Source organism: Lutra lutra, chromosome 1, assembly GCF_902655055.1.
Source record: "Lutra lutra chromosome 1, mLutLut1.2, whole genome shotgun sequence".
NCBI classification, from domain to species: Eukaryota; Metazoa; Chordata; class Mammalia; order Carnivora; family Mustelidae; genus Lutra; species Lutra lutra.
The window spans coordinates 207,793,263-208,080,595 of record NC_062278.1 but is presented as its reverse complement, the minus strand read 5'-3'; the positions used below and the strand labels follow the sequence as shown (position 1 = coordinate 208,080,595).

General features: G+C 47.1%; 3 protein-coding genes across 5 annotated transcripts; 1 reads left to right on the top strand and 2 right to left on the bottom strand.

The window, feature by feature from the left end:
- Positions 1-2,286: 2,286 nt before the first annotated feature.
- On the bottom strand, positions 2,287-4,113 carry TMEM158 (transmembrane protein 158). The gene is given in 4 exon segments (XM_047696019.1): positions 2,287-3,207; positions 3,210-3,343; positions 3,345-3,400; positions 3,402-4,113. Coding segments are annotated over 4 exon segments (888 nt in total). The 5' UTR covers positions 3,822-4,113; the 3' UTR covers positions 2,287-2,929.
- An 87,960-nt stretch (positions 4,114-92,073) lies between these two features.
- LOC125081392 (akirin-1-like) lies at positions 92,074-93,107 on the bottom strand. The gene is given in 3 exon segments (XM_047696004.1): positions 92,074-92,541; positions 92,766-92,802; positions 92,805-93,107. Coding segments are annotated over 3 exon segments (573 nt in total). The 5' UTR covers positions 93,037-93,107; the 3' UTR covers positions 92,074-92,237.
- A 33,929-nt stretch (positions 93,108-127,036) lies between these two features.
- Positions 127,037-278,563, top strand: LARS2 (leucyl-tRNA synthetase 2, mitochondrial). Of its 3 annotated transcripts, XM_047695984.1 has the most exons (22): positions 127,040-127,275; positions 129,729-129,983; positions 136,984-137,112; positions 149,970-150,061; positions 152,569-152,629; positions 179,720-179,809; positions 191,196-191,339; positions 212,672-212,779; positions 215,033-215,192; positions 224,157-224,261; positions 226,872-226,987; positions 229,366-229,649; positions 232,971-233,069; positions 236,134-236,271; positions 250,851-250,951; positions 253,027-253,209; positions 254,319-254,488; positions 256,420-256,497; positions 259,541-259,652; positions 272,445-272,572; positions 277,289-277,495; positions 277,711-278,563. In XM_047695984.1, the coding sequence occupies exons 2-21, from the start codon at positions 129,750-129,752 to the stop codon at positions 277,466-277,468; spliced, it is 2,712 nt and encodes a 903-aa protein (XP_047551940.1). In that variant the 5' UTR covers positions 127,040-127,275; positions 129,729-129,749; the 3' UTR covers positions 277,469-277,495; positions 277,711-278,563. The 3 variants fall into 3 exon arrangements, with proteins under 3 accessions (XP_047551932.1, XP_047551940.1, XP_047551947.1); XM_047695976.1 differs by having other exon boundaries at positions 127,037-127,174; positions 277,289-278,563; XM_047695991.1 differs by lacking the exons at positions 259,541-259,652; positions 277,711-278,563 and having other exon boundaries at positions 277,289-277,427.
- The last annotated feature ends 8,770 nt before the right edge of the window (positions 278,564-287,333 follow it).

The window sequence follows — 287,333 nt, the reverse complement described above, 5'->3', positions numbered from 1 at the left end:
TGTGTGTATACACATACAGGTCGGCTCCATGAGCAGTTTGGAAAATGTCCCTTTAGGAAGGTCTATTGTTGCTGCAATAGAAATTGATATTCCAAGCCCACCCTAAAAAAGTATTCATTGGGGCCCATGCTATGTATGTATGCATGTATATATGTATAGTGTGTACATATGTAACACACATGCAAATAGATGTCCTTTTCTATGAAGTGTCTGAGTGTCTCATTTCAAATGAAAGCTCTCTGGCTTCTTTGGGCGTATGACTGCACGGAATCAGACAGTGCTGGGGTGAGGGGGCAGACCTTGAGTGACTAGCTCCCAATTCTGGGAAAGGAAGTTTTTGGTGATGAAAAGGTACCAGTTGGAAGGCAGAAGAAGAACAAGACTTGGTCTCAGCTCTGCCTCCACAATCATGTAGTTGTGTGATTATAGACAAAAGGTGGAAACCTTTTCGGCCCTCGGTTTCTATCTTGGGAAAAAGCAGGGAGAGTGAGTGAGTGTGTGTGTGTGTTACCAGGAATACTTAATGTGGGGGCTCCTGGATGGCTCAGTGGGTTAAGCCTCTGCCTTTGGCTCAGGTCATGATCTCAGGGTCCTGGGATGGAGCCCCGCATTGGGCTCTCTGCTCAGCAGGGAGCCTGCTTCCCCCCCCCCCCCCCCGCCTGCCTCTCTGCCTACTTGTGATCTGTCAAATAAATAAATAAAATCTTAAAAAAAAAAAGGAATACTTAATGTGCTTTCCAGAATTACAAATACTGTGATTATATGAAAATTGACCAAGGTTAGCAGTTATTGGTGTATCCCCCGCTAGATAACACAGGGCTGGAAGAGTGCAGCTCATTGACCGCCTTGCTTTGGAGCACAAGATTTACAGGGACTTGCGAGGCTAGTAGGTTTGCATCACACTGAACTTCAATGTCTGGACTGGGAGGAGGAGGAGGCCATCACCCTCCCCTCCTCCTCTCTCATGGCTGGCCTTGGCTAGAGAAAGCCCGGGGTTCCAAAAAGGCAGATGGGTAGTTGAAGCTGCAGGGCAATGACCCAACCTCTTCTTCAGTTCCTGTGGAGTGGGGTCTCATGTCTTTGATATCATAGAGACAACCCAAGATAAAAGGAGGCTACGTATTTTGGAGGTTCCCTTTCGCTAGCCCACCGTTCTCAAACTTGACATGCATCAGGGTCCCTTAGAGTGCTGGCTAAAACGGATGTGTGGGCCCCACCCACAGTTTCTGATTCAGTTGGTCCTGGATGGGGTCTCAGTTTTGCATCTCTAACCAGTTCCCTGGTGCTGCTGGCCCAGAGACCCTACTCTGAGAACCACAGCTCTGGGACAATATCAAGTATTCACTCGAAAATGGGGAGGAAATGGAACAAGGGAAAGTGGTTTTAAAATCTTTTAAAGAGGTCTTTAAAATGGTTTTTATATGGAGTCAATTTAAGGACTACTCGTTTATCCTTCTTCTGAAAACCAGGAAAAATCTGAAAGTACTACCCAGCAGATATTACGCGGTGGAAACCGGGAGTGAGGAAAGTCTTGCGATCGGGGACTAGAGTTGACTGACCAAGGTCAATCAAGAATTGACCTTAAAGAGGGGCGCCTGGGTGGCTCAGTGTGTTAAAGCCTCTGCCTTCGGCTCGGGTTGTGATCCCAGGGTTCTGGGATCGAGCCCCATATGGGGCTCTCTGCTCCGCGGGGAGCCTGCTTCCTCCTCTCTCTCTGACTGCCTCTCTGCCTACTTGTGATCTCTGTCTGTCAAATAAATAAATAAATAAAATCTTAAAAAAAAAAAGAATTGACCTTAAAGAAAAAAAATCTTATTAATGCCAAAATAATATCACAGGTTTTAAAACTAGCTTTTGAAATGTGCTCCTACGCTAACACTTAACACATATGAAATGGAAATCTACATGCTTTTTAAAATGTGTCGTTTCCTTGAAAGATACCTTGCTCAAGGGATATTACTGACTTTACCATTTTTGCATTTTACTGGGTGTTTCACAGACTGTGAGGCAGGGGACCAAAAGGCAAATGACATAAAACCCTGTATGCCACCGTGACAAATGTCAGTGAGGCTGGGGGTGGGGATAGGTGGTTACTGGAGGGCAGCCTGGTGAGAGCTAAAACAATTACCATTAGGGCAAAGTAACAGAGTTTCCATCTCCTGCCTCGCCTACATAGCATCAGCCCCTCTCACTCTGGAGCACCCCTCCTTCAGGTTTCAGGGCAACAACTTGTAATTCTTGGATTCCTTTTCCTAAATCAAATAAAGAAAAAGCTACATACGCATCTCTGGAGGAAAATGTCTGTATTAAAAGCCAAAAAAACCACAGAAGTACAAGAAACGCCCACCAGGCCACGTCACTGGATAGATCGACTTGGAAAAGGTTCATAAAGTTCATTTTTAGCGGTAACAATATGTGGGTGTGAAATCCTTCCCATGCCTCCCCCCCCTTAAATAAATTAAAAAACAACAAACTTCAAATACTATGTTTGGATACAAAGAGCTTCTCTTCCTACAGCAATAGCAATTTGATTTTTTTTTTTTTTTACTAAAACTTTCATTTAAAACAGGTATTAAATATATAAAACAAATACACAGGATTTGGTCATTTTCTGCCATGAATATAGGGCACGTGGGTGCGGGGAGGGAGGGGGGCAGGGGGATACAATAGAGGGGAAAGGGCCCCGTCTCCCCCGTCTGTTCTCCTAGCTGCGGATCCCACCCTTCGGCGCAAGGGCTGGCACCTGCCTTTCGGAACGACGCGCGGCACGCAGGTCGCTGGGCCAAGCCGCTGGGGCCCCTCCGGCGGCCCCCTCCCGGGAAGGAGAACTAACGGTCACTACAGCACGAAGCACACGGGCCGAGTCTCCCGGCGGGAAAGGCACCCGAGAGCGCGGCCACAGGGCTGACGCGGGGAGGAGCGGGGCGGGTCACTTGGCCGCCGCCCCCGAGGTGACGGCCGCGGCGGCGGCGGCGGCGGCGGCAGCGGCTGCAGCAGCGGCGGCGGTGGTCCCCGCAGGCACGGCGGCGGGGGCGGCGGCGGCGGCGGCGCTGGCGGTGGTCCGACGCTGCTCCATGCCGTTGGGCAGGAAGCCGGCGATGATGGGCACCGGCCAGATGAGGGCAGCCACGCTCCACACGACGATGACCAGGGTCATGAAGCAGGCGACCAGCGTGGACTCGATGGGCTTGCGGTTCAGCCGCCAGCCGGCTCACCCTGCAGCTCCTCCAGGCTGAAGTCCAGGCAGCAGAAGTGCAGCGGCTCGCCCTGCAGCCACAGCGGCCCGGGGGGCTCAGCCGCGGGGTAGGCGGGCAGCGCGGTGGGCGCCCCGGAGGCGGCGGCGGGCGGGCCGGAGGCGGCCCGCGCGGCGGCCGCGCACCCAGCCGCAGCCCACGCAGAGGGCGCAGGTCCTGCTGCGCGCCGCCGGCCGCCAGCCCCAGGTGCTCGATTAGCAGCGGCGGCCCGACGCGGTGGAAGGCGGCTGCGAAGAAGGCGCGGCCGTGCGCGTTGGTGGAGAAGAGCAGCAGGTCGCACTGGAAGCCCCGCGGGCGGCCCCAGCGCACGAGCAGCGAGCTCAGCATCTGCCGCTGCACGCTGATGTTGCACGGCGCGGCCGCCGCCGCCTCCTCCGGGCCCGGGCGCTCGGGGGTCCCGGGAGCCGCCGAGGCCAGCAGCCGCGGGGCGGCGGGCTCGCCCGCGGACGACGCGTTCACGGAGGCGTTGGGGGGCGCCCCGCCGAGGCCCGGCGCGTCCGCGGCCCCACCGCGGGCGGGCGGCAGCGGGCAGGCGGCGGCCAGCAGCGCGGCGAGCGGGAGCAGCATGGCCTGCGGCGGGCGCCTACGCGCGGGGGGCGGGCGGCGGCTGCATGGCGCACGGGCAACGGGCCGGCGAGCGGACGACGGGACCGCGGGAGCCGGCAGCCGGGCGGAGTGGGGGCGCGCCCGGCACCTGGCAGCCCGCGGGGGCGGCGCGGAGGCGGCGGCGGCTCGCTCGGTTCGGGGATCCCTCCCGGCCCGGCTGCGTCTGGGGTTCCCCGCCGCCCCCGCCGCGGGGGCCCTCGGACGGCCCGGCTGCTCTGCAGGGCCCGGCGCTCGCCCGGAGCAGGATTCCCTGACTCGGCTCCGCCCCCCGCGCGCCCCGCCCCGCCCCGCCCTCCGCCAGCCCGGCTGCGAGACTCGAGGGAGGGCGGGGTTCCACGCGCCCGGCGGGGCGGGACGCGCGCGGGGAGCGGGGCTGGGACCCTGCGGCGGGCGGGAGGCCGGGCCGGGGGCGGAGCAGTGGGTCGCAGGAGCGGCGGGGCGGGAGCGGGGGAGGGGGAGGTGGCCCGGCCGGGGGAACCGGCCCACGCGTCCGACTCCGGGGCGGGGGTGGTGGGGAGGCGGCACCGGGCGAGAACTGCGTCCTGCGCGGGAGACCATCCCGTTGCCGCGCGGGAGGGGTGAGCCTGCGAGGTCTCGCCTTAGTGCCCACCGCGACCCCTCTCGTTTTACAGAAAGGGAAACTGAGGCCGAGAGCGGGCACCCCAAGGCCACCCTCCAACCCAGAACCAGGACTCCGGGCCACTAGGCTTTCTGCCTTTCCACGGTAGAAATCTCAAATCTCCAATCTGTAGAGTTTTTTTTTTTTTTTTTTTTAATTTTTTATTTTTTCAGCATAACAGTATTCATTATTAGAGTTTGTTTTTTAATACGCCTCGGACACAATAGACCCAGAAGCGGCACCCTGAGGAAAATGCCAAGAACTCTACAGAGTTTGGGCTGCAGATGGGCTGGTGGGAGTGTGAGCCCAGCAGCGGTGCGGCTCCAGGGGTGTCGATGGGGAGTTTCACTCCCAGGAAACCGCTTCTCCGGAGCACAGCCTTGGTTGGCAGGAAGTGGAGCGTTTGTCTGTAGAATCCACGTCAAGGGACAATTCCCGTTAGGACAGCAGGTTGCGGGTATCAGTCAAGAACAAGGAGCCACGATCAGATTTATATTTTTAAAAACACTTTCCTAGTAATGTAGCCTCTTACTCTCGGGGTGGGGGTGCGGGGGATCACCATGCCCTCTAAGGGAAACGCTCCTGTGGTTTGAAGCCATTGTGCTCCGTGAACACCAGCGATTCCTGAGTCTGAGACGGAAGGGGTGGAGGGACACGCAGAAGCAGCCAACAAAATGGCCCTGACAGAGGTAAGTTTCCTGAACAGAACTCCATTGCTAGGCATTGTGGCTGGTTATGTTTCTGGAAGCTTTGTCCATTATTTCTAACAATGAGTAAAAACTAGGAGGAGAAAGACCTAAAAACAGCCTCAAAATATCTGCACCTACCTGGCCCCTTTCCAGCTGGGCGAGTCATTATTCTGATCTGGCCTTGGTTTCTCCATCTGAACAGTGGCGGTCAGTGGTACCTGTCTAGGAGGGATACTAAGATAAATATGCCTGACCCAGTGTCTGTCTGTCTGTCCACAGACGTGCTCACATGGTGGCTGCTACGATGTTCTTACTACTGGTCCTGCCTGATGTGGGTGTCTGGAACGGTCCTTGGTTTCTATAGAAATGGTTAATCTCCCTGAGGGGATAGGACTCCCCTTTTGTTTATTCCTTTTCTGCTGGCAAGTGGTGCGCCCAGAAAGAACAGTGTGTCTTTTCATGCTTTTATTATACGTGACTCTTCCTCCAAGCCTTGCATGTCGGAAGCAGAATCTGTCAACCGCCAAGTAGGGGGACTGAGCAGTGTGGCTAGTGGTCAGCCCAAGAACATCAGGGCATCTGAGGGCAGAGCGAGGCCCAGTCTTGAAGGTGGGGGGGACATTCTAAGCCTGGCCACTGCGTACAGCAGTGGGTGACACTTTCTAGGGTTTCAGCCACGGGTGGGGGCTTCCTGGCTTTGGCCAGTAGCGAAGGCAGCAAGAAAGGCAGTAGACAAAGGTCTATAGGGGGTGGGTCAGGTCAAGTTGTTTGCTGCCAAATTGTACCACCATAGCCCCGTGTCCTGGCAACCTGCCCTCTGCCCACTTTTCCAACACGTGCCCCAGACTCTGAGACCTCATCCTCATGCAGAGGGACAATTAAGCGTGTGTTTTCTAGATTGATCTGCTGTCTTTTTAAAAAAAAAATGTTTCTTTTATTTATTTATTTGACAGACAGAGATCACAAGTAGGCAGAGAGGCAGGCAGAGAGAGAGGAGGAAGCAGGCTCCCTGTAGAGCAGAGAGCCCGATGCGGGACTTGATCCCAGGACCCTGAGATCATGACCTGAGCCGAAGGCAGAGGCTTAACCCACTGAACCAGCCAGGTGCCCTGATCTGCTGTCTTTTTGGACAATTGGAATTTGGGAAGAAAAGATAAGAACTGTTACTTTCTGGCCTGTTTGCTGCTGGGTTACCAGCAACATGAAAAGTACCTGGCACAGAGTAGGGGCTCAGAACTGGTGACGTCTCACCTTAGGGAGGCTGGGCTTCTCCTTTGACAGAAGGTAAGAGAGTATATCGTGCAAACCTGTTTTATCTTGAGAAAAATTTCAGTTGAGCTTCTTTATAAAGATGCATATTTTGAGGCACCTGGGTGGCTCCATCGGTTGTGTCTGACTCTTGATTTCAGCTCAGGTCATGATCTCGGGGTTTTCAGATCGAGCCCTGAGTCAGGGTCCACGCTCAATGCGTCTCCCACTCCCTCTGTTCTGCTCTCCCCCGCCTCTCTCTCTTTCTCAAATAAATAAAATCCTTAAAAAAATGCATGTTTTATAAACATATATGAACATGTTATATTATATATACAATATGGCTGATATTCTGTGCTTGTATTCGTGGCTTTTACTGTGTGCTGCTCGCTTTTCCATATTTGAAATTCTCTCAAGTTGATTTGTTCTTGATTTCTCTGAAGGTTGCATCTTTGAATATTTGTTGTCTAAGGGGTGAAAATTGTTTTGGAAGCTGAGTCCGAAATGCCATCTTATACGCAATGATCTCCTTCCCCCAGTCCTTCAGTTCAGCTGACAAAATCCTGCTGTGATCCTTCAGGATAAACAACACAGGACCTTGAAGTTTGGTTGTTGGACTTACACACATAATTCACCATCAGCTGTATAGTATTTTTATAAGAGATAATATGGGTTTGTACCATTTGATAATATAGGTTTGTAACATATAAACAACAATATGGGTTTGCAACATTAAAATAAGGGAAAATTTCATCTGTATGTTTTATTACCTTCATAGAATCATAAAAGAGTTACATATCTAAAAACATTAAGGGGTGCCTGGGTGGCTCAGTGGGTTAAGCCTCTGCCTTTGGCTCAGGTCATAATCTCAGGGTCCTGGGATCGGCCCCCACATCGGGCTCTCTGCTCAGCGGGGAGCCTGCTTCCCCCTGCCTCTCTGCCTACTTGTGATCTCTCTGTCAAATAAATAAATAAAATCTTTAAAAAATAAATAAAAACATTAAAAACATATATTGTATGTTACAAACATATTCAGTGTATTACTTTATAACCACATTATATGAAGGTTGGAAAACAGTGAGGAAACAATGATACTCCCAGCTACCTGTCCTCTTTCCTTTTCTGTATCTGTGTCATCCCTTTTTCCATTTTGCATATTCTCTAAAATGTGCAACTATTCTGGGGGAAAAAAAAGATATTAAAGTCTCACCCCCTTTTGCAACCATTGCCTTTTTGAACTCTTCCCTTCAGCCTCCAGCAGGGGTTGGGAGGGCTAGCCAGGGGCGTGGGGTGTGCAACACCCTGTTGCTGACTGAGCAAGCCGGCCAGTTAAGAGTGTTGCCTGAGCTACAGGCAGAGACCTGCCCCCTGTGTGTTTTGTGTGGTTCCCCCCACCCGCCCTTGGGTCCATCTCCTATCACTTTCCCTTCCCCTCGCCGGCTCTGTTCCAGGCACACTGACTTCTTTGCCGTTCTTGGAACACGCAGAGCAAACTCCGCTTTTGAGCCAAATTCAAGGCCTTTGCTGTTTCCTCTGCCCTGGACACTGTTCTTCCTGACATTTCCTTTGCTTGCTCCTGTGTCCCCCTCAGCTCTCTGCTGTAAAGGCAGCTCCCCAGGGAGGCTCTCTCTGACCACTAGTGTAAAACAGCACCCATTCGCCCTGTCCCCGTCACTATCTTCCCATGCACTGTTCTGCACATCTTCCTGGTACTCACGTTCAGCTGACCTGCTGTCCATCTTTCCTCTTTGTTTAATGTCTCTTTATTGAGATGCCTATCTCCCCAAAGCAGGGCTTTATCTGTTTTATTCCATGGAACGGTATGGGGCACATAGTAGATGATCAGTAATAGTTGGTGAATGAGTGAATTCAAAAGACTGTGGGTCTGGCCAACAGGCTGTGGGTGGGGTTTACGGAGTTGAGATGGACAGAGCCACAGCGATGCCCCAGCAATGGGACTGCTGTGTCCCTACGAGCCTGCTCACCTGCCCCTGTGTGGGGCTGAGGCCCCACCGGGGAACTACCTGGCTGGGCCGAGTCAGGCGTGGAAGGCTGAACCCATCTCATGAGTCCTGCTCCTGGGCACGAGCCCCCGGGGGCCACCTGTCAGCAAAACCTGAATTACTAGCAACATTTTAGATGAGCCTAGATCTTCCTTCTATGGATGTAAGGGAGAAAGGCAAATGAGGCTCCTTCCCTTTCCCTCAATCCTGTAATTTTTCTAAAACAAATAGAAGACATCTTTGTTTTGTTCCTAAAATACAGAGAGTGAGTTTTTCTACATGCACTGTATTGGTAGAAAACAAGCATCAAGGACTTCAAAGAAAATAATCAGCAACGATGCACGTAATTTCATTCTCTTCGTTTCTGACGGCCCTCTCCGGCTTCAGCTAATTTTTGCGCATGCTGCCTATGAAGTAAGGCTTGACAAAAAGATCTCTTTGGGTTATTTGAATCCCTTTCATCTGATGGCCTCAGAGTGCTGCAGGTACAGTACCTCGTGAGTCCTCTCCTCTTATGTGGGTGGAATTAAGATATTATTCCCACACATTGTAGACTGAGAAATAAGTAAGAACCACAAAAGAATCGTAAAAATAGGACAGAGAAGAGAAAGGCTTGGAAACGAGTGGCTCAGCCACGTCAGAGTCACTGGGGAAGGTCGCTGTGTGGTGGGGGGGCCGGGGTGGGGGAGCACCAGGGAACGGGGGAAAAATGCTATTCATGCCTGCGTCCCTGAGAAATCCCATTCCTCAGATGGGACACTCGAGGACCCGTCGCAGGAGCAGCTGAAGCCCCCCCCCCACCCCGTGTTCGCAGATGAGATCCTGACAATCTGTGCCTGCTGCTTCCGTGAGCCTTCGTGATCTTTTTGGGTGCCTCTGGGTGGACATTTCTTCTTCCTGACCACTGTGGTCAGCAGAGAGCTCTGCCTCCGAAGAACCCAGGTGGCAATTACAGCCCACGCAATTCATTTGGCAATTAATCACAGGCTCTCCTGGGACACGGCTGCTGTTGGCAGCTTCAAGCCGTTAGTCGGACTTAATTCTGTCTGGTGCATGCGTTGTTTGCTCGTGGGTCCCCTGGGTGCAGGGTGTGCAGGGCCACTGCTGGTATTTCTTTTCTGTCCAGAGTTTCTGGGTTTCTGGGAAGAATTCATGGAGGAAGGAGGAAGCCTCTGCTGTTATGGAAAGATGGGACTGTCTAAAAGAGACCCAGGAGGACAGTGGTGCCCAGGTGGTACATGTGTGAAAGGATTTGACAGGGGAAGGACTGCCTACTGGGCAAGCACCTCTTCTGGACTTGGCCTGACAGTGGCATCTTCACAGAGGACAGTTGTCCCCTAACAGACACTGTGTGCCAGGCGCTGTGTCCAGCACTTGAAATTCATCCTCACCCTGGTCCCCTGAGGAAGGGATTACTATGGCCATTTTACAGACGAGGTAAGCTGAGGCTCTGAGGGATTCAGTCACTTGTACAGAGTTACACTGTGGTGGAACAAGATTCAAACTTTCTCTGACCCTCCTATTCTTTTTTTTTTTTTTCCCTTAAGTAAACTCTACACCTGACGTGGGGCTTGAGCTCATGACCCCGAGATCGAGAGTCACATGCTCTACCAACTGAGCCAGCCAGGCACCCCTCATTTTTAATCACAGCCCGGCTCACTGCCCGCCACCCCCCACCATTACCAACAACAGTTGGTGGGTTCCGCTCTGTTTTACTGATGAGGAAGCAGGTGCAGGATGGCTGGGCCGTTGGCAAAGAGATGCTCGTCTGCATCTCTTCAGCCTTCCAAATGCGTCTAGCCTGCATTCAGTCCCAACCCATAAATCCCACCGACACTGAAAGTGCTAGAAGATGTTTCTCCAACCTGGTACATCCTTAATGATGAGTCCCGGATTTCGGTTCTCCAAATCCATTACTCAGCCTCCAGGGCCACCAGAGTGCCTGGTATGAGTGGGTGCCACAAACCGGGAATTCGGCAGGGACTGCTTAGCTGGGCAGACATCCAGCCTGGGGCTCCTGAGGTCACCTGGGAGCCTTTGGGTTTGACACTGATGGATTTTTAAATAGTGTGTTTATCAATGATTCAGAGGTATTCAAGAGAAAGATAAAGAAGACCGAAGACCAGGGATATTGACTAAACCACACTGATGGGGACCCTTCCAGGGGCAGCATCTGTCAGATGAACCTAACTGACACTATCTTTAGAAAACATTTTTTGGTAATAAAAGTAATTTATTTTTGGTAGGAGGTGGGAAAAGACAACCCTTAAAGCGAGTGATATTTTGTGGTTCGCTTAGCCACCTTCTAAAAAAATTAGAATGCCATTGAGTGGTTAGAATCGTAAATTCTGAGGATTTCAGTATGGAAGACCTGGGGGACTGAGCTGGGTCATCAGAACAAAGGCAACTGGATGTTCCCCATCAGCCACTAATGAGCGTCGTACAAATTTCCTTCATGCTGCTTCTAAACACCACCAGACACTCTCTTCAAATAAAATAATTGGCATTCCATTTCTGAAGTAGAGAGGAGAGAGAGGAAGCAAGAACCCATTTTTGAAAGAGCCAGGCACATTGAAACACATTTATCAAAGACTCTCTTGCCTTCTAACCACACGCTTCCTCCTGGGTCTTTCGGCTCATGCATGCTTGGGGACATCTGTCATTTACCTGGGTACACTCAGTCATGCAGGTGTCTTGCCTGGCATTGCCTTCGTGTTAAGGTGGCCTATCCTTTTGGTGTATCCGTTCTTTTTCTGCTAATGTGTCCAGATTTTTTACTTCAGAGAACTGTGGCTATGAACATGGGCTTTGGATGCTCACAGACCTGGATTGAATGCACTCTTGACATTGCCGTGTCTCAGTTTTCTTGTCTGTGAAATGGGCTTCATAATTATTCTACTGCACAGGTGACATGCAGTCGCAGTTGTAGAACAATCAGATCAGGGTCTGTGCAGGGTAAGTATGTTTCTGGTTTGCTTCCAGAAGAAGCCCGGGAGAGGGGCTCTTCCTCTGCTCTTCCACTACTGTGAAAATTGGTGTATTTGCACCTGTGGGGATTCATCGCTGTGTGTGAGAAGTACAGAGAGAGGGTCAGGTCTGGATTGAAAAGAAGCCAAGTTTCTGTCTGCTCAGAGCCATCCCTAGCAATCAAGCAAACCTGCAATCCCATGGACATGAGGTTTGGAAAGCATCCCAGAGGCCACCTTGTCCAAATTCTTCATAGATGGGGAAACCGAGGCCCAGAGAGGGGTGCTGGCCTTGCTGAATGTCACAAACAGATTGGCTGCAAAACCAGGGCTGGCGGCCAAGCCTCTTGGCCAGCTGGGCCTCAGATGAGGGACCTCTTTCTCGAAGTATGGCCCTTTGCGATGCTTTAACAATCATGCTTTAAAAATGAGGGCCGGTTGCAAAGTGAGAGCAGAGAGCCTTTCTAATTTACTTAGTGAAGAAGAGGAAAATGATGGGCTTGATAATTGCTGGCGTCGCACTTTAACTCTGTTTACAGGGTGGAGGATTGATTGCAGGGGCTGAGAGTGTTGGCTCGTTCGGCAGGCTTCCATGCTGACGCAATTAAGCCTTGCGCCTTCCAGCTCTGCCTAGGATCTGGGTCAGGCCCCAGGAGACCCGGGTGTGAGCTGGAAGCCCAGGCTGGACTGACTCCAGCCCTGAGACCTGAAGAAGTTCATGGGCTTAGGCAAGAACTTGGAGCCCGTGGTCCAAGTAAGGCCACTGGGGCCATGGGGTCATGATTCCCGGTACCTGGGCTGCTGGCCAGACTCCTGCCGTCCCCTCACATGTCCCCTCATGTCACTGCCTTCTTCAAGTTGGGTGGACCCCCCACAGCTGGCTGTGCTCTGTCATTACCACGCAGGCTGGCCCCCGGGATGGCGGTCGCCATCTTGATTGTGCCTGATTTGCTCTATGCTTTGCACTTTGGAGATGCGGGCTGTGAACCTCTCCATGGAAAACCCCAGCACTACCCTGGAGCTGGCCCTCTTTTCCCAGCCCTGTCCACCCTAGCCAAGCATGACACAGCCCCTCTGTTTGGTTTTGTTGCCTGTGAGAGCAAAAAATGGGAAACCAATCAGTTGCCCCCAAATAAGGGCACGGTTATGGAAATGTGGAAATCTTGACCACTGTGAAAGAGTGTGTGGCCAGGACAATTCTTTGTACAGAGTCTCTGCTTAGCATGGTGTTGAGACCACCAGGCTGAACAGAGCACCTCTCATGGTGTCCAAGGTGTGTGGAACCCCCAAGCACATGTGGCTGTCTATATAATTGTTACCAACACCTCATACAGTTTGGGGGGAGGTTGCATTGCCCACAGCTTGTGATTCTGTGGACGGTCCCTCGATATACGACTCCCTGTTATGGGGGTCTCACTCTCACCTTTTCCCCACTCAGCACCAAGCCCACTGTCTTCACTCTCCTCCCCTCTAGATGTCCTCAGGGAACCTCAAAAGCCCTTCCCTTCTGTCATGAAGAGCAATCCAGTTCTTTCCCAGCTCCTCTCTTCGCCCTCCAGTTCATCCTGACACTCCCCTGACTAGAGCCATGGAGGTAACCAGACCCTCCCTCTTTATAAGGCAGGGGAGCCTTGGCTTTATAAGGCAGGTTTTTGCCACTGGATTATGTCCTTGAGCTTCCCTACCTCCACCACAAAGGGCTTCCCAGTTCTCAACTGTACCCGAATCTCCAGGAAGCACCCACCCTAGCATTTCTGATTCGGCAAGATGGGGGTGGGACCTGACAATCCGCATCTCTCATGAGGTCAAGGTCGCAGGTGATTTCTAGATGATGCTGATGCCACTGGTCTGGGATCACACTCAGAACTACTGGCTTGGGCCATTTCTGAATTTCTTCTGAACACATGAAAAACTCTCCCTGAGAGGAATTTTGGTGAAAAATGTTTTCAGCAACTTGTCGTATATTATTCTATCATTATTGGAGGTAGAAAAAGTTACATAAAAATGTTTATGCCCGGGCCATCGGCTTCCCAGTTTCTCCAGAGAAGCAGAGAAGGGGATCCCAGACCACCCATCAGCTGGGTTTGCTTAACTACAGATGAGGGGCTGTGGCTTGCACAGATGTCGTCCAGCAACGAACCAGGGCAACTCCCAGGGTTTTGGGGCCAGAAGAGGTACCAGCACTGAGAGCCACATTGAGGGTAGGGGCTGAGCTAACAGGGGTTGGGGTCCAGGGCCCCAGAAGCCAGATCAAGGATCATCAACACACTGGCCGCTGTAATCAGATACCACTGTGTCAAGGGCATGTCAGAGATGGCCAAGGGCACGGTTGACCTAGCTGTCTCTGTCCCTGGGGATGGGGGAGGCCAAGCCAGCGCATGTAGATACAAAGACTGCAGACTAATGGTGGTCACTGGTGGGAAAGCCACAGTGGTGGAGGAGCTTCAGGGTACCTGGTTCTAGTCCAGACCCCGACATTCCCTGAGGAGGCTTTGATCGTGAGCACATCCAGGCAACTTCCTGAGTCCTGGGGTGCCTCATTGGAAAAACAAGGGGCCTGCACCCGAGGATATCTTCTGCCCCATTAAGACTCCGTGGCCAAATGGGGGTTTAGGGCTGGTGTGCCAGTTCTCCCTTAGGCTTGTTTTCTTTATGGGGGGTGGGGATGGAGGGCCGGCTTGGATGTTGTGAGAACTTGGAGCAGTCAGGACACGTCATGTTTTGCAGGCTCCTTGGGTTGTGAGGGGGTGTTCAGGCTGTGAGAGACCCAAGTGGAAGCAGGATATTGGAGAGCACAGGTGTGGAGATGGGTGGCATACCTGACTTCTAGATGTCAGGGTGCCCTGCACAGCTGGACCTCATTTGGCCCCCGTGGCTGTATAGGACAACGGAAGGCACCCAGAGAAAAATATCAACAGCTCTGGCTCCCCCTCTTGGCCCTGATTGCTTAAAATGGATGTAGGTCGTGAAGGGAAAGGAGAGGGGATGGCGGACAAGATGGGAGTTTGCGTGCAGGACCGTGGCTTTTGGAGTCAGCCGTGGTTCTTGGCCTTGCTTGCTGTAATCCTTGGAGGGGAGTTGGGGGTCATTCGTGTAGTTTCCCCACATTCTATAGTCAGACTGGCCCCAGGACTTAGAGACATCGTCTCACCTGCCAATGGGAGCTCCTGGTGGCCGCACCAGCCTCAAGCAGGGCCCCTTCTCTGGCCAGCTAGGGCCACCCCTGTGACATTGGGGCAGCCCCAGGCTCGGGATTTCCCCCTCTTTCTCCCTTGCTCTGTCTCTCTTTCTGGAGCCTTGGGATTCTCCTGGCCCCAGCTAGCTAAGCACTTCACGCCCCACTGAAAAGTCACCACAATAATTACCAGATCATTAACAGGGGATTTGGAAAAGGCACTTCAAAGCATCTCTCCCAGAATTGCTAAGACAGGTGTAAAAGTCTATCTGGGCAGAGAGCAGCCAGTTTAAAAGGATGTTGGGGACCGAAGGGTAGGTGTTAATTAAACTGGGCTGAACAGCAGCAAGGAGAGGGTAACCTTCCCATCTGAGCACCTTAACAATCGGGCAGTGGTGAGGGGGCCTGAAAGTTTTGGACAAAACACAAAACATCCAGACTTTGTTGCTCCTCTTGTACTTTATTAAAGAATTTGACCAAAATCTGAGCTCTTCTTTAAGATGCCTTCTACCTGTGTTGGCAAGTTTCATGTATAATAAACATCAATAAACCTTCCTTCGCTGCAGGCTTCATGATTAATTTTACCAATTAAGGTTAATGAACATCAAATGCCTAAGTGGCTGGGGAAAGGGTGTGCAGATCAACCCTTCTGTGTCAAAAACCCTACAGGAACAGAGAACAAATATTCACCTGAGCTCCTCGCTCTTGCATCATGGCAAACCCAAAGATGGGGGGCGCCTGGGTGGCTCAGTTGGTTAAGCCTCTGCCTTTGGCTCAGGTCATGATCCCGGAGTCCTGGGATCGAGCCCCCCATCGGGCTCCCTGCTCTGTGGGGGAGCCTGCTTCTCCCTCTCCCTCTGCCTGCCGCTCCCCCTGCTTGAGCTCTCTCTCTCTCTGTCAAATAAATAAAATCTTAAAAAAAAAAAAAAAAGAGAAGAAAAACAACCACCAAAAAACAAAGATGGTTTGGGTGGACATACAGCCCTTCCCAACCCGAGAATCTTGTTTTCAGGGATCGTTGGCCCCTTACAACTGATATCTGGCCAGCAGTGCCCTCAAGGGCAGACCCTAAGGGTCTAAGTCAGTGAGTTTTGTTTCTGGCTGCCTGTTGGAATCCTAGTGACACAGATGTCAGGACTCACCCGAGGCATACGGAGCCAGACTCTCCCCGGCTGAAGACCGGGCATCCACATTTTATTTTTTAAAGATTTTATTTTTATTTATTTGACGAACAGAAATCACAAGTAGGCAGAGAGGCAGGCAGAGAGAGAGGAGGAAGCAGGCTCCCTGCTGAGCAGAGAACCTGATGAGGGGCTCGATCCCCAGAACCCTGAGATCATGACCTGAGCCGAAGACAGAGGCTTAACCCACTGAGCCACTCAGGGACCCCCGGGCATCCACTTTTTTAAGCAGCTAATCCAGGTGATGGCTGCACAACCTTTCAAGTTCTGTTGTTTGGGAACTACAAGAGCCAAAAATACTTTCTGATTTTTTTCTTCGTTTTTGGTGTATTTCAAGCTACTTCAGAGCACAACTGTTTTAAAAACATCGCCTTGGGGTCTTCAGCAACCTTAGCTCCTTGAGAGGGCTGGTTTGCAAGACCCGTTCCGTAGATGCCAGGCAGGAAACGGAAGCCAAGCGCAGGAGCGTCTGGGCTCGCGGTGACCATCTCAGCCTCACGCGAGCATCTGTCTGGCGCCTCGCAGGCTGGTGAGGCAAGTGTGAAGCAGCGAACACTTCACGCGGTTTCGTATTTGGAGCGTAGCAGACTCAGCCTAGGACACTGTGCTATCTGGGTATGACTTGCTAGGATGTCACTGTGTCCGTTTGTCCATGACACTCCCCACCCCCACCCCGTGCTCTAAAGGTGCTGGTCCACCACATGCCCCTCCGCCCCCAGACTTTCTGCCAGGCTCCTGGACAGTGAGTCATGTGGCCTCTAGCTGCTTTGGGCCACAACCACGGTGGGAAAAGGAGATATGGGGGCGGGGGTGGCAGTCGCCCAGAGGAGAGGAGGGTGATGGGAGGGGCTGGATGGTCCCAGAAGGGATGAATGAAAGTGAACGGTAGAGGGCAGAGCTAAGGAGGAAGGTGTCACCAGGTAAGTGAGAATCAACAGCTTGGAGACCTTCTGTCACTCACAGATCAACCTGGAACCCCCACCCCCCCAAATCCTTTCATGTGCTGGAAACAACTTGTCATCTTGGATTTTATAAAATCACCTCAAAAATCTGTCCCTGTATCATAGACAATCTGATGTCTCTGCCATGTCTCTAGGCATTCTTGGGGCTTTTTAAAAAAAATTTATTTATTTGAGAGAGAGATCATGAGCAAGATGAAAGGGTAGAGGGGAGAAGCAGACTCCATGCCGAGCAGGGAGCCTGACACCGGACTTGATCCCAGACCAGAGCCAAAGCAGATAGATGCTTAACTGTCTGAGCCACCCAGGCACCCATTCTTGGGGCTCTTAATTTTTCCTGCCTGCCTGTTGCCCGATTCCTGTTGGATTCCTAGTCTCTGTTCTGTGCTATTGTTTTTCCTGTAGGATATCACCCCACCTCACTCCAACCTGATCGCTTCTTACTCCAAAGTGCCATTGGCTCAAAGCTGGGGCAGAGCTGACTCCCAGACCCAGTTCAGCAGAGCCCAGACACATCGGAAGGACACCTTTGCCTTCAGCCTGGTCTGGATCCTGTATACACACACGGTTCCTGATGCTATAAAAGCAAAACATACATCCTCTTCCTGGCCATTTGCCTCTCATCTCTCATCTCTTGCCGCCCCTGCTCCGAGACCTCGGGTGCCCCCGTTTGCCAGGGCAACACTGTGAGCATGGAAGGGAGAGGGGAAAGATCAGTGGAGGGAGAAGGAACACCTCTCCTGCAAATCTCTATGATCTGGCTTCAGCATTAAATTCAAATGGCCAGAGATTAGATTCTGCAGGCATAAGCCAATTACATGCAAATTTTGGCAAATCATATGCAAATATCACATGTGACTCGGCCCTGGATTGCATCTGCTTAGAGCAGGCAAGTAGAGCTTATGGGTGAAGTGCGTTCAAGATGGGGGGTCGCAGGGACAAGAGAGGGGAATGGGGGATTCTTCAAAGCCAACTGTGGGCCAGGAGCTTGTATGTATGTCCTTTGCTCACCCAACACTTTTTGAGTGTCTGCTGTGTGCCTTGCGTGGTGATGGAGAGCAGTGAGATCAATGAGAAGCAGTGTGCCCCCCTCCCAGAACTTCTAGATAAGTCAGGATACAACAAGTACAGTGAGGGGGTTTCCAATGGGAAGGAATGATGGTCACGTGTGCAGGATGCCATGGGGACACAGGGCAGGCTATCTCATTAGCCCTGGGGCATCAGGAAGCCTCCTGGAAGCCGTGATGTCTGAGCTGAGCTTTGAGGGATTAAAAGGGGACACTAAGTGAATGAGGGAAGTGCATTTAGGGCCACGGGTGCAGCTGGCACATGAGTGTGACGCTGGGAGGGGTGCATGAGGCGGGGAGGGCAGGGAGGGAGGATTCAGGAGCTGGATCATCAAGGCTTTCTTTCAGCCCTGAGCCAAGAAGGTAGAAGTCTAGCCTGACAAATGAGGGTGTAAGCAGGAGAATAATGAGAAAACGAGATGTTTCAGGAAAGCTCATGGACTGAGGCATGGGGTATGACCCGGAACTGGTCCAGATGGGGCAAAGAGGCTGGTTGTGCGGGCTTAGACTGGACCGTGCTGGGAAATACCAGGAGGTGGACATTTTCAGGAAAATGACATCGGGGCCCAAAGGAGGAGGATTCTGTGATCAGTCAGTTGTGGACGATGATGGTAGGAGAGGGATCCTGGGTGATTAGCAGGTTTGGGGCTTGGGTGATGGACCTAGGACCGTGGGAGAAGGGAGGTGGGAGGACAGTTCTCTCTTGAACACATCTGGCGTGAGGAGCTGCAGTGGACTCGAGAAGCCAAGTCCAAGATGCAGGATACCTCTCACTGTATTGAGTCAGGTTCTCCAGAAGCAGGTGTTTCATCGGAGTGCAAGCGTTGCATTACGGAAGAGCTCCCCGGGGAAACTGGTAAAGGCATGGGGGAGGGCCCAGGAAGGGAACGAGGACTAATGTCACCCCAGACACATCCGAGTGATAACTGCTTTGCTTCCACCAATCCCAGGAACTATTTTCATTCCAGGTTTGCAGGTGGGAAAGTGCAGGTGCAGAAGGACTCCTGATCAGGGCCCTGGTGCTAATATATTAGCAAAGAAAGTAGGATAACCAAGCCCATCTGCGGCGAAACCCCATCCTGAGACGTCAGGATCCTCTGCCCCAGGCCTTCCATGGGAGGGACCATCCCAGCAAATGCCGTGACTGTCTTGGAAAATTTGTGGGGCAAAGTCAGGGATAATATTTTAGGTTTGTTGATGGGTGAGGGGGGTCCCTTAATTTCCTTTGGCAAGAAAATGGAAAGAGCCAGAGCCCAGACTCTGTGCCGTCCGGACTGTCCTGGCCTCCCAGCTGCAGGAGAGAGAGAAGCTGGGTTCTGGCAGTCCCTGTCGCTAGTGGTTCCTGCAAGGGTAATTTTGCAAACAATGCTGAGAAGCTGATTGTGGCAATAAATTATCATGTTAAAAGGAATTATTTTTATCACGGTGTTCTGCAGCCCTGAAGAATGCAGTAAACAAAGATAAGTTGAGTAAACTCTTCTGTTTGTGTGGACCTAGGGTGGGGGACAGACACAGGAGTGTGTGTGTGTGTGTGTGTGTGTGTGTGTGTGTGTGTGTGTTCACTTTCCTGCCTGCTCCTCTGCTTGAAATTATGCAGGCGCTGGGCCCTTCTGCCCTGAGGGGATCACAGGAAAGTCTGAGATGCTGCCTCTACCCTAGAGACCTGCTTGTCCAGGACACAGCCAGAGAAACCCTCCTTAGGGGATGATGTCTGAAGAGCCTATGGACGAGACTCTTAATCCTAGGGAGCACACTGAGCATGGTTGGGCATTAAGGAGGGCACATGATGTTGTATGCAACTGGGTGTTGTATGCAACCGAGGAACCATTGGGTTCTACCTCTGAAACTAGTACTACAGTATAGGTTATTAAATTGAATTTAAAGATTTTAGATTTTAGATTTTAGATTTAGATTTAAAGATTTTAAATTGAATTTAAAGATTTTAAAAAATCTTACAAACAAAAGAGCCTGTGGCTGGCCTTGATGATGAGGAGTCTGTGGCCTGCCCCAGCCATCTTTCTTTGGAAGGGCTGGCCAGGAAAGGCCCTCTCACACGTCCAGCTGAGGTAGAGGTAGAAACCTCTCCCCTGTTTGAGGAGGAGAACACATCCCAAAACACTCTGACTTACATGCTGTTCAACGTGTCAACTTTTGATTAAAGCTAACATACTCAGCCCTGAGCAGGCCCGTGCAACCAGCACTCGGGGAAAGAAAGCAGAATGCGATCAGCTCCCTCAGAAGCCCCCTCCTGCCTCGCCTCCTGCCTCCTTTCCTTCACGGCTCGACCAGCCTGAGGCCCTGCGGGTTTGCAACAGCACAGATCCGCTGGGCCTGTTGTTGTGCATGATATAAAGGAACCACGCAGGTCCGTTCTGAAAGGAAGATTATAATCTTGAGTCCTATAAAGTAAATAATAGGTTTAGGGTCGGGGTTCCTTGTAATTTAAAGGAATCTTCTGGTGAAGTCTTTTGTAATTGGATTAATTGTCCTTGGACCTGAGCCTTGGGCACACTAAGGTTTCTCAACCCTGAACATGTCATTCAGGATTAGAGATTCATTCAGGGTCCTGGAAAACTGCCCAGGTGGCAGACAGAGCCTTAGGAAGGAATCACCCACTGAGTTTTTATGAAATAGGACCATCTTGCATTGCCTTTGGCCTTAGATTACCAATTCTTAACCTTGGCTGCATATGGAAACCCCCTGGAGAACTTTAGGAAATATTGATGCTGGGGGTGGGGGTGTCCCACCCCAGAGGTTCTGATGGTTCCGCTTAGATAATTTTAGTCTTTTCTGTTCTAGAGTTGACCTGTAGGGTTTGAAAGAAACAAGTGTTCTGACACTTGTTAAATATGGGAAGGCAGACTTTATTCAGTGGGACCACTACAGTGGGGTCTTGCAGTAGGAGCAAGAGACTGGGCTCAAGCCTGAATACAACCAGGAAAAGTGGGGACTTAACAGCCAGGGCGCAGGATGGAGAGGATCAGCGGTTGGAAAATTACTCAAAGTGACCTGATAGGATTCTTGCTGAAGGCAGTGCTGGGTGATCAGACCCGACCCTATAAGATAAGGAACTGGATGAAGGTTCGAGGGTGATCAGAAGTTGAGGATGGGGGAGTCTGGGTTAACTATATATATATATATTTTTTTGAAGATTATTTATTTATTTATTTGTCAGAGAGGAAATCACAAGTAGGCAGAAGCAGGCAGAGAGGCAGGCAGATAGAGAGGGAGAAGAAGGCTCCCTGCTGAGCAGAGAGCCTGATGTGGGGCTCAATCCCAGGACCCTGAGATCATGACCTGAGCTGAAGGCAGAGGCTTAACCCACTGAGCCACCCAGGAACCCCTGGGTTAACTATCTTGAGAGCATTCTTGCTGATACTTGGGCCATGCAAAGACAGACACAGAAATCCAAAATCTGAGGCCTCAAGGGAAAGAGGATTCACAGGACCCTGAGTACATTTTGGTCACTTTTTAGTCAAAGGTATAGAGCTGGGTAGAGAAGGTTCTGGGTGAATCCAGGGAGGAAGCCTGTGATACGTTTGCTACCAAGATGTTGAGTTCAGCCCAGACCCAGGGCGCTTGGAGGTCCCTTCTCTACTCTCCTCCAGTGACAGTCCAGGCCTCTCTAGACTGAAATTGTTGTGATGATGATGGGTGGGGGGAGGAAGAGGAGGGTGAAAATCACGTGGCCTGGGGAACATGGTTCAGTACGTCTGAGGCTGTTTTTTGATCTATAAAATGGGAAATAATATTAATAGCACCAAACCCACAGGTTTCCTGGAAGCGCTAAACAAGGAAAGGCATTTAGCATGGAAATGGGCGCACTGTGATTGCTCCGTCAGATGTCATCATTGTCAAAAAATGAAAAACAACAAAAAAAACCAACCCAACCAAGTAAATTTAATGATCTAATCGGCTTAATTAAATGATTCAAGATCTGGGCAGCAGCCCAGCCAACAAGTAGAGGGGAGCACCAGGAAAGGAAAGGGTTTTAAAGGCAGAGAGAAAGCATTCAAAAAAGGAATTTATTAGGCAAGACCACCCTCCTAAGGGGTTAGGGGTCTCTCAGAGGATTGCCTGCAAGAAATTCCAGTGAGTCTGGGTGAGGGTTGCATTCTGGAGGGGTTTGAAACTGCAGTTAGGCTAGGTATTAAATCTTGGGTTAGTGATAATTAGCTCCATTATGGCCCGTGGTTTTCTTTTTAACACCATCTCTATCCCCAATTATTGCAAGCTGCCTCAGAAAGAGTATTGGTGACTTTTATAATCTTCAATTAAAATGTGCCCATCTGAGCTTGGCCAGAGAAGAACAGTGACATCACCTAATATTCTCTGGGCCAGATGGGCCTCTCTTTTCTGGAAACTAATCGGGGACCTTCAGGGACCACAACCATGAAAATTAATCTCTGGGCTAATAGCCTTAAAGGTGCAGACACCCCACAAAGGAGGTCCGGGCCTGCCTGAAAACTCAGGGTGAAAGAAAAGGCATGTCCGATGGCTCATTCCAGCCTGCGTGAGGCATGCAAATTGGAGGCAGAGGAATTTTCTTCAAGAAAAAAAATTAGTGATTCTCTTCGGAGAACACTGAACATGTAACAGATTCAAGCCAGAACCCAAAATTTTGTAAAAATCTCAAGAAGAAGAAAAAAAAAACTTTCCTAGGGCTGAAAATTTAAAGAACCCCAGCTCCAAGGACTCTCTTTTCTTGGATTTTGATGAAATCAGGGTAAGGTGGACCCAGGGCGGAGATAGCCAAATCCCCATTTGATGACTCAAGGTCATAGATGACTCAAGGTCATCTACTCACATTCTATTCCAGGGAGGCGAAGGGGAAATTCACACACAACCAAAGGCAGGCTTTGGGCTAATGTCCAATCCCATCTGGGTGACGTCCCCAGATGGTATCTTCTGGGCCTGTCATTGTTCATTCTTTCTCTTTTACATGCTGCAGAACTTGGAAAGAATATTTGATTTCTTCTGTTATTCAAGAGTACCCTGTCTGTGACATCAAGGGTGAATACAGATAGTCTCCATTTACTAGACATATTGTAGAAGATATACTCATTGTGACCTTTTTCCCTTTTAACAAAAGTTTATTTTTTTCTCTCAGTATCTATTTCTGCCTCACATGACTCAGAAGAAGAGTCCTACTCCTATCCCCAGCTTCCGGGATAGATCCTGATTGATAACTTGCATCCTTCCCAATGATTGCTTCGTTAAAGACACATGCCTCAGTTTTAGCCAATGAGAACGGAGAGGAAGTTTTCTGGGTATCTCCAGGAGAGTTTGTTTTGCTCCCAAGAAAGAGTCAGCTTGGACATTTCTGGGTCTGAAAATGACTCTGGGCATTGCTGCTGAGATCTTGCTCCTAACCCAATAAAGAAACCCCTTAAGACAACAGTGCAGTGATGGAAAGTACCTGGGTCCCGAGGGGCATGGTTGAGTTTCTGAGTATGCTGACTGGCACCTGCCCTGTGGACCTCCAGTTATCTGAAGGAACGATTTTCCACATTGCTTAGAGTTTCCGGCTACCTGTAGCCCAAAGCACCCTAAATGCCAGACGAGAGGGACTCAGACGCTTGGGACTCAGACTTCAATGAATTGCTTGTGGTCACCCAGCTATCAAGTAGTAGAATACCAGACTGAAACCTACATTTCCCTACTCCTTGTCCGGCTTTCTGCTTTTCTCCATCCCAGAGTGGCCATTTCACTCTTAGGAAATTAATTGTAGGTTGTCCCGTCAATGAATTCAATGCCTACATCTCATTCGGCCTCAAGGCAGTTAATAAAACAATGGCCAGCTACGGGCCCTGGCCTGTAGCAGACAGAGTTGTCGTGTCCTGGCTGAAACCAAGCATGAAACCCATGTATACAGATATGGGGTTCATGTCTGTCTCTCTGATTTCCCTCCCTCTCTCATCTTTGCTGAAATGTCCACCCCATACCTTTTCTCAGCCCAGGCATCATATAGTCTGATTTCCATGACCCATGCAGAATTGACCCACCTTTGCTTCGGACATCCCGACGGCATCTACATGTTCTTATCTTATCCTCCAAGGTGCCTAACTGCACAATGATTTTACACATCTGTTGTATCATGTGCTTTCATCTACAAGAAAAATGACTTAAATAATTAGGGTATTAGTTTCCCTACTTAATAAGGAGTTTCAATGTTGGCAGTTCCAGGACTAGTTTTGCCGTTCTGTCCTGCATCAAGGACCCCGGTCCTTTCTTTCCTTGTATGTTACTCACCACACTTTGTATATTGAACACGTTCTTCCCGTTGTCAAAAATGGCTGCAGTTGCCTCAAACCCCATGTCATCACACAGCAAGGTACAGAAACAGGAAAAGAAAGGGGACAGAAATCCTGACAAGGGGACAGAAATCCTTATTTTTCAGAGAAGACAATCACTTCTCAAAGCTACCTGAGAATTTGTCTAAGGCTGCAGAGCTGGTGATAGAGTGCAACAGGGATTTAAATGTGACTCTAGACTGTCCAATAGAAGTATAATACAAGGTACATATGCAGTTTAGAATTTTTTGTAGCTACAGTTAAAAAGTAAAAAAAAAAACAGGTGAAATCAATATATTTTATTAACTCAATGTATCCAAAAAATTATATCAACATGCCATCAGTCTATGAATTACTTTTTTTAAAGTTTTTTTTTTTTAAGATATTTATTTATTTATTTGTTTGACAGACAGAGATGAGAGGCAGGCAGAGAGAGGAGGAAGCAGGCTCCCCTCCAAGCAGAGAGCCCGATGCGGGGCTCGATCCCAGGACCTGGGATCATGACCCGAGCCGAAGGCAGAGACTTTAACCCACTGAGCCACCCAGGCGCCCCTCAGTCTACAAATTACTAATGAGATCTTTTACATTTTTTAATACTAAGTCTTTGAAATCCAGGGCAACCCTTATACTTAGACACTGAATATATCTCAATTCAATCACTATCTTTTCATTGGAAATACTTGATCTGCATTTATATTTTATAAGTTTACATTGAAAAACATAGATATACATATCCAAGTTGTTCCAAATAGACTAAAAGTTTCCTAGTAGCCGGATCAAGTAGGAGTTTTCACATTTACAATGAAGTAGATCAAGTTCAGTAAAATAAAAAATCCAGTTCCTTAATCACGATAGCCTCATTTCAAGTGACTAAATGTATGGGGCACCATAGTTCTGGACCCTGTATACTTAAGCTCATTTTAATCTAATTCTCTGTGCCCTAATACATAGTAATGTGTTCACAGGTGTCCGCTTATATTTCCGTGGTGCACAAGTTCTATAGTTAGAAGACTGGCCTTGTAGTTGTTGCTCTGCTTCTAATTAGCTATGTGACCTCAGGTGAGTCACTGTGCTTCTCTGGGCTTCTATTAACTCACTTGTTAATGAGTGATCTTTAGCATCTCTTCTAGCTCTAAAAGGATGTATTATTTCTCTCTTCTAAAAGGGAAAGGAATGAGGACGTTATTAAAGCTCGGGGGACGGAGGCACAAGCGCATTCTCTCTGGTGAAATATATGAACATTGGTGTGGCCAGTCTCTGGGATCTGCCGAGATGCTGTGAGCAGACAGACTCCCATGGCATCTCTTCCCCTCATCCAGTACTGGGTCCGCTCATTGTATCTTTCTCCAGAATGCCCAGGATAAAAAACATTGACGCATTGTCTGGGCTCCAAATTCCAGGAAACATTGCTAGTTTCTTCCCTTTTATACGTTGCCTTTTAAGGAAGAAAAACCCTGTATGTGGACAGAAACCCCCGCATGGGGTTGAACCATGGCTCTGAGTCACTGGATTCTTGGACCAGGCTCTGTCCTTTTATATAAGAAAGAAAAGAAGGGACCCTTGACTATCCCAGACTCTCCACCTCTGAGTGTGTTTATACTGTGTGCTCCTGGCTTGTTGGTCAGAAAGGGGCTTTTGATTTATCAGATAGCATAAAACCTTGACTATATTTTAACTCCAGAGCTACAAAAGAATGGTCAGGGGATTCAAGCCAAACTGAAGAGTAACAATTGAAGCTTGAGGCTCAGCACTCTACATAGTAATTGGGTTTGACCCAGAACGTGCCTTTCATATGGAGGATATGGGGCTGTCCATGGGATGAAATCTTAGGGCTCTGTGGGAAGGGCCCAGTTCTCAAAAACAATTACTGCAGACTGGTGACTTCTTACTGCTAGAGGTTCATTCCTTTAGGTCCCCTAAGGTAGTCATAGTGGAAACAAATGGGAGAGTCTAGCCTCAGATTTGAACTCTGGAGAAGAGGGTAATAAGAAACGATATGGGGACAGAGGGCAGGAGGGGGCCATGGGAACCAAGAGGACACTAAAGGAAGATGGTAGAGGTTGTCAGCCATTTTATATTAAGCTAATGTCATACTGGAGTTGATACAGGCCAGGAAATACACAAAGAACCTGTCCCAGGTTATGCTCTGCTTAAAGGAAACAGGAGTGTGGGGTTTTGTTCCCTTGTTTCTTTAATCAGAATGGCAGTTGGCTTATTTATTCATCTATTCATTCATCTTTTCATCCATCAATTGGGGCAGATAGCTTTCCAAGATGGACACCATGAATTCCCACTATTTCAATGTGTGAATGCTCGGGGAAGGCGGGGGGCGGAATTCCTTACACCAACAAGCAATTCCCCGGGTACTGGCTGGGTATCCTACAGTTTGACTCAGGTCTGACACTGTTCTACCCTGAAGCAGCATTGCACGGGTGAGGATTTGGTCCTACAAGACTACCTTCCCTGCAGGTGTCAATGGGAAGTCCTCATGTTTCTCATGACCCCTTCCTCGACTTGGATTAATCTGCTAGGGCAGCTCACAGAGCTCAGGAGACCCATCTGCTCGCTGAATTACTGGTTTATTATAAAGGATATTAAAGGATACAAATCAACAGCCAGATGAAGAGATCCATTGGGTGAGGTTTTTTGTTTTTTTTTTTTAGATTTTATTTATTTATTTGATGGACAGAGATCATAAGTAGGCAGAGAGGCAGGTGGGGGCGGGTGGGGGGGAGCAGGCTCCCTGCTGAGCAGAGAGCCCGATGAGGGGCTCGATCCCAGGACCCTGAGATGTGGGGCTCGATCCCAGGACCCTGAGATCATGACCCGAGCTGAAGACAGAGGCTTTAACTCACTGAGCCACCCAGGTACCCCGCATCAGGTGAGGTCTTAAACAAAGGAGTTTCTGTCCTTGTAGAGTTTGGGGTCCCACAGGGTGGCAAGTGGAAGTGTTCTGGTTCAGCAGTCTGGAAGCTCTTTGAACCCTGTCCTATGGGGTTTTTAGGGAGGCTTCACTGCATAGGGATGATTAATGAAATCATTGGCCATTGGTCATTGATTCAGTCTCTAGCCGCGCTTGGGACTGAAAGTTCCAACCTTCTAATCACATGGTTGGTTCTCATGGCAACCAGCTTCCCCATCCTTAGGTGTGGTGCTAAAGTCACCTTGTTAACATAACAAAAGACATCTTTATAGCTGTCAGCACTTGGGAAATTCCAAGACTTTTTTGGTTGCTGGGCCAGAAACAAAGACAGAGACCAAATGTATACTTCTTATTGTAAATCAGAATGTCACAACTGCCCTCCCTGTACATACAGGCCACTCTTTCCATCAAGTGCTGGGTTTATTTTCTCCTCCCCTTGATGCTGTGGAGAGGCTGGTTTGGGACTTGCTTTGATCAATGGAATATGCTAGAAGTGACACTGACTCAGTCTCAGGCCCAGTCTTTAGGAGGCAGTGTAAAGAAGCTTGGGATAGATTACTGGATGAGAAGCCACATGGAGAAGGACAGGACATGCTGAGGAGCCTGAGGTACCAGACTTTTCTAGGACCTTCCCGCTCCTTCTGGATGCAGGTGAGTGAGTGACCCCCGCTAGTACCCCATGGAGCAGAAGAACAACAGATCAGCTTTGAACACTGTCCTTATTCACAGAATCATGAAAATTTTACACTGTTGTGGTTATAAGCCAAGATGTTTTGGGGTGGTTTGTTGTCCAGCAGTACATGACTGAACGTTTACCGTGTTTTTGGCAGCTATATTTAAGGGGGTTCCCTTTTACTCCAATTCTCTAAAATAAGTTTTTGACCATAAGTAGGAGTTGAAATTTGTTAATGATTTTTTTCTGCCTTTATTGAAATGATCATGTGATTACTTTGCTCCTTTATTCTATTAGTCTTTGATTTGCTCTTAAGTTTTTTTGTAGTTTTTTTTAGCAGAGGTCTTTCACATTTTTCATTAAATTTATTCCTAAATATTTTGTTTTTTGATACTACAAATGGTATCCTAAAAATTATTTATTTTCTAATTATTTGTGACATTATACCAAGAATGTTGATTCTTATATATTGACCTTGCATTCTGTGGCTTTGCTAAACTCACTGATTAGTTTTCATAATTCTTCAAAGATTCCTTAGGATTTTCTATATACACAATCATATTGTTTACAAACAGAGATTGCTTTACTTCTTCCTGGCCTTTTGATTTTTATGCCTTTTGATTTTTCTTGCTTTATTGAAATTGCTGTGATTTCTTAAACAGTGGTGAGTAGAAGTGGTCAGAGTTCATATTCTTGCCTTGTTCTTGCTCTCAGGGAAAAAAGTACTTATTTTTCATCACTAAGTACCATGTAAACTTTGGGTTTTTCATAGATGCCCTTTATCAGGTTGAGAAATTTGCCTGCTGTTATTTGCTGAAAGTTTTTCTTATGAATGGGTGTTGAATTCTGTCAAAGAGTTTTTCTTCATTAATGAGACATAATTCTTTTATTCTGTTAATGGGAGTGAATTACAATGTGGTTCACAGCCTCTAAGATGGTCCCCAGAAACCCTCTCTTCAATACCGTGAAAGGTGTTCAGGCCTTTGTGTAATTCCCTCTCCTAAGAATGACCTGGACTTAGTGATTTATTTTATAACGAAAATAATGCAGGCGAGGTGGGGGGCACAGGGCTTCTGAGACTAGGTTATAAAAACACTGGGGCTTCTATCTTGGGTGACTTCCTTCAGTTATCTGTTCTGAGGAAAGCCAGCTGTCATATTGTAAGCTAACCATGGAGGTGTCCACATGGAGAGAGCTTTGACCATTAGTTGGAGAAGAACTGAGGGCTTCATTCCAACAGCCCATTTGGAATTGACTCTTACTAGTAACCACATGGGTGACTTGGGAAAAAAATCCTTTCTCAGTTAGATCTTCAGATGAGACCACCACCATGGCTGACCCTTTGACTATAACCTCATGACAGACTCTGCCAGAGAACCCATCCCAGAGAACCCCATTAAAAAGCACCTGGATTCCTTACCCACAGACACAGTGAGAGAATAAATGTTCATTGCTTTAGGATGCTAAATTTTGGGGATGATTTCTTTATGCAGCAATAGATAACTAATATATACATCAACCACTTTTTGAATGTGAAATAAGTCTTGCATTCTTGGACTAAATTCCACTTGGCCATGATATATTTTCCTTCTATACTTTGTTGGATTTGACTTAGTAATATTTTGTTAAGGATTTTTGTGTCCAGGCTCATGAGGGATATTGGTCTATATTTCTTTTGTAATGTCTTTGTCATCTTTTAATATTAGAGCTATGCTAGCCTCATGAAATGGAATCTCTCCTCCTCTATTTCTTTCTTTCTTTCTTTCTTTGTTTTTTTGAAGATTTTATTTATTTGACAGACAGAGATCAGAGTAGGCAGAGAGGCAGGCAGAGAGAGAGAAGGGGAAGGAGGCTCCCTGTTGAACAGAGTCCCATGCAGGGCTCGGTCCCAGGACCCTGGGATCATGACCTGAGCCAAAGGCAGAGGCTTAACCCACTGAGCCACCCAGGTGCCTCAGTCTCCTCCTCTATTTCTTGAAAGAGTTTATGTAAGATTCATATTATTCCTTCCTCAAATATTTGCTGGACTTCACCAGTAAGCCTACAGTTTTCTTCTAGTTTCTTCTAGTAAACCCCCTTTTCTCCCCTTAAGTATAAATTCAATAATCTTATAGATATAGGTATGTTCATATTTTCTTTCTTCTTAGGTCACTTTTTCCACTTCTCCAGCTTTAAAGATCAAGACCAAAAATATATGGGCTGACTATCAAAAGAAAGGCAACCATGGCATAATAAGAATTCCTAAAGCTTCTTAGTACAACGGGACTATGCAAGGTAAAAGAAGCATATTGGGTGGAAATACATTTGTAGAGAAGAGTTCAAGAGACCAAGATGGTGGGAAAAGACAGCCTGGATGAGAGAGCTGTTGGAGCAGAAGAGTGAGAAAGTTTTAGGAGTTTTAGGGTACTAGAGAGTTGAGAGCAGAAGACTTTAATGAGTTGTTAAGGCCTGAATAGGATTCCTTGGTATCTGTGAAAGAAACGTATATTAAAATTAAAACTTGTATCTGTACCAAGCTGAAGTGAAGCCCTTTGGGGCACCACTATGAATATTTGGGACACAGGGCAGGAGGGATGAATGCTTTGTAGGCATTGCAATTTCTTTGTTCTGTTTAACTTCCTGAACTTCATTAAAATAACTCTTTTCCCAGGGGGCATCTGGGTGTCTCTGTCAGTTGAACATCTGCCTTTGGCTCAGGTCATGAGGGTCCTGGGATCAAGCCACACATTAGGCTTCCTGCTCAATGGGGAGTCTGCTTCTCCATCTCCTCCTGCTTGTGCTCTCTCTCCCTAACTCTCTCTCTCTCTCTCAAATAAAGAAAGAAAATCTTAAAAAAATAATTTTTTTCTGAACTTCATTAAAATAACTTATATACTTTGCTCCCATTGATTCATAATACATTGCTCCAAAACTTAGGGATACACAAGAACCATTTGTTATTATTCTCCTGGATTCTTTGGGTCAAGAATTTGAACAGGACACAGTAAGGGCAAGTTGTCTCTGCTCCATGTGATCTCAAAGTCTCAGTTCTCTCTAACACCCCTTTTGCTCTGCCCACTATGCCTTCTAGGCCCAGCCAGTTGAAAGTCTTAGCTTCCTTAACACACTCTGCATTTCTCTTGCCGAGGTCCTTCCTCCACACACACATACTTCCCAGCACAGAATGCTCTTCTCATATCTCCTTGGCTGATCAATTCCTTCACTTTCTTTTGGGGGCTGGTTAGATGAGGTCCTCCCTGAGGACCCTCCTTCTGCACCTGTTTAAGTGCCCTTCCTCTGGGTTTCCATCATTCTATGTAATTCCCTATCATAGAACATATCATGTGTAACTTCCTGATTCTAATGTCCAACTCCTCAACCAGGTTGTTTGCCCTGTGAAGCTAGAGATGGCCTCTTTCTGTTCAAGAGCTATCCCCAGCAGCTGGCACAGGGCTCAATATTTATTTGCTCAATGCATTAATAGACAAGACAGACTTTGTTAGTCTCATTTTACAGAGGTGAAAACAGGGTAGAGGAGAATAAGAACCAGCCCAAGTCATGGTCTGTTCTTGACAAAGCTGAGTCTAAGTGCAGTCATGCCGCCAACCCAATGCCCTCATGCATTCTGGAAACAGATCATCAAGCAGGTTTGTGGCAACCCCCCACAGCTTTGGTGCTTGGTACTCTGCCAGCTGTGTCCACTGTCTTTCCAGCCTGGACATGCCAGGCAACTGGAACCATGGCAGAAAGAGCCCTGGTAATTACCTTATTTTTATTCATTTGTCCATGAACCACCCAGCAGGAGATTATGGCATTAACTTGTCTTGGTAAGTGCAGCGAGAGACATGCATGTTCTATTCCCATGATTAAGACTACTTTACAGTTAAAATATTGATTGTAATTATGAAATAATGCACAGGGAGGGTGCTGGGAAAAGTGGCAGTAGGATCTGGAGACAATAAGCTTTTGTGAGAAGAAGAGAGGGTGGCAATTCTGTCTCCTTGGGTTGCTGACATTCTTCTTTCCCACAGAGAGTAGCGACAAATTGTTTTCTTTTTCTTTTTCTTCACGTGGGAAAAAAGTACCCACAAAGTACTTAAATCAGGGATAGAACAAGCCTGACAGCCAGACAGCTGGATCACTCTGTCTCTTTTGCAGCTGCTATTCATGGGTGTTTAATCAATACTATTGAAACCCCAGATTTCCCAGACTGGACACTTCCAGATGCCCAGGTCTGATGCAGGGGGAGCTGGGAGATGAGGCAGGGCTGGACCAGCCACAGCTGGACCAGAGAGATGGTATCAAACAACAGGACACCCAGGGCCATGTGGCAGGATGACAAGCAGAATTCAAGATGGCAGCCTCTCAAGGCAGAGTGAGAGCAAGGTCCCGAGACAGAGAGCTCAGAGGGCCAGAAAAGCAGGAGGAAAAAAGCACCTGGTTTCTAGAGATGAGAAATCCAGATGGGCATGGGAAATTTCTGAATTCCATAGCAACCTGGTAACAATGAACTATCCTTGATACAGAAGCCACATCCTAGCCCGCAGAGAAGCTTCCCATACACTTCCTTTTGAGGATGAAACCATTTTAATACTTGATAAATAACACATAGGAGCATTAACAAATGAAGCCAAACAAGTGGCATTAAGCATATAAAACAGGTCTCAGATTTTTTAGTCATCAGGGAAATGAAAGTTGAAACCACAATGAAAAACCATTTCACGTCACTGATGGCTAATCTCGGAATGGCACCGCCTGCTGGAGGGAAGGCAAAATGGTAGAACCACTTTGCAAAATGGTTTGACAGGTTCTCATAAAGTTGAACACATAAATGACCACCCTATGGTCCAGTAGTTCCATTTTTAGACATTTAAGCAGAGAAAAATGAACACATGTCCATAAAACAATTTGTATATGAATATTCATAACTGATTTTATATATAAAGCCCCAAACTGAAAACAACCCAAATGTCCGTCAACTTGAGACTAGATAAATAAATTTTCCATATAATGAAACACATTTGGCAATTTCAAAGAAAGAACTAATGGCATATGCAAGAAGGAGACTGAATCTCACAGGCATTGTGCTAAGTAAAAGAATCCAGAGTCATTTCTAGGTAATTCAAGAACAGTTGAAAACTGTGGTGGTGGAAATCAGAATGTAGTTAGGGATGGAGAAGGTGACTGGGAGGACATGAGGGAGACTGCCAGGATGACAAAAATATTTTATATTTTGTTTTAGGTGGTGGTTCCAAGAGTGTAGACGACTACCAAAATCTATTACTTAAGATCATTGCCCTCTGCTGTGGCAAATTATATCTCAGTTAAACAAAGTCATAGGCAACTTGGAGTCTCCAGGTCTAGGATGACGAATAAAGCTCACCTACCACTATTTCCGCTTCTGCTCCCAGGGCAGACATTATTAATTGATTTCAGCATACTGTGCCCTTGATCTTCAGTGGTGCTTCAAAATAAGCCACGGTGTGACTCTGTGAGCAGCTTCTACCAATCTGTTAGGAGTCAAAGCCGATGGAATAGTATTACTGCTACTGTGGCCATCGACTTTGTTCTCTAGTTTGGTGAGGCCTGGGGAGATTCAATTTTTTTATAAAAATGGTGATCCCATTACAAAGAAGTATTTTAATAATTCATGTCCCACTTTTCTAATCCCACCACTAGTACCACTGAGGTGTATTTCCTTTTACTATGTTGTCCTAGGTACAATTTAACAAACAAGTGTGAGTCCTGGTTCTTTCCATCTAAGCATTCTTCTTGGTTACTAATACCTTTCATCACTTCTTTTTTTTTTTTTTTTCAAATGGTGGCCTAATTCTCTAAGGCACTGCAGTGTCGTTTACTGACCCTTTCCTATGGTGGCAACCACCTCTCCTCCCTTTTTATTCATATGATATGGGGGGTGGGTTTTGGGTTATGGGCTATAGTAAATCTTCACAGAGTGCCTACTAGAAGTAGGCACTGTGTTCAGCATTTTACTTATATTTTATTTACTTTTTACAACCACTGTTTGGGATAGGCACTAATGATGCTTTATGAATAGGGAAACTGAGGCACGGAGACATAAGGGAATTCATACATGGCTATACAGCTGCTAAGTGGCAATGTTATCACTGAACAAGATGCCCACTCTTTGAGTGTAGCAAATAGGAAGGCCAAGGTACTCTTCTCTGGAGATCAGGGGACATCAGATGTAGGGGAAGCTGGTTCTCCTGGCTTAATGCCACCAGCCCAAGCAGCCCATGCCAGTTAAGCCAAACCCCACTTACCTGCTCCCAGCTGGCCCTCCTCAGCATCCAGAGAGTGAATTCATTTGTTATTGGGATGCACTGTGTGCTAATTCGCTCCAGATTTTCCTGTGGGCCACTTGGTGGCTCAAGGTTAACTCAACAATCTAGAATCTTCCATCAAAGAGGCTGATACCAGGAACATCCTGCCCTCAATGTCTTCCCATCCATGGTTCTCTTCTGCTCAAGTCTTAGGGGCAGAACTCTGGATGCTGTCAAGTATCATTTAATCATTGGAGCAGATTCAGGTTTGGGTTTTTTTTGGTTGTTGCTGTTTGTTATTTAACAAGGCCTGGGGATTGGTTGCTCATGTACTCTTGTGGCCTCATTCTTAGCAAAAAAGCACTGTGAGTAGCACAGTGGTTTGTTCTGAGCCTTTCTTTCACCATATATGAAATGGGGTAATAATGCTTACCTCACATGGTAATGACTTCGTCTATGCTAAGCACTGAGCCAGTAACTGGCTTGTTTCCTTGTTCTGCCCAGATGAAAGGGTCCTAGTGCTGTTGCCTGACATAACAGGCTCTATTTTCAGCAAAACTTCAATGTTTCCATCAAAATGCTTGCTGATTAGAGTATCTAGATCACCTTTCTAATTAGTGGTAGAAGATACCAGCCCACAAGATGCTTATAGACAAGCAATTTTCAGTGTGTGATGGACTCTTTTAGGGGTGATACCCTACCTCTCCCGCTTCTCTAAAACCTGCTCCCAGCTCTTCACCTATGGGCTGAGCACTGTGGATTCACATGTCCACTCTACCTCTGCCCATTGCCAGAGCTGGTGGGCCACAAGTGTACCCATATCACCAAGCACTGTGAAATCTGGTAGCTAAAACAACAATTTCTTATCATTCCCGAGTCTGTGGGTTGAATTAGGTTCAGCTGAGCACTTCCTACTTGGGGTCTCCTATATAGTTTCTGTCAGATGATGACTGGGGTCATCAAGAGGGCTCACTCCCATGACTCATAATTACTTCTGGCTGCTGGCTGGGAGGTCAGCCGTGGCCATCAGTCCGCGTGCCCAACATGGCTTCTCCATGTGACTTGGGGGCTTCTCACGGCATGGGAGCTGGGTTCTAAGGGTGCATATCCCCAAAATAAACTTTCCAAGAAACTCGGTCATGGATGCTTCAAGGCTTCTTATGATCTGAGGGGGTGAATACTGAGAGGCGTGGTTATTGGTGGTGGGAGGGATATTTGAGGAAAGAAGCTACCCCATTTCAGGGTCTTTTCCAGCTCCACTATTTCCCAATTGCATTGTAATACACCGTTCTCTGTGCCTGGTAATGTGTTATGTCTCTATTTTCTCATTTCATCTCCATAACAATCTTTGGGACCCCCACTTTCAAGATGAGGAAACAATCCCAGGTTAGGTAACTTGGCCAGTGTCCCTTTCACTGCAAGGCCACTTCTCTCTGCTAGTGGTTTGTGACCAGGAACCAGAGTGCTGCCATTGATTGAGACCTCGCCCACATTCCTAGCACAAGGCCAGGTCCTCAGAAAAGGCTAAACAATTGCCTCCTAATGAAACATAGGTCTTTTCTTTGAGAACTCTCAAAGGATTTCCTTGAGTCTCTCTCCCTGATGTGGTTCACAGGACTTGAGAAATGCAAACACATTCTCACTTATTGACAGTATGCAAGACAGAAAAAAAAAAAATCTCTCCTTGGACAGCCATCTTGGAGAAAAGAAGTCCAGGACTCCTCTGCTGCAGACAAGGGTTGGCGTCCATGCTTTGTTGGCAGGCAGTGGGTCTAAGACTGTGTGGTCACAGAGGAGGATATCGACCATGGAGCAAGCCCGGGAATTAAGTTTTTCCACCACCAAAGCATAGATTGACTCTAACCCATCCTGTCTGAGCATGTCGCTGCCCACACTGAAACAGGCAGCATCAGTTAAACACCCCTAAAAATACCCTTCACAGAGGAACTCGTGAGAACAAATTGCCTTGACAAAAGTTTTTTTCCCCAGGATTCTTCTTCTTTCAGGGCCTTGAGTTAGTTTGCCTGGCCAGCTGGTCAACCAGCCCTGCCTAAGTGGGAAAGGAAATCCTGGAACCTCTGAGCTTCCTCTTTTGGTCTCCCTTAACAACTGGTGTTCTGCTTGGCACTTTACAGTTTGTTAAGTCCTTTCACATATTCCCCTCCCCAGAGACCTTCTGAATGGGCTATTATTCTTACTTTACAGGAAAGGAAAAGCAACTGGGAAGCGGGAGAATAACAGGCACCAAGAAATGTGGTTAGTAGAGGTCAAAGCTAGAACCTGGATGATGGTCTTCAGACCCCAATTGCCAATGCTATCTGCTCTCCTTTAGTCCCAGGGCACTGCAGTTACATATCCCCTGGACACATCCCCTGCACTGGGAGAGCCCATCATGGCCCCTGAAGAACAGCACCAAGAGAGATACTCAGTCCTGGTCCTCCACCCACTCTGGGATCTGCTGGTTGCCCCAGTGGTGCCACATGGAGAACAGGGGCCTCCTCAGCCAGGGCACTCCAGCTCCTGGGTTTTTGGCTGTGTGTGCATAGCACAAGAAGTAACCATGAAACTTTATTTTTTCCTTCCCACCTTAAATCTTTAAAAAAAACCAAAATAGTTCCAGCTAAATATAACAAGGATGCCCTTTGGCACATCTTGCCAATCCTGCAGGTGACTCATAGACCTCCCTCAAGACACCCAGGGATACAGTAGGTGTCATATAGTTAAAAATACCCACTTCAAGGTGCTGGAAGGTGTCACAGATGGACCTAATGAGCTTGCCCAGCTTCTCCAGACTTGCAAGTAATGTGGGCTGAGCGAACCTGGCAGTGGGTGGGTTTTCATGGGACTTCTCCTGGGCCTTGAGCCTGGTTACAGGACCAGGTTACCAGCCTTCCCAAACACCTGCAGAACTGACCAGGTGGAAACATGGGCAAGAGGTCAGAGCAGCAAGGAGTCAGCCTCATTCCATGCACAAGTTCTGTTCTGCAGAGTCCTCCTCTTCTGACAGCCCCAAAGCCTTAGACTATGGTTTACTGAGGCAAAGGTAAGGGGGCAGAGGAAACAGGATTGGCGGGGAGGCTGGGAAAACATGAGGGTTCAGTGGAAGTCTTGTCTCAGTGGACCTTGGAAGCATGAGATGCTTTACCTAGAGGTAAGGCCTTTGGCCTTTGTGCACCCATATCAGTCACCACTGGCTGTGGGCTGCCCCTGGGGAGGGCAGAAACTTCCAGACTTTTCTAGGTGAGGTGTTCCCTTCTTTGGGGATGATTTGCCAGGGAAGGGAACAGCTGTGAGCCATTGGTGGCTGACATTCACAGCAGCTGGGGCATAGGTGCACCAGTCAGGTAAAAAGCAGCTCAGTGAGACACCGCCTGCCTCTAGTAGGGGCTGTTTATCTGCCTTAAAGATAAATTGATCAAGGCATCTGAAGTCAAGTCCTTTGTTCATAGCAACACATTATTTTCTATCTGACCCAAAGGCAAGAGGAAGCCCAAATATGGTATCAAGTCATTTATCTTTCATCTGGCTTTCCGTCTGATTTTCTGTGCATGGGGCAACCCCTACAATGGGGGAAGAAGGAAAAACATAATTATAAGTGGCTACTCTTCCCCCTTACATGATCTGCTCCCATGATCCACGCCCCCTATCTTAGGGCACATGCCTGAGTGTGCTCACTTGCCCCACATTTCAGGTTGGTTTGGTTCTTACTTCACAACTGCCTTGGCTTTATCAGATGTCTGCCCAACAGCAAGAGCCTTTCACAAGACCTCGACTCAGTTCACCCCAGGGTGTCACTTCCGGGAAGCCCCTCTTTGCACTGCAGTCCCCGCTGACTCCTCCCACAGCAGAAGTAATAGCAGTGACCACAGCCCAGCTTCTGTTAGGGTCCCCATGGAAGCTTGGGAGGGAGGAGGGCACACTGCCAAGCACTGTGCCAAGTGTCATATGCATAAATTTTCTCATTTAGCAGAGCACGCATGTATTAGTTGAGATGAGTTTGATCATCAGTAACATTCTGAGTTCCAGGTAGCTTAAAGGATAAGAAGAACCATCTTCTATAGAACGAGAAATCTAGAGGTCAGTCAGTTCAAACCAGCATCATCCTGTTCCCAGAGCCTTGGCTGGTGTCTCTGACATCCTTCCCCTAACACACTTACTCATGTGGCCTTTCTCTTTAGCAGCACTGCACTGGACAGAGTTCTTGATCCAACGAGGTACCCCAAACTGTGATTTCTAAGGAATCTGAGTCCCTGTGGTCCTGCCTGAATGGGGTTGTCAAACGAAGTCTTCCATTAACTTTTTTGTCATACTGGGCCTGACTTAACCAGGTGTCGCCCTCCCTGTCACGTAGGTGGCATTGCTCCCAGGCCTGTTATTTATATACCAGCACCTGTCACTGCAGCCTACTGCTAACCTTCTTTATGCCTGTTCACCAAGTGGCATGACGACATTGACATGGACAGGTGGCAGACTCAGTTTTCAATACAGTGGCACCCTTCTTTTGTCTTCTTTCTTGGGTGTTTGCCCTCAAAGCCTGCAGAGATGAGTTACAGGAACAATATGCCAGTCTGGATCCCACTGGGAAATTGAATTCAACTCACTTGATTTAAAAGGAGAGACTTTGGTGGGGGACCACTTATAAGGGGGAGGGCAGGGTTGGGACCTAATTCAGGATGTTGAGGTGCACAGAGACTAACACAGAGTAGAAAGCAGATGCCACCCCTTGGTTTGAAGGGGGGAAAGGGGGGAAACAGTGTATTTCAGCCCAGTGAGGGTGGAGCTGAGGTGGGGGTCACTGGACAGCAGTCATATTATGGGGAAAAGTAGCCTCTGGCAGACATAATGGGGAAGAAATGCCCTGCTGCCTCTCTCTTCTGGCTTCCACTTACCTGCTTGTGCTGTTCCCTTGGCTGATCGAGAGACTAGCCAGTGTGGAAGGCCAAGAGTTTGCAGGGCTATATAGCAGGGCAGGAAGTGGGAGAGTGGATCTTCGAGAATCAACACAGAATAACCAACACACATAGGAAATAAAATAATTTGCAACTGCATGGTTAGGTGTTGTAGCAGGAGATGCCTTTCCACTTCTACCCACTTAGTTGCCCAGACCCAAGTATTCTGCCTGTAGGATACCCAGCCCCATATACTGGTTTCTAGCTTAAAGCATAGACTCAACAAATGGGACAGCACCCCAACCTTGCAAGGGGTTTTCTCTAGCCAACGCTGTTACTGAGTCTTTCTTAAACATTCTAACCTTCTGTAAGACCAGTGAATCCCGTATTTTCCGTCTGGTTTCCTTAGTTCTTTCACTCTAAAATGAAGTCCTTGCTGAGATCAGTGTGGTGTGGAATACCTCAGTGATAAAGTAAAGTATTCAGTAAGTCCACTGATGATCTTGTTGGAAGGAACATGGCACCCATGGAAGGCAAATTCAAATCCAGAGTGGGCTTTTATGATCTAAGGATAAGTCATTGCCCTCTTCAAGACAGAAGGGGACCAGTGTAAACAACTTGCCTCTGGGTACCTGGCTATTCTGGTGAAGTAGGTGCCCTAACAAGTGCCCAGGTCTGGTCTTTATTGCTGCAAGTTGGGGAAATAGTAGTGACAGTAGCCAGGTCAGTTTGGTACGGAGGACTCTCTGCTGTTGAGCTCATGTATGATCTGTGTCAGTGCCAATATAATCCCTTTGTCTGAGAGATGGGTGGGGTGGTAGAGCTGATTGATATCCATGGTCAGATTCTGTCTCATTTTTGAAAGCCTCCTCCCCAGAAGAGCTCTTTTTGTGACTATCTACATGAGGCACAACATTATCACACACTGTGCACCCATTCTAAGAGGCCCATTCCAACATCTCCCCACCCCCCACACAAATTTCCTTGACACTATGCCTCCAATGTTGTCCCTTCCAAATTTCTGACCAAACCATTAGCCAAACCATTAGCCATAGCCCATGAATCAAGATGGATCCATTCCTCTGGCCATCTTCCCTTCCAGGAAAAGTAGATAACTCAAAAGTTCTTTCCTCTGGGAGTTTTACTTCTTATTGTCCTTCAAAGCTACCTCTGAATGAGTCCGTAAAACTTCAGAAAATAGAAAGCCATCTGTAAGCTACACTTAACCATCTTTCTTTTCAGCCAATAGCCTCAGGAATTCCCTGTAAAGCTGGAGGTGTGGGTTGAAGGAGAGGTGGCAATTTAAATAGAGAAGATACAACTTGTTCTCACAACTCATCAGTGGCTTCAGAACTGCTCATATTCATTTTATATGTACTGTTTCCACTTCCACTGTGCCTGCTTTTACAGCCTGGTATATCAGATAATACCCAGTTATTCACGGGAAGTTCAGATCTCTGCCCTTCAGTCATGCATTTGGTCTCAACTAAAGCTCAGAAGCAAGACAAGTATTGTTTCTCGAAAGACAAATGATTGTGAAGAAGATTCAGTTCTTTAAAGCCCCTGGGCTTGCACTATAATTGTCACATTGCTGTATACTTTGCATGGTATCTCAGTCTACCATATCTAGGGTGAGCAATGTTGGATCCTCTGGCCATTAGCTCTAAGACACAGAGATTCTTGAACCATAGCTTGCACTATCTGGAGAGCTGATTCTGCCCTGGGCCTCACTCAATGCTGCTTGTCTTTTGGGTAACTTGGTTAATAAGTTGGAGGAACACATCCAAGCATGGCAAATATTCCCTCCTTAATACAATGAAGCCCAATGTGTGTTATGCCTTTTTCTTAGTGTTGGGTACAACTACTTGGCTTTCACTTTAAGAGAGTTATTGCATCAATTCCCAGATTACTGTATCCCCGGAAACTTCACCAAGATGTCAGCTATTTCCATGGAATTTCTTTCTCACCTTCTGGCATGTATGTGTCTTAGCAAAGCCTCTTGGAACACTATCTACTTCCTGCTTTTTAGATTCTAGAAGCATGATATTATTGGGGGAGCATATGATATCTTACAGAATGGCAAAACAAGTAAGATCCCTATAGACTAAATGATGACCCAGAGTGAGAAAATTGACACAGCCCTGAGGCAAATGGTGAAGGTGGATGGCTGTCCCTGCCAAGTGAAAACAAACAGCTTCCATTTTTTCTGTTTATTAGGATGGGGAACATTTTTTCCCCCTAGATGAATAGCTAGAGTTCCAGAAACTATGTTTATTTGTCACTGATTAAATATCTATGTTTGAACAGTAGTTGCAGTTGGGGTCCTCTTCTAACTAACCTTACGATAATTTGTTGTTTTTATCAGACCCATTTTTAAATCTTCATAAATTCTTTGTAAAAATTGGTGAGTTAAATGGGGGGATAGGCTAGAAATCAATACCCCTACATCTTCTACATCTTTGAATATTTTTAACATTAATTTTTAATTCATACTGACTATTTTGGTAATTTTCTCATGGTTGTAGACTTGTTTTTTGGTTCATAATTTCAGATTTCAAGAGAAGCTCTGGGACCTCCTTCATGACTTTTTGTACTACAATTGTCTTTAATCCAAGGTTGGAGAGTCAGTGTGCGGATTCTTCTTGATGAATATGCTTATTCCAACTGTATACTCAGGAACTGGGAAATAAGCCATTATGTGCTAGGATAGAAGTGTGTAAGATATCAGTAGGCTGACTGGGATGGACTAGTTCTTTCTGGTTCCAAAGGACCTTAGTGGAGCCCTGAGTCCCTCAGAGTAGATGTCCAATTCTCCTCAAATGGTCCGACAATTTCCCTTTTCCCAGGACATAGTTACCCTGGGGAACAGTCACAGGTCTCTTTCGGAGGGTGGTAACTGGGAGGGAGGACGGAATTTGAGATTTGGATTTCCCCATGAAAGTAACTTCTTTAGGTGACATCATCACAGGGCCTCAAGCAAGGCAGGAGGAACTTCTTCAAACTGGGGAGGAAAGGACACTTTCTGGCAAGAGTGGATTAGTGGAACTTGACACTCTTCTCACTAAACTTTCCAGGGCAGCTGAAAGAAGCTGGTTTATCCCAGGCTAGTTATAAGACATGATGTACATACTTTTAATATTATCACATTGTCAAGGGGCCCTGGGTCTTCTAAATAACTCAGATTTGGGGACTGCTATGTGGTGGCTCAAGTTAAACTCTGGTTTAACTGGTTGGCCATACTAGGGGTTTGGGGTTATAATGTCCAATAGGATCCTAATTAGCCACCAGCCCATTTGAGTCCATAGACCCCATAATCATTTGGCTACTCCCAAAACCTCATTGGTCAGACTACTCTGAGGGCCTCCCCAGCCCCTCTGTTGACTGCTGGCAGCCTGAAGCATCTTCTAGTAGTTAGTGCTACCTCTTGGCCTCAGCCAATTCCATATCCCTTCAACCCCCACTGACATCAGGGAGCCCATATTTAATGCATCTCTCCCCCGGCACGTCCAATCTATGGGTAAGAGCTACAATTGCACCTTCCAAAGATTCTGATTCGTTCCTTATTAACCTAATTCTCAGTACTTTGGCAAGGAGAGTGTCTCCAGGGTCCTTTCAAGGTATGTAATTAGGGAATAAGTAAGCAGATCTCATAGACTTAATCCAGTCCAACATTTTTAGCTCTTTCCTCCACATCATGGCTTCATAACTTTGCGTATATCTTTTAGTCACCTGAGGAGCTCTGCAAAATACTGATGGCTCGCCTCCATCCACAGGAATTTTGATTTAATTGGTCTGTGGTGCAACCACGGACTCAGTAGTTTGAAAAGGCCCTCGGGTGATTAAAATGTGCATCCAGGCTTGAGAGATGCTGTCCTACATTACGCCACGGAATTTCTGGAACTCTGTTTTATGTTGGCTGTCAGTGAATCCAGGACTAAGTCAACCAATCAATTAGAAAGAATAATTAGAACTGCAACCAATTGCTCAAGGTAGCATGTTAAACACAGAATCTCCTATTGACAAATATAGTCTATTTACAGGATGTCCCTCCTTCCCCCGTCTTGCGTCTTCAGAAGTAATTCCCATGCATACCTCCATGCTTCTTTCTGGCATCCATTAGCAAGTACTTGCAATTCGTTTGATATAAATACTTTTTCCTGCCAGGTTTGACTTTGTAGGTGGCCTCCAGTGACTGTCAGGGTCTGATTCTCCTTATAGGTCTCAAGACAATCATTGGTGCTGGCAGAGGCTGAAGGGAACTTGCAGAGAATTGGAGTTCCCTGGCAAAGTAACTTCTGCAGGTGAGCCGTTGCAGGGCCTCAAAAGCAAGGCAGGGAGAGCTTCTGAAAACAAGGAAGGAAGAGAACATTGTTCTGACAAAGGCAAGGCAGTGGGGCTTGGTGCTGCTCTCATTAAGCTGTCCTACATCGCTGGAGAAAGCCAGTTTATCCCCACTGGCCCTGAATTCCTCACACTTTTCATATCCTTTGATGGCAGCACAGCTAGATCCCTCTGAACTTGGCCTTCAATGTGCTCTTCAAGGTGACCCCAGGAAATAGCTGAATTCACTCTTTTTAAGACTCATGGCTTGGACTGCCAGGTCCCATTCCTTAATGCTAGCTGACTCCCGAGTGCTGCTCCTTCCAACTGACTCAGATAACCAAACCCACATCCCAAGGTTCTGTAGCTGGCAACGACTTCTGGTCCCAGTGTCTGGATAAGACAGGTGTCTGATGGGGGAAAAGCTGACCCTGAGTAAGTAGAAAAGGTGTTTATTTAAAAAACATACCACAGCTCCCAGAAGTGTTTGGAAGGCTGGAGAATCATGTTCGAGGCTAAGTTTTCAGAATCACACTGCAGAATTGACCTGATAAGGACACCACCCCTTCCAGCACTCAAGGAGCCCCCTACTCATCCCCCAACCCTGGAGGCCGCTTCTCCCCAAGAAGTAACCTTGTATCCATGGCTGATCCTGAAAGCCAGATGCTTCTGCCACCATCCTGCAGAAGGTTCTGGATGTAGCTTCCTTCTTTGTATTGCTTATTTCTGAAGTCAGATCTCAAGCAGATGAGTCTGAAAGTTGGCACAGAGGTAATGTGCCTGTGTTTCAGCAGCAAAGGAGGCTGGGGAACTGAGATTTCTGAATTCTACCCTCCAAGAGCAGAATTCATATGAGATTTATCATAAGAGGTTGGCTTGTGTGATTGTGGAGTCTGGCAAGTCTGAAGTCCTCAGGGCAGTCCAGCAGGCTGGAAATTTCCAGACAGAAGCTGGTATAGACAGTCTTGAGGCAAAATTTTTCCTTCCTCAGGGAAACTTCAGTTTTGCTTTTAAGGATTTTCCACCGATGGGGTGAGGATCACTCCCATTGTCAAAGATAATCTCTGTGTCTATGAAATACCCTCCACGATGACACCTAGATTAGCGTTCGATTGAATAACTGGGTACCGTAGTCTAGCCAAGCTGACTAACTAACTTTCAGTTAGCTAGTTAGTCAGTTAGTTAGACTAACTAACAGTTAGTTAAACTAACTGTGACAGCTGGTTATTTCCCAAGATCAGTAGCAGTGTTCAAAAGATACTGGGGAAAAATAAAATAAATCAGATATAATAAAAGCGCGCCCCCCCCAATAGTGTTGGGTAGCCAGAAGACAAAACAAATGTTTCAAGCATACCCCAGATACTCGCCACTAAAGACGAGATGGGGATAATGTGGATTTCCACTACAGTGACAATTTGTTAGGCTCCCACCATGCAGCAAAGGGCTAGCATATCACTATCTCATTTAATCCTCAATAATTCTATAAAGTGGTTATGATCATCTCCATGTTATCAACAAGGAGTCCAAGGCTCAGTAAGGTCAGTTCATGGTCACAGCACAGGTAGGGGAGAGAGGAGTGAGGTCTGCTCTGCTGCATTCCAGAGTCCATTGCTATCTACCCTCCAAGCTGCCTCTCCAATTGTCACATAGAGCCACTTCAGCGGCTTGGCCAATCCTCAGTATTTGCACTAAGGAGGGGAAGAAGGAAATCGGTGGACGCAGTGATTCTTCAGCTTGAATGTACACAAGCATCACCCAGTGAGGCTGTTAAAGCACAGATTCCTGGGCCGCACCGTCAGAGATTCTGGTCTAGTGGGTCAGAGGCAGGGCCTGAGATCCTGCATTTTTAACAAATTCCCGGATACTGCTGATGTTGTTGGTCTGGGACCAAACTTTTGAGTAGCACTGGCTTAAAGAAATCCACACCTAATGCAAGCATCTCTCTCCTGTGAAAACTTTAATGGCAACATCTATAAATAGTAAACAGACTGACTGGTATGCCATCTCTCCTCTCTTGCCTGGGGCTGACAGTGAAATGATCAGAAGTCAATGGGGTATCAAGGAAGCGAAAAAGTAACAAAGGACAGCCTGCTAATCTCTTGGCAGAGAAGAACTGGCTGTCAGAGAGAAAACCGGATTTCAGTTTTGTGAGCTCTTCCATAAGCCTCCAGACACTCTGGCTCCTTGCTCTGAGGGACCCCTGGTAGGTGAAGTGTTGACATAGCACCATTTTTCTTATGGAAGAAAAATCAAGGTTGAAGTTCAGATCTTGGAGAAGAAGAGAAGAAGGGCTCAGCATGAGTGAGGACTGTGGCCATCTCACTTGTACCAACCTGAGCTCAGGTGCATGCTGGTTACCGGTAGGGAGTCCCCATTGTTCTCTGGCAGCTTACTGGATTGGGGATTTAAGACCTAGTCCTGGGACGCCTGGGTGGCTCAGTTGGTTAAGCAGCTGCCTTCGGCTCAGGTCATGATCCCAGCGTCCTGGGATCGAGTCCCACATCGGGCTCCTTGCTTGGCGGGGAGCCTGCTTCTCCCTCTGCCTCTGCCTGCCATTCTGTCTGCCTGTGCTCGCTCGCTCTCCTCTCTCTCTGACAAATAAATAAAATCTTAAAAAAAAAAAAAGACTCTGACTCTTTAAAAAAAAAAAAAAGACTCTGACTCTTTAAAAAAAAAAAAAAAAGACCTAGTCCTGAGAGGTACCAGAAGTCAATGGGAATTCAGAAAATGAGAGATGAGTCCCCATTCAACCACTTCAGTGATAAAACATCTCTGAGTCTTGATTTTGTCACCTGTGAAAGGGGGTAATGCAACCGCCTTACAGAGAAAGGTTTCAGTGAGTAGCTGTAAAATTTTACATTGCTTTGCTGCTGCATTTCATGTGACTGAGACTAAAACTGAGCACAAATTGTGCACCTCCTTTCTCTGGAAGGAGGAATCGAGATGAATTCCAGACCCTTTAAGGATTTGGAAAGTCAGGACTTGATCAATTAAACACCTGGGTGACTATCAGAACATAATGAGAAGGGTTTCTTAGCTGGGGTCCTCCGGAAAGCAAGGCTGAAGCAAAAATGAAATCATTGACATTTTGAGAAGTGCCTAGGCTGGGGTGGAGAGAGGGAGAAAGAAGGGAAGTGGGGATGGGGAAGAAAGGAAGGAAAACAACATGGCGTAACTTGTTATCACCCTGGATGCTACTTCATGACAAGCCGAGAAGGGACAAAGCAGGTAACCTAGTAGACATGTTTGTTCAGCACATGGGACTTCTCCAAAGAATTGCAGGGGAGAGTACCCTTTATTGTCATCCATGGAAGAAAGGAAGAAAGGAGTGCAGGTTCTGTTTGGCTCTTTCCCATCACCTGTTCCCCTTGGTCAGAGTTCACCTCATTGGGACATATCCCCCCCCCGTGCCCCCCCGCAGTTCTGCACTGCATCATCTAGCCCCTTGGTGCCCACCCTGGGTACTCTGTGATTTTTCCAAGTCTGAAAATGGAAAGTGACACTGAATGAGTTAAGTGGCAGAGGGACGCAGGGCTCTCATGGGCCAAACTTGGGTCACATGGCCAACCCAGGATTAGTCTCACTTGAGCCAGTGACTAATGAGTACATAGGATGAAATTCTACAGTAAACGTGGAGTGAGGGTTCCCGAAGAAGGGCAATGGGATCAGGGCAACCTAAACAAGGGGTTCATGCTTCAGTGGAGCTCAGAGCCATCCCCGGTGCTGCAGACCTCTGACAAGTGTGGGTCACAACACAGTGGGGAACCCAGACCTGCTAAATGCAGATCCTAATCTGGAGAGTTCCAGCTCTGTTCTGCCATCCCTACCATGTTTAACTCTCCATCAACTTCTTGGTAAGACATCTGCCAAGCTTTTCTCTCAGGATGCTTTCCATTCTTTTTTTGAAATTTATTTTACTTAAAAAATATATTTTTTAGAGATTTTATTTAATTATTTTAGAGTAAGAGAGAGAGAGAAATGAGCAGAAGGGAGAGGCAAAAGCAGACTCTCCGCTGAGCAGGGACACCCCCCCCCCAACCCCGCCTGCCCCACCAAGATGGGACTCAATCCCAGGACTCCAGGATCAAGACCTGAGCCCAAGGCAGATGCTTAACCAACTGAGCCACCCAGACATCCCAGGATGCTTTCCATTCTTTATGTGTCCTATTTCTGCGCTTTATGTGTTAAAGGTGAGGTCTAAGACTCACCTGCTCCCAAATTTCCTATTCTTGGATTTCCTGTCCACTTCTCCATTTTCCCCCCTAGAATCTCAATAATAATACAAAACAAACAAACATCCTAAACCTTAGAACCAGAGTTCCCATCAAGACTACATTTGGTGTCTAATTGGACTCTTAGTGGGGATCATCTAGAGACTACAAAATAGTGTATCAGTGCATCTGCCAAATCAGTGGAAAACAAGTGACTTAAACTCATTAACCTCTCTAAACACGCAACTTCCATGTGGATAGACTTACTGTTATTGGTCCATAAAAACACTCAATAACTCAGATATAAGTCTCTTTAGATCTGAAAATTATGGATATTACAGTATAATATGACAGAGGGAACACAAATCAGCATGTACCACAATTGCATGCTTTTGCTCCAAATACACATGAAGTCTAAGCTGCCTACTATATATTTTGCAACAAACTCTGAACAATCCACCCACCTCCCTTATTCAAGAATCTCAGGTATGTGTAGCATACTTCTGCTTCACTGTCTTGGGGAAGAACCCAGGCAGGTTTTCCTGAGCCACACAATTTAACTCAGCTTGTGAAACACATAGGTCCTCATGATGTGCAAAGTCTTGTGCTTGGTGCTCTAGGAGACAACAGGAAGTGTGTTCCTGTTCTCTCTGCTCTCTGCATGCATATTCTAGCTCATGCCTTGTCACTAACATTCACTGGAGCTTAAGATGGATTTTGGAAGCCTGCACACCTGGGTTAAAATCCTGGCTCCATCATATACAAACCTTATGACCTTGGGCAGATTAATTTTTATGCCCTGGCTTCCTTATTCATAAAATGGGATATTAATAGTGCTTAAGTTTTGAGGTTATTGTGAAAATGGAATGAATGTTAATATATGGAAGTTACTTAGTACTCAGTAGAGTTGGTAGCACATGGTAAGTTCTTATTAGTTGTTGTAATTAGTATCACCGTAATCACCATCCCATCTCTTTGTAGCTCAAAGAACAGTGAGAGAGTAGGATTGGGAGTCATGAAGGTTTTTGTGGAGAAAGTGAAAGACTGGTGCATGACTATATCAGACAGCTGCTGGGTTCACAATCTCTAATGAGCATAAAAGCAAAAAGTCCTTCCTAAGGTGGATGAAGATCCCAGGAACTTCAGCAATTTCCCCAAGTAGACATCCCTTGTTTTGTCTGCCCAGAGAAGCACACACTGTCTGCCTTCTAGGAAATGCCCCTTCTCTCAGTCTAACACTGTGGTTTCACTTGGAGAGCCATATTGAAATAAGACTTAAACTCCCCAACTAGAGTGATGGGTCTGAGTTGGGCATCAGACCCAGACTGCACCAGTCTAACACCTTGTAGGTGTTAAATTTTTGGCATTGGAAGAAGAGAGATTTGGAGTCTGTCTCTAGAGGTGCAACTGGAAGATAAGCCAACAGCTTAGTCCCATACACAAGGAGAAATGGTTGTGAGGGAATGCAGAGAGAGACAGAGACCCAAGGTAGAGAAAGATCTATCAGTCGTCACATCCTACTTCCACCCTGTCTGCAAAGACATCAGGTTGTATGAAATAGATTATGGGGCTGGAGATTGGATATTAAAAAAATAATAATAAAACAAAAGAGAGGGCTTGCATGGATTGGTGACAATTGTTGACATATTGAACTTGATTAACTTAATTCTGAGTTCATGAGGTCCTAAAGAAACTAATGAGTAAGAGGTAAGTTTCCCATGTGGAATTTATCTCTCTTTCTCTTTATTTCCTCTAAATCCCTCTTTACATCACCCCAAAGACTTTCTTGCAAGTGCCCAGAGCCCCATTATTCTCCATCAGCAATTCCCCTCCTCTCACTGAGCTCCAGAATGTTGACAGTAGGAGATCAGAATGTAGCAATGTCCCCGGAAGGCAGGGAAATGGGGGTGAGGACCACATGCTTTTTTTTTTTTTCCCACAAGTGTGGGGTTAGGACTTTATTTGAGGTGGTGTGGGCTGGTGGCATGGTTATTCTACCTCGGTGCTGCCACTGCTGTATGCCAATGGGGAAAGGCTTCGTCTCCCTCCATCTCTTGTGTAATCATGGACACCTCAGGTTTGGCCAGAACTAATTGATGTTCTCTGATCCCTCTGCTGCCGGTGGTGGTGGGTACTCTGATTCCATTCAACCCCCTACTATGAGAGCTGCAGCGGATTTCCCCACGGAGTTATCTGAGGAGGAAGCACCCTCACAAGATGAGCACTGACCTTGTTTCCTCCCGATACAAGTCCAGTCTCAATATGAGGAAAGTCCCTTCCTGCCACAAGCATGACTACTGTACTGCTGGGATGATTTGACTTTTTCTGCCTCTACAATATGCCACTGTGGCTGCAAATGGCCCCTCTCTCTTAGCCACCAGCATGGGTGGTACCACCTTGGGTTAGAGTCTCCTGATTTTAGTTCTCTGTGATGCAGTGGCTGATGTGCAGGGGTTGCACAATATGCATGCCTGCCCCGTGCAACTCTCCTCTTATTTATGATGCTATTGGCTTTGATCCCGTTAAATAACAATTTTCCCCATCAGCTTTTTCTGTTACAGTTCTTACCCTCCCCTCTTCTTCTACTTCAGGCTTTATCTTTGTAGTTTGACCTTGTCCTTGTGATAGTTGTCTATCCCTTAAAATTATGAAGTGGATGGGCTCTTTGGTGATTGATTCTTGAGAAATTCCTACTAGAGAAGAAAAAAAAAAAGAAATGTAAAGTCTCCCCTCATCTTGACAAAGAGCAGTAGTTCTATTTACATCAGTAGAGTTGCAATCAGAAAGTACTAAACAGCCCAGATTAATGCTCCAAACAGCTTCTGTGTGGGTGGGCAAGGCAATTAAAAGCTAGACATGTTCAAGTTTTTTAGAGGATGTCTAGGTGATAAAAATGCTGTCAACACATCCAAGGAGGATTCAGCCAGCTTCTGTCAGAACAAAATTCTCATGTCCATGAAGGAAACACTCATCTTTTCATCAAGTCTGGTGTCAAACTGGAGAGGAGTGTTAGTGGGGGGTGAGGGAATGGGGGTGAGAGCAAAGACAGCCGATGGCTTTATGTGTAAAGGACAGCCAGAGAGATGTCCGTTGAAATCAAGATTATGCTGCAGAGCCTTTAAAGACCAAGCTCTAAATTTCTAGATGGAAAAAGAAATGAGTTGCCTTAGGATGTCTCTAAAGACCTCTTTCAAAAAGTTTGAAGGGTCCTTCAGCACTATCTGGGTCTGCAACTTAGAATTGCTTATTGCCATTGTCCTAAAGTTTTGTTGGTCCTCTTCTAGGTACCAGGAATGTTGGCGAGAGCTTCATGCATCCCATGCCACCATCCACGATTGTAGGCATTATTGTCTCCATTTTGCAAGTAACAAGACCGGCCCTCATGTAAGTTACGAAGCATAACAAAAGTGACTTGGCTTCCAGAGGCAGGATTCAAATCTTCGGACTGAGTACTACCTCCAAAGCCCACTGTGTTCCCACCCTACCCCTTGTGGGTGCCAATTCTCTGAGAAAACACTTTAGATTCAAAGATACAAGTAGATTAAAAGTAAAAGAATGGAAAGAGATAGAGCATGCAAATGGCACCCATGAGAGCTGGAGTGGCTATACAGATATCAGACAAAACAGAATGAAACACGGATGTTACTAGAGTTAAATATGGACGTTTTAGAATGATAGAAGGGTCAGTCCATCAGGAAGACACATCACATGCACCTAACAATAGAGCCTTGAAATCCTTGAAGCAAAAAGTAAACTGAAAGGAGAGAAATAGACCATTCAACAATAACACTTGGGGATTTCAATCTTCCACTTTCTTTATTTTTATTTAACTTTATTTCTTTATTTTTTAAAAGTAGGCTTCACACCCAACATGGGGCTCGAGCTCATGACTCTGAAATCAAGAGTCAAGTGCCCTACTGACCGAACCAGCCCACCACCACTCCATATTCCACTTTCAATAACAGATAGAACAACTAGACAGTAGACCAGCAAGGATAAAAAAAAAGACGCAAACCACACTGTAAACAACCAGCTCTAACAGACCTCTCTAGAATGCTCCACTCAAAATGTACATTTTTCTCAAGTGCACATGGAACGTGCCCTGGGATAGACCACGTGCCAATTTATAAAGCAAGTCTCAATTGATTTAAAACGATGAAACTTGGGCTCCTGGGTGGCGCAGTAGGTTAAGACTCTGCCTTTGGCTCAGGTTATGATCTCAGGGTCCTGGGATCGAGGCCTCCATTGGGAATCTCTTCTCAGCAGGGAGCCTGCTTCCCTCTCTCTCTCTGCCTGCCTCTCTGCCTACTTGTGATCTCTCTCTGTCTGTCAAATAAATAAATAAAATCTTTTTTTTAAAAAAAGGATGAAACTGTACAAAGTACATTCTCAGGCCACAATGCCATCAAATTAGAAATCGGTTACAGAAAGGAAGTCGGGAAATTCACAAATATGGGGAAATTAAACTTCTACCTTGGTTTCCTAAGGAGCCAATGGGGCAGAAGAAGTGGCAGGGGAAATTAGAAAATACTTTGAGATGAATGAAAACAAAAACAGGACATTCCCCAAACTTACTAGATAAGCTGAGGCTGTGCTTAGAGGGGGTATTTATAGCTCTAAGTGCCCATTAAAAAAAAAAAAAAGAATTGCAAATCAATACCTTAACCTTCAATCTCAGGGAACTAGCACAACAAGAGCAAACTGTATCCAAAAGCAAGTCAAAGGAAGAAAATATGGATTAGAACATAAATCAATACAAATGGAAAGTAGAAAAACAAAACTTTCCTTTTATAAGTAATAGAATAACTTTAAAGAAAAAACGTAGTACATTGGTACTTTGAACAGCATGCCTCTCCTGCTTTTTGAACAAGGGGCCCCACATTTTCATTTGCACTGAGACCTGCCCACAACACAGGAATTGTTCTAAAATGCAAGTCATACTTTGTACTTCAGCTGCTTAAAAATCTTTACCCTTCCCCTGCCTCCTCAATGCCCTAATACAGCTTTTCAAGGCTTTTCACAATCCTTGCTAATCCTATATTCTGCTGTTCCACAGAGCACACCTTGTACTTCCAAAACATAGATCTCCTTGTCATTGCCCGGATACCCCGTGCTGCTTTTCATGCCACAGTGCCTTTGCACGTAATGCTCCTTCTGTGTGGTATATCTTCTCCTGTTCTGCATTGTCTCCATTTTGCAGAGACTATTAAAAAAAATTTTTTTTTGGAGATTTTATTTATTTATGTGAGAGAGAAAGAGGGAGAGAGAGAAAACACAAGGTTGGGAGGAAGGGCAGAGGGAGAGGGAGCAGATCCCCTTCTGGACAGGGAGCCTGATGTGGGGCTCCATCCTAGGACCCTGGGATCATGACCTGAGCTGAAGGCAGATGCCTTACCTGACTGAGCCGCCCAGACGCCCCTCTTGTTCTGCTTTCTGCCTCAAATTTAGCATTCGTAACACCCCCTCACCCTTCACCTCCTCCCTAGAGTTCTTGTCTGAAACCCTGGTTAACCTAAGGCTCTTTTTCTGTGTTATTTCTGTGCCTTATTCACACTCCCCATTGCATGGACCATGTTTTAACTGTCTCTCTACTAGGTCTCCCTGATTGACTGCAGGCTCCTTGAAAGTGAGGACCTTTTCTTATTTACTGCTGTACTCCAAAGATCCGAGTAGATCAAACCTGAACCACGGGGAGAGCATAGCTCTGCTGCATTTGAAGTAGGGAAAGCATAAAAAGGAAGGCAGGTTAGTACATTGCAACCATGAGTGGGGAGCTGGCTTTCAGTGACTCCATAGCATTTGGGGGAAGGAATGAGATGTTCAAATGAGAGGTGAGGTTGGCCTGCAGAGTCTGGAAAGTTCACATGCCCACTAGAGATCTCTAGTGAATGCAGTTGCTGTTTGGAGTCATGAAGACCAGGACAAAGAGTGGGTAGGTGGCAGGTCATGTGATTGAGCCTCCATGAACCAGATACTTCCAAGCATTACTAAACCATCTGACATTCACAGTAAGACTATAAGGTATATGACCTATAGTCATTGGCCTAACCATGTCAGTGGAAAGAGAGGGAGGGGAAGTAGATGGACCCAGAAATAGTGGCAGAGCAGGGATTTGAACCCAGGCTATAAGGCTGCAGAATTTAGATCCTTAACATCTAAGCTCCGCTACCTCTCGTTAAAATGTATTGAGTGGGAAACCCTTCACAAATGAAAGGAATGTGTATAGTATGCAAAAAAAAAAAATGTATCGAGTGGCTTCTGTGTGCTAGAGACCCCACTAGATGTTTTCCGTAGAGGTATTGGCTCACTCAGTACCCTTTCTGACCTCTTTCTCAAGTGACTTCTTACACTGCAAAGACTGGAAAGCGAGGCATTTTCCAAGTCCCCTAACAGCTGTGTTGTGGGTCCCATGTACGGGATGATCTTGTGTGAGACTTTGATCTGCACTAGAGCAGAGAGGCGGGGCATCTGTCCATTTTCCCGGCAAAGGCTGGGCTAGACATGGCATGGTTCTTGCATCAGCTGCTTCTGGATCCTGTGGGTTTCTGATCAGGCAAGGGAACAGCCCTTTTGGTCGACCTTTGGGTAGTTTGGGTAGTTGTTTATGGAAGCTTGGCTCGGAGCCAACTTCCTCAGCCCTCATAATAGTTCTGTAGGTTTTCTAGTCTCCTTAATAAACTCCTTAGCTAGGACAGATTTGGTTGCCTGCAGGCAAGAGTCTTCATTAATGCCCTTGGATTCCCTCCCCATAGGGTTAGTTGGTTGGTATCTTCACAAGGAAACAGGAGCTCAAAGAAGTTAAAAGACTGGTCAAAGACAACAGAGCTTTGTAAGTGGTAAAGCAGGAACCCAGATTTAGTTCTGTCCAACTTCAAAGCCTGACATTCAACCACTGTATTTTTCTTTTCCTTTCAATTTTTCTACTTGGCTCTGATGCAATCACAAGCCATTATTTCTGAGAGATCCTTATTATCAGAGGCAACTCTGTTTCTCTCTTCCTCTCTCCGTTAGCCGGAAATGTGCTTCCAAATCTGACAGCTCTAGCCGCATTGCCTTCTTATGACTTAGCTCCCCTGTCGTTGAGCTGGCCCCATGCTGGGAGTTTCACACCATCCTCTAACAACCCCAGAAGGTGGGTAATGTAATCCTCCTCTTAAAAACCAGAAAAGAGACTCTGAGAGCTATTGATTGAATACCCTGACTGGTCAGTTAAGGTCATGCTAGCTGTTGGAACAATCCTAACAATGAAATACAGGCTCAGATATGGTAGGGACTAATTCTTCACTGATCTCAAGTCTAAAGCAAATGTTCCTGATGGACAGGTGTTTCTCCCCAAATGGTGAAGAAAGACCAGGAGGCTGGCACATCCAGGGACAGGGACAGGAAAGTCAACTGGACAAGGAATGGGGACGGGGTGGAAGGGATGTGCAGGACCTCATCATCCCCAGCAGGAGAGTCTTTACTCCAAAAGCAGTGGGTCCCAGAGTCAAGTGGTGTGTTTAAGCAGAGGAGGGACACAGAGACGAGGGTGGGTGGAGGGTTGGTAGGTTCCCTCTGGCTGCTGAGTGGGGAGCTGAGCTAGAGGGGGAGGAGGGGAAGGAGGGCACAGAAGCAACACTTCACACTTGCATCCCACTGTCAGAGCTCTCTTTCTGCCATTTGTTTTCCCACAAGTTTTTAAAAATGTGATTTTATTTAAATTCAATTCATTAACATATAGTGTATTATTAGTTTCAGAGGTAGAGGTCAGTGATTCATCAGTTGCATGTAACCACAGTGCTCATTACATCACATGCCCTCCTTAATGCCCATTGCCCAGTTACCCTAGCTCTCAACCCACTGCCCCTCCAGCAACCCTCATTTTCTTTCATAGAGTTAAGAGTCTCTTACGGTATGTCTTCCTCTCTGATTTTGTCTTATTTTATTTTTCCCTCCCTTCCCCTATGATCCTCTGTTTTGATTCTTAAATTCCACATATTAGTGAAATCTTATGATAATTGTCTTTCTCTGATTGACGTATTTCACTTAGCATAATACCCTCTAGTTCTAGCTAAATCATTGCAAATGGTAAGATTTCATTTTTTTGATGGCTGAGTAATATTTCATTGTGTGTGTGTACACACACACATATATTACACCACATCTTCTTTATCCATTCATCTGTCAATGGACATCTGGGCTCTTTCCATAGTTTGGCTATTGTGGACATTGCGGTGCAGGTGTCCCTTCCAGTGACTAGGTTTGTATAATTTGTGTAAAGACCTAGTAGTACAATTTCTGGGCCGTAGGGTAGCTCTATTTTTAACTTTTTGTGGAACTTCCATACTGTTTTCCAGAATGGCTGCACCAGCTTACATTCCCACCAACAGTGTAGGAGGGTTCTCCTTTCTCCACATCCTCACCAACATCTGTCATTTCCTGATTTGTTAATTTTAGCCATGAAAACTGTGGTTTTCATTTGTATTTCCCTGATTCCAAGTGATGTTGAGCATTTTTTCATTGTCTTTTGGCCATTTGTATATCTTCTTTGGAGAAATGTCCATATCTTCTGCCTGTTTCTTGACTGGCTTTTTTGGTTTGGGGGTATTGAGTTTGTTCTTTATAGAGTTTGGATACTAGCCATTTATCTGATAAGATATTTGCAAATATCTTCTCCCATTCTGTAATTTGTCTTTTGGTTTTGTCAGCTGTTTCCTTTGCTGTGCAAAAGCTTTTTATCTTAATGAAATCCCAATAGCTCACTTTTGCTTTTGTTTCCCTTGCCTTTGGAGACATGTCTAGCAAGAAGTTGATGTGGCCGAGGTGAGAGGTTGCTGCCTATCTTCTCCTCTAGGATTTTGATGGATTCCTGTCTCACATTAAGTTTTTCAGCCATTTTGAGTCTATTTTCATGTTTGGCATAAGGAAATGGTCCAGTTTCATTTTTCTGCATGTGGCTGTCCAATTTTCCCGACACCATTTGTTGAAGAGAATGTCTTTTTTCCATTGGATATTCTTTGTTGAGATTAGTTGACCAGAGATTTAAGGGTCCATTTCTGGGTTCTCTATTCTGTTCTGTTGATCAATGTGTCTGTGTTTGTGCCACTCCTCTACTGTCTTGATGACTACAGCTTTGTAATAGAGCTTGAAGTGCAGAATTGTGATGCCACCACCTTAGGTTTTCTTTTTCAATGTTCCTCTGGCTATTTAGGATCTTTCTGGTTCCACATACATTCTAGGATTATTTGTTCCAGCTCTGTGAAAAAAGTTGATAGTATTTTGATGGGGATTGCATTGAATATGTAGATAGTTCTGGTAGCATAGACATTTTAACAATATTTATTCTTCCAATCCATGAGCATGAAAAGTTTTTCCATTTCTTTGTGTCTTCTTCAATTTCTTTCATAAGTATTCTGTAGTTTTTAAAATACAGATCCTTTACTTCTTTGGTTGGGTTTATTCCTAGGTATCTTATGGATTTTTGTGTAATTGTAAATGGGATCAACTCCTTAATTTCTCGTTCTTCTGTCTCATTGTCAGTGTATAGAAATGCAACTGATTTCTGTGTATTGATTTTATATCCTGTCACTTTGCTGACTTCCTGTATGACTTTTAGCAATTTTAGGGTGGAATGTTTTGGGTTTTCCACATAGAGTATCAGGTCATCTGCAAAGAGTAAGAGTTGGACATCTTTGCCAGTTCTGATGCCTTTTATTTCTTTTTGTCATCTGATTGCTGAGGCTAGGACTTCTAGTACTATGTTGAACAACAACGGTGAGAGTGGACATCCCTGTCATGTTTCTGACCTTAGAGGAAAAGCTCTCATGTTTCCCCCCTTGAGCATGACATTCACTATGGACTTTTCTTTTATGACTTTTATGATATTGAGGTATGTTCCCTCTATGCCTACATTTAATCAAAAAAGGATGCTATATTTTGTCAAATGCTTTTTCTGTATCAATTGAGAGAATCCTGTGTTTCTTGCTCTTTTTTTTTTTTATTATTGTGATGTATCACATTGATTGATTTGTGGATGTTGAACCAAACTTGCAGCCCAGGAATAAATTCTACTTGCTTGTGGTGAATAATCCTTTTAATGTGCTGTTGGATCCTATTGGCTAATATCTTGGTGAGAATTTCAGCATCCATGTTCATCAGGGATATTGGTCTGTAATTCTCCTTTTTGGCAAGGTCTTTGTCAGGTTTTGGGATCAAGGTAATGCTGGGCTAGTAGAATGAGTTTGGAAGTTTTCCTTCCATTTCTAAGTTTTGAAACAACTTCAGAAGAATACGTATTAATTCTTCTTTAAATGTTTGGTAGAATTCCCCTGGGAAGTCATCTGGTTCTGGACTCTTGTTTGTTGGAAGATTTTTTATTACTGCTTCAATTTCTTTGTTGGTTATGGGTCTGTTCACGTGTTTTATTTCTTACTGTTTTGGTAGTTTTTTTTTTAATTTTATTTTTTATAAACATATATTTTTATCCCCAGGGGTACAGGTCTGCGAATTGCCAGGTTTACACACTTCACAGCACTCACCATAGCACATACCCTCCCCAATATCCATAACCCCACCCCCCCCTCCCAACCCCCCTCCCCCCATCAACCCTCAGTTTGTTTTGTGAGATTAAGAGTCACTTATGGTTTGTCTCCCTCCCAATCCCATCTTGTTTCATTTATTCTTCTCCTACCCCCTTAACCCCCCATGTTGCATCTCCTCTCCCTCATATCAGGGAGATCATATGATAGCTGTCTTTCTCCGATTGACTTATTTCGCTAAGCATGATACCCTCTAGTTCCATCCACGTCATCGCAAATGGCAAGATTTCATTTCTTTTGATGGCTGCATAGTATTCCATTGTGTATATATACCACATCTTCTTTATCCATTCGTCTGTTGATGGACATCTAGGTTCTTTCCATAGTTTGGTTATTGTAGACATTGCTGCTATAAACATTCGGGTGCACGTGCCCCTTCGGATCACTATGTTTGTATTTTTAGGGTAAATACCCAGCAGTGCAATTGCTGGGTCATAGGGTAGTTCTATTTTCAACATTTTGAGGAACCTCCATGCTGTTTTCCAGAGGGGTTGCACCAGCTTGCATTCCCACCAACAGTGTAGGAGGGTTCCCTTTTCTCTGCATCCTCACCAGCATCTGTCATTTCCTGACTTGTTAATTTTAGCCATTCTGACTGGTGTGAGGTGATATCTCATTGTGGTTTTGATTTGTATTTCCCTGATGCCGAGTGATATGGAGCACTTTTTCATGTGTCTGTTGGCCATCTGGATGTCTTCTTGCAGAAATGTCTGTTCATGTCCTCTGCCCATTTCTTGATTGGATCATTTGTTCTTTGGGTGTTGAGTTTGCTAAGTTCTTTATAGATTTTGGACACTAGCCCTTTATCTGATATGTCATTTGCAAATATCTTCTCCCATTCTGTCAGTTGTCTTTTGGTTTTGTTAACTGTTTCCTTTGCTGTGCAAAAGCTTTTGATCTTGATAAAATCCCAATAGTTCATTTTTGTCCTTGCTTCCCTTGCCTTTGGCGATGTTCCTAGGAAGATGTTGCTGCGGCTGAGGTCGAAGAGGTTGCTGCCTGTGTTCTCCTGAAGGATTTTGATGGATTTCTTTCTCACATTGAGATCATCCATTTTGAGTCTATTTTCGTGTGTGGTGTAAGGAAATGATCCAATTTCATTTTTCTGCATGTGGCTGTCCAATTTTCCCAACACCATTTATTGAAGAGGCTGTCTTTTTTCCATTGGACATTCTTTCCTGCTTTGTCGAAGATGAGTTGACCATAGAGACGAGGGTCTATTTCTGGGCTCTCTATTCTGTTCCATTGATCTATGTGTCTGTTTTTGTGCCAGTACCATGCTGTCTTGATGATGACAGCTTTGTAATAGAGCTTGAAGTCCGGAATTGTGATGCCACCAACTTTGGCTTTCTTTTTCAATATTCCTTTGGCTATTCGAGGTCTTTTCTGGTTCCATATAAATTTTAGGATTATTTGTTCCATTTCTTTGAAAAAAATGGATGGTACTTTGATAGGAATTGCATTATATGTGTAGATTGCTTTAGGTAGCATAGACATTTTCACAATATTTATTCTTCCAATCCAGGAGCATGGAACATTTTTCCATTTCTTTGTGTCTTCCTCAATTTCTTTCATGAGTACTTTATAGTTTTCTGTGTATAGATTCTTAGTCTCTTTGGTTAGGTTTATTCCCAGGTATCTTATAGTTTTGGGTGCAATTGTAAATGGGATTGACTCCTTAATTTCTCTTTCTTCTGTCTTGTTGTTGGTATAGAGAAATGCAACTGATTTCTGTGCATTGATTTTATATCCTGACACTTTACTGAATTCCTGTACAAGTTCTAGCAGTTTTGGAGTGGAGTCTTTTGGGTTTTCCACATATAGTATCATATCATCTGCGAAGAGTGATAGTTTGACTTCTTCTTTGCCGATTTGGATGCCTTTAATTTCCTTTTGTTGTCTGATTGCTGAGGCTAGGACTTCTAGTACTATGTTGAATAGCAGTGGTGATAACGGACATCCCTGCCGTGTTCCTGACCTTAGCGGAAAAGCTTTCAGTTTTTCTCCATTGAGAATGATATTTGCGGTGGGTTTTTCATAGATGGCTTTGATAATATTGAGGTATGTGCCATCTATCCCTACACTTTGAAAAGTTTTGATCAGCAAGGGATGATGTACTTTGTCAAATGCTTTTTCAGCATCTATGGAGAGTATCATATGGTTCTTGTTCTTTCTTTTATTAATGTGTTGTATCACATTGATTGATTTGCGGATGTTGAACCAACCTTGCAGCCCTGGAATAAATCCCACTTGGTCGTGGTGAATAATCCTTTTAATGTACTGTTGAATCCTATTGGCTAGTATTTTGGCGAGAATTTTTGCATCTGTGTTCATCAAGGATATTGGTCTGTAGTTCTCTTTTTTGATGGGATCCTTGTCTGGTTTTGGGATCAAGGTGATGCTGGCCTCATAAAATGAGTTTGGAAGTTTTCCTTCCATTTCTATTTTTGGAACAGTTTCAGGAGAATAGGAATTAGTTCTTCTTTAAATGTTTGGTAGAATTCCCCCAGGAAGCCATCTGGCCCTGGGCTTTTGTTTGTTTGGAGATTTTTGATGACTGTTTCAATCTCCTTACTGCTTATGGGTCTGTTGAGGCTTTCTATTTCTTCCTGGTTCAGTTGTGGTAGTTTATATGTCTCTAGGAATGCATCCATTTCTTCCAGATTGTCAAATTTGTTGGCGTAGAGTTGCTCATAGTATGTTCTTATAATTGTCTGTATTTCTTTGGTGTTAGTTGTGATCTCTCCTCTTTCATTCATGATTTTATTTATTTGGGTCCTCTCTCTTTTCTTTTTGATAAGTCTGGCCAGGGGGTTATCAATCTTATTAATTCTTTCAAAGAACCAGCTCCTAGTTTCGTTGATTTGTTCTATTGTTTTTTTGGTTTCTATTTCATTGATTTCTGCTCTGATCTTTATGATTTCTCTTCTCCTGCTGAGTTTAGGGTTTCTTTCTTGTTCTTTCTCCAGCTCCTTTAGGTGTAGGGTTAGGTTGTGTACCTGAGACCTTTCTTGTTTCTTGAGAAAGTCTTGTACCACTATATATTTTCCTCTCAGGACTGCCTTTGTTGTGTCCCACAGATTCTGAACCGTTGTGTTTTCATTATCATTTGTTTCCATAAATTTTTTCAATTCTTCTTTAATTTCCTGGTTGTCCCATTCATTCTTTAGAAGGATGCTGTTTAGTCTCCATGTATTTGGGTTCTTTCCAAATTTCCTCTTGTTATTGAGTTCTAGCTTTAGAGCATTATGGTCTGAAAATATGCAGGGAATGATCCCAATCTTTTGATACCGGTTGAGACTTGATTTAGGACCAAGAATGTGATCTATTCTGGAGAATGTTCCATGTGCACTAGAGAAGAATGTGTATTCTGTTGCTTTGGGATGAAATGTTCTGAATATATCTGTGATGTCCATCTGGTCCAGTGTGCATTTAAGGCCTTTATTTCCTTGTTGATCTTTTGCTTGGATGATCTGTCCATTTCCGTGAGGGGAGTGTTAAAGTCCCCTACTATTATTGTATTATTGTCGATGTGTTTCTTTGATTTTGTTATTAATTGGTTTATATAGTTGGCTGCTCCCACGTTAGGGGCATAGATACTTAAAATTGTTAGATCTTCTTGTTGGACAGTTCCTTTGAGTATGATATAGTGTCCTTCCTCATCTCTTATTATAGTCTTTGGCTTAAAATCTAATTGATCTGATATAAGGATTGCCACTCCTGCTTTCTTCTGATGTCCATTAGCATGGTAAATTCTTTTCCACCCCCTCACTTTAAATCTGGAGGTGTCTTCGGGTTTAAGATGAGTTTCTTGTAGGCAACATATAGATGGGTTTTGTTTTTTTATCCATTCTGATACCCTGTGTCTTTTGATTGGGGGCATTTAGCCCATTAACATTCAGGGTAAGTATTGAGAGATATGAATTTAGTGACATTGTATTGCCTGTAAGGTGACTGTTATTGTATATTGTCTCTGTTTCTTTCTGATCTACTACTTTTAGGGTCTCTCTTTGCTTAGAGGACCCCTTTCAATATTTCCTGTAGAGCTGGTTTGGTATTTGCAAATTCTTTCAGTTTTTGTTTGTCCTGGAAGCTTTTAATCTCTCCTTCTATTTTCAATGATAGCCTAGCTGGATATAGTATTCTTGGCTGCATGTTTTCCTCATTTAGTACTCTGAATATATCATGCCAGCTCTTTCTGGCCTGCCAGGTCTCTGTGGATAAGTCTGCTGCCAATCTAATATTTTTACCATTGTACGTTACAGACTTCTTTTCCCGGGCTGCTTTCAGGATCTTCTCTTTGTCACTAAGACTTGTAAATTTTACTATTAGGTGACGGGGTGTGGACCTATTCTTATTGATTTTGAGGGGGGTTCTCTGAACCTCCTGGATTTTGATGCTTGTTCCCTTTGCCATATTGGGGAAATTCTCTCCAATAATTCTCTCCAACATACCTTCTGCTCCCTTCTCTGTTTCCTCTTCTTCTGGAATCCCAATTATTCTAATGTTGTTTCGTCTTATGGTGTCACTTATCTCTCGAATTCTCCCCTCATGGTCCAGTAGCTGTTTGTCCCTTTTTTGCTCAGCTTCTTTATTCTCTGTCATTTGGTCTTCTATATCACTAATTCTTTCTTCTGCCTCATTTATCCTAGCAGTGAGAGCCTCCATTTTTGATTGCACCTCATTAATAGCTTTTTTGATTTCAACTTGGTTAGATTTTAGTTCTTTTATTTCTCCAGAAAGGGCTTTTATATCTCCCGAGAGTGTTGCTTTAATATCTTCCATGCCTTTTTCAAGCCCGGCTAGAACCTTGAGAATCGTCATTCTGAACTCTATATCTGACATATTACCAATGTCTGTATTGATTAGGTCCCTAGCCTTTGGTACTGCTTCTTGTTCTTTTTTTTTGTTGTGAAATTTTCCGCCTTGTCATTTTGTCCAGATAAGAGTATATGAAGGAGCAAGTAAAATACTAAAAGGGTGGCAACAACCCCAGGAAAATATGCTTTAGCCAAATCAGAAGAGATCCCAAATCGTGAGGGGGGAGAAAGGGGATAAGAAGGGGTTCAGAAAGAAAAAAAAAAAGAAACTATTAAAAAAAGAAAGCCGATAAAAAAATATAAAAAGGAAAAAAAATATATATATTAGATAAACTATTTAAAAAACGTTTAAAAAGAAAACGGTAAAAGTTAAAAAAATTTAGCAGAAGAAGAGAAAAAAAAAATTGAAAAAGAAAAAAAAATTAAATTAACTGCAAGGCTAAAGAATCATGGGGAGAAAGCCATGAGTTCCGTGCTTTGCTTTCTTCTCCTCTGGAATTCCGCCGCTCTCCTTGGTATTGAAACTGCACTGCTCGGTAGGTGAACTTGGTCCTGGCTGGGTTTCCCATTGATCTTCTGGGGGAGGGGCCTGTTGTAGTGATTCTCAAGCGTCTTTGCCCCAGTCGGAGTTGCACCGCCCTTACCCGGGGCCGGGCTGAGTAATCCGCTCGGGTTTGCTGGGTTCGCTTTCGGGAGCTTTTGTTCCCTGAGCGCTTTCCGTAGAGTTCTGGAAGACGGGAATGAAGATGGCGGCCTCCCGGTCTCCGGCCTGGAGGAGCCGAGAGCCCGGGGCTCCACTCCTCAGTGCGCCCTCAGAGAACAACGCCCAATGACTCCCGCCACCCTGGCCTCCGGCCGCGCTCCGAGCTGACCGAGCCTGCGACCGGTTCAAGGTAACCCCGAGCTGAGAGTCACTCCTCGGCTCTGTCTCTGCAGCCGGCTTCCCTGTTCTAATACCTGTGAGCTCTGCGACACTCAGACACCCCCGATCCTTCTGCGACCCTGCGGGACCTGAGGCCACGCTGACCCCGCCTGGGCTTCACCCCGGTTAAGCCTCTGGAGCGATGTCCCTCAGCGGAACAGACTTTTAAAAGTCCTGATTTTGTGCTCCGTTGCTCCGCCGCTCGCCGGGAGCCAGCCCCTCCCCCCGTGGTCTATCTTCCCGTCGCTTTGGATTCACTTCTCTGCCAGTCCTACCTTGCAGATAGTGGTTGATTTTCTGTTTCTAGAATTGCTGTTCTTCTCTTCGATCTCCCGTTGGATTTGTAGGTGTTTGCAATCTTTAGATAAGCTATTTAGCTGATCTCCCGCTACCTGAAGCAGTCTCAGCTGCTACTTCTCCGCCATCTTGACTCCTCCCTTAACTAGCTAAAGTCGGGTTTGGTAGTTTTTATGTTTTTAGGGTTTCTAGGAATGCATCCATTTTTCCTGATTGCCCAATTTGTTGGCATACGGTTGCTCATAATATGTCCTTCTAACTGTCTGTATTTCTTTGGTGTTGGTTGTGATTTCTCCTCTTTCATTTTTTCCCACAATTTTCGAGTTACTTGGGCAAATTCTTCCACGTTTACTAATCAAGTTCTAGTGCTTGATCTGGAAACTGCAGGTCCTTCTAACTGCTGGTGAAAAAAATTCTCATCAAGATAAAAAATAAATATTTCCTCTTTCCTTGTAGAAAAGTGGGTACTATCCCACATCTTAATACTGTCTTTGCAAAAGGTGTATCTGACAAGGTCTTCTCTAAGACGCCTAGATTTTGGACATGGCTGCATTGCAGGTATAGCTATGACTCATGAACTCCAAAATACATCTGGTTCTAACTGTTTGCCCTGGTAATAAGACTTAAAATGCATCCTTCTCACAGTAAGCATTGTGTAATGTAAAATAAAATGGCATCTTTATTTTACAAAAATAAGCCCTGAGGAGAACATTGATCATTCCCCTCTTATCTCTTTGTAAGAAAAATATACTCCTTTGTAATTTTTTTTTTCAAACAGAGTTTGGTAGCTTGGGCTCATTTAAATGAACCCAGGAGACTTGTAGGGAAAGCCTGGTAGGGAGATGCTGCTGGCTGGGGTTGGGGTGAGGGCGATGGGGATGAGAGAGTTGGAAACTGGACAGAACTGAGAAAGATTCTGGAGATTGAATTGAAAAGACTTGGGGGAGAGTCTGCACCGAGCATGGGAAGTGAGCAGGGAGTCCTTAGGCCTTAAGTCTTAAGTCTCTCAGCCTTCTTGCTTAAACAGGAGAAGAAGCCAGAGAGTAGAATGTCCCTTGAAGTCTGTTTATTCACAATTACTGGCTTTAAGAGGTCCTTTGTGCAAAATTACTCTCCTCAGAGTGAAAATGTGAAGGTCATTGACTGTACCTGATCAGTGTTGGAGGAAATGGGGGTGGCATGGTGGGGGTGTGTGACGTGGGTTCTAGGTGACTCAGAAGGTGGATTTTCCTCCACAGACATCTCAGATGATGGATGGGGACATGAACAGGAACAGAGCTCTATGCTGGAGTCCCCAAAGAGGTGGCAGTCTTGCTGGAGCTCTGCTCAGCTGTGTCCTCTGGCTGCTGAGAGCCTGGGGGTTTAGGGGAAGGCATATTTTACACACTGTGGAGACTGTGACACTGGATTGTTCTGAAAGAAATAAGGACAGGGCTGAATGGCTAGGAGAAATAGGCTGGGACTTGAATTCTGTGTGATGGTAAGCATACAAATAGCTATGACCAAGCCATATATAAAAACAGAACTCTGACCCACAATGTACAACCACTAGTTCAGGAAGCAAACCCACAACTCCTGTAGCAATCCTCACCAAATGACTGGGTTGTCATCCATGGCTGTATGTAACTGCCAGCTTCCCTCCTGTGTGTCCCCCTTCCAGTTTAGGACCAATAGGAGAAGGCCAAATATGCTTCCCTAACCAATCACAAAGGATGCCCCCACTTCTAGCTCCCCCATGTCCACACCTCCAGTTGGGGCACCCCTGGATCCTTCTCTTTCTTGCTAGAAAGCTTCCCACTCCCCTGCTTGCCTGTGAATCTCTGCCAAAGGCAAGAGGTGGTGGCTGGCTCCCTTCCTACCGAAAACTCTGGAAAAATAGCCTTTGCTTGTTCTCATGTGGGTGGTCTTCCTTTCCTTCTGCACCTGTCTCCTTCTGAGACCTCATCCAAGCCCTCTTGCTAGGGACCTGGGGAAGGGGAAGGCAGACTGAACCTGAGTGCTCCATTTTTCTCAGTGTTTGGGCAGAAGGTGATTCTTCTTCAGGGCTGATGCTGGCAACATCTGGTCAGTTAGTGCAACATCGTCCCAGGGCAGCGCAGAAGTATGATTGAGTAGGGAGGAGGGCTGTCTGCTGGCACAGATTTTCCAAGAAATCGCTGTTACAAGGTCCTGAAATCATTTATCTTCTTTACAGAAAGGAAAGCCCACCAAGTTCAGAGCTGTACAAGTGACCCGCATGGTGTATTCTCCTTCCCAGACAATTGGTACAGAATATGCACAATTTTTTCTGGCATTGGGTCTGAATCCTGGCTTTATCACTCTCCGTCCTTGTGACCTTGGGCAAGCTGCTTCACTCCCCAGGGTTTGAAAGTCCCCATGTGTTTAGTTCGTGGACATTTCCATGCTTCTGCCTATGGTAGCACCAGGGTTCTGGGAGGGAGAGCAAAAGCTTGCCCAAACTCTTGAGGCCTGAGCTTGAAACCTGAGTATCATCCCTCCCACAGCATTCTGTTGGACAAAGCAAGTCATGGCCGAGCCCAGATGGAAGAAGAGATTGATTCCATGACTTAATGGGATGAATGGCAAAATAATGGAAAACTACCATAGATGCCAAGGCAGGAAAATGCTACGGATCTTCTCTAAACCCCAGAGAGCTGGTTTTTTGTGGGGGGCAAGGAGAGACCTGAGGGACCATGATTGTGAGTGTCCAAAGCCTCTCTGTAACCAGGTCCCTCCCTTAGCTGTTGAGCACCCACAATGGGCAGCTGCCAGTAGATGCCTCCCAAAGAGGAGGGACAGCGGGAGAGTTTCCCCCAGCTGAGAGAGGGGGAGTATTTTATCATTGATGTTCCTTATAATCATGGGCACATGATTTTTTTTTTAAAAAGCGGACCAGTCTTGGTGTTCAGTCAGTCTTGGTCTTCTTTTTCACTTCTCTACAGACTGTTGCTCCCTTATTGCCAACTCCCAGGGCAGACCACTCTCACTGGCCCCTACTCGTGCTGCTGTCAGAGCTAGACCCCACATCCATGGGCAGGACCCCACCTGGGGAGTTGATTGTGAAGAAGGGGAAGATCTCCCCCCCCCCCCATTACAGAGAGGTTTCACATGGTCCACTGGTCCACTCATTACAGCGGTACCAGTGCATTCTAAAGCCCAGTTAGACATCACCTGCGAAAGGGATACATAATACTGTCCCTGTTTCATGGATGGGGGACCAGAAGGCCAGAGAAGCCCAGAGACTTGCCCAAAGGCACGCAGCTAGGAAGGACCCTGGAGGCTTGACTATGGATGTAGTAGATTGATTGATTTTTAAAGATTTTATTTATTTATTTGAAAGAGAGAGACACAGCGAGAGAGGGAACACAAGCAGGGGTAGTGGCAGGGGAGAAGCAGACTCCCCGCTGAGCAGGGAGCCCAATGCGGGGCTCGATCCCTAGGATCCTAGAATCATGACCTGAGCAGAAGGCACGAGCCACCCAGAATGACTGAGCCACCCAGTTGCCCCAGTGGAATTATAGAAAGAAGAGGTTTTCTGTGGAGCATTTGAGGAGAAGGGAACCCCCATCAATTTGGATTTTTGGAGAGGACCCATGGTGCCAATTTGTCATGGTGGGAAACCGAATATGTTTAACCTCCATCTCTGGGGAGAGAAGTCCTGGGTTGTAGTGCTTGCTAATTGCTGTGATGTAATCACTCCCAACACGATGTCACCAAAGAGAGTCTGGAAGAGATGCACTCAGTGGGCTCTTGGGAGCCAGCAGAATGGGCTCCCACAATGTGGCTGGGGGCACCAATGAAGAAGTGGGGGCCAGACGCACCATGGGAGTAAAGTGATGCTGCTGGCTGTCCCGTGGTCTCTTTGATGGGCTCTGCCATCCTTATGGCGCTTGGTCATGCCTTTTCTGAAAGATTTGAGCCATCTGCAGCTAAGGAACACCGGCTGTAGGTGGTGGGGGTGGGGGAGGGAGTTGAGCTCTGCTTTTCTACTCTCAGGAGGGAAAGCATCCAAGAGCTTCACAAGAGTGGGGTTTGCAAAATAACTGGTCTCAGTGGTTGAAGAGGCTCTGTGGGCCCAATGGGTGATCTAGAGGAGAATGAGGGCAGCCTGCCTTTAGGAGAGGGGAGGAGAAGACGCTGGGAAGGCAAAGAGGGACCTCCCATCTGAGCCTGGTTTCGCAGCGGGGAGACAAAGCAGAAGCAAGGAGGAAAATTTACGATCAACAAATCTTTACAGAACAATGGCAGCCAGATTAGTAAGTAGGAAGATATTCTAATTTCAACATGCATGTAAATTCTGTGCTTTGTGATTTTTATTTGGAATTACATATAAAGAAGAGGCATGACAGATGTCTCTTCCTGTCCAGGGCACTAAAGGGATTTATCCAGTCCCATCCCACTGCCTCCTGACCCACATCTGCCTTCTCCAGCCAGCACTTCACTCAAACACAGCCGCTAATTGAACCTCATTCTTGCAGTAGGGTGGAGAGAGCTGTTTCTTCCCCCTGGATTAGAAGAAGCCCAGCCGTCTCTCTCTGAGGGCATCCTCAGTAACAAAAGAGACCAAGTTGAGGCAGAACACACCTCACGAGGGCCACACACACACACCATCTCTGCAGAGAACATCCACGGACAGAGAGAACCAGAGAGACACCAAGCACCCAGCCCCCAGTCATGGGAAACCATCCTTGCTCCTGATCGTCTTCCCAGCTCCACGACCCAAGCACCCAGGAAAGGGTATTTGAAATTGTCGTTACCATTCTCCAGTAGCATCTTATGGACCTCAGGGCGAGGACAGTGGCATTCACTCAGGCAACGTATGGTCCCACAGGCGCATAAGAAGGTGGGTCCTTCTTGTGATGTGCTCTGTGGAGGACAGACAGGGCTGGACCAGAGGGAAGAAGAGAGGCCAGAGGGATGGAGCAGAAAAGAACAAAGAGCAAGGTGTAACGGTGAGGATGGGGGGCACCTCCCGCTCCGGGCCCTTTCTCCCAGAATCCCACAGCCCCATCTCAGCATGAGGAAAAAGACATCCGACAATCCCAGTCCATGGGGCTCTCTTCCAAACACCTGCCCAGTAATCCTCCAAACTACCGAGATCATCAAAATCGAGGAAAGACGGAGGAACTGTCGTGAATCAGAGGAGCCTGTGGAGAAATGACAACTGAATGTAATGTGGCATCCGGGAGGCGGTCCCGGGACAGAAAAAGGACATCAGGGGAAAACTAACGAAAACAGAATAGCGAGTGAGGTTTCACGTACCAATTAATTTCTTAGTTTTGACAAATGTACCATGGTAACAGATGAGAGCATAGCGGACGCGGAGTGTGGCGTCTATGGGAGCTCGCACTACTATCTTTGAACTTCCCTGTGAATCTAAAATGACTCTCAAATTAGAAGGCTATTTAAAAGGGAACGAGGAAAAGAGACATTGCTTCCTAGTGGGGCACTTGGGGACAGCTTTGTGGACACAGTGTCATCTGAGACGTTGAACAGCATGCAGGCTTGGGTGGGATGGGGCTTACAGTGGGTAGAAGAGCCAGAGCAGAGACTCTGAGAGACAGAGGAGGGGACCTGGCTGTCACCAGGGCGCTGTTTGTCTCCCTGGAGCAGCGGTGATCCCTTTCCCTGCTCTGGTGAAAAACAAGTATGTTGTTCCCCCCAGAAACCTGCACACCGATGTTTATAGCAGCTCCGTTCATAATTGCTAAAACCTGAAAGCAACCAAGATGTCCTTCAGGAGGTGAATGGATAAATAAACGGTGGTCCGTCCAGACAATGGAAGAGTATTCAGTGCTACAAGAACATGAGCTAGCAGGCTATGAAACGACAAGGAGGAAACGCAAATGCATTTTACTAAGTGAAAGCAGCCAATCTGGAAAGGCTGCACTCTGCGTGAGCCCAACTACGTGACATTCAGCAAAAGGCAAAACTATGGAGACAGATCAGTGTTTGCCTGGGGTCGGGGGAGGAGGGGTGAGTAGGCAGAGCATGGGATTTTTTTAGGGCAGTGACATTTCTCTGTATGAGACTGGAATGATGGATACATGTCATTTCAGCTTGGTCCGAACCCATAGTAAGTCTAACACCTAGAGCGAGCCCTATTGTAAACTGTGGACTTTGGGGGGTGGCGACGTGTCTCTCTGGGTTCATCGGTCCTAATGAGTCTAGCCTTCTGGTGGGGAGTGTTGACAAGGACGCTGGGCATGGAGGTGGAGGGGAGCGGGCAAATGGGAAATCTCTGTACCTTCCTTTTAATTTCACATTGAACCTAAGACTGTTCTAGAAACCAAGTGTTTAAAAAAAAAGGGCGGGGGGACGCCTGGGTGGCTCAGTCTGTTAAGCGTCTGCCTTCAGCTCAGGTCACGTTCCCAGGGTCCTGGGACGGAGTCCTGCATTTTGCTCCCTGCTCAGCTGGGACCCTGCTTGTCCCTCTGCCTCTGCTCTTCCCCCGGCTTGTGCACTCGCTTGCTCTCTCTCTCTCTTGCTGACAAATAAATAAAATCTTTAAAAAAAAAAAAAGAAAGAAAAGGCAACCAGAATAGAAAACAAAAAACCAAGTGTGCTGGGAGTGAGCAGGTGTCCAGACGAGCCCTCTCCGCTGCAGGTTCAGCTGCTGAGCTCCCTTTGAAGACGCCCAGCCCTGGTCTGTCTGGGAGGCTCTGCTGTAATGGAAGTCATTCCAGGGCCCAGGGGAGCACCGAGCCCTTTCATCGCCAGGGACCCGGGAGCACAGCAGACATCACACACTTACCAGAGTGCTTTGTGTTGGGAGAATCCCTGTGAGTGGGCATTTCGCTGACTTTCCCCTGGGACTGAAGCCCCATCCCAGCCCTCCCCACTTTCTCCAAAGTCCTCCCTAATGGGAACATTTTGTTGAATGTAATGTCCACATGCATACTGCTCCCTGTTCATGGCGTTCCTGCCAATTAGCCTGCCACAGGGTCTCCTCCCAGGCCTGGAAACCATGCTGATGGGCCCCCAGGTGGGCCACTCTTCTTCCATTAAATCTGAAAGGTCAGCTCTCCCAGGCCCTTTGCTGCCCTAGCAACCCTGTTCCATCCTTACGGTGGCTGCTCTGGAAAAGGGCAAGAGGCTGAGTTGAAAACTCTGATTCTGCCCATTCCATCCTGATTCCCAAATAATTGACCTGGAGACCAAGACAAGCTCCAGCCTACAAAGCTGTCTGTCTTTTGAAGGGAACCAGACAATAGCTAAAGGACTAATGCTGTTTCTAAGAGTGGACGATGGTGTGTCCTATGAAGAAGCCCAGTTTGGATGGTCCCTGGTGCACATGACAGCTGCGTGATAGGACCCAAATTGGAAGAAGATCCTGCGACCTCCAACCAATTAAATGTTTTCTCAGGAGCGGGGAACAGCTGCATGAGAAAAGCACTTGTAATTGCTCTGGGTAGCAGGTGAATGTTTTTCTGCCACCAGAAGTGGCTCTAGCCACCGTGGGAGGTATCGACTGTGGGTGTTGTCTGGGTCTGGAAAATTGAACTTGGAAGCAAGAGAAGTGACATTAGCAACCTGGCATTTTCAACAGACACTCTAACAAGGCAAAGTGGGGCTGCTGGGGAATAATTACTTCCAACTATCAGGGAAGTTGTCTGGGCCAGAAACAGGTGCCTTTGACACACGACTTACAGAGGGGCAGAGAATTTGGGGGTGGGGGTGGGGGTAAGGTTTTGGAACCTCTGTCCCCAATCATGCCACTGGAACTGCATCCAAAAGTGTCTCTTGAGATGATTTCCTGGGGATAGAACTTTCTAGAACTTGATTGTGGTTGATGGTCACGCTATTATAGTCATCTGTCAAAACAGTCATTAAACTGTAAACTTCAAAGGGTCAATTCTATGATATGGAAATTATTCCTAAGTTTAAGCACACACAGAACACACTGACCCAGTGTCCCTTGAGACTTCTCCCTTCACCTAGACCTGGGTGGGCCTCTGCGCCGCCTGATGCTAACCTCATGTCCTCCCTACAAACCCCAAGGCTCCTGGTATAATTCTTCAAAGGAGGAGAAACAGCAGCCACCAGCACAGGATTTTGAAAACTTAGAAACCTCTAAAATGGGGGTCTACCATTGTGGATACTCCTGGAACCACCGCCCCCGCCCCCGGCTCTGACACCCCAGACCCAGGCTCCACCAGGTCCCTGGTGACAGAATCCCTGGGGATGGGACAAGGCCTCTGGACTTTTAAGCCCCTCCCCCGCCCCATGATAGTTTTATGAACCTCAGCTCTCAAGTCATGAGGAGTGTTTCGTGTTTCCCACCCTTTGCTCTTACATCTCTGAAGATAGTGTCAGAAGACAATATTTGAGGTTCTGCTCTCTCCCCCCGCCAGGTCCCCCAAACCCTCCAATCCTGCAGGTGCTTGGGGGCCCTCAGATTTCCATCTTGCTGCTATGGTGGGAACTCAACAGGCTCCTCCCTCGACCACCCAAGGATCCACTTGAAACTTCGGCCCTGGGTTCCCGCTGCCTCCCGACACCTGCCACTCCTCCCTCTGTCCCTGGGGATGTGTGAACATCCTGTGTCCCCGGAGGAACATGGAACCTGGAAATGAATTCTGGTGCCAAGCCCCCTGTTGGTGGTGGGATTTCTTGAGGGCGCCGGCCCGGGGGCAAATCAGCCCCCCCAACCTCAGGCTTCTCATCAGCAAGAGGTGGGAAAGGGATATGGAAGGACCCACTTAGGAAACTCCAGCATTCCACGCCTAGCTCTCTCTCCCCCATGGCTCCCTGGAGGGCGGGACCTCACATCCTTGTCCTCTGTCTCTGGATTGCCAGCAGGAGTCACCACAGTGATCCCTGTCATCCTTTGCCAAATTCATTATTGCCGAACCTTGTTTCTCCTGGGGAAAGCTATTTTCAGGCTGGCCGGTGAACTCAGAGCGCAGTGCTGGCCTCCTCTGGAACAGCTGCCGGTTCCTGTGGGGAGGCTTCCAAAGTGACCCAGATTTCCAAGTGCTCCTGTCCTCAAGGAAAGGCTGTGCCCGTGGCCACACCTACCCATGCACCAAGGGGCAGGATCCTGAGCCCTGCCCTTCCACACCTTCTGGCCCTTTCTTGTGTAGCCCTGATGGGCATCAGGCTGTCCCCTCTGGAGGAGAGACTCGGGGAGCTCCATGGGGAGCGGTGTTGCATCTTGAAGCTTTTCTAGAATTGATTGGTTGGGATCTTTTTTTTTTTTTCTTAAAGGGTCCCTCCCTCAATGTTGGCAAAGTGGCCAGGCTGCCAGAAAAACTACAACATGGACACGGACTCTCAGCCCTCATCCGATTTCCCCACCTCCTCAGAGCCCCGGGGAGGTGCATATCACACCCCAGGGCACTTGTTTCCCATTCAGAGGTGCTGAGTAAAGGGCATGTGCTGCACTTGGCAGAGCGGGACTGAAGTGGGGAGCTCAAAACAACAGAAATTGATTCTCTCACAGTTCTGGAGGCTGGACATCCAAAATCAAGGTGTCCATGCTCCCTCTGATGGTCCCAGGGAAAAATCCTCCCTTGCCACTTCAGGGCCAGGGGCCCCCTCCCCTGCTGCTCTGCCCCGTGCCCTCACCCCAATACCTGTCACGGGGCCACCATCGTCATGAGATGGCATTGGCACAGAGCCTGCTGCAACTCCACTGGAGGGTTTTCTGGCAAAGTCTGAGCAAGGTGAGCTCGCCCTGAATCTGAAGACCAAGATCAACTTCCAGAAGTCCTTGGGCAAGTCACTACTCTTTTTTTTTTTTTTTTTTTAGAGTTTATTTATTTATTTGACAGAGAGAGCACAAGTAAGAAGAGCAGCAGGCAGAGGGAGAGAGAGAAGAAGGCTCTCCACTGAGCAGAGAGCCTGAGGTAGGGCTCGATCCCAAGACCCTGGGATCATGACCTGAGCCAAAGGCAGACGCTTAACCAACTGAGCCACCCAGGTGCCCCTAAGTCACTACTCTTAGAGCATGAAACTCCCTGCAGCCCCACAGCTTAACAGGATTAAGTTCTAAGACTGTGATCTAAAGAGGAGCCCTCCAGTTTCTGCAGGAAATTCCTGCCCAGGAAGATGAGGTTACACATAACTTTATTATTTGCCTCATGAGCATTCCAAAGAGCCGTTCATCTGAACTTGCGTTTATTACTGTACTAGACTTCGCCAGGGTAAATAGCCCCTTTCCCAGAACGACAGGTTCCTCAGCTGGGCTTATCAAACACTTTTTACTCTTAAATTAATTTTTAAAGATTTTATTCATTTATTTATTTATTGACAGAAAAAGAGAGAGAGAGAGAGACAGCAAGAGAGGGAACACAAGCAGGGGGGGAGTGGGAGAGGGAGAAGCAGGCTTCCCGCTGAGCAGGGAGCCAAACTCGGGGCTCGATCCCAGGACCTTGGGATTGTGACCTGAGTCGAAGGCGGATGCTAAACGACTGAGCCCCCCAGGCGCCCCAAAACTGTTTAAAAATCTTCCTTTTTCTGTTCTCCAATCCTCAACTATTATATTAAAAAAAAAAAAAAACTCAGTTCAATCCCAATCAGCTCCTCACCATTGAAGACCTACCTTAAACCAGACCCCCCCGAATCACATAACTATGGCATCCTTGACCTTGATGTTCTGAGCCAGTGCCTCTCTTGCAGAAGAAAGTGGTGAGTTGAGCTTTGCTGGCTCTGTGGGCTATCTAGGTTGGCAGGAGTTGGCAGTTGGCACCTCTCTGAGTATCTATCTCCTTTATTTCAAATTTCTATTTTATAAGTATGTAAATGCATAACATTATACATAAATACATATTTCCCATTATGTATTTGTCTATTTACATTTTATAAAGTCTATAAAATGAAATAACAATTCCCTACTTCCCCCTCCACATAGACTTGTGGGTCCCCCACTCACCCCCACCCCGGCACCAAAGAGGAAAACAGAGACTAGCAAAAATTCTCATCAGCAGAACACACTCCAGGATCAAAAGGAACAGCTACCCACTTGGGAGGTTTGAAGTCTTTTAAATGTGATATGTAAATTGTTGGTGGCTGCATAAACTTCAGGGACAATTATTAGCAGTTAGACGCTTTTGTCCCTCTACCCTTAAATAGAAGCTTTTGAACCAAATAACAGAATCCACTGAGGTGAAATCAGCCATTTGTTGAGAAATTCTGGGCTCTCGACCAAGAGTTTCTTACCTTTTGTTATTCGGGAGTAGACACACCCCCCCACCTTCTCCTGGGCTCAGGGTGGATTAGAGTGATATCTGGTGCCGGAGGGGCTGGGGGTCAGTGCTGGACGTCTGCTTGGTCTCCCTGCAGCCCATCTTCAGCGCCTTACCTCGCCCCCTCTGGGTGGGAGTCACAGGAGAAATTACTGTGCAGTACGCTAAGAATCTCCCATTTCCTAAGTGGTACCCACTTTAGTTTAGTTATCTGAATTGGCTTTGGAGAGTTTTCTGATGGGCATTTTATGTAAAAAGGAGAAGATGTGCTGTGCTGGAGTTGTGCAGAATTCCTCATAGGTCAGGGGCCTACTGTGATGGTTTCTCTGAGTGCCCGATGGGATTCTGGGGGTGGGGCTCTTGCAAATCAGGCAGCTGCCAACTGGCCAGCACGTCCGTGGTTTGGCCAAGGGAGAAAACGCAAACCCCTATTTCACTTTCCCCAAATGATACTACCATGTAGACCTCATTCTGAGTCAGTGCCCAGTCCAGATTTGAGCATGGCTTTTGGTTGCTGTGCCGGTTTGGTTTTGTTGATATTATAGAATAATTCTCCCAGTTTTTTGGTCCCCAATTATGTGGACGTTCAGAGAAGATGACTGCTCATAGAATGTTCTACCTTCTGGAATTTGTCAAATTGTTTCTTCCCGGTGTCATTTTACTTGTTTCTCTCTTTCTTGCCAAGTGGGAGTTAGGGCTCAAGTCTCAATTAGATTCCTTTTAGGCAAGAATACTTCATGGATATTTTTAAAATAATTTTCTTTCTGGTAATAAGATGAATTCAAATTTACTACAGAAAAAAAAATTTTTAAAGAGGTAAAGATATCCCTACCATCCCCCAATAAGTTTATTTTGGTGCATTTCTTACCAGTTTCTTATTTTCTGGATGTATATAAAACAGGAACAAGAGAAAAAAGACATAAATGTTATATTTAAAAACAAAATTAAGCTCACAGTCTCTTTGCATGGTAATGTGTATGTGTGCACGCGCGTGTGTGTGCATGTGTGAAAGAGTGAGAGAGACAAAGAGAGGAAGAGGCAGAGAGATCCCTTATTTTATCTGTTTTCTTGTTGGGCATTTGGGCACTTTCCAATTGGCGTCCTCTACGTATACAATAACCAAACTTGCGCACAAAGCCTCATCCTCTTCCAAAATGGAATTACTAGACCAGTATTATGCACAAGTTTTTTTTTTTAAAACATGGTTTTCTTTTTTTTTTAAGATTTTATTTATTTATTTGACAGACAGAGATCACAAGTAGGCAGAGAGGCAGGCAGAGAGAGGGGGGAAGCAGGCTCCCTGCTGAGCAGAGAGACCAATGCAGGGCTCGATCTCAGGACCCTGAGATCATGACCTGAGCCGAAGGCAGAGGCTTAACCCACTGAGCCACCCAGGTGCCCCATATGCACAAGATTTTTGATGCACATTGAAAGGATGCCCCAGCTGATTCATGTTTACATCGGCCAGCCATGTCCAAGCCTGCCCATTTTGCCTAAACTTCACCAAACTGGAATTGTCTGTAAAAAATATTTTGATAAATGAAAACACAAGGGTATCTAATTTAGTGTTCATACCTGATGATTTAAGGAAGCTGAGCAGACTTCCATATGCTCATTAGCCCCTTGGGTTTCTCTTTAGTAGACTTTTATCCATCATTTCTTGTCTGAAGAGATTTTTAGCTATATGAAGAAGAATCGTCCTATGTCATGTATGTCGTTCTTATCAAGTTGTAAAATGAAAAGCCATCTCAGAGCTCACTCACAGCTGCTCTCTCTGTGGGGTGGAGGCTGGAATGTATGACCCGCTGAGCAGAGCAAGGTCTATGGCACAGAGACAGCGCCTGGCACAGTGCCTGGCACTGAGGAGTCCCACGGCAAAGGTTGAGTGCATGCTGCCTTTGCAAATGTACACTCCCAGGTGATCCCAATAAGCCTCAGAACATGTCCCCTTCTGTGATCATGGGGACCCTGTACTAAGCCACCGGGATAACGCTCAGTGCACAACCTGACCTTGTGTACCTCCCTACCTCCCACTTCATCCCTCTTGCTCCATCTGTGCCTGGTCAGTCCAGACCTGCTTGGATTTGCCTCTTGATTTTCCCTTGGTTGAACTGCAGATGAGCTCCCTGGTTCACGGGGGTCTGATCTGCAAAAGCCCTACCCCCAGGATCACCGTCAGGCTGAGATGCCTGGCTTAGAGGGTTGCACCTCTGAAGACTGCTGAGGGTGGGAGCTGGGATGGGTCCAGAAGCAGACTCACGCCTCCAAAGAAAGCCCAGTCCAGGCTGGCTGGGTCATGAGGACACCCTGGGCAGACAGATACCTTGCTGTCCCATCAGGTTGATTTTTTTTAAGGTTTTATTTTTTATTTTTTTTAAGATTTTATTTATTTATTTGACAGAAAGAGATCACAAGTAGGCAGACAGGCAGGCAGAGAGAGAGAGGAAGGGAAGCAGGCTCCCTGATGAGCAGAGAGCCCGACACAGGGCCTCAATCCCAGGACCCCGGGATCATGACCTGAGCTGAAAGCAGAGGCTTTAACCCACTGAGCCACCCAGGCACCCCTAAGGTTTTAAGTAATCTCTATACCCAACGTGGGGCTTGAAATCACAGCCCCGAGATCAAGAGCCACATGCTCTACCGATTGAGACAGCCAGGCACCCCCAGGTTGATATTTTTAAAAAATTCTTTAATGGGAAGGAAATAGAAAGTAATTTTCTGTTTTAAAAAACAGTGTGCCGAGAGCTATTTTCCACTGTGTTCCCGGAGCGTCTCTCTAGCCCCTGGTTCTGAGTTTTCCATGTTCTCCAATCAGACTGTGAGTGCCCGAGAGGTAGACTTGCCCCATTTGTTTTGGGGTCCCCAGCACCTGGGGCAGTGTCTGGCCCATAGAAGGTACTGGAAGGAATTGCTGACTCTTTCTGTAAAAGGCTGCAGCAGACACATGGGCTTAATGGGAGGGGCAAGAAATCCACACACTGCTGCTCCCCTTCAGATACCAAGGGCCACTCCAGCCGGGCTGCGGAGGGAGGCTCAGGGATGTCTCTGCTCCCCTCAGCTGTTCTAGGAATTCACCTCTCTGCATCTCGGCTCACCTGCCGCTCACCTTGCCCAGGATTAAGTGAAAGGCAGCAATCCAGCTTGGAGGAACAGATCAAGGGCAAGGTGGGGGCGGGGGCTGAATGAGGTCTGGGGCTGGGCTGGTCCCCAAGCAGCCCCAGACACCGGAAACAGGAAGTCTGATTTGAAACTGAGCAGCTGGAGGCGGAAGGTGCTTCAGCGGCCACCTTGAACAATTTATGATAGCCTGTTACAGTTCTTTGCCACCCACCTGCATGTTTTAAATCATTTAAGCTCTCTTTACACCAAATGCCTTTATAAGAAAACAGCTCTGTTAGAAACCTGCTGTGGACAAAGGGAAAAAGACAGACCGCGGTCATCCATTCTCCAGTTTTCACACTCCTGGTCCCAAACGGGCAAGATGCTGTCTCTGGGCCCTCTTCAGGATAGATTCAGCTCCTGGGAAGAGGATTCAGCAATGAGCGCACACACACACACACACACACACACACTCTCTTCCCCAGTCCCAGGCTAAGCCCTCTAGGGCCCCTGCACCCAGCCCTCACCTTTGCAAATCGTGTCTGTCCCGAGCTGTCCACCTAGGATCTTATTTTGCCTTTCCTGGTTTTTACAGTCTGGAACCCTGGCTGATACTGTTTTGTTTGGAATTTCTCCAAGAGCTGTTCGCCATCTGGGAAAATCATGTCACCACTAGCGATGCCACTGGTGGTATTTGAGTTGCTAATTCAACTCACCTTTCCCAGTCGGCATTTCAGAGCAGACACATGCGTGTCTGTGTCAACGGTGTTTTCTAGCAGAATCGTGCTCAGGCATTCAAGCACATTGAAATGAATGCTGTTTTATTATACACTCCTTTCCTTTTGCTTCTCTTCCTCCCCTTCCTCCTCCTTCTTCTACAGTTAGGCATTGTGTTCATTTAAAAAAAAAAATCCTGTGTATGGGTAGATTATTAAATTCAGGATAGCAAAAAGGGTCTCCTAAAATGCCTGTTATAAAGGGAAGTCGGTGGGATGGAAGGGCTGGGGAACCAGTGCTCTAATCCTGTTCCCAGCAATCTGTGATGCTTCTCCCATGCCAGAAGCCTGGATTCACGCTGTGATGCCGACCACAACCACAACAGGCACATAAAACTACGGCCGATGTCATTTGTCATTGTCGTCAGTGAACTTTCCCCTTCACATATGCTTTCTCCTTTAGCTTCGCCCTCACCACTCCTGTTTTGCTATTTGATATATGATGATACCTATCCTCACCTCCCTTTGCAGCTGTAATAAAAATCAATATGACAATAAAAAAGCACTAAATTTGTTTAATGAAAAAGAAACCTCTATAGATATGATATTAACCGCTCCTCTTGGAACGGGGCTTGGCTGTACGAGGGTCCAGGTTATAACGGGTGCATTTACCATGAAGGAGAAATCACTGGGTCCAGGCATCACAGAGGGGAGCCAGGCCCTCCAGCAGCCCTCCTGCCCCGGCACCCCAGTCCTGTTCCTCAGAATGCTCCGTCTCCCCAAGGCTGTCACATCAGAACTCATGCTTATTTCTGTATTCATGTATTATTTACATCTAGTAAAGTTCATGCATTTATAGAGTACAGTCAGATGAGTTGGAGTAATTGTATGCAGTCAAGTAGTTGCCATCACAATCTAGACGAGAAGACCCCTTCACCCTAAGAAATCCCTGTGTCCCCGTGTCCTCACCCCCTTACCCCCACCAGACTCAAGCAACCACTGGGTCGCTCTGTCACAGTTTTGCCTTTTCTAGAATTTCACATAAACGCTCTCACATAGTCCTCTGTGTTTGGCTTTTTTTATTTTTATTTTTTTCACTTTCACATAGTGTTTTTGAGATCCATCTGTGTTGTTCCATGAATCGCTCTCTTGTTCCTTTTTATTGCCTAGTATTCCACTGAATGTGTCCTGTGCAATTTGTTCATCCACTCACCAGCTGAATATTGGGTTGCTTCCAGTTTGGGATGATTATGAAGAAAGCTGCTGTGAACATTCACACACACATCTTTGTGTGGACACAGGTTTTCATTTCAGTTAGGTAAACATCAAGGAGTGGAATGGCTGGTCATATAGTCAATTCATGTCTACCTCTTTTTTTTTAAGATTTTATTTATTCACTTGAGAGAGAGAGAAAGAGAGCACGTGAAAGAGCACAAGCAGGGGGAGAGGCAAAGAGAGAGGGAGAACAGGCTCCCTACTGAGCAGGGAGCCTGATGTGGGACTTGATCCCAGGACCCTGGGATCATGACCTGAGCCGAAGGCAGACGCTTAATCATCTGAGCCACCCAGGTGCCCCAATTAATGTTTAGCTTAAAAGGATGCTGCCGTACTGTTTTCCAGAGAGGCTGCACCATTTTGCATCCCCACTCTCAAAGGGTGAGAGTTCTAGTGGCTCCACACTGTCATCAGCACTTGGTGCTGTCAGTGTAGGTTGCTGATTTATTTGTTTGTTTTAGCCCTTCTAATCACTGTGCTATTGGGTATCCTTGTGGTTTTACTTTGCATTTTCCGGATGACTAAAGATGCTTAGTATCTTTTCATTTGCTTACTAGCCATTTATTTGTATATCTTCAGTGGTGAACAATCTGGCCGAATCTTCTGCCTATTTTTGTACTGGATTGTTTGTTTTTTAAATTATTGAACTGTATGATGTTTTATTTTTAGTAGGCAAAATTTTCCCCATGGCCCAGTCTGAGGAATGAAAGTCTGATTTCTGCCTCAATTGCTCTATCTCATTCAGAGAGAGAGAGAAAAAAATAGTAAAAGGGTCATCGAAGTCATGCTGATCATCACAAAGTTACTTTTTTTTCCACTGTGCATTTTAAAACTAAAAAAGCACTTGGGATCTGAACCCCAAACATGGTTGACATGAATTCTACTTCTCTTTGTCAGGAACATAAACATGTCACAGTCCTGGTGTAAGTGAACACCCACACATAAACTGATTCCTGCTTTTCTTTTTCTGGCATCAACCAAAGTTAGGTAATCACAAACAGAGCTTGGAGAAACCTATTCCAGAGGTAAATCCCTTAGCTTCTTGATATTCTGGTGGACCACAGCTCTGAGTAAGAAAACCCTTACATTGGGAGATTTATGCTTTGGCTAAGATTCCTGGAGTTTCTGATGCTTACGTAAAGTCCTAAACATGCGAGGGGACCCTTACATACAGTTCATCCACACTTCTGTGATTCATCCAATTCCCTACCACGACGGATACAGAAGAAATGTAATAAGTTTGATTACTGAATGATACTTACCATCTGTAGACTGCTCACTATATGTCTGGCCCTCGGGACTTTGAGTCCATTGTCTAACTCAATCCTCACACAAACCGTGAGACATAGTGACTGGTATTATCCTTGCTTACAGGTGTGGAAGCCAAGGGTTACACAGAAGGTTACACAGACGGGCGGGCCCGTCTCTATTCCCCTCATTTGATTTGGAGAACTTGAAAGCGAACTCTTGTTTCCTAGACTCCTCGGCTGGGGGTCTGAATGTGAAAGAGGTCCTGCCAAAGAGATACCACCCCCCCTGCACAGTTAGGGAGCATTATGGGCTAAACTCTGTCCCCCACCCACTCAAAGACAAGTTGAGGGCCTCACCTCCAGTGCCTGCCAATATGCCCTTATTGGGAAATGAGGTCTTTGCAAATGCAATCAGGTTAACATGAGGTCACTGGGGGGCGGGGCCCAATCCAATATGACAGGTGTCCTGGTCAGAAGAGGAAAATGCCATGTGAAGACAAAGACACACAGGGAGACTCCACGAGACAAGAGAGACAGAGGCTGGAGTCAAGCATTTGTGAGCCAAGGAACACCAAGGATTGACAGCCACCACCAGAAGCTCGGAAGAGGCAAGGAGATGTTAACCCAGAGCTTCAGAGGGAGCAGCGCCCCACCAAATCCTTGACTTCAGACTCGAAACCTCCCCAACTGTGAGAGCATATGCATCTGATTTTAGGTCCCCTGGCTTGAGGTGCTTGGTTCTGGTGGCACAGGCAAACCAATACAAGAGGCTGGACACGAGGCAGAGGCTGCTGGTGGCGAGTTCAGGGGGATGTGAGCGGTCGTGGGGGCCGACTCTGCACTCACTGAGGTGGCAGCTTCATGGCTGGAGGCAATTACAGCAGTGCCCTGGCTCTGGGTCTCATCTGGGGGGGTCGGTTGTGAAGCCTATGGTTCAGGAGTGGCCCCCAGACCCCACTTCCCTAACCCTTCCCTTTGTAAGTGCTCCATTTCTGGTATGACATTTGTTTCTGTCTATTTCCTGTACTGACTTCCCAGAGAAGATTCTCATCTGGCAATTGGGGCGAGCTCTAATAGACAGCTGGAGCGATCGAGGACTCCAAGCCCGCCCTGGACCCCCGCTCTCTTCCCTCTGCCTTCTGGATCAGGCATTCTCCTGTCCTCCAAGGGCCTGCATTTCTTTGGCAGAGCTGACATCCTCCCAGTTCGGTTGGCAATCTGTGCTAGATTGTCCCACTGCCAACGTGTTGACTCTGAGAACTGCATTTCCCAAGATCCCCTTCCTGGTATGGTTCTGAGTTCGATTTGGGCCAAAACTGAAGTTCTGCTAGACCCGAGAGGCAGAAGCAAAGCAAAAACCCTGAAGGTCACCACTGGTTAGAGAATGGGACAGGCCGCGGACACACCAGTGTCTCTCAAAATTCTCCCTCCAAATGCCCAGAACCACTGCCAGACCACTGCCAGATGCCAAAGCGTGACCTCCCAGAGCAGTAGCCACAGCCCCTTGGTTAGTCCTTAGGATAGCAAATCCCTTCTCTGAACATCGCATTTTCCCTGTCCCAGGGGCACCCTATTTTCGGGCTCCGTTCTTTTCCTCTGGGGATTATGGTGTAATTGGGTAGATGTAGTTCCAAGTCTTCATCTTTCTCCTGTCTGCCTGACATGATTAACATAGCTCAGCCTATTTTGAGGTTGGGTGCCAGGTTAGGACAAACAGGGATTTAAGGATCATCGCTGGCAGCAGGAGCCCCTGGGGACAGTTATAGGGCTCACTGATACATATTGTACATCTCGAAATGCCAAAAACCAGGGCTGTTCATCCTGTCTTGATAGGTTCCCTTTTTCTTAGGGGATGAAGGTTGTTATGGTGATGGACTGCGTAGAGAAGGGTAGGGTTTGAGTTTTATATAGGTAGAGTAGGGTTTGGGTTTTATATGATCGTTTACAGGGAAGGCCACAACTTGTAGGAACCACTAGTAAAGTTTTCTTCCTTGCTTGAGACCTGTTCCCTTGATTAACGCTGTGGACCACCACCAGCGAGGGGCGTGGGGTTTTCTACGATTCCCAGAGCCGGCTTGGGTCTTATCTTCTTGGCATTGCCCAAAGACCCGTGGGGAGTCATCGCTACCAAAGAGAGCAGGGAACAGCCAGGGAAGATGACCGACCCCGCGGTTGGGAATGGATATGCTTTATTGGTCATTTTTCCGCCCACTGATTTGTGCTCTAAAATTTGGACATTTTAGTGTGAAGTGTGTGGCTGAGCTTCAAAACCAGTCCACAACTCTTTGATGGGTACAAACTGCTTTCACTGGCAAAAAAGACACAGAGCCTGGCTGGAGAAATCACTTGTCAGACATGGGTAATCTGTCCCTAAGGCCCCTCCTGGATGGTAGGAATCCTTGTCTCCTACGCCAGGCAACACTGCATTTGCTCACATACTGGACAGTCCCAGGGAAACCCTCTTTGAAGCTATCACAACACTTCTGTCTCCACCGGAAATCTCGGGGCCACCCAGCCCTCCTCTCACCTTTGGCTTGTGAGGCTCCAGGACAGAGCCTCTCTCTACAAGCTCCAGGAAGCCCCAGGCTCGCTTTACACTCGCTGCTCTTGACAGCAGGCGTTATCCTTGCAGATGGAGGCTGTAATTATACCAATCAATCTGCCGGATAGACCTGAGTATCCCCGTGATTAATGGGAGAGATTCACTCAAAACACAAGATGTCTCATTTTCTAGTTGGGAGTACAAGCAAAATACTGGGGAAACGTAGCCTCAGCCACTCCAGCTGAAATGTCTCAGCAGGTTCCTCTGACTCCCTGGGCGATTGGAAGCAGCAGGGGTGTCTCCTTAGAAACTAAAATCATATGCAGGATGGGGGCGGGGGGAGGTGGTACAGGTCCCAGGTGGCTTTCAAGTCGGTTTTTCGATGATCTAATTTCAAAAGTGCTTTTAGGTAAGTTCACAGTAGAAAAGTAGAAAATTATATTTTAAAAATACGACTGAAATTCATCCATAATCCCACCGGCTACAGGTAACCCTCCTTGGCATGTGTAAGTAGTTGCTTCCTTCGTTTCTCAGTGCGTATACGTAATAATAGCTCACATGAATTACTCTGCTGTTTAATTTTTCTCCCCTTAGTTTACCCAGATTATTAACTATTCCCAGTCAACACGAATGGATCATTAGCTCTGTCTCGGGACCCATCTGCTGTGCTGTACTGGTATGATCTCATTTAGTCTTCTCAAGTAGATAGGGAAGGAAAAATAGTTCGATCTCTTCCATCGTACAGATGAGAAAACTGAGGCACGGAAGTTTTAAAAGGCTTTCCCAGCGTCATGGGCTACCTACACGGTGGAGTTCAAATGCAAATCCTGGTAGCCCTGCCCTCAGCCCGTGCTTGGTTGCCTTGATGCCATGCTCCCGGCTTCTGGGTGAGCTCCCCAACCAGGGAACTGTCCATCTTTGGTAAGTGCCCAGTCCTTCCCAGCACACTGTGCTGGCCTGGCCCAAGGCTTTCAGTGCAAACTTTTTGCGAGCACCTGTAATGCGTACAAAGTGAACACACACAGGGTACTGTCCTCAAGATTCTCAAAACGTAGTGAGGACACAGACACCAGTTCCTCGAAGTGTGCAGAACCAGGGGGTTGGTGGAAGGACCTCGAGGAGGGCCCTCCTGCTATCGGGGTGACTCTGGAAGCAGGTCAGCAGACCAGCTTTATGACCCGGAAGGGGTAGCACCTGGAAGGGACACTTGCTCTAAATGGTTGTGGATCCTCCTGAGGTCGACCTGGGCCAGACGGCAGCAGTGCTGGGAGTCAGGGGCTGGAAGAGCCTGGGCTGGAGGAGGTACGATTATTGCCATGGTGCCTGGGAGCAGAAGGGGACCAGTGAGACAGAAGACTCTGTGCTCACTGCCCCTCAGGAGGGAGACATTCCTGGGAGTGGGATAAGCCTGGGCAGAATGCAGAGCCCCAGAAGGACAGGAGGACACCCTGCCCCCAGCCTGGAAGGCCGAGTTTTCAGTGAAAGGGATGCTCAGGCCAGCCAATACCACGCTGCCAGCCTTGGCTGGTCGGCCACTAATCCTTAGAGCTCACCACTGAGGGACACCCCAGCGCAGGCTGGACTGCCACCCCTTCGTCTCCCCACCTTCATCTGTCCTACCTTGCTGATGAGAGGAAAGGGGAGATGTTGAAATGCTGGGAAGAGCCAAAAGCAGCCGGCCAAGGTAGGAGGTTGGGAGGGGTGCTTCGATCTGAAAAAAAAAAAAAAAAAAAAAAAAAAAAAAAGTATATTATTCTCATTAGTGCACGTTTCTTGAAAATTGAGACTGTCCCCTCTGGTGACTAGGCTGTGCCCTTCTGTTGCAAGAGAAGGTGTCAGTGTCTTGGAAGCACACACTGGCGACGTTTTTCTGCTCATAATACTTATGGCCACAGCTGGGTGCATGCATTTCCTCCGGGCAGGTGCAGGGCCAGAGCTCCCAGCATGCTCTCTCCCTGAATCCACACAGCATGTGGCAGGTTCTAGGATCTCTCTTGAGGTACAGATGAGGGCTGAGGACGGGACCCTTGGAGAAGCCAGGGCCATGCCCAGGGCCACATCGCCACCAAGAGGCAGAGGCCAATTTTAAGCTCAGAGTCCCCTAATCACATATCACTGGTTCAGCCATGTTGTGACTGTGTCCCTTTGTGACACTTGGAGCTCCCTCTGGACTGAAAACCATACATTTAAGTCTTCTGGGCTCAGTCACTGTGTTCAGGCAAAGTGTTCCTGGGCCCGAGGGGGAAGCAGCTGTCGGAGTGTTGGCGCAGGCAGGTTCTGTCTGTATCCCCACAGAGCCCGGGTGCTTGGCTTCTGCCCCCCGGGCTCCAAGGGGACTCCAAGGGGAATGCCGGGGGTGGGGGCTTTGCTGCTGACCCCTGTATCTGCAGCTACTAGAGCAGCACCTGCCAGCACCCAGGGTGCACCCTGGTCCAGATGGAGGCTGTCTCAGCTGTGAATGCCCATGGATGAGTGGCCCATGGGAGTGGATGGGGGAGAGTCAGAACCAAGATTAAGGGAGGGACTGATCACTGAGGCCTTGTGGAAGGTTTTTAAGGGCTTTGGGTGTTGTGTGGGTGAGCTGGGGAGCCTTTGGAGGATTTTGGCTCATTTTTTTACTTAATCTGGAAAACTTTACTCTGGTTGCTGAGTAGAGAACAGAATTGGGAGCAGGGGCAAAAGCAAAGGGTCAGAAGTGAGGGCATCAGAAGCGGGGGGGGGGGTCTGTGGTCAGGGTCTGTCTTTGCAGCCCCCACTCTGCCCCACAAGTGTCCATCATTAACAGAATGACCAGGGAGTCAGCATTGTCTACTCTGTTGGCTCCCCTCTGGCACTAGACCGAAGAGTAGATTCTATTTGTTATTACCTGGAGCTCTCCACTCCAGCACCTGCTCATGGCGGGTCCAGATGATTTGTCCTTGATCCACAGAAGTCCCACTGATCTCAGAACGACTGGGAAACCCAGATCCTTTGAGGCAACCCGGGGTGGGGGGAGGACGGGATAAACGTGATATCTGATGTGATGCTCCTACCATGTAAAAAGGCTTAAAACATATTGCATCCAGTTCATCACTCAAGGCCCTGGCTAGAAGAGAACCCAGCCCTGTGTTTCAAGAGACTTCAGCGAAGGGGCTATGACAGAGTCCACACAGATTTAGGAAACCCAGAGACCAACCACAATGGGGGAAGGAGGGGGTTTGTTCTGCGCTAACCCTGGACCAGACGGGCAAGGAGGAAAAGGTATTCAAGGAGCATTGAGAGAGCTGGAGCCATGAAAGAAGGGCCACCCTATAGAAGCTGTGGTCATGGGATCATGGCCAGGGCCAGAGCAGAGCCCAACAGAGAAGACCCTCTCTTGCTCTCCTCCTCCATCTAGATCTCTGCCAGGAGCTTGCATTGGCCACCTCAACCAGGGTCTGGAAGGTGAGGGAATCTCTGGTGATGTAGTCTTTGGGACCCACCTACTGGTACACACCAGGTAAGGCAAAGACGAGACGAGGGAAGATGCAAAGAGAGGATAATCAGCACCCCCAGAAATGTGCTAACCCTGGGGGAAATGAGCACTTAAAACCACATTGATTGTTCATTACTGCTTCCCATAGACCTGGGCTTAAGTTGCAGCTGGAGAAAATCAAGTTCTCTGGAAAGAACATCCTGGTAGGAATAGTGATTAGGTACTAAAAACAAGAGACTGAAATCCTGATTCTTGAGGGTTTTCCAAAACAGACTGAAACATCACTGGCTTCAAATGTCAGAGATCTTCCAGAAGGCAGAGGGATAGATGCAAGACCCTTGAAGTCTTTCCCAGCTCTAGTAGTAACATATATGACAGTGTTTTCCAAAATGGCCTACGGAACTTTGGTATAATGGAAACAGAAATCATTTCCAGGCAAACTACATACTAGTAGATAAACTTAGGCTACTATTATGTAATCCTTTTTAGGGCAGACACATCAGGGTAATTGAAATGGCATAGATGGCTCTTAAAGTCCTCGTAAATTCCAAATAATTAGAATACTCTGGGACCTAAGGGAATTCACTGTAAACTACAAATAAACACATTGCCTTCTTAATGTAAAATATTTTTTAAAAATTAATACTTTTGGGACGCCTGGGTGGCTCAGTTGGTTAAGCAGCTGCCTTCGGCCCAGGTCATGATCCCAGGGTCCTGGGATCGAGTCCCACATCAGGCTCCTTGCTCGGCAGGGAGCCTGCTTCTCCCTCTGCCTCTGCCTGACTCTCTGTCTGCCTGTGCTCGCTCGCTCTCTCTCCCTCTGTCTCTGACAAATAAATAAATAAATAAATCTTTTTAAAAAATTAAAATTAAAATTAATACTTTTAAAAATTTCTCTCCACCGACCCCCCCCAAAATCCAGGTTTCCACAGGAGAGCAGCTGGCCTTTTGAATTGAGCAGAATTTGCAACTGATTATAAAGTCAAAGATCAGTGCTTATCAAAAATCAAGTCAGCTTGGGAATGTATTTATTTTCCTGAGCTGTGTAGGTGGATTTTCTGATAATGTGCACTCACTCTGCATTTAGGAGACATTCTGCGTCAGAAAAGCACCCTACAATCCACCTTGCCTCCCAATACCCAGGCAAGGTTGGTGGCATTTTCCTCTTGGTCCTCCCTAGCTGCCCTTTGGGAAAAAGTCTGGGCCAAAAACTCTGGATTCACTACATCTATCCAGACATGGGAGCCTAGACCTTCAGTGAGGCCGAAAGGTTTCACTTGGCTGCACCATCTTGAGCCCCCTGTCTCCTCCCTGTGTCTCTACGGCTGCCTCATGGTGTCTTTTTCCCCCGTTTCTCCTCTAGTAGAGATTTTAAAAGAGCAGATTTCAAGTAGTAAGTGTTTGTACTCCTACTCCTTCTAAGGAGGAAGGACTTGGCACATCACTGTGTCAGCATCCTTTGTTTTGCAGAATCCAGAGAATGGGTAAAAAGGAAGGACTAAACATGAGATTTGAGTGAATAGATATTTAAGACTAAGGCAGAGTGGTTAGACTGATCTCTGTAATAGAGTCTGAGGAAAGGAGGAAGAGAAGAAGGTTGGAAAGGGAGACAGAGGGAGAGAGGGAAGAAGAGGGAGAGAAAATGAGACCAGATCCCAATGGTCTCCATCAAAAGAGGAGGTTTGGGGATCTGAGAGAGAAACCCAGAAGTATCTGGGGTAAGATTTCGAGGAATTTAGTAGGATGCTTTTCTATTGTTTTCAACTGTAGGCTTATCGTTTAATTAAATGCAACCCACCCCCTGACAGGGTCACATGGGGCTCTGGGTTTATATGGGTTTCATTTCTTGCCTGTCCTAGGGGAACTGGAAGTCTTCCAGGCTTTCTGATTCTTCTCCTCCCCACCTCGTCCAAGACTTGGCTCTGTCAGTCACCCTTTTCCCATCTTCTTTTTCTCCTTCTCCTTGAGTCCTTCCCCTCTGTCCATAAACACGCTCAGGTCTCCCCACCATTGAGAAAGCCTGGCTCTGAGAGGACTTCCTGTCTAGGCTTCCACCCTGCAATCGCCTTCCCTCTTCCTGGATTCCTCCGGCTTTAGGCTGCATCACCGGCTCTCCACAATCCCTTCCTGCCACATGCCAGGGCCTTGAGAACATTGGCAGTGGGACCCACCGGGACTTGTTCCTCTCCCCCACACCTCTGCTTCCAGGGCAATGCCTCCCTCTTCCTCCCACCCCTCAGCCTTTCCACTTCCGGTTCAGCTCCCATGGGCTCCTTTGGCTGAGCCAATCCCCACACCTCTCCGAAGGGATTGCAGTCGAATCGCTGGGGCCCATGCCTCCATTGCTTCTCTGCCCCCATTCCTTCACCGCTGCCCCTGGTCCTCCTCCAGGTCCCTCAGTCTCCCCATCAGACCCTTCACCTTTCTCACCCCTCCTGTGGGTTCTCCTTGACCCTTTCCACCCCACTCTCCTCCCCCACCTGCTGGCATTCTGTCCTCCCTGGCATCCTAGATACTACATCTCCGACACCCCCCAGCTGACCTTCCTCTTTGGAAGCCCCACTTTGATATCTTTTCCCCTAATTATAAATTCATCCCGAGTCTCAACACCCACCTCTCTGTTCTTGCTGCACATTACCACCCAGTAGGCACTTTATAGGGGTCCTGTATAGCTAAGAGCGAGTGTAGGTAACACTCTCCCTGTGTCTGATGAGTGGCCAGTCCTCAACTTTAGTGATTCTTCCAAAAACAAGAAGGCAGCGTGTTCTGGCTGACGGTGGATGCAGTCCTCCCGCGGATGGGTAGAGCTGTCTTTAGTTACTGTCAGGCCCCCGGAAATTTAAAAGGGAAAAAGCTATATCTGTAGATGTATATAACTGAGCAGCTGTGATTTCCACTACTTTTTCTTCCTTTCCTTTTTTTCGTGCCATTTTGTTTTTGTTTTTGTTTGTAGTTCTCTATAGCAAGAAAAAGGACGCAAAAGGAATTCCAGGCCTGTGTAGTCTTGTGTTAATGAGTTAAACCAAAGCATCTCATTCATTCATTCATTCAATAATATGAATGAATGAATAATATGAACAAATGTATTTCCTCTGTGCCCAACCATCTAAAAAAAAAAGCTAAAGAACTTTAGATGATCTTTAATGATTAAAGCTAAGAACTTTAGATGATCATCTCATTCAATCTATAAAATTACTCCAAGGGATAACCGCTAATATGGTCACTATTTCGTAAGTAAGAATTTTTTTTTTTTAAGAAGGCAAGGTAAACAAATAGCTTAAGTATTTTATTTGTTTGCAACTAAGCTTGTTAACACTATATAATGAAAATGTACAAAGAATAATGTTGCAGTTTTTGGTTAGATTTAAGTCAAAGACATTCATTAATTAGAAATCTTCGAATATGAATATTCCAGAATTTCTCTAAGCCATCTGATCAGAACAACTGTCTCTGAATATTACCTTACTTTGGAAGGTACTGGCATACACTTGAATTAAATTCAGAATTTTTCAAAATAAGCCCTAATTAATAAAACTATTCTATATTCAAACTAAAACAATTTTAATAGAACTTTCCTTTCCAGAAACAATAATAAAGGAAACAAGGCATTTTGTAAAATGTGGTCCTGAACAAGTCACAGTAAAAAATAAATGTATACTTAACTTCCACCTCCTCAAAACAGAGGCTACTTTCTGTTCCACAGCCTTGGAACAAGGTGAAGAACAGTCTGTAAGCAACTTTGGGCAGGGGGTTGCCAAAACAAAGCTCAAGCAGTTGAACATGGTCACTTCTTAAAAAGAATCTGGGGGAGCCTGACCAAAGGATCCAAATTCTGTTTTTAATAACCTATAAAAGGCGAAGTGGCTCCTCCCAAGTAGCAGTGCCACCAGGGGCTGGCCTAGCCCCACGCTCACCTGTGTTGTGCTCCCGAGCAAACCCTGATGCTCCTGCTCCAGGGAGACTTTTTCTTTCTAGAGGTTCAGTGTCAAAACTGAACTTGGAGTGACTTGGAGTCACTCAAAACTGACTTGGAGTCAAAAGTATTTTTCAACACAGCTAGGCAGAGTCCATGTGTCAAACGGCCCGTCTCCAGTTTGTCCTAATTCCTCACCAAGCGTTTGTAGACCTAGGACCACAGACCTTTGCTATATCATCATAATCACATCTAATGTCCATCCTAACTTATGATTCATATTCTGTGCCTGGAAACAGTCCCTGTATTTAACAATAATACCTACAACATAAAACAATCCACCGTTACAACTTATATGGTCACAAAACATTAATGATCTTCTGTAGATCAAATGTTTTTAACCATAATTGTCGTGCATCAAATTCACAGCCAGAATCCCCAAGATCAAAAAAATTTGCACAATACAAATAATAACTTAAAATACACACACACACATATACACACACTCTCACACACACTTCTTACAGAACTGTGCTTGGGGAAACTCCATTTGCTGAGTGCCACTGAGGGCATATTTTGCTAAACTGCTGCTCCAGGTACTTTTGTTTGGAAAATCTATCACAGTAGGGCACAGCTGTTTCTTGGATGAGCAGAAAAGAAAGATATGCTTGTGGCAACCAGAAAGTTTTAAGGTCTTTCAAGTTGTATAAAATGGACCTGCAGAAACGTTTAAGTGTTCTCAGGATGCAAAGTTGGAGCTGAAATGTGATATCAAACCAGTTGCAAAAAGTGTACAGCAGCCATCTCTTGAGGTCAAACCTGGTACCAGATATGCAAGAAAGCTTCAGGACACATAGCTTGTTGGCCTTGTCCCATATCGTCGCATAATCTGATCATGTGTGAATTTCACAAAAGATTCATATTGTTCTGCTAGTTTGGTATTGAGGATTTGCTCATACTCCTCCCGAATTTTATCTTCATAGTCTTTTAAGAGACGCTCACATATTATTCCAACTTGTCGGAGGGTAAAGGTGGGCTGGTCCTTCTTCATCCAGGAGGAACCTGGAGAACTAGGTCCCGTGAGTGCTGAGGAATGAGGCTGACTTTCTGAAGTACAAGCTTCACTCTGGTTAAGAACTACTTCTAGGGCGCCTGGGTGGCTCAGTGGGTTAAGCCGCTGCCTTCGGCTCAGGTCATGATCTCAGAGTCCTGGGATCGAGTCCCACATCGGGCTCTCTGCTCAGCAGGGAGCCTGCTTCCCTCTCTCTCTCTCTCTCTCTCTCTGCCTGCCTCTCCGTCTACTTGTGATCTCTCTCTCTGTCAAATAAATAAATAAAATCTTAAAAAAAAAAAAAAAAGAACTACTTCTAAATGTCTCCACCTCTGATAACGACTATATTCTTGTTTATGTTCTGAAAAATTTGTTCCGGTGTTGGAAGGCGCCGCTCGCTGCCGGGTGGGGCGGGCTGCTGCAGAGTCGGCGGTGGGGTCTGCGTCTGGAAAAGCGGCGGCTCAGCGTCCGGGGGCCTGAGGCCCGGAGTGGGGCCAGGCAGAGGGGCGCAGCGCCGCAGCTTCGGGGAACCAGGACTCAGCAGCGCCGCCTCGAACTCCATGGGCCGCTTCAACGTCGCCCCGCACGCCATGCTGCTGACGGGCCAGGAACCAGGAGCGGACGCGGAGGCAACTGCGGCCCAACCTCCGGCTCCTCAGCGGAGCTCGCTCGTAAGTAAGAATTTTTAAAGAAATATTTACTGGGTCAGGTCCAATACACTATATGGGGGTGACACAGAAAAAAAAGAAATAACGTATTGTCCGGGCATCAACAAGCAGAGGATTGCAGAGGGATAGACAGATGCATAAACAAAAACATGCAATAAAGTATTACAGGAGCCGCCATGAGCAACTGTTAGGGTCCAGATGGGCACAAAGGAGGAATGGTCTCTTCTTGGGGTTATTCAGCTGGCTGTAAGTCCTGGGGATTTTGAAAAGGCTAGGGAGAAAAAATGGACCTAGAATCATCATCTTAATCTACACATTCTTTCATTGTGGTTAAACCAAGGGTCTCAGCCAACCTCCTTTCTCCCAGTCACCTCTGCTTGCAGGTTGCTCCCTGTATCCCCATTCCTATGTTATCCCCCAGGCCCTTGGGTCTGCTCACTCCAATCTCAGAGAGAAAAGCTCAACACTTTTCAGCGTATGTAGTGACTGTAAAAAAGCATACCTTCTTAGGAAAGCCAGCCAGGGAAAAATAGCATGGCAGACTCCTTGGAGAACGAGCAGAGTGGATACAAGGTAAGAACCCAAAAGTAATGGTTAAAAATGAGGCAGCAAAAGGAATTTGTTGTGCTCCTGAGTAGAAGTAAAGAGCAAGGAGGCAGAAAGAAGCCAGAGTTACTGAGAGGGTCCCTCGGGGCAAAGGTCCCAGAAACAGAGGGCCCATATTGGTGGCCAAAGGAAATTTCTAAGAATGAGGATACCTGATGGCTAGTTGTAAGTTATAAACCCTTTCTCACACTGCCAGCGCACCCTCACACACTCACTTACTTGGGAGAAATCTACCACCCTCAGGAACACCTTGACATCTTTTGGAAGGAAATAAAGGTCTCAACTTTGGATGGGGGCGAAGGCCCTGTGGCATAGTGCCAGGGACCCAGGTTCAGAGGCAGAGGCAAATTTCACAATACCTGACGTTTCTACAGTTTGGTGGGATCTCTCTAAAGAAAAAGAATATAAAAATAGAAAGCTTTTGACCATATGAACACTTCACTCGACCTCCCACAGTTGGAGTTTAGAGTTCATTGGCTTCCTTAGAAATCTTCCTCTGGGCAGATGTGACCATGGGAAAACCAGACCCCACCTGAAAATCCCTGAGACCTCGGAGAAGGTGTGGGACTCCACAGGCCGTGCAATGGGGAAATCTGATCCAGATCTCAGGGGCAGGCAGGACAGACTGACAGCTGGGTTATAATCTCTGGGGAAGGAGAGACCCGGGTGGAGAAGGTGCTGAGAGCAGCTTGGCTTGATCCTGGGAAGGCGAGTCAGAATTTGTGAGTGTGGAGGGGTTGGAGGGAAGATGACCACAGGCCTGCAGGGTGAGATGAGCTGGCTCTTTAAAAGCTCTTAAAGCCTTAATTAGAAAATTAGGATAGTGAGATCCCCTGCTCTTGCCTCCCTCCCAGGGCACATGGTAAGATCTTTCCTCCACTCTGATTACCTTCATTTTGGAGCACGGAAAGAAGCTAATCAGAGGACTGACATTGTACAAGCCACTTCAAGTGCAATTCAGAATTCAGCCTGATGAAGGGAGTCATTGGGTGTGTGATTATAAAGCAATGTTCCAAAGTAATTAGGGCACTGAAGGTACAGGGCTCTCCATTTAGGGATGGGAGGACAGGCGGGGTCAGAAGAAATGGGCACAGCTCTACACTGCCCGCCACAGCCCTCACTGCTGCACACCAACCAACAAGGACAGACAACTTCACTGCGTTCCTGCCAGCTTCTCTTAGAATCCTCACAACGACCCCTTGAGGAAGGTGTGTTAGTCTCGCAGGGTGGCCTTAACAAAATAACATGGCTTTAATAGCTTAAAACAAGTTTCTTTTCTGACAATCCTGGATGTCAGAAATTCAAAATGGGTCTCACTGGGCTAACGTCAAGGTGTCTGCCGGGCTGTGTTCTTTTCTGGAGGCTTTACAGAGAATTAATCTTCATACCTTCTCCAACTTCTAGAGAATGCCTTTGTTCCTTGGCTTAGGGCCCCTTCCATCTTCAAAGCCACCAGTGCCAGTCAAGTCCTTCCCACAGTGACAATGACTTTCCTGCCTCCCTCTTCCACATTTAAAGTCCCTTGTGTTGACATTAGGGCTAGCTGGGCTATCCAGAATACTCTTATTTTAAAGCCAGCTGATTACTTCCCCTTTGCAATATAATGTAACATATTCATACATTATAGGGATTAGGAGGTGAACAACTTTGGGGCTATTATTGTACCTACCGTGGTAGGTAATTTTATTATCTATTTTCCAGGTGAGGAAAATGGGGCATGGAGAGGTTTAAGGCCACACAGCTGGTGAGCAGTGGAGTTGGGATTTCCTCAGGCCGTCTGATGACAGACCCTGTATTCTTAACCTCTAAACTGTATTCCTTCCATATGTTCCGGGTTCTTTCACTCAGTACTTTAGCAAAGACCTGTGTTGACAGAAAAGAAACAGAAGGATTTAAGGTAATACAAAGAGAGCAAAGGGCCAACAGGAAATAATGTGACAGGGGGTGGGTTGTGTGATGAGGAGCGGGGCAGGGATTGCTGGGAGTACCGATGTGCAGGGAGAGGCATACTGTGTACCCCAGATCAGAGCCTAATGAGTGACTATCTCCCCGTGTTAGGTCACAAGAGACTTGGGTTCAAATCCCAGCTCTGCACTGGTATCTGTGAGCCTTCCAGCCTGCGTCTTAGTCTTTGGAGTTTCTTCATCGGCAAAATGATAGTAACAGAAGCCACCCTGTGGGTGTGGTGTGCTACCTAAAACATATATGAAACTCCCTGCTGTCCCCGGAGCACAGGCAGTATTCCCTAAAAGCTGCTGTTTCTCCCCCTCTCTCCTGATCCAACCCTCCCCTGCCCCCACCCCGAAAGGAAACTGAAATTTCTCCCATGTGAGTATTAACAGAGGAAGTGGTGGCTGGGATTTGTGGATCTCAGGAAGCAGATCCAGGGGCCAGAGGTGGCTCCTGGTATCCCTTCACCAGGCTAGAAGGGAAAAGTATCCAACACCGTTGATTACTTTTCAGGAGGCAGAGCCTGCTGGCCAGCTGTGGGTTACAGGCTGGCAGAAGCTGAAACAAAAAAGGAGCTCTGTTTCATCTCTCTTGGGTAGGGCACATTCGATTTAATCAGGGGGAAATGACTCTGTGGCTAAAACAAATCTTAAAAACACTAATGTTGGGGCATCTGGGTGGCTCAGTCATTTAAGCATCTGCTTTCTGCTCAGGTCATGATCCTGGGGTCCTGGGATCGAGCCTCTTATTGGGCTCCTTGCTCAGTGGGGAGTCTGCTTCTCCCTCCCCCCTGGTGGTGCTCTCTAGCTATCTCTCTTTTTCAAATAAATAAAAGCTTTTTTAAAAACCCCATTAATGTCACCCTATCTGTTCTCATTTCTTCCTTCCTATCCTTGTTGTTGTTGTCATTGTTGTCTTAGATGAGGTTGCAAGAGAGGGAGAGAAGAAATGAAATGCTCATGACAGTTAGAATCCCTTGTTTGCAAGCAACAGAATCTGACTTGGACTAACTTAAACAGAAGCTGCATTTGGTGGAAGGATGTGAGGCGACACAGAGTTGAAGATGGAGCTGAATGTCTGGGTCTCAGGAAGACAGGAGCAGGCAGCCCCGGGGAGCTAGACAGCAGGAAGGAATGGAGGGTCTCTGCTCCGGGGCTTGGCCCTGGGTCCACTCTCCGTCTTTTGGGGAAGCAGGGCTGCTGGCCTCTCCCAGGACATGTGTTGGCCCCTTGTCCCTCCAGAGCAGAGGGGGTCGGGGGGAGTTCTCCGAAAGAGAAACGGGCAGTGGAGTGAGAGGGACAGATGCCAGCAAGCAGAAGGGTTGACCCACAAGGTGTCTTCTCCTGCATCTGCACATGAATCTTTCACCACCTCCCCACCCCTCCCCTCCAGGACACTCTTCTGCTTCCTCATTCATTCTTTTATCCTGCAAAGTATTCTTTCCAGGGGCTACTGCCGCCAAAAACAGGAACAAGAAAAGTATCCTGCTTTTTGGTGCGTAGGATGAGAGGAACACTTTATTCTATGTTTTATTATGGGGCCAGCTGAGTCTGGCCGATTCAGGATCCTGAACCTAGTGGCCTCCTGCCACGTCAGCATCAGTCCGAGGAATAAAGCCCAGCATGTCCAGTTTGGCACAACCTCAGATGTTACGGTTGGCACACAGATCTGAGAGGCTCGGCACCCTGCTCAAGGTCACGTGGCAATGTCGAGGCAGGCTCACTGCTGGCTCCTTCCATTAAACAACCGAGGCCTTTGGGGGTCCATTAAGAGGATTTCTTATCCATCAGGCACAGCATCGCCCCATCGTGAGTGAGGATGAGAATGGTACCCCCTGAGGTTGCCTGATGACACAGGGCTGGAACCCAGCAGTGGGGAGCCCATGCTGGCTGGGGAGTCGTGCTCCTGGGAGAGCAGGTGCCACGCAGGGGAGTTCTGAGCTGACGCCACTCCCTCAACAGTTGGCGCCCCTGGGGCTTCAAAAAGGAAAAAAAAAGGAAGAGAGAGAAAAGAGAGAAACTCCTCCAATCTCTGATCTTACAGAACAAGGCAAATTTCTCATTTTGAAAGAATCAAAACCCAAATCTGTCTTACCAGGAGACCAAAGGAAGTTACAAAGTTCAATAGATTTTTTTCCCCCCTTAAACTGTTGGATTCCATTTGAAAGGAAAAGAGTTTCTTTCTTCAACAGAGAGAGACGAGGGACATGAGAGTGCCTCCAGCACGGAGAATTCAGAAATGTGGTTTGTGCCAAATGCATCCAGAACCTGAGGGAGGGTAGGCTGGTTCAGAGTGTGGTTGGCAGGTCCTTTGAGCAGGGGGTGCCAAGCTGGAGGAGGGCTAGGTTTCCAGAAGAACTGGGTGTCTCCTGTTGTCTAGTGACTTCCAGATCACAACTCTTGGTTTCAAGGAAGGCAGAGCAGAGTGAAAAACTCTAAGCAAGGTTGGCCCTACAATGAGCCTCTAATCCCTGACCCGCATCACGGGGCCTGACTGTCCTCTAAAGCAGGTGGGATTGCAACCCAAACACCTCATTTTACCTTTATTGCATTTTATTTCTACAGCTTTTATGCACACTGGCTTTTCTTCATGAATAGGCCACTTGAGTCCAAAACAAAACAAAACAAAACACAATAACCTGAGCCCAACCAACAAAAGGAAGCAAAACCAATAAGGTATTTTGTCAGGATAAAACATCTGAAACCCTGACACACATCGCTTGGGTATCTCATGTACTTCCTTTTATCTTGCAGATACCTTTAGCCATCAACTGGTGGGAGGTTTTCAGAGTAATGCTCCAGCGCCATCTTGTCTGAGAGACTGGCCACCCTATTCCAAAGATAATAGGGTCTAGCACCTAGAGAAGCCCCTGGCATGTATTTGATGTTCAAGAAATATTTGTCGAATAAATAAATGGCAAATTCCTCCACGAGGGTGCTCCCCGAGCCAGGTGCGCTGATGCTCGAGGAGCGAGTGGGTCATTCCACAACATGGCTGGACTGCCCCCACGCCCAGGTGGATATAGTAGGTGCAGTGTGAGAAGACAGAAAGGAAATAGTTGCTCCCCTGGAGGACTTAACTGTGTATTTTGGAAGGGAAAAAATGTACTTGGATGTAATAGGGGTTTGTGAACTTGTAATAGAAACAGAGCAACATGGCAGCATCTAAGCTGTCCCCATGCAAGGGATTGGTCTCATCCAAAATGCTCGGAGTGCTGGGGCGTGAGGGGTCCTGACGCTCACCCCTGCTCTCCCAGAGGCTCGAGTGTGGAGGGGTGAAGTAGGGGTGAGGGGGATGCCTAGAGACAGAGGCCATTTGGGTTTCAGACTTTACAAGACTCAATTTGTTTAATTGCTTTAAAATCGAGGCAGAAATTGGTCCAGTTATTCAGGCTTAAAAAAAAATGTTTTAAAAAGTTAATGAAATTTATTTTATGGAATCAACTTTTTAAAAAATGACATCCTTAAAAAAAAATGACATCCTTTTATTATTATCATTTTTTTTCCATCTATTTGACAGATAGATCACAAGTAGGCAGAGAGGCAGGCAGAGAGAGAGGAGGAAGCAGGCTCCCTGCAGTGCAGAGAGCCCGATGTGGGGCTTGATCCCAGGACCCTGAGATCATGACCCGAGCCGAAGGCAGAGGCTTTAACCCACTGAGCCACCCAGGCGCCCCTCCTTTTATTATTATTAAAGTAATCTTTATTCACATTGTGGGGCTCAAATTCATAATCCTGAGATCAAGAGTTGCATGCTTTTCTGACTGAGCCAACCAGATGCTTCTGGAATCAAAACATTTTTAAAGATTTTTATTTATTCATTCATTTATTTATTTAACACAGAGAATAAGCAGGCAGGGTCGGGGAGAGAAGCAGGCTCCCTGCCAAGCAAGGAGCCTGATGTGGGACTTGCTCCCGGGACCCTGGGATCATGACCTGAGCCAAAGGCAGCAGCTTAACCGACTAAGCCACGCAGGTATCCCATGGAATCAAAATTTTAAAGCTGGGGCAGAGTTTGGAGATCATCTAGCCCACCCTATACCTCTTTTATTATCATATGTGGAAACTGAGGCTCAGGTTAGCCAATAGTTTTCCAGATAAGAAAGAGGCTCATATCCCTGGGGTGAGGAAAACACAATCTCTATGCAGTCATGGGTCCGGTACAGTGGGAAAAACATACAACCAGGTATTTTGTGATGTTAACCTTAAAAATAAAATGCCAGGGGGTGCCTGGGTGGCTCAGTGGGTTAAAGCCTCTGCCTTCGGCTCAGGTCATGATCCCAAGGTCCTGGGATTGAGCCCCGCATCGGGCTCTCTGCTCAGCAGGGAGCCTGCTTCCCTCTATCCTCTCTCTCTCTCTCTCTCTGCCTGCCTCACTGTCTACTTGTGATCTCTGTCAAATAAATAAATAAAATCTTTAAAAAATAAAAATAAAGTAAAATAAAATGCCAGGGGCGCCTAGGGGGCTCAGGTCATGATCCTGGGGTCCTGGAATCAAGCCCCACATCAAGATCCTTGCTCAGTGGGAAGTCCGCTTCTTCCACCTCCCCAGCTTGTACTTTCTCTCTGTCATATAAATAAATAAAATCTTTAAAAAAAAAAATAACCTGGAGCACCTGGGTGGCTCAGTGGGTTAAAGTCTCTGCCTTCGGCTCAGGTCATGATCCCAGGGTGCTGGGATCGAGCCCTGTGTAGGGCTCTCTGCTCAGCAGGGAGCCTGCTTCCCCCCTCTCTCTCTGCCTGCCTCTCTGCCTACTTGTGATCTCTGTCTGTCAAATAAATAAAATCTTAAAAAAAAACCTGCCAGTTATTTTACCAACACACACACACACACACACACTCACACACACAAAGGGTTTATTTGAGAAAAGGAGAGAATTGCAGTCCCCTGCAGGCAAACCAGGGAAAACCATAGGCAAGCCTGGAGAACAAACAAGAGGAATACTCTTTTATACAGGAAAGGTGGGTAGTGGGAAGGGCTGTTCTAAACAAAAAGTCTATTGGAATAAACTGGGAGTTCCAAGCATAGTAGCTTCTCATTGGCTGAGTTGTGACAGTGTCTCATTGGCTGGGCTGTTGCTGGGAGAGGAGGAAACCTTTCTTATTCCTGCTAGGAGAGTAAAGTAGTAGCTAACTTAGTATTACTTTGCAAGGTGTGTCTGTTCCAGTTGGGTCTGCAATAGAAGATGAATGGTAGGGCATGAGAGCTCCTCCTTCCCGTCTTCTGACTGCATTCTAAACAAGCTTCCCTTATTACTTTTTACAGTGGTCAGAGGATTTTACTTTTTATTTTATTTTTTAAGGATTTTATTTATTTATTTGAGAGAGAGAATGCATGAGCCAGAGGGAGGGGCAGAGGGAGAGAAAGAGACAGACTCCCCCCTGAGAGGAGAGCCCCATGTGGGGCTTGAGGACCTTGAGATCATGACCTGAGCTGAAGGCAGACACTTAACCAGTTGAGACACCCAGGTACCCCAGATTTTACTCACTTTTTAAATTTAAAATTTAAAATTTAAATGCGAGGCACCTGGGTGGCTCAGAGGGTTAAAGCCTCTGCCTTCGGCTCAGGTCATGATCCCAGGTTCCTGGGATCAAGCCCTGAGTCTGGCTCTCTGCTCAGCAGGGAGCCTGCTTCCCTTCCTCTCTCTCTGTCTGCCTCTCTGCCTACTTGTGATCTCTGTCTGTCAATAAATAAGTAAAATCTTAAAAAAAAATAAAATTTAAATGGAAGCATTGAAGCATTGAAGCATGATATGAAAGTTGATGTTTATCAAAATGAGAGTGTACACCTGACCCAGTCTCCTCAAAAGTAACATAGGCGTGAAAGATAAGGAAAGACCAAGAAACTGCACAGAGAAACTCCCTGGAGATTAAGGAAACCTAATAGTTAAATGTGCCATGATAAACATCTCCCAGTTACTTAAGATGTTAACAGTAGAGGGATCAGGATGGAGGGAATAGAAAACTTTTTGTACTAAGTTTGCAACTCCTACGATTCTAAAATTATTTGAAAATCAAAAGCTATTTTTAAAAAAGAGAGCAGGGTGGGAGGGGGTGGCTCCTGGATGTCTCCATTGGTTAAGTGCCTGACTCTTGTCTTTAGCTCAGGTCATGATCTCAGGGTTGTGGGACTGAGCCCCGCTGACTTGGGCTCTGCACTCAGCAGGGAGTCTGCTTGAGATTCCCTCTCCTTCTCCCCCTCTGCCCCATCTCCCTGCTTGTGCATGCCCTCTATCTAAAATAAATAAATAAATAAATAAATAAATAAATAAATAAATAAATGCAAGCTTAAAAAAATTAAAAAGTAAAAAAGACAGCAAGGTGTGGTAGAATGCATTTTCTATAAACGGTTCCAACAGTAGTTCCAGTTCCACCTGCTGTTCTAACAGTTCGCCAGTTTCTCCTCAAGAGGTAGAGTCTGTGTTCTCTCCTTTGATTGGGGGTAGATTACTTAACTTCTCTGTGCCTCAGTTGCCTGTGTAAGATAGGAAATATCCTAGTGTTGCTTTTACTATGAAATAACACCAGTGGAGCTCTCAGTGCTTGGACATGTTGGATGTCATTGTTGTGGAGAGCACAAGTTAGGGACCCAGTTACCACACTGGGACACAAGGTCAGCGCTGAACCAGAATAACTTCATATGGAATCCCGGGAATTCCTTAAACTCCTCCTGCTTCAGGAGAGACTCCTTCCTGGGGGTGGAGATGCCAAGTCTGCAAGTGGGGACGAGATGGAGAAGACAATGCGGATTCCAAGAGTGGATGGGAATGGGTTAGTGCATTTATTCAAGGAAGGAGGAAAGCCTTATGGGGTGTGTCAGGAGGGGGTGAGCTCTATGGGGTGAACTTCCGCCTTGAAGGTTGGTTGAAGGTGCAGCTGAGCAGACAGGCCTGGAAGCGGGGCAGAGGTGGAACAAGGGCTTCATCAGGCATGTTCTCGTGATCAGCCTAAAAGCAGATAAGGGTCTGTGCTGATGAGCTCCAGGAGAGATGGTCAGGCCTTGAATGACAGGATCAGGAGTTTGGACCAAGACTCTTCTTTGCTGGGAAGGACCAGGCAGAGAATTAGTCACCACACACGTGCCCCCTCCAACCCCGGGCCCCCACTCAGCTTCCTGTCAATTCTCACCTCCATCTGGTCTCCCTATCTCTGTTCTCCTCTCTCTAAACCAGCCCACATATGGTCAGACTTAACTTCCTGAAATGTGCCTTCTACTTAGGATGTTCCACACCACACCCTCCTTCCAGAACCTGCTACTGAGGGTCATGGATGCCTTAAGTTGCCAAAGGCTGTACCTGCTGAGTAGAGTGGGAGAGAGAAAGAGCTTGCCTGAGAAATAAGCTGGCTCGGAGCGGCTAATGAAGAGGATGAGCAAAAGATCCAGCCCTCTTTAATGATACTATTCCATCCCCTGAATGGAGATGGCGCACATCTCCCCTTCAACTTCTCAGTTAATGTAAGTCAATAAATTCCTTAAAAAAAAAAAAAAAGTCAAGTTGATTTGGCTTATGTTCCCTGCAATTATAAGTAGAATAGAGGGATAAAAAGGACCAAAAAAAAAAAAAAAAAAAAAAAAAGAGGACCATTGAAATGGGGGATGGGGGGGGTGCCTGGGAGGCTCAGTCATTAAGCGCCTGCTTTCTATGCAGGTCATGACACCGGAGTCCTGGAATCAAGCCCCATATCCGGCTCCCTGCTCAGCGGGGAGTCTGCTTATCCCTTTCCCTCTGCTGTTCCCCCTGCTTGTGTTCCCTCGCTCACTGTGTCTCTCTTTGTCAGATAAATAAATAAAATCTTAAAAAAAAAGAAAAAAGAAAAAGAAAAAAGTAGAGGATGGGGGAGAGATTGGACAGGACCAGACCTGCCCTGTTTTCCAATTAAATATAAGTAGTATCCATAGCAGACACTGAAGATCGCCCACCTGACATCCACCCCCACCTTCTTCCTTGTAAACAGAACCTCGGTGTTTCTCAGGTGTTAGCCTGCCTCTGCCAACCCAAAGGTGACACAGATTAAAGCCACACCTGCCCTAAACTAATCTCGGTGGTCCCTGGCCCCTTACCAATGATTGGCTCAGGAGTGGGCATGTGACCAGGTTTCTCCAGTGAGATGTGCGAGGGGCCGTCTCTGGGCGGAGCCTTTGGGAAAGAGTGCGGGGAAAGTTGGGCTCTCTTTAGTTCTGAGCAGTGTGAGTTGGGATGTGACACCCCGGGTGGCTGCGTGGTCATCAGATGTCCCCAAGCAGTACAGCCAGCAGAGGAAATACCTGGGCCTCTGATGACATCGGATCATCGAATTCTGATTACACTTTGCTTCAGGGGTACCCTCTTCTGCCTCTTGTTATGTGAAGTAACGACTGAGAAAAGGGCTTGAACTGGGGTTTTCGGTGACGTGCGGCCCTGACACTGCCGAGCTTGCAGGAGGCCAACTCACCACCATCTCATTTTGCTGAGGAAAGAACTAAGGCCCAGAGGGACAGCCCCGCGTGCAGGTCCCAAAACCAAGAAATGGCAGTGTGACACAGGAGACGTACCTCACTTGGACTACACAGGCCTCATCCTAGCATAACACAGGTTCTAGAATCTTCTGTCATTGCCCTGCCCCAATCAGCCCAGAGCCTTGTGTAGTCAGATATGTCTACGGAAGCTCATCTGATTAGAATCCAGCAGGCAAGATTCCGTCTAATTAAGCAATTGTAAGCAGGAAGGCTCTTTGCCATGCGTCTTGATAAACCCTCGCTGGCTGTTTTGATGGATGCCGGGGGTTGCCGAGACCTCTGGAAACAGGGTCCTGCTGGGCCACAGTGAGGGCTGTGACCATGTCTGTTTATAGAACCCAGAGTCTGCGTTTGGTTAATTACCTTCATGTAATTGTCAGATACATGTCTCCTGAGACAGAGGTCTGGTTTTTGGTTGTTGTTTTTTTTTTTTAAACAAACCCTTTGGAGATGCCCAACAGCTGTGAACTTGAAAAAGCCAAACTCCTAAAAATTAGGGAACCAGCGTGGTGAGGCCAGAGCAGAGTCATTGGTGTGCTGAGCAAGTGTGCTTGTGAATGAGGTAGAGAGAGGAGGCTGGCAGAAGACGTGTTGATTTTCCTGCCTTCCTTACACACACACACACGCATACACATGCACGAAGGTGTGCAAATGCTCTGACAAGTTGGCAACAGTGGGCTTCTGAAAAGCTTCTGCCAAAGTTCAAGCTGGAAGATTCAGAAAGCAGGCCGAAGAAAAAGCAGGGTCGGAACAGAAGCAAATCTCATCTTGAACACCGGAGCTGTTGCTCTTGTAACCCAAGGACCATAATATTGCCACATCGAGATCAGTGTCCTTCCTTTGGAAGAGCTCCTCAAAGAAGAGGAAGGCTGGTGACAGAGGTGCCGCCTGCCCCCTGCCCACCGCTCAGCCAGATAAAGCCCTGCTGATCTGTGTGTGGGGGGCACCCCCGGGAGGTGGTCAGCTCCCCGGCAGCATTTCCATTTCCGTCAAGGTCAATGGTGGGGGTGGGTAGGGGATGAGGTCCTCAGGCAGGTGCTTTGAGGACAGCCACGGAGGTTGCATACCTTTATGGCAGCTAAGGGGCTCTGAGGGGGGTGGTGAGTGTTTGGGGGAGGCAGAGAGTGGGAGCAGTCCTCTGCACGGGTGGGATTGCGTAAGTGTGTGCATGTACACATGCATTCTTGCACAGAAGAATCCCTGCAGGGATTTGGGTATCTCTGACTATGAGAAGTGATTGGTGTTTTAGGAGGGAGCACTAGACTAGGAGTCTAGAGTCATGCTCATAGAAATATAATGTGAGCTAGATATCTAACTTTTAATTTCCTGGTGGCCACGTTAGGAAATAAAGAAATTAATTTCAATCATGTACTTTATTTAACCCAACCTACCCCAAATACTATCCTTCCCACATATAGTTAATGTAAAAATATATATATGAGGTCTTTTACATTCTTTTTTCTTCTAACAAAGTCTTTAAAATCTGGTGTGTACATTATATGTTCAGCGACATCTCAGCTTGGACCAGCCACACGTCTAGTCTTCAGTAGTCACGTGTGGCTCGTGGTCACCATCCTGCCCAGTGCTGGTCTAGAGACTTGAATTTGAGTCCCTGCTCATTCTAGCTTTGTAGCCCTGAGAAAATGATCTCTTGGAGACTCATGTTGTCATTTGTATAATGAGATTAATAATAATCACAGCAGTTGTTCGGTTAGTGTCTTGTGTGTTGCTGGGTACCTAAGGAGCCACATCAGTGATGCTGGCCTGGCGTGGATAGTGATCTGTTGAGGCAGGCTCATACTGGTTCTCAAGAGCACCTTGTTAAATACTCAGAAACTTTGTAAACTAGTGTTAAACCATTGGTCTCTTGAAATCTGCCATGGTAAGAGAACGTTTGCACCCTGCAAATGGGCAAATGCTTACTCATTAGTTCTCTGCCCCTCAAGAGAGTGAATGGTTAGACATTTACCTGCACACCGCTGAACTTGGGTATATTTACATACGATTGAAGCGGTGAGTGTGTGGACCAGAGGCTGCTTCCCTGTCCGTTTTCCTCCTGTCGTTTGCATTCATGTCCTCCCATCTTGTGGCAGTCCCTCCCACATTCTTCTTTCCCACCTTGAGAAGCAGCATCCAGCAGTTGTTACGTTCACAGAGCCTGGAACGGACCGTGGTTCCATTATTGATTAATTTTGTGACTGTGGATGGGTTATTTAGCCTCTCTGTGCCTTAGTTTCCTCACCTGTAAAAATACTCCAGGCTGAATTTCAGGTAGCACACCTGAAACTAATATCTTAGTATATGCCAGCTCTTTAAAAAAAAAATAATACTAATAATAACAGCTGAGAAATAGGGTTGCTCTTGTTGAAGAGTAAATACCATCCATGTAAAGTGAGAGAACTCTGGTACACAGTAAGTGTACACAGTAAGTGCTCCATATATGTTCCTGCTCTATGATGGTAACTATGACCGGCTGCAGGCTCTAACCAGTGGTCACTGTCCAACATTCTGGAAGGGGCAGGTGCTTCTGGAAAGTGGGGACATCTAGAGGAGGCACTGGTGAGGTGGTGGGGTGGGTAACACCACAGTGACATTGGACCTGGGGTGGTCTTTCCTTCCATTCCCCTTCCACCCTCTCTCTGTCTCATCCTGACATAAGAATGGGCCACCTACTTACTGTGTGCATATTCAATGGCGAGTGGGTGAGCACACAAAGTTAAGAAAAGGGTGATCCCTGTTCTCATGGGGCTTACAAAAGTTCTTTGGGATCCTCAATAATTTTTTTTTTTAGATTTTTTAATTTATATATTTTTTAAATTTTTTTAAGAATTTTAAATATTTTTAAAAAGTATTTATTTTAGGGACGCCTGGGTGGCTCAGTTGGTTGGACGACTGCCTTCGGCTCAGGTCATGATCCCGGGGTCCCGGGATCGAGTCCCACATCGGGCTTCCAGCTCCATGGGGAGTCTGCTTCTCCCTCTGACCTCCTCCTCGCTCATGCTCTCTCTCACTGTCTCTCTCTCAAATAAATAAATAAAATCTTTTAAAAAAAAAAGTATTTATTTTAGAGAAGGAGAGCTCACCAGCAAGCAGGGACAGGAGCAGGGGCAGAGAGAGAGAATCTCAAGCAGATTCCACTGAATGCAGAGCCCAATGCAGGGCTCAATCCCACGATCCATGAGATCATAACCTGAGGTGAAACCAAGAGTTGGATGCCCAACTGACTGAGCCACCCAGGTGCCCTGGGATCTTTAATAATTTTTAAAAGTGTATGGATCTTGAGAAGAAGTTGGCAAACTACTGGCCTGGGGTATAATGGACAGACCACTTAATATGAAGGCCAGAAGGCTTGACCCAGCCACCTCCAGGGCACTGTGAATGTGTGTTTGGAAAACTCTCAAGGCTCAGATACAAGCAGGGCAGCCTCAGGGTCAGTGTGTGTGTTAGGGTGGAGAGGTGCTATAGGCACAAGGTCGGCCCTGGGGAACCCTGTTCTGAGTCTAACATTTCACTACCCAGAGCATTGAATTGATCCCCTAAAGTGTCAGGAAGCCTAGAGAGTGCTCAATATACTACCCCAAGCCCTGTCATCTGGCTTCCCAGAATACCAGTGATTCTCTGGGGATATTTCCCAAATCAGTGCACGAAAAGCAAAACCAACCCATCTGGGCGACTCTGGAAACATCACTAGAAAATGCAGCTAACAAAGGGATTTGGGGTTTGGAATGTCCAGGTGTCTGCTTCCCTTCTTTGACTAGTTAACAGCCTCAAGTGTGTCACCTGCCAGGATCAGTCTCTAGATGGAGGGCTATAAGATTCCAGACCATCTCAAAGGGGACATCCCTGCTTACCCTGCCCTCCTCTGCTCCTGACTTTCCTTCTGTTGACCTGTCCTCCTCTGGTCTCCAACAGTTTTCTTCCTACCCAGAAATGCTGCCTTGACTGTTCCTGCCCATAGGAACTCCTGCGTTGTCCCTCAGCAGGACCCACACCTCCTACCCCATTCCACCAGGGCCCCCCACAAACCTTGGTCATTGACTAGGTGGGGTGAGGAGACCCCATTGGAACTGAAGAGCTTTTCCCAAAGAAGGGCCCCATATGTTTCTGAGATGTTTAAATGTGTCAGTATTAATAGAGACTTTGTGAGTAGAAGAAAATGCCAAAATTGGAGCTGGTCAAAATGCCTAGGACCACTTGATGCAAATTCAGAAACCAACAGGGCAGAGAGGACAGATTCTCCTTAGCAGCACTCTGGCCACTGGACTCCACTCCCGGCATGCCCCGCAAACAGCAGTGCGCCTTCCCAGGCTCTTTCCTTCGCCCCTGCCCCTTAAGGAATTCAATGAACATTGGAGCAGAGGTCTCCAAATGACATCCCATCATGTGTTCTAAATAGTTCAGCACTGACAATGACTTTTAAAATGGAAATGATTTTTTTAAAGATTTTATTTATTATTTATTTGACAGACAGAGATCACAAGTAGGCAGAGAGGCAGGCAGAGAGAGAGGAGGAAGCAGGCTCCCCGCCGAGCAGAGAGCCTGATGCGGGGCTCGATCCCAGGACACTGGGATCATGACCTGAGCCGAAGGCAGAGGCTTTTTTTTTTTTTAAAAGATTTTATTTATTTATTGGACAGAGAGACAGATCACAAGTAGGGAAAGAGGCAGGCAGAGAGAGAGAGGGAAGCAGGCTCCCTCCTGAGCAGAGAACCCAATGCGGGACTCGATCCCAGGACCCTGGGATCATGACCTGAGCTGAAGGCAGAGGCCTTAACCCACTGAGCCACCCAGGCGCCCCTGAAAATGATTTTTTAAATGTGAGTTTCTTCACTATAAATGTAAAGCTTCATTTAAGAAACTGTTTAAAATAGGAAAAAGGGAAACAAAAATCACTCCTGTTCCCCGTACCCGCAGCACAACTACTACCATCACATTAGGCCTTTTCCTTGCAGTTCCTGTCCCTATAAACACATTTTATTCTAACATTGTGATGCTTGTCTCAGTCTTGTTTTCTGGAAAGCAGAGTCTGAGACAGTTTCTGTGCAAGTATTTGACTGAGGTACGAGATTTCAGGGAGTGGTGATGAGGAGTAGGGGAGTAGGGTAGGCACGAATATATTAGGAACTTGGCCACAGCTGACTGCTGGACCCAAAACGATCTGAGGAGTCATATGAAGACCTTCCGTAGGTGGGAGGGAGAAAGAGAGAAGCATTTTTCCATTGGCTCCCAGCCCTCCTTGGTCAGAGGCTTTCCCCAGGGGGTGACTCCCCCAACACTTCTGGGATGCTCTTTCATAGGTGTGTGTGGGTTTTCTCTAGGTCCCAGTGATGGCGTTAACTGAGAAGTCCCAGGGTGAGTGCAAGAACCACGGGGCACACAAAGTCAGGCTGCAGCTCCAAGAAGATGGCCAGAGTCTACCTAGAACTGGTCATGTCAGCAGTGCCTACACCAAGAGACAGGTGGAGCCAAGAAGATCTTTGTGATGCACATGGAATTTCATTTTTGCTTTTCCCAGTGAACATGATATATTTAACATTGATTAATAGTTCTTAACATTTTTTTTAAAGATTTTATTTATTTATTTGACAGAGAGATCACAAGTAGGCAGAGAGGCAGGCAGAGAGAGAGGAGGAAGCAGGCTCCCTGCGGAGCAGAGAGCCCGATGCGGGGCTCGATCCCAGGACTCTGAGATCACGACCTGAGCTGAAGGCAGCAGCTTAACCCACTGAGCCACCCAGGCGCCCAGTTCTTAACATTTTTAATGACTGCTTGCTAATTTTCCAATTTTCTTATGAAAAGAAGCACATTTTGAATATAACCTATTTCTATGGATTGTGGTATGGAGAAACAGTGATAAGTCAGTCCACTGAGGTGACCTGCGAAGGGTCATTTATACCTTTGTAGCTTGCAAGGAAGGGCCATTACTCAACTCAAGTGGGTAGTGGGAGGGTGTCAATCTTCTGCTTCTATTTCAAATACCTTTGAAAAATATTGATGATTGGAAGCCAGGAGGAAAAAACCCTACTGATTTCCTGGCTCTGATTCAAAATCATTCCTTCTCTTCCTCCCCAGTGGAATACTTTTAGGATTGCTGGAGAACTCTGGATAAAGATGGGTTTAGGACTCCATTCGTCTCTTTACACTCATTCATTAAACAACTATTTGTTGAGCAACTGCTCTGTGTCAGGTATGGCATTAGGCCATAGCATGGAGATCCAGAGAAAAAGGAACATCTTTGTTTTCAGAGCATCTAGGTGATATAGGCATGACAATCAAATATTGTCAAAGCTGCAGTGGTGGGGCACCTGAGTGGCTCAGTCAGTTGCGTGTCTGCCTTTGGCTCAGGTCATGATCCCGGAGTCCTGGGATCGAGCCCCGCATCAAGCTCCCTGCTTAGCAGGGAGTCTGCTTCTCTCTCTGCCTGTTGCTCCCCATGCTTGCGCTCTCTCTCGCTCTCTCTCTCTCTCACTCTTTTTCTATCTCAAGTAAATAAAATATCTTAAAAAAAAAAGCTGTGGTGGTAAGCATGGGACACTGGAGGGAATGTGTAGGTCTGACATTTATTCATTCACTGACTATGTTATCTATTGCTGGGTAACAAATTGCCCCAATACTTAGTCATCTAAACCAACAATAATTATTATCACAAAGTTTTGGTAAGAGGTCAGAAGCAGCTTGGCTAGGTGGTTTTGGCTAGAGGTCTTTCATGATGATGATGATGATGTCAAGATGCCAGCCAGCATTTAGTTTTCTGAGGGCTTGACCGGGACTCAAGGATCTGCTTCCAAAATGGCCCTTCCCACACAGCTATTGGTGGGAGCTGTCAGTTTCTCAGTATTGGACCTGGTCTGTTCCAGTGTCCGTGAATTGGCAGCTGCCTAGCCCAGAGCAAGTGATCCTAGAAAAGGAGGTTGAGGCCACAATGTCTTTTATGATCTAGCCTCAGAAATCATACACCATCACTTCCACCATATTGGTATCACAGCATAGGAAGGGACTACCCAAGGGGTAAAAGGAAGTGGGGATCATTGGGGGCCACCTTGGAGGCTAGTTACCACATTGGTTCATTGAGTCATCCGATTGTCATCAATAAACATCTTTCAGGAGTCTGAAACTGTGCTCAGGACTGGGGATACCAGTATGGTAATTATATTTAGGGGCTGAGTCTTTGCTCAATTTTGTATCTCTGGTGCCTGGAACACAGAACATCTGCTTAAAGGTTTATTTTTTGTCAAAAGGAAGCAAAATGTGGGGCACCTGGGTGGCTCAGTCATTAAGTGTCTGCCTTTGGCTCAGGTCATGATCCCAGGGTTCTGGGATTGAGCCCCGCATCGGGCTCCCTGTTCTGCAGGAAGCCTGCTTCTCCCTCTCCCATTCCTCCTGCTTATGTTCCCTCTCCTGCTGTCTCTCTCTTTGTCAAATAAATAAATAAATAAAATCTTTTTTTTAAAAAGGAAGCAAATTGTAGTGATTAGGAGCTGGACCTCTGGACCTCTGGAGCCAGTCTGTTTAGCTTCAAATCTTCCTCTCAGCCCTGATGTTTTTCTGATAAATCTTACTTAACCAGAGTTGGTTACCATTTCCTACAACTAAGAATCCTAACTGGCACACCCAGTTTTTCCACTAATCCCCTTTAACTAGCTCAGAATCCAATCCAGATTCCCCACATTGCGTTTAGTTCTTATGTCTCCTTAAACTTGTTTAATCTGGGACTGTTTCTCACTCAGTCTTGCCTTGTGACAAGACCTTGCCATTTCTGGGAAGTACTGGTCAAGCATTTTATAGGATGTCCCTCAATTTGGGTTTGTCTGAGGTTTTCTTGTGGTTAGGTTGAGGTAATGCATTTTGGACAAGAATACCAGAAGTGATACTGTGAATCATATCAGGGATGCATGATATCAAGATGTCATTACTGGTAATGTTGACTTTGATTCCTTGGGTAAAGGTGGTGGGTGTCTTTCTGGTTTCTGTTTTTCCCTTTGTAATGAATAATTATCTTGAGACTATGGAATTATCCTGTTCTCATTCTTTTGCCCATAAATTTTGACAGCCGTTGATGATACTTTAAGACAACATTATTACTGCTCTGTTTGCCTATTGTTGGTTTCCTATTTCTATCATCGTTTCTACATTTATTAATTGGAATTATGTAATTGTCCCCTCTTATTTATGCACTTATTTACATCAGTATGGACTTGTGAATGTTTTTTTTCTTCCTATGGGTTATAATCCTTTACTATGATTATTTGTTACTCAAATTATCTCAGATCTGGCCATTGGAACTCTCAAGTTGCTTCTTGTATATGTATAGGAGTATTTTTTAATATCTTTGTTTTTTTATTATAAAAGTAATACATGTCTGGGTAGAGGGCACATGGGACTTCTCTGTACTATTTTTGCAACTTCCTGTAAATCTACAATTACTCCAAAAAGAAAGTTAAAAAAGTAATATGTGCTCATTGTAAAAAAAATTCAGGAAGTACAGAAAAATATAAAAATCATTATCTCATCTCTTAGACATAATCTCTGTCTGTATTCTGTTTTATTTTTTCCTCTCCAGACTTTTTCTTTATCATTTTAAATGGTATCATAACACAATTATGGCAACTCTGAGACCAACATTCTAGTTTTGTAGTGGAGAAAATGCAGGCCAGAGAGACGGGAATTAATAAAACAGTAACACCACCAGCCCTGACTTCATGTGTTGCCACCTGCTCCCTGGCCCTCCTGGTGCGCCTCACGTAATTCCTGCCCCAGGGTGGGGTGGGGTGAGCAATACTGATCAGACAGGGTATTTGAGTGTCTCAAACTATTGCGTTAGGGAGAAAAAGGTATCAATATTGGCTCATAGAAACAGAAGGAGTTAAAGCTAGTAAATTCAGGAGAATGTTCATAGGTCAGGCCAACTCTGAAGAGAGAGGAGAGAGAGAGAGAGCAAGATGAGGGGAGAGACAGAAGTTATTTCTCTCCAGAAAAGGGAAAAAAAACAGAAAATGTCAAATTTTTACATTCTTAATAGCAGGAAACAGGGCAGCCAAGAACTCAGTGGGTATTTAACCAAACAGACTTAAGGTTTAGGTCAAGGATGGGCTTTCCAGCTCCACTCTGGGTTGCCCTGACAACCTTCTCCTTCTGGTATTGACATTATTGTGAAGAAGGAAAAAATAGGAAGATGAAGTCATTAGAGGCGGAACCAGCAGTGGTCTGGCTTGCTTCACTGTGCATGCAGGGAGGTCCAGGGAGGAGCTGGCGAGGGGCAGAGGGCTGTTGGGTTGGGGCCTCAGACAGGGGCAGGACCACGGTGGACTTGAGCCTATGTGCTGGAGACACCTGAGGCTTCTCAGAAATTCTAGTGAAGCCAGTCAGTGTAAATTAAATCTCAGTGGTTGTGTCTCTTCATTGCCTCCTCCGCTTTCTTGGAATTAGTAGAGGATACTGAGAACCCAGAACCCGGGAAATGGCAGCCACACCTTCTTCCAGCTGGGCTCCGTCACCACATCAGCCTGGCCTTGAGAGTCCCCTCTTTGTTTCCATCACCCAAGAAGGTTGGGACCATCAGAGGCAATCACCAGTAGTTACTACTCTCTTCTCTTTCCAGAGAGGAGGGAAACTGAGACTGAGACATTAATTAACTTGCCCAAAGTCACAAAGCTAAAAAATATACAAGATTCAAACCCAGGTCTTGATCAAGTCAAAATACATGCTTGTTCATCACCTCACTCTGTGATATACACCAGTGATTCTCCAATCACAGCTTGTGGAAGAATCCCCTGTGGGACTTTGTTAAAACACAGGGTGCTGGGACCTCCCCACCACCAGAGATTCTGATTTGGTAGATCTGGAATACGGCCGGAGAATTTGCGTTTCCAATACATTTCCAGATGGTGTTGATGCTGCTGATCTGGGGACCACATTTTGAGAAGTGCTTACTTAAAGTGAGCCATTTAGTCCTCAAACATCAAATATGGTCTTTGTAGAACAAAGAGTAGGACAGGATTTGCCGTCTTTAATTGTGTTCTGAGGTCTCTACTTATTTCCAGAGGTGCCTTATCCACAGGGCGGGGATAAGAAGGTTGAAGGAGTTCAGGTCTGCCATCCTTACTTCAAGCAAAGTAGCTCCCTCAGATCTCTTTTTATAAATTAGGATTCTATGTGTAATTTTATTTGGGAAAGTGGTTTCTGCTATTAAATAAAAAGCCAAAAGTTTATAAACTACTGAACTAAAAAAGATGTTAAAATACTGTTTGTTCCTATTATCTACCGCTGTGGCTTAAAACAACAATTATTTTAATATGTGATTTTGTGAGTTGGGAAGCTGGGCAGACCTATTCCTTAGGATACACATGAAGGTTACCCAGTGCTATGCATCTGGTGTCTGGGTTAGCTCCAGGGGAGGACTCAAGATGGCATCACTCGCATGCCTGGAGCCTTGTTGGGAAAGGCTAGAAGGCTAGGCTCAGTAGTGACTTCTGACCAGAACATCTGTCTACATGTGGCTGACCCAACACTGTGGCCTCAGGGTTATTGGATTTTGGCTTAGGGCCTAGAGCAGAGACAGAAAGTAGAAAGCACCAGTCTCTCTAAGGCCCAGCTCTAGAAGCAGGCATGGGGTCACTTTGCCATCTTCTGTTTCTCAACAAGGTCAATGGAGCTTCCCAGATTTCAGAGAAGGGGACATATAGCCCACTTCTCAATGGGAGAAATGTTTTGTGTCTATCTTTGAAGTGCACTTGAGAAGCCTCATCCACATCTGATCCTTATTTAGATCATGAGACACTGTTCCTCTACCAGGGGTGATAGAGGGATGTGACTTTTGGGGGTGACTATTTTGTATGTGGCAGAAATGATCATTTTGAGGATGGGTTGTAATATGTTCTGGAACACCTGCTCTTGAAGTCAGTCATCTTGCTAGAGAAATTTCAGGCAGCCTCATGGAGAAGCTCAGAGAGAGAGAGAGAGAGACCCAGTCCCCCTTCTCCATACTAACAGCCCAGCTGAGCTCCCAGCCCAAAGCCAGCGCTAACTCACCTGCCGTGTCCTTAGCCAACACCATATGGAGTGGCACGACACCAGACTGGTTACTGTCATGGTTAATGTTATGTGTCCACTTGGTTGGGCCATGGTGCAGAGATATTTGGCCAAACATTATTCTGTGAAAGTGCTTTTTGGATGAAATCTACAACTAATTCAGTAGACTTTCACTAAGGTGGATTCCCCTCCATGATGTGGGTGGGTCTCATCCAGTCAGTTGAAGGGCTTGATAGAACAAAGACTGACCTCACCTGAACAAGAAGGAATTCTGCCCACAGAGAGTGTTTGGACTCACACTGCAGGTCAGCTCTATGGAGCACAAGTGTTTGATGAAAGTTAGTAAGTCTTCAGCAGTTTAAAAGAAAAAATGGTTCCGTGGTCAATAATGCTGGGGAAAACCCTTTGTCAGACAATGCTTATAAAGTCTCTGCATTGCAGAACTTCTCATAATTTGGCATACATCTTTTTCTGTGGCTGATCTTGTTGGGAGCCTCCTGACCATGAATCTTTATTCTGTTTTGAAAGGGGGACACCCTGGTCGGTTTCCCTTCTTTCAGAGGGTGTCCTTCTTGGGTGAAGGGAAAGTGATGCATCACTTTGTTCTCTTCCATCAGAGCGGCACTGTGGGCCCATGGGGGAAGACCTTCCGGTATGAGAGCCAGTCAGTGCCCATTTCAGCCCTCCCCCAGCTCCTTAGGTTTGCCTGATCTGCAAGCGAGTTTGGACCACTCCATTAGATATTCTAGAGCAGAACCAATGAATTATTTACGGCTTTTCTGCCGTCAAAGGATCCTAATGAGATGCTAATGAATATATTAGTATAATTTCAGTGCAATTCTTGGAGACTTCTTTTTGCTCAGGGCTGGTGGCTCTGCCCCGTACTGACCATGAGAGGTAGGAGGTGGCAAAAGAGCCAAAGAGCAGAAGACCTCCCAGCCAGCTCTTCCAGACCATGGAGGCCAAAGGACTTCAGAGACTGCTTTTCTGGCCCTGTATCTAACCATCTTCCCAGACATAGTTCTGGGGACATGAAGAATGGACACCAGAAGATTGACAATCACCCAGGAGGACAGCACTCAAAGAACTTCCTCCAGGATGCCTTTCCTGATCTCTCTCTACCCCTGTGCTCTCCTTCTTCTTCAGCCTGAAGGATGTGTCCCTCCTCTGTGTTCCACAATCCCCATTCTTACCACCGCCATAGATTATGGGGGAGGGGGTTTCAATTGTCTGTCTCTGCCATTAGCCCTGAGCTCCTGAGAATGGGCATTTAGTGTCTTTTTTCTTTTTATCTGCAGGACCAAAGACGGTGCTTAGTACATACGAGATGTTCAGATGTTGTTTGATGGGTTAAATTGATTTGTTCATGTATGGTTAGTTTCATTCAGAAGGAAACTTGGTTATTTTGATAGGGATCAGTCTTTGCCTTTGGATCTGCTAAGCAAATTTAATGGGTAAGCAAGACTCAGGTAGAGAGATGTTAACACTCTTAAAAAACATCTTTCCCAAGCACTTTGGCAACCTCCATTTGATGAACAGTTGGCTAATTTCAAATAATTTAAATGTATTTATAAGGAAGTCCAATAGGACCAATTTTGATTTAGCAAAATTCTATTATCTTGTCTTTTACTGTATGGCCTTTGAAGTAATTTTCCATTCCGTTTTTCTTCTTTCCTCACTCCCTCCCCTCTCCCTTCTTTCTCTCCTTGTTTTCTCCTTCCTCTCCTCCTTCCCTTCCTTTTCTTATTAAGGTTTTGTTATCCAAGCTTCCCACTCATTCAGATGGGCTTCTGCTCCCAAGTTTAACAGAATAAGTATTGGGAAGCACATCAGTGGCCATGTATCTTGTCTTTACTCCTCCATCACTTTGATGTTAAAATGGACTCTGTGACACCAGAGCTATGAGCTCTTTGCTACTCACAGGGCAGGCCTTGGGCTGGCAGCATCAGCATCTCCTGGGAGCCTTTTAGAAATGCAGAATCTCAGGCCTACTCTAGACTTTCTGATCCCTGGGTGACTCCTGGGCACATGCCTTTGAGAAGCAGAAGTTCAACTAATCCTGTCTCATACCTTGTAGATGATGTGGGGACTGAACTAGGAGAAAAGTATTTGATATATACATATCTCTTTGCAGTTTATCAGCACTAAGCATCCTATACCTTTATTGGATTGACACCCACTACCCAGGTTGCCTTCCTGCCCAACCCTGAGCTTCTGGGAGGGGAGTACCCCACATACAGTACTAAGGGATGCCATTATATTGCACCAGGGGCTGTGCCAACTGCTTCACATGCATTCTCTCATTTAAGCCTTACAATAAATCTATGAGGTAGGTACCATGTCTGGCCCCTTGACAAGTGAAGAGTGCAGGGATTAGAGAGGTAAAACAGCTTGCTTTCTGTCACCCAGCTTGGTATGCAGTACCAGGCCTGTAATAAGGGGCTTGTAGCCCAGGGCTCCTAGGATTCTCCTCCTCTTTCTGGGGCCTGGGTGGTCAGCTACAGAAAGGTCCAGTGAGAGACTGCACCTTAGTGGTCATCCTCTCTTTTCAACCCTTTGTGCACAAGAGAATGGTATTTCCCTACCCGGGGCTGAGGGCCAGGGACAATATCTCATTGTCTGCCTCATCCAACCACTCCCTCTTCCTTTTCTATGTTCTTCTCCTCATCCTCCTTCTCAGTCTTCTCCTGCTCTTTCTCCTTCTGATCTTCTGCTTCTCCTTCTGTTCCTTCCCCTCTTCCTTCTCTTTTCCCCTCTTCCTTCTCTTTCTCTTGTCAAGCACTTGAACTCAGTTCAGCTTCTCTTTCTTTCTTTCCCCCTACCCTCCTTTCACCCTGGGCTCCAGGTAGAGAATTTGGATGCTGCTGCTGCTGCTGCTGCTGCTGACATTGATGGTGGTAATGATGGATGTTGATCATGATGGTGATGCTGATGAGTGATGATGCTGATGGTGATGGGTGATGATGATGATGGTGATGCTGCTGCTGCTGCTGTTGTTAATGATAATGGTGATGCTGATGGTGATGATGATGGTGATGCTGATGGTGATGGGTGATGATGATGATGCTGGTGCTGATGGTGATGGATTATGGTTATGGTGGTGGTGATGGTAGATGGTGATGATGACGCTGATGTGTGATGCCGATGCTTATGATCATGGTGATTTTGTTATTATTGTTTGACTGACCAGAATTTTCAGCCCCTCATCTCCCTTTATTCTTCTTATCTTGCACACTGGTAGGAGAGAGGTCATTCAGCAGAAGATCATGAAGTTCTGCTATGATATTAGGAAGAGAAAGGTGGTTTGACTTTGAGATTTAGAAACTCTGTGGGTGGGGGGAGGGTGATGAAAGGTAAAAAAAGACTAGGGGAATAAAGAGGGAGGAGAGAAGAAACTAGAAAGAAGGGACTCCAGGTGCTTCTTAGATGCATATTCTTTTTTTTAATTAACATACAATGTCTTATTAGCTGCAAGGGTACAGGTCTGTGAAATGTCAGGCTTACACACTTCCCAGCACTCACCATAGCACATACCCTCCCCAATGTCCATAACCCAACCACCCTCTCAGATGCATATTCTGATTGGCCTGAAAGGTGACTAGTAGGAAAAATATAGATATGCTTGGCACCTCCTTCTCTACTTGGGGTGTGTTTGTCATCAGCCACTGGAAAGCCACTGCAAGCCGTTCTAGCCACTGCAGGACAATGAGGGGCAGTTACATTACTGTTACATTAATATCAACCCATCACTTCCCAAGCTCCCTTCAGGTACCCATCACTTGTTAATTCTTTATATACATGATCTGTACACCCCCATAAATTGGGCAGAGTAGGAAACTGAGGACTATGCTGTCTCTATTTGTCTGCTGTATAACTTGGGCTGCAAAACACTAAGCTAGATCTTAGAGAGTAACATACAACTTGTGTTCTCTATATAAAACACTATACTGCTGGTCAAGGATCAGAGAAGTATGACCACTGACTTAGTTATTGTCTACTTGGGAGAAGACATATGCACATAAATTCAAGAGCTACTTAATTCTGCAAGAATACAGAGATGCCAAAAGATGGTGACTAAAGGCCAAATTAATGGCAGAGGTGAAGAACTGTAAGACCTTACTGACATTTACTTATTAAAGTTGTAGATATCACCAAAAGATGGCCAAGATACATTTCTACACATTTGCAAATAAATACACGTTACCTGTAGCCCACTCTTAGACCAGCAATAACAAATTCTGAATGTAGTCAAGGATTTAACTCAATACAGATCTTCCTTGACTTACTCTGGGGTTATGTCTCAATACACCCATCACATGTTGTTGAAAATAGTGTAAAAAAATGCATGTAATACACTTAACCTACCAAACATCACAGTTTAGGCTGGCCTAATTTAAACATGCCCAGAACACTTACATTAGCCTACAGCTGGGCAAAATTATCCAACCCCAAGACTATTTGATGATATAGTGCTGAATATCTCACATAATTTATTGAATACTGCCTGGAAAAACAGAACGGTTGCAAGTGTATTTATCGTTCACCCTTGAGATCACATAGCTGAGTGGGAGCTATGCTCACTGCCCCAGCCTGGCATCATGAGAGGAGGATCAGACCACATAGCACTAGCCTGGGAAAAGACCAAAATTCAAAGTATAGTTTCTCCCGAATGCGTATCACTTTTCACCATTGTAAAGTCAAAAAATCATAAGTAGAACCATTGTATGTCGGGGACCATCTGTACTGTTTTATACATTCAGTATTTCTTCAAATAGGATTATCCTTTTCTAGAAGCAATCACAACGCCTAAGAAGATTTGCAGCAATAGAAAAAAAATTTTTTTTCCTGTAATGAACAGATTAAAAGCTTAATCCCAAGGTCTGTTTCTGTGTCCAAGTATAATTGTGGTGTGAATCACTCCAAATGGGGTTTCTCATAAACACTCGAGAAATATAAGGTATTTTGGGGAGGAAGAATTTAAAAATTCAACAAAAGAGGTTACTTTCAGCAGACTTTGTACCCTAGAAGGGATGACAAAAATGGGCACTTTAAAATATCAGGCACCCAGGGCGCAGGGGTGGCTCAGTGGCGGCTCAGTGGCTTAAGCCTCTGCCTTCGGCTCAGGTCATGATCTCTGGGTCCTGGGATTGAGCCCCGCATCGGGCTCTCTGCTCAATGGGGAGCCTCCTTCCCCCTCTCTCTCTGCCTGCCTCTCTGCCTATTTGTGATCTCTCTCTCTCTCTGTCAAATAAAATAAATAAAATCTTAAAATAAAATCAGGCACCCAGGAAAATAATGACATTAACAGACCCTTCAAGGTCAAGATTGCATTGTAGCAACTTTCAGAAAGGTGTCTACTCTTATTTTCCCAGTTACTGACCTCTCTGGATACTGGCTCTGCAAAGGTTATTGTTAGCCTTTTGGCCCATCAATGCTAGGTTTGACTTTTAGCTCAGCAAGAACTGTTAAAGAAATAATTACCCATGACACTGGTTAAAATGGTGAGGGGAACATTTATGATAAATATAGGTACCATTGCGATGGGGTTTTGTAGTGGGGGGGATTTAGGCTCAGCTCTAGATATAATAAGGAAAAGTGGGAAATTAGAGCCAAGGAGAGGGATCTGAGGGGTCAGTGAATGAGCTGAGATATAATCAAGGAAGTCAGCTGTCCTCTGCAGGGACAGAAATCCAAAACTTACCAAAAGGTTCATGTGCCAGACACTATAAGAGGCATTGTACATGGGTCGTTGAACTTAACAGTGACACCATCTCGGCAAGGAAGACACCATTATTGTTGGAGGTAAGAGAAGCAAGGTAGGTGATCTGTCCAAATTCAAATTCATGCAGCTGGTAACTGACTAAACTGTGATTTTACCTGGATCTTCCTCCCTCCTGAGCTCATTCATGGGCATGGTGTCCCTGAGGGTGTGTGCAAGATTCGGTTCCTGTCCTCAAGGAGCTTGCACTCTGGTGGGAGTATCACCGACGCACATTCCATGCCACCCCCTCCTGGCCTGAATGGGTTCAGTACTAGACAGGAGATCTCTTTCTTTCTCATACAGTCTTGGCACTTGCCAACCACTTAGCAGTGTGTGTAGACCAGCTCTATAAATTCAATAACAATGGCAAAAGCAAGAGGTACCATGTATCGAGTGTTTGCTCTGTCTGGAACTTGGTAAAAACACTTTTTACATAATAAGGTCGCTTAAAAATTTTCACTTTTAAAAATTTTTATTAGCAACCTAATAAGTGGGCACGATAATCCTCATTTTTAGAGACAGAGCAACTGAGGCTCAGGGAGGCTGAGGAACTTGCCCACAGTCATTCATCTTGAGAGTGGTAGAGCTGAGCTTTGAAGCCAGGCTTCCTCTGCCCAGAGCACATGCTCTTGATGACTATGATGTCCGAAAGTCCGGATCACTCCTATTTGCTTTCCACATTCAGTCATTTCATGTTATTCACGGTAATTGTGTTCTATAAAGTCACCCAAGCACTACATTAGTGAAGACTGAAGCATGGCTCCTAGGGAAAAAACTGAAAACCTCTGGTCGTATAGTTTTTGTCAGCTGATCCATTTCTGGTCTGTGGGTTTCTGCCTAAAGACACCTTATTTAATATATATTACCGATTCATTAACATTGAATTTGTAGCCCAGAGCCCTGTAACTCATGCCTGAATGAAGGTCATCTAACGCACATACCTTCTCCATAAGACACATCACAGCTTTCTTGTGCTAGGGAACACGAGCCCGCATCTCTGCACTTTTCTTCAGAGCCGTTTTAAACCCTGAACTCACTAGCAAAAAGTACAAAAGTATTTTTTTAAAGGGCATGTAATATCCTGGGGGAAAAGATCCTGTTGATAGCATAAGAGCCAAAACAAGCAAGTGGAGTGTCACCTTGTTCAGCCTCAGCTGGGAACATGCATGGGATGGAGAAGAGGGGCACTCACATTTTTTCTCTCCCCCGTGTATGTCTGTGAATGACCATGAAAGTGCCATGAGTATTGATTTTGGAGTTATGCATCAATTTCCAAGAGTAGGTGAATTCACAAATATGGAATCTGTGAACTTGACAATTTTAAAAGATTGCATTTAAAAGACATATATTGAGCACCCACTGTGTAGTGTCTACAGTGGCAGATCAATGACTAGGATGGGGTAACAGGGCTATTGCAACAGTACAGCTGAGAGGGGAGGAGAGCCTCAACTTGGGTGAGGGGTTGTATTAGGTTCCCAGCAAGAGTGAAGGGCTGGGGAAAGCTACTTGACAGCATAGGTAACAGAAGCTCAAGATGGATTCCATGTGGAGGAAGGGAGAAGGACGCTGTCCCTGTCAGTTGTGTAGGCGGGTATAGCAGGATAACTTCTGTTGTGATAAATGGAAAACCCCAGTTGAACTAGCTTGAACAACTAAGGGGCCTCCCTGGCTCCTGTGCATGGGAAATTGAAAGGTGATCTAGCTTCAGGCAGGGCTTGATCTGGCAGATCCTTCTGTGGCACCAGGACCCACTCCTTCTCCTGCATCCAGTCTTAGTAGATTCTCCTAATGGGACCTGAAATGGTTGAGGCAGCAACTAGCAACCAAGAAAGAGAATCCTGGTTCTAATGTCACCAGCATAAGGCTCAGGCTTCTGGCGTAAGTCAAGTGTCTGCCTGGACTATGCCTGTGGTCAGGGGATAGAACGGACAAATTGGATTCAGTCAGACCTCAGACCCGGGAGATGAGGGGTCAAGGCCATATGGCTAAATGGCTCAGAATTGGGGTAAATGGGTGGTTTCCTCAAGAGAAGTCCAGGAGCTTTGATCAGGAAAGAGGGAAGAACAGGAACATTGGGAAGCATAGGTAATAAGTCCATCTACATCTTACGTGATTGGATTATCAAGGCTGGGGCATTTTTTATTGAAAAACAATCCATATAGCAGCAAGAATCTTGGGGTTCACGTTCATCTCCATACTGGACAACTGAAAGCCGTTCCCAGAAGACCTGAATCAATACCTGAGACGTGACAGCTCAGGGAAGAATTTACATGGCTGTCCCAGTGGCTTATTTTTGGAAAGGTCACAAAAGCATGGAAATAAATGTCAAGCTGGAATTATTTATGACTCCTGCACTTCTAGGTCAGGTCTAGTAAATTTACCTTATCTCACGAGGTAAGATAGAGGAGTAGTCCTGTTTTTATACGGCGGGGAAGAAATGGTCAAAGAAATGGAGACTCCTAATTCTGGAAATTGCTGACACGCACACTTTTGTATCAGATAAAGAGAATGTAGAGTCACGGAGAGGTAAGGAAATAAACAGAGGGTAGAGAGGTGAAGCAGCACTGATTGAAACCAAAGACATGGTGATGGGCATCTCTTTATTTAACGAAAAATCTAGGGATGCCTAGGTGGCTCATTCAGTTAAGTGGTTGCCTTTGGCTCAGATCATGATCCTAGGGTCCTAGGATCGAGTCTTGCGTTGGGCTCCTCAGTCGGCGGGGAACCTGCTTCTCCTTCTGCCTGGTCTGCCTGCTGTTCCCCCTGCTTGTGCCCGCTCTCTCTCTCTGTGTGTGTTAAATGAAGAAATAAATAAAATCTTAAAAAAAAAAAGAAAAAGAAAAAAAAATCTTGCTTGACTTTTTTCTGCGTACAAAGTCATGGAAGCTGAACCATGACACTTCCTACGACTGTGGTGACAAAAACACCAAAACTTGGTGGCTGGAACATCAGTTTCACTGGGTCCAAGCTGACTTGTCAACTGGGAAGCACTCCCTCTGGAGGTCCTAGGAGAGGATCTGTTTTCTTCTCTCTCTCTTTTTTTTTAATTATAGTAAAATATTCATAAAACGTACCATTTGAACCATCTGTAAGTGTATAACTCAGTAGCATTAAATACTTTCATGTTGTTAGGCAACGACTCCCCACCATCCACCCCTCTAGGACTTTTTCATCTTCCTAAACTGACATTCTGTGCCTTTTAGGCAAATTAAATGTCCTCAAGGCCCATCCATGCTGTAGCATGAGTCAGACGTAGCTTCCTTTTCAAGGAATCCTATTCTGTTGTAGGTATCTATCATGTTTTACTTCATCCATTCATCACTCAGTGGACACTGGGGTGCTTTCACCTTTTGGCCATTGTGAACAATGCCTCTGTGACCACAGGCGTGCAGGTAACTCTTTAAGATCCCGCTTTCAGCTCTTCGGGTTATCTCTGTAGAAGTGGAGTTGCTGAACCCTAGGGGAAAACCTACATTCTTGGCTTTCATCTTCCAGAGCTGTACGTCTTGCATTCCTCTGCTTGTGGTCCTTCATCTTCTAGATCAGCATGGTGGTATCTTGTTTCAAGGGATCATGTTGCCTCTTCTGCTATCTCAAAGTTCCCTCTGCCTTCCTCTTAGAAGGACACATGTGATGGCATGTGGGGCCCACCAGCATAATCTAGGGTAATCTTATCGAAAGATTCCTAATTTAATCACTTCTGCAAAGTTTCTTGCCATATAAGGTCCCATTCCAAGGACGCAGGGATTAGGACTTAGATATCTTTGGGGGGGCATTATTCAGCCTCCCACACAAGCTAATAGAAAAAGCAAAAGGGACACAAAAACTGTCATAAAAATAAAGGCCCGTAGGGCCACCCTGTCCCTAGAGATCATCTCAGGAAATAGTCAGGGACATATTTTTCTAGATTTCTTTCCACGCATATACTAACAAATGTATTTCATCTGTTTCCTTTCCTTTTTAAAAAATAAAAAGTGGGGTAACTTCCTACATGGCCCAGCAACTTGTCTCTTTCATTCAATAATGCATCTTTGCAGCAAGTTCTTTAAGAGCAAAAGGGATTTGCTTTCATGCTACTGTCCTCTTTGATGTAAAAATAGCAACTTTCCAGTAAAGCAAATGACTTTTAGAAATATTCTGTTTGAAATAATCTCCTAGAAATGTCAATGTTAACTTTAATTCTTAAGAGGAAAGAGAGATTTTGAACCAAAATAAGGGTGGAGGCTACTTAGAATTTAGTATTTTGGATAAATTAGAGAAAGGGAGCTCGAGTTATATATGGATAAAACATGACGTACCTGAAGGCTAAATTACTTTAAGGGTAGCATGTTAATGTGAGAGTCAAGGCTTCCATGGTGTCAGTTTAAATTAAGTATCTAGTGTCAGGGATGGAGAGATCAGAAGACCTGGATTGGAATCCCAGCTTTGCCATCAACTGGCTGTTTATGACTTTAGGCAAGCTGTATCCAATCTCTGGGTCTCAGTGTCCTAATCTTTGAAGTGGGAGGATTGCAGCGGAAGTTGTCCAAGCTCCTAATGACCTTCCATTCTGCAATTTGGGAAGGGCACTATTCTAGAAGGCTAGAGGTCCAGTGGTGAATCGCAAACCTTCTACCAACTTGCTTATGACCTTGAGCTAGACAGTCAGTTCTGCAGGGCCTCAGTTTGTTCACCTGTAAAATGAGCAGGTTGGTCTAGAGTGTTCTCAAGATCCTTTCTACAGCTCACACTCGAAGACAGTGAGTCTCAAACTTCAGTGTGCCTAAAAATTTCTCCGGGGATCTTGTTAAAATGCAGATTTTGATTCAGCCAATTTGGGTGTGACTTGAGATTTGACATTTCGAGCAAGTTCTGGGGAGAGGCTGATGCTAGCCTGGAGACCACCTTTTGAATAGCAAAGTATTTAGATTTTGAACTTTCAGGAAACTTTGTTAAAGACTCGGAAATGGGCAGAAAAGATTCCTGTGTGTCCCTTGGGTGGAGGGTTGGTCTGGTGATTATCTAGTGCTAGAGGAGTATGCACTTTAAAAAAAAAAAAAAGGTTTTATTTATTTGACAGAGAGAAAGCCCAAGCAAGGGGAGCTTCAGCTGAGCAGGGAGCCTGATGTGGGGCTTGATCCCAGGACCCACGGATCATGGCCTGAGCCAAAGGCAGACGCTTAGCTGACTGAACCACCCGGGCTCTCCAGGAGTGTACACCTTTGTTTGTCTCCTGCTGTCCAGCTCTGCAAAAACGTAAGTTAAAAAAGAAGTTAAAATGTAGAATATGGATGGTAATGGGCTGAATATTGTTTGCTAGAGATACAATTGATTTCAGCCCTGTAGAAAAAGATGGTTCTCAAACATTCCTTTTTCTTGTCCTATAAGATATCAACCAGTTTTGCACAATTACCAAATTCATTTCAGTATTCCTGATTGCCCACATGTGTGAGTTCTTCAAAATCTCCTTTAAGTGGGTTTTACCTTTTTGAAAATCATACTTAACACCACTGGTCCTTTATAATTCATTCATTGACTCGTTCATGTGTAGCAAGAAACACTAGTGGAGAGGGAGGGAGACCTTGGGTTGGGGGTCCATAAGCTTCTCAAAGAAATGGTTGGTAGGGAATCCTACTTTCCTTACCCCAGCCCATCTTCAGGTGAGAAAAGTACACTTTACCCCCAGTCATGGCCAGATAATTCCCTTCCCAGGGCTATAAAATCACGGAATATGATGGAAGAAGATCCTGAACCATCATTAAGGAATAAGAGGTCAAAAGACCTACCCACAGCGATTCAAATCCAGGCATCAGGACTCCCCCAGTGCTCTTTACTCTACCTGCCATCTAGTGTATTCTGGGGCCACTAAACTGATGTCTCTCACAGGTCTGCAGCACCTGGAATAACCTGACCACCAGGTTTCTGGTTTTGGTGAAGCCACAGACAGGGCAGAGAACTGGGCCGAGGGGCGGGGCTTGAGACCGGAGGCGGTGCCTGGGCATGGGGGCGGGGCCCGAGGTCGTCACGCAGCTGCCTCCGCCCCCACAGACGGCCGAGAGTCGGTCCCCCGCAGCGCTCCGCTTTCCCCGGCTCCGCCCCCGCCTGTCTGTGTCTGCCCCAGCCGCTACCGATAAAGTTGTTGTTCTGCCAACATGGCGGCGCCCATAATGACTGTCCAGGCCGTGTTCGCCTAAAAGTGGAAACAGAGGCGTGAGGAGCCGCAGGCCGGAGCCTGTGAGCAGGTAAACCCCAGCCCGGGGCTCAACGGGACGAGAGGCTTCTGGAGTGGAGACCTCTGTCCCCGGATCGGGAGGTTCCGACTTGCTGGAGGCAGGAGGGGAAGGTGAGGGCTGAGTTCGCTGGTCCCCGGAGCCCTGCAGTTTCTGACCTGGAAGTCTCTGAGATCCGGGTCTTCAGACTCGTGGAGCTAAAGACCCTTACTGTAGCTCTGGACCTTTTCCAGTCCCAGAAGAATTCACATGTACACGTAGTTTTGTATTCAAGTTCCCTTGCTACTGCTCCCCTGCCCCAGTTCATCCCTGGATCTTTGCTTCCCTGGGCTGGGGGGTTTGGACTCAGTTAAAGGTCGTCCAGTGCATCTCTGTGGCCCAGAGATCCTTGCCACTGCATTAAGGTTCGAAACCCCTCAGAGATCACGTGGATTTACTACCTCATCCTAGAAAGAAGATGAGGTTCCGGATAGGATTTGCCTGAGGTCCCCCAAGGAAGTAGCCTTTTTTTTTTTTTTTTTTTAAAGCTTTTACTTATTTAACACAGAGAGATCACAAGCAGGCAGAGAGAAAGGGGGAAGCAGTCTCCCTGCTGAGCAGAGAGCCTGATGCGGGGCTGGATCCCAGGACCCTAAGATCATAAGCTGAGCCACTCAGGCGACCCGGAATTAGTCTTTGCAAAAGCCAAGATCTGTATTTTTTGTTAAAAATTTGTTTTCTTTAAGATGCACTTTCCCGGGGCGCCTGGGTGGCTCAGTTGGTTAAGCAGCTGCCTTCGGCTCAGGTCATGATCCCGGCATCCTGGGATCGAGTCCCGCATCGGGCTCCTTGCTCGTCAGGGAGCCTGCTTCTCCCTCTGCCTCTGCCTGCCATTCTGTCTGCCTGTGCTCGCTCTCTCTCCCTCTCTCTCTCTGACAAATAAATAAATAAAATCTTTAAAAAAAAAAAAAGATGCACTTTCCCTAATCCATTCTTGCGCATTTTCCTTTGGGTGCACACAGATGCCCTCATGTGCTTCTTCCTTGTGTTCTCTTTATTTGCCTGGCTCCTACTCTTCCCATACGTTTCTCTGCCCATATATGATTGTCATTTCAGGTCCAGTTCTCAGGCTTGTCCCATTCTAACCACATGTCTCTGCCTCCATCATTCTCAGAAAACCTAAACTTGAGCCCCAAGTGAGGGTGAGGTCAGGACTGACTATCTAAAGAGGAGTGAAGTAGTGGGGATTGATGCTTTGGAAAGATGTGGAAGAAAAGACAAGATTCCAAGCCTCTAGGCAAGGAACTAGATGAGACAGAGCTAAGGAAGAAAAGGGCCAAGTTGATTCTAAGTACAAGACATGAGCCACACCTTTCACATTGCTGGAATAGTCATAGTTCTCTAATAAAATGGCTGTATCTGTTGTCAGGAAGAAGCCAGAGATCAGGGCTTTGGTGGTGGAATGTCCAAGAGCAGGGCCTGGAAAGTAAAGGAAGGGAACAGGTCTGATGCATCAGGAAGTTCTGTAGTATATTGTCGAGGTACATTGAATGAACCTTTTAGAATTTCTAAAAGAAAGTGAGTTTTATTCAAGGCCAAGTTAGGATAGCTGCTGGGGTACACAGTCTTCACAAAGAAGAGAGTGCTCTTTGAAGGAACATTTGGTGTAGGGTTATATAAGCTCCAGCAAAGGAACATTTGGTGTAGGATTGTATTTTTTTTTTTTTTTTACATAAAAAGTTACATATCATTAGACAAAGGACATTTCGGAAAGTTGCAGTCCTTATCTGAAACTTCTAGTTTATGCAGGGCTGTATGCCTTTAATCTTATGGGAACAAGGAAGGTTTTCTCCTTTTTTTTTTTTTTTAAATCTTTGTTTGGAATGCTCCTTTTTGGTTATTTCATAAACGCAGCAGAAAGGCAGTGTGCAGCCCATACTTGGAGGTTTTGTGGAATCATTTTGATTTTGGTAAATGTTAAAGTATAGCTTCCCAGGGAGCCCAGGAGCAGGGGCCATAAACATTAAAAATTGAAAATTTCCTTTTTTAAAATCAGTATTGTAGCCCTGCGTACACTTTATGCTGTGTCCCTCTGAGTCTTAGGGATCCCCATTTGGGTGTGGACACGTTATTACCACATTGCTCCCCAGAGAGGTGGAATCCATTTACATTCTCAGGTGTTTAGATGCCTTCTGACAGTCGAGCCTCGGGCCAGGCCAGCATGTGCTTGGAGCTCCTCTGAAGCCTGGATGATGGGACAGGAAGCTGGCTAGACAGACCCTGGGCCGGGCCTACGGGGGAAGGAGACCGGGAGCCTGTGGCAGGGGCTGGCCCAACTGGTAGTCTCCCCTTGTGTCTTTGTGTCTTTGGCATTTGGAAACACTGGGTGCCTTTATATTTTCCATTAAAGAGTGTGTGCTTAGCTCAGCTGAAGTTCTATGGTGTCGTTTTCAGGGAAGGAAGTCATGAGAAGGATAAGAAGAAAGCAGGTGCATGTTCAGGGAACACCAGACTAAATGGGAGAACAAACTCACATGAGAGGGTCCCGGGCAGCTCCTAAGTGTGTGCTTTCTGTCCTCTTTTTCAGGATCTCCCCACCTTCTGCAGAATGGCTTCTGCTTGGCGGAGACTGGGCTTTTATGTCTCTTTTCTGAAAAGCCAGCTAGAAGGTCAGCCAGGAATCGTCAGCAGGGGAAGGAGAGTGATTCTGGGATGCACCAGAGATATATACAGTGCCACTGGAGAGTGGACGAAAGAGTACACACTGCAGACAAGAAAGGAAGTCGAGAAATGGTGGCATCACCGTATAAAAGAACAGGCCTCCAAAATTTCAGAAGCCGATGTGAGTATTCTGAGGGGTTTTGAGAGGGTAGAGAAGAGGGGATAAGGACTTGGACTCTGGGGTCAGATTGCCCAAGTTCAAATAAGTTATTAAGTATGTGACCTTGGGGGCTCCTGGTGGCTCAGTGGGTTAAAGCCTCTGCCTTCGGCTCAGGTCATGGTCCTGGAGTCCTGGGATCGAGTCCTGCCTCGGGCTCTCTGCTCGGCGGGGAGCCTGCTTCCCCCTCTCTCTCTCTGCCTGCCTCTCTGCCTGTTTGTGATCTCTGTCTGTCAAATAAATAAGTGAAATCTTAAAAAAAAAAAAAAAAAGTATGTGACCTTGAACGGAATGATTGACTCTGTGCTTCAGTTTTGTTAATTATTATGGACAGTGCTAATAACTAGTGGCCCCTGGCTTCCTAGGATGCTTTTGAGGGGTACATGAGAACAGACAAGGATAGTGGGTAGAAGGGTTTCGCCCCACTGGGCATTCTGGAACAGCATTTACTGGGGAGAGTCATCAGGACTCATCCGGCAGGGGTGGGGTCCTTCCTGGTCCATGGCATGGTAGGGCAGCACACAGGGATCTGGCGGGGTCACATGTAAAGCTTCAGGAGTGCCACCTGGACCCCTCACCTGTGGAACTTTGAATCTGCATATTCTGAGAAGCACCTGCCTCTTCCCTGGCGTGGACCTTGGTCTTGAACCTGGTTCTGCCACCTCAGCATCATGGTTTGGGAGGTACCAGCCTTTCCCTGGTGTGATCTGGGGCTGGGAGCCAGCCTTGCAGTGGCAGTTGTGTAAGTTAGTGAACCGTTGGCTTCTGCTTGGGATGCATCAGCTTAGCTCTCTACTTAGAATTATCTTCGGTATTTGGTTGTACCCAGTTTCCATGAGGCGCCATATTGGATGCTGGCTCCTTCTCTAGGAGTCTAGCCTTTCAGGGATTGGTCTTGGGTGTGGTAGCCCTAACTTCTTGATGTTGGTCAAAGTAACAAATGGGAGATGTGATTCGTTACATGAAATGTTGACTCTGATCAGAGCCAAGCACTAGAAGATAGTTTACTCTTAAATTCTACCCTCCCTTTGTAATAGTTGCCAAATAATACAGACCTTCTATAGTTAATCGAAGAGATGAGGCCAAAGGCAAGCAGTTGAGTTAACAAAACTGCAAGAGACCGCCTTTCCCTAGACTCAGCCATTTCCCATCTCCCACTTTTCGCTCATTTCAGACTCATTCCTTCTATGAGATTGATCACTGAAGAATGCTGGAGCAGTTGTTTGTGTTAACGTGAAGAGGATATTTTTGGGAATGGGTTAGGGAGACAGTCTAGTCTTGAGAGAGGTGTGACGGATAACAAACGGAATGATAGGAAGGATGGTTGGAATAGGATGAGTGATTGTACCATGAGAGCCTGACGCAGGGCGTGAAGAGCCTTCATGTGAACCTGACCAGACTCAGGTAGCCGAATGCATTTTGGAAACAAACTAGGGAGCAGTTTCATTATGAACGAGGAGAGTCAAAGTCGCGTTTCTTCTGTTCCTTTGTCTTTTTGGTTTAGATTATAAGTTAGTGGCTTCTACACATTTTGAAGTTACAGCTTACTGATTTTTGTGGCATCTCATTCTTCTTAAGTATGCGGTTTTTTAAAACAATTAAACGGATCAAGGGGCGCCTGGATGGCTCAGTCAACTTGGCCTCTGGCTCTTGGTTTCAGCTCAGGTCGTGATCTCAGGGGTTGTGAGAGCGAACCCCACGTTGGGCTTTGCGCGCAGTATAGTCTGCTTGGGATTCTCTCTCCCCATGCCCCTCCCCCAGCTCATGCACATGCACACTCTAAATAACTAAATAAATACATAATAAATTCTTTTAGAAAATTAAATGGAGCAACATAAATTGTGTATCAGTAATTGGGGAAGTAGCTGGAGGGATCTCGAGGGCGATCTCCTGGGAGCAGCCTCTCAGGGTCTGTTCTGGGGAATGGTGAGGTGGAGAAGATTCTGTATGTCCAGTCTGGAGCCAGGGCCGTAGGGTGGTCTCGGCCTCAAGACCTCAGTGTGATCACGGCCACGTCCCGTAACCTCCTTGATCCTCAGATTCTTCGCGTTATCTCACAGAATTGTTTTGAGAATTGGATGGAAAATGTGGCCGAACACATTTTACAAACCGAAATGTTACGTCAATAAAAGATCCAGGAGGATGAACGTATGGAGTATCTTTGTTAGGAACTAAGGAGACAGCTAGATGTCTGTGGACTTTGAAGCCAGACTTCAGTCTGGTATTAGATCTATTTAAAGTCCACCCAGATGAGTTTCCAGGAGTTGAATGTCTTGCCATGATCACCTTAATCATCATTTTTTTTTTTAAAGATTTATTTATTTATTTATTTGACAGAGAGATCACAAGTAGGCAGAGAGGCAGCAGAGAGAGGTGGGGGGGAAGCAGGCTCCCCGAGGAACAGAGAGCCTGATGCGGGGCTTGATCCCAGGCCCCTGAGATCATGACCTGAGCCAAAGGCAGACACTTAACCCACTGAGCCACCCAGGCACCCCCTTAATCATCATTACTGAATGAAGTTCCATTTAATGAGCATTTTACTCTATGTCAGGTACTATCTTCCATATATTACCTCATTTAATCCTGAAACAACCCTGGGGATATGGGGGGAGTAAGAAAACAGAGGCTCAGAGGGAGGTTTGGTTATTTATGGGGATACGTGCCTGGGACCTTCTGTTGCTCACCTTTGATTTACAGATTCTGAGCTCAGAAAGGCAGAGGAATTTGTCCAAGGTCCCACAACTGGTGGCAAGGCTGGGGCCAGAACTAGGGCTCCAGGCTCCTTCTGTCTGTCCCCTCTAAGTTCTGCGACAGCTTTGGAATGTGATCTATAAAGAGGCAAGAGTTATCTTTCTCCTGACATCAGAAGCTGGCAAAAATAATAGGTCCCACTTATAAAAACCATCATCTTCCCATCGCTTACAATCTTAATTTCTTTCAGAGGCTTACATTCTCACATTTTTATGTAATTATGAAAATTTCCCCTTCAATCAGAGTCCTGCTCAGTTTTACCATAAACCCCCATAATTCCTTCTTGCCATCCCCAGAGGATAGAACTCATTTCATTATCACGGAGGGAAATGAACTTAATTCACACAGAAAAGCAAAAAGCAGGGACAAGAAGCAAGTACAATACCTTTTCTGCAATAAACAAAAATAGTCATGAATATTAAAGACTTTGGCCAGCGGGGCTTTTCTGTATATCTTCTGTAAGCTCCGTTTTGGAGTTTGGCTTAGTGTGTAATGAATCACTCAGTTGTGCTATACATTAAATCTCTGTTGGACAGACCTACCAGAAAGAGAGAGTCATGAAGAAGCTGTATGTGGAAAATGTTTGGGGTAAGATCGATTGTTAAATAAACAATATAAAAAAAAAATAGATCGGGGCGCCTGGGTGGCTCAGTGGGTTGAGCCGCTGCCTTTGGCTCGGGTCGTGATCTCAGGGTCCTGGGATCGAGCCCCGCATCGGGCTCTCTGCTCAGCAGGGAGCCTGCTTCCTCCTCTCTCTCTGCCTGCTTGTGATCTCTCTGTCAAATAAATAAATAAATAAATAATCTTTTAAAAAAAAATAGATCTGTCACTCTAACGAAAACAAAGCAATTCTAATAAACGAAAAATGGGCTTCATGTAAAGACTTAAAATGAAAAATGAGAAATGGTTTATATCAAGGATTTCATTGATTTTTTTTTTTTTCCCAGATCCTTAAGACCCCTGTAATGGGTATTTCCTCACATCCCTAAAAGTGCCCCAAGAAAAGGCAGTAGACCCAGTCCATTATGAGAAGGAGTAAGGCTCAGACGGAGCGGACAGTTTGCGTGCTTCTGATTCTGTACCGATTGACAGAGTAAGGTCTTGTGCCTCCTTTGAGGGACAAGTTTACAAGCGGAGAGGATTATCTGTCACTTCCCTTCTTTTTTTTTTTTTTTTTTTTTAAAGATTTTATTTATTCATTTGACAGAGAGAGATCACAAGTAGGCAGAGAGGCAGGCAGAGAGAGAGGAAGAAGCAGGCTCCCCACTGAGCAGAGAGCCCGATGCGGGGCTCGATCCCAGGACCCTGAGACCATGACCTGAGCCGAAGGCAGCGGCCCAACCCGCTGAGCCACCCAGGCGCCCCCTGTCACTTCCCTTCTTAAAGACAGCAAGTCCTGAGTCCCCACCGACTCCACACCTCAGGGCCTGTCTCCTGAGGTTTTCCAAGGGTTATGAGTCTGTAGTTTCCAGTTAAAACGTGTGATCACTAATGGATGCTTTCCATCCATTTATGTAAATCAGCTGCAGTTGTCACTTGAGCATTACGTGATTTTCTCGTTTGTGTATTTTCCAGACTCCTGTGTATTCCCTTCTCCCTTTTCTTCCTTTAGGCAACTTCACTTAACCCCTCATCAGTAATTTCTGGAGGTTGGGCAGTGCAGAGAACATCCTAGTCTGTTTTGCCACATGTTAGTGGCCCTGTTAAAGGTTTGTTTAACTTCTTCGCTGGAGGAAGTTTAAAGCAAGGAGCCAAATGAGATTTGGAAAGAATCTGACTTCTGGTGTCTTCTGCTCCCCTGATTGTAGTTGGCCATGTCAATGATTGTCATGCAAATACTTAGCAAAAAATATATCACCCCCGCCCCCATACACGAAGGAATGGTCATGAATATTCTGTTTCGCGTTTGTTTCCATTACTTTGCGGGAAGCAAAACCTGAAGGAACTCTGGCAGCGCCGCAGGAAGGGAAAAAGGGCAGAGAGGAAAACGAAGGCAGAAATAAATGAAAGTGTTAATATCAGAAGGTCCCGACCTCAGAGACCAGCAGTTATCTCTTCTTCTTTTCTTCAGAGAGCCCTGCATGAGAGGATGTAAGGCTGGGTAGGGGGAGTGCTTCTGTTACCTGGACAGGATTTGTGTAGCTGGGAAAAAAAATGCCCTTTGGTTCTAAGTACTCTGTGGGGTTGGGTATTTAACTCCTGAAGTGAGGAGGTGGGGGGGGTCGGGGAGAGGGAGATGATGAAACACAGCCCTTGCCCTTGAACCACAGATCCCTAATTAGCAATCAATTAAATGACTACCGTGATTCCTTTGGAGCCGTATTTCCTCGGGCGGTGCACAAACCCAAAGTCAGCCATCCGGGAAGGACTCCCTGCCCTGCGTTTATTCCGTTTGGAAGTGGGTACCATTTTTCTGTTTCTTGTAATGCAGCTGTGTCTTCGGCAGCTGGAAGGTTCTCTAACCCTGGCGTGAGGCTATCTGTAGATCGCCCTTGGGAAACAACAAACTTCTCGCCTCGTTGGCTCTGATTTTCTCATTACTTTCCCATTTCAACTTTGTCTGTTGAAAGATAAGCTCACAGTGATGAAGTTTTAGAATGTGAGGAAGGTCCGGAGCCGACGACGACCAAGAAAGAATTCTTGAGACGTCTTTGGTGTCTTTGGTGGTTTATCAAAGCCGGGGGACAGGACCCGTGGGCAGTAAGAGCTGCTGCCATGTGATCCCGAGGACTGGCCGATTATATACTCAGGAGCTGGAGAGGTGAGGACGAGGGGGGTGTTCAGAAGGACCGTCGTATGGTAAAGAAGACTCGCAGGATAATGGAGATCTAGTTATCATCAAGCTGAGCTGTTTTTCCCTCTAATGAGGTACCAACATGAAGAGAGCTGGGAGTTCCCTGGCGGAATGTCACATTCCTCCTATCACGGGTCCTTGTCCTTGTCCTTGTGGATGAGCTTTAGGTTTAGAAGAAATTCAGCTTTATTTACATTTCCTCCCGCCTCAGGCTCCCTCAATTTTACGGTAGGGAGGGCCATGTTAGGGCTTTAGGAACAGAGAATGGTCTCTGGGAGTTAAGCTGTTGGTAGGAATGCTTCTTCCTTGTCAATGGAGGGAGACTCAGGTCTTGGAGGGTTGTGATCTTTACAAGTTAACTCTTTGTTTTTCCTGTAGGGCCGCCAGGAGTGCCTGAGGAATGTCCTATCTATCCCACGGGTGGGGAGGGGCTGTGGAGTGTCAGCTTCTGCTGTGTCCTCTGGTTGCCTTCTGTTCCCCCATCAACAGTACAGCAGAGAAACCCAGCACCCAGACTAGTGCCTGGGGATCCCACTCTTTCTGCTAAGTCCAAGTCTGAATGCAACTCCAGGGGACTTAGAGATGTCACATCTGTGTGATTCAACTGTCGTGTCCTTGAATTATCCAGATCTATGCGTTAGAGCTTCATTTGGAAAAACACAGTTCTCTAAGACCTAAATAGGAAACTGTCTTAACAGAGAAGCTTTTAAGGGGGAAAAAAAACACCTTAAAAATATATATGGGCGATTAGCACTCTGAGGTTGTTTGGCATTCTTTTGGACATTCTTCCGCTTAAAGCAAGGCTTTGAATTTTGGTTTTTGACACTTTTGTCAGTTCACTTTATAGGAGTAGCTTTTTTTTTTTTTTTTTTTTTTAAGATTTTTTTTTTTTTTTAAGATTTTATTTATTTATTTGTCATAGAGAGAGAAGCGAGACTGAGCACAGGCAGACAGAGTGGCAGGCAGAGGCAGAGGGAGAAGCAGGCTTGCCGCCAAGCAAGGAGCCCGATGTGGGACTCGATCCCAGGACGCTGGGATCATGACCTGAGCCGAAGGCAGCTGCTTAACCAACTGAGCCACCCAGGCGTCCCTTTTTTTTTTTTTTAAATTTACTTGAGAGAGAGAGTGAGTGGAAGAGAGAACATGAGACAAGGGAGGGTCAGAGGGAGAAGCAGACTCCCTGCTGAGCTGGGAGCCCAATGTGGGACTAGGATGGATCCTAGGACCCTGGGATCATGACCTGAACTGAAGGCAGTTGCTTAACCTACTGAGCCATGCAGGTGCCCTTTTTTTTTAAAGGAAACTTCTAAAAATGTTAAACTATTACCTTGAGTACAGCACCAAAGTTTTATGTGCATATAGGGTCCCCGTAAATGCTTAAGAAATGCTCATTGTCATCCTTTGTCAATTCTTTACCAGAAATCAAAACCCAAGTTCTACGTACTGTCCATGTTCCCTTATCCTTCCGGCAAGTTGCACATGGGCCACGTGCGTGTGTACACCATCAGCGACACCATCGCGCGGTTCCAGAAAATGAGAGGGATGCAGGTAAGGAACGATGGCTGCTGGGACAGCCCCCACCACCTGCCGCCCGCCCCCACCTAGGGATGCAAGAATGTCGTCAACGTGGTCAAGACAAATGAAGAGAACCGATTTGGGTTCAAAGTAGGACAGTTTTGACAATAAACACGAAAAGCCCCGTGTTTCCTTTTATGAGCTGGAAGAGCTAATAAAGCATCGGGATTAATGGTGGAGAGGAGGGTGGGGGACAATGGGGAGGGACTGCCGTGTGTTTGGTGGTGTGCTGGGGATGGAGGTGGGGTGGGGATGGAGTCAATTATAGCTACCAATGTTGGTAACACGGGCCGTCTTCCCAGGACGAGCTCATAGTTGGACGAGGGTGAAACACACAATCGATGGTCATCGTGTCGGGGCGTGAATCCTACAGTACAGATGTGCATCAAATGCTTTGAGAAGGAAGTGGGGCCCCAAGAGAATTTTCTCTTTCTATTTGACATTTTCTGTATTCCTTAATGAGCATGGATTTTTTTTTTTTTTTTATAATGGAGAAAGTAAAAATTTTTTGAGGAAAAAAAATAATCTTGGGAGTAACAACTCAGGCATTTGGGAAAGGTTCCACTAAAGGAGCATCTGACGCAGGTCTTGAAGGACAAGGTGAAATTTACCGGAACAGGAAGAGAAAGACCTTCCATGGCCATTGTGGGCCAGTGTCCTTCACTCCAATGCCAGTTACCCCTTTAAGCTTGCCCTTTACTCTTTAGCAGTGTATCATCTGTAAAATGGGGTGGGAATGAACACGGTACCATCTTCTTTAACCACTCACAGAGCGGCGGGATGGAAGAAGGTTTGAGAACATGGGCCGCTGAACCCGATTGTCCAGGACTCAAATGCCCACTCTTAACATGTACTAGCTATGTGACCTTTAACTAGTTACTTAACCCCTCAAAACCTAGTTTTCCCTCATCTGTAAAATGGGTATAAAGCAGCACCCGCCCATTGAGACCTGCTACAAGGGTCAAAGAGGACGGTGATGAAGCATTTGACACATACCTGGCACATAGTACGTAACCAGTAAATACTACTCACGGCAGCTCCCGAGAGCCCCCTGTGCACATCTCTGTCCAACTCTGAGTTCATCAGTCCCCCCAGGAGCTTGAAATCCAGCCATGGTGGGAGTATTTACACCATGGATGTCAGCAAACGCTACAACTCTGGGCTCTTTTCCTCCCAGAGAGGCAATGGTTAAAACATTCGCTGGTGCTCCTGTTGGCTGTTGCTGTTATTAACCTGGTGGGGCCCATACAGATGACATCTGCCACCTCCTAGCTCTTTGTAAAGATTTTCTTTTAGAGACGTAAGTGCATCTGTTGTCACAATTGGTTTGAAAATTTATGCTGAACTGACATTGGCAAGAAGTATTCCTAAAAAGGAAGGCAAGTTATAATGGCTCTGTGTCACTAGAAGAGTTAAAAACTTTATACTACCAAATGCAGAAATTTGTGTTCTGCTTTAATAGTCAAAGGTATTTGTCTTCCTGTTTTATGTCGAATGTTATTTTCCCCAGACATTGCTTTCCGTCATTGCTGCGATGTTTATTAGAAAGAGACCGCGCGGAGTGAATTGGCTCTTTGCCTAGAGTATAATTCTTTGTCTTACTCTGATTCTTCGACTAGATTTATCTTCTGGTTTTTTACTTACGCCAACTTATTTTGGACAGTTAGGGAGTGCAGGCAAATTGATGAAGATTAAGCTTTTATAGCAAAATTGTGCATTTATGAGAAGGTGCAGGTGGTTGAGGGCGTGTGGGTGGGATTCTGATTCCCTTGGATGGGATGTAATGTTCTAGAGGAAACTCAAGGCAGAGCTCCAGGCCCCGAGCTACTCAGGCCCAAGAGACAAAATGGAGACTCCTAGAGTAACTGAAGTCCAAGGTCAGGCTGGACCCAGGAGTTGCATGACCTAGTTTTGAACCACATTCTGCCACCTTCTTGCTGAGAGAGACACCCCGCACAAGTCATTTCATGGCTTTGAATCACCACTTTCCTCATATTTAAAATAGGGATAACAGTAATTCTTGCCTCATGGGGTTGTTGTGTGGGTTGGGTGAGATAGTACATGTGTGTCTGGGGTAATAATCCTTAATAAATGATAGCTGCAATTATTATTTGCGTTGAATTGGTTTACTCTGCGAGGTTGGCCACTATCCGTTAATAAATGAATCCCACTCTCTTCGGCCTGAAGCACGCTGTGTGGAGTTACCTCCTCAGAAGCAGCTCAACTATAAAACATTGCCTGTAATTTATATTACCTAGCCTATGACCTGATGGGTTGCCCGAAGCCACCACTCTCTGTTGTCTGGTTTATGGTGTCTGAGTCCGTGTGGTCAACAGGCACCTAGGGTTCTCTTTGTTTCTAAGTTTCAGTTGTTCTGTTTAAGATGATGCACTGTCTTTTGGGCTATTCTCCAGGTTCTGCTGAAATTAATTGTTGTTAATTTTCACAAGCCATATTTCAGTCAGTTCATCCCATGTATAACTCCATGATATGGCAAAAGAGAAACAGAAATTTCAGTGTGATTGTCAATAACATCAAAGCCTTTTGAGCTTACTGTTGTTTTCAAATCCATTCCCAATGTCAGGACTGGTCCCCAGAGGTAGAGCGGGGTTGGATTCAGGTCAGGTTCAATGGTTCTCACTCTAAGAAGGAAGGAATATCTAATCTGGAGTAACAGTGGGGTCTGACATGTGTATTCATTCATTCATTCATTCATTCATTCAATATACAGTCATTGGTATCAGCTTTATTCTAACACTGGGATTTCTATTGTATTAAATAGAAATATTAGAGTCTTAGGTTCAAAAATCAGTCAGTAGGCCTAAGAGAAATTCAGCAAGCTTTGGGTTTTTCTAGAACTTGTTAATTTGTTGACTGGTTTGCTTTGTTCTTGAGTGGAGATGAGTGAAATAATTCTAAGTTACACAAAGAACAGTATGGGAAGTAAAAGAGTGAGCCTTGGAGCAATTCTGCTCTCTTCAAGGCTATCAGTGACCTGGGTGTGGATGTGCCTCTGTCCTCATCTTTCTCAACCTCAGCAACATGAAATATGGTAGACCAGTTCCTCCTCCTTAAAACACTCTGCTCTCAGTGAGACCCCACTCTCCAGGCATTCTGCATCTTGGCCTCTCCCTCCCAGTTTACTCCACAAACTTTCCCTGCCCCACTCCATCTTTGCATACTCTTTTATCAGATGGAGAAAGTTGCCCTGTATTCCTACTTTGCCTAGAGTTTTTCTCATGAATTGGTGTTGATTTTGGTAAAATGCCTTTTCTGCATCTATTGAGATGGAATGAAGTTTTTCTCTTTTATTCTGTTGATGTGATATGTTAATGGTTTTTTAAAAAATTTTAAACCAACATCATGTTCCTGAGACAAATTTCATTTGGTCATGATGTACTTTTTTTTTTTTTTTAATGCATGAATTGCTGTATATAATTTGTTAATCTCTCTACATGCATGGGCGATACTGCTCTGAAATTTCTTTAACGTCTTTGTCTGGTTTTGCAGTCAGGATGATGCTGGCCTCATAAAATGAACTAGAAGGTGTTCCCTTCCTATTTTCTGAAAGCACTGTGTATTATTGGTATTCTTTCTTCCTTATTGTTTAATACCATTCATCATTCTGGGACTGCCATTTTGTTTGTGGGAAGTTTTAAAAGGACAGAGTCTATCTCTTTAATGCTATAGGGCTATTTAGATATTCTGTTTTCTTCCGTGTCAGTTTTAAGTTGTATTTTTCAAGGAATTTCTCTACCTTACCTCCACTTCTGTTCTGGACTGCCTTCTCTTTTTTTCCCCTGTCTACTTCTCCTGGGTACTCTCATTTATCCCCTTTAGTTTAAACAGGATACTTTAAAAAATTATGGAACATTTCCAACAGAGAAGTCCAGAGAGCATTATTATAACTACCCAGATCTGTATCCTGTTAGAAGATGCCAGGGGGGGTTCCTGGGTGGCTCAAATGGTTAAGGATCTGCCTTCAACTCAGGTCATGATTCCAAGGTCCTGGGATCAAGCCCCACATTGGGCTCCCTGCTCAGCGGGGTGCCTGCTTCTCCCTCTCCCACTCCCCTGCACCCTGTTCTCTCTGTCTCTGTCTGTCTCTCCGAAGAATAAATAAAATCTTTAAAAAAAAAAAAAAAGATACCACCATGTAATCCTATTAGTCTCAGCTCTTTTTTGTTTTTTTTTTTTTTCCCTTTTTTATGTTGCAGAGAAGAGTTGTTCCTTTCCACAGTTCAATTCCAATCCTTGAAGTCAAAGTAACCATTATTCAGGAGTTACTCTATGTCCTTTACCTTCATGTTTTCATGCTTTTACTCTATTGTTTAGGGATACATACATACTTATATGTAGTATTGTGTTTTTAATTTTATATAAAAGATATTTTGGTATTCTGCATATTTTTTCACTCCGTATTTTCCATCAAGGGTTATCCTGACCATGTCTCTCTCTAGAGTTATTTCATCCATTATAAGTACTTTTATAATTATGCCAATAGTTAATTATCCATTTTTGCATGGATAGTTTTAGGTTGTTTCAGATTTTTGCTCCAATGCATGTCCTTGTACTCGATTGGCTAGCCTGTGGGAGAAGTGACATTGCTGGGTCATAGAGTATACATAGCTCAGTGTTACTACCTCTTTCTAAATTGCTTTTCAGGGGCGCCTGGGTGGCTCAGTGGGTTAAGCCGCTGCCTTCGGCTCAGGTCATGATCTCAGAGTCCTGGGATCGAGCCCCGCATCGGGCTCTCTGCTCAGCAGGGAGCCTGCTTCCTCCTCTCTCTCTGCCTGCCTCTCTGCCTGCTTGTGATCTCTCTGTCAAATAAATAAATAAAATCTTTAAAAAAAATAAAAATAAATTGCTTTTCAAGGGCAATTATTACTTCCACCAGCAATGAATGACATTTGTAACTGCTCTACATCCTTGACAGCACTTCGTAAGGTTAGTCTTTTTAGTCTGTGCTAATTTGTCATATGGGAAATGACATCCAGTTGTGTTTTTAATTTACATTTTCCTGAGTAATATTCTCGTGAAGCTGAGATATTTTCATATGTTTATTGCCTATTTAATTTTCTTCTTTGTTTGCTTTGTTCACATTATTTGCCAAGTTTCTCTTGGGTTGTTTGTCTTTTTCATATTGCTCTATAGAATTCCTTATACAGTCTGGATTACTGATTCTGTGTTGGTTAAATGCAGTGCAAGTGTCTTCTGCCAGTCTGTGGTTTGTCCTTGAATTCTGTGAGCCCAGCCAGACCACAGATTGTAATTTGGGTTTGAGAATGGATGAGAATGATGAATTGGAAAGTTCAGGGTTGCTTTTACTTTGGTTTCCTCTTGGAGCAACAAATAAGTTGTGCACAGGAGGGAAATGAGACAAGAGTACGGGTGGATCATTGTGGTCCTCCACGCCCGTACTCGGTCATGGAGATGGTCCTGAAAGTCATGATCATCACAGCGCTCTTGGGGAAAGCTAATGTCATGAAGAGCTGACCAGCCACGGACACACACACAGCTTAGATGTGGCCTTTATAAGTGGAGAGGCAGGTGGTTTGGGGTGATGAATTGATCAGGAAATAGGGGCTTTAGTTAGTGGCAGTGGTGATACCTGCCTGACCCACCTCACAGATTTGTGGCAGGGTTCCTGTGAGGTTATCAATGAGAAAAACTATAACACAATTTCCCAGTGTAACCCAATTAATAGTAGCAATAATAAAGAAGTCCTCATATTTGGATGTTGAAGCAGGGGCCTCTTGAAGTCAGAGATCAGTTATTCTCTTTTAAGAGTCAGAAAAGGCTGCCCTGCCGATTGGCTTCTTCTGAAACTCATACAATATCTGATGACATATTTAAAGCTTGGCACATATGGTGATTTTGTTGTGTCTTCGTATGTTATATGCACAGAGGATTGGAAAATAAAATGACCCACTTTGCACCCTGGCTGGTCTCCCTGGCACCCTCTGGGCCAGAAACAGGATGATGACAGCATCAGGGTGGCCAGTCCCCCTCATAGGGTTGGGCTTGGACTCATGTGTCTCAGGCCAAATGCACTGCTCAGTTGGGTTTTCTGCTTCAACCTTTTTGCTATTTGCTATGGAGGAGGAAGTAAATTGAGGCTCTGTGTGTGTCTGCTGCGTGATCATAATGTGATTATCCCTAAGTATCAGGAAGCGAGGGGAGCTCTTAGCAAGTAGATGAGAATACATGTTTCATCAATTTTTAGCCAGCCAGCCAGTCAACAAGTGTGTATGAAGTGCCCAGAGGGTGCATAGTGTGGTATTTAGTTTTCAAATTTTTGACACTCTGCAGCTTCTAGAAGTAGAGAGAGTGGATTTCCACAGCTTATCCTCTCCTGTATCATTTGAAGGGAGGAATGAATTGCTGGTCCAGTGTCTTGATTAGAAACTGGCTGATTTATCTGCTTATCATGTCTCTCCACCTTCCCAGGGGAGATCTTCTGTTTTTTTTTTGTTTGTTTGTTTGTTTGTTTTTTAAAGATTATTTATTTATTTATTTGACAGAACAGAGAGAGATTACAAGTAGACGGAGAGGCAGGCAGAAAGAGAGAGAGAGGGAAGCAGGCTCCCCGCTGAGCAGAGAGCCCGATGCGGGACTCGATCCCAGGACCCTGAGATCATGACCTGAGCCGAAGGCAGCGGCTTAACCCACTGAGCCACCCAGGCGCCCCGAGATCTTCTGTTTTGGGCCGTGATACTGTCATTTGGGTTCTCTAGTCTGAAATCGTTGCTTGATTTGGATCCTCAGTCTATAATAATGGCGGGTTATTACACTTGCTAAACAAAATTCAATGTTTTATTTCTCATTTCTTGGAAATAAAGCATTGAATCTACTCCAGAGAAACCATGATGCTCTCTGAAAATAGTTTTTTGAGAAGCAGTAACCATGGTTGCTCTGGTTTAGAAGCTGCATTGGTTTCAACTCTAAACTTTTGTTTTCATCATGAAAAGGAGAGAAAGCTGGTCATTCCTAGGAAATAGGTTGGCCCTTTTGTAGCAGTAATTGTGCTGTTTCTCTTGCCATCAGGAAGGCAGACGACCAGCTGCCCCCACTTTTTTCCCTTATACCCGAAAAGTTTTCTTACCTCTACTTGATCTTATTTCCTGTGTTGGAGGAAGAACTGTATGTATCTTTGCCTGTTCTTTTATTCCTTCTTAAAAAATGTTATTTTTAAATTGTACGTAACGTTCCATATCCCCGCCTTTAAAAAGAAGAAATACAGCATAGCTAAGGCTGCACTCCCCTCTAACCAGGCCCTTCTGGGCAGCGATCCCTGGCATGTACTGGTGTATATCCCTTCAGAGCCTTGTCTACGTGTTGTCATTTGTAACCGTGCTCTCTGCTGTATCCCTTTCTTCTCGTCTGCTTGCCATCTATCCTGCCTGCTAAACCTGGGACGCCCGTGGCTCAGCTCTGAGGGCAGCAGAAGGCCCTGTCAGGGTGAGCCACAGGCACGTGACTCTGCCCACACCAGAGGCTGGCTTCGCCCCAGCTCCCAGACCTTGCCTTCTGCCCGGCTCTGGTCTGACTTGCCAGGTCTCTGATCCCTGTGTTTGCCCCTCATCCATAGCTGATGCTGACTCCCCCTTCGATATCTCAGACTGTGGTAGGTTTACGGTCTTGCTGGTGTTCCAGGCTGGCCTACGGCCAGTTGGCTGTCAGCTCCACCCACTGGTTCGCCTTGTACAGCAGAAGGACTGACCCCCGGAGACCACGTTTCCCAAGCCCTGGTGGCAGCTGGCCTCCAGCTGGTTTTAGACAATAAGAATTTCTGGCAAGACTTGAGTGCAGGAGGAAAGGAGAAGCCAGAGAATTTCTCTCTCTCTGCCCTGGTCAGTGTCTTCTTCAGGGATTCAGTTCCATCTGGGCAGACCCACGTGCGTTTCAGGTTTTATACTTGATCTTGGCCTTGGAGCTCTGTTACCTCCGTCTCCCACTTTATTCCTTCAGTCCAGGGGTGGTGGCGCTGTCCCATTCTTCCGGATTTGGGGGTTGTTTTGCTGTCCATCTTGGCTTCTCACTCAATTGTAAATACTTAGAGTATTTGTTAGAAGAACAGCTGGGAATGATGGTATTTCACACCCCAGAAGTTTATGTTATAGATTCCCAAGTTAGAGCTATTAGGTCTTTTTCTGGGTTCCTTTTCTACAGAAAGCACTCATGTCCAAGGAGAGTTAACTCCTAGGGAACTGAGAGGGCTCGGATGGCCCTAGCATTAAAGGTTAAACCAAGTTACAGTGATAGAAAGAAGGGTGTAGGAATTTGAGAACCAAAAAAGGAGAGTTTGGAGTTCCTTCCAGTGAATGTTTTGGATAGTCTTGGTCACAAGGAATCACAGGCAAGAAAGCGGGCATGCAGGACCTAGATTGGAGGTATTCAATGTTGATGATGTGTAAGAGACCAAGAAGTGAAGGAGGCTGGCAAAGGAGGCACCTGACGTGTTCTCTTTTACGTAAATGGGCTATAACAGTTTGACCAGCGGTAGAACCTGCTGCCTTAGAGAAAGGGACGGGCTTTGGTATTTCATGATCGTGTTACAGGTCTTCACTTGGTTCCACCTTGACAGTCGTGAATTCTCTGCTAGTCCGAGAGTGAGTCCTGCACTTGGTCTCTGGGTCTCTGGAAACTCAGGGTCTAGGAGTAATAGGACCCCTTTCTTGCTCCATAGAAACTTGGGTCATCGTTCGATCCGGCCCCGTGGTGGAGAGAACCATTCTGCCTTCAAGATGCAAAAAGGCCTTCCTGCAGTCTGTATTGTAGGGCAGGCATTTGCCTTTTGGTCGATTTTTGGTAAGAATGGCATATTAAGAAGCTTTTAAGATTTTCTAACTTGATTTTTCATAGACAGCTTGGGTACCATGCGGGCTAAGAATATCTTTCCATGTGAATTTCATCTGAAAACAAAAATAGAAAAATATTACGTAAATCCAGACTGGTTTTTGTGACCATCTCTGTATTGACTTTATTTAAAAATATGGACAGCATCTAACAGAATGTTAATAGGCAGGAGCATTGAACTGGTGCCATTTTGGCAGCTCCCACAAAGAAACCAAGTGGTAATTAAGTTTTTCCCCCCTTCTCCTGGAGCAGTTACACAACAGTTACATTTTTCTGCCAGTGAAGCAGCCCTAGGAGAATTCACGCACAGCTGGAAGTTACACTCCCGTGTAGTCCAGGGAAGTACTGCAGAACTTTCTAGTAATCCAGCACAAATCCCCGACATGCAGCTTTATCTATCTATCTATCTATCTATCTATCTATTTTTAGCTTTTGAAAATTAAAGGAAAAGAAAAAAAACTTGTGAACCTTAAGAGTTTAATACATGGGGATGTTTTCCCCCTATGACTTGAGCAATGCTGAAGAGAAAACTGTATCCTAAAAGGTGTTAGGGTTTTTTTTTGTTTTTTGTTTTTTTTGTTTTTTTTAAAGATTTTATTTATTTATTTGACAGACAGAGATCACAAGCAGGCAGATAGGCAGGCAGAGAGAGAGGTGGAGGCAGGCTCCCTGCGGAGCAGAGAGCCCGATGCGGGGCTCGATCCCAGGACCCTGGGATCATGACCTGAGCTGAAGGCAGAGGCTTAACCCACTGAGCCACCCAGGCGCCCAAAGGTGTTAGTTTTATTCAGGATTCTTGGGGACCAGGGCCTGCAGGCCAGCCCAGACCAGCTTAAGCCAAAAAGGGGGAGTTTGTTGGTGTTTACAGACCCTGGCATAGCTCACAGAATGAAAGGTGGTGCTTCCAGAAACAAGCCCGTAGGCACCTGGACCAGGTCCCGGAAGCATGCCAGTACCCCCAGGCTTGGTCCCCCTGTTGGCTCTGTTTTCTCAGACATCTCCACCCGGTGGAAGATGGGGGTCACCTGGAGCCTGTGTCTCATCTCCTTGTTCCTCGGGGCCAAGGAGAAAGGAGCGAAAAGAGTGTGTTGTTGCCTTCCTGATCTTTGTTGCATCCCACCTCCGTCCCCTACAGACAACAGACAAGCCCAGAGCAGTGTTCAGGCCCAGGTAACTAGAGGGGTGGCTTTTGTGATGGGCGGCCCCCAGCAGGACTGTGTCAAGTTGGAGGAGTATGTGTACGTGAATTGGTACATGTGCGCTTGCGAGAAGCAAGACATGGAGGGCTGCAGAGGATGGTGTTACCAGCTAAGTCAAAGTGCTGAGAATGGGGGGCAAGGGCGGGGGGAGGGTCAGCTTTATGCTTTTATGTATCACAAATTGTATTGTTACATTTGTTAAAAATAAGCTTGTATTGTGTTTTTGCTCTGAGAAGCATCCAGTAAAGGAGAAAGAAGGGACCCTATTCAGTCTGGACTCAGGAGGGGTGTGGATGTGGGGCACAACGTGGGACAGCTTGGGAGTCATGTCATCTTGGCCTGGAGACCAAGGGCCTCCCAGCAGGACACGGCAAACCTGCCTCCCTCCAGAGCGGTAGCAAGCCGGAGCACCCCACAGTGCTGTTTGCTCACCAGCCCTGTATCCCTTTTAGAAAGCAGAGCTGAGCGGGTCAGACTTGCCACCACCCCAAATGTGGCCCAATCTACTAGGCGGTGTGTCCTTGTCCAGGGCAGTCAGAGGTAGGACAGTGGCTGCCTGCTCACGGACCACCCCTGCTTCAGCCCCCTGAGATAGGAACAGCTGGGCCACTATCAGGCAGAGCACCTGATGTGAGTCATTAATTACGCAGGAAAAAAACCTGCTGGGCCCTCTTTATGGAAGAAAAAGCCAAGTAGATGACCAGTTGTTTGAACCTCATGGTCCATCCAGTTTGGTTAAGAACTTCCAATGCCTGGCACCAACGGGCTGTGGACAGTTGTGAGTAACCCACGTTCAGGACATGTCTGAGGTCAAGGCTTCTCCCTACCTGCTGTCGGAGGGCCACCGCGATACCTCTGGCCAGTGACACGACCGAAATGTTGCCAGAGGAGCCAGTGATGTTCCATGTTGGGGGTGCTGTGGACCAGGGGTAGCAGATGACAGCAGCTGCCACAGTGGCCAGCGCCCCCCCCCCCACCAACCGGGGCCCCAGGCGCCATGCTGAGCACACCACTGACGTGGCGATATGATCCCCAGCAAGGCAAGGTGGCTGCTTTCAGTCACAACTAAGAGTTGAGACCCAAGTGCCTCGGGTCCCGCGGGCAGTAAATGGCAGGCTTGGGTTTGGTACTCCTCCCCTCAGATCGCACAGCCTCCCAAAGAGCGAGCCTTTTTGGGCATTTCCCATTCATTCGCCAAAGTGGGGTCTGAGTGGCTCTGATTGCGGGTGCCTGGTCTTCAGCTTTAGATGGAATGATTCCATCAGACTGCTCAAACCCATTAGAAAAAATACGTGCCTAACAGAAGGGTGACTTTAAGGCAAGTGGCTCCAAACACTGGGGGAGGCAGGCCTGTTCTCTTCTTGCCACCTGTTAAGTGGGACGAGGGGGAGAACACATCTGGAGACTGGGATGGGGTGACAAGTCGAGTCTGGGACACTTCGAATCATGGGTGCCTTGGACCTGAGGCGGGATGGCCATGGCCAATGCTTCAGTGCACCTTAGAGGGTCCTTGGGCCAGACGGAAAGATGTAAAAAAAACCCAGGTGTGCAGTGGGAAAGAAGAGATAAATATAAATATAAATAAACATATTTATATTTATATATGTATATATAGTCCCTGTCTCTAAAAATTTAAATTTACCAAATTTAACTGGTTATGTATGTCTGATAGAATTACGATCGAGTTTTGTTTTCTTCTGAATATTTTTCCTGTGTACCCAATTATTTATAGTGAATATGTGTTGCTTCACATACCAGAGGGAACAGTATTTTTATAAAAGAAAACAAGACCTCTTTCTTTAGTAGAAAATGGCCTGTTTTGTTACGCACGGGTGATGAGGTGATGCGGGTAAATACCTCTGAGTATTTGTCATTGTCCCAAGGCAAAGTGTATGAACCCAAGCTCAGGTTGTCTATATGATTACAAGCAAGGCTGTCCCTTGGTGCCACCGTGCGTTTTTCAAGCCCATTGTTCCCATTCGTGGCATGTACGGTACGTGGACAGAAGCTGCCTGCTGAGCTGTAATTTGTCCATTTGCGGAAATGAATGCCTTCCTGGCCCTCCCTGGCTGTAGGTGATTGCGTCTGGTGTCCTGCAGCCAGGCTGCAGACTCTTGCTGGGCTGCTGTTGCTTAAATTGTGAAACTGAAGGGGGTTAGGGCTGGAGGACAGCCTCCAAAGCCTTATTGAGCTCTAAGATTTTAGGCTTCCTTATCTTTCAGAGAATGGGAATACCTTACAGGGAGTGATTCAAAGTGACTGTTGCGCTCTAGAAGGGGGGCTAGTGCAACTGAGGGACTGATGGGTTTTTTATTTTAATTAATTTAAGTTTAAATTTATATAAGCACATGGGGCCAGTGGCTACCATATTGGACGGCCCAGCTTCTCCATTGGAAGATAGTAATAGGAGGTGAGCATTTTAAATGCCTCTACACTTGCACATGTACGTATTTTTGAGATTAAAAAAAAAACACTATAATTTTAGAAAAACAATTTATTTAGAAAATACAGACAAGAAGAAGAAAGTAAAGAGTAGTCATAAAGGAGAATCTACTCAGATAATGGCTGTGGGTACCGTGGTGTCTCAGCTTCTAAATGCTGTCCTCTGCATATGTCCTAGTAACCAGCTGGCTTTCAGAAGCATAGTCTGGAATCATCCAGAAGGGGTTACAACGTGTTGGTCAGACAGAATGTCTGTTTATGGCCCAGAAGACAATATGGACAGAGCTGTTAGCAACCCGCCATGGCTCATGTTTCTCTTCTGGGTGCTAGGTGATCAACCCCATGGGATGGGATGCCTTTGGACTGCCGGCCGAAAATGCAGCCATCGAGAGGAATCTACATCCAGAAAGTTGGACGCAGAGGTGTGTATTCACAGGTGTCTTCAAATACTTCCATACAGAAACTTAAAAAAAAAAATGTTTTAATCTGTGCATGAGAAACAGCAAAGCAGACAAAACATTGCAGTCTGCCAAGCCACAATCAGGATCATATATATTGGCGCTTATGTTCTAGTGTGCTGTATTCTTACCTGAGAAGTCCCAAAGAAGGTTCTGGGTATTTGTTCATCTGTTCATTTTGATGCTTTATTGTTACAACATTATTCTTCCCTTGAGTCTTTGCATTTGGAAGGAAAAAGAAGGAGAGGGTTGCATTTGTTAAATTTCTGCGATGCTTCTGATCTTCTTGACCACGGTGTGAGCTACATCCACATTCTACATTGTCATTTTCTCTGAAAATTCTGTTAATTTTTGCCTTCACCATTCTGGAGCAAGTGGGGGAACTTAAACATTCCATGTAGAACTATATGGGCAATATATTTGGGGGCTGGCTTTCTCCAAGGGGGACACATACTCAGTTCCACCTGTGCCTCAGGGTTCCATGTACATGTGGGCCAGCTGTACCTATCCCTCATCCCAGAACCCAGCGGAATGTTCTGGACTCACTCCATCAGCCTCTTTCACAAAGATCTGGGGTCTTTCCCCCACTCCATGCTTCAAGAGATCTAGAAGGGCATTTCCAGGTCCTGTCCCCTTTGTCTTTGACCTCCCTTTGCTTTATTTTGCCCGAGACTACTTTGTAAAAACATCCACTGTACCACCCACTTCTCTTTTCCCCCCTAAGCCCCAGTTCCCACTTTTTTCAGTTATGGTTAATTCTGGATTAAATGGAAGTAATGAAAAAAAGAAGAAAAGATAATCAAATAAGGTGGATCAAATATGGCACAAAATTGATGTAAACTATACCGAGGATTGGCAAATTAGGGCCTGTGGGCCAGATTTGGCCCTCCCTGATTTTGTAAATAAAGTTTTATTGGAACACAGCCATTCCCATTTGTTTACATAGTGCCCATGGCTGCTTTCATAATACAGGGGGCAGAATCACGTTGTTGTGATGGACATATGGCCCACAATGCTGGAAATATTAACCATCTGGCCCTTTACAGAAGAAGTTTGCCAGCCCCTCCACAGAGAAAAGAGCAGTTAAGAAGATGGCCCCTGAATCAGGCCACCTCACTGTGAATCCTGCCTTTCCTTCTTGCTTCCTAATCACCTTGAGAAAATTAATGTCTCTGTGCCTCAGTTTATTTCTTTTTACAAGAGGGATAGTCCTCCTTCCTACCTCATCTGAATGGGTAAAGATTAAGCACCATCTTCACTGGCTGCTGTAAACAAAAATTCCATAGTCTGGGTTGGCTTATAAGCCATAGATACTCCTTTCTCATAGTTCTAGAAGCTGGGAAGTCCAAGACCAGGGCACCTGCAGATCTGATGTCTGGCGAGGACCCCCCCGCCCCGCTTCCTGGTTCACAGATGGCCGTCTTCTCTCTGTGTCCCCAACATGGCAGAAGGGGCAAGGAAACTCTGTGGAGTCTCTTTCATAAAGGCAATGCTCCCATTCAAGAGGGCTTCCCACACATGACCTCATCCCGTTCCAAAGCCCTCACCTCTAAATACCATCACCTTGGAGGTTAGGTTTCAACATACAGACTCTGCGGGGACACAAACATTGTCCATAGCAAGCGCTCTTCCGCAAAATGTCTAGCACAAAGCCTGGCATAAAATAAGCTGTTTTGGCTAAGCGGAGATCATCCAGGGGAAAGAAAAGAAAATGATGTATTACCTTATTTCATATTATGTTAAAGTTGATTCATTTGCTTTTCTCCCCCATCCCAATTATTGGACAGTTTTAGATTTTAGGTTTTGTTTGATAAGCACGAGAGCAGGTTTCTTTTGGATCCCCACAATTTGCAGATTAGGGTTTTTCTCTTCAGTTGATTTTAAATTTATAAATGCTTGGCTTAAGGGGCCCCTGGGTGGCTCAGTGCGTTAAAGCCTCTGCCTTCGGCTCCAGTCATGATCCCAGGGTCCTGGGATCAAGCCCCGCATCGGGCTCTCTGCTCAGCAGGGAGCCTGCTTCCCCCTCTCTCTCTCTGCCTGCCTCTCTGCCTGCTTATGATCTCTATCTGTCAAATAAATAAAATCTTTAAAAAAAAAATAAATGCTTGGCTTAAATTTGTGCAGAATACAGACATATGGATGGGCTGGGGGTGCCCATACCAAAGGGGTTTCCCTTCATAGACAGAGGAAGGGCCAGTCCCCAGGACCAAAGACCATTGTGGTTTCTAGTAGATTCTATATGAATCCGAAGAACAGATGTTCTCTAATTCTAATATGTTGATATTTTCATCGATTCTTAGTGATTTATTTTTATTTATTAATTTTTTTTTTCTTTTTGGCCCGGGCAAGGCACCATGGGCAGCCCTCTTGAATAATCTAGACTTTTGTAGTTTCCCTTCACATTCTCAAGTATGGTTCGTCTGTGGCTTTCTCCCCTTGAAAACTAAAACTGTCTTCCCTCTGTCTCACAGTAATATTGAACACATGAGGAAGCAGCTTGATCGACTGGGCCTGTGTTTCAGCTGGGACAGGGTAAGTCAGCCATTTCTCCTGGAAGGGTTTCATCTTTATGAAGGTCCCACGTGCACAGAAGACTATGCCTCTTCCATGTTTCTTCTCTTTGGGTTGGGAGAAGGGACTGGAGGGAGGGAAGGATTAGTGCTCCACAAATGGAAAAGTATTCCCAGAGGACAATCTGCCTTCAGACAAGTAATTTTCTGTGGGATTAAGCTAAGAGAGTTAACTTCTTATTTAACTCTACAGCTGACTAAAATTTATGTGTGTCAGAATCTTTACACATGGATTTCTCCTCTCCTGTACAATATTTTATTTGATTTATTTGTTTATTTTTAAGATTTTATTTATTTATTAGAGTGAGACAGATGGCGAGAGAGGGAACACAAGCAGGGGGAGTGGAAGAGGGAGAAGCAGGCTTCCCACTGAGCAGGGAGCTCAATGCGGGGCTTGATCTCAGGACGCTGGGATCATGACCTGAGCCGAAGGCAGATGCTTAACGACTGAGCCCCTCAAGTTCCCCTTCTCTGCAATATTTTAAAAAGACTATTGGAATCTCTATAAACTTGATTAACTCTCAGCCCATTTGGTTTTTTTGGGTGGCTAGGTGTTAAGTTGACTGACCCATTTATTTACCTTTGTTCCAAGTTCAAAATTGAGTCTCGTAACAGCCCCATAATGCTTGTGTCACAAATAGCATTTTGGTGTAAAATGCTTTTGAATTCTGTATTAAGTGGGTGGAGAATTCCAGGTATGGGAGGACTTCATGAAGACCACCTGGGTGTTAGGAACATTCAAGAAACTGGAAACTAAGCCCTTCAACGCTCTGGCCAAAGTCCCACCCCCTTAGACACTGATGTCCTGTTTGGTAGAAGGGATTCCTGCCTGTCCCTTCACTGGACCCTCCAGCGTCACGGTCCTTCTTAGCACCCATATGCTCCACAAAATGATTAAAGATTTCATTGCTGAACCTGTCAAGGTCAAGTTCACATCCTCTTCCTCAGGAGAAACACCTGGAACAAACCCAAATACGATCTTTTCCTCCTCCTCCAGCAATTTCTTAAGTAATTGAGATTTAATGAGTGTAGCAAAAGAAAGCAAACACATTTGAACGGTCCTTTTTCTTTTTTTCTGGTAGCTTCTTTAGGTAAGGTCATGAGCTGAATCCAGTTCTTGTTACACCACCGGTGGCATTTTTACCACTGACCTGACCTGCAAGGTTATCAGTGTTTCATTTGGTGGAGGTGGCAAAAAGCCCTGGAGGCCCGGTCCCATTGTCCTGAGGTGCCAGAAATCGCTAATGAAGTGCAGTCCGATGCAGAGACAACTGAGTGCTGCCCAGAGCTCTCCAGAGAGGACAGTCTAGATTCCTTGAGGGCAGAGATGGACTCGTTAACCCTCTAGTCCAGCACAAGAACATCAGCCATTAAGTGGTTCCCAATATTAGCGGATTCTTTTCCTGATTATCGTAGAAGATCAGAAAATACAGTAAAGTCTAAAGAAAAACATGGGTCACTGAGGCTAGTTTAACATCCTGGTATGGTTCCTTGGGTCTTTTATTCTGGAATTATAAACATCTATGTAATTTACTTTTGCAAAGTTGAATTCATGATGCGTGTTTTTATTTTGCCTTTGTTTTTTACCCACTACTCATAAACATTTTCCCATTTTATTAAATATTCTTTGAAAAAATGACTTTCCAGAGCGGTATAGTTTCTGTGTTACGACTATATTATAACTTATAAGTTTACCCCTTATTATCACACATTTAGATAGATTTTAATGTTTCTCTATTATAAATATGGGTTCTCAGTCCCTTCTGTGCAAATCTGAAGTCCAGAAAGCTCTAAAAGCTGAATTTTTTTTTAACTCATTTGACTGCAAAATCTGACCTGAACTGGTATTTATCTCACTTAGGATGAATACCTGTATATTTTCCTGTAGGAATAGTAATATAACTGATTACCAGATTATCGAAAAAGGTCTTCATTCTGAGGCACAATTGACTGCATCTCAGATAAGAGGTTTTGAACCTGTCATGCAGTCCTGTAGATAAATAAGTCTTCTCCGCTACCACTGTCTAATGGTTACTGAGCACTTACTGTGGGCCAGACACCCATAATTATCTCTTTGGGTCCCTAGTAGTTTCTAAAATGAAGATACTTTTATTGACATCATTTTATTGCTGGTCACTCAAGCAAGTAGGGCTTGGATAATTCACTGACCAATTTGCTCTGTTCATCCTCCCCTCTTGGAGCAGAAATCTTGATACAACCATTTTTTTTTTTTAATTTAAAAGATTTTATTTATTTATTTGAGAGAGAGAGAGAGAGAGAGAGAGAATGAGAGAGAGCATGAGAGGAGAGAGGACAGTGGGAGAAACAGACTCCCTGGCGATCAGAGAGCCTCATGTGGGACTCGATCCCAGACTCCAGGATCATGACCTGAGCAGAAGGCAGTTGCTTAACCAACTGAGCCACCCAGGAGCCCCCAACCATTTTTTATTATTTCTTTAATGTGAGCTCTCAGAAAAACCATGAACAAGTTTAAGGCTTATATAAGTCCTTAAAGGAAACTTAAAGGTGTCATTTGGCTGGTGGTATTTGAAGGTTTGAAGACCATACAAATTTATACTCTCAAGTGATTACAGAGATGTTTTCGTCTGTATTTCTTTCACTGGCCATGAGAGGGAGGTCCCCCGCCCCACATGTTTCGTGGTGTTTGAATTTGGGGTGTGTCTGTATGGATGATCCAATCATGTCTTTGGCCCACACAGGTAAGGAGTGTTTGTTCTGTTCTTTTCTTTCTCTTTTTCTTTTTAGATTTTATTTATTTGAGTGATAGAAAGAGCCAGCAAGCATGAGCCAGAGGGGAGGGGCAGAGGGAGAGAGAAAAAGAATCTCAAGCCAACTCTGTGTTGAGCCCAGAGCCTGACTTGGGACTGGATCTCATCACCCTGAGATCATGACCTAAGCCGAAACCAAGAGTCAGATGCTTAACCCACTGAGCCATCCAGGTGCCCCGGATAGGAGTTTTTAGGCCCAGTTTATTCTTTATATTATATGTTTTCTGATTGTGTGTTATTTTCTAAACACTGTGTTTGGTATCTGCTGCTAGTCTTAAAATCACATCCATAACAATTACTCACATTGAAGGTTCCTTTGCTGGCTTTAGTGTTCATCAGTAAACCTTTTTAGAGCATGTCCACCCGTTTAAAAAATCTGGATTTGTGAAAATATTTTTTCGACTCTTGCTTTTTCTGGCATCATACATTGTCTTCATAACAAAGAATAACTATCCTCCTTTGCTTTCATCTGTGAACAGGAGTTTACTGGGGAATGGAATTCTTTTTTCTTTCAGATTTCTGTAGTGGACCTGGATGCTCGACCTACTATCTTTTTTTTTTTTTCTTTTTTTAAAATAATTCTAGTCTTACTGGAAATTGCCAAGTAGTACAGAGAGATCCTAGGTACCCTTCATCCAGCTTCCCCCAATGAGAGCATTGGCTAGAATTATAATATGATATAATAACAAAACCAGGAAATTGACACTGGCATGAAGCTATTAACGAAGTACGAACCTCATTTAGATTTCACCAGTTTTACACACAGTCACTGGGCTATGTGCAGTAGTCTTCGTTCTGTACGGTTTAATCCCATGTGGAATTTATGTAACAGCCTCTGACCCGCCAGCCTTTGGTGGGGAACCTGAGACCAGCCCAGATGGTCCATTTGGTCCAATTGTACCTGCAGTAATCTTTCTACCCTCATTTAATGCTTGTTGGTTCCTTCCCATCTCTGCCCCTGCGGTTTCAGGTTTTCATCGAGTGTATCCCAGTTTAGTCCTTCCACCCGAGTTTTGGGTGCTGAGTGACCCCTTTCAATCTGCAGTTGTGGGTTCTTCCCTGTGGCAGTTTTATGGGCTCTGGTTCCCAAGAATCCCGACTGTCAGAACGCGGGCTCCACTCACTGTCTTCCTTTGTTTGTCTGTCTCCCTCATGACCTTGGTCCCTTTGTTCTTCTCTGCCTTTTGGGAGAACTTCTCCTGTTTGCTTTCCACATCACTGGTCCGGTTTCTATTGAATTGGTGATGCTTTGTATGGCTTCAAACGCAGATACTCATTTTGCTATCGTATTTTTAGATTTAGTCGCATTTTTTTCCTTATCTCATTCAGTTCCCAGTTTCTTTGTCAGTCCTCTTCTTTCTTTTCTTCTTCTTCTTTCACCATCTTATCTCACATCTTCACAGACTGTGTATGTTCAGAAACTTTGAGGCTGTAAGGAGATGCTCTTGAAAAGTTATGTTTGCTTCCCGTGCTGAGTCTTTCTTACAAGTAAGAATGTCATGTTGTCCTTGTTTGTTTCAGAATCTCTTCTTAGACACCATGTGGATTTTCTCCCATGTTTGCTCAGTGACGTGGACTAATATGTCAAGTTAGAGATCCAGCCGCCTGAGGGGAGGGGAGGAGAAGGGAAGCTCCTTTGTAGTCTCTGTATCACTGATTCCTTTCTGGGTTTGGGGAATCCACTGCTCCTCGTGCATCTTTCCCTGAGATCTGATCTTTACCTAGGGATGAGGTGTGACATCACAGATACCCCTGACCCTGACTGACCCAGAGGGGTCTTTGTGGGCTTTCTATTTGCCCCATGGCCCGCTGTCCCCTCAGGACTTTGCCTTTTCAAGTAAGAGGTAGCAGAGCCCTGCTTCTCAAGGACTCAGTCTGTTCTTAAGGGTAGGGGGTGCAGTTGGGCTTACAATATTTTTCTTCAATTTGGTTCCATCTGCCAAAATTCTTTGGCATTGCTGACACGTCAGGGGCACCATCTATTGTTTTCAGTACTGGTGGAGTCCCTATGCCCCCCATCTTTATATTCTGTTCATCTTTTTTTTTTTTTAAGATTTTATTTATTCATTTGAAAGAGAGAGTAAGTGAGAGAGAGATGGAGCAGGGGGAGAAGCAAGCTCCCCACTGAGGAGGGTGCCCGACGCAGGACTCAATCCCAGGACCCTGAGATCATGACCAGAGCCAGAGGAAGGCAAGACACTTAACTGCCTGAGCCACCCAGGCGCCCCACACTCCAGTGCTTTTTGATTCAATGTTACACTCTGTTGGTCATATGGACCAGGGAAGTCAGGAAATAAAACAGTATGGGGAGCCTGGGTGGCTCAGTGGGTTAAAGCTTCTGTCTTTGGCGGGTCAGCAGGGGGCCTGCTCCCCACCCCCACTTTCTCTGCGTGCCTCTCTGCCTACTTGTGATCCCTCTCTGTCAAATAAAAAAATAAAAGCTTTTTAAAAAATAGTTTATTTAATTGACGAGGCAAATCTGTGCCCTTTGCAAGTGACCTTCCCAAAGTCTCATAAGCACTGATAATTAACAGAATATTTTAAAGTTAAGATAGCTCAGAAATGCTGTCTTCCTCCCCCAGATGGAGAAAGCCCCCTTTAAAACCCAGGATGGGTCTCATTCTCCCCACCTCTCTCCAGGTGGGACTCCCGGTAGAATGGTCCAGCTCTCCAGCTACATTCTTATCATTCTTACATAAGAGGCTTAATTCTCAGGATTTTTTTTAAAAAAAGAAATGTATACATTTCTGGAGTTCAGGCGTGTCTGGTGAGCCAGAACGAGAGTCAAATGTAGCCGTTAGCATTGCACCGGCTTTCACTTTTTCAGATGTTATTTCTGAAACAGCTGGTGTCATCTCGAGAAGAAGGAAAGCAAGAAGCTGAAAGCTGAATTTGAATGGCTGAGCATCTACTAAGGGAAGAATAAAGAGGAAATAGATTCCAGACTGTGCAGTGAGAGACAGGGACGTGCTTCTTTGTAGAGCATTTACTCCCTGGAAGAGTTGGCAGCCTTCCTACAGAGACAGTGGTGGCTGCGTTCTTCTCTCGTGGGCTCAGGTGATGGCCTCAGAGGTCACCCACTGGTTCTAGGAGACGGCTCCATGAGTTCCTTGTGACAGATGACAGAGTTAGCTTTTGGGACGCCTGCGTGGCTCAGTCGGTGAAGCATCTGCCTTCAGCTCGGGTCATGATTCCAGGGTCCTGGGATCGAGCCCCACATCGGGCTCCCTGCTTCTCCCTCTATCTGCCACTCCCCCTGCTTGTGCTCTCTCTTTCTCTCTGACCAATAAATAAAATCTTTAAAAAACAAGACCAAAAAACAAATGACAGAGTTAGCTCTTCAGTTGTTCCGTGTGGCCCATCGAGGCGGGCGTGACTCAGACTTTGCACTCTGCCTTCTCACTAGGGCTCTGCGCTGGTTCTAGAGCAGATCTTGGCCGTGCATCTTGGTTGAAGTCAGCTCTGGGGCCTGATTTTTATCAGGCATCATCTGGGTAATTGTTGTGGGAGCAGTCCCTCAGAGTTGCCTTCAAACTCAGACAAGTATAAGAAGGAAAAAAAAAAGTTCAAACCAGAGGGGATTCAAAGGAATGTGGCAGAATCACTAAAGGAGGGCTTTGTTCCTTGTTTATGGCTCTTGCTGAGCGATTCCCAAAGACACTCATACTCCAACGTGCCACCAAAGCAACACAAGACAAAACAGAAACATATTCCAGGACTTGGCATAAATGGTGTCTGGATCAATTTTTCTTACTCTCGCATACTGGAGCAATCACGAGTTGAGTCTCGCAGAGTTTCTTGATCGTGGTGATCTTAGGAGTTTTTATTTACACTCCTTTTTATCTGATTTTTAGCCCCTCTCCTTGGCTTCTGTACATGTGGGTGCCCAGTGATAAGGACTGACAGCTTTGCCCTTCAGCCCTGGCGGGGCCAGGCAAACTCCGGAATTACTGCCCCCGGGACAGTCACCCGTTGAAGCAAACACCAACATGCTTCTCCGGCTTCCCGAAGGCGGCCTGCGCGGGCTGAGAAAGGCTATCGGGGAGCCAGGATGGGAGGCACGTCCGAATTGCGCTCTATCAGAATTTTTACCAGGATAGGCTTGCGGGGCCTTTGAGCTTTTCCAGGTTTTATCCAGCAGTGCTGCACAGCCTGTGTGAAGTTGGAGGGCCGCTGGGGTGTCCATGGCATCTCCACGTGTCCAGATCTCTCCCTCTCTCTTCCCTTTCAGCATCCTCTTTCTGTTCCCTTGTTCGCTCTCACCCCTTCCCTTGACTCGCTTTCTTTTCCAGCGCAACCCCCTCTTTTCTTTCTCTCCCCTCTCTTTCTTTCTGTGTTTTTGGTCGTTTTTATGACGGGAAAATTCCAGTTTACACTCAAAAAATGAAACTGGTATAGAGGACCTCCAAGCACTTGTCGCCCATCTTCCACAGTTGCTGTTTTGTGATCAGCCTGACTTTATCCACACCTTCCACTCTAAATCACTTTGCAGCAAGCTAAAGGTCAGATAACTTTATCTGTGAAGAATTCAGTATGGATTGCTGGAAGACAGAGGCTCACTCATGCCTTCTTCCTTCCCTCCTTTCCCCCTTCACATTCCCATTGTCGCAGCTGAAGAAGGGAAGGGCAGTCCCCTAACATCACAGAGTACCAGTCTTCTTGTAGATTGTGCTGATGGTCTTGTAAATATCTCTTTCTCCCCAGACACCAGCATTCATCCACCTGCATCCCTGCTGGCCTTTGTTTGGCCCTTTCTCCCTGCCCCCCACCTTGTGTTGTTATCACCCTCTTTTCGTGCAAAACACACAAGCTCTTTGGACCGTACCTGCAGCCTGATCTTTATGCTTACAAAGTGAAAATTATGTTTGCTTCACAGGCCCTTAACCTTGGCATTTTGTTTACATAGAGGACTGGACATCTGATAGGAACGATTAAACTCCAGGAAATAATGAGGGCTCAGAGAGCATAGAAAGATATTTTTTAAGTGTTTTTTATTTTAGAAGAATTCAAAGATTTTAAAGCAAAAGGAACTTGGGGGCAAGCAAGGGCCTGAACACATGGTTGGGAAGATTCCCTGTGGTGAGAGCTGGGAGCTGCGGTTGCCTTGACAACGTGTAACAGGCACTCAAAGTGACTCTCCGAATCTTCTGTCAAGTCCTTACAGAGGTGAAGCAGTTTGTCTGGCAGAGGCAGAAAATTAACCTTTTTCCAGAGGTTTCCCTCTGGGCGGGAGGGAAGGGGGGGATCATGTTTGTCGTAGCTGAAGTGAATCAGCAGCCCATCCTTCAGTGCTGTCCTGCTCCCAGGGAGTTGGTGGCAGTGCACTACGGTTAGTGCTCAGGACTACAGTCATCTGAAGGTTAGGAACCACGTTTCATCATGAAGGCAGAGCACACGTTCCTCTGACCTCGTGCAGAGCTGTGCCAGTCCAAGAGTTACATGTCCAAGCTCATGGCTTCAGCCAGAATAGCATTCTTGGATTCTTCAGCCATAACTGAAGAAGGAGGACTCCTGGGCCCCTCTGGATTTGGCTATTCAAGGAGGAAGTCAGTTTTATCCAAAGTCCTCCCCGACGGGTGGTCATGAGCCCAGTCCGGCCAGCCCTGTCAAGGATGTGCACTCTGGCTAACGGCAGTGGAATTACCCGCTCCTCCCTGAAGGCCTGGATTTTGGCGATAGGTCTTGCCAGTCACATGGGGTGAGCATCATCTGTTGCCCCTCTGAACCTCAGCTTCTCTCTGAGGGAATGTTCCATATGGTTATTGAAGAGATAACTCTTAGTTCACTCTTTAAATGTCTTAGAAAATAAGAGTACAAAACCCTGCTCTCCACAGTTCTGTCAGGTCTCCAGGTCTGTCTTATATATCACTGGGGCCTCAGGTGGGGTATAGCTTGGGTGCTTGTAATTGTATGGGGACAATGGACTTGAAGCGTCCTGGGAGGCAATATCTAGATCTTGAAGATGAAGTCGTTACTCCATGAAAATAACAAGGATTATTTATATGTGTACTTTTACTGGCGGTTCTTAAACTTTGTGAGCCTCAGAGTCACCAAGAGAGCTTGTTAAAGCACAGGTTTCTGGGCCCCACTCTCAGAGCCTTCTTCTTCTTCTTTTTTTTTTTTTTTTGTAAATTTATTAAGAGTAGTGATTTTTTTTTTTTAAGATTTTATTTATTTATTTGACAGAGAGAGATCACAAGTAGACGGAGAGGCAGGCAGAGAGAGAGAGAGAGAGAGAGAGAGGGAAGCAGGCTCCCCGCTGAGCAGAGAGCCCGATGCGGGACTCGATCCCAGGATCCCGAGATCATGACCTGAGCCGAAGGCAGCGGCCTAACCCACTGAGCCACCCAGGCGCCCCTCTCGGAGCCTTCTTATGCAGTCGATCTGTGATTTTGTTTTTCTCTTCAGAAAAAAAAAGGATCTTAGGAATGATTGTGCTCCCAAATCGTATTAGGTAGGAATCAAGGTACAGGCCTACCCTCAGTTATTTCTGGCGTAAGGTAGAGCCTAACTGAATAATAAAAACAAATTTTGAAAAAGCTTCCAGTGTTTTTGCAGATACACAAATTATTTTTATAACTTAAGTTGTGAGATATTACACACGTGTAGACAAGAGCATAAAACACTCTAGTTTATACAGCCACCACCTCGGTTACAAAATATAACTTCACCAACACCCAGAAGTGCTCTCTGTGTGGCCTTTTCTGTTTACAACTTTGTTTCTCCCCATGACAAGTAACCAGTGTTCTGACATCGGTGATCATCACTGCCTTGTTGGCAATATAGTTTTACCACCTATATGTGGTTTTTAAACAGTTACATAATTGGACTCGCATAATATGTGTGTGTGTGTATATGTGTGTGTGTTTAAGTAATATTCTCTATGCCCAGCATGGGGCTTGAACTCATGACCCCAAGATCAAGAGTCCATACTCTTCTGACTGAGCCATACCCTAGTATCTGTTCTTTTGTGTCTAGCTTCTTTAACTCGACATTTGTTTTTCTCCAACGATTTATAAAATGTTTTTGAACATTCATTTGCCTTCGCTCGGATTCAACAATCACTGCATTTTGCCATATAACTTGCAGACACGGTGACACTTTGCACCTAAGTACTTCGGTTATACCTGTCTGAAGACTTGAGACGTGCTCCTACATGACCACAATACCACTTGACAACTAAAAAAAATTAATGGTAATTCCATATATTATCTTATGTGCAATCCATATGCGAGTTTTCTGGTTGTTGCAAGAATGTCTTTCATAGCTATTTTTATCCTAGACACATCCCCCGAATTAGTTTTCCATTGCTCCCATAAAAATTACCACAAACTTAGCATCTTTAAACAACCCAGACTTATTATCTCACAGTTTTAGGAAGGCAGAAATTTTGGTGGGCTTCCCGGGGTCCTCCGTTCGGGGTCTTATGAGGCCAGCATCACAGTGTCGGCAGAGCCGTGCTCCTTGCTGCATGTTGAGAAGGAATCTGCTTCGTACCTTGTTTGGAGTGTTGGCTGAGTTCAGTTCCTTGGGGTTGTAGGACCCGGTATTCATGTCTTTCCTGGCTAGCAGCCGGGGACCATTGTTTCCTGCTTTGAGGCTGCCTGCACTCCTCCTGTGCCCTCCATGTGGCTTCTCCAGCAACAGTGGTGGGTCCCTCTCATGCTTCCAACCCCTTTTGCTGTGTCTGACTCCAGCCAAAGAAAGATCTCTGCCCTTACCAGCCTGTGTGATTGATGACACTGGGCTCACCTGCATAATGTAGGATAATCTCCATTTTAACTAAATCTGCAAAATTCTTTTAGCTACTAAACTAATGTGTTCATGTGTTCAAGGGATTAGGGAGTGGATATTCTACAGACCACATCCCGATACCATAGGATACCCGTAAATTAAGTCTTAGTAGATTTTATTTTATTTTTTTTTAAGATTTTTTTTTTAATTTATTTGACAGAGATAGATCACAAGCAGGCAGAGAGGCAGGCAGAGAGAGAGGAGGAAGCAGGCTCCCCGCCGAGCAGAGAGCCCAATGCAGGGCCCAATCCCAGGACCCTGGGATCATGACCTGAGCCGAAGGCAGAGGCTTTAACCCACTGAGCCACCCAGGTGCCCCAAGTCTTAGTAGATTTTAAAAGATAGATATCATACAAAGTATTTTCTCTGACCACAGTGGGCTGAAGAGGAAGTTGAACAACATGTTCTTAATCAACCAGTGTCTCAAAGAAATCACAGGGGCATTAGAAAGTACTTTGAGACAAATGAACAAGGAAGCACAACACACCAGTACTTCTGGGATGCAGCAAAAGCAGCACTACGGGGGACTTGTATAACTGCATGCACTGACATCAAAGAACAAGAAAGATTCAACAGCCTAACTCTACAACTTAAGGAACTAGAAAAGGGAGAACAACCTAAATCCAAAGCTAGCACAAAGAGGGAAATAATAAAGATTAGAGCAGAGATTGGTGAAATGGAGAATAGAAAAACAGCAGAGAAAACCAACAAAACCAAAAGTTGGGTCTTCAGAAAGATCAGCAAAATTGACAAACCTTTACCTGGAACTGACTAAGAAAGAAAAAGACTCCGATTACTAAAATAGGATAATGTAGATGAAATGGGTAAATTGCCAGAAACAAAACCTGCCAAAACTGAATCGCAAAGAGATGGGAGATCTGAATAGACCTATGACTCTGAAGGAGATTGAATCAGTTATCAGAAATCTTCAAACAGAGAAAGCCCTGGACTGGATGGCTTCACTGCTGAATTCTGCCAGTGTGAGGTGCAGAAGGAGCCCAACCGTAGGAGCTCCTGTCTTGGTGGAACTGGAATGGGCCACTCTTCTGGCTGACTTATCATCCCAGAAGCTCATCAAATCCTGATGTTCAAGAGTTTTTATGGAGCTTAATCCCCATCTCCCCCTACCCCTTCTCTTCCTTCCCAGAAGTTGGCAGGTGTGGCTGAAAGTCTTCGTCTTGTATTTGTCTTTCTGGTGACCATCCCTATCCTGAGCCAGTCTAGGGGCCCTACCCTAAGTCACCTGAGGTATGCTCAGAAAAGAGGTCCTTTTGAATGGAAAAAACAAACAAACCCTCCTGTCAGGAAATTCTAAGGATTTTTGGAGCCTTGTGCCAAGAACGGGGACAGAAATGTTATACAAATTTATTTCTTATTACATCACAGATTTCAATTCTTGAGATTTGTTTTACAGCCCAGAATAAGATCTGTCTTGGCATCTGTTTTGAGAATATTGTGGATTTGGCTGTTGGGGGGTAGAGTGTTCTGTAAATGTCAATTAGGTTCTGTTGGGTGATGTTGAATTCTAACTCCTGTCTAGTTCTGTCATTCATTCTGAGGGAGGTATTGAAGTCTTCAGCTATAACTTTGGATTTTTCCATTCTCCTCTTACTTGCTTCACATATTTTACAGTTCTGCTGTTTTGTGTATACATTTAGGATTGCAGTGTCATCTTGGTGATTTACCTATCATTATGTGAGGTCCTTGTCTGTCACTGATAATTTTATTTGCTTTGAATTCTACTTTATGAAATTCTACTTTCAAGTACATGAAATATACTAATAATATAGCCACTTTTATTAGTCTGCTTTGTCTTACATTACATTAATAAAGCCTTTTCCCCTTTCTTTTAATTAATTTTTACATGGTATATCTTTTTTAATCCTTTTACTTTCAACCTACTTATATCATTATATTTGAAGGGAGTTTTTCTTAAACAGAATACAGTTGGCTCATTTTTAATTTTTTTTATTTTTTTAAAGATTTTATTTATTTAACAGAGAGAAACACAGTGAGAGCAGGAACAGAACCAGGGGCAGCAGGAGAGAGTGAAGCGGGCTTCTTGCAGAGCAGGGAGGCCGATACAGGGTTCCATCCCAGGACCCTGGGATCATGAACTGAGCCACCCAGGTGCCCCCGGTTCGTTTTTTAAGATCAGTTCTGCCAAACTCTGTCTTTTAATTGGTATATTTACACCATTTATATTTAATGTAATTATTGGTCGGTTGTGGCTAAAATCTGACGTTTTAATTTATTTTTTGGTTTCTTGTATTTTTTGCTTCTCTGCTTTCCTTTTCTGCCTCTCTTGAATTACCTGAGTGTTTTTTAGAGTTCCGTTTAGATTTGTCTATACTTCTTTGTTTGCTTCTATGTTGTATAGCTTCTTTTGTTGTTGCTTTAGGTATAACATGACATATATAATGTATCATAGCCCATTGGTATGGTCATTTTACCAGTTTGAAATGTAGAAACCTTACTTTACATTCCTGTACTCTTCTCCATTTATAATATATTCAGAAAACTCAAGAGAAAGAAAGTCTGCTTTATAAACCCGTATTTTTGCTTCTTTGTTTTTTCTTCATTCCCGATGCTTTAAGATTCCCCTTTTTGGGGCATCTGGGTGGCTCAGTCCATGGGCATCTGACTCTTGACTCCAGGTCAGGGACATATGTTCAAGCCCCACACTGGGCTCCATGGTGGGCATGAAGCCTACTTTAAAAAAAAAAAAATCATCCTTTTCTTATTATTTTCTTTCTATTTAGAGAACTTCCTTTAGCTATTCCTTAAGGATAGTTTTGTTCATGACAAATTCTCTTGATTTTTCTTAATCTGGGAATATCTTGATTTCCACTTCATTCTTGAAGGATAATTCCACTGGATATCCAGTTTTGGGTTGATGGTTATTTTCTTTAAGTACTTGAAAAATGTGACACTTCTTTTTGGCCTCTAGGGTTTCAGATGAGAAATCTGATGTCTTTTGCATTTTCTCCCTGTAGCTAATACATTGTTTCTGTCAGGCTGTTTTCAAGGTTTTCCTCTTCATCTTTAGTTCTTAGACGTTTGATTATGATTTGTTTTGGAGTGGATTCCCTTGGATTTATCTTGTTTGGAGTTTAAGTTTCTTGAATACAGAGGTTTATGTTTTCCCAAATTTGAGAAAATTTTGACCAATATTTCCTAAAATACTTTTTCAGTTCCATTCTCTTTCTTCTCTATTTATGAAACTCTAATAATGACTTCAGTGTTATATCTTTTGTTATCATCTCTTATGTCCCTGAGACCCTTTTTCTTTTTGAGGCTCTGTTCATTTGTCTCAGTCTGTTTTCTCTCTTTTGTTCAGATTAGAAAAATTCTATTGTACTGTCTTCAAGTTCACTGATTCTTTCCTCTCTCTCCCTCCATTCTGCTGGGAGCCTATCCTTTAAGCTTTTTATTTCAGTCATTTTGTTTTCTAGTTCTAAAATTTATATTTGGTTCTTCTTATAACTTCTCTTTCTTTGTAGAGACTTTCTGTTTTTTCATTTGTTTCAAATATGTTTATAATTTCCCACTGAAGATTTCTTATAATGGCTGCTTTAAATCCTTGTAAGATAATTTTGACAGTCTGATCATTATGGTATTGCCATATGTCAATTGTCTTTTCTCACTCAGTTTGAGATCTTCCTGATTGTTGGTGTGGCTAATGATTTTTTATTGAAGTATGGACATTTGGAGAATTCTTTTAAGACTTTGGATTTTATTTAAACCTTACATATTAGCAGGGATTCCCTGGTACTGCTCCAGTGAGTAAAAGAGGGCACTGCCTCTGTACTTATATGTAGATGTAGGATCTCCAGGTGGCCATAATCAACACCGGGGGAATGGAGGACCTCCTTGTTACAGCTGGGCAGGGGTAGGAGCAGAAGCTCCCCACTAGGCCCCTGTTGATATTGCCCTGATTGAGAAAAGGGACATTGTTACTGCCCCCATGTGGATGCCACCAGCACCATGGAATGGTGGCCCTGTTACCACAGAGCAGGGACAGACTTCGTGACTCCTCTGACACTATCCTATCAGGGAGAGGGAGGGGCACTTCCTTACTGCTGGTTGGGGTAGAAGTCCAGATACCCCCTGTGGTCTCTACTGTCACCACCAAGGAGGAGTGCTTGTTAATGCCCATAAGGGTAGCAGATCTAGCTCTCCATTGACTTCCTCTGACACCACCCTGGTGCAGAGTTTGAGTTGCCTTGCTATGGCCTCCCAAGGTTATAAGTCTAGGCTTTCCACTAAGTCTTTGCTGGTTGGGGTGGGCTGCCATTTTTTTCTGTGATGCTGGCCAGAGTAGAACAGTTGTCTAGATTTTCTTTCTTGCTAGGCTGTCCCTTCCCTGGAATTCTGGCTAGAGAAAGCAGGCTTTTCTTTTTTCTTTCTTTCTTTTTTTTTTAATTTTTAATTTTTAAAAAATTTTGGTCTGTACACCTTGACATTTCTGGGTTACTGGCTTAATTAGCTGCCAATTCCAGGACCTACGGGTCATCAAGAAAATCCATGGGACTCACCACTGTTTCATTCCTCAGGTGCTAAGGTCTTTAACCACTCTGCCTTCTCTTTTTTCATTTTTCAGACTCTTACATTGGTTTTATATATAGAATGACCGGGGTTTTTAGTTGTACCTACTGAAAAGAATAGGGAATAGTATATCTATGCCATCGTCCCAGAAGAAGACAGAATGCATATTTTAAAATCCCCCCACCTCCCGTGAGATTCCGATCTGTGCTTCCTTGCTCCTTGCCCTTCCCTTAAGAATCACTGGGTTAAAAGACACTCAAAATAATTTTCTATACTTTTTTCTAAGTTTAGAGTTTTATTTCTCAGTCTGTGTCATATGTGACAGGCTTGGAGCCGCAGCAGGTTTCCACTACTCATTCCTTATGGAGCTTGCAGGCAGCAGAACAGCTCATTTTGTGCACTGCTGTCACTGTTTTGCATCCGTGGAATTGATGAATTGCTATTTCCTCTTTCTCTGGATCCATGCCTACGTCTAACAAATAGCCCTCACATTATTTAGGAGGCCTGGAGAACTCGTGTCTCAGAATACCTTTCGGACGACTCTGTCCTGTGAATCCTGAAATTTTAAAAAATGTTGCAGATAAAATTAATGTTCTTTTGTTCCAGAAAATGGGAAAATTGTAGGAGAGCTGGTGTGGCTCGGAGAGTTGAAATCCTGGCATCTGCCCAAGTAGACTGATACAAATTGCGATTCAGACCCATTAGTCTCATCTGTCGTTTAATGGAGGGTTTTCTGTTCCCAACTGTCTAGTTAGAAAAGCTGTCTGTATTGTTAGACGGCCGTGATGAAACCCTTGTCAGCTGGCAAAGAACAATTACCAAGAAATTAAGCAAATTGCTGCCTCTCGTCCGATTATGGATGGTTGTCAGAGTCTTGTGTAGTTTGTAGCGGGAGACAGCTTTCACGTTCCCATAAAAATGAGGGTGCTCGGAGAAGAATGGTCAAGAAAATCGCAAGAAGAGGAGCTCACTGATCAAGCTGATTTCAGTTCAGAAAGACAACATGAGCTGTCTTGAAAACTGCAAAGACCACAATTTCCCTTCCATTAATACTCATTCTCTAAATTGGCCTCAAGAGCACGTCAAACACGAGCCTTTCAAATTAGGTGAGAATTTAGCTGTAGCCCTAGATTTGAAAAACCAGACTTTCAAGAATAAAACGCGTGCTATATAAAAGAACAGTGCCTAACGTTTGTCATTTTCAGTGTTCATGAAATGCTCATTTTCAGTCTAAAGTTAGACACAAGATGAAGGAACATAATTACATAAAAATGAGCTCTTAGACAAATGTTAGGTTCATGATTAATTAATTACCCTGATATTAACACCCGTTCCCTCGACTCTGCACAGAGAGGGAGAACAGGGAAGGTAAAGCAGGCCAGAGGCAGAAACTTGGCAAAGGCAGAATTTAATAGGTGGTTGAAGGGAGAGGGATGCAAGGAAGTGGCCAGGGAGGCTGAGAAGCCTGGGTAGTGGGAGTCTCAGGGAATAGTAGCCTGGGAAAGAGGAGGGGACCCCTAGCCAGGCCTATACATGACCCCTGGCCTTTCCCCGTTGATGGAAAGGTGCACATGAGGTGAAATGAAGCAGAACCTAGTGGCAGGGACAGGTTTGGGGCCCAGACTGCCCCGGGAGTTAGGGTGGATGGTGGATTACCGCTCTTTCCTCCTCAGTCAGATGGAAATAAGTGGGGCAGTGGTGGGGTTGACAATTTGGGGAAACTTCAGAGAAAGGAGGACAGAACATGAGATGGCCCACTGTAGGTGGCCTTAATCTTCTTAATGATGGAGGAGAGGTCCTCTCTGTGCCACCAACCCAGTGCTAATACATAGCTGGTACCCAGACAATGTCTGTGGAATGATTTAGTGAGGAAACGAACAAATAGAACCTTGACTTGGGTAGAAAATCCATCCTTTCTGCTCCCTTATACCACCATTTTCTATCGCTCTAGCCAGTTAGTGAGTCCCTTAGAATAAGGACTGCATAGTAGACCCTCAGTGAATGTTTTTTTTTTAAAGATTTTATTTATTTATTTGATAGAGAGAGATCACAAGTAGGCAGAGAGGCAGGCAGAGAAAGAGGGGGAAGCAGGCTCCCCACTGAGCAGAGAGCCCGATGAGGGGCTGGATCCCAGGACCCTGAGATCATGACCTGAGCCGAAGGCAGAGGCTTTAACCAACTGAGCCACCCAAGTGCCCCACTGAATGTTTTTTCATTGGTGGATCAAATGGGGGGAAAAGCATAGAATTCAGAACCAACCTTATACCAGGGAGCTGAGAAACTGATCTCAGTGGATTTGGGGGAATGGGGTTATCATTTGTTTTTGATAATCAAAACATTGATCAAAAGAATGATCATTTGTTTAGTTGTAGAAGTTGCTAATGGAGGTAAATGTGGTTCTTTTTTTTTTTTGCCTTTGGAAGTTTGGAGGTTCTGCATATAAATGTCTTAGAGCTCTTAGTATGGTATGAATTGGGGCAGTAATTCTCATATGAATCCATATTTGGCAAAATTTAGTACCAATAAACTGGATTATGGTTCTAAGAAGAAACATAACACTTTTTTTTTTTTAAAGATTTTATTCATTTATTTGACAGACAGATCACAAGTAGGCAGAGAGGCAGGCAGAGAGAGTGGAGAAGCAGGCTCCCTGCTGAGCAGAGAACCTGATGCAGGGCTCGATCCCAGGACCCTGGGATCATGACCTGAGCTGAAAGCAGAGGCTTTAACCCACTGAGCCACCCAGGCGCCCCTAAACATAACACTTTTAAAGAAAGCCTGTTATTATTTTTTTAAGTAAGATTTTATTTATTTATTTATTTATTTGAGACAGAGTGAGAGAATGCAAGAGCATGAACAGGGGAAGAGGGAGAGGGAGAAGCAGACTCCCTTCTGAGCAAGGAGATGGATGTGGGGCTTGATCCCAGGACCCTGGGATCATGACCTGAGCCAAAGGCAGACGCCCGACTGGCTGAGCCACCCAGGCGCCCTGGAAGCCTGTTATGTTTACAAAATTAGTAAAGGCTCTGTCTCCGGGCTTTCTTTAAAAAAATATATATAGTGACACTTGACTGCCTGAATTTTGGTATATTTGTTGCTTTAATGAAGATTTATTGAGTACCTGCTGTGTACCAGTCCTGAGCCAGACAGTGTTGGAAAGACAAGCTGACCCTCTTCAGATAACCTTGATCCTCACAACAGTTTCCAGATGAGGAAAGTGAGGTCCACGGAGGTGAGCCATTTGTCCAGGTTCCCCTGTTGAGTCCAGAGCAGGACCATGGGCAGAGTCCAGTGCTCAGACCCCTATCTTTGGCCTGCCATCCGTTGCCCTCTGCCTGCCCTCAGGAGCTGTCAGCCTGTCTGGGAAGGTGAACAAAACATGGGGACTTAAATCACAGGAGCAAAAAGTCTGTGTTAGGTCCTAAAAGAGGGACACGTACTCAGCATTCCGGGCTGAGTCAGGCGGGAGCCTGGAGCACTGGGGCTCCCTGTCATTCCCCCGTGGCCTGGGGAGCAGACCAGGGGAGGGGAGCTTGTGGGGAGGAGAGATTCTGGGTGATTCGGGGATACCCTCAGGGCTCCACCTTCTCATCTTCATGCTGAACATTTGCCAAGTTTGTTACCTGCATTTTTCAAATTTAGTCTTTACGTCCATCCCAGGATTTGGCCCAATTAGTGACCAGACCACAGAGTCAGCATTTGTCACTCAACAGTTTCTGTGGAATAGGAATCCAGGCCTGGCTCATCGGGGTGCCCCCATCACAGGGTCCCTCGTAAGGCTGTCACCAAGGCAGACGTCTCGTCAAGCATTGTCGAACCGTAGGCAGATTCCAAGTAATAATGTGGTCACTATGAAATCAGGGAAGTTACGAGAACTGTTGATGATGTTAAGAACATCATCCATGCTCAGCGCTATCCTGAGGCAACCCAGCGTGTCTTTATATTTTGCCTTTTTTTCCCCTGATACTCTTTATTTTTTTGTTATATAACTGAAACCATAAAATAGTCAATTTTGTATGAAATATGCCGTTAAACCTTATACAGTGTTTACATAAGTAAAGGGTATAGTGTTTAAGCCATTTCATTCATTCTCACTTTAGTGCACATTGTACACATACTCACATGGAAAAGACAATTGTGTAAACCTTTGTCACACCAGTTTACGTATATGTGGTGTGTGTTTGGTACACGCAGCTCTCCCCGCTTTGAAAACACCCGGCATTCACGTCTTTAAAAAAACAAGTCCAGGTGACTTTGAGAGGAGGAAATCACTTACAGAGGTGCAGATCCCAAATCACTCAGACCCACGTTTGGATCCTAATTGTGCCTCAGCCTGGCCAGGCGACCTTAAACAAGTTACCCCGAGGCTCAAGTCTCTGGTCGTAAGATGATGATGTATTCATTCTCAGCCACTTACTAAACATCCATTGTACCAGGTAGTGTTCTAAGCACTCGGAATATATCAGCAGGAGGAAGAAAGACAGAACCCTTTCTTTCATGGAGGAACCTTGAAACCAATACACTAGGAGTGGAGAGGTGGGGGGAGATAGAGATAGGCAAAACCATAATAAATAAGTAAATGAAAAAGTACGTTAGAAAGTCGTGAGTGCTTTGGAAAGGAAAGAAGGTTGAACAGGGTAAGGGCAGACAGGAGGATGGTGAGGGGAGGTGGTGTAAATTGCAGTTTCAGACAGGAAGCTCAAGCTCACATTTGATAACCAGAGTAACTGACTTCCCGGGATCATAATAAGGACTAAGTGAGATGATTCTGAAGGGCCAAAACCGAGTCCAGCCCTTGGTCAAGTGTCTGGGAAATGCTCATCATCATTATGTCTACTGCTGTTGTTTTTGCTAAAAGCATATTCACCCGGCTGGCATTCCTTTCTGGAGCCGGGCTCCAGCTCCTTCCTTCTGCTTGATTTACCCAGACCTCCTGGGAGCTCGTGCTTGAATCAGTCCAGGCTCAGCCAGACAAGCCACAGCATACTTCTCAAGGTGCCGTTTCATTCCCTGGGACCTGGGTTCCAGGGTCCCTTCTTAACCCTGCCCCCTGCCGGAGCTGGGCAGCCTTGGGCACTGCCCCCCACACTCCCCCGCCCGCCCTGCCAGGGCCAAATGCAGGTTCCTTGTGTGTAAAGCATTGTGCACAGTACCTGCCTCCACAGAGCTGCTGTGGGGAGTGAGATGAGGGGGAGGGAGGAGGAGTGTGGGAGCACAGAGCGGGTACAGACGTGTCCCGTCACCTGCTAAGGAAGACTCCCGGCCAGGGTGGTGCTACACCATCTGCTTCCACTTTCTCTGCCCTCTGGCCCCCGCCTGAAGTCCCCTTTAGGGGCATCTAGCTAAAAATTTAGACATCTTCATCCTCACTCTCTTCCCCTGCAGCCTCGGGAGGGCCAGCCCACCCTCCGCAGTTTTCTACAGCCTCCCCTCCAGGAAGCATTCCTCTTCTGGGCAGAGAAAGGAGCTGTCAGAAAATCTGGTGTTTTTTAAGCAACTGACCACAGAGCGTAGGTAGTTACCCAGTCAGGTTGCTGTGTGTGTTCTTAGGTGGGTTTCAAGGGTTTATTTCTTACTGTGTCCTGACTCTGTTTGTGGCAAGACAGACCGCAAGGGCGAGGACTCCGTGTGAGAAGGGAGTGAGTCGGTGCTGGGTGGGATGGGCAGTCGGGCGGCCTGGTGGAGAGAGCCCTCTCAGCCAGGGGCGCCGGGCCCCTGTTAGAAATGGCATATTGACTCAGTTGTGCTCTTGGCTTCTGTCGAAGCCGAAGCCCGCTGAGTTCTGTGAAGACACAAGCAGGACCGGATGCTGCCACTGATGCAGGATCTGGTAGGGAGATGTATTGGGGAGGAAACTCTTTGCAGTGGTTCTCAACCCCGTTTGCTGGTGACATTTCTGGGGGTGGGGTGAGACCCAGGCACCAGGAACTTCTACAGCTCGGCTCCAAGGTGCCACCAAGTTTGAGAGCCAGTGCTAAGTTTAGAGGACTTAGCATGGGGGTGGCCGTTAATGTCCCATTCCGGCAGATTTTCTCCCTCTTCTTTCTTCCAACACAGCAGGTGCACGGAGCTGTGGACTGGAACCTTGAACCAGCCCTAGTGAGGAACATCTGACGCAGCCTGGATTTTGTTTTTTTTTTTTTTTCTGTCTCCAGCTGCACAACTTGAATCTTGAGGTTGGGCTTCTCTGTCCTTTGAGCTATGTTATGTTTTCAGAGCCCCTTCCCTCTAGGATTGGAGAACCTGAGATGGAATAAAAGACAAGGTCATTACCTTACGTTTCCTTTGGATCTGATGCTCTAAGGAACAAATGACAAAAATGCACGGTACAGAAGATCAGTTTTTAAAAAAGAGACCAAGCTCCTCTCTCCTCTGTGTCTAGTCTTCATTGTTTTGAAGACAGGAGGCTCACGGCGAGACCCGGGAGAGATGGTGGATGTCTTGCCGCTGGAAACGGATGCTTGGTGATTGCTCACCTTTCTGACTGTGTTTATCTCCCAGTGTGCAGGGCTACCCAATGGCTGACTTACTAAACATGTGGTCTCGGGTTGTTGTTTTTTTGTGTTTAATCCTGTTAACGAACTTGAATATGGCGAGGTTGTAAGGCAAATTAAACACATGGTGGCTTCAAGTGATGTTAGCTGCTCTGTGATCTGGGACCAGTCTCTGTCAGAGATGCCAGGGAACCAAGGAACAAAAAAGACCCCGCTAAATCCTGCCAGAGCAGAGAGGCATTGGGGAGGTGACTGACCTGGCTCTCCCTGCCTGGGTGTGTGCATGTCAGCGGGGGAGGGTACACCAGAGGGGACAGACGGAACAGCCTTGTGTGGAGGTCTCCATCTGGAACATGTGTTTGGTCTTTGCCTCATAAACACCATCTCTTGGTAGTGAGGCCAGTATTTGGGAAGGGATAGTGATCCTAAGTAACCATGAGTTAGGTCCTTGGTCTCCCTTTCACCTTGTCCCAGTGGCCCGCCTCTGAGTGTGTGACAAGGAACCCGGCCTCCCTGCTCCGTGGCATACTGTGGGCCCAGCCAAGGGAAGTCGCCCAGTGACCCCTCCTATGGGGCCAGTGTGTGCTCTCTATACATTATTTTGTCCTTACAACACCCGCCCAGATGGGCTTCATTACCCCAGTTTTCTAGATGGGGACACTTGGCTAGGGCCACAAAGCTGACTGATGTGAGGACTTGAACTTGAGTCAGTTGGCCCCAAAGTGGAATATCACTTGCTCACTCATCACTCATGCTCTCCCCAGAGTTTTCGTGGACTGAGGAGCGTGAACCTGATGAGGTACCCAGAAGGGGACCGACTGCCCCGATTTCTTCCTTCACAGCCCAGATGCTGTTTCTTTCAGGGATGGTAAAGTTGGCTCATCCTCCTTAGGCTTCATCATGGCCAAATCGGTGTGCAGCGGGAACCCCTGGCAAGGCCGGCTCAGCCATGAACTTGAGCGGTCAGTGAGGTCTGAATGGGGGCTCAAAGGATGATGTGTTGAGCCTCACTTGTGTTCTGAGGGAGCTCACCTTCTGTGTTGGGCTCCATGTTTGGCTGTGAATGTGCAGAATATTTTTAATGTGAAAAACCTGGCATCGTAAAATGTAGAATTGCAGGGTGGAGGGATGGCGCTAGTTGAGATCCCAGATTCATAAATTTAGCCTCTTGACAGCTCGGTTGTGCTTCCTGGAGTTCCGGGGGGTATGAAAGCCGACACCTTCCCATAGATCTCTGTAGCATTCGGCTGAATTGCTGTTGCTCTCAGAGCTATAACTTTGAATTGCTTGGTTTTGTTTTAAAAAACAAGCTGACAGCAATGTGGGCGTTGGCTTATTTGGAAAGCAGGGGACTGAAAAGGGATTTGGAAGACAGTACCCATCCTTGGCTTGATTCCTCTGGTGGTCTCCTGAAGAGGACTTACCAGGTTGGCACTACCCCACAGCTTGTGGACAGCTGTGGGCAATGGAGCCACGGACACAGGGCTCCACCGTGGGGTCACAGGCAGGGCTGGGCCTGGAGGGGGCCAGATTCCAACAGATGCTATTGAAACCCTGAGCCCCGCATCGCATCAGGGCTCCCTGCTCAGTGGGGAGCCTGCTTTTCCTTCTCCCTCTGCTGTTCCCCCTGCTTCTGCTCTCTCTCTGACAAATAAATAAGAACCTTTAAAAAAGAAATTAAAAAAATCAAAACCCTTCAAGCAGGATTTCTCCCCTTGACACTAGTGACGTTTGGGGCTAGATAGTTTTCTGGTCTAGGGGCTGTCCTGTGCACTGCGGGGTAGCCCCACCACTATGTAGTGACAGCTGTCTCCTGGCATTACAGATGTGCCAGGGGAGAGGACGTTCTGCATGTTGAGAACCCTTTTCTTAGGGAAAGGAGGGAAGAAGGGCCAATAACATCTTTGTGCGTGCCAGCCCCCTTCCCCCACCACCCCTGAAGACCTTTGTCCGCAGGGCTGGGATTTGAGTAAATAGTTCCCCAGACACAGAATTTCTAGTCACTTGATGAAAGTTACAACTATTAAGCGGGTTAATTCCAGAAAGATATCTTTGCTGGTTTGTACTGAGATGAGGCATTAGAAGACCAGAAATAGCTATTTTGGTTGGGGGGAGTTTTTCAAAGTTAGCAAATCGAGAGAGGTTCCAGGAGAGTTCTGTGACATTTTCAGGGGATGCATTTCTGAGCAGTGTCGATCTGGGACCACGTTTGTGGTTCTTGTGGGACTGGCCCTTGGGGAGCCTGGTGAGTGTCTGCTCTGGCATCTCTTCATGGGTGCAGTGGGTGGGACTAAGGGTGCTGGCTGGGCCCTGTGTGCCGCAGATGGGAGGAGATGGGCAGGGGGCCAGGTTCTGTCCTCAGGGCATCCCTTGCTCTCATCCCCTGTCCCCTCCCGTCTTCCCCCTCCTGGTTTCCACCTCCCACCCCCCCTCCTCTGGGCAGGCCAGTGCAGTCTGCAGGCAGGTGAATGAACAGACATCGAAATCAAACCATCAGGAGTAGATAATGGTGCTCAGGGCAGTGGTTTTCAAACTGTGCTCTTTTAGCAGCTGACATTACTTTTTCTTCAAACAATTCATGCAGAAACCGCATGTAAATAAAGTGGGTCAGAGCCACGTTTGAGGCCAGAGTGCAAGATGGGGACCCACAGTCCTCCATCCCTCACCTCCCCTCACCTCCCCTGGCTTCCGAGGAGAAGGCACTTTGCATTATACGTCTGACTGAAAGTAGGCTAATGCTTGGTTGGGTAACGATCTTTTCCTTTTTCTTTTTTTCCTGACTGGATCTATCTTTTTTTTTTTTTTTTCCTATTTTAGGTTAAAGTGGTTTTCAAAACCATAAACCAAGATGGAGATAATAATGCTGTTCCATTGCGGTTTAATTTTTCTTTCAATAGAGAGGCAGATTCAAGGGCTGGGAACAGATACACATACATACATAGAGAATATATGTATTCTAATATATTATGTACATAGTATATATAACATTACATATTATAGTAATATATAATATAGAATAATTATATAAGTAAATATATAATTAAATGTTATATATTTAGTATATATTTTGTATATTTATTATAAGATATATAAATAAAATATATAATATAAAGTATATTATACAGGGGCGCCTGGGTGGCTCAGTGGGTTAGGCCTCTGCCTTCGGCTCAGGTCATGATCCCAGGGTCCTGGGATCGAGCCCCACATCGGGCTCTCTGCTCAGTAGGGAGCCTGCTTCCTCCTCTCTCTCTGCCTGCCTCTCTGCCTACTTGTGATCTCTGTCTGTCAAATAAATAAATAAAATCTTTAAAAATATATATATATTATACATTATATTAATTATAACTAAATATATAGTAAAATAGAGAACAGAATTCCCCTCCCCTCCATGTAACAGTTGTCATGATTTTGGTCATATTTGCTTCACTTGTTTCCTTAAACTTATAACAGATGAGAATTTTAAACGACATTCACAATAACAAGGTCTGGGAATATTTTTACCCAATTCCCCTTACCCACCCCTCACACACCACTGCCCCCGTTTTCATATTGTGAACCGATGTTATTTGAATTTAATTTGTGAAACCTATGTGAGGGATACCAATTTGATTCAACATGCAAGCATTCTTCTTCTTCTTTTTTTTTTTACTTAAAAATTTAATTAGTTAACATATAACAACATGCAAGCATATTTATATCCATTTAGATTTCAGGAGCTTCTCAACCTGAGCAAAATGAAACATACAGAGGATAGCTCCTGCCCTGGGTTTTGTTAGAAAATAGGAGTTCTTAATTGGCCTCCCTGGAAAACTGAGGAAAATGAGTTCTGTGGCATCCTGCAAGGGCTGGGGGTGGGCAGGTAGCTGGTAAAGAAGAGATAAGGACATCTCAGAAGGTGAACTTGGGGACGCCTCAGTGGCTCAGTCAAGCTTCTGCCTTCAGCTCAGATCATGATCCTGTCCCGCGTCAGGCTCCCTGCTCCATGGGGTGTCTGCTTCTCCCTCTCCCACTCCCCCTGCTTGTGTTCCCTCTCTTACTGTCTCTCTCTCTTTCTCTCTCTCTCTGTGTCAAATAAATAAAATCTTCAAAAAAAAAAAAAAAAGGTGAACTTGGAGGTTTTGGGGAAAAAAAACCCACCCATTGTGTGCTGGTCCCGTTCTTGAGTTGGCAAAGTGTTGGTGCATGACCCCCCTGCAGACCTGGGATCCTGGGACCTCGGAAGCTGTGTCATGGGCCTCTCAGCTCTGGCATTGCGTGGGGCCGGCCCGCTGGGGGACAGCTCCCGTGGGAGCCAAGCTGTTAGACTGGTTTTTCACTACCTGCCTTGCAAAAGGAGGAGTGGAGCCAGTGAGCAAAGTTGAATTCCTTGTTTTCTTGGCGTTTGCTCTGCTGTTTTTACAAAATAGCAAATAAAAGGACCCAAGAATCTTACATTAGAAAAATAGCCCATTGGGGGCCCCAGTTTATCTGACACCTTGCCCAGTTCTTGTCCCACTTGCCCCCCCATCCTGAGTTTCAACTCTGTCTCTTCATTCATTCATCTGAAGAAAGACTGGGTTGTTTGCACTTTTGATAGAAGTATGCCTTATATCCATAGTCTTCCACACGGAACCATATAGAATGGTCCCTGCCCTACGATCATTTCGATGTTAGCTGTTTTTTTGAACTTAAGGACCACTCGAGGAGTGTGACATTGTACAGGTTTTATGCTTACTTGACTTTATCAACTTAGAGATTGGTTCATCGGTAGCTTGTTTTTAAAGATTCTATAGTAAATGTGTTTTCAGGACAGAAAACGTATTTTTGGAACCTTAGATTTAGGCTTGGAAATGCAAGCCAGGTGATTTTCTGCTAAGTTTAAATTTTAATAATGATTTTAATGGGTCTTCCTAACCAGGCAATAGCCTGATTCACCTAATGGAATAAATGGGATATAAATAAGTCTAAAAGAGCTTCCAGGGCCCAGTGACATGTAGAAACACGAGATTTGTTTTCAAATGAGTGTCCTGTGGAAACGGGCAAATACTCCTCTTGAATTTTGTGATTGCTTTCAAAATGAACTACATTTGTGAATTAACATCACGATCCCCAAAATACATGTTGACAAAAATGATAATGCCCAATTTCATATAGTGTCATTCACCTGTTACTTGCATGGCCCCGGGGAGAGGTGTGCAGACGACGGTGAGTTTCTGATCATTAAACTGACCGTGGGAAAGGTAGGGGTGGCATTTCAGTAATAGCTTTCTTCCCAGAATGAATTGCTTCTTCCCTCACTTTATGAATTACCAATAGAGGTTGGTAAATATTTTTGCAGTGTGGTTGCTTTTTAAAATTGAATCACAAGGCCCGTGCATACGTTGGTGGTGAGGTGGAGGGGAATATTTACAGTGGCCTATGAGTAATTTTTCCCCCCTTCTTTGGCAGGAAATAACTACATGTTTACCAGATTACTACAAATGGACTCAGTACCTCTTTATTAAACTCTATGAAGCTGGGCTGGCCTATCAGAAGGAGGTAAGTTAAAGTTACCTGCACTGTACAATATTTTTTAAATCTCAGTCTTATTAGAGCACGTCATGGTTAACCACGCTACAAACCCTGCACAGAAGCAGTAGAAATGAACCCTACCTCAAGTTCATGAATTCAGTCATGGCAGACCCAGAAAGTAACTACTGCCTGGCTGAGTTTGGTGCCTCCAGGACAGTCCCAGGGCTTCTGTCACCCTTGAATTCCACCACCAAGTGTGCCCATCCTGACATCAGGGAGGGAGCAGAGGAAGAGAGGAAGTTTCTCTAAGCCCAGGTCTGCTACCTCTGTCAGCTGTGCGCAGCCTGAGTAACTTTACTCCAGGAATCGTGTTTTCTCATCTACTAAATGGGTGGTACCATCTCCCTTGCATGGCCTGGAGGAAGATTTGAGATGCTATTGAAAGAACAGCTCTCACAGCGGTGCCTGGGTGGCTCAGTCGGTTAGGCATCTGCCTTCCGCTCCGGTCATGATCTTAGGGTCCTGGGATCGAGCCCCACATTGGGTTCTCTGCTCAGCGGGGTGTCTCCTTCTCCCTCTGCCACTGTGATCTCTCTTGCTCTCACTCTCTCTCAAATAAATAACATCTTTTAAAAAAAGAAAGAACAGCTATTGTAGTCCCTACATCTAGTGGTCTCCCAAGAAACGGGAAGTGCCTGTTTTGGCAAGGGCTCAGTAATGGTAAATAAGCCTTAGGTGGAGAGAGAGGAGGGAAGGAGTGTCATAGTGTGGCCAGGGTCTGCACTGTCGGGTGTAATAGCCACGAGCAGCATGTGGTTGTTGATATTTAAATTTAAAGTAATTCAGATGAAGTAATATGAATAACCCTGGTCCTCAGTTACACCAGCCCCGTTCATGTGCTAGTAAGCTAGCACTGGACAGTGCAGATATGGAACATTTCCATCATAACAGAATAGTGACCTGCCAGCAGCACTGGTCTAGAAAATTCAGAAGTGACAAGTAGAAAATCCATTGCACCTTTATGCTGAAGACATTCTCCTTTGACCAGTGGGATTTAAAGAATTACATTTGATTTTCTGTGGTGATATCACATGGCTTGGTCTTGCCATGAACAGACTTACATAGTCATTGTGTTTTAAGTTGAAAAATGTTTAGAATCGGGCGCCCAGGCGACTTAGTCCATTGCCTCAGTCGGTTGAGCTCAGGACCCTTGAGTTGATCCCAGGGTCCTGGGATCAAGCCTCGCATTAGGCTCCCAGCTCAGCGGGGAGTCTGCTTTTCCCTCTACCCCTCCCCGCCCCCCCTGCTTATTCTCTTTCTTTCTCTCAAATAAATAAACAATATCTTTAAAAGAAAATTATAATCACTGTGGAGACAAATGCAGAGGGCTCGATTTGAATTTCACAATAAAACCAAAATTTCACAAAAACCAAAAACCTTGACAACACAAAAATCATATGGCTGATCAAAATTAGAGGGTGAAATTGGGGAAGAAAAGAAGAAGTGTGAGGCGATCCCTTTACCTTTCATAACGACGCGGCAGAGATGAAGAACTAGAGGGGTACGTCTGTTTTGTTTTAATAGTTAGAAAGGTAGCCATTAAAGCTCAAGGTAAGAAAGACCCCAAAAACTAGAAGAGGGGTCAAGGGTGGAAGGAGTGCTGTATAATCAGGCTGAGTATCTCCTGTTCCATGGCAGAAGGTCGGTAAAACTGTCTAAAGGTAATATGCCAAAATCAAAGTGTGATTTACTAAAGTTACAGTGGTAAACACCAGGAGAACAGGCAGAAGCTGCTCCAGGTGGAGGCATATTTTAATAACCATTCCAGATTATTTATGCATGTTCTTTCTTGATACTACACCAAAACTCAGCAAGTGGTGGTTTTTCAAAGTTAGTTGCAGTAGTAAATCTGAAACATCAATGAACTTTCATACTCTGCTACATTGAAATGCATTGGTCTGTCTTACACTTTGAATGGATTTTTTTTTTTTTTTTTTTTTTACCCATGCCTCATCTTGTAACATCGTGCATTGGTCCCTTGGAAAATCCCCGTCTAGTGAGTTATGCAGATCTTCCAAATGTTGCCATATTTCATCTCAGAATACCATCAGAAGAATTTTTAAGTGGTGGGAAGCTGTGAAGTTCATGGTGGGCGGATGCAAGTTTTTAAAAATTCTGGTATTTTTTTTTCACTTCAAAGTTCAAATTTCATCAGTAACAACAGAAACCATCAGTTGTTTCCCTCAGAGCAGAGGACTCACATCGTTTACATGTTTGCCACGTTCCTGAGTCTCAATCACCGTAGTCGATCATTAGTCATTCTTTCACATAAAATCATAGTTACATGAAAAAACTAAAAATAAAAAAAGCTGGCCAATCCACTCACCACTCAGATAGTCCCATTTGTGCTTTCTCTCGAGACAACTGTCCCAGTACGGCAACACATAGGCCTGCGTCCCATTTCATCACAGAAAATACGACGAGGATGTGTGCTCAAGTGTTAAGATGTAAGCACACAAACACATCTTATTGCCTCATCAAGCACATTATCAGTGAAGCTGACCTTTTTTTCCCCCTTTCCCCCGGAGTGCACAGTGGTCAAGAATCCAGTGGCCCCCTTGTAGGGTCCGGCGCCACCGCCTTGCTTCATGCTGAGGGACGACGGTCTCACCCACCATCACTTTTGTACCCTCGGTGAACACAAGGAAAAAGGCCAACAACGTCTTATTATTATAATGAAGAGTTTTGACCTGCAGACCCCTTGAAAGGGCCTCAGGGAACCCCAGAGGTCACACTTTGAGAACCACTGGACAAAGTAATCAACACCTACCCCTGTGCCCTGCCCCCGTCTTTAAATTAAGAATATTAATATGTGGGTTATTTAAAATATATTGCTGTTGAGTTGATTTTATTTTTTCGGAGGAAGACCCGAGTCCCCATTAGCATTTGGGGGTGAATTAATTGAGAATTTTGTGGAACTGGAGCATACCGATGTCCCACTCCTGTAGACCTCCCTGGGTCAGTTTAATTTCTTAAAATGCCATAGCCGTGCCTGGGCCCAGAGACCCCTCAGGTGGGCAGTGGTGAGAGACCAGAACATCTGTCGAGTTCCTGCCCGTAGTAGACCTTTTTGTATTGTTAAAGTGTAGTTTCCAAAAGTTACAAACCTGGTTCCCGCCCAGATACAAAATGAACATGCATCAGAGGTTTTATCCAACTTATCGTTAGTGGGGAAACCAGTCATAGGTTAAGACTGGTTCAAATTGAGATTTTGAGAACGGAGATTTATAGAGTCAGAGGAACACTGAAATGAACCTGCTAATAGAGTCCAAGCCACCTAATGTCCTACTAGGCAGTAAGCCTAACTTTGGGAGCATCCTTCACTATGAAATAAATCACATGCATTTTCACTGGATGGGAGCTGTTGGCATTATTCTCAGACAGAAACCATTTGCACTGGGATGAGTTTTCTTTAAGTTAAGCTCTCCCCTTGCACCCGGGCTGGATTGTAAAACAACTTAAATCATAGTAAATAAAAAGTCAAACCAAGGTATCAGCCTCTAGAAAATCAGATCATCCCTGGGGGATATGGGCCTGCTAGACCACCCCAGCCTACATGGAAAGGATACTACTTCCTGGTCCCTTTTGTCTATTTCTGAGATCTGACTAATTTTTCTTAAAAGCATTATTCAGCAGTTTGAAGGAAAAGGGTAGGAAGGGAATGAGTGGAAAATTATCAACAGATTTTGGCGCTGATCTGGCGGCCCGACAGGCTCATTTCCAGAAGAGCAGCCCTGGCTCCAGTAATTATATCCAGAAGGGGCTTCCACACTGGCATCACCCATGGGTCCAGGCAGAGGGAGGGAGATAGCAGGAGCTATGTTATGTTTCCCAGGTGACAGGATGACCTCAGATCCAAGTGAGACATGAAAGCGGAGGGTGCCCTGCAGGTAAACCGCAGGGAAGGATAAACGGTTGGTGGAACAGTGTAAGCAGGTGTCTTGGGTTATCCAACGTTCCCTCGCCACAGTGGTGTGGTTACTGTTTATTTTCTATGCTTCTACCTCTCCCTCTGCCTACTCCTCCCCTGCTTGTGCTCTTTGCTCTCTCTCTCTCCCCCTCTCTGGCAAATAAATAAATCAATAAAATCTTCAAAAAAATTAAAATTTTATATGCATGAGATGTTGAAATGATGGGGCACATTGACTTAATAGCGTAAGCATTTCTGGCACGGAGCCCTTGCGTGTGCTGTGTAATATTCCTTCACTGGATTTTATTCTTTGTAGCTATTTATTTTCTGTTTCAATTGAATTTTTGAATACATTGAAGATTTATGGTAGTATTCCTATACATAGGACACTTGCTTCTCTGTCTCCACCCTTGGGTTTTTTCCCGGTACCTCTCACAGCACGTCAAAGATAGGAAACTGAACCTTGTCACCATTGGGTTGGATCCAAAGCCAATCACACGCGGCATCTTAGGAGCTAAGTAACTTTTTTAAAGACAGAAGGGATTCTGGGAGAGGGTCTCATGGCATGGACACAGCCTCCTGCTGGCTCCAGATGTCTCTCTCCTCCTCACCTCGCACCCCACCCCCAACTGCATCCCCTTGGGGAACACAATTCAGTTTCCTCCACTGACAGCTTCTCTCTTAGAAACAACTTGTATTCATTTCCTATTGTTGCTGCTGTAACAAATGACCACCAACGGGGTATTCTAAAAACAACACAAGTTGATCATCTTACAGTTCGGAGGTCAGAAGTCCATGAAATGGGTCTCCCTGGGATAAAAAGATGCCAGTAGGGCTGCCTTCCTTCTGGAGACTCTAGAGGAGAATGGGTTTGCTTGTCTTTTCCAGCTTCTGGAAACTGCCTGCTTTCCTTGACTTTTGACCCCACTTCCCTCTCCCACCCTCAATCTTCAAAGCCAGAGCCTAGGATCTTGCAGTTTCTCTGCTCTGTGCATCCACCGTCCCACCTCCTTCTGACTCCCCTGCCTCCCCCTTTCTCTTCGAAGAGTCTTTGACATGACTTTGGGCCCACCTGGATAATCCAGGCTGATCTCTCCAATCTGGAAATCCTTCATTTGATCATATCGTCCAAGACCCTTTCGCCATGTAGGGAACATATTCACCAGTTTCAGAGACCAGGATGTGGACATCTTTGGGGTGTGATTGTTCTGCCTGCCATAAGCCTCTTCTCCCTGATTCCCTGAGGATTAACCAGATCGGTGCTTTTGAAGAACCTGGTGTGCCTGGCACACAGTTGGTGCTCAATAAATGCCTGCCTGAGCATGCCCGTGGAGTTACCTGGAGGCGTGGTTCGTTGAAATTGGAAAAAAAACTCCTAAAGCTTCCTGGCTAATTCTAAGGCACCCCATCCACAGCCAGGTATTAGGGAAGAATAAGGTAGTTTATTCTCTGGATTTGATTTAGAAAGATAGTGGTTTTGTTGCTAGTTGTTGCCTGAATGGTGTTTGGTGTATTAATTTTTTTGGAGTCCGCCCAGCCGTGATCTTAAGAAAAAAATCCCAGGGGTGCCTGGGTGGCTCAGTGGGTTAAAGCCTCTGCCTTCAGATCAGGTCATGGTCGCAGGCTCCTGGGATCGAGCCCCGTATCGCCCCGCATCGGGGTCTCTGCTCAGCAGGGAGCCTGCTTCCTCCTCTCTCTCTGCCTGCTTCTGTGCTTACTTCTGATCTCCATCTGTCAAATAAATAAAATCTTAAAAAAAAAAAAAAGGAAAGAAAGAAAGAAATCCCAAATAGAAGGCAGAAGTGCACACTTGGTATGTTTGAAGATCTGCGTTAGCCCTGTGCAAGGTATTATATTTCATGTAGGTCTCCTTTTTTTTGGGTAGCTATTTCCAGATTGGCTTTAAAACATACAACGAATCAAAGTCAGTTGGTATTCCGCTCACACGGTTTATTGCGAAATACAAACTTTTGAAATTAACATCAGGAAGTTAACTGACTCTAGAAAGACTGCAGGTAACATTCTCTGCGAAGCAATTTAAGCCAAAAATAACCCACCTATTAATAATGCCTTTCCTCTAACAGCATTGTCATAACTTTTTTTGAAATAGGAGATAGCCTTAACCCTTAAATTCAGTTCTGGCATAAGCTGTCTAAATGAACTTACATTTGGGGAGAGTATTTTAGCAAAGCATTACCAAACATAGCTGGAGTGTGGAAGTCTTTTGTCCGTGACTAGCGCCGTCCATCAAAATGCTCGTTTCCTTTGCAAACGGCATCTCTTCTTGCTCTCACGAAACAAAAAATATTTTCAGCCAAAACTATGGCTATAAAGACGTACACTTGGCAGAACTTTAATTTCACCACTCTGGTTTTAAAAAAAAAACCAAAATGACGGAGAGGTAGTTCATGGGGAGGGTGCCGTGTTATGCTTGAGCATTGGGAATTGTGGAAGCCACCCAATCTGTGAGTTTGCCTTTGGGCTCCTGCAGGATTTCAGAGACAGCTGGGGACGGAGCTAATGCGCTCACCCCAGTGAGCCAGGTTTGCAGCATCCGGGAGCAGGGAGCGGGCAGGGACCACACAGGGTGCGCACACCCGCAGCCTCTCCCTCTCTTCCCCCTGGTGGCGACGGAAGGCAGTAGCAGTAAATAACCGGTCGCCTTGGAAACCCTCCCCTTCGGACTCAAGTCTAAACTCAAGCCCATCCAGGGTGGAAGGGAACAAGATGGATTTTGAGAGTTTGATTTTTTTAATAAGGTCTATGTGGTGTCCTTAATGAGGCATGGTTGTGTCGGGAAAATAGCTAGTGGACCTTAAGAAAATCAGTACCCTAAAGCATCCTTCTGGAACCCGCAGCTGCCTCACAGAATACTCAGGAAATTGTAGGAGAGCCTGAGGAGATAGCAGCAAGGAAAACGATGGAGAGTAGCCCGAGGCCTGAGGAGGGAGGCGTTGGCCAGGAGACGAGAGCATGGCAATGGAAGGTGTGATCTAGAAGGGACCGGTGCCCTATATGAAGGATGGGGCCCAGGGAAGGAAGGGGAAGGAAGACTCACATGAAAGGGGAGGCTGAGATGAAGCAGGAGGTCTGGAACAGGAGGCTCACTGGGCCAGTCGGTGCCACACAGCTGCTGTGTCACAGAGAGAATTGATAAATGAGAATTCGAGAGGAAAACACCCTGAGAATCCCCAGTGGTGCCCGTAGTCGCCCACACCTCTGAGAACCTGCAGTCCAAGAAGGGAAGCGGGAAGGGGGCAGAAATGATGGGACACCCACCTCGTGGCCATGGCTGATTGAGGTTTATGAGTGTGTCACGGGGCGCATTTCTGAAAGGCTTTCTGAAAGCATCCCACGAATCACTCAAAACAAACAAAAAATACAGATGTTGGTATTTAACCCTTGATCCACTGGGGAAATTCTCTTATTTGGAACAGCTCCTTCTGTGATGTTGCCAGATAACTTATGTGAGTGAAGCAGTGGGCAGTACCTCATGGAGTTCTGTGTGTTTGCAGGTGTTTTCATGGTTTCATGGATCGATTTAATCAGTGATTAATGGTTGGTTTCGAAATACCAACACAGGCTGTGTTTTACCAATGAGCCTAGTTTACTGTAAGGGAGCACGGAGGTGGCTCTAGTAGGTGTTGGCAAACAAAGGTCAATCAGGAAACGAAAAGACGTGACCATAGTCAGTACGTTGTCCAGAAACGATATTAAAAGTAGCAAGACTGTGCTTGAGTAGGAGTCAGAGTGTCTGTCAAAGTCAGTGTTCAAGACGTAAAAATCCAGGAACGCCGGATAAGAGAAGACCCTGGTTTCAAGGGAGGTTGCATGGTAGAGACTTTCATAAGAATGGAGACCTGAGAAAAGGGATTTGGGAAGCAGGTCCTGGGGGCCTCACGAGGCTGCACATGCTACATAGCCAGAACCTCAGTGGCCCTGTATTTGGCACACCCCCTGGATTAACCCCTGCAGAGAGGCTGTACTTGAACCCAGCAGGTCTGGGGATGGGCTGGATTGTAGTCCTGGGAAGAAAAGCCAGTGGTTTCTCCCAGCTGATATATCTTTGGTTTGAGATGCTATTTCCTTTGGTCTTTTCTCTCCCCCACCAAGACTTTCGGTGGGGGTGGGGGGTGCAAAATTGGTTTTGTGTTTTGCTTTTATTTGTCTTTCATTCAATGCCAGGATTTTATTATAACGTATAAACCTCTTTGGAGCACAGCGACCTCATTGTATTTTGTAACCTGGAACCTGCGAGATGCCAGGCTGTGCTGGAAATGTTGATAAGAAAATAAAGTCCTATTTGTTTTTGTAATCTGAAGTGCTGTTTGTTTCTCGCATATCCTCAAAGGTCTGTCTGTCGTCCGTCCGTCTGTCTTTCTTTCTTTCTTCCTTCCTTCCTTTCTTTCTTTCTCCTCTATTTTATACAGTTTTAGTTGTACATCTTTTTTGGGGGGATGGGGGCTCTTGAAAGACCTGTCAGTGTTCCTAAATAATACTTGGCCCTTTCATTTTCTCTTTTATTCTTTCTTTTTTTTTTTTTAAGATTTTATTTATTTATTTGACACAGAGAGAGAGAGATCACAAGCAGGCAGAGAGGCCGGCAGAGAGAGAGGGGAAGCGGGCCCCCTGCTGAGCAGAGAGTCTCATGCAGGACTCGATCCCAGGACCCTGAGACCATGACCTGAGCCGAAGGCAGAGGCTTAACCCACTTAACCCAGGCGTGCCTATTTTATTTTTTTAAAAGATTTATCTATTTAAGAGAGGGGGGAAAATAACGAGTGGGGGAGGGGCAGAGGGAGTTCTATGAACTCCACAAGTTCTCATGTACACTCCCCGCTGACTTCAAAGCCCTATCCTGAGATCATGACCTGAGCCTAAACCAAGAGTCAACGCTCAACCAGCTGAGCCACCTAGACCCCCTTATCTTTTCATTTGAAGTGGTACCCCTCCCTGTAACCCTTAATCCAGACAATGATAGTAGAGGAGTGAGTCATCCTTAGTTTATTAACCTGACGTTTTTAGATTTGGAGAGAGATTAGAGCTAGAGAAAGAGAGCGAACTCAAGCAGGGGGAGCACAGGCAGAGGGAGAGGGAGAAGCAGGCTCCCTGCTGAGCAAGGAGTTCGATGTGGGACTCAATCCCAGAACCCTGGGATCCTGACCAGAGCTGAAGGCAGCTGCCCAACCCACCGAGCCACCCAGGTGCCCCACATCTAGGATACATTTGTCTTAGATTTTGTCTCTCTGTATTTATGGATTCAAGGTTTTCAGGGACTGTGGAATAAGAGGGAAAAGATCATTCAGTGCAAACCTCACCCACCCCTTGCCCCACCTCTGTGCTTTGCAGGCTTCTGTTTTTCAGTGGCTACACTAGGTTTTAGTTGTAAAACTAACCCACAGATGGGTTAGTCTGTCTTCCACTCCTAGTTTTTAGATGTGTCTCTAGATCAGTCATGGTCTCGGCAGGAAATAAAGAACACACCCGAAAGCAGTTACTGAAGAAAATGTGATGAAAAGACTGATTCTGTACAGAGTTTAGGGAAACCCACAAGCAGTGGTCAGGCACCTGGCACTGGCCACAGAAGGAGGCCTTTGCCAGCCTAGTCTGAAGGAACCATTGTTGGAACTGGGAGAAGCGGAAGCAGAGGCCTGTGTGATAGAGGCTGCGTTGCCTTTGGGACCACCAGACACCACCTGACCAGGAGGATGCCAGGGTGCCTCTCACCGTTAAGTGCAGGAGTAGGGCAGGTGGCCGGGTGAGCACAGGTGTAGAGATCAGCTTCTTGAGGTGCAGACCCGGGTGGAAAGAGGATTTGGACGGGCACATGGGGGGAGGGGCAGAGGGAGAGAGAGAATCTTCAAGCAGATTCTCCGCTGAGCACAGAGCTCAACCTGGGGCTTGATCCCATGACCCCAAGATAAGGACGTGAGCTGAAATAAAGATTCGGCCACTCAACTGACTGAGCCACCCAGGTGCCTCTTATTTAAAAAATTCTTCTAGAAATAGCGAGTATCAAGTTAGAATATTTCAGTGCCTGGACATATCTTCTTTGGATTCATTGTATTCATTTGTATTCATTGACACCTTTGTTCTAAGTTTTACCTTAATGTCATAGAATGAACATCAACAGCAAACCTACTTTTTTCAGTGACAACAGAAATGAATGAGAATTCTGCACAGAAGCTTCATGATGGTTAAGACCATTATGGTTCAGTCAGTCGGACGCATCCATGGGGCTAGATTTCAGAGTATTGCTGCCTTTCGGGGACAGATACTGATTTGGGAGAAGTCACCACAGAAGTTTCTGGCATGCTGGGAATGTTCCATACCTTGATAATGAGCAATGATAAAAACTCGTTCAATCGTACACTTCTGATTGATCCACGTTACTCTCTGTATGTTCTACCTTAATTTAAAAGGAGTTTTTAGGGGCTCCTGGGTGGCTCAGTCGATTAAGCTTCCGACTCTTGATTTGCTGACCTTTCAACACACTCAGTGATCTTGCGGTGGTGAGATCGAGCCCCTTGTCGCGCTCCACGCTCAACTGGGAGTCTGCTTGAGATCCTGCCTCTGCAGAATCCTCTGCCTCCCTACCCCCACACTCATGCACTCTCTCTCTCTCTCTCTCAAATCAATCAGTCAATCTTAAAAAACAAAACAAAAACAGCAGTTTTTACAAGGGGCAAAAATTTTTATAGTTTCGAGAGACTTGAGTTCCTGCCCATACTCTCATTTCCTGACTGTGTGACCTTAGACAAGTTATCTAATATATTCCTCAACTTCCCCATCTGTAACATTGGGGTAGTAATATTCTTACCTCCACTGTCTGGCCGATGAACTCACAAGCGTGGGTAGCGTGCTACATGAGGGGCAAGTCTTTTGCTAACACCACAAGGCTCTCTGGCCCCAGGAGTAAGTCTGATAGTAATTCTTGCTACAAGTAATAGTAATAATATAATATTCTTATCTCTTCAGAAGGGCCAACCTTAGCACAGCATCTGATGTGTGGTAATCACTCGATACATGTTAGCTATTTATATTCAAATAAATATATTTGTTTTCACTAAAATAACCTGATTCTGCTAAGTTTCAGGTACCATTTTTTTTTCTTTTCCTCTAGTTACTAAAATCCCTAATCCTGCAGGTTCATCCTCTCACACCAGAAGATACCAAACTTATTTAGGCATGTGCTCACGGGCTCCCTCCCAATCCTGCTCAAAGGTGAAAACGCGGAGGTAGTTCTTGTATTCTGGTTTTTTGTTGTTGTTGTTCAACAACGTGCTGGTGGTTTCCTTCCCGGCGGTCCTCCCAAGGAGATGCGCTCAAGTCTCAGGGCAGATATCCTGCTCTTGCTGACTCGCACACATGCAAGGAGCCTCAAGGTGACCCTATTCTGTACGCTCACCAGACTGCATCATTTTGTTCTATGAACTTTAACAGGCCTTGGTTAACTGGGACCCAGTGGACCAAACGGTGCTTGCCAACGAGCAGGTGGATGAACACGGCTGTTCGTGGCGTTCTGGAGCAAAGGTGGAGCAGAAGTACCTCCGACAGTGGTTTATTAAGACAACTGCTTATGCAAAGGTGAGTGTCCGCCCGGTGGTCCCCCCTCCCCAATAATGCTGTCTGTGCTGGGAGGCAACACCAAGGTCTTCTGGGTATTGGTGAGCCTCCTGATGGGAATAAATTCTACGAAGGGCTCTTGGAGCCATGGGTGTGTAGACTGGGAGCACGTGAGCCTCAGGGTCACTCACGGCGAGGGTGATGGGTTTGGGTGTTTTAGAGGTAAGTCAAGAATGGCACCTGGGGGTCATTGTTGGACGTTGCTTGCTGACCTTCCAACACACTCAGTCATTATGCTGCCATAGAGGCCAAACAATGTTCAGTTTTATTTGCAGTTATATCAGCAATAAAGCTAGAAAGGAAAAATATATTTTCCTCTGTATAGTACTAGGAAAACCTCCAGCAAGAGAGTAGGACATTTCAGAGGGTCCAGAGAAGGCTATCTAAAAGGAGTGAAGAGGGGCACCTCGGTGGCTTAGTCTGTTAAGCCTCTGCCTTTAGCTCAGGTCATGATCTTAGGGTTCTGAGATCGAGCCCCGCATCGGGCTCCTTGCTCAGTGGGGAGTCTGCTTCTCCCTCTCCCAGTGCCCCCCCACTTGTGTGCGTGCTCTATCTTAAATAAACAAATAAATAAAATCTTATTAAAAAATAAAATAAAATATGGAGCGCCTGGGTGGCTCAGTGGGTTAAAGACTGGGTCATGATCTCGGGGTCCTGGGATCAAGCTCCGCATTGGGCTCTCTGCTCGGCGGGGAGCCTGCTTCCTCTCTCTCTCTCTCTCTCTCTCTGCCTGTGTCTCTGCCTACTTGTGATCTCTGTCTGTCAAATAAATAAAAAATAAAATCTTCAAAAAAATAAAATAAATAAAATAGAATAGAAGGAGTGACAGGTTGGTCTGTCTCCATGGAGGAAGACCAGAGTGAAAAGGAACTAAACCAGGATCCAAAGCTCTGATTCTAATTCTTTTGTCCCGATTAATAGTGTAAACTGGGATGAGTCAGGAGGCTCATTTTTCTCATCAGTAAAAGGAGAGGGTGGGACCAAGTGGTTCTTAAGGTAGCTTCTGGCTCTTTCTGTGTTCAGGGATTGAAGGCAAAGCCAGCCGTTGAAAGAGGGGGCTTGCTTATTAAATCACCAATAGCCTGAGCAGCAGAATGCCTTCTGGATATGCCAGAACCACTCTCTGCCAAATGTCCTCCGGGCTTACCAAGTTTTGGGGTATGAAATTGAGGGACGTGGCTGGAGCCAACCAGGGACACTTCCCATGGCAGTTTGATGAGCCCCATAGTTTTTCACTTAGGAGTGGACATAAACAGGACATGAGAGGATAAGGACATCTTGAAAGGCCAGTGACCTCGGGGGTAGTTCTCCCCCCACAGCAGTCACCGTAAGGATAGTTAAACCCAGCCGTAGTAGCCCCTGGGGTGCTCTGTCGGAGAGACGGTAGTCTGCTGAAAATGGACTTTGGGTCCGATCCAACACTGTACTTCTTATATGCCAAGAAAGCACAAAGTTATAAATAACCACTGATCACGACAAAACTTGACTGAATTAGAACCGCCACACAGCAGCTCACAATACCAGTGCCATATGGGTATATGACCTCCAGTTTTCTCACTCAAAAGACAGGTCTTCAATGAGGCACTTTTCCCATGATAACTTCCTCAGAATGTAGCAGAGGAGAGGATATGGATTTGGAACGTGTTACCACAGTGCCTTGCTCCCTTGAAGCACACGGTTGCATTGAGAGACTGATTGAGAAAAATGAAGCTGAAGACACTGTTCCCGTAACATCCCAGGCAGTGGGAGCCCCAATCTGCTGACAGTTGGGGTCCATTGCATTACTGGTTGGGGGGGAAGCCAGGTCACCCCCAGATGACTCTGTAATAGGCATTGTGGGAAAGGCCATGTCATTAGCTCTTTCTTTTTTTTTTTTTTTACCTCTGCCTCCAGTTGGAGATGTTATAACCTAACTGAGGGACATTATTCTTTAAATTGTCAGCTGTGAATTTTCAGCTGTTCAGCAGAAATTGTTAGTTACCATGGTGATTCCCCTGGTTCCTGCTGAACTCCTGTGCAGATTTATTGAAAAAGCTGTCTTTGGAGGTCAGCACTTGGTTTGCCCTGAAAATCAAGAGAAGAGAGAGTGGTGTGGGAGTGGTGGGGTGAGCAGAAATCTACATTCACTGCAGGTCCTCGGCCGAGGGCTGCACAGGCACAAAAGCAAGACTCCAGAAGGCCTAACAGAACATGATCATAAGGAGACTGAGAGGAGATCAGATTCCAGAGGACTGCAGAGTGCTCAGAGATCTTGGAGTTAGGGCCCAGCCAGAAGTATACAGTTGAGACCCCCAAAAGGCCATATGTTAGAAGTGTGGATGACACCCGAGGACCAAAGACAAAATCAAAATACCCAGCTTAATAAAAAGTAAAAATAAACCCGACGGTTTTGAAAGGAACTTTCGGAACCAAACGTAGCACTTTTAAAGGGAGACGACATCATCCAGACTCTACATGGCTGGTTTTTATGCATATGCCCCACATACAATAAAAGAAGTACTAGACTTGCGAAAAATTGGGAAATTGTGGCCGGTAATCAAGAGAAGATAAGGGAGAGGGGGCAGCCCTTGAGCCCAGTCGAACTAGATCCTGAGATGACCCAGATGTTAGAATTAGGAGGTAAAGCCAAAGACATCAGTTCTATAAATGGTCTGGGACTTAAAGGAAAAAATGGTCATGATGAGTGAACAGATGGTGAATCTCAGAAGAGAGAAGGAAACTATTAAAAAAAAAGAAGAAGAAGAAGAACTGGAAATCTAGAACAGAAAACTACAATATCTGAAATAGAAAATCACTGTTTGGGCTGCAAAGTGATGAGAAGAGTTGAGGAAGGCCATAAAGTTGGAGGGGAGCACCTTCGTCTAGGGGCTGTCGTGTGTGGTGGCCCCAAAATAGAAATGTATATGGTGATTTTGAGAAGCTGAAAGAATGACAATACAACTGAAACAGAGAGCCAAGAGGAGAGATTCAGTAGGGCTGGAGAAGTTGGAGGTTGGGGTGGCCAGATCAGGCAAGGCCTTTTAGGTCTTAAGGAATCTGGACTTTATCATGGGGGGCATGGGAAGCCATGGAAGGACTCCAAGAGAGGGGATGACACAGCCAGATTTGTGGTTTTTGTTTTTGTTTTTAAGATTTTATTTATTTATCTATATATCTATTTGTTTGTTTGTTTGTTTATTTGAGAGAGAGAGTTCACAAGCAGGGAGAGTGGAAGAGGCAGAACCAGGCTCCCAGCTGAGCAGAGAGCCTGATGTGGGACTCGATCCGAGGACCCCCAGATCATGACCTGAGCTAAAGGCAGTCGCCTAACCAACGGAGCCACCCAGGTGCCCCAGATTTGTGTTTTTATAAATTCACTGTGGAAAGAGCAAGTGTGGATGCAAAGACGAGTTAAGAGGCTATTGGAGTAATCCAGGCGTGCGCGTACCTTCGACGAGGTGGGAGGAGTGGGGAGAGATGGGCAGGTTAGGAAAATACGCAGATGGTGAAATTTGTAGCACTTGAGATCTATTGGATGAGAGTGTGTAGGGGATGGTGTTATTAAGGACCCTGACTTAGACACTAAGTGGATGATTAAGCTGCTGATTGCCATAGGGAGCCCTAAAAGGGGCAAATTCATGACCCTTCTGAGTATGCAGTGGCTGTGAGGCTGTTGCGTAGAGATGTGTCAATAATAGGCACTTGGATAAATGGGGTTGAAACTTCCAAGATCAAATGACATAAGGCATCTACTTTATAACCTGGTATGATAGAAATAGTGTTGAATCAGGGAGGATGTCCTGCTTTAGAGAGAAGGATCAGTTAGTAATACTTTCGGCTGTAAGTAGCTGAAAACCTGAGTTAATGGTGGCTTAAACAAATGGGGGTGGACTTTTCCCACAAAGGAAGGAAGACCCAAGTTGATGGGACTGAACCAGAACCAGGCTCTGAATTGGCATCTAGGTGGTTCTCTCCGCCATTCCCTCCTGTCACCTCATGGTTGCAAGATGACTGCTGCAGTTCCAGACATCACATTTCCATTCAAGAGAAAGAAACAGAACGGGCCGTGTGAGCAACTATTTCTGTTATTATCCGGAAAGCAAGGACTTTCCTGCAAATCCCCCCAAAAATTCCACTGATGTTCTCTTGGCCCCAGTTAGGTCATGTGACTATTCCCCAGCTTCAAGGGAGACGAGGAAAGCAGGCTTGGGCTTTTTAGCTTCTGTAGCCAAACTGTTAAGCTGTTTGAGGGAAGGGGATGGCCAGTGGGCTGTGCCCACCACAGTCCTCTTTAGAGCTTTGTGTCCGCGTCTGGTTTTGCTGCTCTGGGGGCTGCCTCTGTGACACAGGGCTGGCAGTCCACTGGGGGGCGTGGCTCTGGAAAGGCCCTCCTTTCCGTCACTTACCTTCCCGATGAAGAAAGATGATGCCCGATGCAAAAATTACAGGGAACCCTGAAATGCAAAAATCCTTTATTAAGCCTGTTCTGTGATGTTACTGGATTTTTCTCCCCTCCCCTTCCCCCTGCCAGTCTCGCTAGGACTGTTTGCTTTGTAAAATGTGAAGAAAACTTGGAGTGGGAGTATCTGAAGCACATGAATTCGTCTTGGCAGGGATGTGTGGGAGGTATCTGGTGGGCAGCACGGCGAGGTGAGAACCGGGGGAAGAGCAGGGATTGCAGACCTCCGCACACAAAGCAAAAGAGATTCAGGGTCTGATGGAGCAAGCGCCTCAGTACCTGCCAGCAGGGTGACAGCTGGAAGGCGAGACAAATAGAGTCGGCTTCCCATTTGAACTTTTCTAATAGATCCGTGGTTTTGATTTCTGCCGCTGCCTCCCATAGGCCCTCAGATGCCGGGCAGTGTCCATAGACTCCTCTATGGCCTGGTGGCGCTTAGCCAGCCGCCGCGTCAGATCGGTGGGTCTGCTATCCCAGTTTTCAGGAATTTCCCAGTAGCTGCTAGAATAGCAAGAAAATCCGCCGCGCCCCCCCCCCCCCCCCCCTCCCATTTCATGCCTGCTTGCCCCTGAGCCGATCAGTGTTCTGGCGTTTACAGACGCCATCTCATTTGACCCTCGCCTTTTTCCCTGGAGGGCCGGTGTGCCTGGTAGCCCCATTTTACAGACAACTGAGGCCCTGGGTAAGTAATAGCCCTGGGACTCAGATCCAGGTTCTTGGGCGCGTACCCGGCAGTCCGTACCCTGTCTCAGGGAGCGTGAATTCGTTCATTCTTTCCCCAGATGTTACCAAGCGCCCTGCCAGACTTGGGCCAGGTGCTAGCAGGGAGCGAGGAGGCTGGTGGAGGGGGACGGTCCCAGACTGAGCAGGCGCAGCCCAGTGGGATGACTGTGACGTTGCAGGCAAGCACTGGTGGGGGCTGGGGAGAGCCCCCGGTCTGCCCTGTGCTCCAGGAAGTGATGAAACCTGCGAAGCGCAGAACTTCCGACGGGGAACATGTCACTGCCTTCCAGACGTACCCGAAACCTCCTGTCTCACCAGTGTTCCCACGGAGTTTCTGCTGGCCAGAAGCAGCGGGGCACCGATGAGCCCTCATGAAATCAGGGAAGGTGGGAGGGAAGAGCCCCCATTTCCCTGCCCCGCCTTGTGCCTCTCCTACCCCCAGTTTCACCTGAGAGCTTCTGGGTGAGGTGGAGGTGCCTTTCCCAGAACACACCGGTCATGTGTGAACCTCCGGAGTGTGAAAACACTGGGTGGGAGAGGCGAAGAGGTCTGGGAAGGGGTTTGGGCTTTAGGACAGGAGCTCTAGAGGCTGGAGCAGAAGGATAGCCCCAAACGGCCCAGGGTGCCAAGCTCCAGTCTCCAACACGTACCCCTGAGTGCCTGAGGGTCCCCTGCCCTCCGTAATGAGGACCCTCAGGCTCCCGGTTCTAGTTCTGAGGCCTTGGGTTGCTTGTGAAAGCATTTGGCTGTCTTCTGGAAATTGGGCCTGGTGCCGGGCTTTCTGCTCTGCCCCTCACAACCGCCGTCAGACCCCAAACAGCAGCTGATTCACCGATGATGCCGGGATCTGCCCTCCCTCTGACACCAAGTCATTCCTGTGCTGCTCGGGAAGCTTTGCAAAGGGACTGGTCAGTGAGGTTTGACAGCTGTGCTTTGTAGCCTTCCTCACTTCCTGGAGCACAGGGTAGACCTCGGGCTCCCCCCAACCCCCACCAGTGCTCTCCAGCATCGTCACAGTCATCCCTGCTCCCTTGCCCCCAAGAAAGACCCTTGGGGCCAGAAGAGGGCTGCCCCTGTGTGTGCAGCCTGGGCCTTCACGGGGTAGGTGTAGGTCCAGGTGAGAGGTGGGCCAAGGAGGCAAAGTTTCTGGGAACCCAGAGGAGCCAGTAAGACACATTTGATGAGCTGTCCGCTTCTCTGCAAGGCTGTGGGATGAAAAGCAGCAAGGACACTGGCCAGGGCCACATTTAACCGTGATGCGAGGGTTTATCTACTGTGAGGGTTTGCTCTTCAAAGCCCTGTGGCTTTAAAGCTATTACAGCATCATCCCCGCCTGTAAAAAATACGTTCTCAGCTTCTGAATGGTAGGAGTGGCAGAGCCCATGCAGGCTCCGGGCCCCTGAGCTCCGGGAACAGTGCTCGGGGGCACTGAGTGCGAGCTTCCTGCTGGAATTCTCCGCCAGGCCCCAGCTGGCTCTCCTTTTGGAAAGCGCAGACTCTGTTCTCGTCCCCAGGATCTGCTTTTGACACCCTGGCTCACAAAACTAATTAGTTGTTAAATCTGCTCCTTCTTACATAATCTGACTTCTTTCTCATCTCTGTATTCCCCGCTTCTCCCAGCTCTTTCCTCTCCTAAGCTGTACGGTGAACACAATCCCCCCGACCTTCCATGCTGTCCCCTCTGCACTCCTCAGGGTAATGGTTGGCCTTCTTACAGGGAGAGCCACCACCTGTCTGCTTGGAAGTCCTTCTGGATGATCGTGGCATGGCCCAGGGTGGTGAGGCACAGAGGCAAAAGGAAAGCAGGTGCCTTGAGGCTGACAGCTCCCTGGCCGTCCCCAGGCAAGGCTCCCGCTGCCTGGAGTAGATCATGGCTACAGATGGGGGTGACAGTGACACGGCTGAGATGGGGATGAGGGTGACTCTGCGCAGCCCTTGGTAGGAGCTCTTCCTGGAAAGGTTCAGCAGAGTTGGTGTAGGGCAGGGGCCCCGGCTCTGGAATTCTGAAACCCACAGTGTTTCTAGAAGGTACTGAGATGACCCCAACAATTAGATTTCCTCTCCCTAAACACAGAGCCTTCCTGTCTGCCTCTGGCAGGTCCTGTACCAGCGCCTGGTCACATCTGTGTGCTCTCCGTTTGCTCCGTTGCCCATGGGCTCTCCTTTCCCTTCGCCCTGGCGCCTTGCGTCCACCTGTGTCCCTCCCATCTGGCAACTGAAGACAGCTGTGCCCGCACAGCCTCCCCAAAGTACTTCTGAAGCGGACCCCAGGCTTCTGGTCAGCACGCACACTCAGCAAACGAGAAGCTTCCATTTCTGTGTTGTTTTGGGGGTTTTGCTTCTAAGATAGAAGGAATGACTGCAAAGGGAAAACGAAAGAAATAAATTAATACCATTGACCCTTGAACAACATGGAGTTCAGGGGTGCTGATCCCCCCATGCAGTTGAAAATTCACGGATAACTTTTGAGTCCCCAGAAATTTAACCCCTCATAGCCTACTGTTGACTGGAGGCTTAACTGATAACAGAAACAGTCGACGAACACATATTATGTGGGTTGTATGTATTTTATACCGTCATCTTAACAATTAAGTCAGCTAAGTATCTCAAGACTCCCAGGGCAATGCTTCACTGCTTCCTCAGCATATGCCAGTGCCCATTTTACAGGGGGGATTTATGATCCTTCTCTCAGTAGGGCCAGCCAAAGTTTTATAATATTCATTAAAAATCAGCACCACATGTAAAAAAAAAAAAAAGTTAAGTCAGCTAGAGAAGAGAAGATGCTCGGAGGAAAAGAAAATCACAGGGAAGAGAGAGTACATTTACGGTGCTGTACTGTATGGACCAAACCCATGATGTTCAAGGGTTGACTGTAATATGCTTCTTAGGTTATTTTGACAACAAAATAAACTGTAAATCTAATGAAAAAGTGAAGGCAGAACTAAACATGTCATCTTGCTCTTAAACCCTGAGTGGGCTTTCTGAGCTCCTGGCCAGGTCCTTTGGAGAATAAGGACCTCCTTCTTTCTCGAAGTATTAGCCTGGACCCCATGGGAGTAAAGAGATATATTTGTTCACACCTTGTTGTGGGGGGTGGGGTCCCTGGGCATGCCAGGGAGGGCTGTGAGTGTCATGAATCCCTTTAGCTCAGGGAGACATTTGGATTTTATAGATTTTATTTATTTATTTGAGAGAGTGTGTGTGCATGAATGGGGGGAGAGGGAGACAGAGAGAAAATCCCAAGCAGACTCTCTGCTGAGCACGGTGCCTGACATGGGGCTTTGTCCCACATCCCCGAGATCATAACCTGAGCCAAAGGTGGAGGCTTAAATGACTGAGCCACCCAGGTGCCCCGATATTTGGATTTTAAAGCCAAAGAAAACTTGAGCAAACAGTAGACAGTCTCCCCCACATTTAGCCCACAGTCTCCCGTGCTTTTTAAATCCCTGCCCTGATCTGAAAAACAAATGCAAGCCAAAAAGACTCTCATGATTTTGAAATTACAGAATCAATACGGTATCTAAGGGCAAAGGGATCAGGTGTTGGTTTCTCTTAAGCAGTGTACACCCTGCCCTCCTTCTTCTCCCGGGGGGGCTCACGGCCAGCTCGAGGTGTCCTTGAAAATGACCAACCCAGCCCATTTCTCATTTTATAACTGAGGCCCTCAAGCCCGAGAAAGCCAGGACCCAACTTGGGTCTCCCGAGCCCCAGCCAGGTCTACGTGCTTTCCAGCAGCTCTGAGCACGGGTTTCCAAGCAACCAGGCATTTTCTAGCACGCGGTGCGGTCAGAGGGCAGGTGTTGCCAGAAGGCCAGACACGAGCACGGTGGGAACTGTCACAGGGCCAGGGCCAGGGCACAGATGGCCAGGTAGTGGCAGGTACACGGGTTCGAGGTTTTCTAGTTTGTGCTTGATGGAATCGGCTTCCTGGCCTCTGAGCTGAACCAGTGTCTTTTTGTGTCCTATCTCCCCTCCACGGTCCTGTCCTTACCCTGGACCTTCTGAGCCCAGCTGCTCGGAGAACAGGGACACTGATCCCATGGCTGCCAGGCTATGAGGGAAACAGGCATTAATGGCCACATCCATAATCATGTGATAGTGTTTTGTTATTCACAAGAAGTGTCCCTCTCAGAGAAAGAGATCATTTCCACAGTATCTTTCCATTTCTCTCTGTTTTGTTTACTATTCCAGAGTGGCTAATTTTGAGAGTCAGATTTGCTCGAAATAAAGATTTAATCCTTTCTAGAGCTGTGATAAGTTGTGAACAGCTCTGGCAAAACACGAACTCCGGCAGTTTAAAAAGAGTATCCTAAAGGCATGATTTCAACTATGTGGTGGTCCCACGAGTACCCACCACCCTGCTACGTTTTATCAGCTGTAACACAGGATTGGCATGACATCTTGTGCTCCATAAGAAAGAAACATGGTGTCAAAGGCACCATTGTTTAAGACAGGTCCCAGTTTCAGCATCTGTGGGGAAAATGGGCATCTTTGGGGCACCTGGGTGGCTCAGTTGGTTAAACATCTGACTCTTGATTTCGGCTCAGGTCATGGTCTCAGGGTCCTGGGATCGAGCCCCGCATCGGGTTCCTCTCCACACTCAGCATGGACTCTGCTTGAGATTCTTGGTCTCCTTCTGCCTCTGCCCCTCCCCCAGCTCATGCTTCCTCCCCTCCCCTCAAATAAATAAAAAAATCTTAAAAAAAAAAAATAGAAAATGTGCATCTTTGAATCAGTAAAAGATGGGGTATTAGTAGGATGGAAAGATATGGAATAAAATATTAATTGTGGTCTCCCTGGGTGTATATATCGATTGTGGGAAACTTGTTGTTCTTCATCCCTCTTCATATTTTCCACAACGATTGTTATCATTTCCGTTATCACACAACAAAACACCTGATAGGAAGGTTATGTCAGCATTTATTTACATATGTTCTCCAGACCTGAGTGCCTTGGAAGGGATGGTCTTAATGTTCCTACAAGTTTATGGGCAGGCTTCCAACGTCAAGGTAATTTAGCGGAATGTCCCCTGGGACTGCTGTCCCCGTTTTTTTTTTTTTTTCCCCCTTATTAGACCAGTAAAAGGCTTTCAGTCCTGTTCCCAAGACTCTGCTTTCCCAGAACAAAACCACCTTTCCAGACAAGGGTACCCTAGAGTCACAGATTGGGCTAAGTACGTGATGTGGCCGTTTTACTGTTTGTTCCCCCTCGTGTGGGGTACAGGATGTGTCGCTTGTGTCCTGTCCGCCCAGGGGCAGTGAGGTGACCCGAGTGGCTTCCAGGAATCAGAAGCAGCCTCGTCCAGACAGATGACTGCCATTGGGAGAGTCTGTCCTCCGTCATCTGTATTCTTAGGGGCGTGGGGGCGACATTTCAGAACCTGTGCTCACCACTTCTTGGAAGTGGGTGGAATTAGAAGTGTTCTGCCAGAGAAGGGGTTTGCTTGGGTCTGAAGTGTGGAAAAAGGCTGCTAGGTGTGCCCGGAGTTAATGTAGGCATGTGGGGATAAGAGGAGATGAGCCAAAATGGCTACCGCCATGCTTTATGGTTTCCTTCCCCACATCCCTCCCTGGTGGTTGCACCCAGCACCTTCTGTCCAGCTACCTGGAAGCTATCTAATAGCACTTGGTGTGTCCCTGTCCTTGTCTCAGCTCTGAGGTGCACACTCAGTGTTCGTGTGAGCTGCCTGGTGCCTCTTCTCCTTTGACCCCCATGGTCCCAGGGACACGCACCTTGTTGGCGAGTCATGTATCTTCAACAGGATGCCTTGCTCAGACCTGGTTTATCTCCCTTCTGGGTTAATAACACCTTCGCTGGAATTGAGACTCTTGGATAGCACAACGTGCGTTTGCAAATAAATGTTTTGCCTTGAGATGCCACAACAAATGGATTTTGCTAGAAACCCGTATCACCTTTCAGAAGACGTGGAAATACAGCTGTCAGAGGGAAGTGAGCAAGGTAGACATTAGGCGACGTGAGCTTTCTAATGTGGAAATCCTTGTATACAACTTCCTGCCAGAGTCAACTAAGGAGAGGGAGATGAATGGGGGAGTTTATCCCTCTAGAATATTCTAGAGGGGACATCTAGAGTTCTTATAAACATCTTACTGCCTTCAGCATTTATTTTCTTTTATTGCAGCTCAGATATACGATATGTCTTTGGAATGACTGCATTGAAAGGGTCTTGAAAACAAAAAGGAGGAGAACATCTTGGCAACAAAATCAAGTTTTAGGGGCGCCTGGGTAGCTCAGTGGGTTGAGCCTCTGCCTTCGGCTCAGGTCATGATCTCAGGGTCCTGGGATCGAGGCCCGCATCGGGCTCTCTGCTCAGCGGGGAGCCTGCTTTCTCCTCTCTCTCTCTATGCCTGCCTCTCTGCCTACTTGTGATCTCTTTCTCTCTGTTTCAAATAAATAAATGAAATCTTTAAAAAAAAAAATCAAGTTTTAGGAAAAAAGCACTTAAGAATTTTTTTTTTTTAAAGATTTTATTTATTTATTTGACAGAGAGAGATCACAAGTAGACGGAGAGGCAGGCAGAGAGAGAGAGGGAAGCAGGCCTCTTGCTGAGCAGAGAGCCCGATGTGGGACTCGATCCCAGGACCCTGAGATCATGACCTGAGCCGAAGGCAGCGGCTTAACCCACTGAGCCACCCAGGCGCCCAGCACTTAAGAATTTATAATTCAAATGTAATTGCTACGCAGATCACACTGATTCAGAAGTTGACTAAGTGTTAAGACTTTAAAAAGTGTCCATTTTAATTAGATCTTGTCATTACATCTTTCTCTTCTGTTCCACTTCTAATCAGTGCCCAGCTCTCCAGGCTCTGGTTTCTGAACTCTCTCCCTTCGTAGCTAATAAAATCCACTGTGTTTCTCAGTTTGCCTAAACCTTTTTTTTTTTTTTAAACTAAGGTCTTCTTCTTCTTTTTTTTTTTTTTTTAAGATTTTTTTATTTATTTGACAGAGACCACAAGTAGGCAGAGAGGCAGGCAGATAGAGAGGAAGGGAAGCAGGCTCCCTGCCGAGCAGAGAGCCCAATGTGAGGCTCGATCCCAGGACTCCAGGATCATGACCTGAGCCGAAGGCAGAGGCTTTAACCCACTGAGTCACCCAGGCACCCCTAACTAAGGTCTTCTAACGTGTATCATGTTTTTAAAACCTCTTCTTCTGGAATTCTTACTTGTGGACCATAATTCTTAATGCTTTAGCCCACATACTGTCCTCTCTTGGGAGTTCTGGATTTATTTCTGCTTCTTTGAAGAAAGAGTCAGATTAGCTATGTTATATATATTTTTTAAGATTTTATTTATTTATTTGACAGAGAGAAATCACAAGTAGGCAGAGAGGCAGGCAGAGAGAGAGGAGGAAGCAGGCTCCCTGCTGAGCAGAAAGCCCGATGTGGGGCTTGAACCCAGGACCTGGGATCATGACCTGAGCCGAAGGCAGCGGCTTAACCCACTGAGCCACCCAGGCGCCCCAGCTATGTTATATTTAATTCCCTTTTCATCCCCAGCTTTTGAGTTTCAATCTTTGCCTTTCTTATTCATGACTATGTTTCACATCCCCGAAGCTTTTCTGTTTGGATGCACGGGTCAGCCCATCTTTTGTAGGTTCGAGTTCTTCAACTCTGGCTCCCAGTCAGACTCACTAACGTACCATCCTGTTTTGGCTTCCTGAATCATCTGCATTCAGATGGTGTGCCTGTGGGGTAACGCTGGCTGCATTTTCAGCCCTGTCGTGATGAAAATGATTGTAAGGGCCCTTTGCAAACCTGTGTCTGCTGAGTGATAACCACAGGGAAACGGTCCCATTTGACTTGGGTATTAGTCCAGTCATTATTTGTAAAAGTTGAAGGTGAAGCCCATTCATATGGTTAATTTCTAGGTTTTGTAGATGGAAGACGTGGTCTTTTGTTTAATTTTAAGTTACGGGCAAAGAGCACAGAGAGCCCAGAACAATGAGGAGATCTGAGCAGCTCATTATTTGGGGTCTGCCGTGGACTTGGTTGAGTGAGCCTTTTTTTTTTTTTTTTTTCCCATTTATTAAGTGAGGGGAGTTGAATAAATCCATGGTTGCCAAATCTTGCCGCTGCCCTGGGCTTGGTGGAGAGGGACCAGAGGAGAGAGCAGGGCAGCTCCTAGAATAGGCTTCAGCTCTTACGTAACAGGTTCTCTCTGATGTCCTTGGAAAAGTGATTTCACCGCACTTTTAAGAAGAGTCTCAAAACCTGCTGTTTCCCCAGGTTTGGGGGCGAACCAGTAAGATTTCTGTGCATTGATGTTGGCTGGGGTAGGGGAAAGGAGGCACTGCCAAGTGTTTGCCAAATTTAAGGACGTGAGACAAGATGAATTCCATCTGCTATTACCGTAATTGCTCCCGAAAGGAAGAAGGATATACATGATCTCAACCCAAACACCCAAACAGATAAACATAGCCTACTTTTAGACTGAACAACTGTAGCACCGTAAGTATGTCCATAAATACCCCCCACATTGTTCCTGGTCTGGTGGAGATGGTGAGGCAGCTGCGCAGGACAAAGGCGAGGTCCCGTGGGGCTGCTGGGCTGTGCTTTCTAAAACCCTGTTCATCAAAAATCGGTGATGCATCATGTGTCTCTGGGGACGAAACAGGGTTTGCTGGGTTGTTCTGGAGATGCTGATTTCATTTGGTTTGTTTTTTAAAAGTTCTTCTGGTTTTTAAAAATAGTCATAGATTTGGTTGAGGTTCCAAGCAGGTGTCCTCCCTCCCCTGATTAGCATATCAAAACATTCACATTTCATTCTATTCAGATCTTTTGTCCTCCCTGAGATCTGAATATTTTAAGCAAAGCACCTCCACCAGAAGTATTTCAGCCTGGATGATTTGGTCTAGAAGAAAAACACAATGAGAGGGCTCAGGTACTCACTTAGTGTGGCTCGGTAAGGCAGGGGAGGGGAGAGGGTTTCAAGCGCCGTCAGGTTAGGACCCTGTCAACTGAATTTTCTGTGGCAGAAAAGGATAGTGTGGGCTGTGGAGCTAATCTTCAAATCATGTAATGTGGGTTTTATCCGATGGAAAGACATCAGATCCCGTGAGACCGCATGTGGGTTTGCTTGGAAGTTGAATGGGACTTATTGATTACTGGAGAGGAAAAGCCATGGGTCGTTTTCAGGGCTTATAATGCACTACTTACGTGCCTGGGGGCATTTAAGATCCCCTAAATTGTTACATAAATTGAAAAGCTTTCTAGAACATGCAGTTTAATCAGAAGATTGATTACTCATTTATTAATATATTCTTGTGATATTAATATATAATTAATGTATTCAATTTTTTATACTTTTTAAAAAGCTTTTATTTATTTATTGGATAGACAGAGAGAGTACAAGCAGGGGGAGCAACAGAGCCGAGGGAGAGGCAGACTCCCCGCTGAGCAGGGACCTCGATGTGGGACTCCATCTCAAGACCCTGAAATCATGACCTAAGCTGAAGGCAGCCGCTTAACCGACTGAGCCACCCAAGCACCCCGATTTTAGACTTTCGTTACAATGATATCAAGGCAGTAAAGTATCAGCTAATATTCATCAGGATGTTGAAACTTTGTAAATCCATTGATCTTAATTAGGAAAAGTGGCTGCAAACCACCTTAAGTTACTCTAGTTAATTTCAGCCACAAAGGAATGGATCAGAAGAGGATGGGGTTACTCAGAGTTGGGTGGGAAGGCTGGAGACCCAGACTTTGGCAGGACTCAGGGAGCACAGGGACGTGGCTAGGGTCTTGCCCAGGAAGCCACCACTATTGTCAGTCCCCAAATCTCGGGTCTGGTGTGGCATTTAAACCAGTTCCCGGGTGCCTCTGGGTCGAACCCCCCCGCTTCCCTCCGGAGCCACAACGTTCCAAGACTGTACCGAGCCCGGAATGTGTTTAGCTTCCACAGAAGAGGAGAGTGGGCCCTGGAAACCCTCCATAGTGGGTGGTGGGGCCCTGCCACTCGCCCATTGTGGATTGCCCCCAAGAAAGAAGAGCAGGTGGTGGGCAGCCAACGCAGTCCAAGTTCACCGTGGCACTGAGGGGGGACATTCGAGGAGAGTGCATCCTCGTTAAATGAGGGCTGCTTAGTATACTAAGGCCCAGAGTTCGGGGCCTGGCTTCAGTTCGCCAAGTGATGGTGGCAGGTTGCTGAACCTCGGTAGCCTCTGTACAGGGAGGGGGAATTGTACTGAGAGTTTCAGCCCCATGACTCCGTAACCAGAATCTTCTTTCTAGCCATAAAATTGAAAAATAAATGAGATAATAGATGCAGGCAGATCTGGCATAAGCATCTCTTCCAAGTTTGAGAAGAGGGAGTCGATACTCCCTGAAACCTGGACACGGGAGAACTGAATTTAAGTGCTTGGATGGCAGGGTGGTCACAGGGTGGCAGGTGTAGGAAGGGACAACGGGCTTTGAGCGCTGCTTTCCCAGTGCTTCCCCCGCCCCCCACCACCGTCCTTGCGGGGGACACCTGGGGAAAAGACTTATATTCTCATCTACGAGGTGGGCTGGTACTGCCTTGTGCTGTTGTGAACATGACATGTGCCCCATCTTCAATGTTGCCACCCATGTAAAAGTACTAGGAAGGGTTCTACGGACATCATTCCTTCCCTACCTGGGGGGCTGGAGGGCAGTTCCCTGGTTCTCCTCTCCCAGGCTCCCCCTCAAGTAGAGGGAGTTAAATGGCAATTTGATTAGCATTTGTCCAACCCAAAGCACACGTCTGGGCTCTGGGCCATGCCCTGTGTGGGTTCTCAAGAAAAACTGGAGAGGCTGAAGCAGCATCCCAGAGCCCGCAGGCCAGCCTTGGCCCGTGCCCCGCTCTCCAGGAGCGCGCTTGGATGGAGAGTTGTGAGCTCTGCTGAACCAAACTGAGCGAGTCTGTGTTTCGCGCTGACGTTTTTACTGTAAAATGAAATGCAGATAACCATATAGATAGCTTATCGATTTCTTTGAAAGCAGCCACTCTTGGAGGTCAAGATGCTGAGTTGTGACAACACCCCTGAAGCCCTCCTTCTTCTCCTTTCCCATAATAACCAGTCTCCCCAGCAGCCAGGTTCTCCCTGATGTTTCTCGGTAACTTTGCCCACATGAGACTCCCTGGACTCTGGGGTTTAATTTTACCCTCCCTCTTTTAATTTGAGCATGGCTGTCTTTATGCGCAGGTTTGCCTTTCTCCCTTTCCTTTTCTTACAATTTATCTGTTGGAGGTAGCCGGGCTGCGGGACCCCTAGAGTTTCCTGGGTTTTGCTGATTGGACTCCGTGAGGCAGTGTGACATGCTTCTGTCCTCTGGAGGTCCTGGTGCCTTTTATCACACCAAACACAGTGTCTTCTGTCGTGGAAGGAGCTTAGCGACCATTTTGTAATTGACGTGGACGGGTAGGGGAAACTTGGGTATGTGATTCATTCATAATGGAGATACCACGTGCCCTGTCTGAATTTCGAAAGCCACTGGTGACTTTGAAAGAACCAACTTCTAGGAGAGCTTTATGTTTAGATGAAGTATGCACTGCAGTTCTTAACCAACTCAGTTTTCTTTCTCACGCATCTGGAGGACAATGGATCCAAGATCGAATCCCAGGACTCGCCTTACACTCTGGGTCATACTGCAGCTTCTCAAGTCTGTGCTGTCAGTAACAAATGCTCCCATGTTTCTAATATTCATTTTTGAGCATTTTCAGACTGTCGCATGTGTATGTAGCTCCGCAGATTCACGTTCTGTTTGGGTCAGCCAGGAAAGGGAAAGGTGGAGAAGCCAATACTGATCTGAGAGAGTCAGGAAGCAGGCTGTCTGGATCAGGTCAGCATTCGAGCTAGCTCAGTGTTCGTCCGTACCCTGGATGTACGAGGTCAGTCCGTTTCCGCTAAATATATGTAAAACTACACATAGCCTATAATTGAACTTTTCTTTGATGAGTCATCTTCTGCTGCCTTCAGTCATCATCATGAGTGATTTTTAGACACCCCAGAAGTCACATTTTAAAAGTAAATCTGGTATCAGGTTTTCGAGGGCTTTTTAGCCCTTCGTAAGTTTCTCTCTCCCTTTTTCTCTCTCTCTCTGTTTAAGATTTTATGTATTTGAGAGAGAGTTAGCAAGAGAGAGCATGAGCAGGGGCAGAGGAGAGGGAGAAACAGGCTCCCTGCTGAGCAGGACACTGAGATCATGACCTGAGCCAAAGGCAGATTCCCAACTGGCTGAGCCACCCAGGCGCCCCTGTAACTTTTTCTTAAAGTAGACCGCTTGCCACATTACAACCATGGGATTGAGGCCTCCTGAGTTCCCTAAGAGAGGAAAAGGCAAGGATGCCAGTGAAGCTGAGAGACCACCCAGGGGCCCCCTGAAGAGCCAGGCTTGTGATCCTGGACCCCAGGAGGATGAGGCCACCTGTGTGCAGTCAGTGGAATGACCACTAGGACGGGTCTCCTGAAAGCAGAGATTGTTCGCTTGCTCCAGATGATGTTAGAGACAGACTTTCTCTTCATTACTGGAGGGGAGGAGAGGAGAAAAAAGGATTGGTCTCTACATTACCTTGGCTTGAGGCCCATTTCTCATGTCTTCATGTTTTTCCTGGATTCCACATGTCTGCTGTGCGCCGTGGGTATACAGTAGGTGCTGCATATTCAGTGGTGAGCCACACTGAACACGGTGCTTGCTCTCAGGGACCTTCTGACCGTCAGGGAGCAGGCACGCAGCCTGCAGAAGAGATGAACGTTGGAGAGGTGGGGGGCGAGTTAGGCAGGTGGCCAGAGCAGGCCAGGGACATGGCCCACGCTGGCGCCTTTGGCAGGCTCCGTGTTTTTGAACGTCACTGTAGTCGAAGCATAATTAACAATCTGGAGCATAGTTAACAATTAACTCAAGCGCCACTTTCCCAAAAGCCATCTTTCACTCCAGCAAATACAGAAACGTCATGGCCCCTGTTGGTCTCCTTCATGTGTCACCATCAAGTGTTTTATTTTATTTGGGGAGGGGGAGGGGCAGGGGGAGAGAGAATCTCAAGTAGGCTCCCCGCCCAGTGCTGATTCCAGAGTGGGGCTGGATCTCATGACCCTGAGATTATGACCTGAGCCAAAATCAAGAGTCAGGTCGCTTAACCGACTGATCCACCCGGTTCTCTAACCATCACGTATTTTAGATTTCCCCCTGGGAAGCCTTCTTACGATCACAGGGAGTTGGAACGTATGTGTGGCATTTGTACGTGGTTGATTTGTTCCTTATTCTGCTTAAAACTGGCAGCTCTAGATCCCTTTGATCCTCCCCTGGGAGATTTGGGCAAGCGTTCTTGGTACAACATAGTCTTGTCAGCATCATAAGGTGTGTCAAGCACAGATCATGATGAACTCAAGGTTTAAAGCTTACCTTAAATTTTCCTGTATCTTCTTTATCAACTGTTTGGTTTTCACAGATCTCCCATCCAAATTACCAAGTAGACTTTTAAGTACCCACAGTTTCTAGTTGGTTATATTTTGTCATAAAAATCATTTCTCAGGGCACCTGGGTGGCTCCGTCAGTTAAGTATCTATCTTCGTCTCAGGTCATGATCCTGGGGTCCTGGGATCAAGCCCTGTGTGGGGCTTCCTGCTCAGCAGGAAGCCTGCTTCTCCCTCTGCCTCTGCCTGCTGCTCCCCAACTTGTGCTCTCTTTTTCTCTCTGTCAAATAAATAAATAAAATCTTTACACAAAAAAAGCATTTTTCACCTTTCATAAGTAACGGTCCAGAAATGGGAGAAGCCTAGGATCATGTGCTGGAAACGACCTACCAACACCCGGGGTGTTTGGGTCTCTGCATTGGAGATTATGCTGAGTGTCCTCACTAGGTTCGTTGGCGGCAGAAGGAGAGGGGACCTGCCTAGCCTTGGTGTGTGGTTATGTTCAAAGAGCAACTTGAACTCACAAGGCTTTCCAGTGCTCTCCCTCTTTCATTTTGTCTGCTTCCCATTTGCATGTAGTATAGCTCTGCTCCCTCTTTCCTTCGCTCATTACTTGAGACTGACAACCCTGTGGCAGGAAGGCTCACCATGTCACCTAGCAGCCCGTAAGCCATGTTCCATGTGGCTCTGTTCCACCTGACTGTGCAGATGCCCCATAGCCCCACACATGGCAGGGGCTCCCCAACTTTCATTCCCTCACTTGTGCCATTTCCGCATTATCTCTCTGCTTCCAAGTCCCCTATTCTTCCCCCTTCCTGTCTTTGCTTTTTGGAGCCTCGCTTTCCCCACCCACCCATTCCCGTGACTTTCCTTCTCCTTCTCTAGGGTTCATCCACCCAGCCTTTTTGGCTGACTCCCAATTTCTCACTCTGCTCATATTTTCTTCCCTGCCTGCCCACTATTTTGCTTCTGCCTCGCCTCATCTCCAGGACCTGTGTCTCACCTTCTGTGATACTAATTGCATCTGGCATTGAATTTTGATCAGTTACCCGACTGACAGCAGCAGACTGCGTGTGTGCATTGTTTAAACTCCATGGGCGGATCGCTGGTTTCTCCTGTCTTGCGTATGCCCAGCCCCCAGTGCCTAGATTGAGGTCTTGGTGTGGACAGGTGGGTGGCTAATACCTTGCAGTAGAATAAAGAAACAAATGGGGGCACCTGGGTGGCTCAGTCGGTTAAGTGTCTGCCTTCAGCTCAGGTCATGATCCCGGGGTCCTGGGATCAAGCCCCACACCCGGCTCCCTGCTCGGTGGGGAGTCTGCTGCTCCCTCCTCCACTGCCAGCTGCTCGCCCTGCTTGTGCTCTCTCACTCTCCCTCTGCGAAATAAATAAATAAAATCTTGTAAAAAAAAAAAAAAAAGCGGGGGGGGGGAGAAAAATTAATAAACACATTGCTGTCCATTATCCATAATTTCTGCTGCAGAAGAAATTTCTGGATCTTCAAGCTTCCAGACCCTATTGAGTAGATGAGACTGGGTGGATGGACAGATGACGGGCATAGAGAAGGCTCTGTGTTGTTTATCACACGACTGAGGAATAGTAAGTCAGGGTCTAATCATGACTCGTCCACTCCTGCGGCCTCGCATCAGAGAGCTGTAACCTCCCGCAGCGTAAGTTCATTGGTTTGAAAATGAGCTACATCACCAGAGTATGGGAGAAGAGATGTGTGTAAAAGCACTTTATGAATTCAGAACACCAGACCAGTAAGGCATCATTATGTTGCCTATGTTAATCATAATACAACTAGGAATTTAAAATTGGACTCTTCATGTTACAGATATGTGGTTTACTCTTTTTTAAAAAAAGATTTATTTATTTTAGAGAGAGAGAGAGAGAGCACCTGCGAGTGGGAATGCACTAGTGAGGGGAGGGGCAGAGGATTGCAAGCAGTCTCTCCACTGAGCATGGAGCCCGATGCAGGGCTCGATCTCACCACCCCGAGATCACGACCTGAGCCGAAATCAGGAGTCAGATGCCTAACTGACTGAGCTATCCAGGCGCCCCTGTGATTTACTTCTAAATCCAACTGTTGGAGGAATGTATCTCATCATCAAATGCTAAATGATGGCATGGACTTGAGGCCATCGAGAGTAATTTATAGAAAAGCCTCCCTGCTGTAGGGATTTAGGACTGAGCATAGACATACCCACACAAAAACAGTGAAACTGTGTACGCACTTGTAATAGCAAATGTTTACGCAAATCAGTGCGATGGTTTCCCTTCAGCCGATTTTTATTTTTTTAATGCCAAGATGTCATTCATAGTGTCCTGGTTTTGCAACGGCTGACTTGTGCCTTGCCCAGCCCCCTGAGTTGCCTATCTTAAGTTTCAAAATTCAGAAACTTGAACTTGTTTTGTTTCGTTCCCAGACTGTGGGAGAGGTGCTCACTGCATCCATCAAAGATGTTAATTAAGGTCTTTCCTCATTAATTTTCTTCTTTTCGCCGTACGTTGGCCCTCTCAGGGTAGAGAAATGGGTCGGACCCATCTCACTAAATTGAGTCATGGTGACTGCATCTGTTTCCTACCCTCACTGGGCTCCTCGGATTGGCAGGTGGACAAGGAGAGGGCTGAATTCAGAGCCTCCTTTAATGTCCCGCTTTTCCTGCTTTAGCAAGCCCCGTAGCCCGGGCATCCCTTAAGTAAGCTTTGCCATTCTAGCCCTCTTCTCCTGCCATTCCCACAGGCCATGCAGGACGCGCTGGCGGACCTTCCAGAGTGGTATGGAATAAAAGGCATGCAGGCCCACTGGATCGGGGACTGTGTGGGCTGCCGTCTGGACTTCGCATTGAAGGTGATGGAGCAAAGCCTGTCCGTGGATTCACGCTCACAGATCCACATATCTGCGGTTTCAGAACTCACCGAGCCAACCAAGCAGCAGCATCTCAAACTTGGCAATAGCCACGTTTTTAAAAGTGCAAAGAAAGAGGCGAAATTGATTTTAATAACGTATCTTTATTTAACCCATTGTATACCAAGAAATGATCGTTTCAGGACGTGAGGAAACCATCGACACTCGAGTTTTCGTACAGAGTCTTTGAAATCTGTGCTCTCTTACGTGTAGAGCAACGCTGGCCACATTCCAAGTGGTTCCATCGCCTCCTACTGCTACAGGCCACCCTCCTGGTCAGCACAGGTAGAGGGTTTTCTGTGGGTCCAGGAACTCCCTGAGATGAGGTGCAGAAGGCTGTGTGGGCATTTTCCTGTGCAGCAGGCCCAGAGCTCCAAGGTGTTCATGTCACAAAGCAGGTTAAAAGCCAACAAGCCAAGGGTGACACCACCTCAAAGCAGGGCACACCCGAAGCTGGTGAGGGTCCTGGGCTGACTCAGGGTTCAAAAGATCCTACCTGTGTGGAAACACTGGTCAGAGGTCACTACCGAAAGCCCACCTCCTCCAAAAGGTGCCCTCCCCAAACCTTTCTCTTTGTCCTTACAAGACAAGATGGTTGTTTTGCTGTTTCTTACCTGGGAAGGTTCTGGGGGTTTTGGTTTTTTGTTTTGTGTTTTGTTTTAATTCCTCAGATGTCTCCTCCCTATGCAAGACTTTTGTCCCCTTAGCTACAGACCCATCCCTCACCTTAGGCCAGACCTTGAGAAGGAGGGGACGGCAGCCAAGAGACAGAGTTGACCTACTTTTCTAGACTCCTCCTATTGACAGCCATGCCGGTGTCTGCTGAGCTCCTGCTGCCTGTCACAGAGCTCACACTTGCCTGGGTCGTCTCCTCACAAATGTGGTCCACTTCACTCCCAACTGCAGACACGGGAAGCCCACCCCCCACCCCCATGAGGGAGCAGGGACTTTGAAAACCAAATCCTGAAATGACCAAATTCTGTCACCACTTTCCTGAGAAGGTGGTGAGATTTCTGAAATTCAGTCCAGCTGCTACTTTGGTTCAGACTCTTGGGGCCATTTCTTTTGGGGTCCTGCACATTAGACTGGGTCGGGCCCCCGTGTCAAAAGGCCTTGGCTTCTCATCCAGGCTGAAGGTGGTGGGTCTCTGAGCCATTCGGCCGCTGAACAGGAAATGGCTTCCACGTTCTCTCTCTTCCCCAACATTTTATTAATGAAAACGTTTCCGTCTCCATTCCTGGACCCACCTGAAAATGAGATGTCTCAGGGGAGGGAGCACTCTCAGTCTGGCAGGTACAGGACCTAAGTCTGGCTCCACAGGGGACCCCTAGCCAGCACTCAGGCCATAGTATACACTTGCCCGTCACTGGCCCACTCTGAGCACATCTGAGTGAATGTGTGAAGGCAGGAGCATCTGTCTCCTTGTGTCTGTCGTATAATTAGCATTCAGTTGATGCCTAATGTATACCTCTTGTTTCAGAGGCATTTAACCAGCCTATGACTGTGCTCAGGCGTGACCTGAGGTGTCTTCTCTTTCCTCTTCAGAAAGTTTTAGCCTCAGTGACTGTTTTTCTGGTTAGAAAAGCAGATGCCTTTATTTATTTATTTATTTATTTTACTATAAATCCCGGAGGAAAAGATAGCTCCTTTCTCACAACCTTGATAGTTATTTTTTTTTTAAGATTTTATTTATTTATTTGACAGAGAGATAGATCACAAGTAGGCAGAGAGGCAGTCAGAGAGAGAGGAGGAAGCAGGCTCCCCACTGAGCAGAGAGCCCGATGCAGGCCTCGATCCCAGGACCCTGGGATCACGACCTGAGCCGAAGGCAGAGGCTTTAACCCACTGAGCCACCCAGGCGCCCTTGATAGTTATTTTTGATTTATGAACAAAAGAGCCAGGAGAATGAGGGAGGCATCTTTCCCAGCATGCTTTGACCACGTTCGATTCTGAGCTGCCACATATGTCTGGCAGTGGGCACCAGACTTCTCGAAGAGAAATAGTGATCGTCGTCTCTGTTGTCTATGTCTGCCCAGTCCAGGGGTCACCTCAGGGCTCCACATCCCTGGGGTGCAGCCCGGAACTGTCCCAGGTGTTTGGGCTTGAGGAGGGGAGGGGAGGAGGGGACGTGGCCCGGGAGCACGACAGCCCCAAAGGATCCCTGAGGAAGGAAATGGCTCTGCTTTTACCTACCAGGTGGATGGTCAAGTCACCGGAGAAAAGCTGACCGCCTACACGGCCACACCCGAGGCCATCTATGGCACCTCCCACGTGGCCATCTCTCCCAGCCACAGACTCTTACACGGGCACAGCTCGCTGAAGGAAACCTTCTGGAAGGCACTCGTCCCTGGCAAAGGTGAGCTGGCGAATTCGGGCTAACACGGGGATCACACCTTCCAGCTGGACAGCGAGCGCTTCCAGGGTTGACGGGCCTTTCCCATACGTTGTCCTGTGTGATTTGTTCCTCACCCGGGCCTCACCTGTTAGTTTTCTATTTTCCCAACAGGATAAATGAGAGATTAGAAAATGTCGCCACCCCTGATTGCGCTTTGAGTGGCCGGTTGCTCGGCTTCTTGAGTTTCTGACCAAAAGCTCAACTCTTCCTTTAGATACAGTCTAGCCTTAAGGGTCTTTCTGACAGGAATAGCATCTTCTGCTTAACTTGTAATTCCATCGTCAGATAAGACAATCCTGATGATGGCGACAAGGAAGAAGCTGGTGAGAATCAGAGAAAGCATTTTCAACAACTTCGTTTTATCGTTTTAAAGAATTCCCACAGTCATCTGAGCAGCTGAACAGGGTCCCGTTCAGCACGAGGCCTTGGGTCAGTGGATCAGGCTGACCCGGAATGGACCCAGCAGGTCTTCCTGGCCTGTGAGGATGTGGGGAGTGCCTGGGCGTTAGTCAGGAGGTTGCGGGTGCGAGCAGCAGAAGGCACCCCCGGCCAACCCAGAGGACAAAGGGAACCTCCTGGAGGCCGTGGGCAGCTTGCTGACTAGCAGGAACTAGTCTGGAAGAGGACCCGGATCAGGCAGCTGTGGGGGGTTTGGCAGCGGGAACTAACAGTCTCCTGAGCACCACTGACTGAGCGAGTCTGCTCTCACCTCACCTCAGTGTGTGGGGTACTGGGTCCGAGATTCCCGTTGTAGGGCAAGGGGTCTGGATGGTATAACTGAAGCCCGTGGCCTTTCTCTTGGGCAAGGGAAGGTCAGACACCTTCCTTGTTCGACTACCACGACCAGAACCAGGGAGGAGGGGTCGCTGCCCAGAACCAACTCAGAGGCTCTTACTAGAAGGGAGGCAGTGTGGACCCTGGGCAGGCAAAAGGAGGTCCCCCGTCGATTAGAAGTAGGTCTCTGGGGGCGCCTGGGTGGCTCAGTGGGTTAAAGCCTCTGCCTTCGGCTCAGTTCATGATCCCAGGGTCCTGGGATCGAGCCCCGCATCGGGTTCTCTGCTCAGCGGGGAGCCTGCTTCCTCCTCTCTCTCTGCCTGCCTCTCTGCCTACTTGTGATCTCTGTCAAATAAATAAATAAAATCTTAAAAAAAAAAAAAAAGAAGTAGGTCTCTGGAGGGGGCGCCTGGGTGGCACCATTGGTGGAGTGTCACCTCCTGGTTTCCACTCAGAGTCGTGAGATCGAGCCCCGCGTCAGGCTCCATGCTCAGCATGGAGCCTGCTTGACATTCTTTCTCTCCCTCTCCCTCTGCCCCTCCCCCATCATTCTCTCTCTCTAAAATAAATAAATAAATAAATCTTAACAACAACAACAAAAAGAAGAATAAGAAGAAAAAGAGGAAGAAGCAGGTCTCTGGAGAAATGTAAATTTTTCTGTGAAAGTCTCATCCTTATTCTCTTTTCACAAACTCTAAATTCCAACCCGAAGAACACAGTCTGAATTCTCGGGGTCTGTGAATTATTTGACTTCACAAAAATGGTTTGCAGAATAATGCAGAGTGTTTCCTTTTAATTGCTATTCCTAAGATAACCAGAATGAAAGGCTTCCTGGTATCAGGCTAGAAAGATAGTGTCATTCCAACTTACCTCTGCGGAAGACTTTTAATGGTTTACTTCCAGCATTGAAGGCAGGTTCAAACCAGTGAGCGTTTCGGAGGAGCCTGCTGGTGCTAAGCGCTAGAGCATGTGCAGAGGGCCGATCTCTGTCCTGCCTCCCCCCGCCCCCGCCCTGTGACCATGACAGAGGAGGGCCAGACACATGTGTGGCACACTCCAGCCCGAGAGAGGTACCACTTGCCATCATCTCCCATTGTTACGTACTGAAACAGAAAAAAGACTTGTGTTGAAATTCCAGTGTTGTGCTTATAAAGTCCCGGGTAGCTGTCTGTTTGCTTTTCCACTTACTCCAAAGAAAAACTGGATTCTTTTCAACTCTTTAGTTGAAAGGGAAAAACTCATCGTTTTTTACTCTCATGAGCACTCGGAGATTCCTTGTGGGCTGTGATGGTTGAAGAATATCTAAAATGGAAAAACTAAAAAATGTAAACATCTAGCCCTTAGATTTCGTTTTCTTACAGTTAACCTGGGGACACACATTAAAACGAGGTAATATTAACAGGGGCTTCATGAGACCATGCATTATGAAAGACAGAGCTCCTGGCATGAAAGGCCCTGTATAAATTCCAAACATTTTGATATGTAAAAAGTTAAATTATTTTCGCAAATGCAAAGAGCTACGTTTTCATGGTCATTCTGGGTATTGTCACCTTTGACCTGTCCCATCATTTCATTTTAGCGCTGAATGGCTTGCCAGCTTCGTCCTCACCTCTTTTTTTTTTTAAAAAAGATTTTATTTATTTATTTGAGAGAGAGACAGTGAGAGAGAGCATGAGCGAGGAGAAGGTCAGAGAGAGAAGCAGACTCCCCGTGGAGCTGGGAGCCCGATGCGGGACTCGATCCCGGGACTCCAGGATCATGACCTGAGCCGAAGGCAGTCGTCCAACCAACTGGACGTACCACTCTTTTTAATCTCAGAAATAATTCCAAATGGAACATTACACTTGGCTCTGTATTTTCCAATTCTAATTTTCAGACTAGGAATACTCTTGCAGAAGTCAACTTATTCAAAGTCTCAAGATTAATTTGCATGTCAAGTCTCTGGATTTTGACATGTGGCATTGGTTACGTAAGGCCAGTAGTGTGCCTTGGCAATGGCAGTTTTTCTAAAAAGCGAATTAAAACTCACCGTATGAATATGGATGTATGCTTTCTTCGGCCTTGGAGGTGATATTTGAAACCTGAGCGTCCTGTCGCTGTTGTCTGTTACCACTGTCTGTTACCACCGACAGGCGGCTTGATTTTTTTCTCCTCTGGTGTCAGGTTTTGAGGGTGACTAGTGACCACTGAAAGTCAGGGCAGCACACGGCTGTGACACCAATGTATCACTTGAAGGAGGTTCAATCCTCAAACGGGTTCCCTCAGCCGCTAACTTGGTTTCTGCGTAGCAGCTCCTGCGTGGGCAGAAGATGGTGAAGGTTCTGGTCCCAGAGCCATCCTGTGAGTTAAGGAAGGTCACTTCACCTTTGTGAGTTTGGCCCTCCCAGCCAAGTGGGCAGAGCAGTTGTGGGGGGCCCTGCGGGTACGGAAGGAGCCCCGTGGGGCTCAGTGGAGGGGGATGACACGCATAGATCGGGGGGCATGCTTGGCAGAGGGCAGGCAGGAGGGCCGGCAAACCACGAGTTAAGAGATGGTGAAGACAAGAGAATAGCGGTTGTCAGAATGGCGGGGCCATAGCAGCTCCCAGAAGTTTCTGGAAGGCAGCAAGGGCAGAGGCTTTGGGGACACTGCCCTGATTTCTGGGTTGCTGGTGTTATTGACAGAAGTACTGTGTTTTTTGCTCAGCTTCGTCTGATTTGGCACAGATTCCTTTAGGAGAGCAAAAAGTCAGGTGTTTCCCCATAGAGTTCTTCAAACTGAGTTTATTTCTATCATTCACATTGCCTCCTTCTCTCAGTTGACCGCCTCTGACTTAAGTCATGTTATGTAAGCTCTGACTTGATGGGAGCTAGAAACCATAAAAACCATCAATAGGGAAATATCTTCAGAGTTCTAGAAGCTGTTCTGTCTCTTTCCTGGCCTCTTTTCTTAAATTTCTAATATTAAAATAATATTCAAACCCTGAGGCTTTGGAATACACATTTCAGGATCTGAGTCACTGGTGGTCTCCACAAGGCACTTTTTTTCGCCAAAAGGTTAAGTGAGGTCTCCCTAAAGGGTACCACAGAACCCCACATCAGAGAGCACATCAGAGAGCTCTTGCCACATCAGAGAGCAAGAGACTCATCTCCCGGGGAGCCCCGGAGCATTAAATAATTCATTGCTCACTCTTGGTTGGCCTGCCCCCTTTCTGCTCAGAATGTGTATGGGTTTGGATGCTGTAGGTTTTAGTCTGTTCTTTAATCAAACAGTTCCCTCTACCATCCTTCCAGCACATGCTGATAGATGCTCTGTGGAGGGAAGAGCCTCTGCGCTCACATAACCTGGGATAAACAGAGATGAACAGGTTGCTTTGTTCCAGGACTTCTCAGAACCTTTGCACATCTGTTGTGCACCACGACTGTCTCCGAGAGCGCGTCACATGGCACTTCCCACGCTTCCTTGACTGCACAACCCTATTCCCAGAGTATCCCCGAGCGGAGCACTGCTTTGCTGATCACTGAGCAAAAGCCATCTGTTTGTTTGTTTTTTCCAGAGGGCACGAAACACCTGCCTGCTCTGCAGGGGGGCCCCAAGGGCAGAGGGCACCTTTGAGCCTGGAATGCTTCCTTTTGTCGAAAGCATCTGGCAGTTATGGAATCCTTGTAGGAAATGCCTCGGTTAATGCCAGATTTCTCTGTGGCCTCCTTGCGTCCTGCTTCACGAGGGCAGAACCTGACTGAGGAGAAACACAGAGAGCTCTCGATCTGGTCCAGAGCTTCCGATTTTAGTTTTGTTCTCTCTAAGAAATCGATTTTGACCAGGTGCGTCGAGCATGCAAGGTGCTGCCGTGAATTCATTACCAATCGGCTTAATACTTAAATTCATACTCTGATTTTTTTTTTCTTTTCTAGTGGAAAAACTGCCCTGCTAGAACTTTGAGGTAGGAAAAATGAAAAAAGCAAAAAGCCAAAAACCCAACCCCAACCCAACTGTTTCATGTAGTATGCTACATTTTTTTCTTTTTTTTCTTGTAATGACTTTATTGAGATATAATTCACCCCTAATTGAAGGTGGACAATTCCGGGCATTGTTAGTATATCCACAGAATTACGCACAGTTTTAGAACGTTTTTGTCACCCCCAAAGAGATCCCGTACCCTGTCCCCACTGTTTACCACAGCCCTAGGCGACCGCTGGTCTGCTTTGTGCATAGATCTGCCAATCCTGGACATTTCATATAAATAGAACCATGCAGTATTTTGTCCTTTTGTGACTGTCTTCTTTCACTTAGTATAATGTTTTCAAGGCTCGTCCGTGCTGTGGCCTCTGTCAGTACTTAATTCCCTTTTATTTCAGAATAACATTACGCATTTGAGTTGTCCATTCACTGGTTGATGGACATTCTAGCTACTTCCTCGCACCTATGAGGGGTGCCACTGTGAACACAGGTACGGATTTCCGTGTGGACGTATGCTTTCATTTCCTCAGGTATGTACCTGGGAGGGGACCTCCCAGGTCATATGGTAGCTCTGTGTTTAACTGGCCAAGGAAGTATCAGAGTTTCCCTTAGCAGCTGCCAGTTCCTCTCCATCTTCGCCAACACCTGTTATTGTCTGTCTTTCTGACGGTGATCCTCCCAGGGGGTCGGGAGTGGAATCTCATTGTGGGTTTGATTTGCATTAGCCCAATGGCTAGTGATGCTGCACATCTTTGCATGTGTCTGTTGGCTGTTTGTGTATCTTCTTGGGAGAAATGTCTACTCAGGCCCTCCGCCCAGTTTTTAATTGAGTTGTCTTTCCGTTGTTGGTTTCTTATAGTTCTTAACATATTCTAGATACAAGTCCCTTCTCAGATGTATGATTTACAGAAATGTTCTCCAGTTCTCTAGATGTTCTTTTCACTTTCTATTTTACATGTAGGTCCTTCATCCATTTTTGAGTTAATTTTTATATACAGCAAACTAGGGGTCTGCCTTCGTTCTTTGCATGTGGTCATATTGCCTTTTTTTTTTTTTTAAGTATTTTAGTTATTCATTTGAGAGAGCAAGAGGGAGTGAGAGAGCACATGCGAGCTGGGAGAGGAGCAGGGGGGAGGAAGAGAGAAAGAATCTTAAGCAGACCCCTCACTGAGCACGGAGCCCGATGCGGGGCTCAGTCCCACGACCCCGAGATCATAACCTGAGCTGAAATCAAGGGTCGGATGCTTAACCCACTAAGCCACTGGGGTGCCCCAGTGTGTGGTCGTGTTCCCACAGAAATGTTCCTTAAAGATCATTCAGCTTCTGTCTTTATGTTTTGGTCTTCACGTAACATGATTTCAGACAGTGGGGTGGGGGTGAGGGTTGTTCATTTTTAGGCTGGCTTCTTCTTTTTTTTAAGATAGATTTATTTATTTATTTATTTGACAGACAGAGAACACAAGTAGTCAGAGAGGCAGGCAGAGAGAGAGTGGGAAGCAGGCTCCCTGCCAAGCAGAGAGCCCGATGTGGGGCTCGATTCCAGGACCCTGGGATCATGACCTGAGCCGAAGGCAGAAGCTTTAACCCACTGAGCCACCCAGGCACCCCAGCCGGCTTCTTTTTTAGTCTTTCTTAATCCATACACAATATTCCATTCACTGGATGAACCATACTATTCTCAGTCTTTCCTATCATGTTGAACATTTGGCCTTTCCATGTTTGGAGCTGTTGCAGACATAGCTGCTGTCAACATTTATATCCACATAGCTCTTTTCCTCTGTAGAATTACTTCCTTAAGAGACAGTCCGCTGAGTGGGATTTACTTGTTCACAGGTTATGAGCATTTTTCTAGTTCTTTTTTTTTTTTAATCTATCTATCTATCTATCTATCTATCTATTTATTTATTTTTCACTTTTCTAGTTCTTGTTACAGGTTGCTTTTATTGGTTTCTGAAAGGGCTGTAATCGGTTTATAGTGCCATATCCAATGATATACGAATTTCAGTGCAACTTTGGGAACATTGATGGTACCCTTCTGGAAGTTTTTGCTAACTTACCAGGTGTAAAATGACAATTCTTCAAGATAAATTTCTGTTTCTCTTTTTAAAAATTCACTTGTGTTTTGTAAGATCCAAGTGATATATGTATATTGCATGAAAAATCGAAGTCAAAGAGTATTAGCAGTAGCATGAGCTCCCTTAACCAGCCACTTTGAATTATTTCAGGTATGTGTTCCTTAGGGTTATAAGTTTGGTGGCTACGACAGAGTCCTGAAAACACCGTGACTTAAAAAGACAGTTTATTTCTTGCCCACGTGAATCTCAAAGCAAGTATGACAAGTCTGCTCTGTGAGCCAGTCAAGACCAAGGCTCTTTTCTGCCTTCCCACTCTGTTCTTCTAGGGTCTTGCCCTTACCTGTGTGTTCTGAGCTGTTCTACACTTCATCTGTGTTGCAGTAGGTCAGAAGAAGGCCACGTTCCTTCCCTCTGAGAGCATGCCCTAGAAGTTGCTTTTGCACGTACCCCTAGGCCACACCTAGTGCAGGGAAGGCTGAGCAGTGGTGCTGTGAGCTATGCAGATATGTGTGCAACTAAACGTTCTGTGGCTGAATCGTAAAGCGAGTCAGGGCTGGGGCCAACTCTCGGTCTGTGCCACAGCTGTTTCTTTGGTCCAGACCTCCACGTGTCTGTATAATACACCTACCTTGTTCCTTCTCAGTTCACCAGTTCTCGACATGACACTGCAACATTTACTCGTGCATCACCTCCCCTCATCTTCCATCCTTCTTCATCACATTTTATCGTAATTACAGACTTAGCACACGTACACATCATCTTTGAGAAGGGGCAGTACGGAATCAGAAGTATGGGTCTCCATTTTGAGAAGTGTCAGCCCTTGGGCAGCTCAGGGCAGCAGGTACTTCCCAGCCTTGGGGCCATAGGTGCTACTGAACCTCTGCCCTGGAGACCCATTTGGGTTATATGTCACTCTGTCCCCACTGTAACCTGTCTTGTGCTTCCTGATCCCCACAAGGGAAGATGAGAGAAGAGAAGAGCTGGCTTAGATGCCTACAGAACCTATGTTTCCCTTTTGAAAAGAATAAATCCTTCTTCCTGGGCATATCTTAACTTTGAAGTTCATAAAACATAGATAACTATATAAAGTAGTAAAATGTGGCAAATATAAATAGTAAGAGTTCACAAATTAGAACTGTTGTCAGTTGCTCATGTTGCAGTGAGCTCAAGTGAACTCACTAATTATTTACCCCTTTCCTCCCTTCTTCCTGTGGGACTATGTTTGTGTCTTCATGCTTCCATTCCTGTGGATAGTTAAGTATTTTATTATGGCCACATAAATATCTCTCACAACTGAGCTAAGTATACTATGATTACATTTTCCTTTTGGTAATATACTTTCTGTTTTGCCTGAAGTTAGTGATGTCCTTTTTTTTTTTTAATTTGCTTTGTGTTCTTTGAATTTCTGAGTCTTTTCACGCCTCCCAGAGGCTCTTTAAAATATATTCCAATTTATCAGATAATGTCTTGATCCTCCTTTTTTGCCCTGAAGTTGCTTCCTGGGCCCTCTATCCTGCACAGGCCTGACCTAGTCACTCTCTAGGCCTCTGCTGCCCATCTGCCATCCTACAGCTTCCTTCTGTCTTTGTTCTAAGAGTGTCCTGACCCTCTTTCCTCTGTGAGGTTCTCTGTTTCCTAGATCCCATTTCTATGTCTTTCTTGATTTATCCCTTTGTTTTGCTGAAACACATCCTCCATTATCTCCTAGAAAAGAGTAGGTAGGAAGAACTCTCCTGCTCTCTGCTTAGTTATTCTCTACTCTCCTATCCACTTCTGTCTTCGGATGTTAGGATTTGGAATTCCAGAAATCTCCTTAGTCATCATAGGTTTTTGTGTTGCTTTTCTGTACATTCGAGGTATTTTTCAAAAGGAAAACGGGGCAGCAGGAACATCTTTACCATCTGTAAAGTAAAAATGCCATTTCACTTCTTGGTTCTGAGCTTAGACAAATATTTTTGTGTAGTTGCTTACTCTTTTGATTTTCTACTGGTGTGAATTGTCCATTAATACCTTCAAATAACAGATTCTTTAACAATTAGCACAAAACACAGAAGTCCTCCTGCTTATTTTTCTCGCTTGTCTCCTCTGAGACTCAGATGGTGTTAGTACCCCAGCTGTCACTCGCTCTCATTTTCAGATTGCCTCACGCCCGTGAAGGCTGTGAACATGCTCACCCAGCAGGAGGTCCCTGTCGTTATCTTGGCCAAAGCTGACTTGGAGGGCTCTCTGGATTCCAAAATAGGTAAGTAGCTATTAAAATATAATCAGGATAATATACGCAGCAGGCTTCGGATCAAAATACCAGCCTGTTGCTGTCAACTGGAAGAGCTCACTGCTGAGTCCACAGTCTGTTCTGCCTCTCTGGGAAAACGATAGGCCCCTTCATTCAGCCATTCCCTATTTAAGAGCTACATTTTGAAAACATACCCAGTATGCCACACCTTGCTGGTTGCTTTTGAGAATAATAAAACATGGCCCACAGATCTGGTCAGTAAAGCTCGTTGGTGAGACTCCTACGTATGACGTGGGGAGCAGTATAACTGAGATGGAATCTGATTTCAGAGCTCATATAATCAACAGCAACTGCAGAGATGGGGATTCTGACCGCAAGTGATGGACCGGACTATCCAGTTTTGGTGAAGGCTTGAGGAGGTGAACTTGAGCCCTCTAGGGAAGGACATAGCAGTCAAGTGGAAGGTGCATTTAGAACTGTGCATTGGATGTCCTCCGCAGCTTTGCTTACCCTGGGGAGTTCTGAGGTGTTGTCACCTAGCAGAGGCCGGGGGTGAACCGAGGACTGAGAACTAATGACACCAGTCCAAGATCCGCCCTTCGGGTGGACCCGAGCACCCTTCTTCCACAACATTCCCACTGAAGATCCCAGCCAGTCTCAAAGTGCCAAAAGCCTGCCGAGAAAGTTCTTCCGCACTCTCGATTTCTGGCAACCAAAAGAAACGGCATTTCTTATCGAAATCATGTTTTCCCTCCCGATTTCCAGATCAGTTTTTGACAAAGTGATTTGAAGAAACATCCAAACAGAAAATGGATATTAAGCCATTTGGGCCATTTCCTTCAGACCATTTAAACCTAGAAAGGGTGTTGCTTAAGGGAAATAATTCCTTCTGTTATTCTTTTGTATTTTACACTCAATAAGATTCATTAATGCTATTGCGAAGATAAGCAATAAAGGAAGCCGTTGTTGAAGCAGCTTTTGGTGTTTGAGGATGAGGGATGGGGAGGCACAGTATTTTGAGTCAAATTTCTGGCATAATATTGAACATTCTGAAAGGAAAGAATCTTGATTTTTTTTTTTTTTTTTGGATGTGCATGGAAATTATTTTCCCTGTGGTCTTGATTTCTCACAGTTACATTATTAACATTTTCTAAGTTACTGCTTCTTGACTTCCAAGATCAAACAATAGAAATAAAAAAGAGAGAAAGCAGTGTTTTCACCATCCCACCTGCATGTCACAGATAGTTCCCATCCTGCTCAGGCCCACAGAACCCACACTGTGGTCCACAGCATTCTTTATGTGGCCAAATAAACTTTTTGGCCATGGTGTCTCCATTCGAACATTTCTCCTGGTTACTCCAAACTATACACTTTGGGAATGCAGTGAGTGACTCTCTTCCTTCTTGACCATGAACACTTCCCAGTAATACTGCTTGTCGTTTGTCTTCACCCTCCCATGTCCTTCAAGTCCACTCCGAACATTTATTTGCCTTATTAGATGCTTTTTTTGGGGGGGGTCCATAATCTCAGCTGGAACGCTATAGAACTTTCTGCCATACCACGGAGCTCTGCGTCTTGCCAAGGAGCTCTAGAACACGTCTCCCAAACATGAAATCACCCTCGTCGGGCAGTGTTCCGGACACAACATAAACACAAACACAAGAGGTTGTTCACAGAAATCTGACTTTGGCACTTTGCGCGTTGTCCTTAGTCTTCCTGCTCAGTGGCCACGTGACGTGTTGTGTCTGCAGAGACATCAGCAGTTTTGACAGCTGACCCCGCCACAGGGGTCCTCCACCAGGGGCGATTTGGGCCCCCCACTGCAGGGGCATTTGGCAAATTTTCAGTCATTTTTCCGTCACTTTCGGGGAGTCCTGCTGGCAGAGACCAGTGGGCACTGCCCAACATCCTACGGTGCTCAGCACAGCCTCACGACGAAGTCAGGCCAAGACTGAGAGTCTGCCCTACAGCCCCGACCGCCGACAAGCTGGTTTTGACGCAGAGCTGAAGCCGAAGCAGCCCCACCTGGGCCCTCTGGATGATCGATTTGCTTATGTTCAACTCCCATCTCAAGGGCACGTGTGCGTTGAAGAATAAATTTCTATTCGGAATGCATGTACCATTGCCTTTGGGAACAAAGCACAGTGTGAGGAAGCATGGTTGCCAGCTTTCCACTTTGGGACTGGATTTTTCTAGGGTGCCAGGAAATGCTGGAGCCGCCAGCCCTGCTTCTTAGGAGAGCGCCGCTGTCCTTGGTCCCGGAGGGAATTCAGACAAGACACTTCTCCAGATGCTCGCAGTTCACGATTTCAGTGACAAAAAGCCACCGGTCTCCAATCATCTATTTTAGAACCGCGACTATTTTTTTAAAAGAGAAACAAAGCACAGGAGAAAGACTGAAAGGCAGTGAAGCCGACATAGTAAACGGGTTGTAGGAGGGTAGGGGGTTTCTCCAAGACTGTCCTCCATTTTCCCAAGGAATGAGCTGCATTTTTAGAACTTCTGTAGCTAAAAGATAGTCTCCCTTAGGAAGCTAAAGCCGAGTGTCAGTGCTGTCCGTTATTTTGTGACTTGGGTATTTGCAAAGAAGGTGTTCTGTGTTTCTTTCTCTCTGAATAGGAATTCCGAGCACCAGCCCGGAGGACGCCACCTTGGCCCAGACCCTGGGTCTCGCCTACACCGAAGTCATTGAAACTTTGCCGGATGGCACAGAGAGGTTGAGCAGCTCTGCTGAGGTTGGTTCCCTGTGGTACGGGCCTCACAGCTTCTCAAATCATGACCTTGACCTGAGTTTGTTGAGACCTTTTCCTTCAGGTGCAGGTTACAACCTGCTACTTCACTCATCCCACCCACCCACCCCCACCTCACAATCTTGCAGCGTCATTTCATAACCTATGAAAACAAAACAATATTCTTTTTCAAGATCTAGAAATTTATCAACTCTAAGTCAAGCCCAATCCTAGAATAGTACGGTTATCATAATCACTATATTCTGGGCATCTTCTGCTTAGGGAAAAAAAAAAATTCCCTCTTCCAGGAAAACGGATTCCTTGGGAGGGTGATTGAAATTCGCTGTTTTTTCTGGAGATTTCTGTTCGCCCCAGATGACTGACTTGTTTCTGCCTAAATTTGAACTCAGGGATAGAAAATGAACATGGAGGCTGAATCATGTGTATTTGGGCCAGGTTTCCTCTTGCCAGGTGGTAGATCTGGCAGGACTTGACCTCAGCCTTGCTTTTGACCCAGACCGGGAAGTGCGATGGAAAGGGTAGGGTGAGGGGTGAGTGGGAAACAGCAGAGATGGTGTTTCTCCAACCTAAGCACAGCCCAGAATCAACTGGTGTCTCCCCGCGCCCCCCCCCCCCCCCCCCCCGCCTTGGAGAACTGATTCAGCAGCCCCAGGTAGAACCCAGGAACAAACATTTCTAACAGGTTTTCAGGTGCTGCTACTGATCAAGGATTCACATTTTGAGATTCACTGGCATGGAACCTTGTTCCTCAAAGTCTGGTCCCTGGACCAGGACCACTGCATCACTGGCCCCAGCCTGGGTGATCCTGATTCAATCAGGCCTGAAGATCTAGGATTTTCAGGTTTGGGATTATGTAGCTGGAGGGTGTTTTATAGATAGATAGATAGAGATAGGTAAAGATATATAAAAAGATTAAGAGTCTGGCCAGGTTTTTTTCCTTACCTGAGTGACAACATTTACTGACCTCACGTTTGTGCCTTCATGACATAAATGGTAGTAAGATGCTCGAGGTTGTTGAACCTTAAACCTTCTTTTTATTTATTTATTTTTTTTAGAGAGAAACAGCGAGAAAGGGAACACAAACAGGTGCAGAGGGGAAGGGAGAAGCAGGCTTCCCACGGAGCAGGGAGCCCAACTCGGGGATTGATCCCAGGACCCTGGGATCATGACCTGTTCGAAGGCAGACGCTTAACAACTGAGCCACCCAGGTGCCCTAAATCTTCTATATTGGAACAGAGCCACACCAAGGTGCCTGTAAGGGAGCCCTTGATAGCTCTCTTTATGCCCCATGATCGTAAGCTCCTTGTGGGCAGGGAGCAATGGAGCATCTTTATCTTTATCTCTGTGTCCCCAACGCCTAGCCGAAGCCTGGCACGTAGTAGGGACGTGGTCCATCCGCAGTGAACCAATTCCAGGGTCCCCACGGTCCCCACTGGCACTTCATGCCGGCTCAATTCTCAGCATTAGCTTGGCTCTCTGAAACGCGTCAGGGGAAGGGACAATTTCTCTTTTCTACTCTCAGTGTTCTGCTCTTCTCTCTATAAGATGGGAGCATTTAAATACAAAAGGAGTGGTTCGGGTCCATCCAGCTGTGGCCCCAATTCGTTCTCCTACTGGCCTGAATTACTTCTGCTTTAGGATATTGAATTTTCCTTCTTCCTGGATTATTTTTTCCCCCAACAGGGGACTCATCATTAGAAATACATATTGTGCACTTTTTTGTTGGCAGCTCAGGGCTGAGAATTGGCGATCCCTGGGCTATCTCGGGGCTCAGGTGACAAGCAGAGCCACAGAACCAAGGCCAGTTTGCCCCTGCGACCCAGTGGACACGGCGCCTTGGGGTCACGGTATTTTTTAGGGGGGGTCCCCGAAAAGATGTTAATTTCTTTTAAAATCAGAGGAGGAAAAGTGAATTTTTAGGGTCAAAATCCTGTTCATCTTCCTTCAATACAGTCATAAAACATAACTTTAATACTTCCTAAGGATGGGGCACCTGGGAGACTCATTGGTTAAGTGTCTGCCTTCAGCTCAGGTTACGATCCCAGGATTCTGGGACTGAGTCCCGCATCGGGCTCCCTGCTCAGCGGGGAGTCTACTTCTCTCTCTGCCTCTGCCTACTGCTCCCCCTGCTTGTGCTCTGTATCTCAAATAAATAAATAAAAATCTTCACTTTTAAAAAAAAAAAATCTGTCCTAGGGAGAGGGAGGAAAGGGCCACAGAGGTGAAGATCCCTAGGGTCATGAAGTCACAACGAGGCTCTGCCCAGACTACACATAAAAGCAGCAGTTTGGGGGGTACGTGGTGGCAGGTGACAGCTTGTCCTTGTGGAAGGGAGCATAGGACCTCTCTCCTTTCCCTCGCAGTTCACAGGCATGAGCCGGCAGGATGCGTTTCTAGCCTTGACTCAGCAAGCCCGGACGAAGAAGGTAGGTGGCGACGTGACGAGCAACAAGCTGAAGGACTGGCTTATCTCCAGACAGCGGTACTGGGGCACACCCATCCCCATGGTCCACTGCCCGGCCTGCGGCCCCGTGCCCGTGCCTCTGCAGGATTTGCCCGTGACCTTGCCCCGAGTTACGTCTTTCACCGGCAAGGGAGGCTCCCCGCTGGCCACGGCTTCAGACTGGGTGAACTGCGCCTGCCCTAGGTAAGGAACAGTGGTGGCACCCCCGGCCATGGTGGGGCCTGTGGCCCCCGGCACCCTGCTGGAGTTTCAGGCTCTCTGCTTCCTTCTTCCGGCGCTCCCACCAGACTGGAGAGAACACCCTGGGTCTTTCTGTCCACTCGCATCTTTACGAGAAACACTTGCCCACCGGTGGAAAGCTACACGTTTCCATCATGGCTTGTAAAGACCACTTTCTTCCGTTTCATATTCCAGAGAGCTTCCTGGAAAGAGAGAAAAACATTTTCTCCTCTCTGCCTTCGTTTTCCCACCTCGTCGCTAAGAACAGCGGAGATTTTTTCTGCACGCAGCAGAGCAGTAGCTCCAAGAGTGGGGGGCGGGGTGGAAGTAGGATTGTGTTTTACTGGTAGCTCACTGGTGTATCTCAGGTGATTTGGGGGATACCGTCCCTGCTGAGTAAACACCTAACCAATCCCAGGTCCACCATCTTCTTCCTTCTACGGAGAAGCCATTTTTTTCTCTGCCTTCTAGATCACGATGATGATGTTAAAATAATTGGGTCCTCTGCTGGTTCAGAGCTGAGTTACGAGGCTGGTAATCGGGTAACCCCAGTGCAGTTGAAAGGCCCAGACTGGGGAGTCAGACAATGGATTCATGTCATGGCCCTCCCCTTTAACGACCCGTGGGAACCTTGGGAAAGTCACATGACTTCTCTGAGCTTCCATTTTCTTATCGGAAACTGAAATAACCGCCTCGAAGGGCTGCTCAGAAGACTAGAATTAACACCCGCAATCCTGCACAGGGATGGCTAACAAACACCTAGTAAATGGAAGCGTTGCCACCATCCTCCCAGGTCCTCACCCAGGTGGTTCTAAGATTTGCGATGGGGCTTGTGGGTGGGAACAGAGGGAGCTCTGGGCCTTTTCCGGGTAGAATCATGGGCTCTAGGAGAAAATCGCACAACTTTATTAATGAGATGTGACAAAAGGGCTTCCCTGCCAGAGACTTTGGTGGCCTTTAGCACACCAGCTGAAGCAGCCCAGGGCCCCTCTGGTGGGGATAAGGCTTCTGCCCTGGCTGTGGATTCCTGGAGGGCAGAGCCCAGGTCATGGTGTTAGTTAAGGCTCCCTGGGTGATTCTAACGAGCATCTGGGACTGACAGGCACGGAACCAGCGTGGCCAGGCAGGGCTGCAGAGCCCAACAGATGTGGAGTCCTTGCTCCTGAGCTCCAAGACCTCGGGCAGATTTCTTAACCTCTCTGCATTTTACTTATCTGCAAAATGGGGACCTGAGTGGCTTCTACCTCGTAATCCCCAGGGATCCTGGGAGATTAAGGAGAGAAGAGATAAAGAGGTAAAGGAGAGAATTCTGGGGAAGCATTTGGCTCAGTGCCTGCATGCACTGTCCCTGTTCGTACCCTGGGAGCAAAGGACGACCATACTGTTGTCACTGTCACCGTCATCTATCCCTCCCACTTACCAAGCAGCCTGTGCCATGTAACCAGCTTTTAATGGCAGCAAAAAGATGTCTCTCAGTGGTCCTCAAGTCCCATGTGACCATTACAAAGAAAAGCAGCGTGGCAAGTCGTAGGCAGACAGACGTTACTCCTTTGATCAGTAGGACCCTGTATTGTCCTGCCTTGTCCACCGGCCCCAGTGATGAGGGAGAAGAAGTAACTTTTTTCTTGTAATTACTTCCCCCCAGTAGTGTCTGTTCTCTGACTGATGCTCTCCACATAAAAGGTACGGCTTTAATTTAGAGATGCGCTGTGGGGATCGGTGTCTTATAGCAGCCCTGGGTGGTAGGAAACAGGAGTCCCTCAGGCTCTCTCCCATCAACATCTGCCCCCCCGCGGGGACCACCACTGCTCCCAGGGGGAGGCCCCTTTGAGTCTCAGGGGCCCCTGCCAGATCTGGGGCTCCTGTGTCTCCGTTCGGCCGCTTCTATTCAACAAGCAGGAGGTGGGGTGAGGTGGCTCTTTCCTTCCGTACGATTTGTAAAGCCAGCCTGAACTGCCTTACAGATGCAAGATATAAATGCAGGCCTTCTTTTATTTTTAAGTTAAAAGCAGACCCTTGCCCTTGTTGCAGAATTAGCAGATTCATCGGTTCCTCTTGGGGCTCCTCGTGTCCCTCCTCAGAATCTCCAAGAACCCCCAAGGACTGGGACTGCCAAAAAGGGCAGCATTTAGAAGGGCGCTTGTTCCCTCATCCAGGCCTCAAGAGGGAAAACCTGGAGTCAGAACTGTGCTCTCCAGCTTGTTCCCACTGCCACAAAGGGCCCCTGTCACCTGTGAGTAGCTGCTAGTAGCTGGTTCGATGTGTCCACCTCTGCTCCAGGCCTTTGGGTGTCTTCAGGGGGGCTGGGCCCCTCCTGGGCAAGGCTTGACTAAGGGTACCCTCTCTTGGGCTCCTAGAAGTTGTGGGTTTTTTTGTACCTGGTTCTTGACGTCCCATGGGCCCATCACCCTGGGCGCGTGCTTCAGAACCGAGTCATCAGCAGGGCCCTCGTCCTCCCCAGGCATCCCCTTCCTGAGGATGAGGGTCACTTGTTCTTTTCAGCCCTTCACACACCAGGGATCTCGCTTCACTTGCTTTCTGGAACAGTAGGGCTCCCTTCACCCTTCTGTATCCCATCCTCTGGCGGTGGGCGCGTTGGAGGGGAGCTCCTGAGTTGTGGTGTTTGACAATTTCTGTAGTATACCTGCTTCCACCAAGGACTAGTTTCAGGCTGCGAACTTGACATCACTTGCCACGGAGTTGGGAAGAGGTGCGAAGTGTTGATTCTTAGGACCGGTGCGAGTTGGCTCCAGCACGCCACGGCCCCCAAGGTGACCTCTCTTCCAAGGGTCCCTCTAGAGGGTTTTGATGTGTGCACCCCCAGCCCTCGCAGAGATAGAGAAAACCCAAATTCATTCTTCAGCACAATGTCTCTGTTTGGTTTTCACCTTCTCCTCATAAATTGATTGGCTTCATGGGTGTCACAAAGTAGGCACTGGCTGAAGGCGATCTTGACATGCCTGAAATAGAAGTGAACGGGCAAAAGAGACACTCCTGGCTTATCCACTTAGGTTGTTTGATTTTCTACCAGGTAAAATTCAGACAGCTGGAGAATAAGATTTTTCATGGCTGAAGATTGAAATTTTTATTTGTAAATTTCCTTAAAACGTCCTGTACTCAAGATTACGAAAGGAGAGCATCCTCTGAATTACTGATCCGTGATGAGGCATTGTTCTTGTGACATGCTAAATGGATACTAAATTGTCATCGCTTTCTCAAAAGCCGGTGGAATACTGCGTTAAAATTTAAAAAGAAACCAGTTGATGAACTTCCTTTATTTCTTAGGTGCAGGGGTGCCGCCAAGAGAGAGACGGACACCATGGACACGTTTGTCGATTCTGCCTGGTACTACTTCAGATACACCGACCCGCAGAATACTCAGAGGTAAAGCCTTTCTGCGTCCTTAGAGTGTCTGTCCATTGTGCAAGGAGCAGACAACAAAATGGAATTATATATGTAAGAGATTTACTGGGGGCAGCGCCCGCAAGGGTGGGGAAGGGAGGGAGTGGGAATTGGTGGGGGGAGCCCTGAGACCGCCATACTGTCCCCACACCTGAGAAGCAAGTAGGGGAAGGAAGTAAGGTTGGGTTGGAAGGGTCTTGGACCACAGTGCAGCTCTGGGAATGTCTCAGCTGGGCGATGGGAAGCCCCAAGCAAAGCTTGTCTGGTAGAGAGTCCCAAGTCTGGCAGAGTGCCTCTGCGTTGGTCCCCTCCCTTTGGGATAGTAGGGGCTGGCAGGGACACTGAGGACTTCCAAAGGCACAGTAGCTGGGAGCCGCTGGTCAGCCATGCCCCTTGAAACAGGCCCTCCAAAGGGAGTGCATCAGATTATTAAATTAGATGCTTCACGGCCAAGCAAATCCCAAGTGCAAGAGAAATTAAAAACAACAACAACAACAACAACAACAAGGAAGAAAATGCCATTGCCTTAATACCCTTTGTGGCCCTGTGGTGAACTTCATTTATGGGCTTATAAAGATGTAATGCTGTTTACTTAATAGACACAAATGATGGGAGGGAAGGAGGTAGGGTGCACAGAGGGAGCAAGGAAGCATTGCCTCTTGTCACATACACACAGTAATTTCTAAAATTGATAAATCAATAAAGAGTATAACTGCCTGAAGAAACAGTTACAAAATTCCGAGTGGCCAAGGTCGGGGGAGGAGGGTGGGAGATGCTCTTGAAGGCCGAGGCTGGGACCAGTGTAGAAACAATAAAGCTCTCAGCACAATCTGAGTTTTCAGCTTCGGGCAGGTTTCTTAGACAAAGGTAAATAGCAAATGAGGGAAAGAGGGGCTGTAGGGAGAGGGGGCGAAGAGAATGTGCAAAAGAAAGCAGTCGCAGAGCTCAGGAAAACCAAAAAGGCAGCCACGTGCTTCAAAGACCTTGCTAGACCTTGCTCGTTGGCTCTCATCCGTAGGAAAACCATTGCCCCCAAACCCCGAAGTCCACATGTGAAAATGCCCCCCCTTTTTTCTTCAGTGGTTGTAAACTAATACATTTCCCGTGAGATGGACGCTCCTGCCCCTTCCACCCCCTCCAGAGTCCCGCCCTACAGGGCTGTGATTTCTGTCATTCAAGTCATCCAGGAGTGAGGGGACCCTGAGTACATGGTGCGGGCAAAGGCAGGATGCACGGGATCTGCTGTGGCTCCGAAGAGGGGCCCCTTCTCTGACTGTTCCTTCTAGAAGGGGCTGTTGGTGCCTTCTCTTCGGGAACAGCTGCTCAGAATGCCAAGGCAATCAGGTCCTACCTGTCAGAGCGCTTCAGCGGAAAATCCTCTCACAGATGTTGGAGGCTTTAACCAGTGATGGACTCTGAACCCAGAGAGAGACAGCCTTGAATCTGGGAATGCCATGCTCCCCATCTTTGGCCTCATAAAATGCAGCTGCAAGTTTTGGCACCAGCTCGCGTGCTCCCTTAGCTGGGTTCCCCGGTAAACCATGGATCCAAGCAATAGCTACTTTCAACACTGAAATGCACCCCACACTTGTTTTCAAGATGAGCACCCCCCGCCCTTGACCTCCCTTTCTTTTCTGTCCCTTGGATTAGTCTTTGGATTTTTCTGAAGAACTATTATTTACAAAGGGGAAAAAAAAATTGTCTTAATGTTACCAGAATTCTGGCCTGGGGAGTGGGGACTAGCAAGGTGCGCTAAGATGCAAATGCGGGCCGGTTGGCCACGCCCACCTGCTGCCCAAGCTTGAGCCACAGGGAGCTGGACAAAAAAAATGCCTTGATGGGGCGCCTGGGTGGCTCAGTGGGTTAAGCCTCTGCCTTCAGCTCAGGTCATGATCTCAGGGTCCTAGGATCAAGCCCTGCATCGAGCTCTCTGCTCAGCAGGGAGCCTGCTTCCCCCTCTCTCTCTCTCCCTGCCTCTGCCTACTTGTGATCTCTGTCTGTCAAATAAATAAATAAATAAAATCTTTTAAAAAAAATGTCTTGAGGTGTCGGGAAGAGAGTTTACAAATATTTGAGACCACAGAGTACCGGTCCTCCAAAGGCAGAGATTTACTTCATGGAATGCTCTCTAGGAAGCACATTCTCAGCAGTTCTGCTCCCCTCCCCACAGCACGTGCGTGTACACACACACACACAAACACATACACTCTTCTGCACACCTCCAGACTCCCTCTCAAGACTCCCAGGCAGAGAATAGAGGGCAGTGGTATTTCCTTTACTCCCCAGCACCCATGAGCACCAGGGAGTCCGAGGAAGCCTTCCTTGTAGGATTTCTGTCACTGACAGTGCCTACTGATGAGAGGGAGATGTTGGGTGAGTGTGTCTGTTACCCTCAATGCGTTCCTTGCATGCCGGAGAACGTATTCAGGCCCTTGCTGACTATCTGTGTTTTAAGGCTGCTTTGAAAAATAAGCTGGAATTTGTTTTAAAATGAATATTTAGTGGCTGCCTGTTAATCTCGTTTGCAAAGGCCATTTTGCCCCCTGTTGGTAAGAACTACCCGAATCCCAGTCTGCCCTGAATCCCAGTCTGCCGGAGGGCGAATCCCAGTCTGCCCTGAATCCCAGTCTGCCCTGAATCCCAGTCTGCCCTGAATCCCAGTCTGCCGGAGGGCGGGCAAAGCTAAAACAGAAATGCAGAGATTGAAATGCCTGTCTTACAGAAATAACCTTTCTCACGGAAATAACCTTTTTCATGCTGCCGCCGTGTTTTCCTTTTGTCCTCCTTTTACTCGAAAATCACATTTGTTGAATTGTCAGTAACGGCTCCTGAAACAGTTTTTACAAATTCCCTGTGATTTCATGCCCACCTGACTTTTTTCCACTTTATTATATCAACTTTTCTTTTACTGTATTTTAAAAAGACAAATCACTGTTCTTCTCGGGCATCATTTGTCTCGGGGCACATACAAGCAGTACTAGGTCTAGTGTATGCTCTTGCGGCAGAGCGGGTTTATAAATGACGACCATTTCTCTCTCTCTCATAGCCCTTTTAACGCAGCGCTGGCGGATTACTGGCTGCCTGTGGATTTGTACATCGGAGGGAAGGAACACGCCGTCATGCATTTGTTCTACGCGAGGTTCTTTAGCCATTTCTGCCACGATCAAAAAATGGTCAAACACAGGTGAGCACTTAAATACCGCTCGGCCGAAGAATTCAGTCCCATGAGCGACAGCTTCGAGCAGGTGTCCGCTCTTTCAGAGCAAGGTCAGCACGTGTAGGGGAAGACTTCACTTTTTCAAGTGTCCTTGAGTGGTCACTGTTTCTGCTACTTAATCATAGTTCCAGCGTCTGATCATCGCAGGCTCACATGGACTCTTGCCTTCAGCTCTCATCTCTTTAGCCGAGTTAATTAATTGGGATTTTGACTTCCGGGGCAGGGAGAAGCAGCTTGTAATGTTGTAGGGCTTCTTATAGTTTCTCATTTGAGGTCGTGTTTATCCGGCCATGCTAGGCAGGCTCTTTAAGCCTGGCAGTCCTGCCTTGATAGCTCACTCTGCTAAAAGTAGGTAATGGGGGCGCCTGGGTGGCTCCATTGTTAAGTGTCTGCCTTCGGCTTGGGTCGTGATCCCGGGGTCTTAGGATCGAGCCCTGCGTTGGGCTCCCTGCTCAGTGGGAAGACTGCTTCTCCCTCCCCCACTTCCCCTGCTTGTGTTCCCTCTCTCACTGTCTCTCTCTCTGTCAAGTAAATAAATAAAATTTTAAAGATTTTAAAAATTAAAAAAAAATAAAATAGGTAATAGATTAAAGCTGGGGAATCACACGGTAAACCCATTGATAAATGTTCTTCCTATTGGCCTGTAACCTGTTCCCCATGACTGTCAGAAAGGTGTCTGTGTGCGCTTTTATCCCATGAAATACACCATATATATACATATATATGTATATATATGTATTTAATGTCTTACACGATTTAAAGAATAAAGTGAACATCCCTGTACCCCCTTCTCAGTTTAAGAAATAGAGTATTACAGGTTCCTTAGAATACCCAGGGTCCCCATCCAGTCACACCATCTCCCTACCCGCTGCCCCTTCCCCAGCCAACCCCTATGCTGAAGTCCCAAACTATTAATTTTCATATAAATTTATCACCTCTCTGTATTTTTAAACAGTACATATTATTTGGTTTTCTTGTGTCTGATCTTCACGTAAGTGGAATCGTATTTTGCGTACTCCTCTTGCTTTCCTCACTCGGTGTTTTGGGGGGTTCAGCCATATCGGTGCATAGAGTTAGGTTTTGTTCCTGGTTCACTGCTATAAGTGGAAATGTCTAGTGCGGAACTTGGTTTCTGTGTCCACGGCACCGTTAATGCTCGTTGGAGTGTTTTGTACGGTGATGACCCAAACTGTATGAACGTTCTTGTCCATGTTTCCCAACACGTGTCAGCCCATGTCCGGGGCAGGTACCTAAGAATGGGACCGCTGAACTGTAAGATGTGTAAGATGTGCACGTGTTCAGCTTTGCTAAGGAACACCCAGCCTGTTTTCAGATGACTTCTATAACCTACACTTGTCGGGGCGGCCAGGTGGCTCAGGTCTTGATCTCAGGATCAAGCCCCACGTTGGCCTTCATTTTGGGCATGGAGCCTGCTTTAAAAAAAAAAACAGCAAAAACAAAAACAAAAAAACATACGCTCGTACCAACAGAGTTCCCCTCCCTGCACGTCCTCAGCATTTCAACTTTGCTTATGGAATGCATCCATTTGGGAAGTATGTTTGAATTGAAAGACACTGCTCACTTCATGATGCTTAGCATGTATTTAAAATGTTTAGGTGATGAAGTTCTAGAACGTAGGTGAGGTTCGGTGGGGTGAGGTCCGGAGCTGATGGCTAAGAAAGAATTCTTAAGATGTCTCTGGTGCAAAAGATGGTTTATTAAACCCCGGTACAGGACCCGCAGGCAGGTAGAGATGCTGCCCTGATATCCCGAGGACTGGCTGGTTATATACACAGGAGTTGGGTAGGTGAGGACAAAGGGGGTGTTCAGAAGGGCTGTCACCGTCAAGAAGACTGTCAGGATACTGGAGGTCTGGTTATCGTCAAGCCAAGGCTGTTTTTACCTCTAAGGAGGCCCTAGCATGAAGACAGTTGGGAGTTTCCTGGTGGAATGTCACATTCCTCCTATCAAGTGTCCTTGCCAATGAGCTTTAGGTTTAGAAGAAATTTAGCTTTGTTTGTACTTTCTTTCATCTCAGGCTCCTTCAGTTTTATGGAGGGGAGGGCAGTGTTAGGGCTTTAGGAACTGAGTTATTTGTCTCTGGAAGTTGGGCTGTTGATAAGATAGCTTCTTTGTTGTTATCACTAGGGCATTTGTGAACCAAGGGAGACGCCCATCTTGCAGAATTGTGATCTCTGCAAGTTAACTATTTGTTTTTCTTTTGGGCAGCAGGAATGTCACACATATTACGGAGGGGAGCGGGTGGAGGGGGCGTGCAAGGTGCCAGCTTTTGCTTTGTCCTCAGCCAGCCTCCTGCTCCCTCATCATAGGGACCTCTGTGTTTTCTCTTCCATTAAACCCCTGTTGGTATCCTTCACTGTTCTTTTCTAGGTTGTCATATGTTGATTGTAGGAATTTTTTTTTAAGATTTTATTTATTGATTTGACAGAGATCACAAGTAGGCAGAGAGACAGGCAGAGAAAGAGGAAGGGAAGCAGGCTCCCCACCGAGCAGAGAGCCCTATGTGGGGCTCGACCCCATGACCCTGAGACCGTGACCTGAGCCGAAGGCAGAGGCTTTAACCCACTGAGCCACCCAGGTGCCCCAATAGTAGGAATTTTTGAAATATTCTGGATGCTAATCCTTTCCCAGCTCTACATATTGCAGATATGTTTCCCAGTTCTTAGTTTCTCTTATTTTTATGGTGTCTTTTGATGAGCAGAAACTCTTAATGCAGTAAATTTCAGTAATCTTTTCCTGCCTGGCCGTTGCTTCCAGTGTCTCGGTCCCGCTACTGGGCCAGTCCGTGCATTTCCTCGTTGAGCTTTAGTGCTCTCTCCGTCACAGTCAGGTTTTCATGTATACGCAAGGGCCTCTCTATAGGATCTGCATTCTGTCCATTGGCCTATTTGCTCTTTACTATGATCATTCTTTACTGGCTTTCCTATTCTAGTTTTACAAGTCTCACTGCCCGGTAAGGGTAGTCCTTCCTCTTTGTCCGTTTTCATTAGGTATATCTTGGCTATGATTGGACCTTCGTCCTTCCATGTGACCTTCAGATTCAGCTGTCACATTCCCCAAAAATATCTTTTTTTAAAGATTTTATTTATTTAGGTGTGCCTGGGTGGCTCAGTCGGTTAGGCGTCTGCCTTTGGCTCAGATCATGATCCTGGAGTCCCTGGATCGAGTCCCACATCGGGCTCCCTGCTTAGCAGGCCGTCTGCTTCCCCCTCTGACCCTCCTCTTGTCGTGCTTCTCTCTCACTCTCTTGCTCTCTCTCTCTCTCAAATAAATAAATAAATAAAACATTTATTTAAAAAAATATTTTTAAAAAATATTTTTACTATTTTTTAAATAAAAAAATACTTATTTAAAAATATTTTTTTAAATATTTTATTTATTTATTTGAGAGAGAGAGAGAGCAAGAGAGTGAGGGAGAGTGATAGAGAGAGAGCATGAGCAGGGGCAAAGAGCAGAGCCAGAAGGAGAAGCAGACTGCCTGCTGAGCAGGGAGCCCGAGGCGGGGTTCGATCCCAGGACTATGAGAACTTGACCTAAGCAAAAGGCAGATGCTTAACCGACCGAGCCACCCAGGTGCCCCCTCCCTGCATCCCACATTCAGGCCTGCTCCCTCTCTCTGTGCATGCACGCATGCGTTAAAGGTCTACTGTACAGAGAATGCATTTAGTTTACAAATTAAATGCTTAAAATAATTTTCTTCTCATAAGTCCCAGAGACCTTCATGTGTAAAAATAAACTGATCTACATCAGAAGAACAATGAACACATTAACAGCATTCATCTTCAGTCAAAATGTTTGTGCGTTGGGTTAAAGAATTTACCTTTGTGCTTGCATTTCTTCTCTGTGGAAACTTTTTTACTGCACCAGATAAAAATTACCCCTGATGATGGGAATTATGTCCTATTGCTGTGATAGGATCGTGGACCTTGTCCATTCTCAGTGAATATTTGTTTAAATAAATTTAGTTTAACTCCTTGATATAAACATATAAAAGTTTATGACTTTTGGGGCGCCTGGCTGGCTCAGTCAGTGGAGCGTGTGACTCTTGATCTCAGGGTCGTGAGTTTAAGCCCCACATTAGGCGTAGAGCCTACTTTTAAAAAGTGGGGGGGGAGAGAAAGTTCATGTTTTTCATGTTCATGTTGTTCCCCTTGGGATAGAGAGAAAAGACAACACAGGAAATGTTTTCTTCTAGGTCTAGAAACAAAGAACCGTAAGTGATTTCTGGCTCCGGGGCACCTTTCTCCAGCTTTGTATCCAGTTATTTGTAGGAGCAATGAATGAAACAATAAATGATACATTGACTAGCTATTTTAAAATAGAAGACAAGCCCTGGCTACTTTTAGGACTCCTGTACAGTGGTTTTAAAACTATTTGAGAAGGAAAAAAGTTTGCAGCATTCTGATGTAATTGTAGAGGACGGTTTTGGGTATGACTTTGTATCTGTTCAAATGAATCTCTAATTTGCTGAGCTTCCAAGCTCAGCAGTATTTTGTGTGTATTTTTAAAAATTCTTTACAAGACAGTAGGGTTCAGGACGCCCAGGTGACTCAGTCATTTGGGCATCTGCCTTCAGCTCAGGTCGTGATTCTTGGGTCCTGGTCAGCCTCCCCGCTCGATGGGGAGCCTGCTTCTCCCTCTGCCTACTGCTTCCCCTGCTTGTGCTCGCTCTCTTTCACTCTCTCTCTCTGACAAATAAATAAATAAAATCTTAAAAAAAAAAAAAGACATTAAGATTCTATGCCATGGCCTCTCCCCTGTCCCCAAAAAGGGAGAGATGTATTTTAAGTACTCAAAATCTGACCTTGAAGAAGGTGAGGGAAGTCCTCTTCCTCTGTGTCTCAGCACAGTTGTCAGGGTCACTCCCATGATCACATCAGGGCAGGGGCAGCCTCTGGAAGCGGTCTCTGAGCATGCCCTCCTCAGCAGAACTGTCCTGGGAAGGCGGTCAGCCACAAATGAAATGACAGTCGCCCACTTCATGCGAGAACTCAGAATTCGCCAGTCAGAATTTTTGAAGGCCTCCCAGTCACTTTTCAAGCTGGCCTAGGAGGAAAAATGGAGACCTGTCGGCCACATGTGTATTTATTTCTCTTTGTTAGTTGTTTTTTTTGGCACTCGTCTAAATCACGGTTTGACATCTGTTTCTCTACTGCTTTTGGTTAACATCGTCGGTCCAGGAGGGATCTCAGACTCTAGCCACTCCCTTCTGCTGACCTATGAGGCCAAGGGGTTCCCTGTCCAGATGTGAAGTACATGAGGATGGGACGGTGGCCTCGAGCTCCCCAGCAGGAACTACTGCTTTTATTTTATTTTATTTTATTTTATTTTTTGAAGATTTTATTTATTTATTTGAGAGACAGCAAGCACACATGTGTGCATGAGCAGGGGGAGGGGCGAAAGGAGGGGGAGAAGCAAACTCCCCACTGAGCAGGGAGCCCCATGTGGGGCTCGATCCCATGACCCCGAGATCATGACCTGAGCTGAAGGCAGACGCTTAACCCACTGAGCCACCCAGGCGCCCCTAGAACTACTACTTAACACCATGGCCAAGAGATTGAGAAATGAAAGCAGAAGGGAGTGGCCCTTATACTCTTCCCTGTTTTCCAAATGAGTCCTGGCCGTCTTCTCACACTTGCGCACTTGGATCTGAACTTGGAGCTTTTCTTAGATCTCTTGACTCATTGCAAGAAGCAAGTCTTGGAGGCAGACGCACCCCCTACCCCATGCCCGCCCTGCACCAGGCAGCCCGGTGCTGTTGCTGGAAATACCAGGTTAATGATCAAGCCAGCATTGATGTCGGCAGGAAATTTGCAAAAGAGGGTATACCAATGACCAAGAATCATGCTCTCCATATTGCCCTCACCAATAGTCAAAGAAATACTAAACAACAATGAGGTGTCATTTTCCATCCAACCAAGAGGCCGGGACGAACAGCGTCTCATACACTGCAGGAAGGCAGTTTGGAACAACCATTAGGAAAAGCAGTTTGACAATACAGAGTGGGAGCCTTAATAATATCCACACTTTTGGACACGCTAATTGCACATCTAGAAATCCAAGCCTAAGGAAATAACCAGAATGCAGACTTGGGCACCAAACTGTTCGCGTATTATTTCAAGTAGCTAAAAGTTTGGGTACAACCTGAGGGCCCCGAAAGTCTGAGAAAGAGCAAACAAAGTCGAGCCCATCTGTACGAAGGATTCTTATACAACTCTGTAAAGGTTGATTATACGGAATGTTTAATAACAAGAGGAAATGGTTCTGAAGTGCTTAGAACTGAAAAAAAAAAAAAAGCGAGATACAAAATCATAAATGTGGTTGGATTGCCTGTACCTTTAGATACACAGGCACATACATACTCCTAGCACAAAGCAAGAGAAGAGGCTAGAAGAAATTACGCCAACGTGTTCACACCAGTTTTCTCTGGATGAGGAGCTAATCGATGATGTTATTATTTTTATTTCCTATGCCCTTCTGATTCTTTCCCAGATTTTTTTTACAATGATTATGTAACTTTATAATAGGAAAAAAAAAAAAAACAGTCCTTGAAGGTCTGTGTTTGGAAGCGGGGAAATACGTGAAGCCTCCTAGTTTGATTCTGGGGGAGGGGAAGGCAGCCGTCAGCCCCCAGGCTCGGAGCAGCAGGGCCGGCTCTTCGCTCTTCGGTGAGGGATAGGTTCATCTCCACTGAACTACAATCAGGAAGCTTGCTGCTCTTCAGACAGCTCTGGGGAGACACTGCGTTCCCTGAGCTGACCTTCTCCCCGTGGTTTGCTAGCCACAGAGAGCAGTGGCGCCTTGCTGACCTTGGAGAGCTCCTGGGGCTCCCTTCCTGTTTCTCAGATCACATCAGAGCTTGGCAGGCAAGGGGGCGAGGGGGCGAGAAGGAGAAGAGAGGCTTTACTTGGTTCTCAGCATATTCATCAGGGCTCCTCCCATGGTGCTGGCTGGCTGCTAATAGAAACGGAGAATTTTACGAATGGGCCATGGCTTAGTACTTAGAAACTGGCTGATGATGTGAGCCTGACAGCCCCCCAGGCACAGGGCGAGGAAGAAGAGGAAGTTCGCAAACTGAGCCTTGAAAAGTCCACACTGGAGATTATTTTCAGAAATCCCAGGGCTTTCTGTTCTCTTCTTGCCATAGCTACATGGGAGGCTCCTGACCAGGTCGGGACCATGGGCAGCAGGCTGTCTAGGAGCTCCTGAGTAGGTAAAATGTCATCGGCAGTGACCAGTTAGGGCTCTGATGAATCTGAGCTTCTTTTAGCCATGTTACTTGTATGCAGTGAGGTTTCACAAGGGCGCTTAAAATAGCCTTTCATTCTATGTTCTGAAGTTCCTTGTTTATCCTAATAGTTGCTGACCCTGCTCACCCCACCCTTTCTCCTGCCTTCCCTCCCTCTCTTCTTTTCTTCCGTCTTTGGTGGGACAGAGGTGGCTTTCAGTGACTGGCGGGTGTCAATGGTTATAATTTCTGACTCAGCGCAGTGCAGACTATCAAGGAAGCAAGAGGGCATCACTTCCCATCCTTCTGCAGCCAGGTGAAAGCTAAAACACCTGCCTCTCAGGGTGGTATTAGTGGGAGAGCTGAGCCAGAGCCAGGAGCACAGGGAAAGCAGCAAGGCCCCTCCAGGGGGAGGCCTGGCACAATGCCCCCCATCTGTGATGTTTCCAGGCAGAATGGGTTTGGTGGTGGTTTCAGATTTTTCACTTCCTTCTAGAACCCTCTGCTACTGTGGGTCTGCTACTGTGAGTGACTGAATGCGTCACTCAGTTGCTTTTACAAGTTTGTTCCCGGTGCCATTTGACGAGTGGATGAATGGACACATAGGGATGTTATGCCCGAGTTTTCACATCTGAGAGACCACCAAGGAGCCAAGCACCGATGCAATCACACGAGGGTTTATTTGACAAGCTTAAGCTTGGGCCCAAGTATACACGGCACAGTGCAGTAGGGACTTGGACCCTGAGGTGACAAGCTTAAGCTTGGGCCCAAGTATACCCGACGCAGCAGAGTAGGGACTTGGACCTGGAACCAGATTACAGTCAGAGTTTTTATTTTTTTTTATTTTTATTTTTTTTATTTTTTATTTTTTTATTTTATTTATTATTTTTTTTAATTTTATTTATTTATTTGACAGACAGAGATCACAAGCAGGCAGAGAGGCAGGCAGAGAGAGAGAGGAGGAAGCAGGCTCCCTGCCGAGCAGAGAGCCCGATGCGGGGCTCAATCCCAGGACCCCGGGATCATGACCCGAGCCGAAGGCAGAGGCTTTAACCCACTGAGCCACCCAGGCACCCCTACAGTCAGAGTTTTTAAAGGCAGAGTAGGGGTGGACTCGGCGGTGGGTGAGGACAAAGGGGATTATGGATGATGTAAGTCTCCAAGGATTTTTGGAAGCAAGGTCTCCAGGACCTTGAGGGGCTAGCTATTGTTGGGAGAAAGTTTATTTATTGCCAATAATAAAAATCTTCTCATGAGACCCTTTAGATGTATATCAGTGGCCACATACTTGGGAATGATTCTCGACACTATCTTGGAGGTTTAGAGATAAAGTTTCCTGAAGGAGTTGTTAAAGTACACTTACAGGATCCTGGTCGGACCTGTTGGAGTAGGGGGTCGGTCAGGCTAGGATTGTCCTTAGCAAAACCTCAAGGTGAGGGCAGTTAAGTCCCCAGGGGAGAGCCACTCTGTCTGTTTCAAGAGCTTGTCAATAGGTAAAGAATTTTAATGATTTTCTTCTGCCTCTGTTTCCCACATCAGCTAAACCTGAGGTGGGATAGCCCTAATTTTCTCGGCCTCCACATTTCCCCCTGAACAATGTTGACCCTTAAATCTTTAAGGTTGTTGAAGGTGGAAGGTCTCATCTTCTGTAACTTCTTCCTGCTGAATAGGGGCGTAGAGTTGTCCCTACCCACTCGGGTCAACACTGGTCCGTTGGGGAATGTGTAGGGGTGTTATGAAAGACAGAGGCAGCTGAGTCCAGGAGACACTGCTCAGGTGATCTTCCCAGGTGGAAAGGATCATCTGTGGAAGTTATGACCGCGGAGGAGTTGAGGTCAAGTGAGGAGACATGGGAGAAAATGGCAAAACATGATTAGTGTTACAAAAAGAAAATGAAGCTCAAATAATGTTTTTTGCTATTTGACAAAAACCCTTTCCAGTCCAGGGGTTTAAATCAATCATTAAAGGAGAGAGAGACTGTTTAAAGTGCTAACCTGAGTAGGTCAGAACCCAAGAAATATTTTGTGATCATATGGAACATCAAGATGGCTGCACTTATGTGAGGGCTAGACTCAAGGTGGGTACAGCTTTGTTTTTCCTGGCCTCCACAGGGAGTATGTTACACTGGTTGTGAATCTCAGTAACGAGCTTGGCAGTGGTGGGATCTCTGCTGCGGCAGGACTGGGATCCAAGTTCAGCAGGACCCTTGATGTCCCCCTGGGCCGTCCTTCCCCTGCATCTCGCACCTCTGTGTCACACGAGCGCCTCTTCCCTGTGGTGTGGATGGTTATTTCTGAGCGTGTCTCTGGCCACTCATTCATAAGCCTTCTAAGGGCAGAGCGCCCAGCACCCTGTTGCTGCTCAATGCCTGTGGAATGGTTTTAAAAATGTGACTCCTCGTGCCAGGCTAAACTACTTGTGGGTGCATGTGACCGGCTTCAGCCTGGAGAAGACAAACCAGATTCCCAGAGGCCTGGAGACCATTCCCTAGAGTGCTGCAAGAGTGGGGGAGGGGGGAGGGCCACTGGGGAATGAGCGGGACTCGGGCTGGGATGCACCCCTCCCACCACGAAATCCGGTGGTGTGAACCCTCTTGGAGGCCCTCTCCCACGCTCGTGCCCTTGCTCCTTCCTGCAAGCTTCCTGCAAGCTCTCGTGGATGGAGTCCGAAATCTCAGTGTGCCTCTCCTTGCAGAAAGGTCACGGCCCCAACCAGAAGCCGTGACGCCCAGCGCCTGCCCTTCATCTGCCTTTCTTCCGTCATCTCTCGTCCCTCTGCACGTTGTCCCCACCTCTGCTGCTGCAGGCTTGTTTCCTCCCTCGTGGACACAAAGTTGATTGAGGTCAAACCAGTGAACGAATGTTGGGCATCCGCTGCGAGCTAGGCCCTGAGAAGGGGCTCGCAAGAGGAGGACAGGGAGGCGACTCACCTGAACGCACAGCACAGTTTACAGTTGAGTATCTGTCGAGCGCAGGTGCTGGTAGCACACAGGACACACCAGCTAGGAACAGTTCTGGGGGCGGCCTCAGATGTGCACAGGCCCCCGGGATTCCTCGCCAGGAAAGGGTTAGAAGTGGTTTTGAACCAGGCAGAACTCGTCAATGGAGTCAGCAGCCAGGCTCGTGGTGCCCAGGGTGGGGAGGTAGGGCCTGCGGGAGGCTGGTCACACATGGGTCATCAGTGGAGGTGTTTATGTTGTAAAAATTCAAGGGGTGCCTGGGTGGCTCAGTGGGTTAAGTGTCTGCCTTCAGCTCAGGTCATGATCCCAGGGTTCTGGGATCAAGTCCCGCATCAGGCTACCCACTCAACAGAAAGGCTGCTTATCCCTCTGCTGCTCCCCTTGCTTGTGCTCTCTTTCTTAAATAAACAAACAAAAATCTCTATTTAAAAAAAGAAAATTCATCAAGTCTTACCTGTAGGATTTGTAGACTTTTCATTACATGTGATGCGCTTCATTTCACAGTTTACTTAGAAAAAGTGGGGGGGTGGGGGAACGCTTGGAGAAGAATTGTAAGCTTTCAGGCCCGAGGACAGCAGCCACAGGCTTCTAGAAGGACTGGAGTTAGAGGCAGACGCTGGCAGGTGCAATGCTGCCTATTCCCAGGAGGTGGCAGCATCGAGTCACTTGAGAAACAGCAGGACCCAGACCAGGATTCCGGGTTTCTTCCCCTCTGCCCCATCTGGGGGTTGAAAGCTAACAGATTTTCATCAGATGACTCATCTTTATCCTTGGGATCCAGCTTATCTTCTTCTTCCTTCCATCCCGGTTTTTTATTTCTCCTAAGAGTGGCCCAGGCCATGTATTTAAAGTGAGAGAGGAAAGGAAGAATCTCGTAAACTCTAAAGTTCATCCCACTGACATTGGGCACAGCAGGGAGAAGGTGGTGGTCTGGGTTTTAGTATTTTTTTTTTTTTCCCTGTCGGGCCACGGCCCATAGAACTATTTGAGGAAGATGGAGTGCACACGCAGGTTACCCTGTTGAACCCACTGATGCTTAGAAAGGCACCGCTGGTTTGGGGGACAGCCCTTCCTTGTAGAATACCGGCTTAGTTTGCTTGGTGCTTTTGAACACATTCGTGTCCAGTCTCGTCCTTTGTCCAATAAAAAGTAGCCATAGGATTTTCCTATTTAGTTTTAAAACCGTGGCTGTGTACGAACTCTAGTGTATGTGCTGGGTTAAAATCCAAGTGCCACCTTACATTGGTTGGAAGGGAAAGATAGCTTCAAGAGGCCACCAACAGCAGCTAGCCAGCGTCCTCCTCCCTCTATCCCACCACCCACGCGTATGCATCTGCTTGTGCGTGTTTATGCATTCATCCATCCATCCGTGTTTTGGACATTTTGTTGAGCCTGTCTTCCATCTGTCGTGCACAGCGCCAAGTGCTGGGGACAGAGGGAAGGATAAGAAAATAGTCCTTACCATGATGGGCGCCGCGCAGGGCACGGGCTGGTCTTCCTGTTGTAATCACGACACAGCCTGGTCACACTCATCATGACTATGTGTGCCAGACACCGCAGGACACAAGGGAAGGCATGGGGGTGTGTGCTGGGGACAGAGGTGGCCACCCAGATAAGGGAATGGCTGTTTCAGTGGTGAAGGGGGAGTCCAGGTTTCCTGGGGAGCATGACACGTGCTGGGAACAACCAAGAGTGCACATGACCTCGGTGAGGCGCGAGTGTGTTTAAGTGGCAGACACACCAGCAAGGCCAGTGGGGGCTGATGGTGGAGAAAATCATGTGCTCGGTCTGTGCAGGTACAGTTCTCTAGGTTTCTTTTGGAAGATGAGGACCTGGGTCCTTGGGCATCAAAACCCCAATCTGCTGCGGATAAACCTGTGTGGCCTGAGGACGTGTGTTCCTCATGGAGGGGGTACAGGTGTTCCTGAACAGGGCAGGGTGGGGGTGGGGGGCCCATGGACACTGCAGTTCCCCGTTCAAGGCGTCGCCATATTCAAATGCAACATAAGGTCCAAGCACACTCGATTGTCAGATAACGTTTCATGGTTTTCTATGTCAAAGACTCATATTTTCTAGGAACCTTGCAGGCACATGAACTGTGGTGCCAAAGGATGTCCGTCTGCCAAACGTGGCTTTGCTGGTGGAATGTCACTGGGGGAGGTGGGAGGAAGGCAGGTTTACGACGCAAGAGAGTTTATTCTCAGGATGGATTTTAGAGCCTGAACAAGGACTTATGTACACATGCACATGTGGAATTTCTTCCAAATTAACACAGTAGCATGGCAGGTGGCCCCTGTGACGTTGAAGATTAACATTGAATAATTTTTTTTAAAGATTTTATTTATTTATTTGACAGACAGAAATCACAAGTAGTCAGAGAGGCAGGCAGAGAGAGAGGAAGGGAAGCAGGCTCCCCGCCGAGCAGAGAGCCCGATGCAGGACTCGATCCCAGGATCCTGGGATCATGACCTGAGCCTAAGGCAGAGGTCCCAACCCACTGAGCCACCCAGGCGCCCTGACATTGAATAATTTGAAATGTGTTACATTTCTCCTTGAATGTAACATATATTTGGTGTTTTCCACCTTGGGAAATACGTCACCATCAGCCACCAAACACACACACACGCACTCGTAAGATTTTAAAATATGAAGGCTAGGAGTCCCTTCTTTCTAGCTGACCCTCCTCTCTTTCCCGGTCACTCTCTTTGCTCCATGCCACTCCCTGAATCCAGTAGAAAGTTTCCCCTAAACTGCATCTGTCCCACACGGCCATTTGATGAAGGCCACACGGGTACAAATCGGGGGCCTGTCCACCGGCCCAACTCGGCCTCACAGTTCATTTACCCCAGATGGCCTCGAGTGAGAAAAGAGGGTCCTGTCAGATTCACCAAGCCAGCGCCTTGCAGAGTGAACTTGAAGCCCCTCGTGCTGTCGGCAATGCTCTTGGAGAACGCGGCTCCCACCGCACGTCCCTGCCTGCTGTCCTTACGAATAGGAAACACGCATACATGCAATTAGCACCTGTCTCCCCAAGTCATTCCTGGAGTTTGGAATAGCGCTGGCTCAGGTGCTTCCCAGCTGAACCAGGTGGATTCTTCGGAATGTATGGTTTCCCATCAGAAATAAAGTCCTTTCAGCATAGGGGTCAACCTCTCCCTGTCCCCTTCAGAGGAGACGTTTATATTTCACTATTCCTCCAGTAAAAGTGACTTAGACCGGGCACTGTGACTATATTATAATCCATCCATACCGCAGGCCAACTCGAGAGCGATTTGAAGTAAAGCTAAGTCTGTATGAACCTCCGTGGGGAAGTCCTTCCTGTGGTTGAATGAAAGACCACAAAGTTGTAAGTTCGTTATAATCTATTTAAGTCCAAGAAAATTATACAAAACCATTTATACATATATGCATCTGTATGGAAAAGGCATTCAAAGAAGTCTCCAGACTTTTCTAGGTGTATTTACCGTACAATTAAGAACAACTGTCTCCTCGGGATGGGGATAGGCCTTAAAAAGAGCAGGGTAATGAATTTGAGCAGAAAAGGTCTATGTGCAGTTAATTTATATGACTTACACCTTTTCTTTTTTTAAAGATTTTAATTTATTTGTTTGACAGAGAGATCACAAGTAGGCAGAGAGGCAGGCAGAGAGACAGAGGAAGGGAAGCAGGCTCCCCGCTGAGCAGAGAGCCTGATGCAGGGCTCGATCCTAGGACCCTGAGATCGTGATCTGAGCTGAAGGCGGAGGCTTAACCCACTGAGCCACATGGTCATGTGAGCAGACACTGTCGACAAGGCGGAGGGAACAGCAGCCTGCTTGCCCAGAACCCTGACTTCAACCTCCCTGCACCCTCTCGAGCCCTTCCTGACACTAGACTCAGCACGGAGCTGACATATGTAGGGTTCTTCAAGGTTTACGAGTATTTTCAGGCGTTCATTTACTTGAACCTTCCTGACAGCCGTTGGACAGATTTTTATGTTGCCTTTACTTGGCAGATAACCAAACAGATGCTAAGAACAGGTAAGGGACTTGCCTTGGCTCTGAGAATTCCCTGAGTAGGAAACAGATTCAAATCCAGACCTTCCGAACCTGAAGCCTCATGCTCTTGCCAATTCGCCAAGTGGAAAGCGGTTGATACCCTCTGGTTTGACTTCATGTTCTTACTGCTTCTTAATAAGGAGCCATTGTCCTGGTTGGGTTTCCAGGTGACAGTGGCCAGCCCCCCTACTTTCACAAAGGGCAGCTCTCTCTGTCCATCAGCCGAGAAGGTTTGTATTGCTGTCTTCTGAATGCTTCAAATCCCCACCCATCGATTTCTTTTCCCATTATCTTTTCTCAGAGAGCCTTTCCATAAGCTGCTAGCCCAAGGCCTTATCAAGGGGCAGACATTCCGCCTGCCATCGGGACAGTATCTACAGAGAGAAGAAGTAGATCTCACAGGTAAGAAGGGTTCATTGGGTCCCATGCAGGTGCCCGTCTCTTGGCCCCAGCCCCATCCACCGTCCGTTCGCTTCTGGCCGGGTTTTCGTTTGTGTGTAACCCAGAGTCAACCCCGGCATCCCCTCATGTCCTTGCTCACATTTGACAGTGTGTCTCTGGAACAGAGCCCGCAGACACAAGAGACACTCTTCTAAGTCTGGGGTACTCCCAGCACTTCTCCCTAGGTGCTCTTGAGGTGCAAGTCAGAACTCGGGGCCACCCCAATACTGAACCCCTGCGACACCCCAGGGCAGCCCCGTCTGGCACTCCCCTGACTTCCTCTGCCCTTTTCCTCAGGAGTAGTACCTCCCACTGGATCCTGAAGCGGCACCGTGATGGTGTCATGTACGCTCAGCACACCGATGAAATCAGTAGAAAATGGGAGTGGGGGTATTTAGGGGCACCTATGAGAAACCCCCAGAACTCTGGTCATTTAGTTTAGAAAATGCAGTGCCCAAGAGAGGGCATCATGTGAACCCAATGACCCCTTGATGGTAGGCAGCCTAACACTAGAGAAAAGATTTAGATGGAAGCCATCAGTGGAATTACTTACTTAGTGCAGTAATATATCAGGGTTTGGAATAGTCCAAGGGGAAAAAAAAAAAAAGGCTGGAAAAGCAGAAATTGGTCGTGTTTCTTTTTTCTTTTTTTTTTTTTTTTAAGATTTTATTTATTTATTTGACAGACAGAGATCACAAGTAGGCAGAGAGGCAGGCAGAGAGAGAGGAGGAAGTAGGCTCCCTGCTGAGCAGAGATTTGGCCGTGTTTCAGCAACACGGACCAGAGGGGAAAGCAGCCAAATCCAAAGGGCTTATGCGTTTCAGTTGTTAGCAAAGTGCTCTGTGTGAAGGCAGGATTGCCATGTACAGCTGGGTAGCGTGTGGACTGCACAAAAGCACCCAGCCAGGGGGGTGAGCGGGGCCTGACCTCCAGCCACTTGCTAGACCATACACCTCAGTGCCAAGAGAAGGCACCTTTCTCTAACTTCTCAACCGCTCTGCCCAGATAGTTGGCTTTTTCCTAATTTGCACAGCAGTGTTGGAAAGAGTAGCTACAGCCCAGAGCAGGTGTGCAGGGTAAACGGAGCAATGGTTCCCTGAGCCACAGCCTGGATAAAGCAACTTCAGTCTCCCTTTGCTCCAATGTCATGGAGCCAGACAGTGTTGTGAATGTCTTTTCCCTTCCCGCGTAGACTTGCCCCTGGGAGAGAATACTTCGGTCAGCAAGGGCAGGTTCCGTCTCCTCGTGGGTGTGCTTCTGCTGAAGCATGGAATTAGCTCTTAGGTATACACATCAGTCCCTTGGAAGCTTGGCTGCCGTTGGAGTCTGGGACTGTGTAGCTGGAAGGAACAGAAATGCACCCAAAGGCAGGTTGAGCACAGGATTTGAAATGCCACCCCAAGCCAGCTGCCAGCATTCCAGCCGGCTCACAGCACACCCGCAGCCACCGGGTGACACACAGATGCCAGTCCTAGGACTTTTCCTCCCTCCTTCAATAGCCTCCGGTCCCTCTTCATCCCCTCTGTTCTTCTGCCCTGATCTCCTTCCCCCATCAGGCTGGGCTTCTGCTCTTCCCCACCTTCAGGTTACAAGGTGGCCTCGGGGAGCCATGATGCCATGTCTGGCCTCATCTCCTTACCATTTTACTGTAGTTCCTGTGCCTGGCAACACTGAAACAAGAGTTTCTGTCTCTTAGTTCCAGGTCCCAAGAAAGACCTTGGCTTTGCCAGAGGTCCGTAGGTCCGTTCTTGTCCCGGCCACTGGGGCTTAGCCACAAGGTCCCCACATCCCAGCCTAGCCATGGAAGACCTTCTCCGCCAGCACCCTCGGGACCGGTAGTGTGGGGGTGGGCAGGAGCCACATCCAAAGAACAGGCCGCCCGTGGTGGGCTGGCCCCCCAGGGGCACACCGCATTCCATGGGGCCTGGTCACACGAGACCGTGTCCTGGAGACCAGAGTGATCCCTCAGGGGGCTTTGCTGCTCTGAGACCCCGAGAGCCACACCTTCTGTCCGTGTGCGTTATTTTGGAGCACAGGTGCGGTTCCCGTTCACGCAGAAACGAGGGAGAAGCTGGAGGTGACGTGGGAGAAAATGAGCAAGTCCAGACACAACGGGGTGGACCCCGAGGAGGTCGTCGAGCAGTACGGCCTCGACACCATCCGGCTCTACATCCTCTTCGCTGCCCCTCCTGAGAAGGACATCCTGTGGGACGTGAAGAGTAAGACCCTTCTCCTCCGCCGCCACCTCCTTTGTGGTCTGCCTCCGGCTCCGGAGGAGTTTGGGGAAGGAACTATCTGGGTTGAAGACCGTAGTCAGGGGTCTAGGAATCCGTTCCAGGAAGCGGGTAGCGTGGTGTTTCCCACGTCCTGTGCCCTTCTTAGCCCAGGGTTCCCAGATGGAGGGAACCTCCCTGGGTGGGGGAAGCTGGTGGCTATTGTGGGTTTCCAGTCCTCGCCCCAGGCCTGTGGACGCAGCATCCGGGGGACTCCAGGAAGCCGCCTTTGGCGAGTCTGTGGTGTGCTGCTGGGTCTACAGAGACCCTCCTGAGGACATTCCCCCGGAGCCAGACTGGCTTCCATGCCACCCCGCGCCCCTCTATGGCCCACAGAGGCCAGTCCCCTCTTGATCCACCCCGAAAGGTTTGTTCTAGAGCAGAGTCATTGCCCAGGACCTGCTCCTGATGGTCCCTGGGACCCCCTCCCTTGCCCACAGTCAGCCCCCAGACCCCCCTCACAGGAGAGCTGTCCCTGCAGAGCTGGTTAGACCTGAAAAGGTGGGAGGTGAAATCTCGTTGGGTATCCGGGTGTCCTAGCATACACGGTCCAGCGGTCACTCGGTCTTCCTTCCTGGGGGCTACCCCAGGGGTGGCTGTGGGCAGGAGCAGGCAAATGCCCTTGCCTGTGACAAGTGTGCCACAGGGGCCGGTCCCAGAACCAGCTGCGCTGGAATCACTGGGGACGGACCAAGAGCGCACGTGTGGGCCTAGGCGTCTCTGGGGACACCTTGGCAGAAGCCGGCTTTCTTACTCAAGACAGCTGTGGGCACTTGAGGCCCGTCCTGGCCCAGGCTTCTGAGGTCACCGCGTGGGCCAGGGAGGTGGGCGGCCGGCACTCCGAGTAACCCTGTGACCCAGGGCTCTGGGGTGTGACGGGATCCATGCTGCTCTGAGCTCCCGGACGCTGGAAGCCGGGGCGGCCCCCGTAGCTCCCGTCAGGACACAAGGAAGCGTGTCTTCAACACACACGTGCCTCTCTGGGCTTGGGGAGAACCAGATCAGTCACTCACGGGTCTTTCTTTCTCTGTCTCGTTTCCTCACATGAAACTCAGCCGATGCCCTCCCCGGGGTGCTGAGGTGGCAACAGCGTCTGTGGGCCTTGGTGACCTGCTTCATCGAGGCCAGGGCTCCTGGGACAGTTCCCCGGCCCCAGCTGCTGAGTGACAAGGAGAGAGCCGAGAGCAGGAGGCTCTGGGAGTACAAGAACTCGGTCATCTCTGAGGTCAGGAACTTTTTGGGGCTGCTGGTTAGTTCTGTGACTGAGCTCGCTTGGTCCGGGTGGACGGGCCTTCCTCCTTCCTCACGCCGGCGGCCCCCTGGTCTGGAAGGGCTGCTCTCACCATGTCAAGTCGCTCACCAAGCTGAAGCAGCAGTCCATGTGCTGTCACGGAGAGACACGCTCTCAGGAAAGGGCTTCCGCTGACAGTGTCCACCACGTGTGCACCCCAGATCCTAGGAGGCCGTTCCCTTCCCACAGTGCCACACTTAACACACGGGGGCAGAGAACCAAATACAGGACCCCTACAATTGAGGTGAACAGAAACAGAAGTGTAGGGTTGAAGGGGGCATAAAGAGACCGCTCTGTATAGATGGGGACAGAGATGAGGCCCAGAGCCTAGAGAGTTCCCGGATGGCCCGCGTGGTGAGGAGTTCCCCACCCAGTGATGTTGTTACACAGCATCTGTGTGAGTCACTGTGGGTTAACTTTTGCCAATAAATGATGTGTTTGTGTTACCTTCACAGACAATATTTTACTGTTTAAATTGCTTTCTTTTTTTATTTTTTAAAGATTTTAATTTTGGGGTGCCTGGGTGGCTCAGTGGGTTAAAGCCTCTGCCTTCAGCTCAGGTTATGATCCCAGGGTCCTGGGATCGAGCCCCGCATCGGGATCTCTGCTCTGCAGAGAGCCTGTTTTCCTCCTCTCTCTCTCTCTCTGTGCCTGCCTCTCCGCCTACTTGTGATCTCTGTCTGTCAAATAAATAAATAAAATCTTAAAGGAAAAAAAAAAAAAGATTTCAATTTTGAGTAATCTCCATACCCAATGTGTGGTTCAAACTCATGCCCCAAGAGTTGTGAGCCAGCCAGCTGCCCCTGATTCATTGTAAAAGAGTCTCCGTTGATAACAGATCCCTATAAATTTCTCTAGAAGTCTGATACCATGCCATGACATTTGCTTTTTTCAGCACTTTGTGAAAAAAAATGTCATACGTCTTTGAAAGAAGACATGGAGGGGATCCAAAGCTATGTTTTACTGAATACCAGACACCCCAAATACTCCTTAAGCCAAATTTTTAATTCTATTTTTACTTTTTTACAATTGCTGGTTTGAACTCATAAAGTCAGCCAAGGTCACTTTTCTGGACTCGTAACTGAGGACATTGCAGGAACAGGGTTTTCATGAGGCCATGAGTCCAGCATGGTCTCATTCAGTGACACTTGCTCAGGGAATATTCCCGACCCCTCTGCTCTAGTGTAAAGACACAGAGTGCACGCAGTTGAGCTTTGTGATGTGAGTGATGCCCGAGTGATTGTTTCCATGCCACATTCTTCCTCTCTGGTTTTGGTACATTCTTCTCTTCTGTCAGGTCATAGACGAGGGGTATTTCGACAAGTCAGAAACTCTTAGCATCTGTAGATGTCTTGTTTTTCTGTATTCTTGGCCGTGGTCGAAATCAAGGAGCACATAAACAGGAAGGAGCTGACAAGTCCTATCAGTGTTCTTACTTTGATTCCATATCTGAACATGCAAAACTCACCTTATCCCGTATACAAATAGCCTCTGTTGTGAATGAAAGTCACGGAGCCGGAGAGAAGGGACATCCCATACCCCATCTCCAGGTGACTGTTGTCGTCTGCGGGTCCTGCTTCCTGTCTGGGTAGTTGGTAGCATTCGATGTCCCCCCCCACCGGGAGAACCAACACTGTCCCCAGTGTGGGGGAGCAGGAAGTGTGGAACCCTGGAAACACCGTTGACCCTGATTTTAAAAATCTTCGTGCCGATGAAACGTTATCATGATTATTCAAGATAATGAATGCCTTCGTAAGTAAATATCTTCGCATTCATTTAATTTGCATTGTTTGAATAATGCACTGGCTTTGTTGTTGTGTTGCATTGATTTTGAAGAAAGTAAATTATTCAACTTTTACCCATAGGTGACTGCCCATTTCACAGAGGACTTCTCACTGAATTCTGTAATTTCTCAGCTGATGGGACTCACCAGTGCCCTTCTGGTAAGTGGCCCTCCTGTCCTCATTTGCTGGTAGCAGAGGACAGGGTAACTTCCAGCCGCATTGGGAGGTGGACTGCAGGGTCCTGGGTCATGGACAGAACAGGACCATGGTGTCGCCTCCTTGGTGTGGTCTGTTATGTTAAAGAAGCATCCCCTTCCCCACCCCCCCGTAGTCACAACCTAGCTTTATAGCTGGAAGGTTCTTAAAGATAGTCCAGTGGAAAGCCCACCCCTCAGTCCCTTCCCCCACTCCCATATTTTGCTGATGAGGACACTGACACCCAGGGAGGTTGGATGACATGTCTGGTTGATTAGTGACAAATCAGAACCAGACTCAAGCCCCCTTCTGTTCCAGCTCTCCTTTCCTTCCTGCTTCCTCTGCCTGCTCTCCTGATTGATCTAACACCCCCTAATGTGTTACACTCCTTTAACCAAGACCGATCAGATTTGTGCTCACTAAAAACAAAAGTCAGCCTTTTTAGCATAGACTGCTCTTCTTGCTACGTGTGACTAGAATTTTCTTACCAGGGGAAGAATTTGTCAACAAATAGGAGTTTGGGGAAGTGGTTAGCTGTTTGGACAACAAACAACCAAAAAAGGGACACGAAAATATCAACAGATTCCTTTTATCATAAAGCTCCTCCCAGACTTTAAGAACAGTGGAAGAGATTTACAGGTTTGACTACATAAAACCTGCCATCTTTAGTATATTAAAACATGCCATGTTACAAAGCAGGTAAAACCTGGGGAAAACATTTTATAACAAATATGTCTGACATGAGGCTTAACATCCTTAATATATAAAGAGCGCTTTACATGTGAATATCAAACTACCTGACCTAAAAATGGTCAAAGGATGTGAAAAGAGAATCACCCACAGAAAATGGGATAGAAGTAATCTGTAAACCTGGCAGAAAAAAAAGTATTTGCCTTACTAATGATCATGAAACGCAAATTAAAAACACAATGCTTTTTTTTTTTTTGACCTTTTTAACATAAAGTCTGTGCTATGACAAAGACAGTAAGACAGTGTCACTTCCCAGCAGTTGCCTTGGTTGTTGTAACCTTGTCAGGAAGAACTTTGGCTTTGAGAACTTTGGCTTGATGGTTCACGTCCTTTGACTCAGGGCCAGCCTGTGGCAGGTGACTTATAATCACAGAGAGGTAGAACCCCAGCTGTCCTCAATGCGGACATCATGAGATAATGTCTATCATATCAATAGGGAGGAAATGTGCCACCACCATTCACATCGTGTCTTCCAGGAATCCGTAGTATCAGAAACCGTTCCTGATTCAACATCAAGTAAATACACAATACAGAAATGCTCATAGGATAAAAATTCCAGTTGAGCAAAGGGTATGGGGACAGATGTGTATATTCACATATTTTTGGAGACCAGGATAAAATACATCAGGTTTTTTTCTGGGTGGTATAATTGTGAGTGATTTTGTATTTCCCAGATTGCTGAGTGTGTATGGGTCTTTTTTTTTTTTTTTAAGATTTTATTTATTCATTTGTCAGAGAGAGAGAGCACAAGCAGGGGGAGCAGCAGGCAGAGAGAGAGGGAGAAACAGACTCCCCACTAAGCCGGGAGCCCAATGCGGGGGCTCAATCCCAGAACCCCAGGATGATGATCTGAACCGAAGGCAGGCGCTTCACCAACTGAGCCCCTCAGGGGTCCCGTGTGTGTGTTTTTTTAATCAGGAAAAAAACTGACAAATATTACAGAAAAATTAGATTTCTCCCCAGCAGCAAGTTCTGTCTGCAGCCCTTCTGGTAGATGCTCTCTGTATCCATTCCCATGGAGTTATATTCTGATTTCTTGGGCAGTTTTGCAAAGATCATATAGGCATGCTTTAAAAAAAAAAAAAAAAAGTATAATATTTTTGGCCTCTTTTTACCTAGCAAAATACCTTACGTGGGTATTAAAAACACAGATTGAGTTGCTACCATCGCCTTAGGCTGGTTTTTATCATGACACCCGCCCCCCACCCCCACCCCCCTGGCCAGCCTCTGGGAAACTCAGTACAACGTCCTTCCCACAGCCCACTTCCCTCTAGGTTGTCCTTGGTCTACACTCGCCAGCTCACACTCTGCTTTGCTGACCACCCTCCCTCCCCACCCACAGCCTGTGGAATCAGTGACACCCTCGAATCATCTGTCACTTTTCTCCCCCATTGGCATAACCTCCTTGAGGGCAGAAACCAAACCCTTCTGGACATATTATCCCTAAAGTCTAGCATCCAGTAGGTACCCCATAAATTCAGTGGGTGTGGCTGTGTTCTGGGATTAGTTGCACCGCAGGAAGAAACTGGGTATTCACAGTAACCAGCATAGCTGTGTAATAGGACCCCCGAGACCCCTGAAGGTGCAGGAGGACCCCTGCCCTGGGCATTTCACATCGTAAAGCCTGTGATCGAGTCTCTTTGCATGCCTTACTGGTCCTGCAGTGCATGGGAAACCTTGCAGAGTGGTCAGGAGTTTCTGATTCAGTGGGGTGCCTGGGTGGCTCAGGTCATGACCCCAGGGTTCTGGGATCGAGCCCCACATCAGGGTCCCTGCTCTGCGGGAAGCCTGCTTCTCCCTCTCCCTCTCCCACTACCCCCCTGCTTGTGTTCCCTCTCTGCTATCTCTCTGTCAAATAAATAAATAAAATCTTAAAAAAAAAAAAATAAGGGAAAAAAGTTTCTGATTTAAGACAGCTGGATTCTCATGGGGGCAACAACACTTGGTCAGCCACACACCCAGGGGGTGGGGGGAGCAGGTTACGTCAGGTGGGTAAGAACATCGCCCTCCAAGGTTCTGGTGGGAACTACGGAGTCAGCCTTGGACCGAGGGCACGGGACGTGCTCAGCGAAGAGCGGAACACTATTTTTAATACACTCTTAATACTCTGATGAAACAGGGCAAGTTCTGTGTCCAGAGCAAACATGGATGGGAAGAAGGGCTTCTGCCTACCTGCTTGCGTCTCTGGGCTTCAGAGACATGAATGGCCTTCCTCACCCAGTCTCAGCGATCTCCCACTGTTCTTTCTGTTCCTCAGCAAACTTCTCCGAGAGTGGTTCTCCACAGCCGCGAGTTTGAGGACGCGCTCTGTGCCCTGGTGGTGATGGCTGCCCCGATGGCCCCCCACATCGCCTCCGAGCTCTGGGCTGGTAGGTGGGGATGTCCTTGTGGGGGTGTCCAGCCCTCCCGTCGAGCAAGACGTGGGGCTCAGATGGCCTCAGGTGTGGGCTCCGGTATTGGGCCTCTGTACCGGGGACCCCTTCTGTCTTGTGGTCGGAATGATGGTACTTTTGCGGGGTCACCCCTGCCGAAGGGGAAGACCCGTCCCCACTTTGGCACAACGCTGGGCCTTCCCCACCAGCTCTCCATAGGCCAAGACCCCGTGTTCTCTTTCAAAGGTAGAAACGCAGGTTTAGTCCCACTTTACAGATGGGGAAAGGGGTGCCTGGAGTCAACTTTGCAGACCTAAAACTTTTTTTTTTTTTGACAGAGATTGAGAGAGAGATCACAAGTAGGCAGAGAGGCAGGCAGAGGGAGGGGGGGAAGCAGGCATCCCCACTGAGCAGAGAGCCCAATGTGGGGCTCGATCCCAGGACCCTGAGACCATGCCTGAGCCAAAGGCAGAGGCTTAACCCACTGAGCCACCCAGGCGCCCCCAGACCTAAAACTTAACTTAAACTGGGATTCAGTCTCTCCAGCAGACCGTCATTCCTAAACTGGGCGCTGGAGCAAGTCCCACTGCCTAAGCCTCACTCACCGGGCCTAAATGTAGAAGCTTCCACCCACCCACCCCCTGGGAGGTCCCTGTTCTGGAGCCTGGGGAGTGACTGGAAAGTGTTTTGGGGTTTTTTTAAGATTTTATTTATTTGTTTGGCAGAGAGAGAACACAAGCAGGGGGAGCGGCAGGCAGAGAGAGAAGGAGAAGCAGACTCTCCGCTGAGCAGGGAGCCTGACATGGGGCTCTGGGGTTCGATCCCAGGACCCCAGGATTGTGACCTGAGCCATAGGCAGACACTTAACCGACGGAGCCACCCAGCCTGGAGAGTTTTTAACCAGCTCCTGGGTGATTCTGATGCACAGGCCAGTGGGGGACTGTGTCCCTCTACTGTTAGGAAAGCCTAAGGCAAGACTTCATGCACTTTTCCTTTCAGAGGGCAGCCTCCTGAGAGCATTTTCAGGGCCCACTGGTCGTTCTAAAAGGCCATCACTAGAAATACCTACATCCTCTCCTTTTAAGAAATAATTTGAATGTTCTTTACCCTAAGCTGTCTTCAATAGTTAATTCTTTCTTTTCCTTTTTGTCATCTCTATTTTTTGTTAGCTTTAACGTGGAACTACTTTTTCAGATGGTGTGAGGTTTATGGTGTCTTCTCGTTTCCTATTTTTGGACACAGAGACCATTTATAATGATACATTATTGTTTTAAAAGTCGAATAGCTAATTTTTAGAACACATGCCTAAATAGAATTCTGGCCCCAAAGAGACCCAAAATATGAAGGCTTTCGATGCACATCCTCAGATCTGCTTCCAGAAATTCTCTGGATCATCGGTGGATAGGCACAGCAAGAGCCTCCGTCATGATTCTGGGGCTTTGGCAAGGACTTTGCCGTCCCTTGGCGATAAACTCGCCATGCGCGCTAGAATAACCCCAGCGGGGCCCACGCCCTCCCTCGGAAACCCTGAGTGATATGCTCCCGCCTGTGCTGACATGAGGATGAACGTCTCGCCTAGAGCGGGTGGCTATGTCTTAGAGGAGCTCAGGCCCCCAGGTCTTGGCCTCAGTGTCACAGGCCTCATGTGGCCGGTCAGGACCAACTCAAGGCAGTCACAATGTGGAGCCAACAGTTTGCCCATCTTTGTTTTACATGGGGCTCTGATCGGTTTCCTGTGGGTTTGCAAAAAAAAAAATTGTCATCTGTATTTCCAGTTTAAAAACAAGGTACACTTATAAACATTTTGATTTTTCTTTTTTAACTTGTAAATGTTTTTAATCACTGTATTAATTGCCCCCAGGCATGACTTTGGTAACTGCCCAAGTGACGTGTCTGGCATTTGCTCTCATAATCCGCCAGGGACCAAGCCCGTGCAGAGATCTGAGTTTCCGCTTCAGATCATGCCCTTGAAGGGGAAAAGACAAGAACGTTTTTAAGACTCTCAATCTATGTTTTCAGACTGCTTTCCTGGAAAGTTATCCCCGTTTCCACTCCAGGCTCTGTTTCTGGAGTATGTGCTCTGTTTTGCTGATTTAATTATTGGATTTTTCAATATAGTTTTAACATCTGGTGGCAGGCTAGCCTCCCTTCATTTCTTTTCTTGTAATTATGTGAGTGCTTCACACCTGTTTATTCCTCTCAGTAGAACTCTGGTATAATTTTATTATTAAAGTCCTTGAGATTTTGCTTGAAATGAGGTTAAACCCAGAATAAATTTGGGAAAGCCTTACATCTTTACCCCTCCCAGACCTCCATGTGGTCTGCCTCTCCCCCCTTTAAAGGTTTTATTTTGGGGACGCCTGGGTGGTGTGCTTGATCAAGCATCTGACTCGTGGTTTTGGCTCAGGTAGTGATCTCAGAGTTATGAGATCAAACCCAGTGTCAGGCTCGTCTCTCAGCATGGAGTCTGCTTGAGATTCTCTCTCCCTTTCCCTCTGCCCCTCCTGCTCATGCTCCTCCCCCTACAGTCTAAAATAAATAATTTAGGGGTGCCTGGGTGGCTCAGTGGGTTAAAGCCTCTGCCTTCGGCTCAGGTCATGATCCCAGGGTCCTGGGATTGAGCCCCACATCGGCCTCTCTGCTCTGCAGGGAGCCTGCTTCCTCCTCTCTCTCTCTCTGCCTGCCTCTCTGCCTACTTGTGATCTCTGTCAAATAAATAAATTTTTTTTAAATCTTTAAAAAAATAAAATAAAATAAATAATTTAGTTAGAAAAAAAAAAAAAGATTTTATTTTTAAGTAATGTCTACATCCAGAGTGGGGCCCAAACTACAACCCCCAGATCAAGAGTTGCGCACTCCACCAACTGAGCCAGCCAGGTGCCCCGTCTCTGTCTTTATTCAAGACTTCCCTTATGCTGAGCCAGGTTTTAAAAAGTTTTCTTCATCCTACACATTTCTTAAGATTATTCCTGAATATTTTTTGGTTATATTTTATTTTTGGTCTTGTGACTGAAATCTTTTCTATGATTTTTGACTGGTAATGGCTGGCACATAATTTTTTAAAAATTTATTTGCATACTATTTTCTATTACGCAGATTCCCTACAAATCTCTCCTACTTTGGGTTGGGGTAAAAGCCTCTTAGATGGGCTAGGATTCCGTGATCAGCACATAAGGATTAGAGTTCTCTTTCTATGGTTTGGTGTCTGTGTATGTACTGTGTGTTAAATGGCTCAGAAAACCCTATGGAATGTTCAAGGTGGTGGTCCTGTCTCACTTCCGGATTGAAGGGGAAGTAACAATTCCCTGTTGGGTTTGATATTGGCTGTTGGTTGAGGATAGATACTCTCTGTAATGTTTTAGGGGTTTGTTTTTTTTTTTTTAAAGATTTTATTTATTTATTTGACAGAGAGAGAGAGAACACAAGTAGGCAGAGAGGCAGGCAGAGAGACAGGAGGAAGCAGGCTCCCTGCTGAGCAGAGAGCCCGATGCGGGACTCGATCCCAGGACTCCGAGATCATGACCTGAGCCGAAGGCAGCGGCTTAACCCACTGAGCCACCCAGGCGCCCCTGTTTTAGGGGTTTTTTAAAGAATTTTTTAGAGAGGGGACACGTGGATGGCTCAGATGATTAAGCATATGCCTTCAGCTCGGGTCATAATCTCCAGGTCCTGGGATCAAGCCCCAGGTCTGGCTCCCAGCTCAGCGAGGAGTCTGCTTCTCCCTCTCCCCCTGCTTGTGCTCTCTCTCTCTCTCTCTCTCTAAGATGAATAAATAAAATCTTTTAAAAAAAATTTTTTTAGAGAGAGAGAGCATGAGCAGGATAGAGGAGGGGCAGAGGGAGAGGGAGAGAGACTCTCAAGCAGACTCCCCACTGAACATAGAGCCCGGTGTAGGGCTTGATCTCACGACCCCGAGATCATGACCTGAGCCAAAATCAAGAATCAGTTGCTGAACTGACTGAGCCTCCCAGGCACGTGGATATTCCCGCTAAGGTTAAGGAAGCAGCTCTCTGTCCTTGTTTTCCAGAACTCATTAGGAATAAGAGTTATATTTTCTTTAACATCCATTCTCCAGCTGTTGAGGGGTGTGTCATCCTCTTTTAATTTCGCCCTTTGCCCTGTTGATGTCACTGTTCATTGACCATCTAATATGAAGCTCTCCCTGCCTGGATTCATCTTGACCATGGCGTAGCGGACTTTGAGTGTACCGTCAAATTCTGTCTGATTTAGAATTTGGCAATTATTTTCCTAAGAAAGACCAGTTTTGCTCAGCGTGTGCGGTCGGGCTTGGAAATGAGGGTGTCACTGACTCTACCGAGAGAGTTGTGTTGGGTTCCTTTGTCTGTGGTGCTTTGGAACAGACAGCAGAGGATGACACATTTACCCATTCTTCGCTGAAGAGGCTGAGTGCCCTAAAGGCAGGTTGGGATCAGGCCCTGCCACACTAATGCCATATTCAGTCATGCAGCCTTTTGTTCTCTCCTTGAGAAGGAAGCATGACTCTTTCCTTCAGCATAGACAACCGCATTAAGTTTTTTAAATGGCCCGCTGTTCATTCTCTCCTTGTCTTCCTTTGCTCTAAAACAAACCAATCTAATTTGTAATAAATTTAACTCTTAGCCTAGAATATGCACTAGAATATGTCTCTCTCTTATCTTCCTGCTTTGTCCCGCATTATCTGTCTTCCTCCCTCCTTTCATTTCTCCCACGAAAGATTGATGTCAGTGGGATTTGCAGTAGCTCCCCCCTCCCACTGCTTTTCATGTCCCTTCAGTTGTGTTGTGGGAGGCAGCAAGGATCTACTCTCCCTAGGGCCCTGTCCCCTCCCTGGCAGGTCTTAGGAATCAGGTGTACACTGTAGCATGGCAGGATCCCCAACAGGACATGCACTAAAGCATCATGATAGAAACTAACCCATCTCGAGCCTTGCACCATGATTTTTCCAACATGCCACACAGCTTTCGTGAGCTGTGTTATCATGAGTAGGTAGAGATTGAATCTTAGTTTATTGAGCATGTATTATGTACCAGGCTCTGTTCTGGGCATTGGTGGGAGAACTGGGGAGGGTGGTCTAGTGAAGGTCTTCCCTCGAGCTTTACAAATTCATAGCAACCAATTTTTCTTTTTTAATTCAAGGAAGTAATGGGAAACCTTGGTCTCCTGGCTTTCCACGTGTGTATGTGGGACACCCTCTGAATGAGCTGCAGGGTCTCTGACAGTTAAGTGAGGAATCCCATGCACCTGGTGTGGCAAGCCCCGTGCACCTTGGTCATTAAGTCACAGGTGTGGGTCAGGTGCCCTCAGGAGAGAATGGAGACGTGACTCCTTCCTGTCTCTACCAGAGCTAAACAGGGCTGGTGTCTCAAGGTGGGGGGGAGTCCTTTGCAGACAGAAGCACTGTGTCATGAGGAACATCATTACTGTCATCCCGCACTATCAGTCATTGATCCAAGGCCTTGGGCAGTTTTTACACATGTTTCATTGGTTCTAGGAAATTTCACTTCATGAGGCTTCTGGTATCATTTCCGTGTCTTCGACAGATAACTCAGAACGGCTGTAAAGGGAAGACTGTGAGGGTGGGGGTGTTCAGAAATGGCCATTTTCTAGAGTTCCCTAGAGAAGCAGATTTTCACAGAAGAGCAGCAGAATTGGGATCTGTCTTCTAGGGGAGTCTTGGAGTCCTGTGGGCAAAATGGCCGCCACTGCTGTGGATAGAAAGGAAAAGTTTCGGGGAGGCTGAATATTCCCCTGCCAGCCCCTTAAAGAGGCAGTGGAGACCTTCAGTGAGAAACAGAACCAACGTCTTGGCAGCTGGCACACTGTAACAGGATGAGGAAATCTTTTTTCCTTCCTGAAGTTTTGGATCTGAGAAGCTCAAGGCACCACATCTGAATTCCCGCAGCTCACTTTTGTGTACCATAATAGAGTATTGTGCTCCCCCGCTGAGAGTGGTAGCTGCTTGCTTAGGCAAATTTTGTGTATTTGGAGTCACTGATTCCATTTCCAGACAGAGGACACAAGGTCTCCTTTGTGGGTGGACAGTCAAAGAGCAGAAAATCACCGGACGGAGAGCTTCTCAGTGGTACTCTGGTTGGAGGCATAATTTCATCAACGTCAAAAATGACCTTTCTCGTAGACAATAGCGTGGATGGATCCCAGGGGGATCCAACTGAGTGGAAAAAAGAGTCAGTCTCCAAAGGTGATATACTCCATGATTCCATTTATACAGCATTCTTGAACTAACCAAATTATAGAGGTAGAAAACACATTAGCAGTCACCAGGGCTTAGGGACTGGGCAGAGGGGGCGGGGCGGTGGCCACACAGAGGGGACCACGAGGAGCCCAGCAGTGGCCGAGCCGCCCTGGGTCTTGACCACGGCGGAGGTTCCGTGAAACCGCACCCTCACACTCATGCTAATAAATGCTTGTACGAGATGAGATCTGCGTAAGATCTGCAGATTGTACCCTTCTCAGTATCCTGGTTTACACGTGGCCACTGGGGGAGACAGAAAGAGGGGTCACATTGCTTTACGACCTCCTGTGAACATTTCCTTAGTTCAAAACGGGGTTTGTTCATCATAGTCTTTCTAAACCCACAAGTCCTGAGTGTTGAGATTCTGACTCTGGAACATAGGAGACCGAGAGAGAGGGAGGAAGGGAAGAAGGAATTTATTTCGAGTTGAAGAAGTTTTTAACAGACACACGTGTGCACGCGCGCGCACCCACACACACACACACACACACGCAACTGACCAGATACAGCCCTTTATCCTGCCGGCGTCTGTGGCACAAAGTGGTGGCAGGATTCGGTCCCAGGATCGGCCTGCCCTCCAGGCCCCGCAGGCTCTGCTGCACAAGAGTGCGCTCGCTCCCGTAAGCCCCGCTTCGGAAGAAACGGCCAAGAGCCAAATGCAGAAGGGAACTCCCCCTCCCCTCCAGCATGCTTCTCGGGGCCTCTTAAAGCCAAGCAAAACCTCAATTTTTAATTGAAAAGTTACATCTCAGGGTGCCTGGGTGTCTCCATTGTTAAGCATCTGCCTTCGGCTCAGGTCATGATCCCACAGTCCTGGGATCAAGTCCCGCATCAGGCTCTCTGCTCAGCAGGAAGCCTGCTTCTCCCTCTGCAGCTCCCCTTGCTTGTGCTCTCCCTCTCCCTCTCTCTCTGTTAAATAAATAAATAAAATACTTTGTAAAAGAAAAAAAAGTTATATCTACAATGCATACTGTGACACATCTGACCGTCGAGGAAGGTGTGTCCTCAGCCCCATTGGGCCCTTGTCCCCATCCTTCTGTTGCTCTGAGACCCCCTTCTCCCCATTCGCTGTTCAGTCTGCTGCTAGACCCCAATGCATGCAGTACATGAACTGTGCATCTGTTTTTTTTTTATTTTTATTTATTTATTTTTATTAACATATAATGTATTATTTGCTTTAGGGGTACAGGTCTGTGAATCATCAGTCTTACACAGTTCACAGCATTCATCATAGCATATACCCTCCCCAGTGTCCATCACCCAGCCACCCCCTTCTTCCCTCTCCTCTCCACTCTAGCAACCCTCAGTTTGTTTCCTGAGATTAAGAGTCTCTTATGGTTTGTCTCTCTCCCAGTCCAATCTTGTTTCATTTTTTTCCCTCCCTTCCCCCTACAATCCCCTGCCCTGCCTCGCCTTTCAAATTCCTCATATCAGGGAGATCATATGATAATTGTCTTTCTCTGATTGACTTATTTTACTCAGCATAATACCCTCTAGTTCCATCCACATCGTTGCAAATGGCAAGATTTCATTTCTTTTGATGGCTGCATTGTATCCCATTGTATATATATACCATATCTTCTTTATCCATTCGTCTGTTGATGGACATCTACATTCTTTCCATAGTTTGGCTATTGTAGACATTGCTGCTATAAACATTCCGGTGCACATGCCCCTTCGGATCACTATATTTGTATCTTTAGGGTAAATACCCAGTGGTATGATTGCTGGGTCATAGGGTAGCTCTATTTTCAACTTTTTGAGGAACCTCCATGCTGTTTTCCAGAGTGGCTGCACCAGCTTGCATTCCCACCAACAGTGTAGGAGGGTTCCCCTTTCTCTGCATCCTCGCCAACATCTGTCATTTCCAGACTTGTTAATTTTAGCCATTCTGACTGGTGTGAGGTGGTATCTCATTGTGGGTTTGATTAGTATTTCCCTGATGCCGAGTGATGTGGAGCACCTTTTAAATGTGTCTGTTGGCCATCTGGATGTCTTCTTTGCAGAAATTTCTGTTCATGTCTTCAGTGTGCATCTGTTCTTAATGCGAATGTTGGCCCGCCGTACAAACAGTTTTCTCGCTCTGTGTTTGGAGTCATTCTATGTCGGTACTTCGGCCGGACCCTTTCTTATCAGCCACGTTGTGTGCCGCCCTGCAATGTTCCAGAAGTCGAGTTGTCTTCTACTCATGGACACTTGGGTGCTTGTCCTTCTTCTGCTACTTCTTGTGCTGCTTTGAGTTTAGCCTCTTGTCCAAAATACAAGTTCTTGACAGTGTGAGGGTAAGGTCTCTGTTTCTGTCTTTCTGGCCCCTCTCATGGCTGTGCAGTGATTTCCTTCTGTCTGGATTCCTGCCTCAGGCTTTACCTGGTGTGGGCTCCGGGTCTCCCATCAGCACTGTAATTGTGAGGCGACAGCAAGGGGCACCCCCTGAGGCATTCAGAACGGACTCGTTATCCCAAACCATCAGGCTGCTGCCTCCAATCCATTTCTCTTTGTGAAATGAAAGTAGCGTAGCTTCATGTTTTGCTGTACATATATGCCGTATCCCTTAATTCCAGCACAATTACAAACATACAAATCGTGTAGGGGTATGTGTGTGATCATTGCAGCACAAAAGTTCTCACTGACGTCCAGATGGCATTTTACGTACGAGTATGTGTGTGGTGTCGGTGTCGTTATCTCAAAATAACATCCATGGAGTTCCTTCGGCGGGTAAAGGCTGAAGGGAGCCAACATCCCATCCTGTCCATTTTTTTTGAATCACCAGGGCTGGATGAGGCTCGGTGGAGTCCCCAAGTCCAGCCGTGTGTGTGTGTGTGTGTGCACGTGCGCGTGCACGAGCGCAGGGGTGCAGGGTAGAAGTAGGTCCACTGGTGGCCAGCAAGAGAGGCTGCCATCCCCAGACACTAAGCCCGTCCCAGCACCTGCTCTGGGGTGCCACGGTGGCATGGTGACCTCCCCAGCTCTCGGAGCATAAGAGGGGTCGTTTCCGAGGAAGGTCTGACGACAACAGCTCTCCCAGAGGAGGGGCAGGAAGGGGGAGGCCACAGGCAACAGCCGGCCCTGGGTGGTGGCCCCGAGCACCCAGGGCCCAGGGCCCTGACGCATCCCAGCCCATGGTCAGACTTTCTCCAGGTGCTGTCCAAAGGTCAGCTCTCAACCTGGCGCATGTCATGTAAAGACACCATCATATCTGCGATGCAAACGTTGGGTGTTTTTCCTTCCCTACAGAGTTGGTAGGCAAAACACTGTGGGAACCCGGAGCTGGGAGTTTCTGTTCCGCCCCGCTGAGCAGGGCGGCCCCGCTCCCGTCTACATGCAAACTCTGGCAGAGACCCAGGCCCCTATAAATAAGCATCCGGGCTGCTCCAGGAAGGCCGGGCTTCCTCTTTTTTTTTTTTTAAATGGAATTTGCAACAGCTTCTGCCCAGAACATTTGTGTCCAAGGCACTTTCATCTCCGAGGTGTCCTGTACGATGACCATGCAGAGGTTCTGGAATCCTTCCCACGGCAGGTGGGTCACAGGACGAGCCCTACCAGGCCAGCCTGTTGAAGTACAGAAACAATTATCTCCCTTCTGTGACCTCCGTTTCATATTTAGATGGGAGTCGTCATGGTGCTCTTTCTGAGGACCGAGCAGGAAGCTCCTTTCGGTTCCGGCCAAACAGCTTATTAGCAATGGAGTAGCTTCCTCAGTAAGTTCTGGAAGCCCAGGGCACAGGGGCCAGCCGGGGCCCAGGAATACATCTCGGACACCACTCGATCCGCAGACTCTGACGGGCCTTCCCTCCCCGCAGACTGACTCGCAGCACAGGCTTACGACGAGAGTGCCAGAGAGGAAACACAGAACGGGCCACACCGACATCTGTGACACTAGCCCGGGAATCAGGACAGAGGTCCCAGAGTGGAGCGGGTCGGTGCTGCTCAGAGGGGGCCGTGGACCCGGTGTGGGAACCAGCTGTAACCATCTACCAATGAGATAAGCAGCTTGAGCTCAGAAAGCAGATCAGCTATGTCACAGAGCACACATCTGAGTGAGGCTGACCCGTTTTTTTGGCACAAAGACTCTCTCAAGAGAGCAGTGTGTCCGTCCACCTTCCAGCCTATGCTCCTACGCGTCGTGGATCACCACCTTGAGCAGTTTCGTGTAGCAGCTGTGGGTGGTCCTGAAACCACCCCTGGTACAAGATAGCGTAGAAGAAACATCACAAACCGATAGGGAAGAGAAGGTTTGCGCTCCGAATTAGGTCTGGAAAATTGGCCGTGTAATGTTCCTGCACTTCAAGATTCTATTTATTTATTGGAGAGAGAGAAGAGGGGGAGAGGGAGAAGCAGGGTCCCTGCTGAGCAGGGAACCCGATGCGGGACTCGATCCCAGGACCTCAGGATCATGACCTGAGCCGAAGGCAGACACTTAACCTGACTGAGCCACCCAGGCGCCCCAATGTTCCTTCACTTCACGCACAAAATGAAACAGGTCTGGGTTCAAAAGTGAAACGGGGAACAAAATGTAGCCTTCAAAAGAAACCAGAAGAGAAATCGTGAACCCATCTCACAGTGTGGGAACACTTGCTTTCGAAATGTCTTTTCAAATGACCAAAATAATAAATGCTTTTTTTAGAGAGTTTATAAAGCTTTAAGAGGAAGAATCACCTATGATTCCATCTCCTGAGTAGAATCACCGATGCCCTTCTGCTTTCTTCTCTCTGACCTTTTACCCGTTGGTAGAAATATTTAATAAAACTAGGGTCACATGATGCCTACTACTGCATATCCTCCTTTTCCGTGAAATTCACTATTATTTTAAAATAATGAAACAAAAGGAATACAAAACTACATATACAGCATGATCTTGGTGGTAGTGGTTCAGTTTGGTGGGGTTGCGTTATACACTGTTCATTAAATACATTACTGTTCTTCAGAATCAGAAGTTTAGGGGCACCTGGGCGGCTCAGTCAGTTAAGCGTCTGGCTCTTGATTTCAGCTCAGGTCATGATCTCGGGGTCGTGGGACCAAGCCCATGTGGAATCTGCTGGAGATTCTCTCTCTCCCTCCGCCTCTCTCTCTGCTCTCTCTTTCTCTCAAAATAAATAATTAAAATCTTTTGAAAAAAAAAATCAGAAGTTTAAAAAATGCTATGCAGGTGAACATGATTTTCTTCTCTCTAGTTTGACCTTTTATAAATTGCCTGCAAGGAGCATGCATTACTTTTGCCCTCAAGGAAAATAAAACATTGTCAGTCCCAGCCTAGTGTCCCAGGCACTGGCGTTGGTTGGGATTCGGTCCCTCCGTCTTGCAGTTGGCCTCAGACTACCCGTGAGGCACGGGCCCCTCCCTCAAATGCATCTCCTGGGCTCAGGGGGGAGGGGTGCAGGGCCACCACCATTCCCCCTCTGCCACCCCTGGAAAAGCCATTCACAGCACGAAGGCCATGCAGCGGCCACGGCTCTGCCCCAGCCTGGGCACGCCACCACATTCACTGCCAGCCCGTCCCAGGACCCTCCTCCGGGAGGATGAGGAGGCAGGAGCATGTGTCAACGGTTTTCTGATGGGTGTATTTCGTGCACGTTTTGGGGGCATCTCTTGTGCTCATGGGATCGGCAGAAGCTTTGCAGTCAAAACATTCCCTGCGAGCAGCCCCGTGGCTGAAGTCCCCTGGAGTCCCCGTACAGCCCTGTGGATGCTGAGCACGGGGGCTTGGCTTGGGGGCTGCAGCATGAAACACTGTAGGACACAAGGCTCTTGGGGGTTTCCTTCCTCACGGCTGCCTCGAATTTGACCCATCCTGAGCCAAGGCCATTGGCAGCCACTCTTGAGAAGAAGTGTAGTGTGAAGGCTGAGATCCCTGCTGTTCCCGGCATGTTGGCGCCCGTGATCGTGAGTGAAAGGACCAGCTAGGAGGCCCTCGCAGACCACAAGTCTTCATAGGCAGGAAAGGAAGTGAGCGTGGCTCGTTATTTTGGGAGCCGCTCTCAGGAGCAAAAAGACGTGCCTTCATCAGCAGAACTGCAGAGACCAAGGAAAATCAGCAGCTTTGCTTTTTCCAAGTCTCACTTGGTTTTTATTTTTAAAGATTTTTTAAGATTTTTTTAAGGATTTTTAAAGATTTTATTTATTTATTTGAGAGAGAGAGAGAGAGGGAGGGAAAGCACAGAGGGAGAGGGAGAAGCAGGCTCCCCGCTAAGCAGGGTGCCCAAGGCGGGACTTGATTCCAGGACCCAGGGATCATGACCTGAGCCAAAGGCAGACGCTTAGCCAGCTGAGCCACCCAGGTGTCCCCCTAAATGCACACTTTAGAACCAAGTGTCCATCCATCTCTACAGCTCTGGGTACTGTTTAAATGGGGAGGGGGTACCCCTAAGCCCAGATGATAAGCCAGGCCAACGTAAGTGGGGGGCCCCCAGTAGGCTGTGTAAAGCCGAGGTACAGCCTCCCCGGGCAGCTCCAAGCCAGGCTGCATTGGGGCAAAAGCTGTGTACTCTGCTCCCATGAGCCTCACGTGTGCCCTCACCGTCTGTGCCTTGATGTTGCAGGCCTGGCGCAGGTTCCTGGGAAGCTGTGTGCCCACTACGCCTGGGATGCCGGTGTGCTGCTGCAGGCCTGGCCGGCTGTGGACCCACAGTTCCTTCAGCAGCCGGATGTGGTGGAGATGGCCGTCCTGGTGAGTGTCCCCCACAGCCAGGTGGTCAGGCCTTTCTAACCCACCCGGCCTAACTCGGCCGGACCGTTCCCCGCCTGTCTTACGCTCATACATTTCGGCTTTGAGAGGTCACCATGCACTGCAAGCCTGTGACATAACCCTGCCGCGCATCAGAAGTTCGGATCGCCTTGCCCTCCTCCCTCGGCGTTCCACTCTCCTCCTCGGCTCTTGCTTCGTTTAGGGAGGAGGGGGATGGTGAGTGGTTGGCGGAGGGGGAACACCTCACTGGGAAAGCTATTTCAGAACAGCTCCGGAATGTTCCTTTTTTTTCTTTAATTTCTTTCTTTCTTTTTTTTTTTTTTTGTAAATTACGTCATTACAGATGCATAAAAGTAGTTTTATATTCCAACCTTTTACAGAGCACATAACTCAGATAGTTTATCCTTTATGTAATTTTTACATCTTTAATGTGTTTACTCTGAAACACATTATCAGGAATTTTTAATGCTGATGTGTCTGAAGAGGGAAAGGGAAACAGGGGGCCCTCTTGGCCGGTCTCTGAACCACATGTGGGGCCAGGCCCTTCACATCCAAGATTTCATTGAACTCTTAACCACTCCGTCAGGTAGGAGTTTCCCTTCTCATTGATTTCACTTGAGAAATTAGGCTCAGAGAAGTCGGTCACCGGTCCTGAGGTGATTTGTTCATTGGTCAGTAATGATCACGTGACCTGCTGTGCATCAGGCACGGTGCCAGGCTCTGGTGGGTACAAAATCAAACAGGACAGACAGCCTCCCTGCCCTGATGGCACTGAAAGCCGAGTGGGAGAGAGGGAAAAGGAAATAAAAATAAATAAATTAAATTAATAATAATAATTAATAATAATAATAAAAAAAATAAATAATAAAAATAAATAAAAAGGAAAGAAAAATAAAAGCCAAGTGGGAGAGGGAAAAGGAAAGAAAAATAAATAAAACCACTGCAAACGGTGAAAAGGGCCAGGACCACACCACCCAGGAGCTGAGGGAGAGCCCGGCCTCACAGGGGCCCAGTTGGCCAGGCCCCAGCTCTTCTGCGTCTGTGCAAACCCTGGGCCCAGGCTGCCGGTTGGTGTTTAGAAAGATGGCTCCATGCGGAGACCCGGCCCCTTCCCAGCCGCTTTCTCTCTACACCACCTCCCCTGATACCTCATTCCCCCACTGAAACCCCACTTTGCTCCCCCCACGGAGGGGAGGACGTGGGCCTGCCCCGGTAGGCTCCTTCCCCAAAACTTCAAAACCAAAAATAGCCTGGTGACACAGAGAAGTTTCTTTACCTTAAATAACATTTATAAGAAATGATCTCGGGTGCCCCTGAGAATTCATCCTCAGCGTGAGGAAGTGCTAACTTGAGAAAACGAAGTTGGAGCCTATCAAATACCATTCTGCTTTAGTCGCTGCAGAAAAGACCTCTCGTTCTGGTCGTCGGTAAAATGGTTTCAGATTATTGTGGAAATGAAAACCCAAAGTTTAGGCTGTGAGTAGGACACCCTGCGGGTTCCCCCATGGGGAGAACCTCCAGCTCGGGGTACCATGCCATGTGGCGGAACTTCCGTGGCGGCCTGTGTTCTGTGTCCGTGTGATCTCGGTTGGTGCCCTGGGCAGAAATAGCAGGTGTGGTGACAGTATGGTGTCATTCCGCGTGGTTCGGATCTGCCATGTCCGTGTTCTCTGTGCCCGTGGTATGCAGGGCTGGGCCCAGCCCTGGGGGTCCCCAGCCCAGAGGTGCTGCCTCAGCATTGACCAGCTCAGTGCCCAGGAGGGACGGTGTAAAGGGCTCACGATGGGCATACACATGGGCAGTTTCTGTAACTTCCAGGTTAAGGCATGGAGCTTGGGAATGAGACTGTCCTGCTTGGAAGTCTCCCATTTTACAAGATACTTTTGTAGGCCTCTGTTTCCTCAGTGATGAAAGGAGGCAAGCGCTGCGCCCAGCTCTGCCTGTTGTGGAAAGAATTAGATCAGATGTTGCCGAGCTGCTTGGCCTGCTTCTGGACGCTCTAATGACAAAACCCACGAACAAGCAGTGAGTGCCGACTAAGGGCCAGGCACTGCCCTAAGAACTTTTCCAGATACTGACTCATTGACCCCGCACCACAGCCCTGGGAGCGGGCTGGGTTACCCATGTCACAGACGAGGCAGCTGTGTGACCAAGTCCATTTTACAGGTGAGGGAAGGGCGGCAGAAGGGGGCCCAAGCCCCGGGGGAGACGGCAGGGTCCCCAGCTACTAGTGTGGACATCTCTGCTTCTGGCAGTTGGGCCATTACCGCAAGGGGGTGTGGGGCCTGGGCTCGAGGAGCAGTGTTTCCCTGGTGGGGAGAGGATGCCTGATCAGCAGAAGCAAAGGCAGGGAAAGCCCTCAGTGATGCTAGGACTGGGAGCCATGGAGAGGGGAGCATAGGCCATTGGGGAGAAGTCCAGGCTCCACCCCTGAGAGGGTTGGGGGGCTGGCAGGGCATCTGATCAGGGAGAGGAGAGGACCCAGGCGGTCATCCATCCCATCTCCACCACTGGCTGGGTGAAGTGGCTTCACCTTGTGTGCTTCGGCTTCCCCGTCTATAAAATGGGCACAGAGCCGTCATGCCTGTCCCTCACAGGCTTGTGGGAGGAGAAACAGGTTGGCTCGCGTGGATCGAGTGGCTCAGACCCGGGCACGAAGTGAGAGCTAAGTCAGCAGGAGCTTTCACTGTCCACAGCTGTCACAGGGCTACCCTTGTGTCACTGGGTGGCCATGGTTGGGGCGGGGGCAGTGCTCTCGGCCAGCGGCCCATCAGGCAGCATTTGGAAAAGTCTGGGAGAACAATACTGAGGCCCGCCCGAGGCTGTGAGTAATGAGAGGAGGTGGCAGAGATGGAAGCTTGCAGGGCCACCAGATAGGGACTGGAAGACTTCTCTCAAGTCAAACGGCCACTCTCTGAGGTGATTTGAAAGAGTTGCTTTCCCTTTAGGCCCCTGAAGGCCAAGTCCAATATGGAATCCCACCTGGGCTTCGGTTGTCCGTTTAACTGGTGCCTCGTGCCCGGAGGCAGCATGATGGGGACCCACTCGCTCTGAGGGGCCTGCCCTGAGTAAGGCAACTTGGGGGAGTCTGAGGAGCCAGAAGCCAGGAGAGGGTGCCGGGGGCCACGTGGGAAGGCCTGCTGGGCTCCCTGGCCATATCCCGAGGCCACAAGCCCCACCCCTGCCCCAGCTGGGGTCAGGAATGACTCAGCTCCCTGGACAGGCGTCCCCAGGGACAGCTGAAGGTCAGCCCCCAGGCTCCAGGGAAGCACTGTGTCTAGAAGTATTTAGGATCATGGTGCTAAGGCCGTGTATGGAAGAGGACACCCCACACTGGCTCCTTCCATCATGGCCGGGAGTCCCAAGGGATACAGGGGTGTAAGGCCTAGTCAGCTGGTCCCTTCGGACAGGTTTTCTCCCTCAGTGATCTAGAGGATTCCATCCTTAAAGAAGAGAAAACTGAAGTCTAGGCCTGAGGGTCTGCACAAGAGCATGTGTTCTCTCCTCCGACGCCCAGAGGAGCCCTTGCCCTGGGCCCCTCTTCCCCGACTGAGAACCGAGAGCCCAAGCCGAAGCCGTGACTTGGGAACAAGCACCAGTTCTAAGAACGCCGTGTTTGGGGCCCCCGGGACTTCACGAAGGGCACAGCTTTGGTGTGACAAGACAGGAGGTCTTTTCTGAGGTCTTGGTCAAAGCAAGCACGTAGTCCTGAAAGAAGGCGGCTTCTAATGGCTTAGAAACAAGACGGTGGGGGGCGGGGGCACCGTCCTTTGAACAGCAGCCCTAGTCCCACAGCTCTAGGACACCAAAACCCTGCATCCGAGAGACTCGGACTTTTTTAGGAGAACCATTTTCTAGAATATTTCAGGACACAACGTGTTGACATCTTGGGGGCTCCCACCCAGCCATGTAAGTTGATGCAACCAAGAAAAATGCCACTAAGTTCTCCGCGCATCTGAGAAAATGGAGTGGGTGATGAGGGACACCTGATAGGCTTCGGTTGAAACCTGAGAAATTATTGCTGGTAACTTTTCATTATACAGTGACTCTATTTTCCCAGTTAAAAACAAAAAACAGAAAACAAACAAACAAACAAAAAAAAACCAGGGGCATTAGTGAAAGAGTTCTTAGGGGAGCGGTGGGATGGAGGACTTGAAGCGTGGCGGTTCAGAAGCCGTGTGGGCCCTGAGAGCTCCTTCCCCCGTCCCACTGCCAATTCCTGTTTGCTGGGAAGTGTGTCCTTATTGACCGGTACTCAGAACAGCCACTGATGTCAGCAGCTGGACCCGCCCGTTCTCAGCAAGGCTGAGTTAAAGTGATGTGGGTCCAGTTTACCTGCCTTCCCCAGGAGCTGGTGCCCCCCAAGGCCTAGATAAAATCCTCAGTGACACTCACTGTGCGCAAAACCTAGAGTCGATCCCCAGTGACACAACTGTCCCTCTGCCCCCTGGAAGCCGCTGAGGATTTTGACCTGATTTCCAGCACAGCTGGGACAGAGCGCGCTCCAGGTGTGGTGCCCACACGCACTCTCCGTGCCGGGGCGCCCCCATCCTCTCTCTCCCAGTCTGGGGTTTTCAGGCATTACTCCTATCCTCGCTGCCCTCTGTCCTCTGGGGAAGCTGGGGCCGCATCTTCTTGGGGGCCACCTGTCACCCTCAGGATGCTGCTCATCGTTTGTCTCGATTTTCTCCTTCTCAGATCAACAACAAACACCACGGCAAGATCCCGGTGCCCCAGGGTGTCGCGCGGGACCAGGACAAAGTCCATGAGCTCGTCCTCCAAAGCGAGCTGGGTGTCAGGCTCTTGCAGGGGCGAAGCATCAAGAAGGCTTTCCTGTCCCCCAGAACAGCCCTCATCAACTTCCTGGTGCAGGACTGACTGCAGGGGGCGCCCCTGAGGAAGGAGGCCTGTGTGGGCCCAGGACCTGGCAGCCATTGACGTCTTGAATGTTTACCTCTGCGCTCTGCTGGTCAGGCTTGGGCAGTGAGCCTGTGCGGTGGGGCCCGGCGCAGGGGTGAGGGTGGGTGTGGGCAGAGGAGCAGAGACGGAGGGCTTGGGCAGCCGCAGCAGGTGGAGGAAGCCACCAGAGGAACTGCTGGGTGTTTCCTGGGTGTCAGCAGGAAGGCGAGAAGAGAAGCAAGTGAGAATGAACGTGGCAAGCGGCCTGGGAGCTCTGACTCCTAGAAATTGCACACTCCAGGGACATGACGGTAAACTGAGGACCCACAAGCACGGGAGCAGCGAGGACAGCCAGTGTTGGACAGGTGACAGCCTGGGCATCGTGGCAGATGGTCCCCTCGCTTTCCAGCTAGATGGAGGAGCCATGGGGGTCATGTCCAAATATTCCGATGGTCTGCAGAAGCTGCTTTGCACCCAAAGGCAGGCGGGGCGGGTCCCTCCGCAGTTGTCCCCACTGCCGGGCCAGTTCTGTTGCCAGCTCCCGGTGAAGCACCACTTCCACCCTCCGCCAGGGTGTTAGATGTGCTTTGTGGTGTAGCAGAGCCATGCCGGTTCTGAGCTCAGCTGGAACCCAGCCCAGGGCACACTGCAGCCCCACAGGGAGTCTGCTCATGTGTGCCCCAGATGGCAGCGCCGTTGACATAGGCCCCCATGCCGGGTATTAGCATGAGCTCGCTCACCATGGTCCAGTGGGCCAGAAGCACCGGGTACCGCCTCCATGTTCAGGCTGCTGCCGCCTGGCTACCCAGGAGGTGGCCAGGAACAGACCCCCGTTGCCCGTGCATTACAGTAATCTGGTTTTCTATGAAGTCAGCAGTTAGGTGCCCTTCTCAGAACTGGCCTGAGCCACTGATTCATACTTAATGGGCCAGTGGGAGAGAATCCAGCCATTCTATGCCACTGAAAACCTCTATTTGTTTTCTGAATCCGTTTTTCTGAAGTAGCCTCAGATGTGGCTGTAGTCGGGCAGCTAACAGATGACCTTTTTTATTGCAATAAAATGCGTGTCATGTATGACTTGGGGACATATGTGTGATCTTGGACTCGCCGCCATATTTCCTATTCTGGGAGTTAATCGGGAGCAGATCGAGGGGTTTCATTATCATCAGAAGCATCGGCCACGTGGGTATACATACCCTATTCCACATGTGAATTTGATCTAAGCAAGTAGATGCGGAAATTTGATACAGGGAGGGAGCCTTGAGTGTTTCTCCTCTGTTGTCCTGTTTTCTTCCTAAAGTAAGCTGAGTGGCCTTGAACCCATCAACAGGATAGGGCAGGGAGCCCTTTATCTGCACAAAATCTGGCCAGAGCCACAGGCCATTAAAGCCTCAAGGCTACTGGACTGACCCGCCATGGCTTTGGAGAACTTTTTCTGCAAGAGGATAAGCCTTTTGAAAACAAGAACTCCTTGGTGCTCCTAGAGATGGTTGGTATAAAGAACAGTGGAACAGAATGCTAATCCCTGGGGGTAGGGAGGTGGTGTGGGGAATGATCTCAGTCCTTTATTAACTGCCTTGATTAGGTCAAAAACCGGACCCAACAAGTTCACTTGTATTACGTCATGTAACTCTCACAAAAACCCTACAGGGAAGGAATTATCCTCTGGTAAATACAAAGAAACCCAGGCTCTGGGATTCAACACCTTGCTCAGTTTCCACAGCAGAAAAGGAGAACTGAGATCCAAACCCACATCTTCTGGCCTCCAGATCCCCGGATGCACCCCCGCCGTGTTTGCCCGGCCCCCCACTCCTCCTCCCCCACCCCCCATATTTGCCCATCTTGGCCCAAAGTGCCACAGTCAGGAAATTGAGATGTTGGCCAAAAGCCGGCATTCTGAGCAGAGTCTGGCCTGGCCTCTCCCTGTGGAGGCCTCCCTTCTGTAAAGCCGGGAAGTCACAGCCCTGGACACAGGTGGGTGCCTTCTGAGAGCTCAGGGTGGGTTCCATAGGGCTGGAGGCGGAGGTTATTGCCAAACTGGTGGAACGCCCAGGTTCATGGGCAATGGGAGGGGAATGAGTGAAGAGAGTTTATGCATAGGGAAAGCAGCTCCTGGGAAGCCGCATGGCAGGAAAATGCCGCCACGCTAGGCGCCAACCATCCTCCAAAGAAAATGAAATTGATCCCTGAGACCCTAAAACAATAAATGAGCTGGGCAAAGGCTTAGACATGCTTCCTCCCAACTTAATTACCCACGCTTGGGGAGCTGGTTAAGGAAATTAGGGTGCAGCCAAAGGTGGTTTATTTTGAAAAAAATGTAATATGACCTTTTTCTCACGAATAAATCAGTGTATTTACACAATGTGATCCTGACCATAATTTTTTAAAATTCCAACCTTTTCAGAGAGAGAAGGAAGTTTGCCCACAAATCATTGGTTGAGAATCCTACGAGTCATTTCTTCCTTCTCTTTACGTTTTTGGCATATTCCAAACTTGTATGGGCCATGTGGTATTTCAGTAATGGGGGGAAGCTATCAAAACGTACAATTTTGAGAAGATCTGAATGAGCCAAAGTCCTATCCCCCTTGATTTTTCTTTTTCTTTTTTTCTCCCACCGTAGCAAGTTGCCAGCTGGGATGTGTTCCCAACTAGGAAAACATAGGTTGTTTGTTGTATGCAGTAGAATCTAAAGAAGCAGAAAGCAGCCCCACAAAGCTGGTGTTTGCAGCCCCTCAGTGTGGGCAGGTGCATGACCCTCCCGAGCATCTCTCAGCCTCAGAATCTTGCAGAACAGGAGGTAACATTCCCGTCATGGAACTCTCTGGTCCTCTGTGGGTGACCCAATATGACCGCCAAGAACGTGAGCCTGGAGTCGGCCAGACCAGGGTTCTGGGGCTTTGTGACCACGTGACTCTGTCACTTGAAACCTCAGTGAATCTCTGTTTTCTCAACGATAAAACAGGAGTAAAAACCGCACCTTGGGGTATGAGAGTGAAGTGAGGGAATGTGTGTCAAGAACCACAGAAAGCTCTCAATAAAAGAGAATGGCCCAGGGCGCCTGGGTGGTTCAGTGGGTTAAAGCCTCTGCCTTAGGCTCGGGTCATGATCCCAGCGTCCTGGGATCAAGCCCCGAATCGGGCTCCCTGCTCTGCCTGCCTCTCTGATAACTTGTGATCTCTGTCAAATAAAAAAATAAAATCTTAAAAAAAAGAGAGAGAGAGAATGGGCCATAATGAGTAATCTTGCCTGAGTAAAAACAGGCTGATGGTCTAGAATGGGATTATCTTTGGTCAGAAAGAAGGGAACATTCAGAAAAATACACATCCTAGGCCTATTGAGGAAAAAGACTTAAGCAGTAATCTTGGAGGAATTTTAATCCCGTTGGGTAGAATCAGCCCTATTATTTGGTATTTTCTCCTCCTGTCCTGAAACCTTTACGTTATGTGCTTCCATCAATTCGTGCCTGCTGGTTAGTGTCTTGGAGCTTCATCTGGGGGACGGTGACCTCTCTTTGGTGCTGGGGACCCTCTTTTCTTTAAGTGGGAGCCCAGGCCACAGTCTGACAAGAGTCCCGGAAGCTCCCAGCCTTCTTCTGGTCCCACACTGTCCAGTCACTTTTGTCCCAGGACACACAGGATTGTGACATGGGAAAGAATGCAGCCAGGGACAAAAAGCCAAGAACTGGAAACAATATGCTTGAGCCTAGCTTCAGCCCTTAGATCAAGTCCGGTTCGGGTGAGGTGGCCTGCCTGTGGCACCTGGAGTAGAAGGTTTCCCGAGTGGCCGCTGAGCCCTTTCCTCCACAGCAGCTCCAAGAAGGGAAGCCTGTGATGTGCTGGGGCGAGGGGTGGGGATGGGGGGCAGGAGGGCCTCTTGACTGTGTGGAGCTGCCATCATCCTTACTGTGTCACCTGCCTCAGCCTGGGGTTTCCTGATCGGTGGCCTGAGGCTTCGGGGAGCAATGGCCCAGTGGTGTGAACTGGACAAGATTGGAGCCACGGGGAAAAGTCCACCAGAGACTCTGATGGGCCTTTCGTGGCCCAGGGGCCTCTTGGCAGGCCAGTGCTCAGGCAAGATCAAACCGGAAGCAGGACATCAGAAGTTTTTCACTGACGGGTCGTTTGGGACCACAGGCCAAAGAGGGCGTGGTTCCTGCCCCAGTTGGCCTCCCCGCCAGCTGCCCTCCTCGGCCTTCCTCCTCCTGGGAGAGGTCATGCTTACAGGGTCATCTTGTGTACCACACGGCATTGCAGGGGCTTTGCTACTACTCTGACCTTCCCACATCAAAGCAGCAAAGTGGGAATTGTGACCCACTTCCTAAAAAGAAGGAAAGAAGCCCAAGTCATGACTCCCTAAGTCATAGCACGAGGAGCTGCCAGAGCCCGGACCAGCTCCTGGCCCTGCTTCCCCCACAGCACCCACCTGCTGACCTGGGAGGCAAGAAGTGGGACGCCCTGGGGCTCATTCTTGCTCTTTCTGTCCAGAGAATTCTGAACTGGAGCTCTGGCATGCGTGTGGCCCTGCGGGCGTGTCCCTCCTTGCAGAAGGGGTTGAGCTTTTGTGAATTTCTTACATCAGTCCATCGCTGGCCGTGGGTCACTTCTGAGGGGTGGGGATGATAACTCCTGGGCATCTGGGGATGAAGGGACTCGCCTCAATTCAAGGAAAGTATCCGGAGAAGGGGCATCAGCAGCCGGCCCACGAAGGGGATTGATGGGGGTTGGTGCCCCCAGGAGGAGAGGAGGTGACCCTCGGAGCCCAGGAAGCAGCGCGCCTGCACGAGAGGAAAGGCTCTAGAACAGCAGCCAGACTCACAGATCGTGGAGTGCCGGATGGAGTCTGAACAGGCCCAGACGCCCCTGGCATGCCTTGTGCCAATACGCTGTGCGGCTTGGGGCAGCGCTGCTGGCCTCAGGGCAGTAGACAAGACCAGTCAGGGGGCCTTCTCATCCCCCTTCTGCTGATGACAAAACTGTGGCTCAGACGGGCTGAGACTTGCTTGAGACCATGGCTGTACATGGAAGTATCTTGACTCCGATCTGGGCCCATTCCACTCGCAGCACCCCTCCCCCGCTTTGTAGGGCAAGCCTGGTGCTCCCAGCGGCAGAAGTCAGCTCAGGACATCAATCATCCCAATGGACGAGCCCCACCGCACCCTAGAGGTCAAGGGAAGGCACAGGGTAGGCAAAACGAGAAGAATTTGCTCTCCCCTTCCTCCCTCAGAGACTGAGGAGCAGAAAACATCTGCTTCATGGGCTGAGTCCCTGTCCGACACTCCAAGGGTGGGCGGCTAAAGGCTCTCGTCCAAGCTGATGAGTCTGGGGTTTGGAATCTGGGATGACCAACAGTGAGTGAGGCAGGCATCCCCCAAGGGTGGAGGGTGGGCAGTGCTGGGGCCAGCGGGAAGGAGAGAGCCTGGAAGGAGAAAGGCCAGTCCTGGAGGCAGAGGCCCAGATCCAAGGGTGGGGCCCCTCCAGGCTTCCATCATACCTCTGGGCCAGTCCGCATGGGGGAGGCGTGCAGGGATTGTGAGGCCCTACAGAGGAGGTGGTGACCAGGCCCGCTGAAGTCACCCAGCTGGCCGGGGACCCAGCACATCTGACTCACCTTCCCCAGCCTCAAGCCCTGAACTTAAATTCCCGTTCTCACTGGGACTGTGCAAGAGCGTTGCCTGGCCTGGACACCCAGGATGTAGGAGCCATGGTCTGGGATCCCCCAATATCAGCAGTGATAACATTTACTACTTACTGTGAGCTGATTATGTGGCAGGCCCTGTTCTACGAGCTTTACCACCAGAGGGGCCTCGCTCATCTTACACCTGAGAGCCAGGACTCTGACCCTGCTCACAACACCGCTGCCCAAAAGCCTTTATGCAAGCTGGCCCATGCACCTCCTGGATTTTCCAAGACAGTCCTGGTTTTCTCTCCCATGAACCCAGGGCCCCCTAGAAACTATGCAGCCCACACTTGCTGACCTGTGGTCAGGGAGGTCAGCCCACTGCGGGTGCACAGCTGCGTGAGTGTATCCCAGGTGTCCCAAGGCACCCAACTCAGCGAGGGCCCACTGCAGGGTCTGGGCTCACTCAGCCTGGCACTGACCACTCCAAGGGGCCATCACCTCTGACCGACAGATGGAGCCGCCTTTGGGCCCCATCACTGGGACCTAGAAGTCAGGGAGTCAACTTTGCTCAATCCCACACACTGCTAGGAAAATCCTAAGGAAGGTAGTCGGGGAGACCTGGCCTGGGCAGGCCTCATGGTGGCCGAGGTCACCACCTTCCCCAGCTCATTTCCACACACAGCAGAAGGGATCACTGACCTTGGCTGGCCCTGGCTCCTTCCAGAGAACCCCCACCACCACACCCGTGGGCTACCCACGGGACAGGGAGAGAACCATGTCCTGGGGAGGGATTCTGCTTCCTCAGATGGGGAGGTGACGGGGAACATGGGGGTGCGGGGGGTACTGAACAACGTGGGGTTAGTCGGCGAGGCAGGACGACCCAAGGAGTGATGTCATTGACTGCATCTGGCGTGTCACTCGTCAGGAAAAGACAGGAGCCCCCTAGAAGCAGAGCCAGGGTGGGCCCGAGGGGGCTCGCTCTCAGTGGGGGGGCTGCTGTGCAGGACCAGGCTGGGAGAAGCAGCTGAGAAGCAGGGCCTGAGCCAAGTGTCACCACATATTTCCAGTATTCCCTACCGATTAACCCCTTAGTTGTCAGTTAACATCTTAGTTTTCTTTATTTTTTTTTTTTTAAGATTTTATTTATTGGAGAGAGAGAGAGGGAACATGAGACAGAATGAGCGAGCATGACGGGAGGAGGGAGTGGCAGAGGGAGAGGGAGAAGCAGGCTCCCCGCTGAGCAGGGAGCCTGATGCAGGGCTCGATCCCAGGACCCTGAGATCTTGACCTGAGCCGAAGGCAGATGCTTAACTGAGCTACCCAGGCGTCCCCACGTCTTCTATTATGAACTGAATCTTTATGTCTCCCACAAATGTGTATGTTGAAAGCCCACCCCTCGCCAAGTAATGGTGCTAGGATGTGGGCCTCTGGGAAGTGATGGGGTCTGATGGGGTCACGAGGGTGGGGCCCCCCGTAAGTGGCAGCAGTGCCCTCGAAGGAATCTCAGAGAACTAGCCACTAGGCTCCCGTCCCTGCTTTCTGGTGCGGGAGGTAGAGGGGTTCATGGTGGGGGACAAGGAGAGGTCAGCAGTCTGCAACCCAGAAAGTGTGCTCTCACCGGAGCTCGGCCGTGGTGGCACCCTGGTCTCAGGCTTCTGTTTCCAGAATCGAGAGGAGTACATTTCTGTTGTTTGTAAGCCCCCCAGCCTGTGGGACTTGGACATGGCGATTACCATCTCCGTCCTGGGCAAACAAGCTAACTGATGAGCAAACATCTCCGTGAACACAGTAGAACTCCTAGGTGCCCCTCAGAGAGTGAGTGGACCAGACCTCTTCACTACCTGTTACCTCTTTACCGCCTGCCCCACGCTCCCTGAGCACAAAGACCGGGCCTGCCTGCTGGTTATCTTGCTTGTCTGCTTTTCATCTTCAGCGATAACAAATTTTAGGTATCAGCTAACTGATAATCTAAGTATAACATCTAAAGCCCTAAACCTCCACGGTTTCACAGCAAACCTTCTTTCTCATTCCCAGAAATCTAATCCTCTGGAGAAGGAACAGGGTACAAGCTCTGTTCCACCGGATGGAGCTTCACGGAGGGACGCAGGGGGAGGCAGCCTCCATCACGTTCAACACCTGGTTCTCAAGGTCGCCCAGGACATTGACATCCGGCCTGCAGCGAAGAGGGGAGGGAGGGATGGCGTTTCCCAGGGAGGCGTTTATGTGCCAGGTCTGGAAGGGGCATGGATCTCTTCCGTCCGCCCTCTCCTGGCCTCCGGGGAGCTGGGAAGTGTGGTCCCGGCTGCTGCCACTTCCTGGCCGCCACCCTGCTTGGGGGGAGGGGGACACCCAAGAGTGTGTTGGGCAGCTAGCTGCCTCCTGCTGCCCCCGAGCAGTCTTCACCCCCACACTCTTACTCGTCAGGGCGCTTCTTCCTGATCTTCCATGTCCTTGAAGCTTCCAGACCTCTCCTGGGGGACAACTCTCTTTGTCCTCTCAGTTGGGGAGAGCTGCCAGCTGTGTGCTTGCCGTCACAGACCCGTCCCTCCCCTGCCCTGCCAAGGCCCGCTCTGCCCCCTGCCCGGCCTCGGTCCATGGAAGTGCGTGAAATCGCAGACCTGCCACGTGCCATCCTGTGTGTGGCCGATTTTTACTGCAAAGGTTGGTCCCCAAGTCCCCCTGGGGGACTCACACGTTCATTTGTGGAGGCCGTTTGGAATGTTTTGTTGGTTTGGAGGATGTGGGACATTTTGAGAGGTAGAGAAAGGCAGGCTTCTCAGATGCCCTGCGGGGAACCTGGGAAATTCTTCAGATTCCTGCTTCAGAAGGGTCACAGTTGTTCATTTGGTGTGGAAATGCGGCACATCCCTGAGTGTGTGACTGTGTTTGCTTCTGGAGCCAGACGTTTCCGCCCCACGCCCTGCCTCCACCTCCACACACATACACACACTCTCACACCACACCACACCACACACACACACCACATACCACGCCCCACAACACACCACATACACACATACATACCCACTCACACACACACACACCACACCACATACCACACCCCACACACACAGACCACATACACACCCACACACACACACTCATACCACACCACACACACACACACCACATACACACACACACACACCACACCACACCACACACACACCACATACCACGCCCCACAACACACCACATACACACATACATACCCACTCACACACACACACACCACACCACATACCACACCCCACACACACACACCACATACACACCCACACACACACACTCATACCACACCACACACACACACACCACATACACACAGACCAAATACTATACCACACACACACACCCCACATAGCACACACATACACATACCACATACCACATGTACACACATACACACACCACATACCACATGTACACACATACACATACCACATGTACACACATACACACACCACATACCACACCCATACACACACACCATACACACACACTCACACCACATACAACACGCATACACATACCACATATACACAGACCACAGACCCACCACACACACACTACGTACACACATACATACACACCCACACCACACACACACACACAGTGCATACACCACACACACATACACACATCACACACACAAAACACACAACACATACATTCACCACAAAGCCAAGGGCCTGCTCTGGGGGAGGGCACCCCGGCCATTTATTTTTGCCTGATAGAGGACTAGCCTCGCAGCCATGTGACTAGGGGGCCGCGGGGAAGGCCGTTTAGTCATGAGAAGGGGTCCAGGTCACAGCTGTCACTCAAGGAAGTGGTCGAGGTAGGGGCCACGGTGGACCATGACGCACAAAGTAACCCCCATCCTCCCCAGGTCTTGTGTGGGCCACCATCCCCCGAGCCATCAAATTGTGCAGGCTGGTCTCCTCCGACAGCACCTGCCTGTGGTGGAAGCCCTCCGTATTGTTCATAAAAGCAAGTAATAATAATCAGGACACACTCGGAGTGGCCAATGTGTATCCATCATTGATTTTGTGCCAGACACAACCAGACAACTGGCCCTAGTAAGTGAGGCAGAGGACTCTGGAACTCAGCTCGGCTGGAGGCCCAGCTCCATGGTTTCCTGACCCTGAGAGCTTGGCAGGTGACTTACCCTTCCTGAGGCTCGTGTCCTCCCCTAAGGGACAGGGTAACAGCTCCAGCCTTGACG

What these genes read in the sequence shown, in the direction of transcription:
- LARS2 (XM_047695976.1), top strand. Translation starts at nt 129,750, where the DNA reads ATGGCTTCTGCTTGGCGGAGACTGGGCTTTTATGTCTCTTTTCTGAAA. An exon ending in CAAAAAATGGTCAAACACAG is followed by an intron (nt 236,272 to 250,850) that starts GTGAGCACTTAA and finishes ATCTTTTCTCAG; the next exon opens with AGAGCCTTTCCATAAGCTGC. An exon ending in CGCCTCCGAGCTCTGGGCTG is followed by an intron (nt 259,653 to 272,444) that starts GTAGGTGGGGAT and finishes TTGATGTTGCAG; the next exon opens with GCCTGGCGCAGGTTCCTGGG.